The sequence below is a fragment of the Lissotriton helveticus genome, chromosome 7 (genome assembly GCF_964261635.1).
Source record: "Lissotriton helveticus chromosome 7, aLisHel1.1, whole genome shotgun sequence".
NCBI lineage: Eukaryota > Metazoa > Chordata > Amphibia > Caudata > Salamandridae > Lissotriton > Lissotriton helveticus.
The window spans coordinates 99,432,136-99,720,493 of NC_136068.1; the positions used below are offsets into that span (position 1 = coordinate 99,432,136).

The 288,358-nt window shown below is 43.1% G+C and overlaps 1 protein-coding gene across 1 annotated transcript; it reads right to left on the reverse strand.

The window, feature by feature from the left end:
- Positions 1–70,832: 70,832 nt before the first annotated feature.
- On the reverse strand, positions 70,833–175,535 carry GATA5 (GATA binding protein 5). Its single transcript, XM_078651607.1, has 7 exons — positions 174,630–175,535; positions 163,359–163,951; positions 118,752–118,921; positions 87,598–87,723; positions 83,813–83,894; positions 80,223–80,347; positions 70,833–72,438 (listed from the first exon to the last, which is right to left on the reverse strand). Exons 2-7 carry the CDS (start codon positions 163,855–163,857, stop codon positions 72,286–72,288), a joined length of 1,155 nt encoding a protein of 384 aa, XP_078507733.1. The 5' UTR covers positions 163,858–163,951; positions 174,630–175,535; the 3' UTR covers positions 70,833–72,285.
- Between the last annotated feature and the right edge of the window lie 112,823 nt (positions 175,536–288,358).

Genomic DNA, 288,358 nt, shown 5'->3' on the forward strand with positions numbered 1-288,358 from the left:
TGTGGCTAGCACCCAGAAGTAATTTTTCACAATGGCAGGCCTGGTTACCCCATGCAGAACACCAGAATACAGATTAAAATCCTAATAGGGTATCTCATTATTTGGGACTAGCTAGAAAATATCATTAAAATTAGCTATTTTTATAGTTAATGAAAATCCAATTCAATTGTCAGGTTGGACTTTGAATAAATAAGGAAAAGTAACTTTTATAAAGTTACCTTTTCCCTGCCTGAAGTTCTTGGAGGCTACATTTGCTGTCCTGCTTCTGCCAGTTAGTAATTAGCATAAAGAGGTGTGAAAAAAGGTTTTAAACGCTCCACGAAGCAGACAAAAAGCTGACCCAAATGGGCAGAAATAACTCCTCAGAACCTTACAGAATATGCAGGCTAGACCTGTGAGCATCCTTTTTGACACTGAATGTCAAATCCTGCTTGACTGTGTCTGCTGGTTTTACATATTACACAAGGGGTGCACTTGAGAGGAGGAGAAAAAGTGTGCCAAAGCAATTCTTGTGATTTTACTGTAGGGGTGGGATGATCTCGCACTATTTCACTCTGGGGAATTCTGCTGAGGTACAAAAATACTCTGCAAGATTAATCTGAGGTCCGCCAACAGGCGGAAATATGCATGTTGTGCTGTTCATGCTGCAAATTAGCACTAGTAGCGCATTCCACGTGAAAAATCAGATCCAAGGGCACGGCTCGGTTTGCACAAGTGTGTGGTCATGCAAGTTGATTTTGCTACAGCTCGAGTAGAAAACCTACATGAGAAGCTGGCCTCTGACTACAAACCACTCGCTTTAGAAAATCTTGCCAAAATCCTCCTTGTGACCTGAAATCATGCTAGGGCATGATAAATATCACTCACTCGTGGGAAACTACCTTTACAACGCAACTATTACAACGGTGTGCTATTACAACGCAACTATTACAACGCAAACACTATTACAACGCATGTTTTTACAACGCATGCTGTTACAACGCAAATGCTGTTACAACGCATGCTTTTACATCGTAAATTTATTAATTTTAAATTTAATTAAAAAATGTTAAAAATGTTTCAAATATTTTTTATTTTATTAATGATTTTATTTACATGATTTATTACTCAGGTATCTTTTTTGTAAAAGTATTTTTTTTAAATATATATATATATATTTTTTAAAAATAAAGAAATATTATATTGCAAAAATGTTGAAAAAAAGATTATAATCACAAGCATTAATACTCAGGTATTTATTTTGATAATTAAATATTTAATTATTTAAATGTAATGTTGGTGTTAATGTTAGATACATTTTATTAATTAAAAAAATTAATTCTTAGGTATTTTTTAAAAAAAATTAAATTTTTTAAAAATAAGATAACATTTTTTTATTAATCAACTATTTATTAACATCAAAAAAATAATACTCAGGTATCTTTTTTGAAAAAGTACTCAGGTATTTATTTTGATAATTAAATATTTAATTTTTAAATTTAATGTTGGTGTTAATGTTAGATAAATTTTATTAATTTAAAAAATTAATTCTTAGGTATTTTTAAAAAAAATGTAAAATATTTAAAAATAAGTTAATTTTTTTTTATTAATCTACTATTTATTAACATCACAAAAATTAATACTCATGTATCTTTTTTGAAAAAGTAATTGTTTTAAATATATATTATGATTATTTTTCTTTAAATTAATTAAATATTATATTGGATAAATATAGATAATAAGTATATAATCACAAGCAATAATACTCAAGTATCTTTTTAGAAAATGTAAATGTTTAAACTATAAGTAGTGAATATTTTATATTTATAGTTAAATATTTAATTATTTAAATTTAATGTTGGATTAATGTTAAAAAAATAATTTCAATACAAGAATTAATATTTATTTAATATTTAAGAAAATGTAAATATTTTAAATATTTGAAGTGATTAATGTTTTTTGATGATTATTTAATAAACAAAATAAAATTAATTACCAAAAAATATATATTATTTATATGAAGGAAAATATTATTATTAAAAAATATATTTATTGATAAATTAATTATTTGAAATATATATCACTTTTTGAAAATGATACACATACAATTACATACATTTTTGAAAATTTTCCCACGGTTTAACATTGATTTCAATGGAAGGTTTAGTCCTTCGTTTATTGCAATGACCGCTCTATAGTAACCAACGCAATGGATTAGTAAGGTCGAAAAAGAACAGAAGGAGGAGAGAGAAGATGAAAAGAAGACCAGCATACAGGTAAGTGAACAAAAACATTATTTATGGTAGTATATACATTACTTTAAGAGTAAATTTAATGAAGTAAAAAAGTATAACGACAATGACGTTTTTTTAAAATTTGTTTTATTTTTGTAAAAAAATATATAAAAAATATTGCAATTTTTATTAACATACTTCATATTTTTTAATAATTTTACGACACAAAATAACATTTATAATAAAATAATATATTTTAATTAATAATGTTTAATAAATAGTCCTTTGTTTATTTTGGTACATTTTGATGACGTCGTTACGTTGACGTCGACGTTAGCGGCCATCTTGGATAGCATCGATTGCTGGAAGCAGCTGGAAGCTGATCTGCGCTCAGGTAGGAAACTTTATAAAGTTATTTTATAATATAAAAAAAATTATGAACATATATATTGTAATGAAAGGATAAGGAGTGGTTGCGGTAGTTAATAAAAGATGTACAGAGTTTGTTTTCAGCATGTCGCCAAATATATTACTTGCATATGTCTACGTCGGGTTATGTAAGAAATAATGTAATGGATACAGATTGAAAATAAGTATATATGTTTGATTTATTGAAAACATTTTGAATGTTTAATGCTTTGATGTAACTTAGATATATTTATTGATCGAAGATTTGAAGAGGAGAAATAGGATAGTTTGGTTGTTTTTTCCAAAATGATTGCTTTTCACAAGGTATTTGATAAATAAAACTCTTTCTTTTAAATTGTACGAGAAAAAAAAAGGGAGACATATTTTTTTTTAAATGTGGTACTTTTCGTTTCAGAGCTTTACTTTGTTGTATATTGTATTTTTCGTTTTGGAGCGTAGATTTGATGCATTGCTTTAAAATGTATTTGTTCTGGAAATCAAAGACATTTCTTGGCGTTTTTTTTAAATTAGCAAATTTGGAATGTGATACTATTTGACATAGTTAGTGAGATGAATAATAGTTAGGATGTGATACATGATAATAAAATCATTTAATTTACAGGCTGGGATCGTTAATTTTTGAAAAATATTATTTTAGTAAAAAAAGAAGATGGTTTAAGGATTTGTCTAATGAAGACGTATTTCTTTAGAAAGACGTCCATTTTTGGTTTAAAACAAAGAAAACATTTTAAAATATATACTAAATACGTTAGGAAAAAGGATGGAATTTTATGGCTTTTAAATATTTATTTAATTATGAGGTACAATGCATTACTGACATTACCAAATACAAGTTTAGTTTACAATTTTCAAAAATATGACAAATACTGTCAAAAAATTAGACTTTAAAGCAAAGTTTTTAAGATATCAAACATTTGGGATAAAAAGCATCACTTTGGAAAAAAAAAGTGGTGTGTAAGGAAAGAATATTTTAAAAGGATCGTTCAAAATGTTTTCACAACAAATATATTCCATTTTAAATGCGATGGATATCATCATAAGTTTGGGAAAAGAAGGAGAAAAGTGACTTTTTTCCGGATTTAAAGGGTTTTTTGAAAAGGAAAAATATTCCAGTGGAATTGCCTTCTTTGGAAAAATGTGGAATAGAAATAAAAACACTTCTTAAGGTAAAGGACCCCAAAAAAAAAATTGTTAAAAAATGTTTAACAAAAATGCCAATTAAATTAAATGTGTAAAAAAAATTTAGGTCAAAGCAGGAAAGTAAATTTATGAAAAATGATTAGAAATGTAATATGTTAGCAACATTTTCCAGGTAGTCTAATGCCACAGTCAACGAAAATTGTTGAAGTACTCCCAATAGTCTCTCGGACATTTCCTTAGCTTGCTTAGAAGGTCGTGGATTTAGGCTACCTGTTAATGCTTGGGCAAGTCTCATTTCTTGAAAACTTTGCTCCTTCTTCAAAGTTTTCAGAAAAGAGTAGAAATTTGGATGATGTTTACCAATTGTATGACTGAAGGAGTTGTGCCATCCCTCTATGGCATTGTTTGTTTTAGCACCTTCTTCTAAGCAGGTTGAGTAGCAGTTCCACCACTCCACATGGAAACGTGGCTTCCTCCTGCGACCTGATCGGCTTAGATGTCCAATCCATGTGTCCTCAAAGTAATTTAACAAGGGAGCCAATTTTTCTTCATTTTCGACATAATATTCTGATTCAGAAATTGCAGTGTAGTACTCGTCTACACTTTCAGGAGGTACAAAACAAAGTGCTGTTAATTTTTTTAATTCAAATTGTAGTTTACTATCTGAGCAGTAATCTGTAACCAGGGATGTTTTTTGTAACTTACGCCAATATGCCTGGGAAAAATGAAAAAAAAAAACTGAATTTGGGTATCCACGTACAATTTGTTGATCACATTGATCATAGTCAATTCAAAATCAATAATGATTTTCCGAGGACTTTTGCCAGATGTTTTCTCTTTAATCACTGTCAAAAATTCAGTGTAGGTTGCAGATTGCTTATCTGGTAGTAAACTGTACACTAAGGGAACTACATTTTTGTTAATTTGTGCATGAATGCTGTAAATTTGAGTGAATGGATGGGGTGTACATTTAAACGTCCCATCCATCATCCAAATTTCAGTATTCTCTAACTTAAAAAGGTTGCGGGGAGTACTAGAAATTAGAATACGTTTAAGAGGGTTTTGGTTGTCATAGAGTAAGAAAGGTTCATTAGAGAAAGACAGAGTAAGGTCATGAGGAATATTTATGTCAGCAAAAGTTTGAGGAGTAACTGTGTGTGTGTTACTTGCCTGCTTTTTACGTTGGATAATTCTACGCAAATTGGGTATAATAGGCATATTACAAGCAATATGACCAGGGACATGCTGTGTAACCTCTCTTAAAATTGAACCAGGAGTTTCATTGGAGGTGGATGCAATATCTTTCATCTCGTTAATTGTTTGACGCATTTCTATCTCCATTGCAGAGGCAGAGTGGTTATGTTCGGTTGTTTTTATTATGTTGTCACCAACAGTAACCGCTCTGCCGCTGCAACGGGAAGAATAATATTGCACACACCTCCAATGTTTCCTTGGTTCACTTATCCTTTCATTACAATATATATATCCACAATGTTGGAGAAGTCTGTTTCCTTTCCTGGATTTAATATAGGATGCTGTGGCCTGGCTTGACATTATCTGTTGAAAAAAATGAAAACAGAAAAGAAAATTAATATGTTTTCTATATTTTTGTTTTATCTTTTAGAAAAGGACAAATTTTTACATGTTTATACTAGTTTTGAGAGTTATTTTAGTAAGTGGCACCCCTACACTATCCAGCACTTACCCTACTGATGCACTTTCCTGGAGTTAGAATAGTAAGTGGCACCCCTACACTATCCAGCACTTACCCTACTGATGCACTTTCCTGGAGTTAGAATAGTAAGTGGCACCCCTACACTATCCAGCACTTACCCTACTGAGGCACTTTAAAATAGTTAGAATAGTAAGTGTCACCCTTACACTATCCAGCACTTACCATACTGATGCACTTTACTGGAGTTAGAATTGCCAGTAGTACTCTTACACTATCCAGCACTTACCCTACTGATACACTTTCCTGGAGTTAGAATAGTAAGTGGCACCCCTATACTATCCAGCACTTACCCTACTAATGCACTTTCCTGGAGTTGGAATAGTAAGTGGCACCCCTACACTATCCAGCACTTACCCTACTAAAGCACTTTCATGGAGTTGGAATAGTAAGTGGCACCCCTACATTATCCAGCACTTACCCTACTGATGCACTTTCCTGGAGTTGGAATAGTAAGTGGCACCCCTACACTATCCAGCACTTACCCTACTGATGCACTTTACTGGACTTAAAATAGTAAGTGGCACCCTTACACTACCCAACACTTACCCTACTGATGCACTTTATTGGAGTTAAAATAGTAACTGGCACCCCTACACTATCCAGCAATTAACCTAATGATGCACTTTAAAATAGTTAGAATAGTAAGTGTCACTCTTACACTATCCAGCACTTACCCTACTGATGCACTTTCCTGGAGTTAGAATAGTAAGTGGCACCCATATACTATCCAGCACTTACCCTACTGATGCACTTTCCTGCAGTTGGAATAGTAAGTGGCACCCCTACACTATCCAGCACTTACCCTACTGATGCACTTTCATGGAGTTGGAATAGTAAGTGGCACCCCTACACTATCCAGCACTTACCCTACTGATGCACTTTCATATTTATATTTTGGTATTAATTTTGTGGTTTAGAAGTGATATTTATGAGAAATTACCTTTGGCTTTTGGTGTTTGCTTCTTGCTGTTCTTCCTGGTCTTTTAATTTATGTTTGTTTTGGATTTTTGTTGATTGCTTTTTCTGGTTTGTATCTTCAAGTTGGATTCTAAAATAGAAATTGGAGATTGTTTCAAATGTTTTCCACATGTTTCATGTAATTTGATTATTTCAAAAATGTAAAAGTATGACAAATTACTAAATGATTCTTTTTTAGTTTGGTGTAAAAAAATGTCTTTTGAATGTATACATTTTTTAACAATGTCTCATTTTTTGTGAAATCAGAATACTCATTGGCACACTTACACTATCCAGCACTTACCCTACTGATGCACTTTCCTGGAGTTAGAATAGTAAGTGGCACCCCTACACTATCCAGCACTTACCCTACTGATGCACTTTCCTGGAGTTGGAATAGTAAGTGGCACCCCTACACTATCCAGCACTTACCCTACTGATGCACTTTCATGGAGTTGGAATAGTAAGTGGCACCCCTACACTATCCAGCACTTACCCTACTGATGCACTTTCCTGGAGTTGGAATAGTAAGTGGCACCCCTACACTATCCAGCACTTACCCTACTGATGCACTTTCCGGGAGTTACAATAGTAAGTGGCACCCCTACACTATCCAGCACTTACCCTACTGATGCACTTTCCTGGAGTTGGAATAGTAAGTGGCACCCCTTCACTATCCAGCACTTACCCTACTGATGCACTTTCCTGGAGTTGGAATAGTAAGTGGCACCCCTACACTATCCAGCACTTACCCTACTGATGCACTTTCATGGTGTTGGAATAGTAAGTGGCACCCCTACACTATCCAGCACTTACCCTACTGATGCACTTTCCTGGAGTTAGAATAGTAAGCGGCACCCCTACACTATCCAGCACTTACCCTACTGATGCACTTTCCTGGAGTTAGAATAGTAAGTGGCACCCCTACACTATCCAGCACTTACCCTACTGATGCACTTTCCTGGAGTTGGAATAGTAAGTGGCACCCCTACACTATCCAGCACTTACCCTACTGATGCACTTTCATATCTATATTTTGGTATTAATTTTGTGGTTTAGAAGTGATTTTTATGAGAAATTACCTTTGGTTTTTGGTGTTTGCTTCTTGCTGCTCTTCCTGGTCTTTTAATTTATGTTTGTTTTGGATTTTTGTTGATTGCTTTTTCTGGTTTGGATCTTCAAGTTGGATTCTAAAATAGAAATTGGAGATTGTTTCAAATGTTTTCCACATGTTTCATGTAATTTGATTATTTCAAAAATTTTAAAGTATGACAAATTACTAAATGATTCTTTTTTAGTTTGGTGTAAAAAAATGTCTTTTGAATGTATACATTTTTTAACAATGTCTCATTTTTTGTGAAATCAGAATACTCATTGGCACACTTACACTATCCAGCACTTACCCTACTGATGCACTTTCCTGGAGTTAGAATAGTAAGTGGCACCCCTATACTATCCAGCACTTACCCTACTGATGCACTTTCCTGGAGTTGGAATAGTAAGTGGCACCCCTACACTATCCAGCACTTACCCTACTGATGCACTTTCATGGAGTTGGAATAGTAAGTGGCACCCCTACACTATCCAGCACTTACCCTACTGATGCACTTTCATGGAGTTGGAATAGTAAGTGGCACCCCTACACTATCCAGCACTTACCCTACTGATGCACTTTCCTGGAGTTACAATAGTAAGTGGCACCCCTACACTATCCAGCACTTACCCTACTGATGCACTTTCCTGGAGTTGGAATAGTAAGTGGCACCCCTACACTATCCAGCACTTACCCTACTGATGCACTTTCCTGGAGTTGGAATAGTAAGTGGCACCCCTACACTATCCAGCACTTACCCTACTGATGCACTTTCATGGAGTTGGAATAGTAAGTGGCACCCCTACACTATCCAGCACTTACCCTACTGATGCACTTTCCTGGAGTTGGAATAGTAAGTGGCACCCCTACACTATCCAGCACTTACCCTACTGATGCACTTTCCTTGAGTTGTAATAGTAAGTGACACCCCTACACTATCCAGCACTTACCCTACTGATGCACTTTCATGGAGTTGGAATAGTAAGTGGCACCCCTACACTATCCAGCACTTACCCTACTGATGCACTTTCCTGGAGTTGGAATAGTAAGTGGCACCCCTACACTATCCAGCACTTACCCTACGGATGCACTTTCATATCTATATTTTGGTATTAATTTTGTGGTTTAGAAGTGATTTTTATGAGAAATTACCTTTGGTTTTTGGTGTTTGCTTCTTGCTGTTCTTACTGGTCTTTTAATTTATGTTTGTTTTGGATTTTTGTTGATTGCTTTCTCTGGTTTGGATCTTCAAGTTGGATTCTAAAATAGAAATTGGAGATTGTTTCAAATGTTTTCCACGTGTTTCATGTAATTTGATTATTTCTAAAATTTAAAAGTATGACAAATTACTAAATGATTCTTTTTCAGTTTGGTGTAAAAAAATGTCTTTTGAATGTATTCATTTTTCAACAATGTCTCATTTTTTGTGAAATCAGAATACTCATTGGCACACTTACACTATCCAGCACTTACCCTACTGATGCACTTTCCTGGAGTTGGAATAGTAAGTGGCACCCCTACACTATCCAGCACTTACCCTACTGATGCACTTTCCTGGAGTTGGAATAGTAAGTGGCACCCCTACTCTATCCAGCACTTACCCTACTGATGCACTTTCCTGGAGTTGGAATAGTAAGTGCCACCCCTACACTATCCAGCACTTACCCTACTGATGCACTTTCCTGGAGTTAGAATAGTAAGTGGCACCCCTACACTATCCAGCACTTACCCTACTGATGCACTTTCCTGGAGTTAGAATAGTAAGTGGTACCCTTACACTATCCAGCACTTACCTTACTGATGCACTTTCCTGGAGTTAGAATAGTAAGTGGCACCCTTACACTATCCAGCACTTACCCTACTGATGCACTTTCCTGGAGTTAGAATAGTAAGTGGCACCCCTACACTATCCAGCACTTACCCTACTGATGCACTTTCCTGGAGTTAGAATAGTAAGTGGCACCCCTACACTATCCAGCACTTACCCTACTGATGCACTTTCATGGAGTTGGAATAGTAAGTGGCAACCCTACACTATCCAGCACTTACTCTACTGAGGCACTTTCCTGGAGTTGGAATAGTAAGTGGCACCCCTACACTATCCAGCACTTACCCTACTGATGCACTTTCCTGGAGTTGGAATAGTAAGTGGCACCCCTACACTATCCAGCACTTACCCTACTGATGCACTTTCCTGGAGTTGGAATAGTAAGTGGCACCCCTACACTATCCAGCACTTACCCTACTGATACACTTTTATGGAGTTTGCATAGTAAGTGGCACCCCTACACTATCCAGCACTTACCATACTGATGCACTTTACTAGAGTTAATATAGTAAGTAGTACCCCTACACTATCCAGCACTTACTCTGCTGATGCACTTTGCTGGAGTTAGTATACTAATTGGCACCCCTACACTATCCAGCACTTACCTTACTGATGCACTTGACTGGATTTAAAATAGTAAGTGGCACCCCTACACTATCCAGCACTTACCCTACTGATGCACTTTTATCGTGTAAGAATAGAGTATTTACACTATCCAGCACTTACCTTAGTAATAAATCGAATTTTTCTGATGTTTCTCTTTGGCTTTGTTTGTCAAGGTGTATTCTCAGTTTGAGTCTTGATTGGAGGGCTTCAAAAGATAATTTTCAGTATCTAAAATGAATTAAAAAGTTTTTTTTTGAATAATCAGAACTATTTATTTTTTGAGCTAATGATTACTGAGAAGTGTATAATCGACTCTTGCTTTCTTAAATGTATTCGTATTTCTAATTTTACAAAAAGTTTACCTTTTTAAAAGTATTTTTTTCTTGTTGTCAATTGAAAGGATGTTTTTCGTAAACCAAGTTGGTTTATCTGTGTGAAAAAAAAAATATATAGCTATGGATTATTTTTTAGAAAGGTTTGTAAAATATTTAGTCATGTTTTTTAGTAAATTGCTAAAAAAATACCTTATTGTAATTCGCCCTGAGATATGTTGATTCGTAGAAAATGAGCTTTTGTTGATAAGAAGCTTATGTATTAGTCTCACTTGTTTGGAGAACTGTTTCAGAAAGAAATGAAATGTTGTCGTTCCTTAAAACAAGTTATCTTATTTTTCTGAAAAAATTACTGTCAGATGAAATATTAATAACGTTTTTATAAAAATTACATTAATATTTACATTGGATTATTCAGAGAAATTTTTTAATATAATCTGGTATTTTTTTAATTAATGGCTACTATAGTATTATTAATCGTGTTAATAAAATTTAAATGTTTAATTTATTCTTGATTAAATGTTCTACAGAAACATTTGTTTACTTCTTTTTAAGTACTTACTTGAATATCCTTGAATGAACGCTTTAAAGTTGGCTACTGCTGATATCTAGTTGAAGAGGTCAGAGAGTCACCTTTTGATGTCTGCTTACTCTGGGAGTTGATAATCAACTGAATTTAAAATGGTGTCTTGCTCCTATTTATTTCTTTTAGTCAGTAGCATCATTAATTTTTTACTTTACACCGTTAGATTTCTAATTTTATATTTAGACTTATTTTGTGGAAACGTATAATTTAAAATGTTTGGTTTTAAAATGATGTTTTCATACTTTCGTTCCGTTTTTGGCATCCATTTTGAGACTACTGTTTATCTTTAATGTCAAGGAAATAGTTGATGGACTTCTTTGTAAACATCAGTACTTAAAATGGCGGATCTATACAAGCAATATCTTTTCCTTCATATAAAATGTTTCTTTGTCATTTACTTAATAATCGTTTCTATGTTTTAAAGGCCGTTTTAAAGAAAAGATAATTTTTATTTCTGTGAAATTTGTGAATTTTTATAAATGTGAGTACTAATTTTGTTACTCGAGTATTAATTTAGTTACTCGAGTATTATTTTTAAGAAATCGTTTATTTCTGAGCATTTCCGTGCAGTTTTTCACCACATTTTAAAACACTTCCCCACCCAAAACCCCTAATTTCCCTGCATCCCGTGCCAGATTGTATATATCTTAAAATTAAAAAAAATTGTTACTTGAGTATTCATTTTATTACTCGAGTATTTATTTTAAGAAATCATTAATTTCTGAGCATTTCCGTGCAGTTTTTCACCACATTTTAAAACACTTCCCCACCCAAAACCCCTAATTTCCCTGCAAACCGTGCCAGATTTTATATATGTAAAAAAAAAATAAACATTTAAATGCGTTGTAAAAGTATGCGTTGTAAAAGTTTTCGTTGTAATAGTACTTTTCTATTATTTACTCTATATTGCGTTGTAATAGTATTCGTTGTAAAATATTGCGTTGTAGTATACTGTGCGTTGTAAAAAATGCGTTGTAAAAGCATGCGTTGTAATAGTATGCGTTGTAACGTCGTACATCCCTCACTCGTACTTGCCAGCTCACATTTCTGGAGCCTTACGGTAGAAAAAATTGCCCCAAGTGGAGATTAGCAGAATTTGGCCAGAACTTTGTGTTACAAGAGTAATGCTGAGCTGCCCAAATTCCTCCGATTCGGCGAGCATAATGACATTTTCTACCAGGGCCAAATTCACTGTCTGGCTGCTGGAAAGCGTGATTTGTTCTACCAGACCTCTGTCTCTGGCTTCACTCTAGGTACCTTGACTGCTGCAACCTGAATTTATTGGTAAATGTGGCACGGGCTACTGGGATTACCATATTACACTCCTCTTGTACACCCCAAGCCCTCAGAGCCCAGGTTTCACATGGCTAAACGTGGCCCAAAGTGGCTTTTCAAGCCACTTTGGGCTTGAAAAGGCCCAAAGTGGTTATGGCTGAAGACCCAGAAACATTTACCCTCTTAGTTAGGGTATGCCGAAGAGCCATTTCCATCCATTAGCTGGTACCAGGCATAAATGTAGCATCTCCAAGCACCCACTTCGGAACACTCATGAACCTGAGAAAGATCAGTAGAGCAGTAAAGCTGCTGTCTGATACATGAGAAGAGCCCTGAAGGACTGAAGCTGCTCTCTCTTGAACCCGGACAAAGAAGTGGATTTCAAAGGGTCATAATGCTAACCTTCTTCCTTTTAAAGCTTTAGGAACACAAGCTATAATAGACCTTTTCCTGCAACTGTCCAACTGACCAGTGGCAACAGGACCTGGACGGGACCTTGCTTTTTGACTTCTGCCTGACACCCAGTGAGTCTAAGCCCCTTGAAGTCCTTGGGGACTTTAGAAGTGTACTAATATAGTGACTGGGGCTTAAAACGCTAAAAGTCAGAAGGTTAAATCTTCTTTGACCAGTACAAACCTGGTTGCTGTACCCGTTTCACACTCAATTGCAGTCGGCGTCAAATTCATTGAAGTAGCCAGTGTGTCATGGGCTCCAGCGCACAGAAGGAAATGGGCCTCTATTTGCTGGTTGAACTGTGAAGTACAACAATAATCAGAGTTCAGTGGGCCGCTCAGGCCTCTGGGCCCTGGTGCCACTGCATCTGTTGCACCAAATAAAACCTACGCTCCAGGTCAAATTGCACGTAGGTTCTAGCCTACAACAACCATGGATTATCATTGATATATTATGCTTCTTGGCACTATTATAACAATGTTAAAATTTGCATCTCTGGTTCCCCTTGTTGAATGTTGTCATTTTTATGTTATTTTGTTTATTACATTTTCCTCTATTTTGGTTTGGGATTTTTTTGTTTTGCATTTCACCTTTATTACTGTTTTAGTGTAGTTAGCCGTGACAAAAGCAAGAGTAACGAACTTCTTGTATCTTTTTTTTCTCACTTTCTCCTTCCCTCTTTCCTTTCCTCTTCACACCTCCGCCCCACCCTATAAGGGGACAGTTGGATAAGGGGATCAGCCTAGCATGTATACATCTGTAAATTAGAGCTACACGACCCAACGAGCCTGGGCAGAAACCCTGGAATGAATTATCCATTAACCCGTTGGCTGCACCGCCGTTTTGCGGAAGTGCGGCACTTCCGCAAAATGGGTGGGGCCGCGTCGGCCATTGGCCGACGGCAGCACCAGTGAGGTAGTGCTGCCGTCGGCCAATGGCAGACGGCGATTCAGAAAAGGGGGTGGTGATGAACAGAGTGTCTGAATTAAGCAGACCACTCTTACCCAGTCCAAAGATCAGGGCTTGATCCATCACCGTTATTTAGCTCACTGCCCCATCCCAGCTCAGAACCTGGCTATATGCAAATTAGTCTGTCCCTGGCCCAGTGCATCATGGGAACAGGGCAGACCAAACTACCAAGCCAATTCTTCACCAGAAAGGAGACAAGCTTCCGGGGACCGGTTTCTGTCATTACAGCCGTTGTCGGCCCGGCTTGCTTGAATCCTGATGGAGCAGTGAGCAAGGGACTCATGTCTGAGTATACCCTGCCACACCTATAGTGGCCAAAAACGATTCAGAAAAGGGGGTGGTGATGAACAGAGTGTCTGAATTAAGCAGACCACTCTTACCCAGTCCAAAGATCAGGGCTTGATCCATCACCGTTATTTAGCTCACTGCCCCATCCCAGCTCAGAACCTGGCTATATGCAAATTAGTCTGTCCCTGGCCCAGTGCATCATGGGAACAGGGCAGACCAAACTACCAAGCCAATTCTTCACCAGAAAGGAGACAAGCTTCCGGGGACCGGTTTCTGGTATTACAGCCGTCGTCGGCCCGGCTTGCTTGAATCCTGATGGAGCGGTGAGCAAGGGACTCATGTTTGAGTATACCCTGCCACACCTATAGTGGCCAAAAACGATTCAGAAAAGGGGGTGGTGATGAACAGAGTGTCTGAATTAAGCAGACTACTCTTACCCAGTCCAAAGATCAGGGCTTGATCCATCACCGTTATTTAGCTCACTGCCCCATCCCAGCTCAGAACCTGGCTATATGCAAATTAGTCTGTCCCTGGCCCAGTGCATCATGGGAACAGGGCAGACCAAACTACCAAGCCAATTCTTCACCAGAAAGGAGACAAGCTTCCGGGGACCGGTTTCTGGCATTACAGCCGTCGTCGGCCCGGCTTGCTTGAATCCTGATGGAGCAGTGAGCAAGGGACTCATGTCTGAGTATACCCTGCCACACCTATAGTGGCCAAAAACGATTCAGAAAAGGGGGTGGTGATGAACAGAGTGTCTGAATTAAGCAGACCACTCTTACCCAGTCCAAAGATCAGGGCTTGATCCATCACCGTTATTTAGCTCACTGCCCCATCCCAGCTCAGAACCTGGCTATATGCAAATTAGTCTGTCCCTGGCCCAGTGCATCATGGGAACAGGGCAGACCAAACTACCAAGCCAATTCTTCACCAGAAAGGAGACAAGCTTCCGGGGACCGGTTTCTGGCATTACAGCCGTCGTCGGCCCGGCTTGCTTGAATCCTGATGGAGCAGTGAGCAAGGGACTCATGTCTGAGTTCCCATCATGCACTGGGACAGGAACAGACTAATTTGCATATAGCCAGGTTCTGAACTGGGATGGTGCAGTGAGCTAAAAAACGGTGTTGGATCTAGCCCTGATCTCTTGACTGGGTGAGAGTATTCTGCTTAGTTCAGAAACTCTGTCCATCACCACCCCTTGTTGTTAAATATTTTGTCCACCCTAAGCGTGGAAGGGTATATTCAGATGTGAGTCCCTTGCTCATTGCACCATCAGGATTCAAGCAAGCCGGGCCGATGACGGCTGAAATGCCAAAAACCGGTCCCCGGAAGCTTGTTTCCTTCCCAGTGTAAGAATTGGCTTGGTAGTTTGGTTTGCCCTGTTCCCATCATGCACTGGGACAGGAACAGACTAATTTGCATATAGCCAGGTTCTGAACTGGGATGGTGCAGTGAGCTAAAAAATGGTGTTGGATCTAGCCCTGATCTCTTGACTGGGTGAGAGTATTCTGCTTAATTCAGAAACTCTATCCATCACCACCCCTTGTTGTTAAATATTTTGTCCACCCTAAGCGTGGAAGGGTATACTCAGATGTGAGTCCCTTGCTCATTGCACTATCAGGATTCAAGCAACCCGGGCCGACGACGGCTGAAATGCCAGAAACCGGTCCCCGGAAGCTTGTTTCCTTCCCAGTGTAAGAATTGGCTTGGTAGTTTGGTTTGCCCTGTTCCCATCATGCACTGGGACAGGAACAGACTAATTTGCATATAGCCAGGTTCTGAACTGGGATGGCACAGTGAGCTAAAAAACGGTGTTGGATCTAGCCCTGATCTCTTGACTGGGTGAGAGTATTCTGCTTAATTCAGAAACTCTGTCCATCACCACCCCTTGTTGTTAAATATTTTGTCCACCCTAAGCGTGGAAGGGTATACTCAGATGTGAGTCCCTTGCTCATTGCACCGTCAGGATTCAAGCAAGCCGGGCCGACGACGGCTGAAATGCCAGAAACCGGTCCCCGGAAGCTTGTTTCCTTCCCAGTGTAAGAATTGGCTTGGTAGTTTGGTTTGCCCTGTTCCCATCATGCACTGGGACAGGAACAGACTAATTTGCATATAGCCAGGTTCTGAACTGGGATGGTGCAGTGAGCTAAAAAACGGTGTTGGATCTAGCCCTGATCTCTTGACTGGGTGAGAGTATTCTGCTTAATTCAGAAGCTCTGTCCATCACCACCCCTTGTTGTTAAATATTTTGTCCACCCTAAGCGTGGAAGGGTATACTCAGATGTGAGTCCCTTGCTCATTGCACCATCAGGATTCAAGCAAGCCGGGCCGACGACGGCTGAAATGCCAGAAACTGGTCCCCGGAAGCTTGTTTCCTTCCCAGTGTAAGAATTGGCTTGGTAGTTTGGTTTGCCCTGTTCCCATCATGCACTGGGACAGGAACAGACTAATTTGCATATAGCCAGGTTCTGAACTGGGATGGTGCAGTGAGCTAAAAAACGGTGTTGGATCTAGCCCTGATCTCTTGACTGGGTGAGAGTATTCTGCTTAATTCAGAAGCTCTGTCCATCACCACCCCTTGTTGTTAAATATTTTGTCCACCCTAAGCGTGGAAGGGTATACTCAGATGTGAGTCCCTTGCTCATTGCACCATCAGGATTCAAGCAAGCCGGGCCGACGACGGCTGAAATGCCAGAAACTGGTCCCCGGAAGCTTGTTTCCTTCCCAGTGTAAGAATTGGCTTGGTAGTTTGGTTTGCCCTGTTCCCATCATGCACTGGGACAGGAACAGACTAATTTGCATATAGCCAGGTTCTGAACTGGGATGGTGCAGTGAGCTAAAAAACGGTGTTGGATCTAGCCCTGATCTCTTGACTGGGTGAGAGTATTCTGCTTAATTCAGAAACTCTGTCCATCACCACCCCTTGTTGTTAAATGGCAGACGGCAGCATGGATGGGGTTAAAAGTGTATGTTATATGTCTTATATATTTGTCTATGTGTATGTAAAAAAAAACAATAAAAATGTACTGAAATAAAAAAAAAAAAAGTTCTGTACACTTTACACGTTGCCCTCAATGAACCCTGTCTACTCTGTGTTTTAGCTCCCAGGGGATGAGTTCAGGTCATTTCTTACATACTACACAACAGGCGTAAATGTATGGGAGTAAATTGCTGACTTTTTGTAAGATGACCATATCATTGCGGTTGATGGTAAATTTTAGATGCCAATAAGTGAGAAGTCTCCGATAGAGTTCCCTATGCTGCCCATTATCCTATTTGAACCCTCGAGGGCCCGAGTTCACTTCTGAATCATGAGTTTTCACAGGGCGCCACATCTCCAGCAATAAGACACCGCCATAAAGCAGACACCTCCCGCGTGGGCAGAGTTCGAAGGTTTCTGCACAGAAATAGGCCAGCTTTCTATTTTTCCACAAACACAAATGGAGGAAATGGTGACATAAAAATAACCGCCGGGGCGGGAATCCGTTTATTGGGGTCATTAATATGCTCATAAAGAAGGAAAACAAGGCCCAGGCCTGGAGCTCCCTGGCACGGCTGCTGACACAGGTGAACGCACGAGCCCCGGGGGTAAAGTGCAGCCGCGGGAGCGCGGGCTGGGGGCCCCCCGCCTGGCGCGGGTGACCTTTGGACATCTGCAGGGATGACAGACACAGCTGTGCGGCGGCCGGAGGGTCACCGCCGGGGAGCGGGTGTGTTCCAGCGCCCCCACACTGCCTTCAGTGGTGTAGTGGAAATTGAGCAGGAGTATGGCAGGCGAGAGGGGTGGGGAGTAGAGTCTGTTGAGCGAGGCATACTTAGAGGCAAGTGACAGGGGCGATAGAGTCTATTTAAGAACGAGTAGTAGAAGGTGACAGGTGGGTTGGGTAGGGTGAGGGCAGGTAACCAGGGGGAAGACAAGTCGCAGTGAAGAGCATTGGTAGTAGGGGCTGTAGGTGGTGGGGTGAACAGAGCCTGCAGATAAGATGCAAGAGTAGGAACAGGCGACAGAGGGCACGAGGGTACAGGGAAAGTCAGAGGTGCCAAGAGTAGGGTATGTGCGAGAGGCACGAGGGCAGGTAACGGGAAGCAAGAGTAGGGTCAGGAGACAGTGGGAATAGTAGGGGTAGGGGAAGGAATAGTGGCTGTGGACAATAGACAGGAATGGGAAGAAGTGGCCTGCGGTAAGAGGGAGTAGGTAAGGGGTATCAGAAGAGTCAAAAGAGGTAGGGGTAGGTGGGAGTAGCATGCTACTCGCCGAAAAAGCGCTTCAACGCCTAGTCAGGGGTAGTAAGCGCTATATAAATGCAATTACAATACAATACATGATCCTTTAGAGAACGCAAGAATAGCAACAGGGAAGAGTAGTTATGGTAGGGGCAGGTTTATCGGAAAAGGAACAGGAGTAGGACACAGTAGGCTGGAGTAGGGGCAGGTGGTAGGCTTTCTACGGTGAGTAGTGAGAGGAAGGAACTCCCATGTCCCAATGTAGGCACAGTACAGGCTGCCGTGCACTGCAGCTGCCACGTCTGTCCAGGGTCACCTCGACTCCCAGGCCTCCTGGGGCAGGCGAGGGGCAGTGCAACGCAGGCGCAACACTGCCCTATCCAACAGAGCAGGGGCATCCCGGCAGGGTACTTACTTCAACTAAATACCTCTTTCCTTGCCATGTAAAGGGCATAAAGGGGAAACTGGAAAAAGTCACATCCTGTACTTAATTCCAACAACTATTCAACAGGCCGGAATTGCAGCTCATTAGAAGCCTGGCATGGAAGACGGGGACCCCTGACCCCAAGAAGCCCGGAGGCCGGGGGGGGGGCGGGGGGGGGGAGCCTGTGGGTATCGTAGACATTCGTCAGTTCTCCAGCAGCAGATCCCAGTGGTTCTGTCCATGGTGCTGAAGTCAGACTGCGGACACTTGTGCCTTGATAGCCCCAAAGCTCACAGAGGGTGAGGCGCTTTTCCATACAGGGGCCCAGGGCTTCCGCTCCTGTGGGGGGAGCAGGCGCACGCGGTACTCTTCCCAAAGGATCGCTTGTGTTTGTGAACAGTGCCCCAAGGCGCTCGATTTCGACAGGTGGAGCTCAGGGCAGCAGACCCGAGCCCGGAGCCCCCATGGCGGCCCCCAGGGCCACAGAGCCTGGATTTCGCTCTAGACGGAGTGCAGGCTTCAGACCTGACGCTTAACCATCTCTGAAAACACGTGGGCGCCTCTTCAGTAAGGTTGGACTGTCAAGGAAATAGCTATGCATGGTGCAGTGAGATCAGTGGCACCCGGGCCCAAGGATGTGTGGGGCTCTCTGAATCCTGAGTATGGCTGCCTTTCACTACCTAACCAGGGGTGTGGGGTCTCCCCTCCTTTGCTTCCTCTAGACCCCATAGTAACCTTGCTCTGCCATTGGGGCAGTTCACATGGATGTCTGTCAGTACAACGCGATTTTTTAGATCGCGTTACTTAACAATGCAGTTATTACAACGCAAGTCGTTACAACGACTTGCGTTGGAGGGCGCGGATTGAGGAATATTATAATTTTATATTCCAACACCAGTCCACGTAACAGTAGGGAAGGTGTTGGAATATAAAATTACAATATTCTTTAACCAACAGCGCCATCCAGCGCATGTCGTAGTAACGACTTGCGTTGTAATGGCAGCGTGGTAAAAGTCATGCGGTGTAAACACTGCGTCGTAAACAACGTTTACCGTTCACATCTTACTATAGTGCAGGAACACTCTTGACAGTACACAGGGCCCTTGCCCATGGTGGCTAGCCAAGGCTTCCAAAGCAGCTCAGAGCAGAAAAGGAGTGTCTGCCTACTCCGGGCATCCTTTCACCGACCCCCACTCCTCTCATCGAGTCATCCATCCACCCATTCATTCATTCATCCATCCATTCATTCATTCATCCATCCATTCATTCATTCATCCATCCATTCATTTATTCATTTCACCACTCTTTCTACCGCTCATGCGGGCTCTGGGTCACAATTGATTGGACAAGATACACGTGTCACGGCCAGTGGCAACAATGTGGAAAACGCATGTGTGTTCCAACCTACAATCAATTCGACAAGGAAGTTCCACTGCAAGCCCACACCAGTGGTAGAAGCATTCTAAACAAATGCTAACAAATTGACTAGTGTCCCTGGTTTGCTAATCTCCCCAAACCATGTGAAAGCCTTTCATGGCTAGCACCCTGCTCTTAAGGGAGCCTCTCTGCTAGGCTTGACTCCCCTTCTTCTGTCTAGCCTTTCTGAGATGCTCTTTTTATTGCCTCGTCTTGGTGATTGAAGGAGATGCCTCTGATTGGTTAGCATCTCTGAACTTGAGAGAATCTCTCAGAATTGGTATTAAATTCCTCTGTTCATATATATGGTGATTGACCTTACCTATATCTTAATACTTAACTTGTGTTTTTGTGTAGCAGGTCATGCTGTAACACAGGGTGTTCATTGATTTCCAAAATGTATTTCCTTGAGCTCTCCCTGGCCCGCGTCGCCTCTTTCTGTCCCTTGATATTGAATCAATGGTTCGATTGTATTGAACAGTCAGACTATGAGATTGAGTTTTTTTTGCATTTCTCTTACTTGGACCTGTGGACAGGATCCAGCTAGTACTAACTAGTGAAGCCTGAACATTAAGGGCTGGTGGTTCATCCAGTCCTTTCCGTCCTCTCTTGATGGTTTGCTTGGGTTGAAAATTCACTTCACGTCTCTTCTTCGAGTTGACACTATTGGTCTTCCCCAATCTCTTGTGCCTTTCTTGTGAGGGTCTACTCCACAGCCAAATGCACTTTTTCCAGTCGGACCCCCCTGTGAATAAGCCTTTCCCACGACTCTTAAGCTTAATTGTTGCTGTATACATGCTCTGGATCAAGACACTATTTACACACTAAAATGCACATTGGGTGTGTGTATGGTTGAAGGACCACAGCTGTTGGGAAGGATGATGCTAAAAGGGTTGGGGTCTCGAATTTAAATCGGGATAATATCTCCCCCGTACCTCCTTATGTGCTTTTCATGATTAGGGTTCAGTTTTTAATTTACCTTGGGGTAAGATCTTCTGACCGTCTATGTAAAATATGCCCAGCCCCCTCTAATGTAATCCTGTTGTGACTGTGTGCGTAAAATAAGTGTTTTTTGACTTTCTAGAATAAGGGCTGTGCACCTTTAATATTAGATGTCCACCATCTTGGAAGACTTGACTGTCTCCATCCATGCAGATCCTGCTTTACTTTTCTATAGTATGTGCGGAAATCCACACAACCCCTTCAGCCATCCCTAATAATGTAATGCGACGCCTTGAAGATGCCATGCTGGAAGGAAAGAGGCTCCTAACACCCAGAGTGGCTTTTATTGTGTCTGTCATAAAGCTGGAATACACATCAATTTTCATCGCTGAATCACAGAGAGAAGTCCTCTGAGAGGCCAGCTCTCCTGATCACCTTTTGCCTGAAAATTTAATTTTTTCTCCATCACGTTATCTAGCTGGACCCTGATAAACTTAACTGATAATCAAACATATATTCCCCCTGGGGTAGGACTTCATTGGCTAGACCACGCTAGCCTGCATGGACTTGCTCCATTTCCTGGTCGATGATTGCCTCATTTAGGTTGTGTTCTACCCTGGAAGGGGTTCTGGCATCTGATGTGGCTGAGCTAGATTGGATCATGGTCAGTGGGAACTCCTCATCGGGTTACCACTGATTGACCTGTGGCACTCCAGTCCCAAACTAATCGGAGACCAGAAGAGCTGCCTAACGATGAAGTGCAAGCGGGCACGATGAAGAAGTAAATCTACCAGGTGAGTATGCTTCCTTGCACGACTCTGAATTACCGTAGGTGTCCATCTCAAAAATCCCAAATCCCAACCCACAAGGCAAGAATGAGAGGTATCAACACTATCCTTTGGCGGGCTTGGTGCTAGAAGTGTGTCCCACCCTATAGTTAGGATCCTCCAGTCGGTCCACTTATCTGTTTTCATTCTTGCGTATAGAAACTTAATTAGGCATGTTGTTCATACTCGCCTGGTTTTGGACATTAGCCGGATGTTGATCGTCACAGCACTCAGAAACTTTTATAATCAGCACAGACAAAAGACAACTTGGAAATCGTGGAAAGCATATTTGTGCTTCAATCAAAAGTCATCAGCTGAAGCTAATGAGACCAAGGGATAGTCTTATAACTACACAATGACTAATATAGCCTAAAAACATAAATGCAAGAGCAATTCACATTGGTTCTCTAGTGGGAGTCTAGTCTGTTGCAAAGACAATTGAAATATTTTATTTCACAATATTAACAATCATATAGGATTTCGCACAATGAATGTATCGATGATAGTGAATAATGTTGGATTGGAAAGATGCTTATGCCGAATTTCCTACGCACTGTACAATTTATGTGAGCATTCGCTGCACCATTTTGTATTAGCCGCCATTTTGAGCAATGATCGAAACTAATTTCTATCTCACTCTGTGCCTGCCTCACCAAAAAGCAGCTGCCAATGTGTCCTCTGTACGTGTATTTCTCCAAGGCTGAGTTTGCTGTGCTAATGAATAGAATGTTTTATTAGTGCATACCTTTCTGACTAGATAGGCTTGCTCCCACTGCTCAGAGCGGCAGCTGTGGCCGGTAGTGAGAGTATCGGCCGGGCGGTGACGTGGAGAGGGGGAGGGGCAGGGTGGGGGGTAGTAATGTATGGATTACAGAGTTTAACAGGTAAGTAAACATATAAATAAATAAAACGAATTTCGTTGCGCGCACTGCATCGCATTTGGTGATGTAGTGCATGCAACAAAATTCATTTCATTTATTTATATGTTTACTTACCTGTTAAACTCCCTAATCCATACATTACTACCCCCACCCTGCCCCTCCCCTCGCCACCGCCCCGCCGGGTACTCCCACTACCGGCCGCGGCTGCAGAGCGGCGAGGGCAGGCAGAGTAACCTTGAATATAAGATAAAGAATGTGGGAGGCCCTGGACACATACAACACACCTTAAACTATACTAACACAAAGCAATCAGCCTGAGCACAGCACAACCCTACCCAGGGACCAAGTCAGTTCAGAGGAATAGCAAACTTCTTGTATTCTTCTTCTCCTTTTTACCTTTTTTCCTTTTCACACCTCCCTCTACCCTCTAAGGGGACAATTGGATAAGGGGGTCAGCCTAACATGATACATCTATAACGTGTGTCACTTAACCAGTGACCTTTGGCTGGAAACCTTGTAACGAGAATGCGACGATGACTGTATGTTTTACGTTTTATGTTGTATATAAAAAACAATAAAAACATGTTGAAATAAAAAAAAAAAAAGAAGAATACAAGATAAAGTGTGCCCGGTCCCAGGATTGTAACTCATCCTTCTGTACCACCTTTGTTCATTAGCTCCCAACTGGAAAAATCCAGTATGCACGTGTCTTTAGGGGTGTTGGAAATGTACTTTACATCTTACCATGTTGTCTGAAGTCAGTCCCCTCTGCAGCAATCCAAGGAGGCTGGTCAGACTGGACTCCGCTCGAGTGTATGACTAATAAATCACTTTGGTTTGTATTCTCTACTGTCTGACCGACTTCATTTGTGTGGAAGGCTGATAGGTGGTCGCGAGTGACCCGGGTGGCCCTAATCAGGTCACTTCCATCAATATGCTCAAACATAGTTAAAAATCTACTTTTGAGATTATGGTTTAACAAATAATAACATAGCGGATGACAAGTACAGGCACAATGATTTCTTAAATGCATCAAACAGAACAAAGTTTACGACAGGCAAAATGACAAAAAGCCTTTAATGTTGTCTGGGGAAAAACAGGAGTAAATGTAATATTTATATTTAAAAAAATGCAATGTTAAGAGTATGACAATGAAGAAGTTGGGAGTACAAAATGGTTCCAGCCAATGTGTTGAATTTTAAACAGCAAATCTCAAATGTTGGGTCCTCAAATGTCTCCAAATTATATATGTATGCCTTACACATAATACGGAAGAGGAATCTGCATTCTGATTTAGCTGTCAGAAATAAAATTCAAAACTTTGATACAATGGGGCAAACAGAAACTAGTTTCATTAGATAGCAAAGTTCTCTTTCAGGGTAGGAGTCTTTGCCTGACGAGAGGTGCAACAAACCGGCTACTGCAATTTCCAGCTGATAACCACAGGGAACCAATCCAAGGGAACAGCACTCACAGATCCTGGCCACAGGGAACCAATTCGAGGGAACACTACTCACAGTTCCTGGTCACAGGGAACCAATCCCAAGGAACAGTACTCCCAGATCCTGGCCACGGGGAACCAATCCGAGGGAACAGTCCTCAGAGATCCTGGCCTCAGGGAACCAATCCCAGAGAACAGTACTCACAGATCGTGGCCACAGGGAACCAATCTCAGTAAACAACACTCACAGATCCTGGCCACAGGGAACCAATCTGAGGAAACAGTACTAAAAGATACTGGCCATAAGGAAGCAATCCGATGGAACAGTACTCACAGACACTGGCCACAGGGAACCAATCCGAGGGAACTTTACTTCCAGACCATAGGGAACCAATCCGAGGGAACAGTACTCACAGATCTTGGCCACAGGGAACCAATCTCAGTAAACAACACTCACAGATCCTGGCCACAGGGAACCAATCCGAGTGAACAGTACTCACAGATCCTGGCCACAGCAAACCACACCGAGGGAACAGTACTCACAGATCTTGGCCACAGGGAACCAATCTCAGTAAACAACACTCACAGATCCTGGCCACAGGGAACCAATCCGAGTGAACAGTACTCACAGATCCTGGCCACAGCAAACCAATCCGAGGGAACAGTACTCCCAGATCCTGGTCACAGAGACCCAATCTAAAGGAACAGTGGTCACAGATCCTGGCCTCAGGGAAGCAATCCCAGAGCACAGTACTCACAGATCTTGGCCACATGGAACCAATCAGAGGGAATAGTGCTCACAGATCCTGGCCACATGAACCAATCAGAGGGAACAGTACTCACAGATACTGGCCACAGGGAACCATTCCGAGGAAACATTACTCCCAGACCACAAGGAACCAATCTGAGGGAACAGTACTCACTGATACTGGCCGCAGGGAACCAATCCGAGGGAAGAGTACTCACAGATCCTGACCACAGGGAACCAATCAGAGGGAACAGCACTAACAGATACTGGCCAGAGGGAACCAATCCGAGGGAACAATGCTCACAGATCCTGGCCACAGGGAACCAATGTGAGGGAAGAGTACTCACAGATACTGGCCACAATGAACCAATCAGAGGGAACAATACTCACAGTTCCTGGTGACAGGGAACCATTCCGAGGGAACAGTGCTCACAGATCCTGGTCACAAGGAACCAATCCGGGGGACTAGTACTCACAGACTCAAGGTTGGAACTGTCCAAAAAAGCAAACGCTTTCCAATGAAGATATCAGTTTGAAAACAGAGTTGCAGAAAAGAGTGATGTCTTCACAGCGCAATTTACAGCTACTGATTATTCCTAATAAGACATGTGCTTCAACATACACTTTTAAATCAGTCGGTTTACACCCAGGAACAACCCCTTCTTCAAAGATACTTCAGCTTCTACTTTCTTTTCAATAGTCAGATTATCATGTAGGCAAAAGATTGCATTGTGCACTAGAGTCGATAAGAGAGATTGTGCGAAAAGGATTAAAGTGTTCCCATTTCCTTCCCTGTGTTAAATATTTAATATTACACCTATTTATTGCATTACACTGTCTATTACAGTACACTATTTATTGCACTACACTATTTATTACAGTGCACTATTTATTGCACTACACTATTTATTACAGTGCACAATTTATTGCACTACATAATTTTTACAGTGCACTGTTTTTGTAGTACACTATTTATTGCACTACACTATGTGTTACAGTACACTATTTATTGCACTACACTATTTATTACAGTGCACTATTTGTTGCACTCCACTATTTGTTCCAGTGCACTGTTTTTTGTAGCACGCTATTTATTACAATGCACTATTTATTGCACTACACTATTACATTGCACTATTTATTGCCCTATACTATTTATTACAGTTCACTATTTATTACACAACACTCTTTATTACAGTGCACTACTTATTGTACTACACTATTTATTACAACACACTATTGTACTGCACTAGGTATTACAGCACACTATTTATTGCACTATACTATTTATTACAGTGCACTATTTATTGCACTACACTATTTATTACAATGCACAATTTATTCACACTAAACTCTTTATTACAGTGCACTACTTATTGCACTACACCATGTATTACAGTGCACTATTTATTGCACTAGACTATTTATTACAGGATACTATTTATTGCACTACTCTTTTTTGCAAAAGGCTTAGCTGCACTGAACTGATTGGACTGTCAGCAACTTTGGTTAAACCCTGACTCAACAGATATTAGGAAGATTCACATGAACATTAATTTCTTGCAAAACCCCACATCCAACACTCTATTTCCATCAAATGAAGGATGTTCTTCTCATGGTGAAATTTGCCTTATGTTACCTCGACTAGTAGTTAGTGTTTTTCAAAGGATTCTAAACATCGCAAAACCTAACAATTGTATCTTTGATAATCCAATGTCAAAACCTGCTCCCTAATGTTTGCACTCCTGACACATTGAGATTGGCAGATATTAGTATCTGGGGGTTTAAACATGCCAGGGGACTCCTACAATGTTTTCTGAATGGAACTCTTGACTAAACACAATGGACCCGATTCACAAAAGTAATCTGAGACAAAATCCTAACTTTACGACTTTCGGTATTCACAAAATGCATTTACGAGTAGTAAAGTTAAGAATCCTAACTTTAGTACTCCTATGTGCATTTTGTGAATACAATTGAAAGTTGTCAATTTGTGTGTTATTCCTTTCTAAAATAGTAACCATGGCTGGATGGTAAGGCAGCATGTGTATGTGATAATCTATTGTTTGATGGTTCTGGTTCAACCTTTACGCCACCTTCAATGAGATAAGCCTGGAACAAACTACCAGAGATAGTCAATGAGGCTCAACTTGTCACCGCAGGACAATAACCCAGCAGCTTGATCGGTAAGGAATCCATGAAGTCCCACCCTCGATAGTGGTAGGAGATCTAGTGAAAGGCATGTTTGCTCGCCTCTCTCTTAACTAAACTGATGGTTATAAAGAGGGCATCAATAATGTTACTTCCTCATTCCTCCCTAGAAACACAAAACAACTTTGTTGTTTACCCTAAAGATAATATGGTGATTACCCTAAAGTCATTTCTGCACATTGAATTTAGCACCACCAGCAATGAAACCTGGATTTGATTACACTGTGCATGCAGCTTACTTCAATAGAAATGTCTCTTGGTACTTTCACTAACAGGTGTTATTACCTAAGTCAATGACACTAATGTTATCAGCACTTCAGAGGGAGAAGAGTTTAAACTGCCCCTTATGAGGGAACAAGGCTATACTGCATGCACTAAGCTAACTTTGAAAGTTACCTACTAAGGGGCCGATTACAATGTCGTCTAGAAACTCTTCCGACCAAATCGGTTTTGGAATAGTTTCTGACCGAATCGGGTTTTGCGAAGCCGACCAAACAATTATGATGCTTCCGCACATCGTTTGGTCAGACTCGCATTGGCTTCAATGGGAGCCTGTGTTCCGAACGAGAACACAGGCTCCCATTGACAAAAGGAGTGGTTGGGGAAAACTTTGCACCCTTTGGCGGGCACCCCATCGTGCCTGCCACACTGTGAATGCATGGGAAGGGCGGACCCATGGGAAGCCCCATGGCCCCGAATCAGAGGGCTACGGGCCCCCAAAGTCAGATTCCGACAGCTGATGTCCAAATCTGACATCCTAATCGCTCGGCTGAAAACGCGGTCCGCAGACCTCTACGATTCGGCTCTGACTGACTCAGTTGCCTTTCGGAACCGAGTCAGACAGTCCGAATGCTTTCCAGCCATCATAATCAATCGTTCGGAAAAGTGTTCGAGTCAGTCAGAAAGGCGGGATCCTTTCCGAACGACATCGTAATTGACCCCTGAGAATGAGATACAGTTGTACATAGATTGCAGGACCTATTCAATTCTGAACATGACATATCACAGAACTAAACCTTCTCTGCTCTCTGAAAGCTGCAGGTATATGTCCAGAGATTTGCATCAATAGATTAGAGCATCATCGCCCTCCTGCCTTGTACAAATCAGAAATGGAAGGGATAGAAATGGCTACATTTGCCTGCATTCCCCACATTTCTCTGTAGGACATACATAGGGTTATTGTCTCTACAGGTTCTACAAGATCATGTGTATACAAAGTACCAATGTGAAGCCTGTTTGCGCCTTGTCGTGCCTGGATGTATGGGGCCGTAGGATATGATGGGTATTTGTGGTATATACAGCCTGGATGGGTGAATTTTGGGGAGCAATGAAAATCAGGACTGATATGATTAACAACAATGTTTGGAAGGAAATAATATATTTGCAGATGATAGGAAGTTTGAGGTGACATACGAAAATAATATCCATAGCACTGAATGAATCACCTGCATTGAGGTAAGGTACAAAAACTGTCAATTTTTATGACCCCTCAGTCATAGACTGAAGCAGTGAGAATTAGGGTACAACTACCCAACACCAATTTATTCAAAACACAGGGGAAGGGCAGAATGATATGTCTGATGATGTGGGAGAGCGTATGGATTTGTACAATAAGACTCTTAATGAAATAATTTATACTGCAGAGCACAGCGAAAAAAAACTATTAGAATGTGAAATCCTCAAGAAACTGGTGTAATGAAGAATTCAAAGCACTTTAAGACAACTAAAGAAAACCACCAGTAAATGCTAGAATACCAGGAACCAAACCGAGAGGGAAGACACCAACTCTGCTAGGAACAAATATAGACTAGCAATACTAGAAATATAGGGGAATAACTACATTAAGGTCCTTATTCTGAATTGCTCAGAAATGTTGGAAAGTAAAATGTCTATGGGGAAAAACGTTACCCCACTTTGCAGTTTTTCCTGGTGTGATTTTACCACACCATTCATGTTTTGCTTATCAGAATGAGGCATAACAATGAAGGTTGGCTTTACCGCAATGTAAAAATGCATGTTTTCCCTGAAAAAGTTTAAATATGGAGCTTTTTACTGTTCAAATAATCACAAAATAATGATTGGAGAAATTTAAAGAAATTAAAATTGCAGCTCGAAGAGCTATTTAAATAGGGTTTGGAGTTTAAACTGATGTGCAAATAAATGTTGGCACCCAATTTAACTGCACTTAGAAATGGCTTAAAATTCCATAATTGAATTCTTCCTTTCTACATGAAGTCCAGGGAGGCTAAAACAGCAGAAAACCCTCTTCTGATAATAGAAGATATCTTCATAGTTATACAAATCAATGTTACCACTAAAACTGAGCTAATCATAAATACAGTAAGCAAGAAACAAAGCTAAAGTTGAAATTAGAGGCCATCACCACCAATATAGGTTCTGGCAAAGTCAGTCGATCACACCTGTAATAATCAGGTGCACGCTATTGGCTTTCAATGGTTGTGTGCATTGCAGTGATAAATACTATTTAAAAAAAATCCCAAATGACATCTAATGTGTCAACACCCAGGCACGCATGCGCATTCATGGGTAGTTATCTTGGAATGTTTTTTCATTTCTTTATGATAAAATCATTCCAAGATGGCCACTGGTGCATCAGCAAACATGCACATGCATAGATGCACATTATGGAATTGTTTTTGTTATCAAGAAAAGCATTCCAGGATGTCCATCTGTGTGTGGGCATGCAAGACTTTATGTGCTGATGTGCTAGCTGCCATTCTGGAAGAATTATTGTCATAAAATAGAATTCAATACACAAATCCCAGTACCCTAATGATGGTAAGTGTTAATCTAATAGGCATGAGAATCTACTCAATCGGAATTATATTATTTAAATCCAAACCAACCCCCTCTCTATCTGTGGTGAGGTGTAGTATCTCTAATGCCTGCCCATCTGCATCACAACTCTTTTTGTGACCCACAAGCAACATCTGCCAAGTTCCCCGAGGGTTGTTCGCCCGTGAGGTGCCTTCCTTTTCACCACACATTTTTTCTATTTTGTGTTCACGTGTGGATGGATGTATTGTCTAAGTGGATAGACATCATTGGTGGTGTCGAGTTGAACAATGTCGGAACCTCCTACTTGCGGGTCACAAAAAGAGTTGTGATGCAGATGGGCAGGCATTAGAGATACTACACCTCACCACAGATAGAGAGGGGGTTGGTTTGGATTTAAATAATATAATTCCGACTGAGTAGATTCTCATGCCTATTAGATTAACACTTACCATCGTTAGGGTACTGGGATTTGTGTATTGAATTCAGTTGAGTGGAGGGCTTTCCCAGTGTTACCCACATTCCCTCTTGGCTCTTTGTTGAATTATATGTCATAAAATAGAAGACCAAAGAATTTCAAGACATTCGAGAGCTGTTTTCAAAGGGTAAATTAAAAAATAAAGTGTGCATGGAATGCTAAACAAATGGATAGAGGCCCTATTATAGTGTGCAGCTATGGGTGAGCAAAAATGAAAAAAATAAAGGGGAGAATGGGAAGGGAAGAGAAGAGGTGCAAAAGTATTAAATGATCATGGAACCAAGGGCAAATAGAGGGTGGGGGCAAGTAGAGAGATACAGGAGGAAAGTGGTGCGCTCCGATGAAGTGCAGAAAGTGAAATAAAAAAATAGTTCTCTAGCAGAAGCAGTGGAAGGATACAACTAATCCAATTAGAAACAATGCTAAAGAAGAAATACTTGAGAAGTTGGACAAACACTAGAATCGGGAGGCATGCCATAGAGTTTTGGATGAAATCCGATTAATTTAATCTACCACAAAGAAACTGGAGTAAATGCATGGCAGGATTCATTGAGAGCACAAGACGAATGCCAATAACAACCAAAAACCACCAATAACCCATACCACTGGACTAACCCTAACCTTATGTTCCAGAGTAGCAAGCTACCCATTGTAAAGCATGTAAATGCCTCATCAGGGAAAGTAAGAGCTGTGTGAATGAAAACACCATACAATATGATAAGGAGTAGACAAACTGGCACAGAGAAAAAAGCCAGGGGCTAACACAAAGCCAACTCTAAGTGTTTGTTAAAATGTAGGATACAATATTAAAGGAGTAAGTAGCAAGAACACAGAAATGGCATGTGGAACATAAGTCCACCAATTTCAATATGGAGTTCAACATACTGCCTGTTACACTTAAGGAAAGTGTTCGAAACATCAGTGCAATGATTATATGTCATGGCCGAACATGCTTGAGGAGACGCTCACACTAAATAAGTGGAGAGGGACACACTAGATGGTTCACTTAGGCTCTCAGAAGCCAGAATCCCCACCAGTCTCTGATAGCATCTCTGCCTTCGACCCCGTACATTGCCCCTTTACCTTCCAGCTAGATGTATCCTTTACATATATCACATGCATAAATATATACATATTTTGAGGAAGCTTCATTGTCCATCTCAAAAAAGTATTTTGAGTGTAGCAAATAGCAATTTAGTTGAGTGGTGTCTCATCTGACTAAAACTTGACTAGCACTGATTACCCTATGGCGTATCAGCTTAGACAAACAGAAAGTTTGTCTTTTGGAATTTGCGAATTGTATATGCTTCATATTGAATAATGTTTTTATGGATTTTGAGACGAAATAAAGTTGAATCAAATTGAATTGAATTGTATATGAAAGGCTTTAGAAGTGTCTGCCATTGGCAGTGCCTGTGACTGTGTTACTTTGCCATTATGAAGACTTGTCTTGAAATACGGAATACGGTGGCCAAAACGTGTTGACATTTTGTACATTGACCGTACCCAGTTATCAGCTTAAGAACCATCAGCGTATAAAAAAAAATTGGCTGCCAGTCTCTGAGACTCCATTGAGGGGTACCTCGTTCACAGAACTTTATTGTCTTCCTCTTGCCACGCCTGTCACAGTTTAGAGCCTGTGAATCTGTCATAAAGCTGTTCATGGAAACGGTCCTGCATTAACACGCAATCTTATCACTCCATAACAACCTACTCAGACATTATGCTTTTCATCACCCTTTTTATTCGTTCCACTTTAGATTCACTCCTTCTCTTTTATACTTCCTAAATCTTGGGATTCTCTTCCCTTTGTTTTGCACCTCTATTCCAACCATTTGACTTCCATTAGATTTATGAAAACTCTTCTTTTTTATAGAATCATGCTTCTGGTGCTACAAAACTTTTACAGATTTTTTTCCAGTACCAGGATGCCTGGAAGGGTAGCAGCATGCTCTAAAATACAAACTCCTACTACTCCTACTAATAATAATATTAATAATAATAAACATTATAATAAATATTTGGAATACACTCAGGCATGCAATATCCACAATCTGTTTGGTTTATAATTACAATAATATTTGTATGTTACAGTGTTATGAAAATTGTGAAATGCTTGAGGAAGCTGTAATTATATTCATGTAAGAAACAAATGGTTTGATTTCATAAAATTGAATTTGCATGAAATTATGTCTGTTTCTCACTGAGACATGGCTGAGTGACAGCTCCGCCCCCGATGTTGCCGCTGCTATCCCTCCAAACTATACCATCTTTAGGAGAGATAGAGATAACGGCAGAGGTGGTGGAGTAGCAATTATAGTGGATAACAGCATCCCTTGCCTGACTTTCGCGGTGGAGACCATTGCTGGCTGTGAGGCCCTTGGTTTCACCCTTAAATTGTCTCCCCACCAAACCTGTTCAGGGATCATTATCTACAGGGCTCCCGGCCCGCTGGGCACCTTTTTCGATGACCTGCAGGCTGCTCTTTCTGTGCCGTGTCTCAGATCTGAGCACTGTATCCTTCTGGGAGACTTTAATCTACACATGGATAAGCCTTTAGACGCTGATACCATCAAGCTTTCCGACATGGTGTGTCCATTTGGGATGATCCCTTATGTGGCTAGTCCTACTCATGTTAAAGGCCATGTGTTGGATCAGATTTTTTCCACCAGGATTATAGAGGCATTTTCTCCTATGCCAGTCCTGTGGACTGACCATTACCTGATCAAATTCTGCATCCTGGCTGTAGTGACTTCTGGCTCCAGAGGGGTGAGTGACGCATCAAGACTGTCCCGACCTTTCCATCGAGTCACGGCGGACATGCTTGCCGATGCCCTTGGTCGCTATCCCTGTCAGCTCACAGGTCTCCTGGAACAGGACCTGGAATTGTTTCAGAAATGGCTGTCCTTGAGACTGGAGGAGCTCTCCCCTGGCAAGCCGAGTAAGGCTGCGTGTCGACAGATATCGGCCCCTTGGTTTACTCCACTCTTGGCCACAATGCGTCAAGACTGTAAGAGGGCCGAAAGGGTTTGGAGACGGAGATATGATCTCAAAGATAAGAGCAAATATAAGGAGCTTATCTGTGTCTATCATAAGCACATCTTTGAGGCAAAAAAGGTGTACTTAGAGCGCAGAATTGATGCCGCTGAATGCATGAGTAAGGAAATTTTTAAAGTTGTGCGGGAATTTGTGTCACCTGTATCCGGCACACCTACCCATACTCATAGTGCAGCCTGGATCCGTCAACTTGGTGATTTTTTTACCAATAAAATTAAACTCATCCAGGGTTCTTTTCCGGCACCTTCTCCTTTGGTTGACCCCCCAGCATGTAGGCCTTTAGCTGCAGAGGTGGTGGGTCCTTTGCTCTGGAACTTCCCGTCTATCTCCCATGCTTCCTCTCTGAATCTGCTCTCTCGGCTTAAATCGGGCTCGCCGCTTGATCCCTGCCCTGCTAAGTGCTTGGGGAAAATTGCACCGGCAGTTAACACTCTACTTAATCCTATGCTTAATTCCTCCCTGTCTTCTGGAGAGGTACCTAATGCCTGGAAGCACGCCCTTATCCTCCCGCTGCTGAAAAAACCATCTTTAGACCCCCTCGCACATGCGAACTATAGACCAATCTCCCTCCTCCCCTCGCTGGCTAAAGTGATCGAGAAGCACGTGCATCTCTCTATCTCCACCTTCATAGAGAGTAATAACATTCTGCATGACTCTCAGTCGGGCTTCTGGGCTAATTTTAGCACGGAGACGGCTCTCCTCGAGATCACTGATGCCATCCGTGAGATACTGGATGGAGGGGGAAAAGCCATCTTGGTCTTGCTGGACTTGTCGGCGGCTTTCGACACCGTGCCCCACGCCGGTCTCCTTGCAAGACTCTGGGAGATAGGCTTTCGTGGGACGGTGTTGAATTGGTTTAAGTCATTTCTGACCAACCGCCGGCAAGTGGTCTGGGCACCGCCGTTCTCCGCCGAAATGCTGCCGCTCGAGATGGGGGTTCCTCAGGGGTCCATCCTGAGCCCCACCCTTTTCAATATCTATATGGCCCCTCTTGCGGCGGTGGCGGAGTCTTTTGGTGCCCAGATCATCTCCTACGCGGATGATACCCAGCTTCTTTTTTCGTGTGGCAAGGGGGAAGATTTCGACGGCGGGCGGATTCGGGAATGCCTTGAAGCCGTCTTTGAGTGGTTTCAGGGACACAGTCTGAAGTGCAACTCAGACAAGTCTGAGTTGCTCTTCTTCGGCTGTTCTCCCGACCCGGCCTGGAAGTCATGGTGGCCGTGTGATATGTCTCCTCCTAGCACGGTTGCAGTTAAGGCGAGGAATCTTGGTTTCTTGTGCGATGTCGACCTTTCCCTGAGACCTCAGATCATCGGGCTGACGGGGAAATGCTTCGGCATCCTCAGGATGCTACGGAAATTCCTCCCTTTGCTGTCCTTTCACCACAAAAGAATTACGGTGCAGGCCCTGATAGGATCACGCCTCGATTACGTGAACTCTCTCTATTTGGGCCTTCCTAAATATCTGATGGCCCGTCTGCAGGTTGTGCAGAATTCGGCGGCCAGAGCCATCTTTGGACTTCCCCGGAGGGCGCGGGCCTCGGAGCTTTTGGAGCAACTCCATTGGCTTCCGATTGCCAAGAGAGTCACGTTTAAGACCCTGACTCTGGCTTTTAAGGCGCTCCACCGAATTGGTCCTAACTATCTCCGTAAGCGGATAGCCTTCTACGTCCCCAGAAGAGCTCTCAGGTCTGCCTTCGAGGCTAAAGCTGTGGTTCCTTCCATCAGGCGCTCTCGAATCGGAGGTCGCTCCTTTCGGTACCTTGCGCCTCGGTGCTGGAACGATCTCCCTCGATCCTTAAGACTGATGACCAATCTGTTAGCCTTTAGAAAGGAGCTAAAGACTTGGCTTTTCACTATGTAATCTGCAGGCTTTTTCACTCTGTAAACTGTGTCTTTTCTGGAGCACTGTTTTGCTGTTCCTCTCCTTGTTTCACTCTTCGCCAAAGCGCCGGGACACTCCTCCGAGTAGCCGTGCGCTATAGAAGAGCCAATTTAACATAACATAACATAACATTTCTAAATTAACTGGAATGCTGGCCATTGACCGTTGTCATTTTACACTTTTTTTTTTAAGGACTGCCGCATTCATGAGCACATGTTTTGTTCATTGATCTTTTCTTTGCTCCATGTGAACATCTCCTCTGCTTGTGTTGACCCTTCGCTCTCTCCGTATCTCTGTATTTCTTTTCGGCATGAGTTCTTGGCGCCTGCCCATGTGCCGCATGATTCCCTGTTGACTTTGGCCTGTTTCCTGCCGGTCATGTGTTTCTGACGTGCCAGCCAACGCCTTTCCTTGAACTTTGCCTCCATCTTGAGTAGGCCTTCCCTTTCTCAGTTCATGTGTTGCACTGAGATAGGTCACTTCTCCTGAACTGACACCTACTGGAGCCTTGGGCCAGGTCATCTGGCATTTTAGTCACAGTGCTTGGTGTGAGTCAGCCAATCAGAAACGCCCCAAAAGAGGACCGTCTTCTCGCGCGATCTCCCAGTAAGCTTTTAGGATTGGAGAACTGACACAGGGGATGACTCACTTACATACCCAAGGTTCAGGGATGCTGAGTTCATTAGAAAACACTTGTACTCTTATTGTACAGACGCCAGGCTGTGACGTTGAGCGTTTTCAAGGTTTGCTGTTGGACAAAGAGACAAGTTGGCTCAACAAAGGGCCTGCCAATTTTCAGTGTTCTATTGTTAGCAACTTTTCTAAAGTTGCATTAACAATTTTAGATTTTAGAAAGCTTGAGATGATTTTTGCTTTTTCAGATGTGCATAGAAAACTCGCATCAAAATATTTTGCAGACATTTTCAATTTTGCATAAACAAACTTTGCAAAAGGTTTACCCGTTGAGGATATTCGGCGTAGATTCTGGTACGAAGTGTGGGATTAATTAGCTAATTCGTTGAAATCATCTTGCAAGGTGGGAAAAAAAACATCTCTCATTTGAAAGTAAATACAAACTAGGAAAATTCACAGATTTCTTGAATGGTGGGAATTAGGGAATTTGCAGAACTTTGCAGGTGTATCAAAATGGTTACACATCCTTAGTGTCAACAAGCGGCATTGCTCGAACCTGGACGGGTTCTTCTCGCTCATTGGCTGCAGTTCCAAAGTTTTGTTCAATCTCCTCCAGACCGTTACCTGATTTTATCTCGATTGTTGCTGCTGAAGGAGAGGGGCAAGAAAGATTCTGCTCCCCTTAAGGCAGGGAATGACAAGTTTGTTGTTTATTGTGAAGGAACGAGCGATGAATGCCCTTGTCTTGACAAGAGGAAAAGTCGCTTCAGGAAGTTCTCGGCCCGGTTGCGGTTAAACTGGGCTCCTGAATGGGCACTTCCGCTTCCGGTCCCGTGGAGCCATTCTGAGCAGACAGTTTTATATTTAGACCCATTCACATATAAAATGACTGCTTTGTGTTGCCTTCTGAAATATGTTGTTCAGCCACCATAATATATGGGAACTAACGCATGTATTTTGGGAATTCTGCGTTCTTTGACTTGCTCAATGTTGTACATCTGATTGTAATCTTGCAGGACATACAGTTCGATAACGTGAATGAGTCATGAAAAAAGTATCAAGTACGGATGTGCATTTAAAACTGTATATAGCTCGATTTACACGAATATTTGTGAGTTTTATTTATAGGTAGAATCAGATGTGTAAGACGTTGAACTACTGGAGGTCGGATAGATAGATAGATAGATAGATAGATAGATAGATAGATAGATAGATAGATAGATAGATAGATAGATAGATAGATAGATAGATAGATAGATAGATAGATAGATAGATAGATAGATAGATAGATAGTTAGTTAGTTAGTTAAGTGGAAAGGTATATAGAATTAACCCTTTCAGCGCGGCGCGAATTTTCGCGCTGTGCTGAAGGTTCTAATGAGCCTATGGGCTCATGACGGAACGGTTCCGTCATGAGCACAGCTCACCCGACGCTCATGACGGAACCGTTCCGTCATGAGCATGGAAGGGGTTAATACCTATGCATGCCGCCTCTAGGCACACATTAGCGCACGGGGGGTGGGCACTGAGACAAGTTCAACACATGCCCTCAGTTGCAAGAGAGATTTATTGGGTGGTGTTTTTAGATAAGCATCATTTTTTCGAGAAGCTATGGTGCTCATTCTAGGCATTTAAAGTATGAAGTGGAACCAACTCCTCTTGCCTTCAAGGGCAGACACTAATGCCCACATGCATCAAACAGAATTGCATTAGCAAACGGTGCGAATCGCACAATTCGGCCGTTTGCGAATGCAATTCATTGTTTTGGGATGCATTAACCTTTTTGGCTGTTTCGCAATTTAAGAAATCGCAATTTATTTGTGATTTCTTAAATTGCGATTGCATTTAAGAAATCGCAAATTTGCGAATTCTTAAATGCAATGCATGATTTTTTACAATTTGCAAAATCGCAAATTGGAATTGCTAAATTATCATGAAGTTAACCTTCATGGTAATTTTCCTAAACTTTCAAAAAGGCACAAAAGTGCATTTTTGAAAGTTAAATTTTGAACACACACATGCCCTTTGGGTACTTTAAGGTACATTTCAGGGGTGCAGGGGGGGACCTTTGGACCCATCCCGCACCCTTGAAATTGTATTCTCATTTTGCGATTCCTTAATTGCGAATCGCAAAATGAGAATGCCTTCCCATTGATTCCTATGGGCCTCTAGGCCCATTGGAATCAATGTAAAGGGATTCCTTATTTGCAATTCGCAAAATTGAGAATCGCAAATAAGAAATAATAAGAAATCGCAAACCTATATGCGAATTTTTAATGCATAGGTATTTGCGATTTCTAAATTGCGATTCCTTAATTTTCGCAATTTAGGAATCACAAATACCAACAGTGATGCATGTGGGGGTAACTCCCTAAAATGTGGGGCTCGTCCCAGTCTTGCTTTGAAACCCTCAAACTTTCCTCGCAGAAGATGGTTGCCTGATCTTTCCTGCACAGGTAGTTGAGATGGCATCTCAAGGTTGGGCATATCCTGTCCATATGTAGTGTCTCAAGACCCTGAGGGTTCTCCCTCTACGTCTCATCTGCCTGGACTTCTTTTGGCGCATTCCAGCTGCATGCTCCGGGTTCAGAGATTTCATGGGCTGGAGGACACCTTTTGCAGATAAAGACAGGTCCATTTTCAAAGAGAGGCTTGAACAAAGACTACAGGGCCTTTAATTGAAGCTTTTGGTGAACTGGAAGTCAATGGAATGATGTTATAATAGATACTTGCGTAGGCTGAATGACGGATGGTCAAGTGGATGGATGGATAGATAGATGAATAGATGAGCGGATGGATGGGCAAAAGGGCAATTGACTGGACATGTTGACGGACAGACAGATGGATGGACATTTGGGACTATCGTACCATTCTGAAGAGAGTGTGCTAACAACAAAAGCATAATTCTAAAAAATTATCAATTATGATCATTTAAGCGCCAAAATCCAATTCTCTGCACTCATGTCGGCAGCTTTGGATTTGGAAGAACACGCCCACACCACGTGAGACGCGAGAGAGCAGAGCAGCAAGGAGCGAGAGGGTGAGCTGCGGAGCCCCCGCAGCAGAGTAACCGGAGTTGCCGGGTGCCAGAAAAACGGTGCCAGGAAACGGGTGCCGCCAGTGCCAGCGGCCAACCTTAGCAGCAGCGGAGGTTTCACGGGCCCCGCACCGCACCGCCGCACTGCCGCGAAAATACATCAGAGACTTTGGTGGCGTGAGCTGACGCGAGCTGGAGCAGGGAGGAGATGAAGGCAGAAAGAACACGACTGCAGGTTGCAGGTGAGCACAGGCAGAAGACAGAAGGCGGTAGAAATAGTGTGGCTGCATTTAGTAATCCTCTGCCTGGTTTTTCCCCCTGCCTCAGCCATACTGCCTCTGTACTACAGTCACAACCACAGCCCCGTCAGCTCCTTCAAAAAGATCCTTTTGTAACCTGCATCAAAAACCATTAAAAAACTGCTTAAAGCCTACATAAGAGTGGCTACACCCGGACGGACTTTTCCCCGACCCCAGGGGTTACAGGGGTTACAGTGGGCAATTAGGAGCCCAGAACACAGCACCCCAACCCGGTTGATAGCAGCTGCACAGCCCATGGATCAAGCCGTGTGAGAGGAGCGTGCAGGCTGAGATCTTCAGGGCAACAAGGCAACAACCAGTACTGGCTTGATCCCAGCGCGGATACATTGATATACAGTTTCCATCGCCGCTCTTTCCGCCAGGTTCAGCAACCTCAAAGAGGAGAGGTGAGGCTGCAAAAGTCTGACGTGAGCCCGACTGCCGTTAGAGGCGGTCGCCAAGTAAGAGCCGGAGGGTAAGACCTAGGCAGACGCGACTAGGTCCGACTCTGCCGGCAGGTCTCCCCCGTGTGCTCCGCTCACATTCTTTTCCGCTCACAGTCTCACTCTCACCCTCACCCTTCCCAGTAGCAGCTGACCCATACAGCTTTGAGCTAAGTACTTACTGCGTAGACCCACCATGCGGACAAGGAACGCCGGTTTGACACAACCCCATTCTAACTACCGTCCTCACAAATCAGCGAGACGCCAGAAGGCCAGGATGTTATACCCTGTGGACAACACAAGACATGACTCGACCGTACAGGACAGGACTATAAAGGATGGGGAACAAGTGGGAGTAGAAAGAGCCAACTCCCCCCCAGTTTCTGGGCACATAAAGACAAACGGAGCTACCGGCACCCTAGGAACTCCGCGTTACAACGATGACACGGACAGCAGAATTCGTAACAGAAACAGAAACGCAAACGATAGCCACATTACTTGCCATAGCAATAGCATCAAGGGAGACAACGACATTAGGAAATACTTGCAACAACAACCGAACCAAAGCAACCTTCCAGCACATGGAAAATCAACCAATACATCTCCTGTAGCCCGCAGGCCGGTCACTCACCGTTTTAATGTCAACAAATCTGTAGGCATTACTGAAAAAGCCACATCAAAGCATAATTCCCCACTAGCCGTCCCTCTCTCGCCAAATATTCTGATTATTAAAGGCAAGACTAAACAAATTGAAGAACTTCCAAAGGAGCATAACCCAATTAGAGCTAACGATTTAGGAGCCAACACACTGGTCCTCGAAAGCTTGCCTGACGAACCCCCAGAACCACAACTAAATACTGCTGTCCCAGGGGGTAGTGAATTAAATAAACAACTCCACACCTAAACAGAAATCTCTGCATACCCCAAAACCGTTGGTGCATCCCCGGGATCTCAAACGAGCCTTCCTACAATCCTGACAACCCCGCAGACGTCTACCAACCTGGGGGTCGAAGACGATGAGGCGAGACCCCAACAAAACGAATACTCGGTTTCCGGGTTGGAGGAAAGTATAACAACTTTGAACGCTCATTTGTCAGTCTGGGAATCCAGACTGGTCCCACAAAGGATAGAAAATCATCTTGCGGTAATTAACGAGGCCTTGATATCTATGGGAAATGCGGCACTAATGCATGCCGACAAATTAGATATCCAAATAAACATCTTGCAGTCAGTAGCGAGCTCTATCTCTGGAGTGGACTCAAAACTGGAACACCTAAACTCCTTAATACGCAGAGTGCAGGCGGACACAGAAATAACAATGAAACCTATGGACTCTGGATGCTCCCCGATACTGCAGTCTCTGGAAAAACTTCCTGAAATAATGAACACCCTAGTCATGGATCTTAAGCAAGAGGTAAACATGACGAAAACATCAATAAACCCACATATTAACTTGCTCCCAAACCAATGCTCAAAGGTCACCTGGAACAGCCTAGAGAGACCCAAAGAAACCCCCAGTAACACCAACCTTGAAACAAATAGCCAACGGAGCCCCAACCTTCTGAATTCAAACGCACCCTCACAACCCAATCAAACAATTAACATCAGCTCCAGCAACTTGGACGATTTAATTTCACCACTTTCAGTCCAACAACCTTTATCAAGGAAAAACAAGAAAAAATTGAAAAAACTCAATAAAGCAAAAAAAGACAAAGGTTACGCAAAAGAGAAAATTGATCACTGGTTCACACCAGCAAATAAGGCGAACAAAGCATCGAACATGGAGGAGGAGAAGGGTCGGGGCTCAACCCCTATAGACCAAAAGAAAGACATACAAAAACAAACATACGAAACATCCACCATGGCAATGGCTCCCAGAAGCCCAACAGGTGCTCCCAGGGAAAACCTGCCCAAAACTTCAACCGATAGACCTCCCGTGCCACGTGGCACCCCGAATCACGTACAGGGCATGCCGGCTCACAATTGTGAGAACGACAACAGACCAAAAACAGACTTGATAGATACAAATGCCCACAAGGGCCGCCAGTTGGAATTAACAGCTAGCGCTCAAGGGGAACAAACCTCCACCCAAGCAAGAAATAATGGTGACCGATTTCAGGGGGAACACACGATCGCCTCTGGGCCTGACCTGCACAGGGACTGAGGAGGAACGGGATCCAGGGGACAACTACGCTCATAACTTAAGAGAGCCCCTTGTAGCTTCCATGGCGCTATCAAACACAATTAATCCCGCTCATTCGCTAGACTCTGATTCAGAAAATCAAAAAGTATGGCTATATCCAGAATATATCTCGCAAGGGAGCTGGGACATCCTCAACAGAGGGAACCTCCTGAAACTCTGTAAAAACATTTCGGGCCTGGAGAGTATAAAATCAACGGACATTGAGAGGGTGACCTTTGTTGGCCCAGGGCCCAGCGAACAAAATGAAACAACCGAGATAACCTTCGCCAATTCCAACATGGCGAAGGCCCTGAAGGGACACAAAACACAGCTGGATAACTGGGTAATAAAAATCAAATCCCCACCACCGACGAAATATCCGGAAATCTTGAAAGGAAAAACCAGACAACAGGGAGACGAAGATCCGAAGGGGAGGAAAAACATGTACACCATCCTTTCAACCCCACCCGCCTTCGAATCTATCTTACATGGTTCATTAGGAGGCACACAAGCAACCGAGTTGGGTAGCAATTTAATACAAATTTTTAAACACACAGTAGGAGGTCACCGATCCTGCTCAATATTGGGGCAGGGCACTAAAGATTGGTCTTGGCTTGCCCAGGCTTTAAACTCCACTTCCTAATACCAACATAGGGATTTCGTCAAATAACCCCTTGCTCACAACAAAGAACACGCAGGTCACTAGCTGGTGCATCGCACCTGCTTCATACATCATCAGCTCCGACCAAGATTTCGGCAACTACTCAGCTCAAGTAATTCCCAACACTGGCCGAATCTCCAAAATCAGTTCCACAAATAATCCAACTATCAATATAGTGTCTTGGAACGTCGCAGGGTTACATAAAGCCCTGCAAAGCCCAGATGGTGTAGCTCTTATGGTTGGAGCAGACATAGTTTGTGTTCAGGAAACATGGGCCATCTCAGCAACACCATTACGTAACTATGCCGAATACTTCAAACCCGCAAAAAAGATTAACCTCTTTGGGAGACCGTCAGGGGGCATTTCAATTTACATTAGACATGCATTACAAGTAAACTTTGAAGTAATACGGCACACCTCAGATATGTTTCTGGCCGGGATCCTGAAAGGCCTAATAACGCCCAAGGGCCAGACTTCAATTCTTCTCATCAACATTTATTACAATTGCCATGGGTCGAATTCAAAAGACAAATTCACCGACCTATTAAAACAGATTTAAAACCTATTGGTACGTTATGCGGCCATGGATTCAATTATCTTGGGCGATTTTAATTTGCACGACATAGGGCACACATCTGACGAAAACCATCATAGTGGAAACAATAGAAGATTCAATGCCCTAATGCGAGCTTACAAATTGGCAACAACACACTACATCTCCATGAAGAATAAACCAACAGTATTGATACATCCTACGTTTAACAACCAAACAACAATTGATTATATCTTATTAAGCGAATACTTACAAAAGCATATGTCATGTTATACCGTTCAACCTCGGACTGATAGCGATCACGCTGCTCTCATATTAGAGCTGTCCATGAGTGCAAATTTTAGACAGTCTCTCCATCACATAGGAACCACAAATGGAGATGAACTATATAGACTGCTTAAAAGAATCAAATGGGGACCGCTCCCGACCCATAAGTGTGCTGAATGGAAATCATCCTGGAAAGGGTGGCAGACTGACCATATGGATCAGGGAAGAATTGGAGAATGGGACGTCCTTGCATATGATCTAGCCCAACAGCTCAGAGGGAACAACAATCACAGATCATACGATAACACCATATACAAACTGGGATTTCAGCCTGTAATAAAGGGTTCCAAAAAAGTGCTCAATTCCAAACGTAGAGCTTACAGGGCAACCGGATCGCTAATCGCAAAAAAGGATCTAAAGGATGCGGCCAAGGCTCACACAAAAATTTTCTGGCAGGTGAAACGCGAAGCATCCGAGCAAAAATGGTTGATAATCTTCAAATTGCTTGCTCCTAGCAAGTCACAAGAATTTTGGCAATATATAAACAAACTCAGCCATGGGTCTTGTAATAGAGAGAATTCAATTGATGCGAGCACTTGGGTAGCCCATGTAAAATCCCTCTACACTAACGACCCAGAAACAAACCCAAGCAAAAGATCCCCCCTTGATGAACAGTCAACTGACGAATCAACCGAACCAACGCCCCTCCTTGCTAATGTCACATCTGCTGAAAAAAAGGTCTTGAGAGCAATCTTGAAAAAAATACGCCCCAACGGGGCTCCTGGACCAAATGGCCTGCCGGGCTCTCTCTTCAGAGAGGATATCGATTTTTGGACCGAGAGCCTGAGCCAGCTGTACGCGGAATGTAGACTTATGATGGACGTCCCAGACTCCTGGAGGGGATCCCTGCTACACCCAATCCATAAAAGAGGGGCAAGCACTGACCCTAAGAACTATCGAATGATTGCCCTACTGGATGTGGAAGGCAAGGCATATGCAAGCTCTCTCCTTACAGAACTAGCACATTGGGCAACCAAGGAAAACTTGCTCCCCTTCTACCAAACAGGGTTCTGTCCGGGCGGCTCAACCATAGACAACATCATAGTCCTCTCATACATCATACAACAATCAATGGCCCAGGGCGCCCAGCCTCTTTTTGCCTGCTTCATTGACTACACAGCAGCATTTGATGGTGTTAACCGGAACATCCTATGGAGTAAATTGGCGGGTTGGAATATCTGCCCGAAAGTTTTACAAGCCATCAGATCACTGTATACCCAGACGTGGGTAAGAGTCAAACTTTCGAGCCAATCAGCCACGGAAAAAATTGGCACAGATCATGGGCTAAAGCAGGGGTGTGTCCTTGCCCCGCTCCTTTTTAACTTATATACAGCTGATTTGGGCAAAGCACTTAAGGGAGCAAATCTGGTGACTCCAAGGATCGGGGGAACCAGACTCCAATTGATGAAGTATGCTGACGACCTGGTCCTATTGGACCATACCAAAGTCGGTCTCCAAAAAGGGTTAACCGCACTAGCAGACTATAACGCCAAAAACAAACTGGTGGCAAACCAAGCAAAATCTAAAATACTGATTTTTGGCCGATATCCAAAAAAGAAACGAACAAAATGGAGACTGGGATCGCTCACGTTATCTACCACTCAAGCATATAACTATCTTGGAGTATGGCTTAGTGAAACCGGCCGGCCCCACGTTCATCGACTCAAGCTCATGCAGAAAGCCAAAATGGTAACTTATGCAATTTGCAAACTAAACGCAACCTTGGAAAGCCCGACCACCACGGCCATCCAATGGGTCTTGAAAGCAAAACTATTACCCTCTGTCAATTACGGCATACAGGCGTTCCCAGGAAAACTGTGGCAAGACCTCGAAAAGATCAACTGCGCAGCCTACAAAAAGTTATTTTGTCTTCCATCTTGCACAAGGAATACTCTAATACGCCTAGAATTCAACCTCACCCGACAATCCTTGGAAGAATTGGCAAGCATGGCAAAATATTTCTATTTAACGACCACAGCTCCAGAGAATTCGATGAAACAAGTAATAAACAAAAGATTCACAAAGTCTGGCAATCCCTGGTCAGCCAGCCTGACTCTAGCCAAAGAGCATCTGGAATTAGCAATAGAAAACTGGGATCCTAACATAATAAAATACACAAACATCAAAGCAGTTATGAGAAAGCAAGTAAGAGCTTGCTCACGAAAATTGGATATTGAAGCCTTGACGATCAGAGGCTTCCATGAATCTCAAAGCTCGCCGCACATTTTAAATGGTCCAAAACCACATGTGGTACAGTCGGTGGGCAGGCAAGCCCTTCAAAGGATTCTGGCTGCAAGACTGCATGTGCTCCCCTTAAAACAGCTATACCCTTCCGTCAAAGCTGGCCCAGAGATCATGGAATGTCGCCTCTGTCATTACAAGCGTGAAACTTTATCTCACATTCTATTATGCTGCCCTGCCCTCCTGTCAGCTCGTAGAATCCATCTAAGACCCATCCTTCTCCAAATAGGAGTACGGACGGCAAAAGAGGCTGTTCTCCAATTATACCTGTTGGACACTGTGAAGAATATGGCTAATTTCGCCAAATACATCTATCACGCGCGAACAGCTTTAACGGACAAGACAATCACGGTTGTAAATGACTTTTAATGGGTTGAATCTTCCAAGTAGCACACGCTACCCAAATATATAATACTTTCCTAAATTTTATACATTTTTCCCCCCCTTTTGCATTGTTTATATATTTTCAAATAAGAAAATCCCAGTTTAAGAATACAGAGCTTCAGTTTTTAATGGAATATGAAATTGTCCTAAATACATGTTTTTTTGTACAGATTGCTAAGATTTTAATTAATTAAGCAATAAAGATTACCATACCATACCATACCACTCATGTCGGCATAGTCTCTGTGTAGACCAACCATTTCTCTCCTTCTATTTTTCTCTGCTTTGAAGGACTCAGCGGTGGCTCCTCCGCTAAGGTGGAAGACCGTCACCCAACTATATTTTGAGCATACTTTGTGGATAAAATGAAAAGAGATGAGCCCGTGGTACGGAAGCATTAAAAAAAATCCTATCCACCACCCCGCCCCACCCCAACCGTGACACCTGGTGGCCACTGGAAAGATTGTGTACTTTCTGTTTTCTAGGTTTAGGCCGAAGTCAGAGCCATTAAGTAACTCCAAGGCCATCTGGTAGAAGCTGTTACCTAAGGCCTAAGGCTTCACCGGTTACCTGAGTCAAAGAGGTTATATTTGCACATGGAGTACCCAATAAATTGACCATAACATTCCAAGCCAATATTTAGTGCCTCTTCATTGAACATATTCGGCTCCCATTCGGTATTGAGTGACTATTTCTCAGTGAACAACACCCTGCAAATACATAACAGGCACCATTTGTGTAAAACACAGCTGGTTCTAATTCTAAACTGAGCATCTATATTTTCGAACACAGTAGATTCCTATTCTGTATTCATTCTCTAGTACAGTGAACTCAACAGTATACACTGACTTGGAAGAAACAATTTTATGGTACACAAACTCCAATTCTATATTGCATAGCTACCCCAAGAAACACAGAAGGTTCACTTCTACTTGTTGCCTGAACTCATCAGATTCCAGTTCAATAACAGTCGCTCAATAGATGATAATTCCATAATTACCATTTGTGGAGTTTCTAGCCATTAAAAACAGTAGGTTGTAAATCTAGAAAGAGCCCTTTGAAATGTAGCAAAAGTGTCCCTCAATTCTGCATTTGAATACACATGGCATGAGCACAACACATCCAATTTGTGAATAAGTGCATATTTTGTTTCAACTCAATAGTTTCGATATGTATTTATGCGCCGCTTTTGTTGAACCCAGCATGATGGAATTGGACACCACAAACCAAGAAGTGGAACACAATATGTCACAACTGTGCACTCAATACCGGTGGATGCTGGCAACAGGCGTTTGCGTGGATTCGCCAGCGATGGATGTGGGCTGTCTGGAGAGGGTTTTGTGACTGACAGGTGTCTCAGCTGTTCTGTAAGGGGTTGGTAGTGCTGTAGGCTAGGAGCTGGGAGCCGGGGCGAAAAAGACGTGGTCACTGAGGACCGATGCTGGGGAAACCTGGCTAACTGAAGTGTATTCTTCATCTGATGCAAAGGTTTTCTTTTCGGTATCTGTGAGTCAGTGGTTGGGGAACAAGGCCACCGATGGATAGAGAGTTGTAGGTGTTAGAAAAATACATAGGAGCAATGAAAGAAGCACACAGCACTGCAGTTTGCTCAGGAACAAATTAAATGTATTTGTCTGTGTTCATGCATACTTGCATACTTGCTGGCCAGCCAGGAAAATGTCAGTGCACACACGGGTGCTCTCAGCCTGCTTCTTCTACATGTGGCTTGTTTCTGGGCCCTATATACATGCAGTAATGCCACTTTAGGAGAACTAAAAAGGGACAACAGAGACATGCAAAATCGACACTGTGCCAACTATAATACAGACATACAATGTAAGCAGAAATGAACAACCTAATCAGCAAGTTAACATGGTAGTCAAAAAACTAATATGACCCCTAAGTTGATTCTGAACAGCTGTTAAAGCTTGCCCAAGCAAGGCCAGATGTGTATTACGTGCATACATATCGAGATATATATTTTGCCTCAACGGCAGGCCCTGCTGTCCTTGCCACTGCTTTGCCGTCTTGGGGCCAGATGTAGGTAATTCATATTTACCGACTCTTAAATACCGAATTTTACCGATTCGGTATTTAAGAGTCTGTAAATATGAAGGGGGGAGATGTAGGTATTACAGAATCTGTAAATACCGAATCGTTAAGATTCGGTATTTACCGATTCTGTAAATACCGAATCGGTATTGCCCATTGATTCCTATGGGCCTTGAAGCCCATAGGAATCAATGGGCAATACCGATTCTGTAATTACAGAATCGGTAAATACCGATTTTAGCAAGGGTGCAGGGGGTGTCACTTTGACACCCTCTAGCACCCCAAAGACGGGCATGTTTGCCATGTGGCACACAGACATGCCCTAAGGGCATGTCTGTCTGTCACATGGCTAGGTGTGCATGCACACATGTGCATGCACACCTGGAATCGGTATTTTACCACCCAATTGGATTGGGTGGTAAAATACCGATTCTGTAAGGCCTTAGGGACTCTGAAGAGTCGCACCTACATCTGGCCGTTACCGAATCGGTAAAAATACCGATTCAGTATTTTACAGATTCGGTAAATTTACTGATTCGGTAAATTTACCGAATCTGTAAAAATGGCCCCCTACATACCAAATACCCATTTACCGGTCGGTAAATGGCCTCCTACATCTGGCCCTTGGTGTCTTGGGGTCATGGTCTGATGGTCCGCGGAGCGGTGGCTTCCTGGGATGGTATTATGGTGATTTCCTTTTTCTGGTGATTTCTCTGTGTTAAAGTGAATTCTGTCTAGAGAATTGCAGGGGATGCAGGATTTGTTTTTGCTACTACTCCCATTGAGATTTCAGCAACATCACTGCAGGGGAGTGGTTGTGGCCAACAATTGGTGGGAAAAGGAGAAGCCATTATGGGGACATTCCACACACACAATTACCAGTTCTGTCTTTTCCTGCCCCTGTGAATTTTGAGGACCCTGCTGTGTCGGGGTTGTGGGGTAAATTATGGGCTGACATCTCCTTTGGATGCTATGCCCGAGAGCTCTCTGTCTTAAATTATTCTCCTTTTTTTAAGGTCGCGATTTGGGTAGAGTGTACGGGCCTGGTGAAGGGTGGAACTATTTATTTTAGCTTGTTTTTCTCCATTGTTGTTCACGTTTGAATAACAGTTATATTGTTCCATCAACAATTTGTTGTTTGATTGACCTGGGGAGTCCTGGACTTCTATTATATTTCTTTAGAAAAAGTTTTATTTTGATTCTTATCTTTACTTGGCTACTGGCCACTTGGCTATTTGAGATGTCATCAGTGATGTCATGAGTGATGTCACTGACCATGTCATGAGTGATGTAATATGTGACATCATCAGCAGTGGATTGCGGGGGCGCGATGTATAGTTAGTACAACTAACTATAACGGAGGAATTTCAATGGTTTTGTACGACTAAAATGTCCAGCTAACTATAACCAAAGAAATAAAGGGAAGTCCCTATCTGGCCACGAAGTTGGAAAAGGAACACCTACTAAATAGTAGAGGGGGTATTCACCTTCTTTGTGCACAAACCATAACCACATGAATAATAAATCACAAGAATGAATAGAATCAGATAAAAAACGATATCAGATAATACATAGGAAAAATTGTACAATTTATTCAAAAGATAATACAATCATAAAACAATTTCATTAAGAATTCATTTTTACAGAACAATTTTTGTGCCATTGAGACCAGTTAAAAATGTGACAATTCACATGAAAGAACATTAAAAATTATTGTTACAAAGTTGTCGACGCAGCATTTCGGTTTTTAGGATAAGACCTTCATCAGGACAAGTTTCTAGTTTGGAAAAAAACATACAGTCAGAAACAATTACTAATTTCATATTTCTTTTTTTTAACCACAAAGTACATCAATAACACAATTACATCGTTGGTCTATAACACAATTACACAATTACAATTACATTTGTCGGTCTATAACATTTCTGGCACAACCAGATCTTCTTTCTATTCATTAAACATGTGGTGCTGGTATTCGAAGGGAATTGAAGTGCTCTCACTCAAGCACTTCTAAACAACAGGAGAAGGACAGAATCCAAATCCGAAAGACAAAGAGGTCGTGATGGGACCCGGAAAAGATTCTCTGTCTTTTTTAGAACAGCGTCAAAACTTTGGCCAACAGCGAGGCAGGACGAGGGGGAGAGGGAACTATATCCCTCAACCTCATTACAACCACAGATATCAAACCAGGAGTCAGAAAACCTGGGATACATAAATCAGGCGCCAGTTATTAATTTCTCTGATGTTATCCTCACTGAAATTGAAACTCGAGTATTAGAAAAGGGCCTAGGTTTTGCTATAGCCTCCCCCATAGATAGATTTAGTTTAGAGAGGGACCTTCAAGCGTTCTTTAGGAAAGTAAGATTACAGACTTTCTTTGAAGACAAAGAAATGAGACCTTCCACAAACAAATCAGGTCTAAAGCCCAAATCCACATGGACCCCTCAAATTAGCCAAATGAATAAAGATATCGAGGCGTTTGAAAGAGTAGTAGAAAAGGGGATATCCGATCTTTTAAATCAAAAGAATTGGGTTGACTTTAACCTTAAGCTGGAAGAAAAAGAGGCACTTAAGAAATTACAAAACTGTCACACACTTACTATCAAGCCCGCTGACAAGGGCGGTAGTATTGTAATTATGTCCACATTGCAATATAATGAGAAAATGAATTTACTATTAGCGATCACTATCAGCGTGTGAAGCGGGAACACTGGCTAGGTCTAAAAAATAAAGTTAAAAGAATGTTAGACCTGGCACAAGAAGATGCAGTTATTTGTAATGACGAATACAGATTTCTTTTGAATAATAATCCAGTAGTACCCGCATTGTATGGACTTCCAAAAGTGCACAAAAATCCTGATGATCCCCCGATGAGACCTATAGTTTCTAGCATTGGCTCTTTGACAGAACCTTTGAGTAAATATGCGGATAGGTTTTTACAACCATATGTAATTATCCAGAAAGCCTATGTCAAAGACACCAGCGGTATTATTCAAAAAATTGAAGGGCTCGCATTTAATTGTGTGACTCAATTTTTAGTGACCCTCAATATTGAGGCACTTTACAGTAATATACCCCAAAACAGCACAATAGAAATGGTAGAATCTCTTCTATCAAGGACTGATAGAGATTTAAATGCACATGAAACTTTCATCATAGACTGTGTCACTGTTGTTTTAAAAAACAATATATTCATGTTTAATAATGAATATTTTAAACAAATAAAAGGCACGAGCATGGGCGCTACCTGTGCTCCTAGTTTAGCCTGCCTATACGTAGCGAGATTTGAGGACACCCATATTTTTAATCCTGTGGCTCCTTTTTATGAAAATATATCTGGATGGTCCCGATATATTGATGATGTTTTTTTTATTTGGACCGGCCCTGAAGAGTTATTGAATGATTTCATTTCATGGCTAAATTTAGGGGATGTTAACCTCAAATTCACTTCCAATTATGACAAACACCGATGTGAGTTTTTGGATATCATCATTAAACATGATGAGAGTAAACTCCAAGTAGAGCTTTTTACAAAGAAAACGGATCGTAACACTATGTTACACTATAAGAGCTTCCATCCACCTTGTCAAAGGGATAATATCCCGTTTGGACAGTTTTTAAGATTAAAGCGTAATTGCACACAGATGGTGGACTTTGAGAAACATGCGAAGATTTTAACTGAAATATTTATCATTAGGGGCTACCCGAAACGCATGGTAAAACATGCTTATAAAAGAGCCAAGTATTTTAACAGAGACAATCTATTTCAAACCAAACAAAATACAACCCAAAAAGAAAAACCACTTATTTTTGTAACAAATTATAGTTCGGTCAGTAATATGATCAAGAACATAATAAATAGGCACTGGCACTTAGTAAGCAGTAAGAAACAAGAAAAACTTCCTAAACCAATGTTTGCGTTCAGATGCAACCAGACAATAAGAAATTGCCTGGTACATACCTATCGAGAAGGGGTGTCTGAATCCCAAACCAGTATTGACAATGCCCCATTACCAACTGGAACGTTTCCGTGTGGTAATTGCTCAAATTGTGTATCGGTAATTAAAGGGGAATGTATTGATCACAACAAGAGCAAACACAAGATTAAAACCTTTATTAACTGCAGGTCTAAAAATCTCATTTATATGATAAAGTGTCCTTGTAACATGGCATACGTGGGCGAAACCTCTCGGGAAATTCGCCTACGAATAAATGAGCACAAATCAGCGATCCGCACCATGAAGAAAGGTGCTCCTTTAACCGAACATTGGCAAGAAGCTCGACACACAATAAATGATTTAAGGTGGTGTGGGCTGGAATCAATTTACATGAATGCCAGAGGTGGAGACATGGACCTTAAACGTAAAAAACGCGAACAATTTTTCATGTCACGTTTTAATACAGTAAGAAAGGGATTGAATACAAAAGAGGACTGGGAACGGATTCTGTATTGGGTAAGCCAGAGCAAGAGTAAAACGTATACAGATTGCTCATTTGAATTTGCAATTCTATGAGAATAATAATTGCTCATATAAAATGTATACAGAAATGTACATCATTGCTAGAGCAAAACTGTCATGGTCATGCAAGATTTTTAGAATAAATTAGTCCAATGATCTGTGTCTGTAAATATATCACTCTATTGATGTGATTGATCGTGAGATTTTGTAACAGTCTGAGTAGCGCTCAATAAACATGAGTTAAGGCAAATAGTTAATTTTATCAACAAAACAGTCATATGTCCCAAGATCTCGCGAGACGAGTAAAATGAAACTACCCCAGTAGTCCAAATGTACAGCTCTCACGAGCTCCGCAGAAGGAACTACTGCAGTAGTTCAAGCTGTGGTAAGGCCATGTGATCAGGTTTCATAATTTCGTGAATTCATATGAATGAGACAATAATACTGCTTTAAGTCCTCATAGAATAAATAATATGAAAACCAATATGAAATATAATTAACTACACACCACGCGGCAGCAGCTATGGCTCAATAAGAAATATTCACCACAGAAGTAATGTGCATTGTTAAAAAACTACCCGGGTAGTTCTATTTTGTCGACATGTCGCAGGTTATGACGCGATTATTGGTCGAAATTAATTTCAGCTGAAATAAGACCAGGTATATAAACCCGCGAATTCAGCATCCAAAAAATATCCAGAATACGAGGAGAGTCAAGAGGAGCAGGGAGGCCGACGTAACGCGACAAGGTAAGGAGAGCGGTACGGCTTTTTAACAATGGATAGAATACTCGCGTTGAATTGAATTGAATTGAAAATTCCATTTATATAGCGCATAACCACCCGAAGGCCTCGCAGCGCTATGGACTGAATTCTGTGTGCGACTGCAGGGAAGGATTAATGCGCATTTGAGAACAGATGGGTTTTCAGTTCTCTCCTAAATGACATCAGGTTGCTGTTTTTCCTGAGGGACAGTGGCAAGGAGTTCCATGCCTTCGCCGCTGAATAGGTGAAAGAGCGGCGTTAAATTGCTAAGTACGAGAGATATTACTACTTATATTAATCATAGCGAGTAGTCTATGTAAGTGCAAAAAAAGATTAAGTACAAAGTTGCAAATAATTAAATATCTCTATACAGCTGCAACAGAGGACAATACGATAGTCTTAGCCTTTAGAACGTGAATACGAGGACCAAACAGATGAGAGATATAAGGAAGGATTAAAAGCTGACAGTGGTAGTAAGCGTGTATAAATAGCAGTGAATTAACAAGTATTTAAACTGTTGAAGGCTAGGTATCTATTACGTTTTTTAGAGTAAGTACACATCAAGATGGTTAGAATAAAGTACTCTAAATCAAAATTGTCTGCTAAAAAATCTGTAATAGTGAGTGGCTAAATAAGAGTGCTGAATCACCGTAGTCAGAATCACGATAGTATATTCTTGATAAAAGAAGTGAATTATTTCTCCTTCAGAAAGGTAGAAACTATAGCTTAACAAAATAGTTGTTTTTCAATCGTACTAAATGAGCAAAAAACGCCTTTGTCTTGTAGAGCTCGAAAAATTAAAAACGCAGCTCTTGGAGAATCTGACAAACGTCACGCTAATTAAATAAAGCGGTTGATGAACGGCACAGATATCATTGCATCCGGCCATGCGCTGCACCTTTTAGCCTATTTTCCCATATGAGTGGGTAAGTCAAGTCCTTTATGTTTAACACCGTATCAATAATCACATATGAATGAGGCATCAATAAAAGTATCGATCTTTTTCTCTTTCTCTTTATGTTTCCAACAGGATTATTTTTAAACTATTTTTTATTAAAATCGGTGGCTCCCTTGATTCATAAAGAACGTTACCAATTGAAGAAGGTAAATAGAATATGTTGTAACATAGATTAACCAAGTCTACCAAGAGACGATATAGAAAATTCACATTTGATTCCTCTTTTAATAATCTAGATGCGCATACTTTCCATGAAGAAAATAGTGCTGCAACCCAAAGAAATATGTTGAGCAAATAACTGACCTATGGGGTGATAACTTGGAAACAATCTACAGGTTACAGATAACAAAAGGTAACTAAAACCTGCCCCTCAGTTTAGTAAATTTGGAAATTAATCTGGATGATATTTCCTATGTTACAGGTAGTGGAAGGTAATTAAAAGCCTGCACCTTAGCTATAAATTGGGGAAACTCCCCACCAAGATTCAATCGAAATACTTGGTCCAATTATCCGTTTAGATTAATGGTTAATTATATTACACATTGATATTCCCAAAGGGGTAGTCATTAGGTGATTTCCCTTTTAGAAGTGCTTGAGTGAGAGCACTTCAATTCCCTTCGAATACCAGCGCCACATGTTTAATGAATAGAAAGAAGATCTGGTTGTGCCAGAAATGTTATAGACCGACAAATGTAACTGTAATTGTGTAATTGTGTTATAGACCGACGATGTAATTGTGTTATTGATGTACTTTGTGGTTAAAAAAAGAGAGATGAAATTAGTAATTGTTTCTAACTGTATGTTTTTTTTCCGAACTAGAAACCTGTCCTGATGAAGGTCTTATCCTAAAAACCGAAACGCTGCGTCGACAACTTTGTAACAATAATTTTTAATGTTCTTTCATGTGAATTGTCACATTTTTAACTGGTCTCAATGGCACAAAAATTGTTCTGTAAAAATGAATTTTTAATGAAATTGTTTTATGATTGTATTATCTTTTGAATAAATTGTACAATTTTTCCTATGTATTATCTGATATCGTTTTTTATCTGATTCTATTCATTCTTGTGATTTATTATTCATGTGGTTATGGTTTGTGCACAAAGAAGGTGAATACCCCCTCTACTATTTAGTAGATGTTCCTTTTCCAACTTCGTGGCCAGATAGGGACTTCCCTTTATTTCTTTGGTTTACTACTCCTTGTCCCTGATTGGATACATAAGGAGACCTCCCTGTCTTTTTGAAAAGCAGCTAACTATAACACCCCTAAAATCTATGGTTTTTCAGTGAATTTCTAAGGTTTTTTAAATGCTAATTCCTAACTATAGCATGTCTAAAACCTATGTTTTTTTAGTGAATTTCAAAGGTTTTTTAAATGCCAATTCCTAGCTATAACATGTCTGAAACCTATGGTGTTTTTCAGGGAATTTCAAAGGTTTTGTAAATGACAATTTTTAAATGTATTAATTGTTATATTTGTTTTTTTAATACCGATTTACAACATTTTTTTAAACTATTTATTTGTATTTATTTTTATTTTTTAAATGACATTATAATTACATTATACATTACATTACAAAATATACTTTCTCAGAATTAATTACTATAGGCAATAGACTTTTAAGTACAGTAGTTACAGTTGTTGCAATGGGCAACTCAATTTCAAACACAATGCAACATTGAACTCAATGGGAATTTCTAGTTAAATGCAATTAGTTACTTTAAGGATGACTTTTCTAATCACATGACTGGATCATAGATTCAGTCCTGGGACATCTCCTGTAAACAGTTGAGTAAAAGCGTTTTGGTTACAGTAGTGATTTTTAAGGAATAATATTGTATTTTAAAAGTTGACAGAAACGTTTTCACATAGAATCACCAATGTTATGCTATGGGAGGAAATTCACTTAGAAGGTAAGTAGTGTTATTGTTACTTTTTCTTACTCAGTGGTGGATCTTGAATCCAGCACTGGTGCATCTCCTATAAACAGTTGAAAGAACGTGTTTAAGTCATAATGGCGATTTTTAAGGAATATCTGTAGTTTGTGAAAATAGGCACTTAGAAACTTTTCTGGTGAAAACCAGACAATGGATTCCTATGGAAGGAAATACAAGTTACTGGTTAGAATTACTTTTCAGGGTTAGTACTGGGCTAAAAGATGCAGCACTGGGTTCTCTCCTGATAACAGGTGAGTAAATCGGAATTCATTGTTCGGATGATTTTAGGTGAATATTTTAAAGTTCCAAAACTCCACACTTTCCAAGTGAAACCAGTCAATGGTAGCCTATGGAAGGAAATTCAAGTTACTGGTAAGTATGGTTAGAATTACTTTTCAGGATCAGTACTGGGCTCAAAGATGCAGCACTGATGTCTCTCCTGATAACAGGTGAGTACATGGGAATTCGTAGTTCGGCTGATTTTACTTCGGTCCAGTATATATAGAGCCACTTTCCTACACCATCCCCTCCCTTCACCACTGTGCAACCATGACCTGTGGCGCGTTTTAAGTTGGGGAAATAATTCCCCTTCAATCCTGAGGGTCTCTAGAGTCCAACTAGTCCACTAGGTACATCCAGTAAGCACCACAGAGCTGCGTAGCAGAGAGATGTAAAAAGCAGCACGGCCTGCACCACCTCTCTGCAACACATCGCAGTGGCGCTTCCTGGAAGCACTTGGAGGGCTACTTGGCCCCCAGGGACCCTCAGGATTGAAGGGGAATTGTTCCCCAACTTAAAACACGCCACAGGGCGTGTTTGCACACATCACCTCAGGCCCGTCCCCTCCCTTCACCACTGTGTAAACGTGCCCTGTGGCCGTTCTAAGTTGAGAGATTAAGACCTCTTCAATCCTAAGGGCCCCTAGGATCAAGCTAGCCCACTAGGTACCTCCAATAAGCACCACAGAGCTGCGTTGCAGAGAGGTGTAAAAAGGGGCGTGGCCTCTGAACACCTGTCTGCAACACAGCTCCCTGGCGCATACTGGAGATACCTGTTGGGCTATTTGGCCCTCAGGGACCCTCAGTATTGAAAGAGAATTAATTCCCCAACTTAAACCTTGCCATGGGATGCGTTTGCACAGTGTTGAAGGAAAGGGGCAAGGCCTGAGGTGACATATCTGCAAGCCCGCCCTGTGGCACGTTTTAAGTTAGAGAATGAATTCCTCCTCAATCCTGTGTGTTGGACTCAGGGTGGCCGGTCCACTTAGGGTAGCCTAGCTCAAAGTGGTACAGCCTAACTCCCAGGCAAATTGCTGCACTTGCGTCACACTCAATACAGTAGCACAGCGTACTTCCACTCAAAAAGGACACCACACCGTCTTTAGAAAAAGTAGAAAAGTTTTATCTTTTTCTGGTTTACTTTAGTTACCAAATTGCATCACGGATAGATCCATCAAACAGTATCCTCACCATTGAATTACCGACTTTGATAAATACATGACATGGCAATTCTTTGATATCTTATCAACTCTAAGTAGTCCTCTCATTACTAGCAGAATAATTATAATGGTACATTACCCTTGAGGACTCATTTTCACTACAAACATGAAGATACAAGGATTCAGCAGACAGTTGCACAGAATGTACACGTGTATATAGGTTCAAGCAGCTGGATGTCTAGATGGAAACAGGCAGGTTAATTTATCATTTCATATAATCATTTAGTTTACTCTACAACCATATTGGACTGACCGGTTATCACAGTGAACCTTCTAGACCCTGATTAGTCTATATAGAATATTCCCCTCACTCAGTCAGGCCTTATTCCTGGGCCTGCATGGTCACCCCGACTTCCATCAATTGAGCCCTTCTATAAGCTGCAATCTGAAGTCTCTCACTCTCAGGAAGACTCTACCCAGGCGGTGAGAATACCTAAATAAGCAAGTCCAATAGACAGGCACTGCTGTCCGTGGCGCAGTCTAGCTGGTTCAAATTATCCAAAGTCTGCGAGACACCGTCTTAGCCTGGGCCAGATTCGCTGTCACAGGTTATGTCCTATTGACGATCTTCCCTCCCCGCCAGACTAAGTTCCCAGCTTACTTCTGTTAATCAGTTCTGTCAGGCATTCTGGCCCAGGGTTGGGCTTTCTTCTCATTCGGGGCCGATATCCAGCCGATGCTCACTTCGGTTCGGGAAGGCTCCACTCAGAGGCTGGATTCTGCTTGTCGACCTGACCAGAGTTGAAGCAGACGCTCCTCGACTCCTCCGCACTTCCTCACCTTGCCGGCTTCAGCAGAAGCTCCTCAGCGCTTCCGCATTCCTCTCTCTTGCCGGCCTCACACGGGAAGGACTCTGCCTAAGCCCGGCCTTCTTCAGCTTCTCCCCTCCCCTTCCGACGTCGCAGTGAACTTTCCGGGCGGAGTTCTCTCAACTTCCTCTGTCCGACAGCTACGCCTGACAGCTCCCGCTTCACCACTTCAGCGGGGGGAAAAGACCCGTGTCAGGGACACTCAGGGGAAGGGGGAACGAAGACACGGCACACCAGGGCGCCCACGGTAAGCTTAGTTGAACGCTTGAAGTGCCAAACCTCCGTTAGCCTCTGACAAACAATACTCCACAATAATCCGGGCTCCGTGCAGTTGAACCATGGCCTCACAGCGCCGATGATGATAGCGCTTCAGGCGGTGGCAGGGAGAAGGCTGATATTACCACTGTTCTGGGCTTCTCTTTGGAGACAGATACCCCCACTTCCTGGCTCTCCGTTCATCTACCCTCAGCTCATCAGAGGTATCCCAGGGTCCTTATACAAGGAGCGCTAGAAGGGGTGAAGGAGCTAGCAGAAAGACGAGGGCTCGGTCAACAGGCAGGGGGTCGCGTCAGTGGAGAAGAGTAGCCGGCCCAAGGGACGATCCAACCCTACTCAGTGCACCTTCCTCCCCACGTTATTGCCTCACTCCTCACCAGGCTCTCCTCAAACTCCTTGAACACACAAAATGGCCGCCCCACATTCCACCTTATATAGCCTATGCCCAGAGTGTCCGGAGAGGTCCAGAAAGTTCAGGAACCTCTCATGCCACCCTATGGCTCTAGGCTATGAGGTGAAATGTGGCAGTTGGAAGGCCACCATTTTGTACATGACCTGCAACTCTCCCTCCATTTTAGAGGAGCACCTGCACTTCATTGCTAATTAGTAGCAATGAAGCGCTCAGAAACCTAGGGTCAACATAAAAAAAAATGTAGTGGACACAAAAAAAAATAGAAGGCAAAAAGGGGGTAAAATTTAGGAGGGACCACCCAAAGGGCTGACAGGTCTAACACTGTGGATCCCTGGGGGCCAACTAGCCCACCAGGTACCTCCAGTATGCGCCAGGGGGATGTGTTGCAGAGAAGTGTTCAGAGGCCCCTTTTAACAGCACTCTGCAACGCAGCTCTGCGGTGCTTACTGGAGGTACCCCCAGAGACCCTCAGGATTGACGAGGAATTAATTCCCCAACTTAAACCGCGCCACAGGGTGTGTTTGCACACATGTGTTTTCAGGCCCCGCCCCCTCCCTTCACCACTGTGCAAACGCGCCCTGTGGCACGCTTTAAATTGGGGGATTAACTCTCCTTGAATCCTGAGGGTCCCTGGGGTGCAGGGACCCTCCAGCTACCTTCACTAAGCGCCACAGAGCTGTGCTGCAGAGAGGTGTAAAAAGGGGCGTGGCCTCAGAACATCTCTCTGCAACGCAGCCCCCTGGCGCATACTGGAGGTTCCTGGTGGGCTAGTGGCCCCCAGGGACCCCCAGTATTCAAGGGGAATCCGTTCCCCATCTGCAAACGCGCCAGGGGGCGCGTTTGCAGAGTGCTGAAAAGAGGGGGCATGGCCTACGGCGCAATGCCGCTATTTTTTTTTTTTTTAAGAAGGGGGGCTGCGTAGCCCCCCTTCTTCTTCTCATTTTTGGCTCTGGGGAGCCCATCTCCCAGGGCATGCCCCCTCATATTTTCAAAACATTTTTAAAAATTGGGAAGGGGCCGCGTGGCCCCTCTCCCGAGGCCTTAATCAGCCCCGGGGACCCTATCCCCCGGGGCAAGGCCCTTTTTTATTTTAATTATTTTTTGGAAAGGGGGCTGCCATGCCCCCCTCCTTATGGCCCCGGGGACCCCATCCCCTGGGGCCGGCCTTTCTTGATTTTTTTTTTCTAAATTTGAGGAGGGGGGCCGCGTGGCGCCCCTCCCGGGCCACTAATAACCCCTGGGACCCCATACCCCGGGGCTGGCCCTCTCCGTTGGGGACCATGGGGGGGTCCACAATCCCCCCACGGGCCCGCCAGCTCCCCACCTCCTGCGGGAGTGGGCATTGCTTTTCCACACGGGGAGCAGCTAACATGCTGCTCCCCGTGGGGAAAAGCAATCTGCTTTGCTATTTGGAAGAGAGAGCAGGTTTCCTGCTCTCTCTTCCAAATAGCAAAGCAGTTTGCTATGGCAGGGTGGGAGCCGCGAGGCTCCCGCCATGCCATAGCAAACTACAGTGTCCCGGGGGTGGGCACCCCGGGACACTGCAGGAGCCGGCCCTGGGGGGTGGCGGTCCCCAGGGCCCTCGAGGGCTCCAGGAGGGGGGCTGCGAGGCCCTCCTCCCACCTTCTTCAAAGCCCCAGGGGAGGTGGTCCCTGGGGCTGGGGGTCCGTCATGGACCCCCCAATTTACATATTTAGAGCCCCGGGGAGGTGGCGGTCCCCGGGCTTGTAGGGGGGTTCAAGCCTCCCCACAAAGGTTTTTAAAAAAAAATTAAGAATAAGCCCCGGGGGGGTGGCGGTCCCCGGAGCTGAGGGGGGGCCTTAGAGGCCCCCCAAAATTATACTTTTAAGCCCCGGGTGTGGCGGTCCCCGGGGCTGCGGGGGGGCCGTGTGCCCCCCGCAATTATACATGTGGGGGGATTGGGCCCCCCACACTTTTTTTTATCAACATTCCCCGGGATTTGCCCCCCCCCCCCCGGGGGCTAATTATCATCCAAGTGCAGGAGCCTGTGATTCGGTTTTTTTTTTATCAGCAAGATCGGCGCACCCTGCGCGGATTTTGCTGATTTAAAAAATATATATATCTTTTTTTGGGTCCCTGGGGGTCCTTGTGGGACCCCCTGAGCAGGCCTAGGGGGTCAGGGTGTTTCTACCCTGCCCCCTTTTTGCGTTTTGCGCGTTTTTTATTGAGGTTTCTTGTGCCTCGGTTCTACCGAGGCACAAATTACCTGCCAACAGTTCCTGGTTTGGACTGTTAGCATACAGCTCGTGCTCGGCAGGGTGCGCGGATTCTGCGCGGCCATAGATATATATTTACTTTTAATTGTGATTTTCTCAGGAACTACTGAACGGATTTACACCATGTAAGCAAAAGGCACGAGTCTGAACTAAGGACTACCACTTTGCCAAATTTGGTGTAATTCCATTCAGCAGTTCGGGCTGTAGCCGCGATGAACGATTCCTATGGAAAATTACATGGGGAAAACACGTTTTGGGACCCCTCCTTTTTTCTCAGCCCCCGCTTGATGAATCACCCCGAGACTTTCAGGATAGGAGCGAACCGGAGCTGGCCATTAGTTTTGAAAATGTTTCGAAGATTCATAAACCGGCGCCAAAGTTATTCCAAATAGAATGTTGCGGATTTCCTATGGAAAATAGGTCCTAACTATAACTATCTACTGGCGACCGCCAGTAGATAATATATATATTGTCAAGGTACATATATGTGGAGTTGAGTAAGGTAAAACTTTGTTTACCCATAGAAACTTGCCTTCACAGTATTTTTGTCCTCGATATTCTTGACTCGATATTTTATCCACATGATATTTTTAACTCCATACTTTGTCTAAAAACTACCAAGACAACAGTCCAATGCTATCAAAGTCTGATGTAGGCGTGGCTGTGAAGGGGACACACGCAAAGGCTGACCCAGTGGAGTGAAAAATACAAGCCAGGCTGCAAAGATTCCCCCTATGTACTTTGCATGCTTAGTGTATCTTACTACCAGACCCATTCTCCCTTCAAGACTGCCCAGACTAACCTTATTGCACCCTTTGTTATTTATTCTTCTAGATTTGTTTAATTACTGGTTTATAACATAAGCACAGAATACAAGCATGCTAAACCTTTTAATATTCTTGACACCTGTCAGGCTCTTGATCTTGTGCAGAAAGTTATTAGCACAACTTACTGTGCTGACCATAGAGTGGATGATATTTTTAGCATATTTGATTGTCTTTTTTAAACCTCGGTGCTTTGTCCTGCATTTGATCACTGTCTCTTTCATTATAGATTTAGTTGCCTGGCCCGCTACAACTATTACATTATCCAAGGTCTATCATCCCTGAAGGTATCTAATATTTTATTGGAATTGACCTGTGATCCTCTGCCACTGTTGCCCCATTGCAGCCTCTTCCTTTTCTAAATGGCTCTTCCCAGCCAACATTCAGGTTTCTCCACTTGATAACAACTTTTTGATGGTTACATCCCAATGTGCCTTCAGTGGATTTTGTAAGAATTTTTTCATTTAGGCTAGGAAATTCTCGAAGAGTCCTTGAATAGGCCTGTTCTTCTCACCTTCAAAACAAGATCGATAATGCCACTAGCTCATTTAAGGAAAATCTTAAATTTGTTAAGGATTTAGTCAATCCTATTTTGACCTTCATTCCTTCATTTGAGACTGAAAAGATCTCTCACTTTTCGTCTCCTCCAAAATGGAAAATATTTGCACATCTTTCTGGAAGATTTGGAAATGGCTCTGAAGAGCATGCGCCCCGACATTGAGGTCATTGTAGCAAGCTGCAGATTTTTGACCCCCATCTCAGCCAGCACATAGGACCATCATGCATGTGCACTGGTGGTGTATGTGATATAGAAAGAGACCCAGAGCAGGGCTCTGTGGTCTGGCAGAGTACACCATGAGCACACTCCCTACCAAGTGTGACTACTGTCCCCTCTACAGGCTGGTAGTGATGGTAGCACTGCTGTCTATAGAGGCAAGTCAGACCTTTTTTACATGTCCATGCCAGGGAGAGTCTCCTGCTGGTCTCTCCCACCTTTGAAAATTGGTCTGCAACCAGGACCTTCTCCCATCCATATGGGACATGGATGATGTGTGTATGCTGATGTATATGTGTAGAGGAAATGTGTGGAGGGTATGCAACCGTCACTATGGGATCTTGGCGAAGCAGGATGTTAAAAAAATGAGCCTTTACCACGCAGGTAAGGACCGCGAAGGCCTTTTTCAGGCACTTTAAAACTTGGAACCTTATCATGCAGGTAAGTGTTAATTTTTTTAAATAACATCATTTTTATGTCACTTAAAAGGGGAGTTTAACAGTTAAGGAAAATGGTATTTAGAAGCCCAGCCAGGCAGTGGTAAAGGGAGTTAAGGGGGTTTTATGCTTTGAGGTGGGTTGTGGTAAAGTGTGATAAGGGTTTTTTTAGTTTTCAGTGGCCGGTAGTAGTAAACAAAGGTAAGGGGGGGTTTTAAGGTTTGGGGGCGGAAAGTAGTAAAGGGTATTAGAAGGGATTTTTAGGGTTCAGAATTTGGTAATGGTAAAGGTTGGTGGGGGTTTAAGTTCAGGGCTGGGTAGTGGTACGGGGTAGTAAATTGTGTTTTAAGGTTCTGGGGCGGGTAGTGGTAACAGGAGGTAATGGGGTTTGAGGATTCAGCTCTTGGGTCTGTTCCCCCTTCAGGCTTTGAATTTGTGGTCTCTCTTTAATTCTGCACCACCTACTTTCAACTTCATGCTTGTGACTTCCCTACATGCCTCCCCGTGCTGAGCTTGGACCACTGTTATAAGTCCCTCTTTCCTATTCATACCCCTATCTGTGTATTCACCTTCACCCTGTCCACATTCCTGGTCTAGTGGAACCAGTGGTCTGGGATGGGAAGCTGAGGGAGGGGGGACATAGTCTTATGGCCACAACTTTGTGTAAGTCAATTTGACTGATGGTGGGAGGGTCAGCTGTTTATGGGGCCCACCTATGCCCATTTTGGCAAGTTTGGTCATGTACTGTGGACTGTAGCTCTGCTGCAAAAAAATATTTATGACGGGTACTGAGTAAAGACTACAGAGCTACAGTTAAGGTGATCATGTGCCATGTATGGATGAAACAATTAATGATATCATGAAGAAACCGCTCCTCCGGCCCCCAGGATGTAATAACCGGACCACCATTTAATATCTCCTATATTTTGAAACCTGAAAATAGAACCCCTTTGGAAGAAAAAGGCAAAATCCCCTGACTGTGGCATTGCATTTGAGCAGAGCAAGGGGTTTGAGGATGGATACATGAGCAAAACCTGCAGCGGAGAGGTATTAGAAAAATCAATTCCCCCCAAAGATCAGCTTAGTTGCCATTTTCTGGATAAGTTGTAATTTGGCCATTAAGTGCATAGTCATAAATTTTTATAGCATTTATGACATCAATAGCTACTGCCAGACAGAATAGGTTACAATAGAGAGATTCTTATCAAAATTAAGCAAATATTGTGGATCACATCCAAAAAGGTGGGACATTTACCCTTTTAGGCTGGCCAGAAAGTGGTTAAGCCCTATAGTGTACATCGTGAATATCCAAAATATTGAAAAGTACGTTTGTATAGAGCTTCTTTATGTAACTCCATATATATGTACCTTGGTGATCTGTATATCTTCAAAGTACATAGTAAATCCATACCTCCCTTTGTACACTACCTCTTCGATATTTTGTCCCTCGATATTCTTGTCATGATATTGTACTCTGTCCCGTCGATATTCTGCCTATGATATTACATAGAAAAAAAACAGTTCCAGCACTGATCATATCTCTGGCATTTATGTTATTTGGGTAATGTACACTTTTCAAATAAATAAAAAAAGCAATTTACACAGGGGCGGCTCCTCTGTTAGAACGGAGGAATATTGCTCCACTTAAACCCCACCCCTCAAAGCCCCAGAGATGAAAATAACTAAAATAGTAATTTATTACCATTTCATTTTTCATGACCCGTCCCGAACTGAGCGTCAGGGAGGGGGCGGGGCCACTGCTGCGTGACAGCAGCATGTCACTCAGCAGGGGGGATGATGAGCTGGCAAAGCACTGTTTAAAGTGTGCATGTCTTTTTGGCCGGCCGTCTTACGATGGCCAGCCACACATGCGATGCACACTTTAAACAGCTCTAAGTCAGCTGTCCTAAGACAGCTGGGTTAGAGCAAACCAAAGCCTCCAGAGCACTGTAGAGTGCCGAGTAAGGCCGCTCCCACCAATCCTAGGGCTCCTGTCATGCTGGTAAGAGCAGCCCTAGGACTGGCCAAGGGAGTTGCTGCTTCCGGTTCCAGTTCCAAAGAAGGAGTAGCGGGCATTATGTTTCTGTACAGTAATTTTACTTTTTTATATATATTATATGCATGTATTTTGTTATGTATAATTTGCGCACGTTTCACCATTTTAGTTTTCTCCTATTAATTCATCTAGAGATATTCAGTGTAATTTAATGTAATGTAACCAATGCTTATATAGCGCATTGTGACCCAGCGGGTATCCTTGCTCTGTGAGATGACGGGCCTGTGACAAGGGAAAAATTAGCATTACGCTCCAGGGTCGAGCCAGGTCTTAATTTTTCTTTTAAACGGCAGTAGATCTTTCATCCGTGGGTAAGCTGTTCCAAAGCCTTGCTGCAGCGACACTGAAGGCTCGCCCCCCCCCCCAGTCTAACTCTTCTGACTGAGGGTACCTTCACCCAGTTAGCCGAGGATGACCGAAGACAGCGAGTAGGAACATACCAGCTGAATTTGTTCTGCAGCTGTAAGGGCCCCAGATCAAACAGTGCCTTAAACACAACACAGAGGGATTTAAAATGAATCCTCTGCAAGACTGGGAGCCAATGAAGTTCCGCAAGGGCCTGAGAGACAGAGGACTGGCGGGGTCTCATCAAGGCAAGCTTTGCCGCCGTATTCTGGATTCTCTGTAGTCTCCCAATTAAATACTTTGGGGACTTCAGCAGCAAAGTATTGCAGTAATCCAGTCTGCTCATAATGATGCTCCTTACTACCAGTGCATATGTCTGAATAGGAAGCATGGGAAGAATTTTACTAAGGGCCCTAATAAGGGAGAAGTAACTCCCAACGGCCTCGTTGACTTGTGTTTCCAAGGTCAACTTATAATTAAAACAGATTCCTAAATTGCAAACCTTCTTAGATGGTGCCAAAGGAGGATCAGCAGGAATGGGCCAAAAGTCAGCTGGGAGAGAATGATGCATTCTCCAACCCCCAATACATAAAATCTCTGTTTTATCTGCATTAAATTGCAGAGACTTGTTTCTCAGCCAGTGCACCACATCCAGCATACAGGCATGGAAATTATGTAGAGCGATTGACTGATCACCCTCCAGGGAAAGGATGAGCTGGGTGTCATCAGCATAGTTCACCAAACCTATATCATAAGATTGAATGACGTCCACCAAGGGACACATATATCTTGTCTTCAAAAAAGACAGCCAAGCTATCACACAGTTCCTTCGTGGAGGAGATCTTGTTTTTTGTGCGGGCGGGGCTGGTGATATCATTCATGATTTTAAACACACTTTTGGTGCTATTAGGTGCCTTCAAGATTACATCTGCAAAATATCCAGCTTTAGTATAGACAATGCGCATGCTACGTAAGATCTTCCGGTGGATCCCCACCGAGACCAGGAAGACGGTCACCCAGGCCCTCGTCACCAGCCGTCTGGACTACGGCAACTCCCTCTACGCCGGTACCACCGCCAAACTCCAGAAGAGGCTCCAGCGGATCCAGAACGCCTCAGCACGTCTCATCCTGGACATCCCCCGTCGCAGCCACATCTCCGGACACCTGAGAGACCTGCACTGGCTCCCGGTCAACAAGAGAATCACCTTCCGACTCCTCACCCACGCACACAAAGCCCTACACAACCAAGGCCCGGGATACCTCAACAGCCCCCTCAACTTCTACGCTCCCAAACGCCAGCTTCGATCGACCGGCCACGCCCTCGCCGCCGTCCCCCGCATCCGAAGAGCCACCACAGGAGGACGGTCCTTCTCCTACCTCGCCGCCAAGACATGGAACTCCCTCCCGACCCACCTCCGCCGGACCCAGGACCACCTCACCTTCAGGAAGCAACTCAAGACCTGGCTGTTCGAGCAGTAGCGGACCCCCCCTCCCTAGCGCCTTGAGACCCTTTGGGTGAGTAGTGCGCTATATAAATGCTGTGATTGATTGATTGATTGATTGACAATATTTTTCTTATAGTTGAGGATATTCTCCTTTCAGGCATCCTTATCTGTATCAAGATACCCCTTCCTCCCCCGCTGTTCTTCCTGTCTGCAGCCAAGTTTAAAATTTTGCAATTCAGCATTGTACCAAGGGGCAGAGGGATTGCCTACCTTTTTTACCAGTTTTTGGGGAGCAACCCGGTGGAGTTGATCATTAATATGTAGACAGAGGGTAGCATAGTTATCCTCCACCTGTTTTCCAGGGTCAAATGATCCTTCTAGGTGGAATACTGGGGAGATACTGGCTTTTCTCAAGAGACCTTTCCAGTCCCTACCTAGAAAACTCATGTTTCCCTAAACATAGGGCTGATCTGTTTAGTTTTGAACACCTCAAATTTAATCAGGTGGTGGTCAGACCATCCGACCGGCAGAATATTCACCACTTCCATCGAGTCTTCCCAGCAAAGATTAAATCCAATACATGCCCCCTGTATGTGTAGGCTCTGTTATCCATTGTAAAAGATGCAGATCCCTGCAAGATTGTAGACGATTATCATACTCAAAGTCCAAGCTCCAGTTCGCTGACAGATTAAAATCCCCAAAATATGGAGTCTAGCGTGGGAGAGAGCCACATTGCTGAAGACATCAATCATATGTTTCTGTTGGAGGGGACTAGCCCCCCCTGGGGGTCTATAACAGATAATGCCAGTCAGCACCTGGCTCCCATGGTCTTTAACCCCTTAATTGCGGCTGCGATTTTCTCGCAGTGCGGCACTTCCGCAAAACGGGCGTGGCCCTGTCGGCCATTGGCCGACGGCAGCACTGGGTAGGTAGTGCTGCCGTTGGCCAATGGCCGACGGCAGCAAGGAAGGGGTTAAGAGCAAATCCCAGTAGTTCAATCCCATCAACCTCATCAATATCAACAGGGGAGAAGTCCCATAACTCTTTAAAAATAATTCCGACCCCACCACCTCTACCGGTAGGACATGGCTTGTGGAAGACTTTATGGCCCTAAGGATACGCCAGACCCAGCTCCAAATCGGATGGGTCCAAGTCTCAGTCTGAACCAAGGCATCCAAATCATGTGATTCTAGAAACAACTGCATCTCCGTGTGGTGCTTACAGAGGGACCTAACATTGAGCAGACCGCATCTTAGGGTTACCCTTTTAAGGAAGGGTGTCCCTTTCAAGGAAGTCAGCGCAGAGGGATACGTTTTGAAGTCTTCTTTGAAGACCATTGATTTCAGAAAACGAAAGTGCTTTATTTTGTGCTTTAGCTTGCTGTCTGCATCATTCCACATGAGGGCCCTTTCAGCTCCATTGAGCCTGTGCTGTTCTATTAATTCTTTGCAACTCAAAATTGTACTTTACCGCAGAACCAAGAATCCTCAGTGTTTATTCATGCTTACATTTATTCCCCACGATTTATATTGATCCTAGATTATTTACCACTAGAAGAATAAAACATTGCAATTTACAAAATTCTCTCGTATCAGATCTTCCTCCTTTTAGGTAAATATCTACTAAATGAAATAAGTTGGCCATGGGTTAGGGATTTGTTCCGCCGATTAAATTTACTTTAAATCTGAAACAAAAATCACCTAAGTTGGAAGTGCTTACAGATGGCATCTAAAGCAAAGTCTGTGGCACTGGATCATCTCAGTTGGACATTTGATGATGATGAATCAGGTGAAGTAAAAGTCAATTATTGGGTGACCTGTATATCAGGTTCATTCCTTTAGTTAGTTTTCTATGTTCAGATTCATTGGATGGAAAATGCGTTCCATAGATGCTGACCACAGGCAGAGTGCAGCTCCGGACTGAGAACCAAAACCGGCCCTGGCAAAGTGCTCGGCCGACCCCCTGGGGGTGCGACCGACTCACCGCGCTCGAACCCTGGTCCCCTGCAGCCGATTAGGCGCTGCCGTGGGACGCACTGGCGGGGCCGGTTTTCGGCCGATTTTGTTACAGGGACAATTTTGCACCACCCTTGCGGCGCACCGGGAGATTGCCGGGTGCCCGCAACGGCCAGTCCGGGCCTGGCAGAGTGTAAAATCTGTTACACAATCCAAATGAGCAGAGTAAAGGAGCAAATGAGAGGAGGTTTTGTTGTGATGAAGATGAACCTGCTTAGGGTTGAACCAGGCAATGCCTGAGGGTGAAGAGGATACATATCCCCATGATCATCAGGAAGATCTCTGCAGGGCGTTTCTGATGATGATACAAACATTTATTGGTGCTTTTGCTTAGAACGCAGCTCTTGTAGATTTTGAAACCTCTCAATTGAGTACAAAGAAGGAAGGCTTCCTTACCAAAAAATTACCTCATGTCAGCTCCCCCTGTGATTGCCCTCCTGTTCAGCTTATCCGCAGTCCACTACCCTCAGCTGCCTTCGGTTTTGTGCCTCCTCTGCTGGTTTTCTGCTTGTTTTTTTGCCTTTCTTCTGCTTGGTTTTCTGTCTCTTCTCTGCTCGCTCCTGCCCTCTATTCTGCCTTTTTCTGCCCAGTTCTGACCTTTATTTTGCCTATTTCTGCTCATTTCTGATCTTAATTTTGCCTCTTTCTGCCCATTTCTGCCTTTATTCTCCCTCTTTCTGTTTGTTTCTGTCCTTTATTTTGCCTCTTTCTGCCCGGATCTGACCTTTATCCTGATGTCGCATCCACAGAGCCCAGATATCCCTAGCGGTGGTAGGGCTGCACTATACAAATGCTGATTGATTGCTGATTAATATCTTCTTAATACTTGGTTAACATTCATTTATGCAATTTCAATGCTTAGCTTTCTATGTGTACCTGGCACAGCTCTTTGATGTAATTTCTTATTCTCCAACTTAGATCCCAAACGTTTTGTGGTTCTTAATGACTAAATAGGCACTTTACTTTATTTCTGAAGATTCTTGTTCAACACTTAGAGCCATATTTCTTCGTAAGCAACATGCTTTTCCGAGCACAAACCACTCTTCAAGCTCAATTGTATCACCTACCAAGCCATCAGAAATGGCACCACAAGTTTTTTGGCTAACAAACGAAGCACCGCTTTCTGATACAGCCACATCAGGAGCCATGGCATCTCTATAGACTACAGACAAAAAGGATAAGAAGGCAAAAAACCATTATGCAGGTCTTCCATATTTTTGCACACAGGATCTGATTGACATCAGAAAAGATCCAATCCTCTTGCAATTTTGATGTGTGATAAATAAATCTCTGAAGGCATCCCTCCAGGGAACACCCAATCCTTGCCCAAGGAAGCAGATTTACTCCCAAGTAATTTTTATAACATATTGTGCAATAAGTCCCAGAAGTATAAATTCACCCTTTAGAATTCCAAAGGTGAATTTGAACTCCTCAGACAATTTATATTCATGAGTTCATTCAGGACCCATTGTCCTTTTACCTTATTTATTATGTTCAGTGTTGTTACATACATGCACAAATAAAGAAGAATTCCAGAAATTATTTAAAAGAATATTTATTTATGCCCAAACCAATAAAAATATCAAAAGGCAAATCTGTTAACATTCTTAATAAAATTAAATTACTTCATGACATATTATTGGTCTTTATTGGAAAGTGAAATAAATTGCACTTATAAAAAGTAGTCATAGAATGAAATCATTACAAAATTGGTGGGTGAAATTCATGGCGGGAAGTAAAAGTGGGTGCAGATTTGAAACTAAACTCTCAGACTCAGACTTTACCAGGAGGTTTGGGATCCAGACGACTGGGGATTAAGCAGTGTGGGAGTCTCAGGAGTGTGGGGGCTTTAGGAGTTTAGAGGCTGAGGAGGCTTGTGGGTTTTAGGATTTTGTTTCCTGAATGTTGGGTTCTCACGAAGGTTGGGTTCTCAATGGTGGTCTCAGGAGGTTGGGGTCATGGACAGTGGGGGCCAGGAGTGGCAGGGATTTCTAAAGTATGTGCGACTCAGGAGGGTGGGGTCTCAGGCGGATGGTGGTCCGAAAGTATGGGTGTGTGGGGAGAAGGTTATGGGTGGGTTTGGGCCACAGGAACCAGGGAGTCTTGGATAGGGTCGCTGGAGCATAGGAGTTTGGTGGAGGTTGCCAGGGGATTAGGGGTCTCAGTGGGTCTCCATTGGGTTTACTGTACAGGCCCCAAATACACCTGTTGTCGGCTCTCGAGTGAGAGGCTTGTTTTTGTTCTGAGAGTAAGTGGCCGGATCCTGATGACATTTATTTAAATAAACTATAATACTACATTGCATAGTGATCAACAAAGAAAGCCACCCAAGTGGCATCACTTTCCTATTCATCAAAAAGTATGCTTTCACCCACACACCATTTGATTCCATTAATATGTACATTGCCACTGGAAATTTGCATGAGGTCATTGGTGAGCTGTAGACTCTGGAAAGTTCTCAGAGGCCTCGAAGGCTGGAATACGCAAGCAGAGTTGGCAAATCTCAGGGTGAAGATACACTCTGGCTAGTGTGAGGTTTGCTACACCTTTTCCATTTTATTACGATGATGTGAACACATTTTTCTATGGTGAAAAAGGAACCCTTTGAGAAAGCCCTCTGAGAAAAGAGGTGCCCAACTTGTCTCTTTCAAGGAAGTCGAGACCCAAAGAGTTGTGAAAATAGAACTTCACTGGTTGCTGCAAACCCTGGCCAAGCTGTCAAACCATGTCCCAGATTCATCTGTTTTGAAGTATCACATTTCACTTTGTCCCCGACAGTCCTAGCAGCTGTTGAGTCATATCCCAGTGGCTGTCGAGTTGACGATCCAAGCAGCTCTTGCGTTGACGTTCTCAACCACCGCTGAGTCCCAGTCGCTGTTGAATCTAAAACCCCATGGCTATTCATTCGGCAGTCCCAGCAGCTCTTGACTTGTGCTCGCTCTTTCACAGGAAAGGCAGTGCTTGTGACAAACAGTCTTGTAAAGGCAATGTCTTACGCTAAAGCCAGTGCACACCAGGACTCCTGACGCAAAGGGACGCTAAATCCAGACTGATGATTCATTGGCGTGGAGGTGAAGATATATTCATCGGGAATGAACTTCAACTCTGGGGGACCATTTGCAAGGTCATCTGCATGGGTCTGACCCTAAGGAAGAAAAGCACAAAGAGACAGGGTTTAGACTCAGCGCAGAGGGATACAACTTCTCGGACTATACAGACAACAATCTACATCAATGACAAAGAAAGCAAAAACCATGTAAAATAATTTGGGGGATGGATCTTTAAGCAGTATCTCGCGGGGTTTGTGGGGTAGACTAGTACCAGTCTGAAATTCCCTTATTTTTAAATATGGCCAAATATGTGAAGATGGTATGACTGTTTGACTTTCTGTAAGGTGTTATTTGGATCCTACAATAAAATCTATTCTATTCTATTCTCGGATTTATAAAAGCGCATGACTACCCACAAGGGCCACCCATTGCTATCCAGTAGCTACTGTTAGTAGATCATGTCCAGAGAGCACTTGGATGGAGGTAAGAAACAGAGTTATATACCCGAGGGTGCTTGTGCATTGAATCAGTGTTCAACCGTGTGTTCGTTGAAGAGTATGGCAAAATTGATGGATGTCCCGAGCTGCCGTGTCAATCTATTTACCGTTCAAGAAGAGGACTAGTATTTTCTATATAGCTCAGTTCCCAAGGTCGTCATTCATGGCTCATCTATTCCCCTTATTTAGTTAAATAATCTTAAAAATAAGCTTCAATGGATTTTTGCTCCTGTGTGCACATGCAAGCACAATGAGTAGTTTAATTTAATGCTATGGAGATTCAATTCAGGCAGCTTTTGATACCTTCTCTCTGGCTGGAGAGACCCCTGACAGGCAGAGGAATTGGAGCCCCCGAACTTTCTAGGGTGGCGAACAGTAACAATATCACACATCCAGGGGTATTTTGGATCAGCAAAGGAATGGTTGTTTCACAATGTCTCTCAGTGATCTGAGAAGTTGGATTGTAACTTCTGCACACAGTTAAGACATGCTAAAGCAATCTAGACTGGAAGCAACAACTCTTTGGAGCAGAGTAAAGGGGCGTTTAAGAGAACAGATTTACAGAAGATCACACATTATTTATCTATCGCTTCAACTGCTCTGAAGAATTCCTTCAGTAAGATTATTACTGCTAAACATTCTTTATTTTAGATCAGTTCTTTTTAATACATTTGTGATCCTTGATTTAATTTTGTCCATTTGTTTGTTTCTTCATTGGTGATTATGCACAGCCTGCCACTTGCAAACTACTTCTCAGTGCCTCAGAAAACAAGCATTAGAAATGCAATATGTCTCTCATTTCTTTGTTAGAGCTATTGGCATAGCTCAACAGCCACTGGACAGAATTTGCCGCTTTGCAGGTGCCACACAGAGCATTGCTCCGTGAAACGGCCTGAAAGCCTAAATCGATGTTGATAGCATACAAAATAAAAAGGCAGATCAGGATGACCAGGAGGAGCTCCAGACATATTTGGATGGCTAACTCAAGCAAACAATGAGTGAAATTGCCTGGGCGTGACCCTAGCATGCACAGGCGGGAGAATCAGACCCAAATGCACCAATAAAAACCCTCTATTTCTAAATGGCACAACAACGAACAAATAGCAATTCATGGGTATGCCAAAAGCAGATAGAGGAGAAAACAACAGAAGGACTTTGATTGGCTGTGGCATCTGATAGCCATGTGATTGAGGAGGGTTCTAAGCATCGCCTTAGCGCTCTAGTGTCTATTGAGGCTGGCTACAAGTAGAGGCACTGGGCGGCCGTCAGTGGATTGCTTGTTGTGGTAAATTTGAACTCGTACTAGGGCACTTTATTTTCTACTGCTGCTAACATGCCTTATGTTGCACTTCTGTTAACAGACTTGCTGTTCTTTTTTTTTTTTTTTTAATGATGGGCAAAGTTTGAGGCAAGTGAAAGTCTCTTTATTAGGTGCAATAAGAAGCTAGAAAGGTTGTTTTCTTCAAGAGGCAAAAAAGGGCAGAGACAGCCCTTTACATCTGCAGGTCTGCATCATGCCTGCTGAAGCAGCAGGTGAAGGGATGGAGCATCACATTGCTGCGCTGGGCTGCGCTGGGCTTTAAACACCCCCTTCCTTCCTTTGAAGACCGCCCACAAACGCCCACGAACCAAGACTTGATGCTATTTTGTAATGATTTTTAAAGTGTTTTTTTTATCTTTGTGAGGTCGCCTGTCAGCACGACTCCGAGGACGCTTTGTTCTTATTCCACATCGTTTTGAGGGCTTTTAATAGCTTGGGGGCTTGTTTTAAAAAAACTGAGGAGGAAGGAAGCAGGATGTTGATCAGCAGTGGTTTCTGATACTCAAGTGGTTGGGGACGGTTCTAAGCACCATTTTGGTCAGCGCTCTAGTGTCAATGGAGGCTGGCTGCAAAAGCAGGGGTGGAGTGCAGCAATGCAGCGGTCGCATATACCGGGCGTGCCGCTGGCACGCCAAAGGCACACCAAAGGCAAGTCCGTCTACACCCGCCCGCGCATGAACAGAGCCAAGGGGCCAGGAACCCTGGTCCTCACAGGCTAATATCAATATGTTATACTAAAAGCGATCTAAAAGTACCAACACCCTGACCTTGTCGGAATGGGTCCTTAAATCTGGGGAATTTGGACAATAGATGCGGGCACTGCGGCTTTGCACTGTCAACCCTCTTGTCCATAGCAATTACTATTAATCAGAACAGAGCGCTCTCAGAACAGGATCCGTTCACATTTCTCTCCTTGAGCTGTAGGTCGCTGGCTAAGCATAAGATTGAAATACATGATTGGTGGAGGAACTTAGGCCAGATGCAGTTTCCTTAACCGGCACATGACTAAATGAGGATTCCTCCCCCAATATACTCCAGGCCATTCCGAAAAGTTACACGGCTGTTAGGCAAGATATGCTACAACCGAGAGGGGAAGGAATTGGCATTACTTTTTTTAAATTATCTTAAATGCTCTCTTTCTGACCTAGCTCCTGAAGGTTGTGATGCTTCATTTTTCGCCTTGACTCTCTCCAAAAATTTGCAGTGTCAGGAGTTCTTATCTATTGCCCTCTGGGGCCGGCATCTAGCTTTGCTACCTTACTAGCAGACACTATCCCACCTCATAATACAGTACTCCAACCTGATGGTATAGGCGATTTTAATATTCATTTTGATGACCTGAGCTGCCAAATTTCTTATGCTTTACTGTGTGATCTAACATTTTTACAGCTTTATTAGTGAATATCTATTCCCACACATAAATGATGTCATATTCTTGAGCCCCTATCAACCAATATGGGAACAATGGAAGTTTGTACGCCCATTCCAGATGTGTGGTTAGATCATTTGGCCATCCCTATAAATCTATTTGGTGTAAGGACACCATCGATCCTTCCCCTTGCCCCCGTATGGGCCGTAAATGGTCTAAAGTTACTCCGGAAAGGCTCAAGCAGGTTTTGGAAAATAATAGCTTGACCCTGGATCCTAATGTAAGTAAAGCTAGTACCCAGCTGGATAGCTGGTTAAGAGACGCTCTTGACCAGATGGTCCCCCTGGTAGACCGGAAGACAAAAGCCCAGCGACAGGGTGGTTTAACGCGGAACTATTTTTGGTTAAAACATTTTTTAAAGAGTCTTGAGCACCACTGGGGAACAACTATGACCCCCTGTGTTAGGGCGAACTACAAATTGGCTCTAAAAACATACCTTCTGCTTATCGCTCAAACACAGCGGATATATTATTTGCAGAATATCTCAGCTTCTAATAACTCATCACAGGAAGTCTTCCAGACTGTAAACACTCCTATATCATTATCTTCTGTGGTACCCTCTTCTCTGCCCTCTGAAGAGAGTTGAAATGTACTTGTTTCCTTTTTGAGGAAAAAGTTGAGAAAATCTACCTCTCCTTTCCTTTTTGTTTTTTTGTAAATACTTTTTAGTTGATTTTAATTGCACGCAAGTATTAGACAGTTCCATTAGCTATTAAAATCCACATAAGAGTTTGTACATGCATTTTAGTACCTTATTATTTCAGCTGTAGGCATTGTCACCGTTTATCGCTGTATCTACTTCTCCTTTCCTATATAAGCCAGATGTCACCACATTGAAGATGTGGGCTGATTCACCAGTCACTAGCATTAAGCTAGAACAATTTTGTCCCTTATCATCTACAGAACTGACTGCTCTCTGCTCTAATATTAAATCTGGCTCACTGGCGGATGTCATCTCCCCCACCATTTGGGAACAGGGTTGCAAGATTATCCAATCTGCTGTTTGTGAAGTGATTAATCTCTCCATGTCCTCTGGCTATGTTCCTCAACAATGGAAACATGCCATGGTGGTTCCTCTGTTGAAATAAAATACATGTTTGGTCCTGTCTAGGCCTGATAATTATCTACCTATATCATTCTTGCCTCTCTTTAGCAAATTGGCAGATAAACATGTGAATAGGCACCTCTCCAGTTTTTTGGAAGATAATATGCTCCTGTTCAAAACTCAATCAGGCTTTTGTCCATCTTACAGCACAGAGTCTGCTATGTTGCTAGCCTCTGAATCTGCTAGGTGGATTATGGATGAGGGCTAGAGAACAGCCTTTCTCATGCTGGACCTCAATGTGGCCATATTTAGTACTGTATCTCATAATATTTTAATTAAGCAGCTTTGGAGCAGTGGCATTAGTGGCAAATGCATGGCTATGGCTGTATTCCTTTTTGCAGGAATGCACATTTCAGGTGACACAAAAACCCTTTCAGTCATCGATTCGTTCCCTGCAGCAAGGATGGATCATCATAGAACCCAACGCTTTTGAATACTTATATCAGTCCCATGGCTGCAATTATTGAGCAACAGGGTTTCACTATCATTTCATATGCTGATGACGCTCTGCTTGCCATCACCTTGGCTCACAGTAATGAAGAAGCAGCCTGCTCCCTTCGCACATGTCTGGCAGACATTGCTTTGTGGATGGTCCACAATTGCTTAAAACTTAACACTGGAAACTGAGGTTCTTGTATTAGGCAAACACATCAATATCTGGTCCAATGCTTGGTGGCCAGACACTTTTGGTCCTTTACCAGCTCCCAACGTCAAGAATTTGATCATCTGACTTGATGAGAAACTCTCCTTTGATGCCCAAATCACTGCCCTTGCAGGCAAGTGTCTTCGAATGTTGAGATCTCTGAAAAAAGTTCATAATTTTCTCCTAGAGTATGCTCAGCATACAGTAATTCAGGCTCTAGTCATATCCCGTTTGGATTACTGCAATGTTCTTAATTTGGGGTCACCCAAACGCGATTGAACATACTCCAATCAGTGCAGAATGTGGCAGCACGGACACTGCTTGGAGTTCCAAGATGAGCTTCTATCAGCACCACACTTAAGAAGTCACACTGGCTGTCGGTGAAACAGAGAGTCACTTTCAAGTATCTCTGTTACTGTTTTATGGCACTGTTCAGTTAAGGCCCAGCCTTTGCAAGCTATGGTTACCCCTCATGCTCTAACACGTTATCCTAGGTCGGCTGCTGCTAAATGGGCCACAGTTTCAACATTTAAAAAAACCAAAAATTGGTGGTTGCACTTCAAGTTATTTTGACCCTGAAAGCTGGAACTCACTACCATTGGAACTCTGGATGGCCCCCTTTGTGGGGAGTTTTAGAAAAAATCAGAAAACTTGTCTATTTGGATTTCGCTTCTCGTTGGGAATGCCTCTTGGTGTTCCTTTGGTTACCCAAGTAAACTGATCCACGGACTATCTAGGACAAGCCCTGTACCACCCGTGAAGTCTTTAATGCGATGGAGTTGGAAGCTACGATGAAAAATGTCATAAGATGCTGAGGGGTCTATCAGTATTAAAGCTGCGAGATGTGTATCATCAAGGGTTCCAAAGACCTCCTCAGATATGGTGATGAGTGTCCGCTGGTGGCTCTTGTTGGTCTAAATCCTGACTCTTCACGGCTCTTTATAGTTTTTTGTCTCAGTTGGTAGATTTAAGATGAAGCATTAGATGGACAGATCATTTGCATCCAAATTCTACTTGTCAGAGACCAAATCATGATGAAGTAATGAGTTAACATTGTAAGTTAGAATCAGATTGTGGTGGCACTTTGTTTTTTCATGCAATTAGCCGGACAAGGATACTTTTGAGGTGATAGAGCTTTGATAGTCCTTAGCTATTTTGGTCAAGGCTTCTACTGATGCAGGAAAGAGTTGAAAAGGTTGGTGTTGAGGTCTCATATGCATGGTCTGCTGTAGTTAAATGTCAATTGTTCCCGTGATTGACTCCACTTTATAAACAAAGAAACACAATAGGTCAGCAACCAGTTTTTGTGATGGGATCATTGTGTTTTTTGTTTCTGTAGGTATTGTGATATTTTTTTTAATTCTGGGTAATTTTGAAGTTTTGTTGCTTGCCTTGTCAGCCGTTTGTTGGAGAAGGCTTTGTCTCGTCTGATCGCCGCTTGCCCTTTAAGTGGAGTTTGCACAATATTTTGTTTGTATTAAACCAGGTTACCACTTTTAAGGTGTCTATGGCTCTTTGATATCTTTGAAGGAAAACAAGATCTTTGTTGAACTGCTGATTCACAGTTTTAATAACAGATGTAAACATTCTCTCCTTTAATGGGTTCTTATAAGTTCTTCAGTGACATTCTTCAGGCTCTTACCTGGGTGATGCATATGCTTCAGGTTGTTAGGCATATACTAAAAAAGATCTCACTTGAGACATTTTTGGAGTTTAGTGAAGGTTTGTCAGACCTCGATTGGAAACCACCTTACACAGACCTGTAACAATGCTGTACTGGTTTGCACTTCGGGTAATAGCTCTGTTTGTGCTGTGCCTTCTGCTAGAGTAAGTAGGCACATTCAAATGAATACATTCAGTGGTAGTTTGGCAGAGGTGATAATGGAGTAGGAATCAACAGTGTATTGGATACTGAGGAGTCTGCTCCAGAAATATGGCTTTGATGTGCAATAAGATGTTTTGTCAAGTTAAGAATACATTTATGTCTATAAAGGTAAGAGTTTTTTCTAAAGCTGCTGCCTGCAATTTTTAGCTAGCAATGGGCCCTGATTGCAATTAGAATGTTGTGGTTTTGTTTACCTTTCATGAGGATGCTCCTCAACACAAGGGGATATGTTGAAGCTCAGCAGAGACTTTTGATTAACCCCTTAGCTGCGGCGGCTATTCCGCCGCAGCGCTAAGGGGGAGGCGGGGCCGCGCGGCGCTCCCGTACTCATGACGGAACGGCTCCGTCACGGCCCTCGGGTGAGCTGTGCTTGTGACGGAACGGTTCCGTCACGGCCCCGCCTGCTCTTTAGAACGTCAGCGCAGGCACGGAATTCGCGCCCCGCATGCGTGGCGAGCGGACCGCGACGGAACCGTTCCATCACCAGCACAGCCCACCCGAGGCTCGTGACGGAACGGTTCCGTCACGAGCACACAAAGGGTTAATTGGCTGGGCAGGGGAGGGGTGGGGGCAGGCTCCAGGGTCTCCCTCAGCACAGTATCTTGACTTGATAGTTCCTGATTGTGTCCGAAGGGGGGACCCTCCATGTACCTAGAAGGGGGCCCCCTCAAGTTTTGTTACGCCACTGGATCTCTGAATAGAGGATAATGTGAAAATAATGACTCATGGGTTTGATTATTATTCCTGTGATATATTTGTTTGTGTGTGTTTGTATGTGGGTGCGTGTTTTTATCCTTGGTATTTTGTTATCTTAAATCGTGGCATGTGGTTGTATGTAACTTTGTTTGAGGTACTGCAAAGTTGTAGTGTGAAATCAGGGCACCACAAAGGCCCCCTGTGGATCCTTGCCTGAGAGAGAGAGACCCATGCTTTCCCTTAGAGTACTCCAGAGAGTTAACTAAAAGCCAGGACACACAGGATCATTTCTGTTTTCCTTACCTGTGATGATGGTACCATGCTATGCCCAGAGTATTGCGATGTGCCACTGGGCTCTGTCTTCACCACTGTGATGGTGTCGGAGTGCGTGACGGAGGCCGGGGAGTTTGTGGCTGATGTTGTTGGCCCTGCAAATAGAATAAATAGTAGCTTAGAAAAGCTGTGATACCCTTCGTGTTCAATTTTCCACCTACCTAACATATCTCAGATGTGTACCTTCTGTGTGCATACCTGAAAATAGGGCACCAGCCCATATGTTTTGGACAAGTGCTTACACAGAGAGGTTGTGGCAGCATCTTCTCTGTGTAAGCCCCTGTCTTGTAATTCATCCAGTGGCGGCTGGCAAAATTAATAAATGGTGCTGGCCACGGGGCCCTCCATCCAGTGCTCCTCTCCCCACACCGATCCTGGGGTGATGAGGAGCAGGAAGGAAAGGGAAGGACTTCATTCCAAGTGCAGCACAGATCCAACCAATCCTGGAGCTGCTCTCAGCATGAGAGCAGCTCCAGGATTGGTTGGAGCAGGCTAACCCAGCACTCATTTAGAGACTGTGTCAGCAATCACACTGCTGTTTCTCAGCCCTGGGATTCGTGGGCCTGAAATGCCGGATAGGTCGGCTGTAGACAGCTCGATAATCTGACATACACACTGAGCCCCGGGAGACATCATGCAATCTGCAGAAATCTGCCCTCCCACACCCTCACATTCGAGCAGGTTGGCTGCACACAGAATAATAAAATGGTAATGACCATTTTATTATTCTGTGTGTACCGCTGCGCCAGCAAATGGTGCGACACTCTTCCGCCCAAGAAAGGAACCTGCTGCTAAATGTATCCACCCCTACATGAGAAACCAGTAACCATAAAGAATGAAGAGGGTCTCCGTCCTGGAAATAGTAAACATGTTACATCACTGAGGATGCATCCTACAGACGGACACAGATTTGGAGAACATGCTACAAAATTCAGACACCTCTGCTATGATGAGATCCCTAGACAAACTGTGGTGGGAGAGTCCCCACTGACTATTTCTACCACTCTCCGCAACCACACCCTTTTGTGCCTAATATTCTTACAAGCATAGGTTTCCACTTCTACCCAGGCATAAACCTATTTGTCCACCACTCATCAATAGACACCACCCTTCACATCCATTAATCTTTCTGAGATCCAAAAAACACATCTGTCAGTCTCCCTGGGAACAAATCTCCCTCAAATCACTTTTCCCAGGCACAGCCCTCCATGTCCATCATTCTCACTGAAAAGGGCCCATCTCCACCCATTCTCCACAATCACAACCTTCTATGTCTATCACTCTGCCAAGTATCAACCATCCAAGTCCATCACTCTCCCAAAGCATGCCCTCCCAGGTCCATCACTCTCTCCCCACTCAAAACCCTTCACTCTCCTATGGCACCAGGTTCCTTGTCTACCATTCACTTCCGGCACATCCGCCACATCAGTCACTCGCTGTTGACATAACTCTTCACTTCCATTTCTCTCCTCTGACATAGCACTCCATGCCCATCTCTTTCTCCACGATTAACACTCCGTCTAACACTCTCCTCAAGTACAATCATCCACACCTAGCACTTTCCTCAAGCACAACCATAGTGAAGTTTGTGACTCTAAGTTCCTCAATTGACTGAAACGTGTCACCCTGGAAACGTCATTGCATCTCCCAGATCCCTACGCCAGTGCCTAATTTGAGCCGTGGTTTCCGGTGCTCGGCATTGGCACTTTATTGTCGGCACCAGCGCTTGCGACAGCCTGCCACAAGGTGGCACTGTCTAGCTAATTTAGAGATGACTACGACAGTAAATTATTAATGCTATATTCATTAACCACATCGATGATGATGACGGAACCGCTCCGTCATCAGCCGCGGTGGCGCTGTTCTGATGACGGAGAGGTTCCGTCATGGCCCGGTGCGCAGGTGCGTCGCCCGCCCGACGCACCTGCGCAGCGCTGATTTTGCGCCTGCACGGCGCGTTCTATTGAGCGGGCGGGGCAATGACAGAACCGCTCCGTCATCAGCACAGCTCACCCGAGGCTGGTGACGGAGCGGTTCCGTCACCAGCGTGTGAGCGCTGCGCGGCCCCCCGCCCCCTTAGCGCTGCGGCGGAATAGCCGCCGCAGCGAAGGAGTTAAAAATGACTATTACCTGCCTCCCAAGGCATTCTTATAGATTTGGGAGCCTGAAATAGTTCGAATTGTCACTCTTGTAGGAGTGTGGAGGTTAGTGGTTGTGTTGTTACTATTTTTATTGGCATCATGGCTGGGACAATGTTTGGTGCAAGCTGCAAATTACAAATTAAGCACTGCCCTAGGTAAACTATCTCCTAAACTTAGAAATCTTAAAAACCCTGAGAACCTACAGTTCTAATGTCCTATGTAAAAGCTGTACACTTTAATACAATTTTCTGCAACTACGAATCACATTAACTGTTCAATGTTGCATCCATAACTCTTTCCAAGTTACTGTTATTTAGCCATTTACTAACCAGTCTGCACTTTTCAGGAATGTTTCACCTTAAGATAATGTCTCTACATTTTCCAGAGTGTAATATCGTGATCGTTTGCCTTTCCAAAACTGCTCAAGAGAAATCTTAATTGTTGGAGCATTCTGGAGTTCAGCTGAAAAATGAAACTATTTCTTCTTGAGTGCCCAGGTATGGAAAATTCACCAAGAAATAAAAAAGTTACCTAGGACGAGATGGCATTGGAAGGCCGGTAGAGCTGAGATACAATCAGTCACATATAAATAACTGATTTGCAACAGCCCTTTCTGGTCTTTTAGAGACCGAGCAAGTCTGACTCGGCCTCCTCTGTACCAGCCTGCAGTTGACTGACTTTACAAGCCCTACTGGATTTGTAGTTATCATGATATGTGGCTGAATCTGCCTTAACCATGGCATTGTTTCAGAAGTCTGGCATAATGTGCAGCAGCGGCTCCTCAGCTATGGCGGAGGAGAGCTGCCCCACCTGCCAGCAGCCAAAAAAATTAAACAATGATATAATATCATTTTATTTTTTAACTCGGAGCCAAGGCTTGGGGGTGGAACCAGGGGATGACAGGGCGGTGGAGGATCGGTTGTACTGCTTTTCAGTGCTCATGACGGTCTGGCCGGCCGCCTGGGGCGCTCTCTCCAAAGTGAGCTGTGTTGCCGGGTTGGAGAGAGCAGGCACAGGCTCCAAGTCTAACTGGGAGCACAAATCATTGGTGTTCAGGCCAATCCTGATGCTGCTTTCAGCAGCATGAAAGGAGGTTCAGGATTGGCCGCATTGCACTCTGGGAGCCTGTGAGTACCTTCGAAAAAGCGCCGGGATGCTCCAAATGGAGTGGCCGTGCGCTATAGAAGCACAAATATAACATAACATAACATGTGCGTGCAGTGGAGAGGGGTGCGATGCAGCAGGTAAGTATTTTAAAAAAAACACATTTGTTTCATCATCCGTCCCCGCCCCACCCCGCCACTTTATCGACACACCAGCCACTACTAATGATGTGGCTGTTGCTGCTTTATCTTTCAGGGACAGTGGACTGCTAGGTTGAGACACCTCTGATCTTTGATAAGTAAAAGGTAAGCATACCTGAGGAGCTCTTGACGTTACTCTTTGGTTTCCGTTTCCTGGTCTGGATACTTTCCTTTTTCATGGCCAGTGGTCGTGGCACCTTGACACAAAAGAAAGAGGCGTTAGCATGGGCATTTAAGTGGCATGTGTGTGAGTCAGGTTTTACTGGTTTCGTGTTTTTGGCTACTCCCTTCTAGCAACATTTCCTTCCTTTCAGTGTGTGACTCGTGTATTGCTTGCTATTTACCCAGACCGCGTGGCTTCAAGGTTCTTGTCCTTCACTATGGGCTATTTACATCTCTTGCAGACCTTGGGATGGCCTAGTGGAGGCCTTCCAACAAAACTAGGCCTTGCGGGCCTTGGCGGGCTCGGTGGGTGGGGCCGGCATTTCTACAACATCAGGGCTTTGCAGAGCTTGAAGGAGACCATCCCACCCTAACAAACCCCAGTGGGCCTTGAAATTGACAGAGGAGGAATTTCCATCACACCAGGCCTCAGTGGGACTTGACAGATCTGGGAGGAGGCCTTCCTGCTACAGTGGACCCCACCAGACCTTGGCATAAGTTGGGCAAGTCCTTCACAAACGGTAGCGAAGGTACCATGTGCCCGAATACAAGCAAGGAAAATGGCCCCTCCAGTCCATGGAATGATTGGAAAAAAACTGTTTTATATAGAGCCCAATAGGCCCCTCACACCCCTGGGCCCAGGTGCAACTGCACCTTCTGCACTATTGGTCACTACGCAGATTGAATACTTAGAGACACGCGAATAGTACAGCCCTCTTCTCTTTAAGTGTTCTAAAAATTACAATAAGTGTATTTATGAGGCCTCACATGAGAGTTAGCTCAGTTGGGGACCGATGCAAAGTTCTCTGAATTATGTTACAGTCTGGCCTCTGGTGCCTAAGCAAGGTTGTCATCTGCAGGGATATTCCAGTCTGACGTCACTTCCCTTGAGTGTTGTAATAGTGATGGAAGAGCACGACCTTCCCTATTAAATGACACACACCCTTGGCAGATGGTGCGCACAGGCTCCATGCTATTATGTAAAATGTACTGTACACATCTTGGGCTCTGAACGCAGTCCAGTGGCGGCTCCTCCGTTATGTTGGAGCATTACCCCCGCTTATGAAAGCCAGCAGAGGCACGGACATAAATAAAATTATATTAAAATATTTTTCTTATCATTTTATTCTGCATCCTGCAGGCTGCCTGCCAGCCGAGGCAGAGGCGGGATCAGCCACAGTGACCGGCAGCAAGCACCAACGAGGAAGGGGACGTGGTGGGCACTGCTTAGTGCGCATGATTATTTGGCTGGCCTCAGAGGGCCAGCCAACCTGTCATGCGCACTTACACCTTCTCGAACTAGCTGTGTTGTACAGATGGGTGGAGAAACCAACACGGGAAACGGCCACTACAACGCGGCCGTTTCCACGAATACCTTCACCACGCATGCATTACAACGCATGCGTGGTTACTACGAAAGCCTTTACCACGCATACCTTTACTACAAGGTACGTAGTAAAGGCATGTGCGGTAAAGAATTTAAAAAAAAAGGGGCTTGGGAGGGTCTCCCCCCCAATAAAAAAAACTCACCAGAAGAAACGTCGAGATGTGCAGGAAAACGGCGTCGTTTAAGAGGAAACGGAAAGGAACTTCCGCTTCCTCTTAACGACGTCCGACGTCACCACGGAAGAAATCGAGTAAAAGGTTATGCGTAAAAAAAACATTCAGTTGTAACGCATGCGTGGTAAAGGCATGCGTTGCAACGGAATGCGTTGTAAGAACATACAACCAACCAACACAGGCTCCCAGTCAATGTTTGAGCACAGAACCGAGGCACTCAGACCAATCCCAGCGCTGCTCACATGCTGGGAATGCTATACCCAGTATGTGAGCAGTGCTGGGATTGGGAGCTGGGAGCCTGCACAGTGTGTGTGCAGCAGTTCCTGGAAGGAGGCAAGGATCGGGAGGAAGGCAGCAGCCAACGGAGCAGGTAAATGCTTTTTTTTTTTATTCTGTCTTTTTTATTTTGTTCCCCCTGCCCCACCCCACCACTTCACAGTACGGATGCCGTTGCAGGCTCCCAGGCTAGGACTACAGCGAATAATCTCAAGAACAACTCCTCACAGCCTCACCTAACCCCCCATTCATGGTTTTCGGTCAAAAGTTCAAGCCCGGAAGCCTGAAATTAAAAGTTTTTAAACTCAAAATTTTGAGGCAAAAGTTGAAATGCCTAATTGGAAAATAATGAAGTCTACGTGATTGTCAATTAGTTGAAAAGCCATAAAGTATAAATATTTTCCTTTTTTTCAAACATTACATTTTGTTGTCATAGGTAAAACCGTAAGCTAAGAGGTACCCTAACCAATCAATTCTTAACCTGTTGCTCAGTGGACCTCAGGGGGTCTGTAGTGCAACTCTACTGCTTTGAAATTTAAATATTATATCCAAATTTATAAAGTGTATATAAATAAAGAAGCAAAATCTGAAACTAGAAGTGCAAACAAATTCTGTAAATGAGAAGGAATTTTAAATTTGAGGCTAAAAATTAAGTTGGTATCCTTAGCTTGGTTTATGAGAGCAGTACAAGTGCATCAAAGAGAATATAATTTGGACGATGGGTAGCCTTGATAAAATTTAGAGACACTCCAATCATCTCATTAAAATTAAAAAATGTATTTTAATTTTTTTATATTTGTTTGTAAAATATATTATTTTATCATTTGTGTATTTTATTGATGAATACTTGTGTCTGTTTTTTTTTGCAGCCGCGGTCGGCAGTAGGAGTTCCTGCAGGGCAGTGACGTGGGGAGGGTGAGGGGGCAGGGTGGGAGTAGTAATGTATGGATTACAGAGTTTAACAGGTAAGTATACATATAAATAAATAAAACGAATTTCGCTGCACGCACTGCATCACCAAATGTGATGCAGTGCACGCAACAAAATTAGTTTATTTATTTATATGTTTACTTACATGTTAAACTCCGAAATCCATACATTACTACCCCCACCCTCCCCCTCCCCACGTCACCGCCCTGCAGGTACGCCTACTGCCGACCGCGACTGTTTTTTTGTGGTCCAAATCATCGAAACTGCTGATGCCGGGGTTCCCGGGTTTCAGTAATGACTAAGTGGGGGTCCACTGATTCCTATAACGATTCAGAGGTGGTCCCCGGCACCAGTAATGATTAAATGGGGGTCGACAAATTCAAAAAATTAAGAATCCCTGTCCTAAACCTTTCAGCAACCTCCTCACATTAATCCCTTTAATTTCCACACTCTGTAATGTATCCTAAACTAAACCACACCCCCTTATCCTTCTACTTGCCCCATTGCCAATTCGAACCCTAAACCTATACCTAACATGAACCGTATCGCACAGCCTATCATTAAACCTACCCTTTTAAATGTAACCCAACCATAACGCTAACAAGTACCCTATCCCCACGTCTAACAGTAACACTAACCCTATACCCAATCCTAAACAACACCTTATTCCTAACCCCTACCGTCTCCCTAACAAACACTATACATTCTGAAATGTGTTAAGGTGAACATATTTGAATCTTTTCATTTTTTAACAGAATCGGGTTTTTTTTAATTTAGAAACAAATTGCTTTATAATGAAGGTTTTTTCAAACTTTCAATTTCAAACTCTTGACTGAATGCAGTAAACTCCATGTACATTTCTATATGTCACAGATGGCACCCGCCTTCCCCAATTGGCTACATGTGGGGATTCCATGCAGCGCACATCTATCCCATGCAACGTTATTTAAGAATATAGAGTTAGTCACCTACCCCATGTAACTTCATATACAAGCCGCAAGCATTGCACACCGGCTCCCCTTCCGTATTGCGTCTCCATAGAGTGGTGGTGGTCGTGTGGCAGTTGGTGCAACAAAGACCAGCGCGTCGAGAGGAGGACTGTAAAAAGAAAGAAAGGACAAAGCATGTATCAGACTGGACCTTGGCCTTATTGAAGCAGTTTCTCAGATAGTCTACATGGAATAAATACTGAGGTATCAGGTTTCTAATTAAACCCTCAGGACTTCGGTACTTTAGGAGAAGATTGGGAATCCCACTATATTTATTTATCTTATTTACTTAGTGTCTTATATAGGGCAGACGTCACTCAACTCAGTTTCAGAGGCACAACAACACTGCCTTCAACATCTGCCCATTGTTCTTACACATGTCAGCAAAGAGTGCATCAGAGCCCAGATAAGAGAGTAAAAAACACTTAAAGGGCAGATAGAGGAGAGAAGTGAAAGTAGAGCAGGCACGGGGGGGGGGGGGGCTGTTCTACTTTCACAGTTTTCTCTCACAGTTCAAGGTGAGAGAAACACATATAAGTCACTAGTGCTCGTGAGAAAGAAGTTACTATTATTGAGATATACATCCAACAATATTACGAAACTCACTGATAATGTCATTCTGTCCCATTTAAATTCAACAGCAGACAAGGTAAACTTAGTGAAACAGTGCAACTCAACTTAAATCCTATGATGTCACAGTAATCGTTAAAAAAAAGTTTATAAATACATATATATATATATACATATATATATATATATATATATATATATATATATATATTCACTGAAAAAACCATAGGTTATAGACCATATATAGTTAGGAATTAGCATTTACAAAACCTTGAAAATTCACTGAAAAAACCATAGGTTATAGACCATATATAGTTAGGAATTAGCATTTACAAAACCTTATTTTACTCACACAAAACCATTGAAATTCCATATATAGTTAGTTGCACTAACTATATATCGCGCACCCGCAATCCACTGCTGATGATGTCACATATTACATCATTCATGACATGGTCAGTGACATCACTGATGACATCACTGATGACATCTCAAATGACATCACTGATGACATCACTGATGACATCTCATTTGACATTACTGATCACATCACTGATGACATCATTCATGTGATGATACGATGAACCTCTTCAGACTCTAATATATATGGTCTATAACCTATGGTTTTTTCAGTGAATTTTCAAGGTTTTGTAAATGCTAATTCCTAACTATATATGGTCTATAACCGATGGTTTTTTCAGTGAATTTTCAAGGCTTTGTAAATGCTAATTCCTAACTATATATGGTCTATAACCTATGGTTTTTTCAGTGAATTTCATAGGTTTTTTAATAGCAAATCTTTATAAAAATAATACATTTTAAATCGAATTTTATATTTTATAATTCTGTCATTTTTCTTTTTTATTCTTTTTGGTGCGCTACCGGGGCGCGGACAGGTGAACGCACGGGTAAGCGCAATCTTGCGGCGCGCCCCGGGGCGCGTACTGATGAGCGTCCCGATAGCGCTATTGCCGCGAACGAAAACAACATCGTGACGTATCGCGTAGCCGCCACGCCTTGCGTCATAAGACACGTATCGCGTAGCCGCGAGATGCGTCTTATGACGCACCGCGTAAGCGCACCCGGAAGCGCATACGATCGCGCAACGTAAGCGCCCCGATGCGCTTACGATACACGCCCCGGGACGCGCCCCGGGGCGCGTAGCGTAAGCGCGTCAAACCATGTGACTTTAAAATAACACTTTTCATTGGTTCAGAACTTTTTTTTTTCCAAATTGTGTGAAACCCACCCATTTCTCTCACTATTGCTTTGTACTTGGAGAGAGCAAGAGCTGTTCTGTGAACTGTGTTTATCTCCTACTTTTCTGATCTACAGCAATGGCTGCAAGAGAGTCATCCAGCAGTGATTCAGAGGGATTTTTAGATGAGGACCCTCCTCAGCAGAAGAAAAAAAAACATTTCATCTGGAAATTTTATGACATCCCTGAAGGACAAAAAAAGTCAACGCTCCCAAAGTAACCTGCAAAATATGTGGGAGTATTTTATCCAGAGGCAATCCTCTGAAAAAATATAGTTTTGGAAATGCTAATTTAATCAGGCATGTGAAAAGAAGAGACCCTAACAACTTTGCCAGGGAGAGTGTCAGAGAGCTGGCACAGAATGTACCCACAGATGGCGGCAGCACCTCCACTGGTGAAGCAACACCTTCGGGACCACCCCGTGGAAGAATGGTCCCTAACATTCAGCCGGTGTTTGCAGGCATCAAATTTCTGTGCACGGAGTGTGACGAACTGCTCTGCTATGGGGAGCAGAGTGTTGAACTGATTGCCCTAAAGAAACAGCAACACCGCTGCTCTGCCAGTCCCTAAATTTTCAATATTTTTTGCTCCTGTTGAGCAGTTTTGGAATCCCTGTTTTTGTTTTTCCCTTGACAAAAATCCCAAAAAAATATAAAATTGTTTAAAAAAGTCTAAAAAAATATAAAACAACAAAAACAAAAAAAAAATATATAAAACAACAAAATCAAAAAAAAGTTATTTTCAGAACTACCTCCAATTTATAAAAAAATGTTTTTATTTTTTTTAAAAAAAGTCTGTCATTTTTTATCTCCTGGTACGCTCCCCCGTAAGCTCCCCGGTGCGCGTACCGGGCGCTCCCCCCCGCGAAAATCAATTTTTTTTAAAATTTTTTTTTTTACCCGCGGGAGCCTTTTATGGCCCCCACATCAAAACTAGGGGGTCAGGGGGGTGTACCCTGCCCCCTTTTGCTCATTTCCCCCCTTTGATTTTTGCCACCTCTTGTGTCTCAATCCTACCGAGACACAAGATGGCGGCCGCTGCGGACTGTTTCGAATGTTTACAGACACCCGAGAACCAATCAGCTTGCCGTGCGCAAGTCGCGTGGCACGCCCGAAGCGCTCCCCGGTACGCGTACCGGGCGCGGCTCTAGATATATATCTTTTTTTAAACCTAATTTACTCAAAATTCACAGGACCACATATCTTGAGACCTAGCAAAGGCACATCGGGCAAACAATATCTACAATTTTGCCAAGTTTCGTGGAAATCCATTCAGCCGTTCGAGCTAAAAGTGAGGCCAACCGCCCTATGGAAAATTGCATGGCAAAAACACGTTTTGGGACCCCCCTTTTTTCTCGGCCCCCCCTTGACCCCCCCCCACCAAATTTTCAGGGGCTGCTCAGAAACAAAATGTTCAATTTTCCTGAAAATTTCAGCCAATTCCGTCCACAAACGCCAAAGTTATTAGACATAGAATTTTCAAAAATCCCATAGAGAAAAAATCCTAACTATATATACCTACTGGCGACCGCCAGTAGGTAATATATATATATATATATATATATATATATATATATATATATATATATATATTTTTTTTTTATTAATTTTTTTTTAATCCCTTGGTTACAATATGTCAAAGGTGTTTTGCGTGACTTGGGTAAACCGGTACTGTTCACCAGCCCGGATTAATTTGTAAAGAGGATGTCAGATGGGCCAAAAAAGCATTTAGCGAATCTGTGCCAAAAAAAACAAAGAGGACCGTTACAGACTGGAAAGCCTTAGAAGGCATTATGTTATGGATAAAAAAAATGGTCAAATGGAATTGTATTTAACATTGGATATGCCTATCTTGCACAGACGTTTATTATCCTATTTCCATCTATACTTGTTTACAAAGCTTTCAGTGGGATGGCTTAAGTCATCAGAACCTGCTATTTGCATGTGATTTGGTTGCTGCACTTGACTCTTTACATGCTGCTTGTATCTGTCCTAAATGAGCTAATTCCTAATTAATAGTTAGGAGTACAATCAATAACTTTCACAGCAGTCATACAAACTGTTACTTGCACACCACATTCAATGCAAAAGACTAGGGGTATGAGAAATTTGAAAATAATTCCTTCATTTAGAGCTATATTTTAGCATGAAATTCGTTCTTGAGTCAATTTTTGACATGAGGATGCATTTCGTGGTATACAAAAAGAACGAAACGTGTAGTGCAAGGAACAGACCCTCACGTTCTGCCCATCTATGTTATTCCTGTTCACTTACTAGTAAGGTTTGCAGAAATCAATGTGTAATTACTTAATATTAACCCTGGGCGTAGTTCGCGTAGTAGCGCTATGCGAAGTGCACTTCGCACTACGCGAGCTACGCCTAGCTACGCGAACTGCGTAGTGCACTTGGCAAAATGCTGTTTGCACTGATTGCACAGGGCTGGATCCTTGTCCGCGCTGTGCAATCAGTGCAAACCGCATCTTGCACAGTGCAAGTGGTAGTTTTCTGCCGCTCGAGGTATTTTCTACTCGAGCGGCAGCTTTCTCAATGTGGACTGGTAGTTTCTCATCGCGAGCGGTCGCGAGCATACGCAACCACTCGCAATGAGAAACCTGACCTCCCCGCATTGAGAATCTCGCCGGGAGGTTATTTTCCACACTCACAATCGGCAACTTGATGTTGCTGATCGCGAACGAGGAAAAAGTCTCGCCGGGATGTCATTTTGCTCGCTCGCGGTCGCCAACTTGACGTTGAGGACTGCGAGCAAGCAAAAAATGACAACTACGCGTATTTGCACTCTGCTACGTGCAATTCGCATAGTGCAAAGAAGCGCAAACTTCGCAAACTACGCGAGCGTAGCATAGTACTTCGCCCAGGGTTACTTAATATGGTGTACTAGCGTAGTTCTAAGAATTTCATGTAACACAAAATTCCCAAAAATATGGCAATTGTGCTAGTGTATTTTAAATTTCACCTTAAATTTCACCTGGGCCTAATCAAGACCTCATCCATAATGAAAGAGATGCTTTTACAAATGTTACAAATCACCTTACAGATGACATTACATATCACATTACCCCTTACCACATTGAGAGAATGTATTGTCTTTAATTCATTTGATTATGTTTTGTTGTTTAATTACATTTAGTTGTTAGGTGTTGCTCTTCATTGGTATAAATATTGAAGGTTATAAGCATTGCAGTTGGTGTGCAATTTATGCTTTGCATGGCTGTTGTGCGAGTTATGGATTGTAGTTCTAACCATAACTTGTCAAAAAAAATTTCATTTCTCATTTGTAACTATTACTGCACTTTAAATGTGCTTTTTCTGAGAACTTCTTAAGTTTCCTTAAATCCATATATTGAGTTGTTATTACCAACCCTAAGCATACATTTACTTTTTTTTCCAGCCATTTATTTTTGACTATATATAAAATCCATACAACATCCAGAGTTGCCATAGGTTACAACCACAGTTAAGCACAGCTTTTGCCGGCCCCGTGCCTAACCCTCTGCGACAGCCAACACCCACAGTGCAAGGCTGAAGGTCATGTGCACCGGGTTCGCGCACAGAACCTTGCCTTCACAACCTGCGCCCCACAATCCACCATCCACTAGAAGCCAACTACTGGTGTGCATGGTGTTGTGCCGTTTACGGTGGGACTGCAGCTAAGCGCAAATCGAATCTCGCCTCTTACACCCAAACCCCGCATGTGGCACTTGACTATTGAGATGTAATATGTCAAGTCATCAATAATGTTATTTCATACATCAGGAGTGATGTAATATGTGAGGTCATAAGAATTCCATGGCAATGTGCATTTTAGTTAGTTCAGTTAACCCCTTCGACGCTCATGACGAGCTCAGCTCGTCATGAGTTACGCCTGTCGTACGCTCATGACGAGCTGACCTCGTCATGATACGCGGGTTTTCGCAAATGTCAGCGCACAGCGGGAAAACCGCAGCGCGCATGTAGTTAAAGCATTAGTTTTTAGGTCTCACCTAGGCAGCGCATGCACTGCTTCTAGAGACATGCTGTATCTACTGTATGGCCTTTCAGCGCACCCATCCATTTGGATTCGTTCCTTCAGATGCCTTTCGAATTTGATGTGAATAGAGTACATTTGTCCCTCCCTTTTGCTGTTTTGGTCATGGAGACTAGCCCTGTTACATGGACCACTTCACTAACAGTCATAAAAGTTAGTTTCGGCACACTACTTTTTCTTTTGCCTGGGCTTGGGCTTGTTTTGTTATTCCAAATGCGCTCAGCCAAGGGCTGCAAATCATGTACTTATCTTGTTTTCCATTGTCTTTCGTTTCACAAGCGCTTTTTTCAGCAGGTGCCAATGTTATTTTTCATCCTTTTTTTATTTCATTAGCTCAAATGTCCTAATCTAAAATAATATACTTACTTAATGGAAGTGTAGTTTAAGAAGATGGCCGACAGTAGGATCAACCTATTTGCTTTAACGCTTTTGACAGCATGATTATTTGGATGTGATAAAAGAGGTAAACATGCTGTTATTGCTCCAATTTATGAAAATGGAAGCAGCTTTAAGTTGTGCACTTTAAACTTTTGATGCTTTCTTTTGGGTTTCAATTGTTGGTGAAATACAACCAATATCAAGAGATGCCTTCTTGTGCTCTCCAAACGCGGCATGTAATGTGAGGCTACTTAACAATATATCCTGCAAGTAGACAGTGCAACACCACCTCACCTTAACAGCACCACTGCAGCACAACCTCAGCATCAGCGCAGCACCACTTCAGCACCAGTCAGTGTCACTCAGCAACACTTAGCAGCACCTGAGCACCACCACATCAGCACAGCACCACCTGAGCACCACCACAGCATCACTCAACACCACCGCAGCACCGCCTCATCATCAGCACATCACTGCCTCAGCACCACCTCAGCTGCAACTCCTCGGCAGCAACTCGGCACCAATGCAGCATCACTTCAGCATTAGTGCAGCACCACCTCCATACCAGTGCAGCATCACCTTAGCACCAACTTGGCACCAGTGCAGCCCACCACAGCATCAGTGTAGCACCACGTGCACCAGCTCAGCAGCAACTCAGCACCAGTGCAGCATCACTTCAGCATTAGTGCAGCACCACCTCCGTACCAGTGCAGCATCACCTTAGCACCAGCACAGCACCAACTCAGCATCACTCCGCACCACCTGAGTAACACCAAAGCATGACTCAGCACCATTACAGCATCACTCAGCACCACCTCCACACAAGCACACCACCACTTCAGCATCACTCACCACCAGCTCAGCACCACCTCAGCTCGAGCACAGCCTCACCTCAACATCTGCACAGCGCCATCTCAGCATCAACACAGCACCATCTCAGCATCAGCAGTGCAGCACCACCTCAGCACCAGTGCACCACCTCAGCACCAGCACAGCACCACCTCAGCACCAGCACAGCATCACCTCAACATCAGCACAGCTCCATCTCAGCATCAGCACTACAAGCGCAGCTCCACCTTGGCACCAACGCACCACCACTTCAGCAGCAATTCTGCACCAACGCAGCACCACTTCAGCATCAGCACAGCACCACCTCAACATCAACGCAGCAGCATCTCAGCATCACCAACACCACCTTAGCACCAGCGCAGCATCACCACTTCAGCATGACTCAGCACCACCTCAGCATCACTCACTACCACATCAGCATCCATCAGCACCACCTCAGAATCACTTAGTATCACCTCAGCAGGAACTCAGCACCAACGCAGCATCACTTCAACATTAACACAGCACCATCTATATACCAGCGCAGAATCACCTCAGCAGCACACCACAGCATCAGTGCAGCAGCACCTCAGCAGCAACTCCTCAGCACCAACACAGCATCACTTCAGCATTAGTGCAGCACCACCTCTGTACCAGTTCAGCATCACCTTAGCACCAGCAACGCAACAGCTCATCATCACTCAGCACCACCTGAGTAACACCAAAGCATCACTCAGCACCACCTCAGCATCACTCAGCACCACCTGAGCACCACCTCAGCACAAGATCACCACAACTTCAGCATCACTCAGCACCAGCTCAGCAAAGCATGACATCACCTCAGCATGAGCACAGGACCACCTCAGGACCATCACCTCAGCATCACTCAGCACTACCACAGCATCACTCAGCACCACCAGTGCATCACTCTGCACTACCTCAGCACCAGTGCAGCCCCACCACAGCATCAGTGCAGCACCACCTCAGCACCAGCGAGCACCACCTTGGCATCAGCACAGCCCCACCTGAGCACCACTACAGCACCACCTTAGCATCAGCGCAGCCCCATCTCAGCATCAGCACAGCACCACCTCCTCATCAGTGCACCACCACCTCAGCATGACTCAGCACCACAGAATCACTCAGCATCACTCAGCACTACCTCAGTATCCCTCACTCAGAATCACCTGAGGATTGCCTCTGCACCAGCACAACACCACCTCAGTCTGCCCTCGGAATCTGACATCTGTTGATTCTCCCCTAGTGTCCGTCCACTGCTTGTGTTGTAATTTAGGTACTCTTTCCCAGCCTCCACTCTCTCGTTGTTTATGTCCCCCATAACAAAAAAAAACTATAACAAACAAGCTTTAGAACAGGCAGGAAAAAGTTGTCAGTATTTCAAGGACCAAAAACTAGAAGACATTTTTTATATTCATTCTTTTTTTAATCGGGTCCTTCAGTTGAACATGTTTTCTTGTTATGTATAATATGGCAAGAAAAATGCTTATAACACTTTTTTCTTATGATTTTTCAACATGCTGCACAGCAGCCACACTGCTCTACAACATAGCTCAAAGACATTGACAAAGCCAATAGCTCTGGCTAAACACGTATAAGGTCGAAAGGTGAGACCTATTAACTATGGCAATGCTTGTTATCTTAGTCCAACACCTAACTATAGCTTCACTTTAACGTTTGTTTTACAGAGGGGAAAAATGTGTATGTGTGCGTGCTTGTGTGTGAGAAAGAATTAAAATATAGCTTTACTGTGCTGTAACTCTGTTTATTTGAGACCATAGCTGCACTTTAACTCTGTTTTCAATGGAATTTTAGATTCTTTTTTAAAACATACATACAAAATTGTCTTTTTAGCAGAATAAATCATAACTTTCCTTTGACACAGAATTTCTGGAGTGGTTTGATGATATACTTCTTACAGCTTCGATGACAGCAACCAGTGCTACTCAAGGACTTTGGCAGCAGACAGGAGTGATTGGCTGCAGGAGTTGGACTTTGGTCACGCGCTGCACGCATCACCCTGCTGGCGACCAACCCTAGCTGGGCACACCCCCTGGCAAGTGCAGCTGAGGTTGGCCTCAGGATCCTGCCTATGACCAGGCTCCATATCCAAGCCAGCATGGACGGCTAGTCCCTTCTGAGCACAGCTTTAATGCATAGAAGGGGCGGGCTTTTTTGCTAAAAAAAGAAGTGATATAAAAAGCCCATAGTTCACTGGGACGCGTGAAATATGAAAAATATGTCATGGATCCCTTTGAAATATAGGTTTCAACATCATAAAGGCAGTGGACAAACCACTCAGCAAACCATTACCATAGGAAGGGTCAGAAGCATTAGGTAGCAGTGGAGGCCAATTTATTAGGCAGGTTAGATTACTTATGCAAAAGAAAAGGCAAATTGTGCAGCGTTATGTTGCACCTTCTCTGTTAGTATTATTCTGATCCACTTGAAAAGAAGCAGCATTATAAACAGTGGCGTAGCTAGACCTAGGGCCGCCCGTGGCAGCCCCTGAGTTTGCCGCCCCGCTGCTGCCGTCTGAAGGGAAGGGCTGGCGATTCCTGCAGCAGCCACTCAGCAACGGCTGCTGGTAAGAATGGGGAGGAGGCCGCCGCCCCTAAAACTCATGCCGCGCGGGGTGGACCACCTCCCCTTGCTACGCGACTGATTATAAAGTAAGTACGCAGCAAGTGCAGTAAATCCATATTTGAAGTAAATGGCGCAGTCACAGAATCACACAATTGCATTTGCTCTAGCAATTAAAATTGTTTAATCAACATTATGTTCAATAAAGATAAAACCTGAACATTCTGATTCAAATTAGTGCCAGTTGTTAGCTGAACCTTGTAGAAATCAGCTTCACTCACCTCTCCCTTCCACAGAAAAGAATGTGATTTTTAAAAAAATGCGTTGTGTTCTAACATTCTACATTCGTCACTACATAATGAAATATTGTTCTATTATTTTTTTGCAGACAACTAAAGTTAGGCCTGGTCCTTTACTTACTTTTTTGTGTAAATATTTCCTTTTTGGAAGAAAAAAAACATTTGCAAGCTAACATACCAAACCAAAACGTTAAAAAAAAACATAATAGCTAACATGTAATATACCCCCAGATTCATCAAAGTCCTGTTTTGCGAGTCCTTAATAGCGATTTTTAAGGAATCGCTATTAAAGACTCGCAAAACGGGATGCATGTAGAAATCGCAATATTTTTTGCGATTTCTACTGCTTCCTTATTTGCGATTCACTAATTGCTAATCGCTAATCGCAAATAAGGAATGGCTTTCCCATTCATTCCTATGGGCCTGAAGGCCCATAGAAATGAAAGGGGAGGCCCATAGTAATGAATGGGGAGTCATTCCTTATTTGCGATTCGCAATTAGCGAATCGCAAATAAGGAAGCGATTTCAAGGGTGCCAGGGTGTTCAAAGGACCCCCTGTAGCACCCCTGAAATGGTAATGTACACTGGTGTTGTGCACACACATGTCCAAAGGACATGTGTGTGTGTTACATACAACTTAGAAAAATGCACTAAAGTGCATTTTTCTAAGTTTTTGCTATTTACCACGTCGTTAGACTTCGCGGTAAATAGCGGCCCCAGATTGCGAATTCGCAATTTTAAAATGGTTCATGAATTGCATTTAAGGAATCTCAAATTGAGATTCCTTAAATGCAATTATTCGCAATTTAGCGATTTCTAGAATTGCGATTTTTGCATTTGGGATGATGAATCCCAAATGCAAAAATAGCGCTCGCAAGATTCTCAGAATCTGGCCCTTTGCGAGCCGATTTTGGCTTGATGAATCTGGCTGTTAGTCCTGTAGATGTTAAAGTGATATTTACAAACCATTCAGCCTTGGGCCTTGTACTTGATATTGTCTTCAGAACCCCTCAATGGCAATATTAGGCTTAGTACACGGTTACCAGTTATGTATCCTCTCTCTCTTTTTAATCCACAATGAGGACATTCATTATTTAATTCTTTAACAACATGGACAATAAGCATAATAGTTTGGGGCTAAAATGGCGACTATTACGGGTGCAAATATTACATTTTAAAGTAAATATTTACATTATCATTTCGAAAATCATTGCTGTTGCCAATAATAAGAAAGACACTTTTCTTTTGCAAATGAGGGTTTCTTCAGAGGACTCCTGGATCAGACAACTTGGCAACCGTTAACTCGGTTTTGGCTGAAAGAGAACTTGTAACAGGCACCAGATTATGCAATAAAGTTTTTTCATCAAAATCTAGCAGCATGTTTGGGAAGAAAGACGAAAAGCTGGGCTATTTCTAGTGTATACAAATGTGGAGATGAAAGGCATGTGTGCTTTGAATACCCTTCTCTGGAGAGCTGGGTTTTGACAGTGAGCATTTTTATTTCTTATTAATATTTTTCTCAGATGACGCGTGACAGCCGCACTGTAACAGGCTGACACTCGGTTTACGCTCCAGAAGTGGTATTTTCCAGTGGTCCATTCTAAACTCTTCTGCACCATTTCATTCTCTGATGCTCTATATTCCTAATAATTGAATATGCTAATCTACATTTAGCTCATTATCCTATAAACTTTACGCTCTTTTTGTCAAGTAAATTTTCTGACTTAAGACTCAACTCATCATCTTTATATGTTACTGCGGCAATTGTATTGTTTTTCCTTATACTGTCTTACTTTCTTTTATTGTGTTATTAATGCCTATATTTCATATCGTATCTTTGCCTTTTTATATTTTTGTGAAGATAAGTGATTATTGATCATTGTTTGCGAACTATTTTTAAAAATATAATAAAGAATTGAAATATAAAAAAAGACTCTTTGCACGTGTAAATAGGAGTAATTTACGTTTGCACATGTTAAAACCTTACTTACAAAAACGTAAAAAACGCTGCGTAAGCCAAGTGAATGAGAGAAGCTAACTTGACTATTCCTGCAGGATTGACACGCTTTTGAATTTTAGATCAAGTGCCACTTGTCTGAGTCCTCAGGGGTGTAACAGAGGAGTTGTCATAGATATGTCAAAGATAAGGATTGACTCCTGAGGCGGAAAGCCGGGAGTAAGGAGACTGAATTTTAAAACATTTGTGTCACTGAATAACCTGCTTTTGTAAACTTTTAAACTTGTAAAACCTTGAAGTCACAGAATACTTGTGTAAACTGAAGTCACAGAATACTTGGTAAAACTATTGCCACAGAATACTTGGGCAGCGCTTCACTTACCGGACAAAACGGTCGTGCAGTCAGCGGAGCCAGCGCTGACGTCACACGCCTTCTCCCCCTCGCGCCCTCCCGCCACGAGCGGAGGCCACGCCCACTTTAGGCCACGCCCCCAAACAAACACTCGCGCTTAAAAGCGCAGCGTTAAGGCACTCTAGCAAAGATAAGGATTGACTCCTGAGGCGGAAAGCCGGGAGTAAGGAGACTGAATTTTAAAACATTTGTGTCACTGAATAACCTGCTTTTGTAAACTTTTAAACTTGTAAAACCTTGAAGTCACAGAATACTTGTGTAAACTGAAGTCACAGAATACTTGGTAAAACTATTGCAACAGAATACTTGGGCAGCGCTTCACTTACCGGACAAAACGGTCGTGCAGTCAGCGGAGCCAGCGCTGACGTCACACGCCTTCTCCCCCTCGCGCCCTCCCGCCACGAGCGGAGGCCACGCCCACTTTAGGCCACGCCCCCAAACAAACACTCGCGCTTAAAAGCGCAGCGTTAAGGCACTCTAGCAAAGATAAGGATTGACTCCTGAGGCGGAAAGCCGGGAGTAAGGAGACTGAATTTTAAAACATTTGTGTCACTGAATAACCTGCTTTTGTAAACTTTTAAACTTGTAAAACCTTGAAGTCACAGAATACTTGTGTAAACTGAAGTCACAGAATACTTGGTAAAACTATTGCCACAGAATACTTGGGCAGCGCTTCACTTACCGGACAAAACGGTCGTGCAGTCAGCGGAGCCAGCGCTGACGTCACACGCCTTCTCCCCCTCGCGCCCTCCCGCCACGAGCGGAGGCCACGCCCACTTTAGGCCACGCCCCCCTGTTCCACAACCCCAGAACAGTATAAAATATGTGTCAATCTCGGTCGCGCAGCGGGCGCGACGTTTGCGCGCCGAAGGCGCGCCTAAGGCAAGCCCGTCTGCGCCCGTCCGCGACCGACCGGGACCAGGGGCCATACCTCCTACAGGACCCAGCTCACCCAGGGCCAAACTTACCCGCTACACACGTACCGACCTATTAGCTCTTCACAAAACTACCATGGGTGTTAGATCTCTCCCATGTATCCAAACGGGCCCTGGCCTGGCCTATGGACCTATCTCTTGTCGCTCATGTCGATGGTCATGCATGGAACAACTCGCAATTGAACATCACTCACCCTCCACTAATAATCTGCTGGAATTAAAATGTTTATACTTTAATGCCAGGTCTTTACCTAAACATGCACTGGACATCTGGGACATGCTGATATCCATGACCCCCGACCTAGTTTTTATTACGGAAACCTGGCTATCCGATTCCAGTGCCCCAGATCTAGCTAACGCCCTCCCCCCCGAATACAAAATAATCACACAAAACAGGCCAGGCAAAAAAAAAGGAGGTGGAGTTGCCGTGATTTTCAGAGATCACCTAACTTGTCTCACGGAAACGATAACCATATACCCCGAACTTGAAACATTACCATTCAAAATCTCTCTGGAAGGCCTTATTATACTAGCCGGCGCTGTTGTCTATAACCCCCCAGGACAACAAACCAGTGTTAGTGCCAAATTATTAAACCAACTACTACCATCCTGCCTAAAACGTAACAACTACATGGTCATAGGAGATTTCAACGTCCACTACGAAAGTACGATTGCCCCCGGATCCGCTCAGCTGAAATACGACATGGAACTCCTACAGCTTAAACAGTGGGTCGAAGGTCCTACGCACTCAGCAGGGCACACCCTGGATCTCCTCTTTACGAATATTAAGTCTACCATTATGAATGAAATCCTCCCCCTGTCCTGGTCTGACCACTCCATGATATCCTTCTCATTCAAACTCCCCGGTAAACCCATGAATCCCAAATTCACCCCACCCATTACCAACAGAGCTTGGAGACTCATTAATGACTCCAACTTTCATAACCATTTCCTTGACACAAACATCATCCCTAGTGACGACGCCTCCATCTGTACCAACGCCACTCTCCTAGAAACTGGAATTCGCCAAACACTAGACAAACTAGCGCCCCTGCGGGTGTTAAGGAAAAAAACAACCACCCGGGAAAAATGGTACACCCCTCTCCTTAAAAGCCTCAAAAGGGAATGTCAAAAAACCGAACATCGATGGAGACAAATAAAAGATCCGGAAACCAGAGTAAACTATGTCACCAAACGGAAACAATACATCTCAGCCATCCGAGACGCAAAAAAAGTATACTTTAGTCAACGAATCCTTGATAACCAAAACTCCACAAAAGAACTGTTCAAAATTGTAAAGGAACTCAGTAATCCCTCTGGTACCTCACAAACCCTTTCCCCGTCAACTGAGGCTTGCGACCGCATTAGCACCTTTTTCATGGACAAAATTAATAAAATTTACTCCACCTTCACCCCCCCACACTCCCCAAATTCGCACGATAACCCTGACAAGAACTCACCAGCATCAGACAATAGCAACTCCCAACAAGACACAGGCAATTTTCCATGTCTAACAAGTTTTCAACCAGTCTCTGAAACCGAGGTACTATCTGTACTACAAACAATTAAATCAGGCTCTCCTGCGGACCCATGCCCCCACTTTGTGTTCTCCGCAATCGCACCAACGCTCTGCCCCTTTATTACCAAACTTTTTAACCAATCGCTCACCACTGCATCTTTTCCCGAAACTTGGAAGCACGCATCCGTGACTCCCCTTCTGAAAAAAGCCAGATCCGACATCACCAATCCTGAGAATTACAGGCCCATCTCCCAGCTCCCCTACCTCTCCAAGGCTTTGGAAAAACTGGTTAACACACAATTGTCCCGATATCTGGAGGACAACTCACTCCTGGATCCCACCCAGAGCGGCTTTAGAGCCAACAATAGCACCGAGGCAACGCTGCTGGCAGTGTCGGACGGTGTGAGATGCATCACAGATCAAGGAGGATCTGTGGCTCTGATACTGCTCGACCTGTCAGCAGCGTTTGACACGGTGTCACACGACCGCCTTTTAAACATCCTCCTAAGCAAAGAAGTGCAAGCTACAGCTTTAGGCTGGATTAAATCATTTCTCAGCAATCGCAGCCAAGCAGTTCACATGGGCCAATTCCACTCAAAACCCTATCCCATCAGCTGTGGAGTCCCACAAGGGGCCTCGCTGAGCCCCACTCTCTTTAATGTCTACGTATCATCTCTGGCAGACATTGGAAGAAAGTGAGGCATCGGCATATGTTCCTATGCCGACGACACACAGCTGATGGTGAAAATGGATGAGGGATCAGAGACAGCAAAAGAAAAGCTACACGGCTGTCTCTCCGAAATGGCAGACTGGATGCGCAACCATTGCTTAAAGCTAAATGCCGGCAAATCAGAGATACTTCTGTTTGGAGGAGCTAAACTCACATGGAACGCCACATGGTGGCCACCCTCACTGGGATCAGCTCCCACCCCAAAACAGCATGCCAGGAATCTCGGCATCATTATGTACGATGTCGTGTCCATGAAGGACCACATCCGTTCACTTTGGGGCAAGGGATTCGCAATACTTAAACTCCTGGCAAAAATTTTTTCCTGGATACCCCTGGACTGCCGACGCACTGTCACTCAAGCCCTTTTAGTTAGCCGCCTGGATTATGGCAATGCCCTGTTCGAAGGGATGAACGAACAACTGTTCTCCCGCCTACAGGTCCTCCAGAACCAGGCAGCCAAATTGGTATGTAACAAAGGTAGGCGAGACTCGGCATCCGCATGTCTCAAAAGACTCCATTGGCTACCAATGCGTCAGAGGGCCACCTTCAAACTACTCTGTCATGCACACAGAGCCCTTCATAAAACGGGCCCCCTCATTCTCCAAGAGAAAATTGAGTTCTACATCCCCAACAGGAACCTAAGATCAAACCACTTGGCGCTGGCTAAATCTAAGCGTATCTACAAAGCACGAACTGGCGGTCGCGCCTTCTCATACTTGGCTGCCAAAAGATGGAATGAGTTACCCGTATACCTCAGACACACCACAAATTACCTTCAATTCCGCCAAAAACTTAAAACTCACCTTTTTCCTAAAAACTAACTCCCCAATTCAGTCCTCAGCAGTTTCCTTTTGATTTACAGCGCCGTGATGTCCCATGGGACGAGTGTCGCGCTTTACAAAAACCATAAATAAATAAATGTGGAATTCAGTATTTATTACAATTTTGTGGCCACATTTGTGGCAGTTTGCAGGCCTGCCTAATGGTCTAGTGAGTCACCTTTTTCTGTTGATTTCCCTGATATTGTCACAAGCATTGCCTGCAGTAAGCACAAATGCATGGAATTCCCCATCCCTTCCAAATCCCCTATACAGTAAGTCTTTATAAATTCAAAACTGCCCAGATTTGCAAATATAAGAGACTTTTAGCTTTTTGATGCGCTAATGGGGGCCACTTTTATTTTGGTGCCCGGGCCTATTTACTGGTTGTTATCCCTCGATGTGGTGCATCTGCAAGATTTGTTTCTGGATCTGTAAGGTCTGAGTACATCACACAGGTTCTCATCACCCTCAATTGACTCGCCAGCTGGTCTGCATATTAATTAAATGAAACCTTTGTATACCAGACCTCTGTATTATCAGAACCACAACTTGTCCAAACAGGAGGATCCTAATCCCTGTCATGCTTCGATAATTTGCAATTTGTCCTTCCAGGATAAAGAACACTCAAGCAAGCCTTTCCAGGAAGCACCACCATGTTATGTAGCTCCATCTTCTCAACTATTAGAACCAATACTACTTGTGATGTATTTAAAAAGCTGTTGGTACTATTTATATTGATGTTTAACCCCTTAAATGCTGCTGACGGCCGTTGGACGTCGCCAGCACTACCTTCGTAGTGCTGCGCATGTCCAACGGCTGATGCGGCTCTGCCCGTTTTTGAGGAAGTGTTGCACTGCCGCGAAATCGCGGCCGCGGCCAACGGGTTAAGATCCCTCACTGCCCCCAGATGTCAGTACCTTGTTGACTCATTTACACTTCCACTAATAATACGCTTGTATTCTATTTTCATATATAGTGGTGGCTGGAACGGATATGGGGTAGTGGGGTGGCGGGGAGAAAAAAATACACTTACCTAACTGTATCTCTCCCCCATCGTCTATCCAGGCCAGAACGGAAGTAGGAAGCGCACAGGTTCCCCTAAGCCAATCACAATGCTGAAATGCAGCGTTATGATTGGACTGAGCACCGTGGTCTGGCGCTCGGTCAGGCAGTGGGAGCCTGTGCATGTTCTCCACCCAGGTTATAATGCAGCCTGGGTGGGGAATATGCAAAGTGCGCATGAATGTTTGGCTGACTCAAGACGGCCGGCCAAACTGTCATGTGCACTTACAGCGTGTCCACCACTCCTACCCCTGCGCCTCTGTGAGCAGTGCAGCCCGCCCTGCAAACCTGCTTCAGCAGAGAAACATAACATGATAATAACATCATGTTATTATCATTTTATTTTTCCTTTCTTACACTGCTGAAAAGCAGTGGGGCAATGCTCCTCCGCCTTAGTGGAGGAGCCGCCACTGTTCATATAATTGCACTCTTTGTCGATCTGGCAATGTATTTGTATTGAATATCCCTTGTGTTGCTATGGAACATTTTTTTACTGTTTTTCACCTCCACATCAGATGCAAAATGCTCAGCTAGCCACTCCTAGTCTGGTTGGTGGTATAGAAAAATAGCGGAATACATTATCAACATATTTATTGACAACCAATAAGGACCAGGTGTGACTGCTACAGAAAATAGGGAAAGTGAGTAAATACCCTCAAAAGGTGCACCTTATGTACAGAAACAGACATAACGTTCAGGAGTGATAAATTAAACCTATTTTAGTAAATTTAGCCAGCTCCCTTTTTTGTTGGTGGAAAGGGCATTTGACAATTTACAATGAACAAGTATGGTCACAGACAAGAAAAACTGAACATTTAATTAGAAAAGTCTCCCATTTAAAGACCTAACCGTCATCTCCCTCCAGCAACTACACGATTTGCAAGTGTTGGGTAGAAAAATGTTAACAAAAAATTATAAAAGCAAACCCCACTTCTAATGGAAGTTTAGAGAAATTGTTTTAATCTTACTAGGACAAGTCTGCAACTTAACCATAAATATAATGCAAAAAACATTGGTAACGATGAATATATATTAAGATATATTTTAATATAGTCCAAAATTAGATTCTTAATTATCCCTCACTATGCAATTCACAAAACTGGGCAAGGCTTAATTTAAAAATGTGTTAAGTTTGAAATATAGATAGATCACATTGACAAAAAAGAGGTACTTTTTACAGTGGATGAAAATATGGTTTCATTTATGTCATGGCTAATTTATGGCAGTGGCATACACAACAGTTATGAAATTGAAAAAGGTGAAGATAAGCAAACATTTTTGTCTGATCACAAATATTGTTCCACAAAACACCTTATTATTCTATCACCTATCCTCTGAAAATGGGATGATTCCAGATCATTCACACACACACAGTCCCTCTCTTACTCCACTAATTTGGACGTTTAGCTAAGTACTGGCTAAAGTGAACATGCATGTTATAAAACTTTTGGGAATTTCCATGAAGAAGTTGGAGTATGTCCCAATACTCAAACAACAACACCTGTCCCCTTCCATCATCCAACAATAACCCGTCCCAGCACCGCTCATGAATTGGGGGTGTGCATATTTTACAATCTTCCGCACAACAGACCACTCCCATTGTTATGCATCATTTGTCCCTAACAAAGCAGTTTCAAAGAAATTTAGCTGTGTATGTTACACCCCCCCGCTGCTTCCCGCCACTGCTTCCGAAGAAACATTGAGTGGAACTGACTAGAGGACTTGTTGTGATAAGACTGGAATTTTTTAATACAACCATAGCAACTCCTCAACATATTTCATATATTAACCCCTCCCGCGCTTGTGACGGAACCGTTCCGTCACGGCCCTTAGGTGGGCTGTGCTGGTGACGGAACGGTTCCGTCACAGCCCGCTCGTCTGCCTGCGCGGCGCGAATTCCGCGCCTGCGCTGGACGTTCCATTAAGCGGGTGAGGCCGTGACGGAACCGTTCCGTCACAAGCACAGTTCACCCGTGGGCCGTGACGGAGCGGTTCCGTCACAAGCGCGGGAGCGCCACGCGCCCCCCCCGCCCTTTAGCACTGCAGCGGAATAGCTGCCGCAGTGAAAGGGTTAAAGAACTAAACCACCCTACTGGCTCTCAGGTGGAACAAAAGGGGCATATCAGCGCACTTCTCTTTGTGGCAGTTGAACCCAGGATTAATTTCAAAGTATTTTGATCATGTTTAAAGGATTGACGCAGTAGAGTCAAGAGTAGGTACAAAGCTTGCCCTTTCTATATTCTAATGTGGAATCACCGCTCACCAACAAATAGAGCATCTATCAGAAACAGCGAAAAGTTCAAGGAGGAACCTGGCTCTGAGAGAAGCTCAGCCAGTCATTGGAGCAGAGTCAAACTATCTGTACAAGAAAACTGGTGAATAAATATAGGGACAACTAATGCTGGACGGCAGAACTCCGCCTGCCTATGGTCTACAACACAGTGGCACCAAGGAACAATGTGAGGTGTAATAATAATTCTCCATTAAAAAATAACTATAGCTTCATCTTCATTTAATTAAATAGTTGAATAGACTATGGGCCTGATTATAACTACAGCGGTCTGGTGGACCGCCATAGCCACAGTGGCAGTGCTAGCATCGCCACACCGGCAATCCGACCGCTCTATTACAAGTTGGGAAGATGGACCGCCACGGGACTTACGCTACCCCCAGGGATTAGAGATCCCTGGCGGCTTTGCGGCAGTCTTAAGGCTGCAATATGCTTGGCGGTGCAGCTGCGGCACTGTCAAGCATATTACGAGTTTCCTCTCAGCCACAGTTTTCATGGTGGTGAGCCCGCCATGAAAACTGTGGCAGAGAGGAAACAAAGGGAGCCCTACAGGCCCCCCTGTTGCCTCAGGGTCATGGTGTGCATGCAGGGGGGCACATGTTGTGCTCCCCTGTGTGAAGACTCTCCCTTTCCGTAGGAGTTTTTCAGAGGCACCGCCAAAGAAACGCCCGCTAGACATGAGAAAACTCGTAATCTGGCGGGCGGTGCTCATACTGCTTTGGCAGTGTGGAAGCGGGGCAGTAGCATGAAAGCCCCGCTCCCACACCGCCAAAGTTGTAATCGGTCCCAATATTCTTTACGGCAAGCCGTAGATGCTTACCATGACCTTCCCTAAAGGTCCAAGTGTTCACTCTTCCTGATTATTGTACATACAGCCCACAGAGGTATCCGCAGTATGACATCAATGGTGTTAAAAAAAAAACTCAAATAAAAAAACAGAGCCAGAAAAAAACAAATGACTTGCAGAGTCTGAATTCATTTTAGAAACTGAACTTTTTACATCAAAGTAATTTTTATCTGTATACAATTTTTTAACTGAAAATGGCAGTAGATTTAAATATTCAGCTAGTAATTTTCCATATCTTTCATTTTTGGTACGACTTGTACAGAAACAATGACAGAATGCTAGCGTTGTTTACTGTGCTTGTGTTTTCCCGCGCTGTTTTCTAAGGACAGGATGTGTCCTTGTTTGTCAAAAATAGATATGAGGATGTATTTCATACTAAAAAGTAGTGCCAAAAGCTGTCTTACATGTTTGCTTAATTACACCAACTTTCACATTAGATCTCCAAACTTTCACTTACAATGGAATCAGTAGCAGGTTGGGCACACCATTACCTCATCCACATTACATTTAGCAAACATTTACCTGCCATATTTTCCTCATGATTACAATTATCTTGTTTGCCCCATTACAACACCTTTATTGGTACTACTACCTCGTCTAATGGTTCATTTAATTTAATTTTGTTCAATTAATATCATTAAATATTTATATATTTATATTTGGTTAGGGTTACCAAAAAGGTTAGGATAAAAGTTCCTTATTTTTTAAATTAATTTATTTTACTTGCATTTATAATATATACAAAATATTTAATATTAGGGTTAGCATTAGAGTTAGTTTAAATGTTCTATATTTCTTTTTTTTTTTTTTTTTTTTTTTTTTTTTTTTAAATTTTTATTTTTAGCAGAGGTAAAACATACAAGGACATAACCAAAAATAGAAAATATAGAAAGAAGAAAATACAAAATCAAACAAAATTCTTTACATGGAGAGACAATGAAACAATTCAAATCCAATTGTCAATTGGTGACCATAGCTTCCGGCCAAAAGTCTGCTTTCTGAGTCCTTTCAATTTATAAACTGCATTATCCATTCTGTAAACATTTAATAATTTTCCCAACCATAACTCAAACGTTGGAGAATCTACATCCAACCATCTGGATGTAATACAGGCTCGAAAAATAGACATTCCAATAAACAGAAAGTATTCTTGATCTATTGTGAAATCCTGAGGAGGGAAATATACACCGAGAATAATGACAGTAGGGTGCAGTGTAATCCGGACCTGTAACAGATTGGATAGAAACTTTTCAATCTTCATAATATAGTCAGCAAGTTTAGAGCAACTATAAAACATGTGAATTGAGTCGGCTGCTAGAGTGCCGCAGCGACTACAATTAATACCCTTTACCGCATTCCACTTTGCCAATTTTGCAGGTGTATAATAAAGATCAAGGGTAGACATAAAATGTTGACTCTTGAGGGAGCTATTAATTAACGTTTTTTTACTCAACTCGAATGTTTTTACCAAATCAATCCCTACGACACCAAGCTTCCTCTCCCATTTCTGAATATGATGATCCAGATCGTTCTGCATCCTACCAATCATTAGTTGATAGATAATACCAATGCGACTGTTTTTCCTGGAGCTTTCTAAAATATCAACAGTTTCCATAGTACCCGTACTCAACACATTTTTCCCCCCCAAAAAGCTACGAATCTGTAGATATTTAAAAAAATCATTCCTAGATAAATCAAAAGACTCTTGTAATTTATCAAAAGGCAGGAGACACCCATTTTGATACAATTGACCGAATGAATAGATCTGTCTCGAGTACCATCGTTGAATCACCATATCTTGAAAAATAACAGGTAATGACTTATTGTCAGACAGAGGTGTATAGTAATTCAATTTAGAAACTAAACATAGAGTTTTATTCATTTGCTTCCATATTAAGCCTGCCGAGAAGACTATCTTAAATTTGGTTTTTTTGTAGTAGCTAGGTTCAATAATTTTCACCAAACATTGCCTTGCATCAGCGCCTAGAAGCATTTCGAAAATAGAAGGTCTCATCGCTGGATCTAGAGCATAATCATGAAAAAGCAGCACCCGAAAAGTTTTCAAAGCAATAGCCCAATAGTATAATCTAAAATTCGGGAGCCCCAGACCAGCAGACTCTAATGGTAAAGTACACCATTTTAACGATCTTCTAGCACGATGATATCCCCACAGGAACCTAGACACCATTCTGTCTATTCTATTAAAGAGAGACATTGGAAAAAATAGAGGAATGGTTCGAAAGAAATACAAAAATTTAGGAAAAATCGTCATCTTGATAACATTAGTGCGGCCATATAATGACAAATGTAAGTTATTAAATCTTTCTAGCAATCTATTAGAGGATATGAGCAAAGGATCTACATTTAGTGCCACAATATCCTCAACCTTGGAGGATAGCGTGACACCAAGATAAGAGCCAGTAGTATTTAATGAAATATCCATAGGCTTATCCTTCTCTGAATGAATAATCTGGGTTTTAGTAATATTCAACTTATAGCCAGAGACCTTTCCAAATTCATTGGCTAAATTAATTATTGAGGGTAGCGCAGAGGAGACGTCAGACGTAACAATTGCGACGTCATCCGCATATGCTAAAACTTTATGGTCTACTCCAAAAAGATGAACTGGTGGAATATTCGGTTCGAGAATAAGCCTACTTAAATAAGGTTCCAAATATAGTGCAAATAAAAGCGGGGAGCAGGGACATCCCTGTCTCGTCCCTCTCGTTATTGGAAAAGATTTAGAATAATTAGTGCCCAGCCTTATAATGCCTTTAGGACCCGAATACATTGACCGAACCGCCTGAATAAACTGTAGAGGGAACGCCTTCTCTTCTAGCACAGCCCAGAGGAATCCCCAGTCTACTCTATCAAATGCTTTTTCAGCATCGAGTAAGACCACCCCGACTGGGGACTCCTTTGCCTGAGCCCAATCCAGAAGTGTGATAACACGACTCACATGGTCAGTAGTATCTCTCCCTCTAATGAAACCATGTTGAATATTAGAGACTAGACTAGGCATTACCTGGTTAAGCCTATTTGCAAGAATTTTAGAATAGATTTTGCTATCCGCCGTAATGAGAGATATAGGTCGGTATGAGCCTAATTCTTTCGGATCCTTGTTCTTCTTCACGAACACCACTATGATAGCAGTAGACCAAGAATCGGGTGGTTTCCCTGAAAATGCACAGTTAAAGATCTTTACCAATTCTGGCTTCAACATATGTCGAAATGTGCGATAAAATTCCAGAGGTATCTGATCAAATCCCATCGCTTTACCTGCAGCCAGACTCAGAATAGCTCGCTCGATCTCATCCCAGCTTATTGAAAATCCAAATGAGTCAATCTTTTCACTTCCCAATGCTAATTGATTAGTACCAGTAAGATAATCTACAGGATTCAGGGTCTTATCCACTTCATTGTTTAGATCATTATACAGTGTTTTATAAAATCCCAAAAATGACTCTAGAATTCCTTCCCTACATTCATGGTAATTGCCATCAATGTCGTTAATACCCTTGATTTCATTAAAAGAGGATTTCTGTCGTAAACGTTGTGCTAAGATTTTACCTGTACGCTCGCTATATTCATAGCGTTCAGTTTTAAACAGCATGAAATCTGATGCTACTTTATCCGCAATATGAGTCCGTAACCCAGAGCGTTCGATTACAAGACGTAATTGTGCATCTTCTATGCCAACATTATCTTTACATGCCGTCATCAAGTTCATCTCGGCTGACCTAATCTTATTCAGTCTCTCCTTGAATTCTGTTTGTACTTTTTTTCTCTTGAAATTGGCAAAGCTAATTGTCTCTCCACGTACTATTGATTTAAAAGCGTCCCACACCACCGGTGGGGAGGCTGAATCGTTATTTGTAGAGAAATAGTCGTTAATCACAGTCGCCATAAAATGTAAATAATCATCATCTAATAACAGATTTCTCTGAAATGACCAAGGACTACTTGAATTCGAAAATTCTATAGAGAACTCAATCTTGGCAATTATAGGATTATGGTCTGACATTACTTGGGGAAGAATTTCAAGACTAATTGTCTCCAGAAACTGCAGGGACGTAAAAAAATAATCTAATCGGGCAAACTTGCGATGTGGATAGGAATAAAAGGTATAGCCCGGATCATTAGAATACTTTTTATGCCACACATCCATTAATCCGTTATTCAAAACCAACTCGCGAAGGGCAAAATAGGTGTTAGATTTATGACCGATATACCTCCTTCCTGAATTGATATCCCAATCGGCAGGCAGATGAATGTTTAGATCCCCGCATATTATCATAGGTTGTGCCCAAGTAGCTAATTCTGCATTAATGGTGTTAAAAACTTCCGCATCATCTAAATTCGGCCCGTATAAACAACATAAAGTAAATTTAAACCCACCAATAACTAATTCAACAAGTCCCCATCTGCCCCATTTATCGGCTAAAATTTTCAGGCACTTCGCCGCTCCCTTTCGCATACAGATAGCTATACCTCTTTTTATACCCATCTGCTTGGAAACAAGCAGTACCTCCAGACCCAATCTATCCAACAATGAACGTTTATCCCAAGCAACATGAGTTTCTTGTATACATAATAAGTCGATAGACAATGCTTGTATCAAAGAGCGAAACGCTGCAATCTTTTTAAAGTCATTGAGCCCATTTATATTGATTGTACATATTTTCACAGTAATCATCTTTCCTGCCATTTTAAAGTAAAAAGAAAAAAATTAGAACATCTCCACACTAAATAGTCCTCGATACAACAACTTAGGTACAAACTTGAATACAAAATTAACATCCTTGCAATGAATACCTCTGCTTTACACCCCCACCACCAACCCTTACCCATTCCCACCCCCACCCATTTCCCCGGAACCCCTCCCCCCACCCTCCCCATTATAGGAGGCATAGGAACTATCAGTTCCTAAAGCGACTGGTTGCCGTGTCCCTGGGCCATAACGTCCAGACAGAGAGAGGAAAAAGAGAAACCATTTAGACAAAAAATAAGAAAAGTTGAAGTTGAAGAAAGAAAATTTTTGAGAGATTTAAAAGAAAGACAAGAAGAAAGAAGTGAAGAAATTGAAACCACAAGGAGGTAAAAGAGAAAGAGAAGAAACAGGGACAAGACACAGTTTCAGCGAGGTTTACTTAAACAGACATCCCTTTTATCCTTTTAAACCATATAGACCATATAGACCATGTCAGGTTATACGTCAAATAGAGTCCAAATATTCTTTGGCTTTAATCTCTGAAATGAAATATTTGATTGTGCCTTTAAACACGGTTTTTAGCTTTGCAGGGCCTTGAAGAAATACCCCAACTTCCTTCTTTTGGAAATCGGGAATCAATTGTCTCAGCCTCCACCGTTGAGCCACTGTAGCCTGGCAATAATCCGGTCGAACAAAGAACTGGCAGCCAAGTCCATCCGCTTTCTTATCTGGTCTCGCTGATACAAAAATAGCTTCACGAGCAAGGAAGTTATTAAATGAGACCAGAATAGCCCTAGGATAGTTTGTTTGGCCTTGACGAGGACTCCGCAGATTAAAAGGGAACCTATGCGCTCGTTGTACTTCTCGAGCCCAGTCCCACTCTACTATTTCAGGAAACGCATCCTTCAATAAGCTAACAATGAACCGCCGTGGATCAGATCCCTCTTTATTTTCCGGAATTCCCAGAAAGCGTAAGTTACTTCTTCTGGCCTGATTCTCTAGATTAGCGATTTTGTCAGACAAGTCCTCTTTTAGAGCCAGAAAATCACCAACTTCTTGTCTCTGTGCCATGGTTTCTTCTTCCAGAACTGCTATTCTATTCTCAGTTTCTGTAACTCTATCGGTGGTCTCAGAGCACATCTTGATAGCCCGGCGAACTGAGTTTTTCACCTTGGCACAGGCAACCTGTGTACGCATATTTTCTGCCTTACTTTCAGCCCTGTGTTCCATCATAGTGTCATAGATCATCTTCAAGGTTATATCTTCAGATTCCTCACTATTACCTTGTGCAGTAATCGAGTCAGAGGCGGAGACCTGAACGAGATCTGGTGTGACTCCCACAGAATCCGCGACTTCGGTAGCAGAAACAGATTCCAGTCCAGGAGACAGGCTTACAGATAGAATAGACCCTTCTTTATGCGGATTAGCAGTGACTTCCTTACCACTCACACGTAATGACCGTTTTTTCCAAAGTTTTTTCTTAATGATAGTGGTTGTATTAACATCAGGACTCATACTATATTCACCGTCCGAGGATAGGCTCTCACAGCTAATCTCAGCCCAATCTTTGTGGAGTCCAGTCGCCTCATCCGAAGAAAGTTCAGATAGAGAGAAAAACTTCTCCGAGGTCTCTAAATTAGTATGCACTGCCGAGTCTACCGGGTCTACAAGTAACTTAGACTGTTCACTTTCACTTTCTGTAGGCATTGACACAAATAGCATGGGCAACGAGCAAGAGCGAGTAATGCCAGCAGCAGCGCCATGGACTACCTCTCCCATGATACCCTTCGTTTTGAGGTTAGCCAGCAGAATATTTGGAGAATTATTTTCGGACCCATTATCAATTGCTGCTAGGGTAGTGGGTTCCTCATGCTGGGTAACCATCATATCACTGCCTTGCGCATTATTATTAATTATCGTTTTTTTTCTAGCCGCTTGCTTCTCGAACAGAGCTGGCAGAGTCTGTACCATAGCGCCCTTAGCACTTGCAATTTCATTAGATTTAGTCAATAATTTGCCAGTATTCTTACCCTGTTTGCTTGCGCTGTTAGCGTTGTTAGCGTTGTTGGCAGGGGTTAAGCTCGAGGACTCCAAAGCCACGTCCATAGCAGGTCCCAGACTCATATCCGTGTTTCTCTTTGCTTGACCCGCGTCAGTTTTCTTGTTACTACGAGTGCTAACTGATGAGGGGAGCGGTGTCTTTTTCTTCCCCTTCCGTGTACCACCACCTCCTCCTCCGCTTTTACCAGGAAAGACAGTGCTCCGTGCCCAAAATAAACAGACTGTTGCACGCCACAGCGGGGACCGCCGTTTGAACTCGCCGAAATTCAGCAACATTCGTGTTTCTTTTTCACGAGATACTTTGTATCACGGGTCGCGTTTCAATATACGCCGACGGCTTCCAAACAACTAACCAGCAATGCTTCCTCCTGCCGTTCTCCAGACCGTTGCAGCCGCCTAGCTGGGACACTCTGCCTCAGAGTAGCAACCGGAAACGGGCAACACCTCAAACGGCCTCTGTCCGTCGAAGATGTCCAGCAGAAAGGAAAACGAACCCAGCCGGTGCAACTAGCGGAGTGACTACTCGAATACCGCGGAGCACCACTCAGATCATAAAACTCAGGACATGCGAAGCGGAGATTTTCCTCACAGATTTTCTCCTTCCTCCCAAACGCTGGACGCCTGGAGCCAGGGAACGAGCTGCTCACACAGCCTTCCGCACGGCAGCCATCTTGCCTCCTCCAAGACCTAAATGTTCTATATTTCTTAAACTTAATTTCAATAATATATTTAAATATCTAACACTGGCTAGTGTCTGCATTTGAGGTAGCATGCCTGATCCTTATCTTTCAATATAATTATTTTTAATTGAATTTGATGTAATTCATACAATTAAATATATAATATTGGTTAAAGCTATGGTTAGTGTTTGGTTGAGGTAAGCGTTTTATTCAAACTAGTTTAATGTATGTAATAGCAATTTATATTTAATATTGGCTATGTTAGGGTTAGAGTAACTGTTCCTAATTTTTTCCATTGAATTTAATGTACTTAATATTGAAATATTTACAGTTACCTTTGGTATTTTGAGGGCAAAGTTATGTTAACATACTAAGATTGAGATCAAGATTGTAATGAGGTAATGTAATTTTCATTGTTATTTATAGACTAACAAGGTAATGGTAGATGAGGTATACGCAACAAGATGGCTGTTGAAGAGATCATCACAAAGAAGGGCGGAGAATGTACCCGGAAGGGAGGAGCTTGTATGGCTAGCATACTAGGGGGTGTAGAGGGTGGTGGCCCATGTGCTATCAAGTAGAAAGGGGGTCAGCCAGAGTGAAATATACAGTGAATAAGGTGACAGGGGTACCAAAGGTTAGGTAAAAAACATACTGGCGAAGAGTGCGGTCCGGAATTGTGCAGCTGATGTACATTGAGGACTTGGGTGGTGAGACTGCAGCTGGTGCACTGTGGAGTTTGGATGGAGGTGAACCTTGTATAGTGATGTCGGAAGAAAGGCAACCCATGGCGGGGGTATTTTATAATGGAAGTTGTTGTGGGAGCTAATGTACAGTGGCGTCGGAAGGTGCCTAATCAAGTCGTGGTTAGGTGTAAACTAGAGTTTAATGGTCAATTGAGAATTAGAGATTTAAGTTGGTGTCTGGTGGGTTATGAAGTGGACATTGGAGCACAGTAATATCTAGAGACGGGGGCAGTCAGCGTTCGGACGGTTCTCAGAGGGACAGTTGCAATAATGTAGGATCAGGGAGGGAAGTTGTCTACATTGTTTTGAAGAGGTGTGGAATTACTGGTGAACAGTTGTGCTACACCTGAAGGGTCTCCTTGTATAAATTGGGTCCACATGTGGTAGGATGAGCTCATATTGTACAATGGAGTCTTGAAAGGGGGTCTCCAGGCATTCGGTGGGTACTGCTGGAAATAAGTAGGCGACATTTGTTATACAGACTGAACTTTAAGCAAACAGACTGTCAGTCGATGGTGAAGATAGAGGCAGAAGCTGTAAAGTGTAGACCGTAAGCTGTAGAAAAAAATTCATGGAGGCTAGCTGGGAGGGATTTGGAATTTCAATTCATATGTATACTTATTTATTGGTTACATTTGCAAGTAATCTGTCTTTGATGGACAAATGTAAAGAGGTGGTTGCGCATGCGAATATGGTAGCTGGAGCTCTCCAAAGAGGGGATATTCCAATTAGGAGAACATTTGCAGAAACCTTAGAAATATACATATGAAGCAAAGCTTGTAAGCCAATTTCTTTGTGACCCTGAGAGATACCTGAATACTACTGTAATACAGAAACAACAATTTGGGAAAACTGGCTCTCTCACTGTACTAGAATTTAAACCCTTAAGTTAAGGTTAATGTTAGAAATAACAAATATTACCTATAACTTCTTTCACAGGTGTCTAACATACTTGCATCAAGTTGACTTGGACAATGAAGACATTAGGATATTCTATACAAAAAAGTTGCTTGAATAAGTACTATTTTTATTGGTGTTAACAGGGGTCTGAATTCTGGATTAATTTTCTGTTGGGGGATAACAGTGATCAATTGTTGGTGAATTGTTTGAGGATTGTGAGGCTGGAAGCCCCATATTAAATTGCTAACACGAAATACAAATTTTAAAGCAGATTTGGGCTTGTGTGATAGATCATGTATAGGGAACTACATGTCACTGAAATATCTATTATCTCTTTAATGGCTGGAGGTTAGGCGATAGATGCTAATGAGGATGGGGCAGCTCATCTAGCAGAAGTTACAGGGGTCTGATTAAACATTTATGAACATAAAGGGCCAAATGCTCTCTGTTTACCAGCTGTACAAAATCTTATTTAGATTAATTTGTGTAGCTCCTTAATTCAGGAGCATGCATAGTGACTGCCCCCAAAGTTAAGGAAAACCCAAACTCCAACATTTAATAATATGTTGATGTATATAATTAAATATGGAGAGTTCATTTTATGTCAGAGAATGTAGAAAAGGTGCAGGTTCTGTTTGTTTGGATAAAATGTTGTTCAAATAGCATTTGGGACGGTATATATTATGATGTGTAAGGAAAATCGCTGTATTATTCTATAAAATGCATAATGTTTTTAGGTGTTGTGGTTTATATTTATGATTCTTTGGCCATTCTGTTGGCATGAAACACAGGGACATCTTAAGGATTTTGGGGGCCTAGGCCAGTTGCATTTTGGGGGCCCCTGTTCCGAACAGTTTTGAATTTATGATCCAGGTTCACCTCTTACATGCCTTCGTTGGCCTGGTCACTGACAGTGCACAAGCACACTCGTCCAAATTCTAAAGTTGTTACATCAAATATTCATGGATAGTGATGTGTGTTTTCAATATAGTAACTCAGCAGCAGCTCACTAATATTACTGCAAATATTCTCAGTGACACCCTCTTATTCCTCATATATGAGATGTTTTTAGTTAAAGGAAACTTTATGTATGGATGTTGCATGAAACATAAACACAATATTTCTCTGCAAAAGGTCTGTAATAGACTTTCACACATTACTCACATCAAAAATAAATTAAAGAGAAACATTATTTGAAACAATCTGTTGAAGAATTATTCAAGGTCATCAGGGCAAGATTCTGTAGAACAGAGCTGACTCTATCAGGGGGCCCCCCTGAAAGGCTGGGTCCTTGGCCCTGACCCCACATTGCCCATGCCTTAAAACGTGTCTGATGTAACAAACCTAAAGGAAATTCTGAAAATACTGCTGGCTTTTAAGTGAAGGGCACAAGATGTGGAGTAAAATCTGCAGCCATGGAGGGACGGTGGAGGTGGTGGGGTCTAGGTGTAAATTGACAAATTCAAGTAGAAAGTGGGGTGGTCTTACCAGTCTCTTCTGAGGTTTGATGAGGGGCCGGTTGATACCATTCATCTTGTGGTAGAGACCGCAGGCGTTGCACAGGTAGTGTCCGGTGCCATCTCGCCGCCACAGTGGAGTTGACATCGCCCCGCAGTTCACGCACTCCCGGCCTTCCCCGGGAAACTCCTCCAGGTACTCTGCAGGGGACAAAAACCGGTGGTTAGAGGCAAGGATCTGCAGAAGAGGAAGCATCCCTCTCTGAGCTATGGGATCTCCATACCTTTCGTGTGATGGACAGGGGGTGAAGAGATGCACTAGCGGCAATACCATAGGCATCTTCACTCCCTGCCCTAGAGGTTGAGGAAAAGGTTACACACCTGAAGCATGGTCAGTTTCTGTCAGAGACCAAGAAGGTACTCAGCTGGGACACGCCTAAAAAGAGAGAAGGTCTATCTGTTGGAGCTGATGGGGTGAAAGTTAGTATCTTATTTATAGAAATTTATATTTGATATCTTATGCATTACATTTGACATTATCTGCTTCAACTGATGCATTTGATTTGTTTTGGGCATTTTTGTTGACCTTTATTTTAAAAGCATCTCCAAATTTTCAAAGCCCGTGTTTATCATTTTTGGAACTGGGTGTTTCATTCGAACACTTTCCATAGGGGAATAGATTGTGAATTTTGGATAAAAAAATGCAGGTATATGTCTGTACAAACTGAATAGGATTGGAGGGAGAAAAGAAATTCAACCATTTTAAATTAATATTAAGGGGTATTAAAAGCCAAAGTCAAGTTACTGAAGGGTTTTTAAACATTGAAATGGCTAAAAGAAAAAGAAAGCAATGTGGGGTTTTGTAATATATTTTCTGTTCGTATTTAAGTCTGTGACATTTTCAAACTAATTGTGTTTGAGCAAAGTGTTTTAACTATAGATCCTAGTAAATTTTAATATTAGTTTCACACAATTTGTTTAGAAATAAATGCATTTCAAACTAAAAATGTTGATCTTTCAATCCTACTTCGTCTTTCATCCTTGCTCTAGAAGCGGCTGATGAAATGTATGTACAGTTATCAGTTTAAAAAACATCACCCCAACTCTCTGATTAGCACTGGATGGCTCTCTGAGACCTTCATTTCATTTCATTTAAAAATCTTTATTCGGATACAATAAATATCTATAAAAGCACAGATCCAAGAATTACAGCCAGTTTGAGACCTCTAATACCAGTCCTCCATGATCTAGGGGGATCATATGATAATATATATATATATATATATATATATATATATATATATATATATATATATATATATATATATATATCCGAACAAATTAGGTCCTTCTGAGACCATTTCTCCCGTCGTCAGGTGGCGTACACCAGCGGCGAACCCAAGCCGTTATTTCTATTACTCCAAAATTGCTTTCACTCAGCAAGTACGCACTCAGAGACAGATTCTGATGAAAGGTATTTATTCCCAAAATTATATATATATATATATTTTTTTTAAAGTTCACATCCTCCGCATAGCCACCGGGACACCGAGACAGCGGTGCATCACAGGGGCCGAGGTAACCCTGTTACTAGATTCAGGTTCAGGCCGTGACCAAGGCGAGAGCTTCGCCGAAACGCGTTGGGGTTTGTTCCTTTGCCCGTATTTCACATGCAGCAATCGAATTAATAAAGACTTTGGAAAGCGCAAAAGGTGACTGGAGTGGTCTATTATCTACCGGAGGAGAGTGCATCTGCGTAGCGGTGGCTACGCGCTGTGAACCTGAATATATATATATATATATATATATATATATATATATATATATATATATATATATATATATATATATATATATATATATATATACAGAATCACACATGTACAATATATATAGCCATGCATTTACAAGCCACGCTTACATAACATAAGCTGGCACGATCTATACACACAGAATCATGCATGTACAATATATATAGCCACACATATATAAGCCACACTTACATAAAATTAGCTATGGCAGGACCTCCACCCTAAGCACCCCTGCTCTCCTCCCCACTGTCTCCCCTCTGCTGCAAAAATGTTGTAACTGTCATCATCTGATCACTTAAAGCGCCGAGACACCCCTGGGTATTTGCGCGCTATACAAATCGCGAAAACATAAACATAAACATAAACACCCGACCTGACTACACCTTTCAGTTCTCCTTTGCAGTATAACTTGACCTTTGTCCCAAAAACCAGGGCATGTATTTAAAATTAAGAAAAGTATCGGGACACCAGGACAGTCCTCTGAAAACCGGTACTGTCCGGGGATTTTTGGGACGTCTGATCACCCTGCCATTGGCTTGTCAAGCTTCTCAAGGCCACTGGTCAAGGCCGCTGACAAACTGGTATTAATCACAAAACCTGTTTAACTAGCGTTAATTCATATCTTTGGAGGTAAATAAGGCAGTGCTTGATGCAAACACCTTTTACCACCGTATTGTCAAAGCATCTATCTGAAAGCGGGATTCTGTGACGAGAATGTTTGTGCACATATGGGACATTTTGTTGAGGTTATGCTGTGTTGTTTTGTGTTGAATTATTACAATGTGTTGTAGTACTGTTGCTGTTGTGTTCACATTTAGGTTGTTTTCTTGTGTTGTGCCCTATTATGTGTTAGTTGTGTTATTTCGCTGTGTTCATGGTCTGTTGTTTAATTTAGATTTGTCAACAAACGCTTCTAAAGTGCAGCCAAACACAGTACATGCCTTTAAAGCTATAGCGACAAGCAACCACTTACCAATGTCTACAGTGGTAAAATAGCGCTTCTGCAGCTCTTCAAATATTCAAAACACCCGCCCAAAACTGTAGCGGAGTGGGCTTAAATTAGCACTTCCGGTGCTCACTTTAGGTGATGAGGCCAATTCACTCCTCAAAGAGCTAAACTGCATTAGGTTTTTAAGAGGGCCATTCTCTCTGATTGGTATCCCCCCATAGATTGACTGGCGGGCATTGGCGGACAATGTGTTGGGACTGTCCTGGCCACGCGAAAGCCTTTGTTTACAACATGGCTTTTCATTAGAAAGAATATGGGGGCATATTAGCAAGAACCTCGATAAAATTATCGCCGTTTTAGTGGCAGGAAACTGCCGCTATAACGGCGATAATGGGCTTGCTAATATGCGTTATAGAATTCCAATAGAAGCCTAGGTTAGATGTCCTGCACATCTAACCTGGGCTTCTATTGGAATTATATAATGCATATTAGCAAGCCCATTGTCGCAGTTTTAGCAGCAGTTTCCTGCCGCTAAAACGGCGATAATTTCAACAAGGTTCTTGCTAATATCACCCTAATATAACCCGTTAACCGTGGCGGTAATTTCGCTGCGGTGCAGGCGTTTCCTTGCACGGGCGGGGCTGCGTCCGCCGTTGAACGTGCGCAGCACTAGGAAGGTAGTGCGCGTGACGTTCAACGGCCGACGGCAGCACGCAAGGTGTTAAATAAATATATATGTATATATGTATACATATATATATATATATATATGTATATATATATATATATATATGTGTGTGTCATTTTCTACAGCTTCGCTCTTTAAACTGTCTTTCATTGTCCATATAAATATATGCATATATTTTTTTGTTTGGAAACTGTTCAAGAGAATAAATCCTTGTCCTCCCTCTCATTTTAAGGGTCATCGTTTTTACAGGGACGATCAACAAAAATATACATTTCGGGAAGCGCTTGGGCTGTGTTTTCTTTTTGAATTAACCTTGCAGTGTGTGTTTTTCGTGACTTCCCCGGTGCGGCTGATGATGGATGTGATGTCATTTCCTCTGCGCGGATAGTTTGTGTTGCATACTGTCCCCCGCCCCCTCTGGCTCTGCCCTCCTCCTCAGTCAGGGCTGTAAAAATAAGACATGGGCCAGTGTTATTATAAGATGATAAGAGAGCGGGGGCTGGCTCCGGAGGAGACCCCCATCTCCATCACGGGCCGCTGGCCCTGACTGCTGGCGACAGGCAGGCTGGGGCGCTCGCCGTGGAATGTCTATGGTTGATACCGGGCTTGGAGCGGGGAGAGAGGAGTGGTCCCACACTCCATCAATCACGGGCCCGCACTGACAGGCTGTCAGGGGAAAGGGTCAGCCGTCCCAAGTCCCGCCCCCTGTCCTCCAGAGCACCCCCTCACCCCAGACAGAAGGACTCTTTCCGGGTAGCTGGAGGTTCACGTCCCACGCCATGACATCATCCATGTCCCAGGCCCTTCTGCACTAGTGGTCCCCCAGGAACCAGTCAACGCTCTTTCAGCCAAACCCCAGCTTATGTCCCCCTTCTAGAATAACAGGGGCGTGCAGGAATTGAAAACGACATTCATGTATCAATAACTAATATTTATGAAGCGCTCCCCTAAGCTCAAGTGTCTGTCAGCACTTGAATAATGGAGCTTTTATTGCCCAACTGAACATTACTCATATCGACCTTGGAAAGATGAAAAGCTGAATCGGTCCTGCCAAGATTCGAGCTTGTGGCCTTCGTATATACAAAGATCTCGGCAGTAGACACTCAACACTAGGAACTATTTGGGCATTAGTTGAAGGAAACATTAGTCTGATGGTCTATTGTTTGTTGTGGAAGGAGTAAAACTTATAAACTTCCCCATCGTTTGCCTGGAGTACGCTGTGGCTTAGAATAAAAGCCCATATACCTGCAGCTGTTGCTGTAGCATGAAATACTCAGCTGCAATATATCGGTTTACACCCTCGCAAACAGCCTACCAAGTGGTTATATAAGCTGTTCTCTACGACAAGAACGTAAAACACCACAACTCCCCATTGCACTTCTCATAACATCAGGGCTTCAAGTGGGCCGGGTCCTGCCTATACTGAGGACCAGCGGTTCTAAAAAACAGATGCTGAGACGGGTCCCTATCGGGCTCTCCATTTTTGCCCCCACCTTTGGGGTAAAAACAAAAAAATCTCAATTCTGCAGCGGTGCCAAACCTTTGCTGTAACTTCAAAGAGACTCGTTATAGTTCTTTCACAGTCTCATCATTTCAGAACTGAAGCTTTTTCAATATTATATACAACAAAGCCATAGTTGCTGCTTATTTAGCTTATGCAACTAACAACCATTGACAAAGTCCATAGCCCTGGCTTCTTGTACGTGTAATGTTGCTTGTTGTATTATATGGATGTATGTCGTTAGCACACATGCTTTTACAACGCATGCCTTTACCACGCAACTTTTACAACGCAAGTCGTTACAACGACTTGCGTTGGGGGGCGCTGGATAGTGAATAGTTCAATTTACTATTCCAACTCCAGTCCCCGTGGATAGTAGGGAAGGTGTTGGATAGTAAATTAAACTATTCCCTATCCTAGAGCGCCCCCAGCACAAGTCGTTGTAACGACTTGCGTTGTAAAAGTTGCGTGGTAAAGGTAGTTTGTTGTAAAAGTTGCATTGTAAACGCTGTTTACCGTATTATATATCTGAATGCAATGACAGAAGCAGTAAAATAACAGTTGGGTGGCAAGTTATGCTAAGCACAGATTTTTTGCTTACTGTTTTTAAGCCACACCCTTAATTACATTTGCCACACCTCTTTCAGAGACCCCCTAGTTTTTTCAACCCACTTAAAGCCCTGCATAATATCCCATTGAGTGGGCATGCTTGCTAATATGAATGACTGCTAGTGCCAGGGCCCACATTGACTGTAAACAATCAGCTGTATGTGCAGGGACCCCGCTCAGCACCTCTATCACCAAAGGTGGCTCATGGAGAGTACACCGTGGCTGCAGAGTCTGAGCCTGCCAGACACTTCACATTGATTTTGAGTGGCCAGCCCGCTGTAGGTATAAGGCAAGGCGCTGTGCTCTACAGTCTGAGTGCCAGGGATGACAGGACATGGTCTTTTGCCGAGCCCATGGTGCTTTGAGTTCAGGGCGCAGAATTTATGATTGCATTCTGAACCATAGTCTGTGCATCATGTGGTCTTACACGCGTATCTGTGCATCCCCCAGTGAAAATCAGAATACTTTTGCATTTGCTAGACCAGTTTCAGTCCCTCTATAATCACACCTCACACTTAGGGCCTGATTACGATGTCAGGCGGACTTGTGTCTGACCGACACCGTCTCGGAAACTGGACCGACCACCTGGTTTGGATGCGACCGAACACTATTTGGTCGCATTCTGACATTTCCCTATCGGAGCATGTGTTGCGGCCATAAACCGGCCATAGTGCATGCTCTCATAGGGAAATAGGAGGTGGTGATAATCCCTGCACCCCGTGGCACTCACCTCAAGGTGACTGTCAAGGGGTGCAGGCTACCATGGGGTGCAGGGACTAACAGTGGGCATCTTGGCCCCAACAGGAGGCCACGCACACAAGGGGATTATGCTAGGGGCCCCAAACACGCTTTCCAACAGGGTTTTTCCATGTCGGAAAGGCCAGCATGGAAACCCTGCCGGAAAGAGTGCTTCGTAATCCCAAGGGGGGAAAGGCCGCCATTTGGGATTATGGGCCTGCCTTCGACTCGCCTCCTTGAACCCGTCATAAGCCAGATGGAATGACCGGCCAGTTTCAATTCCGACCGGCTAATTCATAATCAGCCGGTCGGAGTTAAAACCAATGTAATAAGCCCCCTAATATATCAAGTCAATGGATGCTCACTCTGCCCCCTTATGTACAATTATTTTTCTGTGAAGCAGAATTATCAAATACTCAAGGTTACCTTTAATAATTTATATATAGAAATCGATTTTTTGATTTGCTAATCCCTTTAGCGCCGTTTGGTGAATCTGCTCAAAACGTTCCAAGAAAAAGTCCCATCGACATCACCCCCGCCATGCACAGTGTTATCATCGATGTTGTCATTTCAAATGTCATCAGTGATGTTATCAATGATGTTATAGAACATGTCATGGGTGAATTAATATGTGAGGTCATAAGCAGCGCATTACCCCAGTCAGAATACTGCCTCCACAGGCATCTTGAAATACCACCACAACAGCAAGAAACTATCCTGAAAGGAGGTAAACTCAGCAAAAACTCCCAAAATCCACTCAAATTGTTACTGGAATATCAAAACATTCCCGATTGTCAACAAAGGCTAGGTTTTGGTTTTGGTAATTAAACCAATTTTGCCCCAGGGGCACCTGCTTCTCATTTAAAAAAAAATAAATTAATTCAGTCACCAAATGCAAGCATTTGAACTTCCCGTCCAGGGCGTTATGGGACCACACAAACTGTGGTAGCGTGCTGTACAAATGTACATAACATACCATGAAAAGAAAAGGTATTGTACTATTTTTGCTTGCAGTTGTAGATGAACAATTAAGTGCAACAAGCCTGCTGAGCAGCTTGTACATTTAAATATATGTCTCATTTCTAAAATTCATAATTTCTGTATGAGTGTATATTTTATATCTCCAGTTTAAGATACACATATAGACAGTGACTCCTCGTCCACTAAAGCTGAGGAGTGTGACCCTACTGAATGTAAAAGGAAAAATAAAATGATTATAATGCAACTTTAATAACGTTACATTATTATCACTTTATTTTTCTGTAAGGAGCCCGAGCCAGGTTAGGGCAGGGCAGGGCTGGACTGTGTCCCAGGGAGAGAAGTGGTATAATGTGCACTTAAGTGTGCATGACAGTTTGGCTCGCCGTCTTGTGCCGGCCAAACCATCATGCACACTAAGCATATTCTCCACCAAGCTGCATTGCACAGCCTGGGTGGGGAACATGCACAGGCTCCCAGTCTCTGTCTGAGCGCTGAACGACAGCACTCAGACCAATCATGACGCTGCTGCCACATGACAGCCACGTTGTGATTGGCTAGGGGAGTCTGGAAGCCTGTTGCTTCCGTGCTGCTGGGAGAAGAGAAGAGGATGGAAGAGAGGCAAAGGCCCTTCAGGTAAGTGAAATTGTATTATTATCTTTTATTTGTTTAAATCGTGCCGCCCCTCCCCAGCCCTACCACTACACTTCCAAAGCAGTTACAAGACATAGATACATGATATTGCTGCTTGTAAATGTATGTGAATGTGTATATATTTCAGAAAAGTAAACTATTTTGCACATGCAAGGTGATGTACACCAGGAGCCCAATACTGGTGACTCGTCCTGCTTCACACTGGTGGGTCAGGCATTGTGATACAGCGAAATGAGTCCCATGGGGTCAGATGTTTTGCAGGTCTGGCACAGTCAATCTCACCTCACCAGTGGTGGTCTCCATGGCCTCCCATGCAGCATGAGTCAGGTGGAGGCGCATGAGAGTGAGGCGTGGCAGACAGAGAGGAATACATTTCAGCTTTGTAAGCTAAATACAAAAAAAAGAAGTGTGTCATAGAGATGGTCTGATTGTGATGTACACACATGTGTTGTAATGTTGGAACAGGCACATTTTTGGGCATTCTTGGACTATTTTGGGCCTCTTTCAAGATGGCGTCCACCGCTGGTTTAATGCTGACTGCGGCAAATATTGGTAATTCATAGAATAATTTAGGCATTAGTGTGATGATTGTGCCCGCCCCGGTTAATGCTGTCCTTGGTACATTCTGGGCATCCATGACATGATGGTGTCACAGTTTGTATCAGGCTGGCCCTAGCTTAACTGTAGCAGTTTGTGGTATGTTGTGGGTATCCATGGTATGAAGGTGCTTATCATTGGTATTGCTCGTCTTGGCATAATGATGGCTTGTCTTGATACATCATGGCATCCAGGGTGAAAAAGACATAAAAGGCAGAATCTAGCCACTTGTTGCCAAATACACAGCCCTCCATGCTCACCTCTTAACTCCAGAGCACTTTAACTTTACTCTAATCTTGTTTCCTTACACCTCCCTTACACTCTCTCGATATTCCCTATCAGCAAATACGAACCTCGACCATAACCAAGAGACAAATACCCTCATCTCCAAACACACTATCTCATTCCTATACTTCTTTTAAAAAGTTCTCATAACCCTATTATTACCCCACCCACCCACTCTTTAGTCCCTCCCTGCACTACACCCACTCCAATAGCTGCATACCCATACTTTGGGTTTTGCAGCACCCTTTGGGAGGCCCCTTCTTATTTGATCAGTGATAATCAACAAGAGGGAGCTAGAAAAAGTTGGAGAATTAATGCACTAGAGAGGGGGCTCATCTGAGGTGGGGCATTTCATGCTGGCTCTTTAAATAGCTGCCTCCTTGGGCACTCAATGATGCTTCACCATAAATGGAATCAAAACACTAAATAACAGATGCACAAAAACATAATTAATGAGGATGATGCTAATAACCTGAACAGCCCAATAATAACGAGTGAGATTAGGAAAGCAATGGCAGCAGAAAAAACTGGCAAAGCTGCGGGACCGGATGGGTTACCGGCAGAACAGTCAAGGTGTTTGATGGAGACCCTTATCCCAGTAACGGAGAAGCTATTTTCTCATATATTTGAAGAGGGAGGGACTATGCCATGATCATGGAATGAGGCCACAGTGGTTCTAATCCTCAAACCACCAAAATCACCCAGCTCCTGTGATTCATACAGACCTATCTCTCTGCTCAATCTTGACAATAAATCTTTGCCAAAATCTTGGCAGAGAGGTTAAAAGGAGTGCTAGATGGTTTGTTACATAAAGATCAGAAAGGCTTTGTCCAAGGGAGAAGAATTCAAGACCTCACCTACAGCTTGATTGGAGCAATCGATCTAGCGACGCTTCACAATGTACTGATGGCCGTCATCACTCTGGATGCCACAAAGGCGTTCAACTGAGTCAATTGGCCCTATCTAATTCATATATTGAGATTGTGCAATCTGGGAGAAATTTTCTGTAGAACAGTAAATCTGATCTAGTAATATCCCACAGCTAGAGTTTTAGTGAACGGGAACATGTCAGCTTCTGTTAAAATTCAGAGAAGGACAAGGCATGGGTGCCCATTATCAGGGCCGGACTGGGAACTGAAAGCAGCCCTGGCAAATTTTGCCAGACCAGCCCCCGTCCGGTGCGTAGCGAGCCAGCCCCCGTCCGGCGCGTAGCGAGCGCAGCGAGCGAGCCCGACGGCCACTAGGGGGGTTTCAAAAACGACAGACCAAAATGGTGAATTTTACAGCACATTTTTCATTACATATTCAAATTGTATCAACTTTCAAAGCACAGTAAACAGTAGATGATGACCTTAAAGAACATCCGGTTACCCACCCAGTCATATGTATCCATAGGCATTCTTTCAGAAAGCACTAAAAATAGACACAAGTAGTGAATCAGAGAGAACAAAGTAAAAGTGAGACCAACCCCCACATGGTGTGTAGCGAGCAAGAGCCGTGAGCAACCACTAGGGGGAGTTTGGGGGGTTGAACTTCTCTTCTGAAAGAGAAGAGTTTCTGGGACAGCCAGCGGACTGTGTGAGAATTTAACCAATGGTGGCTGAAAAAGTCTCTTGCTCCAATTTACAGACTAAAGATGAATAGAATGATATCAACATGGGAGTGTACAAGATCCACACGCGGGCAAAACTGACCTCTCCTTTGCTAACCGGTCTAAAAAGATGCCTAGTCAGCTAATGAACTCTTAGTGGCATGAGGTAACTCCAGTGCCTGTGTGGGGATGGGCAGGAATGTCGTGGAGGCAGGCTGGGGCGAGAGGGCCGGAAACACACCTTCAATCTAGGGGTCTATAAGGAAGCAACATGAAATAATGGCCCGATTGGCAATGTCAATTACTGGAGACACATAACCATTGGGGTCTGTATGAGCAACGGCCCTGTCTTAAAGTAATACAGGAGCCCTATTGACTTGTACAATTAAAATAGAAAGAACTGCTGAAAATGTCACAATCCTGGACAGTTTCCAAGTCCTTGCATTTTATTAACTCCTCTTATGTTAGCAAAGGTGATCTGGGCTATGACATCACATGGGCCACTGGAATTATTCATGTGGAGAGGGTAAAATTATGCAGCCGTAGTCTCATGGCTGGTGATGGTGTGCAGACTCTTGCCTAGCCAGCAGCAGAGGTAAATCTTCCTGTTGCTGTAGTGAGTGTCTCCAAGTTCAAATTGTAACAACTGAACATTGATTGGACGAGTTCCAACGTACCCTGTCTCTTAGCCCAGGATGGCTAGTCAAGTCGGAAACAGACCTCGGATTACAATATTGATTACATGGCCCTTCTCAAGGAAATCCCTCTCCTAACAGATGCCATTTCGCAGTTAAGATAACAGTGAAAAAGAGAGAGGGGAGTAACTTTCCCAAGCTCACACAGTTTGTAAAGGACAGATAGGGATTTTAACTTCTGCTGCTGTCTCTGGGTGTATTCCCTTAATCGACACACTTCACCTCCCATTTTTAAAAATCAGTTTAAGACTGAGCACAAAATTGCGTGATTCCTGTCTCTCACTGAATCGGTAACATTTTTTGCTACTCTGTTGTTTATTGTATATCTATATGGCACAGACATGCATAAGTACATTTCCATGTCAATAATATAAAACTTTGTTACTGGAGTGCTTCTGATTAAAGTAGGTAAAGGCAGCGTGGCGCTTTGATGATATTCAGAGAACACTCTGTTTCTGTTTTACCCTTTTTAAATTAAACCGATGGATGATCAGATCATCATGTGTTGTTTCTTTTTACAATATCACCCTGATTAAAATCAACACATTTTCCAACCCCTGCCACACTCTCAATGAATCCTGCGGAAGACACGGGAGTGGCGTTTTTACCACGCACCAGTGATTACTGAATAGAAGTCTGGGCGAGTGAGTGAGAGCAGGGAGCCATCTTTACTTCAACCACTCACCTGCAGCCTGCAACACTCCAAAATAAGACTCCACCTTCCCTTGTAAATACCACTTCTGATCTAAGATGCTGTCTTCAGAGTGTCATACTAGGGTCTACCGCCAGAGGCCGCTCTTTCCCCCAGTGTTAAATACTTGTCACCTTCCACCTCTAAGATGGGGCTCACTAAAATAACTCACTTGAAGGGACCATTCTGCCTCTCGGGTACCTCCAGTGTTCCAGAGCGGATGGAGACCTCCGTGGCCATCACTTCCGGGAATGTAGACCCAGGAGCAGGGATGGGAGCGTCTCAGGATGAACCCTCAGGCATCCAGGTAACAGCACACCAGCAAATCACCACTTCCGAGTAGAATTATCTTCATTCAAGTGCCCGTTTTCCATGTTCACTATTCCAAGTTTGGTGTTTAGAACTCAGACAGGCAGCAGTTGTGTGACGCTGGAGGGGACGTTTTTAGTGATGCATGGTCCAGAGGAATGCTGGGACTTGTAGTCTTTTCTACCATCGATTATAGTTCCACAGGTGACTTATATCAATGTCCTGCATCAGGGTGGATTTCTGGCTCAGCAGCTCTGCTCAGTCATTCTCTGCCACTGATGATTGTGCCCAAGGAGGGAAGTCCAAAGCCGCCCTATTGTTGTACCACAGCTCCCAAGTTTTCCAGATCCGTGCATGACTAATTAGTGCAGTCGAGTTTTTCCATCAATCTCTGGCAATTGCAGTCTTATTAAACCTAATATAAAAACAAGACTACAAGTCCCAGCATTCTATGACAAATGCGGGGCTGGACGAACTAGTTCACCCATGACCTTTGAAACTTCTCATCTATGATCTAGATTTCTTAATTTGTAGCCCGCAGCACTCTGCAGTCTATGACCCTAAACCCAGACATTAACTCGCCCTACAAGCCAGCCTGTAATTTGCTGTGCTATTTGACTATGGTTCCAAGTTCTCAGGCTGAGGCTGGGGTCAAGGTGGTGATTGAGGAAAAATGTGCAATCAAGATTTCTGAATGAATATACAAATATCAGCAGGTGCAAATTATTACTGAGTGTTGTTACAAATCTGAAAGAAAATATACGAGGATATTGCTGTTTTCGGGGGAATTGAGTCAGCGTGTCATTTGCCGGAGCCGCTCCAGACACTTGGCACATTATGAACAATACTTGGACTCGGAGGCGCTTTGTGAAGCGAGGTATTCTCAATAATCCCCGGCGTGACGCGCAGGCTTCTGTAAGATCTTAAGAGTTTACTTTCTCGTTGCTCAAATGGGTGCAAAACTAATTTCTGATATTTATATGTTGCTATCGTCTTGCGAGAAAAACGTCAGTCACTCATAATTACTGAACTTATGAAAATGTCACACACATGGCAATCTGAAACCTTGGCAGCTATGGGCAGCCTCTAGCTGACGACTCCGAGGGACTCCGAGAGGCCTCATGTGACATACAGAGCTGTGCTGTGCATATACGGTCAGTGGTAGGTAACTTAACACTGACCATATATGCACAGCACAGCTCTGTATGTTACACACTGTGTGGTAACGCTGTCGGATTGGAATCACTCAGGCCTGGTCCCTCGGTCCAGACCACCACCACCACTGCGCGACGCCCCGCCCGCCAACTTCAGTGTTTGTGAGAGTGAATACATTAAAAACAGTCAATGAGTGATTAATAATGAATCTAATGATGATTAAAAGTGATTGTCGGTACAGGGGCCAGGGTGGAAATAATACACTTACTCAGTCTCACTCACGGACCACGGTCACGGGTCGGGCCGGCTCCTGCTGTTGGTGGCACTGGCAGACACAGGAGGACAGGAGGGCTACTTCTAGGGGCGGGCGAGCAGCGGCCTAGCCACCACAGTGCAATAATTAAATTATGGTGGCCGCTCCGGTCCTCTCCTGGCTGGCTCTCGTCACTCGTCGTGCTGATGATGGCTGCAACCTAAAGGGCACCCTGACTGTGCGCAGTTTTCATTGCCCACTATGCAGTGCGCATGCGGGAACATTAGTTGCACCCTAGGCGGCGGCGCACTGACGCGCCGGAGGAAGCAGGGCATGACTGCGCGCTGCGCACAGGCACCTCCCTCCTGAAACGCTTCCGCTTTTTTTAGGTTGCACTTTAGTGTGCAAACACACCGCCGGTCAATCAGGCTTGTTGTTGCTGCTGCAGTATGGGCGGCGCGGCAGGCCTGCTGAACTTGGAGACGGAGTCTAAGACTGAGTGAATAGTAGACTATAGTCTCACTCAATCTCAGACAAGACGACACACACGCACCTGTGTGACACAGACACACACTGACGCTGTGACGGTCGGGTCGGACCGAAAATCGGCCCCTCACTCACAAAACCGGCCCCCTGATCCAAAACCGGCCCCACCCCCCTCCAGCCGACCGGGGGATTGCCCGGTGCCCGAAAGCACCAGTCCGGGCCTGCCCATTATCACCTCTGCTGTTCAACTTGTACATTGAGCCATTTGCTGGTAAGATCAGGCATCATGCCAGAATGTCACCCTTCAAATACAAAAGTTGGAAAAAAAGGTGGCATTATACGTTGATGATTTGATGGTATACACCTCTGACTTGATCACAGCAATCCCAATAATATACAAATTGGCATCCCAGTACGGTCAGGTATCTGGGTACGAGATAAATGCTTCCAAAACAGAATGTATGGCATGGAATATGGATACTCATACACACCTAATGAAAAAAGAAATTATCCATACAAATCTCCATAAAATTAACAAAGGGATATGCAACTCTCTGACGTGTTGGGCATATTTACCCTTAACAATAATTGGTAGAGTTAACCAAATAAAAATGATGGTCTTATCGAAACTCACTGTCCTATTCTGAAATATCCCCCTAGCTTGCAAAGAAGAGGGTCTGAAAAACCATCAGGCAAAAATAAACAGCTTTATATGGGCCTCAAAAAGTACACAGATCTTGTGGAAAAAACTGTGGATTAAAAGAACAAGGGAGGACTATGCCTACCAGACCTAGTCTCATATGCATGGGCATGGGCATTCCAAATGAGGGCAGGGAAAATGTTTCTGACTGAACCAGATAGCCTGGATATCGGGAGTATGTTTAAGGAAATGCCGACAGACTTAAAGGGAGGAGATCGAGGGTTTATATATACATTTGGCGATCCAAGATTTTTCAAAAGGTTATGTCTAAAGACTCTAAATGGGCAAGCCTCTGGCTGGTCCAAAATCAGAAAAGCATTGAAAATTAGCAATTGCAATGCACTGGCCCCTATTTGGAATGCTTCAGGTTCCCCGGAATGGACCAAAGATTCCTTAATAACTCCCTTGAAAACAGCTGGGGTATAATGTTGGGCCCAATTTGTACCAGAGTGTTTGCTGCTTTTGTGGGAAAATCTGAGGAACATCACAGATAATGAATTATCAAAGTTTAAATACCTGCAAATCAAAAGCTGTCAACAAGCTGTTGGAACAACGGTCGGTATTTCCAATGAACTAGAGAATTCCCTCAAAAGGAAAAATGGGAAAAAGAAGGAGGTGGCGAACCTATACTGGCTGCTGGTAAAAGTGGCAGAGGGCGATTCCAAACTTCCATCGAATCTGTGGGGAGACCGGCCTACATCCAGAAGAATTATGGCAAGTATCTTATAACATCTTGTATTCCACTGTTCAAGCTGCAAACCTAAGGAGAAAACAGATCTTTTGTCTCCACGGGGTGTATTGGCCCCCCTTAAGGCTCTCCAAGTTTGCGAAAGGAGCCACCCTGAAATGTCCAAAATGCCTCCAAGAAAAGTCTGACGACGTGCATATGTTTTTAAACTGCCCAATATTACATCATTTTTGGGTCAGTGCAAGTAAAGCTATTAAAGCAATGTTTGGGACGGATATATAGGTGAGCATACGGCTGGTATTTTTTGGGGTCCTACCAAATTATGAATCTATGTCTCCAGAGGAAAATAATTTAATATTTTATCTAGTTTTACTTGCACGGAGAGAAATCTGTAAATATTGGATTAAAAGTATTTCTCCGATGCTTCTTGATATGGGTAAATTCCATTAAGTCTCGAGAAATAAGGGGAACAAGAAAGGGGATTATTGGTTACCATGTGTAGACTGGCTATATACCCTTGATAATGGTATAAATATTGTCCAATGATTATGCCTCTACACTGTAATACCATACCCCTCTGGTTGTTCTCAGGAGATACCCAGTGAGAAGGTAAGAACACACCAAACATGGGAAAGAGAGGTTGTGTGTAAAGTGCATCCATCTGGATACAGAGCTCTCTAGCCGGCACCAATCAAGAGGGGGGGCCGCGGGGAATTTTCAGATCGCCCTGTGTATATTTGATGGCGAATGAGGACAAAAAAAAAAAAATAAACAGATGCACTTCAGGAGTCTCAGGCGTTTCTATGTAGCATGTTGATTCCACATGTTCTGTTCCCTTACTTTTTCAGTCTTTGAAATCTGTCATTCATAGGTTCTCTCATTCAATCTGTGTAAACAACAAGAGAGAAAGGACAAAATAAAATACTCTCACACCCCTACGGATAATTAGTTCAAAACAACAGAAGAGTATCTAAGACTATGATATATACAAAGCTCTAAAAGGGAAAACGGTGAGACTGCCCGTCCACCACCACCTTTAAGTGCCTTACATCAGAAAGTGAACTGTGTCAAAGGAGTAGTGACATCCCAGTATGGAAAAAAGGGGACCCTCAGGCACCCACATGTAGTAGGTTAGCCCTGTTTCTTCATCGGGTTCCTGTGATTAGTAGTGTAAAGATATAATAAACCAAACAGGTGCAGGTTAAAATAGGTATAGACCACTCTCTCGACCAACACTTTTAATAGAGGGGTGATTCGAACCCAATTAAAAACAGTGTGAACATAAAAACAACCTGGAGTTAGGTACATTTTAACCCCCTGTCCTAAGAATAGGTCGACATGTTTCCCAAATATAAGTAAAGGCAAAACGTTTGTCCCAGGATTCAGTTGATCCTAAATACAAGGCTTCCTGAGTCCGTGGTGGAAGAATTCTTCACGGCAGCATTCGTTAGCTGACGACTCCCCGCCTAGTACCTATTCCGGTCTCTTCCACGGCTCGTAAAAAGTTTTGCCTTTACTTATATTTGGGAAACATTCGGAACATATACTGAATTCCTTATCCCTCGTAAAATGGAGGTTGAGCACTTGAGCTTTTATCAAAACAGCGATTACAAGTTGGTAAAAATACATATGTAAAGCTGAGTATCTACCTTCCAATGTGAGTAGGCTACTTAGGGTTGGCCGTGCTCATTTGGGAGAGAATTTACTATTGGTCCTGAGGAATGCTGGGTCGAACAGGACCCTAAAGCTGAAACATGTCGACCTATTCTTAGGACAGGGGGTTCAAATTTACTTAACTCCAGGTTGTCCTTATGTTCACACTGTTTTTAATTGGGTTCGAATCACCCCTCTATTAAAAGTGTTGGTAGAGAGAGTGGTCTATACCTATTTTAACCTGCACCTGTTTGGTTTATTATATCTTTACACTACTAATCACAGGAACCCGATGAAGAAACAGGGCTAACCTACTACATGTGGGTGCCTGAGGGTCTCTCATTCAATCTACACTTCAAAGCCAGTTTATCATAGAGAACACTGCTAATTATTTTGTTTACCTTTGGTAGTTAAGGCTGTAAGCAGCTTTCCTCCCATTGCACCAAAGGTTAGTCTAACAGTAGGCTTAGAACACAACATGGCACACACCTAACACTAGCACTACCCGGGAAACATCCTTTACAACGTGGAGTTTATGCCGCGCGACATTTACGATGCTGCCATTACAACGCAAGTCATTACTACGACTTGCGCTGGATGGGTCTCTTGCTTAAGGAATAGTTTGATTTTCTATTCCAACACCTTCCCTACTGTTACGTGGGCTGGAGTTGGAATAAAAAATTCAATTAATCCTCAATCCAGCGCCCACCAATGCAAGACGTTGTAGCGACTTGCGTTGTGAGAATCGCGTTGTAAAGTACCGCGATCAAAATGATCACATTGTACTGATGTACATCCGCACTACCCCCTACAATACATGACACACAACTGTTTGCATGCAAACTACACAGTGCAGGCACGCCATGCAGTTGGTGTGAAAATGCTCACAGCAACCCTTGTACTATATAACAACAGACACAAATGCCCTGCACATTAAATAGAGCGCCTTACACAAATCCACAAGGTACAGATATGCCACACAGGAGTGCATTAGGGTGCCCACAACTGCATTCAAATACCATTACACACATCACCATACAAGAGTAAACATCAACAGAGAACTCAGGACACCCATTCAACACAGCCCATTTGTGCCATCAGGTGGGTATCCGGGCTCTGCAGCAACATTAAATATCACCAGTTAACACACAAACACCCAAACATGCTAGGAATTGTTCATTGTCATGATCCCAGTTACCATGTATACTCCTTTATCGCATGTTAGATTCCCGTAGTCGCAATAACTACCTTAAAACTCATCTAATAAATAATGAGATAATATGACATATTCTCCACGGCCCACTGTCTACTACATCTCACAAACATCAGACAGGCTGTGTTAGAATCCTTCAAAACTGGGCAAGGACTGAACCTGATGGGTGCTGGGGGGCCCCACCTATTTTTATTTATTTGTATTTATTTAATGTGATTTTATATAGCGCAAACATTACCCGAAGGTGTCAGAGTGCTTTCCATAAGAACCAGTTGCGATACATAAGGACTTAGAATTACATGAGTTACATAAAAGATACAAACAGAAAAAATTGCAAATGTACAAGTTGTAAAGTCGCACAAGAAAGAGATAGAAACCGAAAAAAATTGCAAATGTACAAGTTGTAGAGTCACACAAGGAAGAGATACAACCAGGAAAAAAAATGCAAATGTACAAGTTGTAAAGTCACTCAAGGAAGAGATACAAATAGATAAACTCTAAGAGTCACATAGAAAAGGTAGAGACTACAAAGGTCTACTACATATACTAGTGGTTAGAGTTATCTCTATATACATATATATACAAATAGTAGATTTTCTCAGGTCAAGACCCAAAAAACTAGGAGAGCAGAGTTCCATTAAGTGGAGTCGGAGGGGGGACGGATGGCAGGATGTGTGTCTTACCTATAACATACCAACATTTTTTTTGCACATTTTTCTCAACTGTGATTTCTTACACTGGGTGACAATCATGATGGAATGATGCTCATTAGTTTCAACATGATCACCTGCTTGCAGCAATGGCATCATCAAAATGGTCCAAATGTCACAGTCAACTACATACTGTTGCCTTTGCCACATTGTAGTGAGAGTGGCAGCTGTAGAGGCAAAACGGGTGCCATTCTATAAGCAAAGATGTAGGTATACAAGCAACAGCAAAGCATATCTGCTGCACATTCAAGACATAGACACACTCGATATATGGCTTGGGGACAAGTTCCATGTGGCTAACTTTGAAAGAATGACTTATAAATTAAATTGTATTGCATTGTATGAGGCATTTGTATAGCGCAAAACTGCCACCCTGCGGGTATCCTGGCGCTTAGACTGCGGACTAGTCAGCACAAAGATCAGCCTGAGCTGGAAGGTAAGATCTACTTTTCCGCCCTTGGAAATATCCAGGTTTTCAGACTCTTTCTGAAACATAACAGTGAGTCGGCCTGTCTAATGGGCAGGGGCAGGTCATTCCAGAGACATGTGGCTGCCACACCAAAGGCTCTGCCCCCATCCCGGTTTTCTTGAATCTGGTCGTTCTTATTAGGTACGCATTGGAAGAGCGTAGCTGTCTTATTGGGTTATGCCAAGTAAATCTTTCCTGTAATGGGACTGGGCCCAGGCAATGCGCTGCTCTATACACAATACAGAGCGATTTGAAACACACTCTCTCTTTCACAGGCAGCCAGTGAAGGCTGCCAACTCTCAGGGCACCGGTCGTGGAAGCCCTGCGGTGCCTGTTCAGTGCCAGTTTTGCTGCCAAAGAATGGACTCTCTGCAGTCTCTGTAGGATGTACTGTGGTGCACCCAAATACAGAGCATTGCAGTTATCCAATCTACAAAGTATTACGCTCCTTACCACAAGCCAGCGGGAATCCTGAGGCAGGAATGGAAGGATCTGACGAAGCATCTGTAACAGAGAGAAACAAACCTTGGCAGTTTTATTTGCTTGAGACTCCATTTGAAGACCACCATCCACTAATACCCCCAAATTACGCACCACTTTGGCAGGGACCAGAGGATCTTCCTCTGGGATGAGCTTAAACTCCAGCCTAGGGTGCTGCTGCAGGCTAGTAGGCGGGCAAAACAAAACCTCTGTTTTACCGCTGTTAAATTGCAGGGAGTTTTGCTTAAGCCAGCCCACTGTCTGGAGCATACACTCTTGAACTTTGTCCATGGACACCGCCTGTTTTCCTTCGAGGGAGAACACCAGTTGGGTGTCATCCGTGTAATTGATCAGGTCGATTCCATAGGACTTGATTAACAAGAGAAGAGGGCGAAAGTAAATATTAAAGAGAATGGGACTAATTGCAGACCCTTGTGGAACTCCGTGAAGTACAGGAGCCCGACTGGCCTCAAACGGTGGCATAGTAACCGTCTGTTGCCTCCCTGAGAGATAGGACTGTACCCATTGTAGAGCACGACCTTTTATTCCCAGATGATTTAATCCATCCAACAGTACTGTATGGCTCACCGTATCAAATGCGGCCGACATGTCAAGTAGCACTAACACAGAGAAATCCCCTCTGTCGGCACGCATGACAACTTGGTTCAATTTAATCACATATGAGGTTCTTTTGTAGGATCATGATGACTTTGTTTATACATTGCACATTTGCTGCTACTGGGTTTACCCTTATTTTCTATAATTCATTTACATACATTACTTTGTTCTCTTGCAATAATATTTTCTACTTTATATTGTTATATACAACGATTGTTTTTGTATGGAACTCAGGTACTTATACTTCTCTTTTGTTTTTTGCTTTTTTCTTTCTCATTTTATTCATATCTCATATACCCATGGCAATGTTTGTTTATATGATGTTACTTGATTGTTGATCATTGTTTGTATAATTTTTTTGTTCTAATTTAACAAAGAATTGACATACAAAACACAGACATACAAAGAATCCTCCAACAAACAAACATAGGACTAGACAGACTCAACATTCATTAAATATAATATAATGGCCCCAGTTCTATGGTATTTATTATTTTGACATTTCTGTCTGTACTTATTCATGTTTATGTTTTGCTCATCAGCCAGGTATTTATCCATATTTATTGTCTGTTGGGTGAAAACATGAATTTGAAACCACTATATTTTTATACTTATTTCGGTGATAAAAATGCACTCATACTTGGATGCCTATCAGCTTTAAATGATATCTGCTGCAATAAGTGTCAACGAAAAATGCAAGTAAGCATTGTAATGCCAACGAATACACATGTATAGCTATTTCACATTCATTAGGAAATACATGCCCCTTTTTAGGTCTGGCTACAGACAGTTTTAGCTGTCTGTGCCCTTGCGGCATCAAATCTTCAAAAACGTACAATAAGAAGTCCAGAGAGAAAGAAAGAGAATTGCCACTGGGTCATCTCCCTTCAACCAAAAGATATTCCTTTGATGGGCTGTCCATCAAGGCCATGGTGCTTTATGGATGTTTACGTTTCCCCATGGTGTTCCAATTCAGTTTTGGTGATGGGATATCACCAGACTAGAGCTAGTGTGTACTGTATGATGTATTTACTTTGCTGATACAACATTTGAAGTAGCACTTAATGTGGGTTATTATGTGTCAGGAAGTGTGCGCTCTTCGTATACTTTAGCTTGTCCTAAAGCCACAGTGCTATTCACTCGTAACCCTTGCGCATTCATTTTTCTTTCCGGTCACGATATCATGTTTTTGGGATTTAGAGTTTTCTCTCTTCAGAATTTAAAGACATATAGGATGACAGGCATACTTAAAGATGCACGAAAGTAGTGTGACAGGGGTATCTACTATGCAATCATTTGATGTGACGCCTTTTAAAGTCGCATCTTGCACCACAAACATCATCTTCCGGCTCCTTTTTATAACACACTTACGTTTACAGATTTACTCTACTAATGATATCTTTGCGGCTAAGGGGCACTATTCCCAGGTTCTATACTGTTGTAGCCCAAGATGTTGCTTTGTTTTGGGATTGCTTTGTTTTAGTATTTTAATTTCGAGGATAGCGGAGCAGCACACACAAAATCACCTAAATCTTGCTAAACAATTTTTATAGCACAATGCCAGACCTACTGCCTTTGCCATTGCTAATTTTAACTCGCTACACCGAAAACATGCAGGGCCATTGTTTTGACCGTCATTGAAAGTCTCAGAAAAAAAGACTCAATTTCTCTTCTTTTATGTATTAAAAAATTTGAATAGATAAGAAAATAGACTCTTTTCTGTGAGTATTTATGGGTAAACATGGAAAACTGAGTGCCTTTAATGTAATGTAGCTAACACGATAGCTCAGTGGATTCATGTGATTACTGCATGCGCACACATCCCTCACATTTCCCTAGTATGTTCCCGAAAGCCCCCATTGTTTTCGTAACTGTACCAGGAGTTGTGTTATGCTATTAAAATGTTGGAATAGAAGGATATAACAAGTAAAGAAAAGCCTGGCTGGATAAGCTACATATGCTTGAAGTTGGATAAAGTTTGGGCACTCTTGACATGGTAAACAACTTAATACAATAATTGCATTCAAATATGGTATCCTGTCTTCACAGAATAAAAAATTAAATTTCCTGAACATGAAAGAAATATTTCAACTAAAGTTATGTATTGTAGAAGAGTGGTGCCAACCATAACTCACACACCAAAAGCAGTACTTAAGACCTCACAATTTGTATGCCAATAAGAAACATCACCTAAAAGCATAATGTAATTAAATAACAACACATACTCAAACTAACTCATAGTCGTCTCTTTGATTGTGGTAAGGGTCCTAGGGGTAATGTTATATGTAATCTCACCTGTAAGATTATTAACAACATTTGTACTGACAACTGCCACTTCAAGGGTGAGGCCATGAGTGTTGCATGTGCTGTGCGAGCTACGATTGCACTGTTAAACATAAGTTGTGAATTTCAGTGGTTTATCAGTCTTAATTTGTAAACCCTGACTGTACTTTAGCTGTGCCTTTTTAATTGTAAATAGATAAATAGGCAGATAGATAGATAGATAGATAGATAGATAGATAGATAGATAGATAGATAGATAGATAGATAGATAGATAGATAGATTTGAAACCTCTTGTTTTGAAAAGCTGTGAAACCATGACTATTCAAGAAAACAATGTCCTTTAAGCCTCTCTGTGGCCCTCCACTTTGTAGACCTTCTGTAATTCGGCCATGTCTTGCATGTTATATTGAGATTGATGCACCATGTTCAAGATGTCGCTTACACATAGATATGTATCTTCTACATTATACTAGTGTTCTCTGGTACCATTGACAAGTGACAACTAACTATGGGCCTTATTATGATGTCGCTGGGATCGTTACCAACATGCCGACGGTTGCGCTCCCACCGACATCCAGGATAGCGATCCGACTAACGCATTACGATGCAGTCGGTCGGATCACAGCGGTCACCCGTGTGTGCTTCATGACGATCATCTCACCTATAAAGCCCTAGGAAAGGGGGGCCACAAAACCTGCCTTCAACTGTTGCTCATAATTATGGAAAGTGATGAGTTTGAGTTCAGGGTTTTTCAAATCCCAGGCAGCTGGGACGGTGCTTCATCGCTGGGTGGATTACTCCAACTCATGATGCCAGGGGCCTCCTAAGAAAACCCTATATAAATTGAAGGGTGCACCCAATCAGGAGTCAGATCAGTAGCAAGATTCTTCAGGGGAGATGACATCTTAGAAGAGTGGGCTGTAGAGGCTCAACACAGTGAACAGAATTCAATTTAAAGGACTTTGCCTGGTACTCAAATATGTCTTTATATCTAAAGCATCTTAACTGAGAGAGACCCTCTTTCCCTTCAAAGAAAGATGATTAAGATTCTCTGCCAAGGGCCTACTCAAACCTTACCCCTACTAGCTATCCAGCATGGGAGGAACAAGCTTCCTTAGTTAGGGTGTAAGCCCATGATGTGCACTTTCATATATATGTATAAATGTTTCTTACCAAATTAGAGAAATTAGTGTATGACCCAACTGTTCTCTTTTTTTCGACCTCTTTAAATATCCTGTTAGTTTGTATGTAATAGATGGCCAGTGCCTAGCAGTGTCTTCTTAATCCCCACCACCATCATCAACATTATTACTCCATCTCCAAGGCTACTTCCTCATGTCTCTTGGACCACACACCTTAATGCTTTTGGCCAACCATAGGGTGGTGTAATAACAACATGCAATACAACATCATGTAAGTACCATGAGTAGGTGAAGTTGACGCTTTTATTCCTTCTGAGGGGAAGGATGGGGTTGCAGTGAGGCCAACCAAACAAATTGTTTAACTTATTGTGTACCTCGCCTCCTAGATGGTGGGGGCAGAATTCTTTAAACAAATTCAGAAATCTGCACCTGCATGTTTAAACCTCCCATAGATGCTGAGGTTCCACTTATTGCAATTTACAAATATTTCTCCTAGAACACTTGGAAACTGGTGTCAGTCACAGGTTTCCAGGCATACTACTGGAAAACTTTTGCGGACTGTAGCACCCAATAAGGCAGAAAAATTTGCATATGTCCAAATCGGGTTGAGGAGCTACGCACATGGGCTAACAGCTCAGCAGACTCAAGAAGAACCACATCAAAAAAGCTAATAAATACTGTCTCAAAATCTAAATCCTCTTATAGGCTGAATAGCCAGATAGAACTGAATTCATCAATTTGTGCGCAAAACGTCGAACAACAAATTTCCAAAGGGTGCAAGAAGAGGTCCCAGATCCAAATGGGATCGCACCAGCTATCTTTAAGGGAGAACCATCCTACTGGACAAAGAAGTTAAACCCGCTCTACAATTTTGTCCTAGACAATGGCATGGTCCCCGTATCATGGAATGGTTCAGTGATCTCACTAATATTCAAAGGGGGAGACAAAGGCAAGCCCAAGAACTACCGCATAGTGGTGCTGATAGACAACGAAGCAAAATACTTTGCAGGAACTATTCTGGAGGAAATACAGACTTGGGTTGAGGAAAATGAAATAATCCCACTTAGCTGGACTGACTCCACCAAACAAACGTGGTCAATAACTAACATCACGGCCCTCTCGCTGCTGAATGACTTCGCAGTGTCTCACACACAGCTTGTCCATCTATGTTTTATAGATTATAAATCCACGTTTGACAGGGTTAGCCAAAGCAAACTGTGGTCAAAACTTGCGGCTTGGAATTTGGTCGGCAGCCTTGTAAAAGCACTACAAATGCTGCATACAAACACATGGATTAGGATTCAACTGGGGGGTGGTTCCACACTGTCCATGACTTTACCAACAACTGAAGGACTAAAACAGGGCTGTGTGCTGGCTCCGACTCTTTGTAACCTGCTCCTCAGATCTTCTGCCCTTACTAAACAAAGTGAACAGTCATGCACCAAAAATGGGAGTAATTTTGCTATCAAATATGCGGCATGCAGATGACTTAGTTCTGGCTGGTAGGACACAAGTGGGGCTGCAATGTCTTCTGGAGAGTACCTTGGAATAGCCAATAGTAATGGATTGACTATAAACCTGAAAAACACTCATAGCTTAACATTTCACGCAAAAAATTGAACAACTACAATTGATGCCTGGGAAGTGAAAAGGTGGTACATGCCAATGTGTATAAATATTTTGGAGTACTATTCAATTCTAATGGAAGGTTTGCAGCTCAAATAAAAGAGGAAAGGCAAAGCACTTGCGATTGGACTGGGCTCGCTGCAGAGGAAGATGAAGGGCTCTTCGCTTAGTCCGATTTTGCAGGTGGCACAAGCCAAAGTTCTCCTTATGTTAGTTCATGGGAATAAGGCTCTGAGGGGCTGGACAGTATCGTGGTGGAAAACATAGTCTCAAAAATCTTTATGTCCATTCTCCACCTGCCGGTGTACACGTCTCCTGCACAAATTAGGTTGGAGTTCGGCCTGGTAAAACAAACTTTGGGCACAGGGGCAGCTTTTGTGAACTGCTGCCAAAGCTTAAACTCACAAAGGAAGGCTCATCGGGCCACCACCTCTGGCTGGAAATACAGTGGAGGGATTGCTCATCTATGAGAGCTTTCCCCGTAAATGTCACTCATCACCCATGGCCTCTCTCGTCCACATGGACCTCAAACTGGAGCTGTAGCCAGCTGAAAAGAATAACAAAACTGAACACCAAAGCATTGTCTCTTCTGGAAGTCGAGCAATCGCTGGCAAGGAGGAGCAATGGATGGCTAACACTCAGCAATGATACGAAGGTATTCCCTCAAGGATATTTAGCGATACCTCATTGCAATTACACCAAGGAACAAATTACAAAATTCAGACTGGGGATACTGCCTGTATCAAAGCATTATCCGCCTTGGAGAAGAAAGGAAAGCAGGGAACTCTGCATCTTTGCAGACAAGCACCAAGGGACATCATTCATGTGCTGTGTCTCTGCTAAGCCCCTCTGAATGATCATCGGAAAATCCTAAGAAAAGACTTCATCAATAGACGGATAAGATCACGCGGAGAGGCTGCTGTTGCGTGTTTCAATCCTATGGACTTAAGACTGAACTGTGCACTGGTAACATTTCTCAGGATGTTGGAGATAAATGTATAGGCCATAGAATGCATAGAAGCAGAGAGGCCCAGCAAGTAGGGTGCAACTCAGCTATTGTAGCACTACTGACATATTTATAGAGGTGACCTGCAGGGGCTTCACAACGCTCAGGCACATCTGCACTTCCATACTGTGATCACTAATTGACAAGTCATTAGTTAGGAGTTGGATAGAACATGATGCACAGAAACGAAAACTCCTCTTGCGGACGGTCACTCAGGCACTGTAATCAACCTTCTTCGCACAGCATGCCTCCTTCACTGGTAGAGGGTGCCAGCAACTTTTTCCCACCACTTCAAAGATTTATCTCTGCTTTTTTGGCTTTAAAAGCCAAAAAAGAGGAGATTATGTTTTCGCTCTATTTACAAGGCAGTACTAACATGCATTAGCGCATGTTTGCAGCTTTTTTTCCGACGCCTCGCTTTGCTTCTCTAATGAGATGCTAAGTGGGCGTTTCCACACATAACAACATGTAAAATATCGCTGACTACACATCGCAATATTTACAAGCATTACCCAGACACACATAGCGATAATAAAATCTGCGCTAACCGTGGTTATAGCCGTAAGCTAACGTCTGATAATTTTCAGACTTAGCTATCTTTATTAAGAGTGGTGGATTGTCGTGCTACGACCACCAGGGGATATTTACAAGGTTTTCCCTATCGTTGCAGGAGCATCGCTGGATTTCCAGCGATGTTCCTGCATTTCGCCGCTATTGCTGGAATTTATATCGACTTGGAGAAACGCGTTGTTAATAACGTGCTATCCAGGAGATACATTCCAGTGATAGCCGCCTATAACTGAAGTAGCGCTAAGCACGCTTAGCAATATTTTTCTCTGTTTGTTGGTAATATGCCCCTTAATCTGCACAGTCCTAGTAGCCACTCGCCACTTACTCCCCTCTGCCTCTGCAACCCGGTTTTAGGTGAACTGTCAGGAAGTAATTTAAGACTAACTGGTGGTTTTACCCAGCTCTTACTTTGTGCAGAGACTGGGGCTACTTTGTTCTATAATAATTTAAATTCTTATCGGGAGATTTGCACACTGTTTTATTAATGTATGTTTTTTTACTAACAATGGGTAAATGCTAGATTATAGAAGTTTTACCGCTGTATTGATGAATTTTACTGAACTGAGGGTTATTTATATTGCAGTGGCTTTAATTAACTACGCAAAGGAAAAAAATGCCCATATGATCAGATTGCTTGGCGACTTGTCTTCCCATATCGCTAGTTTTTTTCTTTGCTATTTTTCCTCCTCACATAAAATATTTTCCCCTTGTGGAAACCATTTAACTCACACCACCACCAAGTGTATTCACAGCCTTATCTCTTTCCCACTCCCACAATGGAAAGAGATTCCATTTCCATGACTGTTCTTGGCAGGAGTAAATCGCTGACCATTTCCAGAGTGGGAAAGAGTTGTGAAAATCTGCTTAATATGTGTGTTGGTGATCACAAACTTTCAGACCACTTCTGTCCTGAAAAGTCTACTTCTAGGCTGATATGTTTCACTGCGCCACTTCTACAAGACTTTCTTGCGGGGAACGCAGACCCAGCGTACATTATACCTGGTGCAGGTACAATGTACTGCAGGGGTTTACAATGTGACGCATCTGCCTAGATGCGTTACTTTGTAAATATGGCACAACGTGGTGTATTATTTATGCCGCCAGTGCGTCAACAAAGTGACGGACAAGCAGTGTAAAAGTGTTGCAAGGAGCTCATCAATAAGCCCCTTAGTGTTCAAGGACAGTTGGGCTGAAGCTGGGAGTATTGCATGGCGCTGCCAACCTGGCCTTCCTCTTGCATGCAGGACCCTTTGTGAATCAGGGCTTGCACGCAGAGGATCGGCACCATGAACCTCATTTAGGGTTTGCCTTGGGTAGCAGCTGCTACTTCCGCCTTGTCCTTCGGTACCCCTGGTGCCGATCTTGCTGTCTGTGATCCCTGGAGTTTGAAGTCAGTGCCAGAAACAAAAAGCATTGGCAAAACCAACAGGTCTAATCTTTAGGCTGCTAATGTTAACCAATAGATTTGCCAATGCTTTTTGACAATCCTTGTCAGCATCGGCAATTAGAAAAAAAATGCTTTTTGGCGATGCTGTGCAACATCGACAATAGAAAGAAAAAAGGTTGGATTGACATATATACATCATGACACAGTAGTCATATTTTTAAGTTACTGTTTAACCCCTTCCCTGCTGCCGTCGGCCGTTGCCCATCGCGAGCACTACCTTCGTAGTGCTGCGCACGTCCAACGGCCGAGGCGGCCCCACCCGCGCACGGAAACACCGCACCGCGGCGGAATTACCACTGTCGTTAACAGGTTAAAGATGATAGACACCAGTCTTAGAGTGAGAAATAAAAAAAAGGTTAGATATGTGCGAAGGTTTTTATGAAAAGGGAGTGTCCCGGCAGCAGTTTGTAGCTACCAGGACCTCTCCAAATGAAAAAGTAAATTTAAAAGAAAATGAATGCGATATGGAGGATTAGCAGAGAAGGGGTGCAACACAACAGTGAAACTGTCGGGGCAACAAGTTACAAAAGATGAATGCTTCTGAGTGACAGCCACCAGGGTGAGGGTAAGGAGTGGAGAGGTACACTCACTGAGGGGAGCAATGGGTATCGAGATGGAATAAGAAGATTGAGGGCAAGGCGTTAGAACAATAACGAATCAGAAAGGCAGGATTTGAGGTGCAATGGATGAGCTGGTGGGTGCAAGCCATACGAACATTACAGGGAGGGGATGGAAATTTGATGGCAGAAACAGCATATGAGAGGGAGCAAGAAAACACATGCTGGAATGAAAAGAAAGAAGTAGTTCCCTGAATCTAAGCAGTGAAAAGATCCATCTTACCAAAAGGCTTTTGGACAAGTAATGCTCCAACGGAGGGACAAACATAAGAATAGAAAGGAAGCCAAAATAGAAAGGAAGCCATCAAATAAGAAGCTAGCAAATGAGAGTGACAAGAGAGCCAACCAATAGTAAGCAAAGGGCTGGCTGTAAGCCCACTGCATGTGTTTGGGTGCAGTGGTGTAGCTAGGCCTTAGGCCGCTCGTAGCAGCCAATGCATCTGCCGGCCGCGGAGACCTAATCGAAGAGCGGGGGCTGGCGCTTCATACAGCTGTGATGGCTGCATGTAAGAGGAGGGGATGCCAATTCTTACAGCTGCAGGTAAGAGCAGGGGGAGGGGGGCCAGCCGCTGGCCCCAAATCTCGTGCCCTGGGGCACTCCGCCCCCATTGAACCCCGCCCCCACTAGCTACGCCACTGTTTGGGTGTGGTCCACAAGAGGTCTTTCGGCAACAGAAAAAAACCTACCTATAGGTGAGACCTAAAAAGCAAGCATGGCTCTGAGAACCCTGTTTACTTTTCCTGTTTCCACTCATTGCCCTTTCCCTAGCCACTCAGGAGCAAATAAGAAGCTTTTGAGGGGCTAAGTGTCTGACAAGGGATCAATCCTGTGATGTCATCAGGGACAAAGAGTGCGTCATGTCATTTCCACAGCCCCTGGTGCTTTGGTAAATTGATGTCCATACTTTCTCTTGCTCATCTGCAAGGCCCTTATACCCCTTCGGATGTTCAGATCTCGGAGTACGGATCTAAAACGTTGCTGTACTGTGCACCTTCCCTTCTAAGAGTTACATCTGGGCCGCCATTAGTTTATATTGGGGGTTAGAGGTAATTTTATATTGTGTGGATTTATGTGTCTGTGCATACATATGTACTAAGTGAAAAAAAGCTATGTGTTTTCATTAGGGGACAAGATTACAGTTGCAAACTTAAAAAAATATACAGTTTCAAATGTTGTGCAAACATGAGGTAAATTGTGATACCAAAAGTATCATAGCGCTTTATAAAACCTAGGTTACCACGAAGAAGGCGTTGTATCAAAGGTAAACATACACATTCGTTTAAGTTTATGCTTTTTCAGTATTCACAAAATTGCATTTTGATAGAAGGTTTATGAGTGCCGAGGCTCCACAGTGGGGCAGAAAAGGCTGCACCTAAAAAGATAGGCCTGTCCTATCTTTTTTTTTATGTGGGGAGTTCTCCGCCTCGACTGTGAGTCTCTGCACTTGTAATCTTGCTATTAAAATGCAGCTTTGTGAATAATGAAAAAGAGTAAACTTATAAAAAAAGTAGAAGCTTACTTTTGTGATTCAGGACCTGAGTGTGTGGAGAACTGCTCCTGGTGACTTAAGGATGTCATACTGCACATCTTTTTTATAAAAAAATAAAGTACGTATTGGTTTTAATACATGTGGGTCCAGAACATAAAAGTTATTTTTGTCACTCTGTGGAAATCATGACATGCTCACTTCTCACAAAGCCATCGTGAGCGCCAGTTAGTAAACTATTGAGACAAAATTGCAACTGCAGTAGTTAGCAAAAGTAGTGCAAATCGTACATCTTTAACTCTTAGGGCACATGGAACTGAGCCCAGGCACATTCACTCCTGAAAAAACAATATACAGAAAAACATAGTGCATCTGTTGTGAATGAGCCTAGATTCATGTACAATCTTTGTAATGAATGTACATTCATTTTCAAAAATGCATTGTGTCTGGATAATTTACTGACATGCACTCACAATGGCCTTGTGAGAACTGCACATGTCATATTTTCTACAGTGGCAAAAAGACTTAGGGCCTGATTTGAATTTTGGCGAATGGGATACTTCGTCACAAATGTAACGGATATCCCGTCCACCGTATTGCAAGTTCCATAGGATATAATGATATTGTAATTTGACAGACAGGATACCCGTCACGTTTGTGATGGAGTGACCCTGTCCGCCAAACTCATAATCAACCCCTTAGTTCGCTCTGGATGCAGCTGCATTATAAATAGGGCTCCTTGTTATATGTAGTTTATTTTTTAACATTTCCGTCTGTATTTATCCATATTTATTTTTTGGACATCTTATTGGTATTTCTCCATATTTATTTTGTGTTTTGGGAATAAATGGAACCTTTAAATGGTATGTTTCCACGTTTATTTAACTCTTGAACGTGCACTCATACATGGAAGCCGGTCACGATTTGGCAAATTAAGCAGCCATGTATAACAAAACACTACACTCACAGGTACACATTAGAGTTATACTACAAATATATGTTAACATATGCCTATTTAAGGAAATCCCATACTGTTTTTTTAACTCTCCATGCTATCAATCTGCTCAGCTGTTTCCTAGAATTCATGAAAGACAGTATGGAGAGTCTCTCTCAACAGGCAGCATTTTTAGCATTTTTCCACTTTTAACAATAAATACAGACAGGAAACACATTATTTTCTGTGTGTATTTATCTGTGAAAATCTGTAAAAACGGAAAACGGCAGCCTTTTATAAATAAATAAATAAATAAATATAAACGTACCAATATGTACGTTTTTTTAAAGATGTGCAGTATGACATTCTTTACTTCAGGAGTTGGTTGTAGGGCCTAGCCTTTGACTAGGCTCTCTGCCCATCCTCAGTGGCTGGCCTACCCCTGCTGTGAACAGCCTTTGGCCATACGCTGCAGGGCCAGGTCTAAAACCAGCTCCTCTGCCCAAATCCTGTAGGAAGCCAGCCGTCATGTGGCACATGGCCTTTGGCCATCTTCTGTGATAGTTGGCTATGTGTTGATCCCCAACTCCCATTGGTGGCCTACACCACTGCACAGACTTCGGTCAGGTACCCTTGGAATCCCACAGTCACCACATATGTCCTTTAGTCATGCACTGCAATGGTTTGTTACAGAGGGGTACACAGGATTGACCCATTTTATTTATTTCCTTTTTTTATAATGTTTTTGTTATTTTCATGTTTTTTATTTTTTAAATACTAGTTCAGTAAGTGTATGAACACTTTAGGACTTGAGAGTCCTTGTTGAGCCTCCCATGTTCCTCCAGTGTTCACAAACCTGGCCATGGGGGGCGTCTGCAGACCAACCCTGGGCGGTGAACTCCGATCCGTTTGCGGAGTCTGTGGAGTTTTCTGCACTCCGCGGAGCACGCAGAGTTCACAAAAACTGCACTCCGCAGAGCGGAGTTTTTTCCTTGCTCGCGCTCGTCAACGGCACGTTGGCGAGCAAGGAAAATCCACCTCCTGGCGAGATTTTTTCAACACGGGCAGTCGGATTTCTCAATGAGAGTGGTGGCAGGAGGTTGCGGCATCTCGCTTTGAGAAACCTTCCTTTCTCGTTGAGAAAGCTGCTGCTCGAGTAGAAAATCTACTCGAGCAGCAGAAAGGAATCTGCGCGCTCTTGCCCTGCGCATGGTTCTGTTTGCGATGATTTTACAGCACGGGACAAACACCCAGCTCTCAAAATCACAGCAAACGGCATGCCCCTAACACACTCCCAATTTTTTCATAAGACACAATGACCAAACCAGCATCCTGTGATGGCAGCAATAATAGATGTTTGCCGTTGCCATCCAATCATGGCCTTTAGGACCAAGGACACCAGTCTGGATTCATGAACACAAAATGCATGAGGGGAGCAAAACATCTCTCCTGCCCAACAACAGGGCACAAACCAAGGTTCTACTACTGTCCATGGGTTGGATTACGGTCCTGATATCTCTAGTAACACTTTCAAGTCCACAAAACCCATTTTCTTACAATATTTTCTCGAAAACTACTAAATAGATTTACATCAAGCCGTGCAAAAGTACTTTCCTCGTTAAAGGGCTACTTTCCTATTCAACAGATCTGCACCAAACATAACATGCCAAAACTAAACCTGACAAAAAAATTGGGAAAAGTTTTGTGCAGATTACTCTAAATGTGCCTAAGTTATTAGTAAAACAAAAAATAACTTTGCAATAGAAACTCTGATCTAACCATAACAACAGTGTCGCTATCGCCGACATACATGTGTGTGTGTGTATGTGTGCGCGTGTGTGTACGTGTGTGTGTGTGTGTAAAAGTTCAAACTCTTTAGAATGTACTGTATAGGGTGATTGATTTCTTAAATAAATTACATCATTACATTGTTACACAATTCAACACCCTGATTTTAAATCCTTGTCTCTTGCTAAATCTTATAAAAGAGATACTATGCTTGCAGATGCAGAGAATAAATATGAATTCTACAGTGTGAATATAATTAGTAAGCAATTTAATGAAGTTGCAATATAAAACTTTTGTTGGCATGCAGTGAGTCTCCTAGTTTCTTGTAATGAACTCTAACAGTGCAATAAATAAACATACAGTCATAAATGTCACCTTATCAGCTAATTAGGTAACATTTTCAGAGAAAAATAGCTCAACTAAAAAAGCTTCAAAGCTAACCCTCCTTTTCCTTGGCTTGTTTAAACAGCAGTTGTAATTCTGCTTATTGACCTTAATGTCACCCTGTCTAGTGGTTCAGGGAACAGGCATTGTTTTGTCACAACTAAACTAAACTTCAATATGCCATATTCTTGCTGTAGGTGAATAGTGATCCAAGAGCTAGACTGTAATAGAAAAATGATGGACAGGCTTTTAAACAAGAAACATATCTGGTAGCCTCACCCTTAATGTGACAGACACAGTTCCAAATGTCAAATATAATCTTACAGATGCGACTACATGTCACAACCCTTAACATTACAACAATATGAAAGAGTCAACTATGTATGAAGTATTATTTAGTGGGTTGACTATGAGCTGTTATTTGAATATATGGTGCTTTTAGGTGTTTTTACTTATTCATATAAGTATTGTGAGGTCATAATCATTACAAGATAAGGTTTGTATGCGGTTGTGTGGGTTACAATTCGTGAAGGTTTTTGGTTACATGATAAACCACGAAGTTGAAGGCCAAGTGGTTTGTGTAAATGTCACCAGAACCCTGAGATGGCAAAATAGAACATCCTGCACATGGTCATTTTTATATTGCATGCTTATTCTGGAGTAGTTGGAATGAAAAGATTGTTTTCTTTAAAGTGCAGCTAAAGGTGGGCTCTGATAGGAATTGAATTGTTTAGATTTTATCTTTCTTGAATAAATTGTTAATAAAAATATAATGGGCAATCGTAATGGTAAGTGGATTTGGGATATTCTGATGCTGCAGCATTTACTACATAATTATTGAATTCTGCATCTGTCACATAAAATACTACATAATTTGCCACATAATTTGCAAAATTTGCAGATTTCATAAAAAATACTGTTTCAATCTCAAATGGATGAAAATTATACTGCCAGAAAAATGTGATGCATAATAAGCTGCATCATTTAGATATCCTTGTACATAATTTGGTCCTCAAAGCTCCATGATCTCAGTAGCCTTGACAATGATAAAATTCAGCAGACTAGTTTAGGGCTGCACAAAACTTCCTAAATAAAAAGTTTGCCCACCTCTGCTCTTTCAAGAAGGGTTTCGGGTTGATCTATCAGACTAGGACCAAAAACAAGGTGGTGTCCCTAAAGTGATATTTTGCATGTTAATTCCCCTGGAAATCTTTGTTTTCCAATGCAGAAAAATATCTGAATGTAATTTCACCAAATCTGGCAAAAACACAGAACTTTACCCAGAAAGCCTACCTTTTGTGATTTGGTGCTAATACATTTAGCTGCATTCAAGAAATAAGCGTTTAAAGAGGAAATCGGGCTGGACATGAAGAATTTAGAAAGTCGGGTATTTCTGGAAAATTGGCGTCCAGATATGCTCTGATTGGCTAATTTAAAGGGGACAAGTCATCTTATTGACTGGATCCAACATGAATATGTTGTAGCAGCCATTACAGGGTTCAGGGACATGTCCATGCATCCTGAAAATGAATTAAAAGTAATTTAGGGGGCAGGGTGAGCACAATCAGACACCAAGGAGCATGTCACAGGGGGAGCCCAAAGGGACACCTGCTTGATTGTCTGGCCACAACACGGACAATATGTTGTGGCAGCCATTAAGAGACTTGGGGGTATGGTCCTCATTGGAATACAGTGTAGTGAATTTAGGGTTTTGAAGGTCTCAAAAAGGAGCAGTTATAAAGGGTAATAACAGATTTTTGTCACAATATAACTTATTTGTTCTTGGCATTACATTCATTTTTAGGGATTCTGATGAGTTCTCAGGTGATTTTACCCTTTGAAAACTACGGACCCTTTTCTGGAATTTTATGAACCATGTCCGAGTGAAAACTGTTTTCTTTCATGATTTTCTCATAAAAGTTATGGAAGTTGCGCCAGAATATATAATGATAGCACATTTTCTGTAAGTTCATACTGGGGCAAATTTACAAGCCCCATGCGCCGTCGGTGTATCACGTTGTGTGATGAACCGGTGGCGCAGCCTGCTGAGTGAAATTTACAAGCACAGGTAAAGTCACCCTGCGTGACTTAACCTATGCTTGTAAATATCGCCCCTGTTCACGCAACACTTTGAGTGTTAGTGGTGTGACATGGGTGTTGCTGTGGGTGTTCCCACGGAACACCCCTTTCCACTGATGCATTTCCAGATTTACGAGAAATCGTACATCTGGAAATGCGTCAAAATGCTACACCACCTTAGGGGTGGCATACCGTGGTGCAACGAGGAGAAATTATTTTATTTCTCCTCTTTTTTTTCATCTTTCAATGCGTGCTGCATTCTACGGCACACATTGGAAGAGGAAATCACCTCAATTGATTGTTTTTGTGCAGGAAGGTGCCCCTTCCTACACAAAAACAATCTCCCCACGATGCAGGCCTCCTTGCGCCTTGGTGCAAGGGAGCCTGCCCGGGGCATGGCAGCAGTTTGTGCACCAGCGCAGGAGGAAGCACAGAGATGCAACATATTATTGCAAATATGTTGGTTCCCTGTGCTTTGAAACTAACGCAGCACGGCGCAGCATAATGACTTGCTGCACCGCGCTGCGTTAGTTTCTTGTAGATCTGCCCCACTACCTTTATCAGCTATATTGGAATGAAATCTGATAAAACATGTACTTCCAACAGCAGCAGCCTCTCACAGTTTAATCCCCAGGTTTCTACTGTAGCTTCACCACCAAGTTCTATTGAACAACTGGAGTACTAACTTTCCATATTGATAACAGAAGTATGCACACCTGAACGCCATCTTGATGGAATCAAAGCTGTAAAACTAAAAGCATCTCCTTTAGAAATTATCAAATGGCAAGGTTCATTTTGCCAAAGAAATTATAGTTCATGCTCTTGAAAGCTAAAATAAGGACACATTTTTTATCAATTCTCAAATGTCTTCATCATCATTGTGAGATGTCATCAGTGATGTCATAAATGATGTCATAGACCATGTCATGAGTGATTTAATATTTGAGGTCATAAGCAGTGCATGGCGGGGACAGCAGTTATAGTTAGCTCTGCTAACAATAACTGGTGAATTTCTGTGTTTTTTTTGTTAAAAACGTTAATGTCCTCGCTGACATATTCACCTAACTATAAGGTTACTTTAACCTTTGTTTTTTGCCGTGAAAAATAATAACCCATCACCCATTTGTTTTATTTTACATGAATTAGTGAAACATTTTCCATAAATATATATGGAAAATGTTTCACTAATTCATGTAAAATAAAAAAAATGGGTGATGGGTCGCTATGTTCTCATTATGATGTCAGCCTCATAACAATCTGCAGAGTGCAACCATTATCTATTCTTTTAAATTAATATTCTTTTTGTGAAAGGGACACAAAATTGCAGTCAGTACCCATCATCAGTTGCACCTTGCACAGAACAACTACAACAATCTCTTCCATCTACAGATGCGGAACAAAGTAAAGGGTGTTTTTTTTTCTACAATTTTGCATTTTTTATCTACATCACTAATTGTTTTTCTTTCACCTCTACTAAAGACAATTCGCCAACATAGTGCAATGTTTTAATATTTTCAATAAATAGCTATGTATGAAAAAATGCATTCCATTTGCCAGAGCTCAATTTGTAAAAAACATGTGCCAGGGCCCTCGTCAGGAGGCCACTGCACCTCGCACCACCCACCATCCCAGCCAGCGCTCCCAATCACAGTATCAACACAACTACTAACCATCACACTCCTACGAGTTTGACAATTCAGACTATTGAAGGCCACCCAAAGCTATAAGAATGACTTGGACTGCAGGTATTAGTCATTTTTAATGGATAGTTAATTAATAATCTACTGTTGTTGTCCTCATCCCCAAATTAGACAGGCAGCGCCACCATGTGGCAGACTGTTATAAGTCCCAGAGTTGACAATTAAGTGCCAGTGCCAAGCACGAGAAACCACAGGCTCAAATTAAGCCAGTAGCGGTCGGTGGTGGGAGTAGCTGCCGGGCGGTGACGTGGGTAGGGGGAGAGGCAGGATGGGGGGTAGTGATCTATCGATTACGGAGGATTACAGGTAAGTAAACATATAAATAAATAAAACGAATTTTGTTGCGTGCACTGCATCGCATTTGGGGATGCAGTGCGTGCAACGAAATTCGTTCAGCGCCTGTCAGCTACTCCCACCACCGACCGCTACTGAATTAATTACTGCCTTTTGCAAAGCTAACTGCCCAGCAATAAACCTGTTATAGCAAAATTCTTAACGGGTAAAGTGTAAAATGGTCCTATATTGTCACCACTGACTTTTGTTAACATATACAATGCATGTAGTTTAAGATGTCTCTTGATGGCAATATAGGATCACGTTGCAACGATAGCATTATAAATCGTCTCTCTCTATACAAAAGATATTTAAACAATATTAGGTTACAAGGGGTTAAATCTGTACCGTGAGATAAAATCACATTGAGGCTCCCTGAGACCAGCTACAAGGTTCTTTTTCTCTGTGTAATGCCATTATTACATGCCATCTGGGCATCAAGAAACAGTGTTTTCTCATTTTAATGCCACTGAACTCTGCTAATGACATGGAATGTGAACGTTGCTCTTTAATAATGAATGTACGTTTACTGGTATACTTGCTTGAAGTTTCATGTTATTTTTAAGTGACGTGGCATATACACAAAATGCACGTGTGCCAGCACACATATATGCACCCACTTATAAAGCTATGAGAGTCAGTAGTACATTAAATTATACATGAAATAAAATAGAATTGTAAATTGAGGAATGTTTTGAAGTCACTGAGTTGAAAGAAAAATGTAAAATGTAAAAATGTGGATTTTAAAATATGTGGTGGTTGGTGGGTCAAGATGCATTCTGAGTCATAGGACAAACAGGGCAGGTGCATTGGCACCTCTGTGCACACATTTGTTCATGCACTTGAGTATAGTGCAAAACAATGCACCGATAACATAAAGTGAACATACAGCTCTGCAAAGCCCCTAAAAAAATAACGGGGAGTGGTCTAAACTGACATATAATGGCCTTTCCTGAGATCCACTGTGGGTTACTTCACTTCACAGTGGTGTGTCTATATATAACACACACCTGTCGTTGCCCGATCCTGGTCTGACTCCGCCTCCTGAGCGCCAAGAAAGACTTTTGTGTCCCTGAGCGCCACTCACTAATGTGATGATGTCACCGTTTGTAGATGCTAATGGGGAACGAAAGAAAGACATAGGGTACAGCTTCCTTTAGGCACATAGGTTTACCTCTAGATCGATATGTTCACCAAGAAACGCCTAGAGGCGATTCACCTTTCACTGGTAGGCTCTATAAAGCGCCCAAATAAAGAAAAGATAGAATGTGTTTTTCAAGGCGTGTTCATGCCAAAGTAACTACAAGTGGTTATTTTTGGTGTGTTTACATTTAAAAAGAGTGCAATAAAGACAGCATATGCAAATGAGTTTTATCAAACACATCAGGCACAAAGCACAGATGCTTAAGAACTCGTATCTTTCAGCTTCTGTGCGCTTTGCCAGCAGGACAACGGGTTAATGAGTGGGTCTTTCTGTTTAATAAAACGGGTTTATGGACATCTAGGTTAACAAGTTTACTAATGACGCTCTATTACAGATAAAAATATATATCCCTGCTGTTAAAACAATAACACGATTAATAAAGACATTTGTGTGGAACGGACGACAGGTGGAGCATTCTGGCATGAAAGGAAATTAAAAATTGTCTTAAAAATGAGTGTGGGTGGATGCTTTTCCGAGGCACGATTTAAAGTACATTTAAAGTTCTATTTGAAAGGGCGGCTGCCAGAGAAGGGCTTTTATTGCCCCACGCATGGCCGACCCCATTGCCCCTTTAAAGCGCTCCGGTGATGGTTTTGGGAGTGTGTTTAGATTAAGTCGAATTAGGAGACTGCGAGTCTGTTGAAACATAAACTCATTTGCCACAATAAATGAGTTAAAAGGAGCCCGGGCAATAAATCTGCCCCGGGGGTGTAAACACGGGCCGGGAACAAAGCAAGGTCAGTTAGTGGGGGTCAAATGCACCCCCAAATACATGAGTGGGGTGAGCCAGGGGTACAGAGACAGACGACGGCTTTTCATCTCTCTGTTTTCATGTTTTCTTTCATATGAGTAGTCCTGTGCTGAAGGAGTCAGGGACGGGGGTGTTTGCAAACGCGGCCAATATTTATAAAACACTGCGAAATAATACTGAAGGAAATATATTTTTTTACGGACTTTAAAATAAGCCTGGGGCCTGTCCGCGAAAGACTTCCCTAAGTAAATATTATCTGAATCATTGCAGTGTTAGGATAGAAATACATCCGCTTTAAATTTAAGAACGAAGGGGGCCTTCCACCTCACTGCAATGTCTGTCGTGTGCCGGGTCTAGCGGGAAATCTCTCTAGACAGGGCGTCAAGGAACTAAGCGCTGAACAGAGGCAGTTTACAGGGGGTTAAACGTCACTACAGTAAGAAACATGCTGGCGGATGGCCGCAGATCTACGTCATCACAGAGGTCTAAACATATGTAATCACACAGAGCAGCGCCTAATCTTTACGCCTGATTATTGCTTGTATGAAAAAACACAATCATTAATTTTACACAAAAGCATCAGTGGCCTGAAACGTGGCCCTGGGTGCTTCCAGGGAGGCCCCTTTCTAATGAAGGACAAAAGCACCTTGTCGATTTGAAATAACTTAAAAGAACCCTGCTTTTGTGGCATGACAAAATAAAAAAATAAAAAATATATCACATTCCATTTCTGTGGGCAGCCCCTCCATATATTCCACGTTCCTTGGACTTGAAGATATTTCAATGTACATTATTTGAGGTATTCTTTAAATCGTAAAGACAAAAAATAAAAATAAGGTAGGAGTTGTCAGTATGTCTAATAGCTGATCTATCTATCTATCTATCTATCTATCTATCTATCTATCTATCTATCTATCTATCTATCTATCTATCTATCTATCTATCTATCTATCTATCTGTCTGTCTGTCTGTCTGTCTGTCTGTCTGTCTGTCTATCGATCTATCTATCTATCTATCTATCTATCTATCTATCTATCTATCTATCTATCTATCTATCTATCTATCTATCTATCTATCTATCTATTTATCTGTCTGTCTGTCTGTCTGTCTGTCTGTCTGTCTGTCTGTCTGTCTGTCTGTCTATCGATCTATCTATCTATCAATCTATCTATCTATCTATCTATCTATCTATCTATCTATCTATCTATCTATCTATCTATCTATCTATCTATCTATCTATCTATCTATCTATCTATCTATCTATCTATCGATGTACCTATCTATTTATACACACATATACACAAATAAATAAATCAATGCATACATACATGCATGCATACATACATAAATAAATAAACAAACAAACAAATAAAATAACTAACACCTTTCAACAGGGCCTGGTGTTGCATCTGTCTTCTGCATCTGAATGAAAGCATTTTGCTGATCACTACTTTAGTTAATGTGCACTTTAGTACAAAAGCTGATGGGCTTTGCCAATGCTTTTTCCCTCCATTCTATATCATCAGTGTTTGCTATTTTCACTGTCATTCTTATGAGCTTAAACCATGTCCTCAGCTTTCTTTGCCCCAGTAAGAATATTATTTTCTTGTGATGTGCATTAAAACTACCTTTGTGGATTCACAGAGATGGCCCTATGTTTTTCTGTGTTTTATCGCTGGGGGATTGGGCTTGATATGCCACTTTGGAATGTACCATATTCACACTGGGGTCATATTTACAATTGTAGATCAAACACAGCAACAGCCTATTTTTTTCCAACAGTATTTCCAGCCTATTTGTATACCACATAATGGTATTTGACACATAAGGTCAAGAGGTGGTAATTCATCAGGGTTCATTTTTACTTTAAAAAGCTGTCTGGTGACGTTTCTAATCTCACATTTACTTAAACCTGCTGGATCCATATTTTATATTGTTTTGAATAACTGAAAACGAAAGAGATTTACACCGCATCACAAAAAGGATCCATTTTGAATGAAATCTGTCTCCATGCTAAGTTTAGTGTCAATCCACCCACCACTGTTGCTGCAAATGAAAGTAAAAATAACAATGAGATTTCCTGAACATACCTAAAACACTTAAAGCATGTTATCATTTATACCCAGTCTGACCCAAAACTACAGAGGGGAAGCAATCGAAATACCCTAAGTGTCTGCCAACTTTGGTGCAGGTTAAAATGCTGTCCAAAAGCCCATATTTCCAGCTGCCAGACCAATTAATTATCTCCCACAATATGTAGAAATTAGACATTACCATGGCACATGGGTTTCATACAATTGGAGGCACAGCCTCAGTGAAATTTCTTCTCACAAAAAAATAATCCTCTAAACATGACAATGCTTTTAGATAATAAAAGCATCAACTACTCTCTGCCCAGATACATCAATAACCTTTGTTTAATATATATATCCTCAAAATGAAAGTTTAATAAAGCTTGGGTATTACATTTGCAGTCAGGGCCCATGGTTAGCTGGACACTCGAGTGTGCAGCTCCAAAGCTTCTCACTTCTATAGAAGCAAGAGCTTCTTCTGCACAACCCTGTGGAATGTTTTTCTATTGTTTTACTACTGATAATCAAACAGCATAGAACGGTATTTAACATACTATTTCAACAAAACAGATTTTTGAAAATATATGCTTTTTTTAAGGTGACTGAGCAAAAATAAAAATGAAATATAAAAGCAGATTGTGGGTATTCTGTATTTTTAGGATGTTGATTGAACTAATAGGGTGATTCATTTGAGAATATGGTTTGCTGAATCAAAGATATGTTCATGGTTAGAATGACTGATTGTTGAGAAAGATATTAGATTCTGTCCAAATAACTTATTCCTAAAGTTCAAAATACTGATAGAACTGCAAAATCAGAAATCTACATTTGAATAATATTTTTCTGTAACTCAAAGTCTGCTTTCAGTTCTTTTTGGATTCCCCAGCCTTGCTCGATTTTCAGATGCATCAGCCTGAGAGGCCATCTTCGAATTTTCAACATGGCGGAAGTCGAACTAATGCCAAACACCCTTAAACTGGTTGAAGTTCACTTAGACTGGCAGTGGGGGTGATTCGACCCCGATGCCACCAGCCACATATGTGGTACTACAAAGCACAGGGCTCTGATTGCAGAATTATAGGTGACTTCTTCCCACCAGGAACCACTTCCGGGTCTGGTGACGTCATCTCAGGTTCTGCAATTGATTGTGTAAATTCTAAACTTCTATGTCTCACCTGTCTCGACCTCTGTATGACCTTTGCTCTGAAAGAAAGGTCGCCGTTTTTTTCTCCTTTACTCCCCCCTCCCCCTTTTCAATATTTTGGGGATGTCAGGTGTATTTTACCCTGATTACCCTGTGTTAGAGTTTTGCTGTAGTGTTTTATCTTTTCACGTTGTTCATGCAGCGCATAGGTGGGTGCAAGGGGTACGATTTCACTTTTGAACAATTTTAAGAAGTTGATGGTTGCAGTTCATGAAAGTGAGAATCAACCAGTTAGATTGCACCTGTTTTGGGTGCCAACTGGGAGCTAGGACTTTTTTTCCACCAGGCGAGCGGTTCTTGCCAAGGACTCCTCTATGGCTCAACGTTTTGCTGTGCACATGATTGGAAAGTCGGGCTTTTATCCTGGGAAGGTGCCTCTGCTCAGGTGTTTGCCCAGAATCTTCCAGAAACAAGTGTTTGCTGGCGGCTCCACCCCTGCCAGAAATGTTTTCAAAGGGTCATTTTGTGTTCAGTTTTTGGTGGACCATATTGATGGCTCCTTCCTGTACAATGTAAAATTAAATCTGGCAACGCTCTTTTGCAAGCAATTATAATTTTAAGTAAATAATGTGACACTTCTGACTTTAAAAGATCGAAAAAAATAGGTTTGCTTCTACAGCTCTAGTTAACCTCTTCAGCGCGACCGCGTTTCCCCCTCCGGTGCTGGGCGGTAATAGAAACGGGCGTGGTCATGACGGAACGGTTCCGTCATGAGCACAGCTCAACCGTAGCTCATGACGGAACCGTTCCGTCATGAGCATGGAAAGGGTTAATGTGAGCAGTGAGGGTCACTACTAAACTATTTAAAGAGACTTCACTTTTGTGACAATACAGCAATTTCCCCCAAGAACAGAAGATAATTTTGGAGCAAACAAGGGTTGTTGTGGGATGTGTTCACCGCTCTGAGCATTGAGGAATGAAGTGATAAGCAACACAAGCCTGTGTATACACTCTGCACCTGAGCCTGCTGCTCAGCTCCCTGCCTCTAGCTGTTGGTGGGACAGAGCTCCGAAGCCATCTCTGATAAAACAAACACATGGAGGACAAGGTGCGATCTAGGTAATGAGGAAATGAAAACATATTTCACTTAAGGAGACCTCGGCGGCCATCTTAGGTCCAGGCAGGTCGAATCCGAGAAGGATTCTTAGGTTGTCCACTAGGTGAATCAGTTTAATTTTAATGCATTGAATGCAAATGTTTCTAATGTAGATATATTGAACATCTGGGCTGGATTTTGCCTTTTTGGATATGTTGAGAGTCCCAAACTTAGGCGAGGGAATGGCTGGGGGGTCAAACAAATAAGTGTACATCAGAAGTTCTAAAGTTGGAAGGCATACATTAAACACAATACAATCTATTAGCATCTATGTCTTCACGGCTCGAATTTTTAAGGATATTTTTGGCTTTTTCCCGGACATGCAAACGTTCTTAGAAGATTTAATAAAAGCATTGCCTCCTCTCCCTGCCCACTGGGTGCTCGGGTACCTACCTAGACTTGATCTTCGGCCCTGCAGAGCCTGTCTGTGCATCATGCTGCTGTCCCAGTGCCCGCTGGCCCAGCTGGGGGGCATCTCTGGGTTGCCGTAGGCCGTGTAGGGGCTGCCGTATGAGCTGCTGGTCCGCATGAGGGCACTGCCATACTGCTCCCGGCCCCCGCTGTTGCTTAACACCAGGGCGCTCTGGTAGGTGCTCTCCCGGCCTCCATTGCCCATCGGTGGGCTGTGGGAGTATGGGAAGCCTGGTGAGGTGTGGGCACTGCTGGTGCTGAAACTGTCTCCTCCTGCTGGGCCCCAGCTTGGGTGTGTCCCCAGGTGGTGCCCCTGGTGAGCACCCTCGCAGCTCTGCAGGTAGGGCAAGGTTGGCAGCATGGAGGGCACCCTGCTGCTGGGCACATACACCGGCGAGCTAGTCGACCCATGCAGGAAGGCGCTGGCGTCGTGTGGGTAGGACTGCCCATGTGAAGGCGCGAGTGCCAGGCTCTGGTACATCTCTCCTGGGTTTGGCTCCTGTAATCCTGGGCTCTGCAGGGGCACCAGCTGCAGCTGGGCAGTATGCTTCCCTCCAAGGGTTCACCACTGGCACCTGAAAGAGCAAAAACCGACAGATTACCCTCTAGGTAATACCAGCCTAAGCACACTTATGACTAACACTCAGTAAAACTCCTCCCAAGCACACCAGCTAGTTTAATTCACAAGTAACAAATTATTCATAAAGCTCCCAATTTTCAATTTTTACTGTTTTTACAGTTAAATACAGACAGACAACAATGTGTTTTCTGTCTGCATTTATTTTTAAAAGTGGATAAATAAAGAAAAGTTTGCTTCTTTTGAGTGACTCTCTGTGTTGTCTTTCATCAATTATAGCTCAACAGCTGAGCAGATGGACGGCATGCGAAATTAAAAAACAGAATGACTTTTCTTTAACTTACGGCATATGTCAACATGCATTTGTGGTTTGATGCGATATTTTCCAGCGGATGTATTGTTATGTAATATTCTGAAGCTTAAATAGCTAAAACATGACGTACATCAAAGTATGACTGCCTGTCTATCAGTTAAATATGGAAATGTACAGTTTTACAACTTTATTTATCCGTGAAACACAAAATAAATATGGATAAATATAGATAAAATGGCCCAAAAATAAATATGGATAATATAGATGGAATGTTACAAAAATAAATACCATAAAATCGGGAATCTTAATTATAAAACAGTACAATACATAACAATACAATAGCCAGTGAGCCAATAACTTCAATACTTTCAAACAGACTACGGGAAATATGACGTACCACGGCCATCCAACGTCAAAAAACAAACCAGTGAGGAATGCTCTACAGCCGCTCTATCCAAACACAAACAAACAGCAAATGCATCTGCCAACACTGTCGAGCTTTAGTAAAGTTTTAGTGAGTGTTGGCACTGGTAGTGCCCAAAAACAATCCAACAGAGAATGTTTCAATCTGCCTCAAACAAACAGCAATTGACGGTAAATCTTCCAACCGGCTCGGGCCAAACACCACCAGCAAAGGTACCACCTGACTCTGCCAGACACCAACAATGAAGTGCCATCTTCCTCTGCTAGACACCACCAGTGAAGGTGCCACCTGGCTCTGTGCACACACCAGCAATTAAGGTGCGACCTTCCTCTGCCAGACACCACCATTGAAGGTCCCACCTGGCTCTGCCCACACACCACCAGGGAAGGTGCCACCTAGCTCTGCCCACACACCACCAGTGAAGATGCCCCCTGGCTCTGCCCACACCACCAGGGAAGGTGCCACCTAGCACTTCCCACACACCAACAATGAAGGTGCCACCTAGCTCTGCTCACACACCACCAGTGAAGGTGCCATCTGGCTTTTCCCACACACCAACAATGAAGGTGCCACCTAGCTCTGCCCACACACCACCAGTGAAGGTGCCACCTGGCTCTGCCCACACACCACCAGTGAAGGTGCCACCTGGCTCTGCCCACACACCACCAGTGAAGGTGCCATCTGGCTCTGCCCACACACCACCAATGAAGGTGCCACCAGGCTCTGCCCACACACCACCAATGAAGGTGCCCTCTGCTCTGCCCACACACCACCAGTGAAGGTGCCCCTGGCTCTGCCCACACACCACCAGTGAAGGTGCCATCTGGCTCTGCCCACACACCACCATTGAAGGTCCCACCTGGCTCTGCCCACACACCACCAATGAAGGTGCCACCAGGCTCTGCCCACACACCACCAATGAAGGTGCCCTCTGCTCTGCCCACACACCACCAGTGAAGGTGCCCCTGGCTCTGCCCACACACCACCAGTGAAGGTGCCATCTGGCTCTGCCCACACACCACCAATGAAGGTGCCACCAGGCTCTGCCTAGACACCAACTAACAGCTTATATCCATCATGATTCTGCCTGAATAACACAAAAACACAGTTTGATCTGATGTGCTCCTAGGAGGAACTATCCACGACCTGGGTACTCCTCGCCAACTGACCTCCCACACCCCACAAATTCGTCCACTAGCAGGGGCCCTGGCGGCTTTCGTCACCGCCCTACTTTCTATCTCCGCTTACAAAAGTAACTGACCTGCCTTTCGGACCACTGAAATACAGACGAGAATAAAGACCCCACTCCCTCCACGCCCCTCCAACCTCCCTCTGGGGTCTCCTCACTGAACCCCACTCTCCGAGAGACCCTGGTCCCCACAAAAAGCTCCTGCAGGCCTCTGTGCCAACCTAGACACTGGCATCATAGCACTTTAGTCACAGACTCCCTTAACTTCACAATTCCATCGACCACATAAAATTAACTTATTCACTAACCACTTTTGTAAAGCACAGACCAGCTCAGCAAAGATCTGTCTCATTGTTTTGCCCAAAACAGTACATAATCACGAGTCCATAAAAGACTTTGGCGAGCCCGTATGTGTACATTGTCTCTGCTCGCAAGTACGCAAAGTGAACCTGGTGAATAGAAGAGAAAACACAAGAGTGGAAAGTGGTGGTCTCAACTTTCACACCACCAGGAAAAGAAATCACTTTGTGAGATCAGTGACGTATCAATGGGAATTTAAGATTCCCTGGGGTTTATTTACAACCCCCTTGTGCCGCAGGTGTGTCACTTTTTCCCATATAAAAAGTAACGCACTAGCGGCGCTATGAGCTCATAAATAAGCCCCCTAGTTTCCCGGTTATGCAGTCTATGCCCCAGGGCCACATGGAGGGGCTTATAGACAAGCCCATTGCATCGCCTGTGTGTCACTTTTTTTGACGCCTGTGTGACTTTTCATAGCCTTCTAAATATGGGGCCTTTTCACGCATTGCTCTGCCTGAAAGGGGCATTCAGGGGTGTATCTGTGGGTGTTCCCACGAAACATCCATGGAACTTGACGCATTCCTAAATTTACAACATTTTGTAAATCTGGTAATGCATCCGAATCCTATGCCTGCGCCTCCCCAGAGGAGATGTACCGTATTTTCTGGGTATAAGACGACTTTTTAACCCTTGAAAATCTTTTCAAAAGTCGGGGGTCGTCTTATACGCTGGGGTCATTTTATGAGCAAGCGAATATAGCCCAAACCCTAGATTTTAAAGGAAAAGTAGGGGGTCGTCTTATACGCCCAGTCGCCTTATTCGCCAGAAAATACGGTAATTAGATGTTTTTTCCTCTTTCTATGCGTGCTGTATATTCTACAATATGACGCACCCTTGCATATGACACAAGGGTGTCTGTGCTGGTGCTCGGCTACTGTTTGTGCGCTGGCGCAGGGGAGAAGAATAGAAATGCTCATTATCTTGTAGATACGGCGCAATCCTGCCCTTTTTTTAACGTATGGCAGCTTAGCACTGCTGTGTGCGTTCAAAGATTGTAAGGGAGGTTCGAAATAGATATTACTTAAGAATAATCTCAGGTAAATCCCGATTATTGGGTTCTACAAATGTAGCAAAATTAATACAATTTCTTGCTGGGATTTTCTCTTGCAAGAGACTGGTTCGAGCAGAAAATACCTGATGGGAACTTTGACACAGGACGTGCGCCGTGGCACCCTGTGCTGAGCTGGCAACATGGAAGCTGTGCGGCCGAAGCATGGAGCAGGCAGCCCGTGTGCCTTTTGTACCCAAGGGCAATCTTTGGCATGATTTTACACATAGACAACTGCCCCACAGAACGCCAGGTAATGCTCTCAGCTCTCGCGAGAGTTTACCCGGCGCATTACACATTACAAAAAAACACAATTTCACCAGATTCGCTGAGGTGCTAAGCAGAGACGTTTCAAGCATGAACAAAGTGGGCAAATGTCCAGGACCCCCGACTTCCAAGGGGTCCCCTGGCAAAGTGAACTTTATCTCTGTTTGTCCTCTGTCTACTCTATTTCTCTAGATAAACTCTCTCCCTCTCTGACTTTGGGGTCCCACGCAAGACATTTCAGACGTTTTTGTCTGACCCTGTTAAAGTTTAACATATAATGTAGCATTGTTTGGCATCGTGTGAGCTTGAATTAACAGGAAATGGGTAATACATTTCAAATTAGTTTGCACAGTGTCCCCCAAAATATATCTTGTCCATGGTCCGCCAAAATCCTAAAGATGACACTTGCAATAAGTGATGTACAATGAAGTGCAGAGTTTGCTAAAGGCGCAGGAACATCACCCACTGTGCTGCAGGGCTACATCAGAAACGCCTCCTCAATAACTATCACGGATGCAATTTTTTAAGCTTCTGGGAGTCAACTTTCTTAGGGGTCACCTAGCTTGCCCGGCTCATCACTATTTCTAAAGAAAAGCTTTCATTTTGGAGGGTCTGTTCCTATTTAGGCCTCATGGTGCCAGGTGAAAACAGACTGCACCAACAGAGGCTGCAGGGCGTGGGCCACCGACCTCTCGACCTTGAATAAATGTCTTCTTACCAGAATTTCAGCTGCAACACAGTCGACCTCACAATTTCCAGCTCTTACACCAAACATTCTAGATGTGGTTAGAACAGTAAATGAATCAAGTGTTGAAATGTGTGGTAAATGGTGGTGATCTGCTGCACTATTGTGTTAGGAAAGCATTTCATCCGCCGAGGGCATAAGTGCTATATGGTGCACGTGGGTATAGACAGAGTTCCACACATTCATGTAGAACATTATGCAATAATTTTGGATAGTGTGAATAAGCGGGTGTTGTTCCAGTATCCACAGGAGCACCGCTCTCAGCCTTTCATCTTCACGCTTCTATGAGAAGCACCCAGAAATCCCATGCGTGCCTAAAGCCTGACATAAAGATTGTCTGGTACTTTGAAATAAACAGGTGAGGCTGTGCCGTACATAAGTAAGCATTGATGATACATATGTCAGAGATTGTGTCAGTGTATGTTTGTGTGAAATTATGATTCCTTCGACAAACTTGATTGAAGGGGACACACTTCACCTATGGATGAAACTTCCTGTAAAACATTCCAGCTAAAATGTGTTTTTGTGTGCTTTTTGCTTTTGACAGATTTCATTACAAAAATAGTACGTTTAATTATTTTTTTTCTTATTTCAAAATTCCGTGGTAATTTTTAAAATGTTCCTTTTTTTGCTTTTGATAGACGTTTTATTACACAAATAGTACGTTTTGGTATTTTTTTTCTTATTTCAAAATTCCGTGGCAATTTTTAAAATGTTCTTTTTTTTTTGCTTTTTGCTTTTGAGACGTTTTTATTACAAAAATAGTACGTTTTCGTTTTTTCTTCTTATTTCAAAACTCCGTGGCAATTTGTACCCACTATCTTTTTTAATCTTCGTCATCCGTGTAAAATTAATAGTTGACAAATTACAAAAAAAAAGTCCTAGTGCCAAAGAGGAGAATCTTTGTTTCCGTATCTGTCTGAATACTTGAGTTGCTCGAGTTCTGTTGAAGATGATATATAGATTTCGAATACGGGGTGCACTTTAATGTTGGGAGTGAGCCCGGTAAAGACTAGAGGCCTTCATTCCCCAGGGCTTCATTCCTGACACATTTCTCTGAGGATGGCCGCAGGTGAGTGAGCCCTGGGGCGGATCTCAGGCCCTGGGTGCATGGTGCCTGAGCCTCCTGAGTTTTTTATGCATCACAGTATTAAATTCTAAGTTACTGTCGAGATGCCTTCACTTCACGTCTCTTTCTTTTCTGCAGAGGTTTTAAATTGTTATTAATTTCAAAAACACATTTTTAAAGCAAAATCCGTGCGCAGCGAACACGAATCTTCCTACGCTGCGAAAAGAAGGCCTCAAGCGCGTAAACTGATTCCGTTCGGCGAAATCTTGACTACTGTGAACGCCTCAGAGCGCCTTAACACCACCTCACCGACAGGCACAGAGGCACAGGTGCAAGAATGAACACATCACACAACAAGGCGCCAAGAAGGGAAGGAATGGCACATGTTACACCTGGGATATATACTTGCCAATAGTGCTTGCAATACACAGCAAACATGTCGGCGCTTATTATTAGTCACAAACATACAGGACTTCGACTGCCCCATCACCCCGACCCACAGCTCCAACTGGAGGCTCAGCCAGTTAAGCGCTCGCTGCTGACATCTGGCGAGATCAGCACATCACAAGTTCACAACCTAGCCGTTCATCCTTCCGAGGTCGGTAAATGGCGTGCTATAAATCTAGGTTTCTACGACACTTGCAGACCTGACAAACGGAAGTAAGAGGCGCTATAGAAGAGGTTATTGTTTTATAAAGTCCTGAACTCACGGCCCAATGAGGACAGTAGAGAGCCCTGAAGTGCTTCCATTGTGGCACGTGGCGCTTTACATAGCGTTATGCACTCCGCATAAGGCCTTCTCGAACCGAAATTCTAGAGTCCCACGAAATACCAACAGGCCGCCAATCAAAAGGCTCACCTCAACCCAGCCTGGAACCGAACCCACTCCAGAGACAGAAAACGTCAGAGCGCCCATCTTCAGAGAGGCCTTGGAAAAGAAGGGGTGTACTGTAGATGAAACTTTGCACCGGTCCAGAAATCGACTGGATGGATTTGCACCACGCTTGCTGCTGCTTGTGCAAAGGGGACGTCTCCCCGTGCACATGGTGGCAGCACCGATATAAATATAATTAAAATTGATTAGTTCTACAAAAGCTGTGTTTACGAAGTGGAAAAATACGCTTTCCCCTTCCAAACGTGAAATTCCACTGTGTGTTCACCCAGCCCGCCATTCAGCACTGAGTGTCCCGGAGTGAAAAAGAGTCTGTTCTATTGGTTTTAAAGGGTATTCAAAGACTAAGACGTCCATTTGAATATATATGTCACTCTTTTAAAATAAAATGCAAGGTAATGCTTACAAGCATTTTTCGAGGTTATTCAAACCATTTTGTCCCTTTTATATAAATATTTATAGAACATGGAGCAGGGTAAAATATATTTGCCCCCATTCCCGGCGAAATCGGGTGAAACCCGTTGCCCTGTTTTACGCACCAGTGAAAAAGGCGTCCTTTGATGCTTCGACTGCCTGTACCGTCTGTACGCTCCCTGGGTGACCTGCAGGGACAACAATACCTCTAACTACCTCTACTTACAACACCCCCTTACACACTCCTGGCTGTTCGGGAGCCCTATGTTCCAATCTGAGATTCTCCACCAGAGCTCACTGTGTGATCCGCGGCACATCGCGTCACCCGTATATGTTCTCAGTTCCGAACCAGGAGCCGAGGACAGCCTGAATAACGACTTTTGCCTATGTATCAATATATGCGGGTAGCAAAACCCATATGTCAAAAGTGGTCTACAAAAATAAATCAATAAAATAGAAATATAATATTCGGTGCTGCCAGGTACACAGCTTTCGGATATGACATAAACTAAAACACGTACTCGGTCTATTATAAGATATTTTTCTTATAATCCACGAAGAAGCTGAACCGTGCTTTTTTATTAATTGGTGCCCGTCATATTCCCAAATTCACGCGAAAACTAACAAGTATTAATATTTTAACCCCTCGCTCCAACGAGAAGATTCATTAATATTCGAACAAGTACACTTGAGAAAAATGTACATTTAAAAAACTAACAAACTATCTATTGATCATGTTACTTTATATTTTGCAGCCTCGAAATAATCAGAATTTGATGTAAAAGAAAACAGCTTCTTTAAAATCCATATATATTCCGGGTCAAAACGTCCAATTCCTGTAGACGTTTAACTTTTTTTAATTTTTTTATTAGACATTATTGTTTTAATGCGCTTGTTTTTACGGTATTTTCATATGCTCGACACTCGTTTTTTTCCGCGGACCTAATTAAAAATAAAGTCAAATTCTCATTTCTATGTGGAGAGTTTCCAAGGCAGTTTGCCCTTGTGGTGTATGGTCTAGTCTCTGGTGTATTCTTGTGGAATCGTCGCAGCAAAAGTACAGTGAACATTAGAGGGTAGAAAAGTTGTGACTGAAGCGAAAATGGAAACCGAGTATTGTTGAAATAAAGTACAATGTCGAAGAAAGGAACTCAAAGTTAAAAAAAACAAGAGAAAGAAAGAAGAAAAAAGGCCGCGGAGGAAGCGAATAAATGAACATAATTTTAAAAAGTGTTCGATAAAAAGTGTGATATTCCCCTGTCGAGCTGCCTGTTCCCACAGCTCCCACCAATCGCATCCTGAAAGCAGCGTTGATGCAGACGGAAGCCGAGCAGACCCATTTCCATCACTTCGGCCTGTGTCTAGCATGGACTGGACCAAACTATATATTTCTCTAGATTTAACATTTGGACCAGAGGAAATTTCCAGCACATTGAATTCAGGTTGTGTTTTATTTTGTTGTTTTTTGTGCTTAATTTATGTAACACACAGAATTAGGAAAATATACTTTTTAATACTTTTCAGCTGTGAAACATTAAATTTAGTCTGATGCAAACTCAGTTACGTTTTTCTTACTTAAACGTTAGTTGGGCGTCTCAAAGGGGTTATGCATGGACAGAACTCAGCTACAACGCATCATTTTAAATGATTTATATGCACTACTTACGTTGTATATCTTTAAAAATTGTTTCACAATGAATCTCCCAATGTTTGGACTGGTGCACACATCTTTCTGTGACAAACTGGAGCGACCTTTATATGCGGTATTGTGCGGCACTGCACCTGCACCAATATGGTGCAAACGGATTCTCCTTTTTTCACAACAAGTGCAAAGTTGGTCTTAGTTTTTCTGAATCCTCCCCGGGACTCGAAAGTTGACCCCTGTTATCACCCAAAACCTTCTAATTGTAATTGACAGCACGTCAGTAAAACAGGCGGCACCATTATCTACGAGAAAAGGACGGCTGACGGAGGGTGTGAGAAAAGTACTCACCGCACACGCGGCGAGTGGAGGTAAAAGTACTCACCGCACACGCGGCGAGTGGAGGTAAAAGTACTCACCGCACACGCGGCCAGAGGAGGTAAAAGTATTCACGCACATAAGGAAGTACCTACCCATCGCACTTGGGAGACGTACTTATGGGGTGAGAAAAAGAAAGCAGTACTCACCACACATGTGGAGAGCAGAGAAGTACTCACCACATATATTGAGAGAAGTTCTACTCGCAACGCACACGGAGAGAAGTACTCACAACGCAAGAGAAGTACCCAAACGCACTTGAATGACGCGCTTATGGAGTGAGATGAGAAGTACTCACCAGACACGTGGAGAGCAGAGAAGTACTCACCACATATAAGGAGAAAAGTACTCACCACATATAAGGGGAGAAGTACTCACCACATATAAGGAGAAAAGTACTCACCACACAAGTGGAGAGGAGAAAAGTACTCACCGCACAAGAGAAGTACCCAAACGCACTTGAAAGACACGCTTATGGAGTAAGAAGAGAAGTACTCGCCAGACACGGGGTGAGCAGAGAAGTACTCACCACATAAAAGGAGAGAAGTACTCACCACATAAAAGGGGAGAAGTACTCACCACATATAAGGAGAGCCTTTAGGCTGTTAACTGTGTTTTGTTCATGCGAAATCATGGTTGGAAGCTGACTGACACCAACAAGATATTTTGAAATAAAGCTAAAAGAACTGAACAACTTCGTTTTGGAGGATTGCTTATTGGAGAAATAGCTCCTATATTAATTGTTGAAATCATAGTTGTGATAAGTGTTTCTTACTTTTTACGCTCCTTCGTCAATTGTGTATATGCATTGTATCATTGAGACACTTTATGGATGGTGTGTCTCCATGAGGTTGAGCGTATCTAACATTGATTGTAGCTTTTTTGTATTAATAATAATTGATTATCTCTCTGTGCACACAATAAGACCTAACATCGTCTAATCTAATGAGAAGAGAAGTACTCGTCAGACACGTGGAGAGCAGAGAAGTACTCACCACATATAAGGAGAGAAGTAGTCACCACACACAAGAGAAGTGCCCACTGCACTTGGGAGACGCACTTATGGAGTGAGAAGAGGCGAGAAGTACTCACCACATAAAAGGAGAGAAGTACTCGCCACACAAGAGAAGTACCCCCTGCACTTGAGAGAAGTAACCCCTGCACTTGAGACACGTACTTATGGGGTGAGGAAAGGAAAAGAGTGCTCACCACACACCCGGAAAGCAGAGAAGTGCTCACCACACACCCGGAAAGCAGAGAAGTGCTCACCACACACCCGGAAAGCAGAGACGTGCTCACCACATATGAGGAGATAAGTACTGATAACACAGCATGGGTCAGAGGAGTGTCACCACACACGTGGAGAGGAGCGAAGTGCTCTCCATACAAGGGGAGAGGAGAGACGTACACACCATACAAACTAGGGAGCGCGCGGAGGAGGGAAGTACTCACCAGACACAGAACCTAGGCAGCGAGCAGAGGAGAAAAGTACTCACACCACACAACCTAGGAAGCGCGCGGTGGAGGGAAGTACTCACCACATAACCTATGGAGCGCGCAGAGGAGGGAAGTACTCACCACATAACCTATGGAGTGCGCGGTGGAGGGAAGTACTCACCACATAAACCCGGGAGCGCGTATAGGAGGTAAGTAGTCACCACACATCCTAGGGAGCGCGCGGAGGAGGGAAGTACATGGTGCGTCAATGAGAGTGAAGTACTCACAGCTACGTCACCGGGGGGCGCAGTGTGAGCCCGCCTGTGGCCGGCCAGCTCCCGGGTAGCGAGGACCAGCTCCAGCCGCCGGGGGCTCCTGCCTCCCCAGGGGAGAGTCAGCCCTGCCCGGGGAGGGCCGGGTCGTGACGGTACTCACTTGTCAGTCCCCTTATCTTGTAGCGGGGGGGGGGGGGGGTGCCTGCCTCTCTTTTCATCTCACCTGATCTCAGCTTGGAGTCTCAGCCGCGCTTCGCACTTCTCCTCGGGTCTCAAGGCGGTAGTGCCTGCCCCGTTTCTCTCGCCTCCTCGGGGCTGGAGTGCCTGCTGTGCTTGTCTCTCTCCTCCTCTGATCCTGGGCTGTGGTGCCTGCCGCCCAGCTTCTCTCTCCTCCTCTGACTCCTGGTCTGGAGTGCCTGCTGCTGTGCTTGTCTCTCCCCCTTCTCAGGTGCCTGGGCTGCAGTGCCTGTCTCTCCTCCTCCTCTGATGCTGATCTGGAGTGCCTGCTGTGCCTGTCTCTCTCCTCCTCTGATCCTGGGCTGTGGTGCCTGCCGCCCAGCTTCTCTCTCCTCCTCTGACTCCTGGGCTGTGGTGCCTGCTGCTGTGCTTCTCTCTCCCCCTTCTCAGGTGCCTGGGCTGCAGTGCCTGTCTCTCCTCCTCCTCTGATGCTGGTATGGAGTGCCTGTTGTGCTTGTCCCTCTCCTCTGATGCTGATCTGGAGTGCCTGTTGTGCTTGTCCCTCTCCTCTGATGCTGGTCTGGAGTGCCTGCTGTGCTTGTCCCTCTCCTCTGATGCTGGTCTGGAGTGCCTGCTGTGCTTGTCCCTCTCCTCTGATGCTGGTCTGGAGTGCCTGTTGTGCTTGTCCCTCTCCTCTGATGCTGGTCTGGAGTGCCTGTTGTGCTTGTCCCTCTCCTCTGATGCTGATCTGGAGTGCCTGTTGTGCTTGTCTCTCTCCACCTCAGGTGCCTGTCCTGCAGTGCCGGTCTCTCCTCCTTGCCTGCTGGTCTGGGTTCCCCTCTCTGCCTGTCTCTCCTGCTCCTCAGGTGCCCGGGCTGCAGTGCCCTCTTGTGATCCGAGTCCACGCTGCGCTCCCACCTCCTCCTCCTGTGATCCGGGGCCGGGAGTGCCCGCCCTGGGCGCCCGCACAGGCTCTTCACTGCCGGGACCCGCGTCACGTGACCCGGGGCTGGAGCGAACCTGCTGCGCGCTCGGGATTGGGTGCGAGCGGAGGAAAAGCAGATCCCTGGAAGATCTGCCGCCGCCCGGGTGAATCACCAGCCTGCCTGTCTCTGTCTCCAGCCCCCGGTGCCCAGACAGGGGGTCGCCCGCCCCTGGCTCCAGCCTCCCGGCCCCTCCCACCACTGCACTGTTTGACAAATTGATAATCCCAGTAGAACTCTACCGAGGGGGTTGGAATAGAGGCGCCCCGTGTTTTCTTGGCATTAGCTCACTCGCTTTGAACTGCCTTCCTGGTCCCCAAATGCACCGGGGTGGAAGCGGGCAAAGTGTTCTAGTTGCAAATAACTGTCACGGTGCAGGTGTGCAATACAGAGGCACAGGGAACACTAGAGGGGGGGGGAGAAAAATGAAAGAACCCGAGAAAGGTGACAGCTTTTATTTTAATCTGGTTGAGGAGGTTAATTCTCTTCTGGTTTTGGAATGCTGATGCTCATACTGGGATGTATGACGTTACAACGCATGCATTTACATCGCATGCCTTTACAACGCAGTCCATTACAACGCATAGTGCTTTTGGGCGCTGGATAGTGAATAGTTTAATTTACTATTCCAACTCCAGTCCCCGTGGACACCAGGGAAGGTTATTGGATAGTAAATTAACCTATTCCCTATCCTAGAGCGCCCCCCCCCAGAGCAATGTGTTGTAATAGTTTGCGTTGTAATGGTTGCGTTGTAAAGGCTCTGCGATGTAAAAGTTGCGTTGTAAGTGTTGTTCACCTTCATACTGCGTGTGAGGTATGTATGCTGCCGATCAGTGTTGAGCTCCCAGGAGCCATGTGAACTGGAGACACACTGGTACATTATACATGTTTATGTGTACATATATGAGCGCGAGTTATGCACCTTGACTCAGTGGAAACCACATGTTAGCTGCCGCAATGACTTTGCCCACTCCAGTTAGCATCTAACTATAATAATGGCCCCAAAATTCAGCCCTTTTTAAAAAATGAAAAAGGCAAAAACAACAATTGATGGACGGAATGTTGCACAATGGCAAACCATTCACCCCCAGTCACAGATCTAGGGTGGTGTGGTGAGCAAAAAAACGATGGATTTAGGCCCAGATCTCTGTACTGGGATTATTTATTATTATTATTTAGAAGTTTTCTATAGCGCTAACAAGACCAGAAGGTAGCAGAGCGCTTTACAGTAGAGGGAATGAAAAAGAGAACAACATGACACAAACCCAATAAAAGCAATCAGCGAATGACAATTTGGAATGAGGAAAAGTTCGGACAGCAGGACTTCTTGGTACAGGATTCAACGTTGATGAATGTATGACATTGTTCTGCATTCTGTCCATCAACTGTTGTTTTTGCATTTGTCACCCCGAGTGGGATGGGTATGCCCAGACGTGAGTCCCATGCTCTCCACACCACTGGAGTCAAGCTATCCTGGCTGATGAGGGGTGAAACCCCAAAACCGGTCCTAGGAGGCTTGATTCCGGTCCAGGGAAGACATGTCTTGGCAGTTCGGGCTGGACTGTTCCCGTGAGGCACAGGGCAAGGCTGATTTGCATATGGCTGGGTCCAAACTGGAACGGCATGGTGAGCAAAAAAACAATGGATTTTGGCCCAGATCTCTGTTCTGGGTTGAATGTATGAAACTGTTCTGCATTCTGTCCATCAACAATTGTTTTTGCATTTTTTAAAAATGAGAACCCCAGTTGGAAGGCCGCACCATTAGGAGTGTGCGTGGTGGTGACAGCTCCATCAACAGTTTCCGCAGTCTTCTGAAGGTGGGGGTGGGTAAGCTGGCTTCTGCCAGACATATTTGTATGGAGGAAGTTATGGTTGGTGGCGGCTAGTTGATGGGCCAAGCGATTGGTTTAAATTTGTAGTTCATGACGTAGAAAACCTTTTGCTCCCAAGGAATCTCCTGTCCAAGAAAAACCCCACCTGGATTTCTTGCTTTTGCCCCTATTTTCTTGTTTTGCCCCTGCTGCCGCTCTGCGCCCCTTCACTTCGGCTTGTTGGTTCTGTGGTCCATGGGATTGGCTCCAGATGCCTCGAAGTTACCTTTGAAGTTACAGTGGGTTAGTGCAATTCTTTTGAGGCCAATTCCCGCGTCCTCAAATGCTGGGACCTTGCAGTTTCGCTGGTGGGGTGAGGTGGTGGTGGACGGGCCAGTTTAAGTTTGGGCCCTCGTGTGGCACCCCTCTGGTGGGCACTATTTATCTTTTTTATTTAGAAAAAACTTAAAATGGCCTGGTGGGATGTCCCATAATGCACATTTTATTTATTGGTCCCCATGGTAAAGTTAAAATGTAGAAAAAGTAAAGGTTGACGAGTTGAGATGCAAAAACACAAATGGTGCAACGGAAATTGGAGAACGGATCCCTTTGAAGACTCAATTTAAACCCTATGACCTGTTAATAAGCCAATCTTATTGGCTGAGGAAGGCACACCCACATATTCTGACATGGTTCATCATCGCCACCTCATCCCACCCTTTTAAGATGATACCACCAGGGTAGACTCGACCTTCCTTAACCGCATGCGCGCTAGCGGTTTTCCCACTGCGCGCTGAAAATTTGAAAAACCCGCGTTACGTGACAAAGGCAGCTTGTCATGCGCGTAGCGCAGGTAACGCCCATGACGAGCTGGCTTTGTCATGAGCGCTGAAGGGGTTAAGAGGGAGTTCTTAGCAATGCTTATCACTGGGTAATGAAGGGATCCAGGTAATACTAGAAATATATCAGGGTAAACCTAAAGCAAATGCCTTTATTAGTAGGTACCTCAGACATGGTTAAAAACAATAGGTTCAATGATGATGGGTCAATTGCCCTTTGATCCTTTGAGGGAGTTAGTATTCTAGTTTCACAATATCTTCCTCAGAATTTAAAAGTTTCCTAGATATTCCTGATGTGAACCCAGCCCTGGTTCCTGTGGAACAAAATACATATCTCAAACACCCAGTAACATACACACAGCCATGCATACATACAGCTCTTATATTGTAAGAACACATGCCATGTTTATATCACTGCAAACCATAATAGGTGTTGTGTATAAAGTGCCGCAGAAGACTGTACGGTCTGAAAAAAGATGCACAAAAGTGCTACATAGGTCTGAAGTATTTTCAAAACTTTCCTCTAAATCCGCCTAATGTAAGCCCCATAGGGGCCGAGGACAAGTCGTCCTATTAGTCAAACTCTACTGGGTAAAAGATACTTTGTTGGTGAACACGGATGTGTAAACGGCACACAGCAAGTGAAAAGTAGATGGACTATTTGCACTTACTTCAACCAAAGAAGCACCAGCCAGTTTTACTTGCCACTGTCCTTGAATGTTAGCAAGGGATGGAAATCGTAAACCATACAAAGATCGCAGTAATCCTGCCCTTGATTGCCTCCATTTAGTGTGTTGAATTGTGGGATTTGCAGTCCAACCTCTGTAGTTTGTCCCTCTCATTCCTTGGTGACAAATCTGTTTTCCCTCCAAATGTCTAAACTCTCCCCTCTGACTCCTTCCCTCCAAAACTCCTTTGTACTCACCCAAAAGGCTCTTCCTACTGCTAAGACCTAAAAAAAAACCAAAAAAACCCTTCACCCTTTTATCCCTCCACTATTCTTTTCAATCAAAATTAACAGACTAACATGTTCACTTCTCAAATTCCATATTCCATATTCAACTATACTAATATGCTGCCCAAATAACTGAATAACATATCTACTACTCAAATTACTTCATATTTATACTATACTAATTTTCAACACTAATCCTTTATGGGTTCCGGAGTGGCGTGCTACTCGCCAGAAAAGCGCTTCAACACCTATCAGGGGTAACAAGTGCTATATGAATGCAAATCTTTCTTCCCCTTTTATCCATCCACTATCCTTCTCACTCCAAGTAACAGACTAACATCCACCACTGAAATTACCTCATATTTCACCGTAATAATTCACCACTAATCCTTTATAGGCTTCCTGAATAGCATGCGTCAACAAGCGAGTGATAAATAAATACAAACCTTTTTTCCTGCTCTATCCTACTGCTATCATTCCAAATCCAAATAACTGACTAACCTATCCACCACTTAAAATGTACTTGCATGTTTCACTATTCTAATTCAACACTAATCCTCTGTGGATCCCGGAGTAGCGTGCTACCCGCCGAAAAAGCGCTTCGACGCCTCGTCAGGGGTAGTAAGCGGTATATAAATGCAATTACAATAAGATACAATACATGTTACCTGTAATGCTATTGGTCGGGAGATTCACACCGTCTATGGCGGACAAAACAACTAGGGGAGGGCGTAACTTGCATAATTCAGTGTAGCATAATCACGCGGAATGACCCCAAAGAAATCATTGAGATTATGCATAATTACTCAAAAAGAGTCATTCTACTTTTAGTGCTATTTCTTATCCGAAAATGCCTCCTCGCGTCCAGAAATGGGCGAAAGAATGCATTTTGGTCTAAGAAACAGTGCTAAATGCAACAGAACATGAATAGCAAGTGTGCTCTTGGGGTAGGATTTTCTCCCAATTTACCCGCAACATTTAGCGCTATTTTTGTATCGTAAAAAGCCCCCCTCACATCCACAATGGGTGCGAGAAGGCATTTTGTGTTAAGAAATAGTACTAAATGTACTGTTGGGGTAGAATATTACTCCCCTTTGCTCCCGGCATCTAGTGCTATTTTCTTACTCCAAAATGCACCCTTGCATCCAAAATGGATGCAAGGATACATTCTGCATTAAGAAATAGCATTAAAATGCACCAGAACACAAATAGTGAACCTGAGCGGCTGCTCGCGGTTGCTAAATGTGCTCTCGCTGTAGGATTGTTCCCCCATATTACTCTTAATTACAGGAGCAGGCATTATTATTGGTAATTCTGTGAGACAATTAAGATGGAATTACTGAAAAACTCCGATTTCTCCACCATTATGTGTGAATGGATGTATTCTAAACTTCGCTGATACGCAATGCCATGGATTGTGGAATTAGGTGTCATTATGGGTATCCTATGGCACTATACATCTAAAATCAATCGGTGAAAGTTATTACACCGACCACAGGTAATCTGGGTGCCTAAGAGTATTAATTTAATTGCTGAACTCACTAAAACATTGGCCCTTTAACTTTTTTTCGTTCATAATAATTTTTCCCTTTCTAATCTATATTTTTGCAATTTACTGAAAATTAGGGCTAATATTTCCAAATAGGCCCTTTTCATTTACCATCCCTTATTACATTTCTTAACCAGTGTCTTCTATCAGGCCACAGTGCATCTGAAATCGACAAAACAGGCAGAGAACCCCCATCAAAAAGTGCATTTTTTAAAAATGTGCCTTCATCTTCAACAGAACAAAATTATCCCATGGTTTTGCTCAAACCAAACTATTTGCCTCATACTTACTTTACTGGACCCCAGATATATTATTTCAATTAAAACTCTCGAATTCAGATATCTGCTGGTAAACAGTAGGTGGTGAACCAAACACATATTTCTTTGCTGTACCTGGCTGACCCCTGTGCTAACCAACTGAGTATCATTTTTAAAGTCAATATTGATTTAGATTTTCCCACAATTATTCATGGTCCTCATGCAGCCCTGAACCTCCCTCCGCTCTGAGAAACAGACTAAGCTCTCCTTTTATTGCCAATCACAAATAAAGTAATCCTCATTGATTGAAAAACTGCTAATTACATTTCCTATAACACATGGAGAGCCTGGTTTACTTACCTTGAAAGTACTCAGGGCATATTATCAAGGGGGTTTATCTCCGCTTTTTTGGCTTTAAAAGCCAAGAAAGCAGAGATAAAAGTATCTCCCTATTACCTAGCTGTCGCTAACACCAGTTAGCGACAGCTAGTAGGAGATAGCGACCATCTTGGGCCCCACTTTGCATGTCAGTGATATTTATCACTAATGACATGCAAAGTGGGCGTGCCAAGATGTTAGCGACTGGAAACAGTCGCTAACATCGCTATCTCCTATTACCAACTTTTGGAGATATTCGCGCTAAGCGCGAATATCTCCAAAAGCTAACACCTGCCCTGAGCAGTTCTTAGCCATGTTATCCAATGGGAGGTGGATAACATGGCTAAGAGCATTAGCTCGGTAATGCATGAATATCGCGGACTTTTCAGCGATATTCATACATTGCGGCCGTTTTTTATCGCATTTGCGATAAACCTTGGTAATACCAAGGTTTATTTGCGATAAAAATCGCCGCAGCTCAGCGGTAAAATTTTGTCTCTAACCAAGCAATAGCGATAATTATCGCTATTGCTTGGTAATATGCCCCTTCAGATCTCAGATGAAAATTATGGGCAATCCCAAATTATCTCAGGAAATTTAGAAATCACTAGGGGGCATATTATCAAGGGATTTATCTCCGCTTTTTTTGGCTTTAAAAGCCAAGAAAGCGGAGATAAAATTATCTCCCTATCAGCAACAGGGTGCTAACACGCAAATTCGCATGTTAGCACCCTTTTCTCTACGCTTCCCCTTGCATCTCTAATGAGATGCAAAGGGGGCGTTCCAGAGAAAAATAATAGGAGAAATGCTGTTAAGCGACATTTCTCTTATTATCAAGGATTTCGCTAACCCTGTTAGTGATAAAAAAAAGCAGCGCTAACCGCGGTTAGCGCTGCTTTTTTTACACCTGTTATTTTCCTGACTTAGCCATGATATCCTATGGAAGGTGGATATCATGGCTAAGTTTGTGAGCCCATATCATCAAGCTAACGCCAAACTTCGAGAGATTATCGTTGGTTTTCCAGCGATAATCTCTCATTTGGCAGTTAGCGCGAGGATTTTTATCACCTCTGAGATAAACCTTGCTAATAGCAAGTTATCTCTGCGATAAATTCGTTGCTAAGCCTCGTTAGCGATAAATATCGCTAATCGTTGGTAATATGCCCCTAGATTCTTTAATTCGAGACCCGCTACATACAAAAGACAACTATTTCTAAAACTTGCCAATTTTAGTACGCTTCGAGTTTCGCCCACATGGCTGTCTGTTCTTCTTTTCACTCCTTCCTTTCTCCTCAACCTTTCTTTTCCACTGACTGGTATTTTCATGATTTTGCTGTGTCTTTTATAGTCCGCTGGACCTCTGTACTGTTTGAACCTCTAGTGCTCGCTCATGTAGATTTTGGGTTAATACTTATGTATTTTATCAAATTTATTTCAAGACATTCTGTTCATCGTCCTACAGTCATTTTTACTCGATAGAACTGTTAAATTGATTGCTGGAATTTTTAATATAGCTATATAACCTCAATAGGTTATGCCATTAAGTATCACATCTGATTTGATTACTGTACTTACTCCTGTACTTATATAACAATCCTGTGACTATTATGCATTTGGATTTTGTTTTCTTTATTAAAACTTAATAAAAAAGGTTTAAGGAAAAATAATCGATTGACAGGAATTCATTAGGTAACAGGTTTAGTTTGTCAGTGATTCTGACAAGTCTGATGTGGACAATTTGGATCTGGTGTCAAAATGAAGGAGGCGAAAAACTCTATCAAGAGAGTATGAAAAGATGGGGAGGGCAACTGAAGTGATTAATACTAAGTTTCCCCTTAGTTATATTGTCATTGTACTCTCTTAAAAATGAATATAGTAAATGGAAATACACAGAAGAGGTCTGTGGGGTGTTGTTGAATATAGTTATTCCTATATGTTATATAACATGGACCCATGAGATGTTATCATCAAAGCCTACTTTGTATGTTTGAAGTTTATAGATCCATCTTTGTTCTTTTTGCGAAGAATACTTTCAACATTTCAGTGGAAGGCCCACAGATGGCTATCTTCTCAATTGCCACGCAGACCATATCTCTTTCAGTGTCCTACGTCAATGTAGTGGTTTGTCATATGTATATGACTTTTCTCGACATCTTATATTGCTGCGGTGTTCACATATTCGTGTTTTTATTTTGATGCTGACCATGCTTACATAACACAAGTTGGAAGGGCATGTTATCAGGTATCTCAGGTGAGTCGAGCTGCAATTGGTGCATTATTTATGAGTATTTTTGTTATTTGCAATATCACCTAGCAGGGTTTATCAAACATGAATAGACTTTATGCAATGACTTAGTCATTTGTTAGTGTGCTGGGGGTCAAATCAATTTCCTCACAAGTGTGGCGTTTTACTTCTTTTACCTTACCGATTGGTCATTTGCCAGTTCTGTGGTTGTTCAAGCAATTTTTCAAGTGTGGTGGGGTACTCCTAGAGTAGGCATATTAAATGCCATTGATTGACTACCTTAATGTTATTTATTGTACCACTAGTGAGTCCAGTCCTTAATTTCTAAACAAAAACACAAAAGTGCAAGGGCCCAAGTTATTTTGTGGGAGGGTACTGCAGATTGCACACCCTGCCAGTGCTGCCAAACGCAGTGTATATTGAAGTTTTAAACAATCTGTAGATGTACTCTTCTAAAAGTTCAACTGACAGCACCACCATGTGGTGCACTGGTGCAAATAAGTAACACTACTGACAAGTAAATACCGAAGCAGAGCACTGGGAAACACTAGCCCAAATTAAGCACTACGTGAGTTGTAATTGACTGAACGTTTTTGGTTTCACTGGCAATTAAGTTTATGGCAAAGGGGCATCCCTGTGTGGGTGCTTCCCATTCTCTGCATTTTGTTGCACCCACATTTTGGGCTTTAGACTAGTTTAGGTATTGGGTCTACCAAGGCTTGTCAGGTCATGTTAAGGCTTGCTACTCTGACACTGTTGGTTCCTGCATTTTTTGGATCAGGGAGCAAGAAAAGTAAAGATGATAGAAAAAGGCTGCTCGGGGTGGAGTGATGCGGACATTGCACAGGTGATGGGAAGGCGCATTACCATTGAGGAGTTACTAGCACTCTTAAGGTCGCCTCAATTGACACAAGGTAACACTCTGGCCCCACCGCGGGAACCAAACAATGAGCATCCTCTGAGGGTAACTGCCCTACTGGGCCAGTGGTCCTAGATAAGAAGCCCTGGAAAAATGTAATTACTGCCCAAAGAGGGTGGTTGATGAGCCAGCTCCAGCAGTGGTCCCGCCCAGCATCAGTTCCACTTGCAATCACCCCAACCCTAACCCCAATTCCGCTATCTAAGGGACAGCCACGGGAACCCGCTTCGCAGCAGCCGGAAGATAGCAGCTTGCTTTCCAGAATGGAGCATGTTCTCACTTGGTTGTCTAAGTTGGGGGTTTTGGCTTCAGATGCTGATTCTTACAGCTCAACTTGATGTGGGGGATCAAAGAATCTCACTACTGTGAGGAAGTTAGTTACACTATTGTTTGGGCATATGCTAAGGTCTGTGGCCTGTACCACCAAGCCCGTGATGCAAGGTATGACTGGGTTGGGGGTAGGGAGCCAGACACAATGTCCTGATGCAAGTGGTCCAGGAGGCTCTTACCAACAGCCGTCTACACTGCACACACCTAATGGGCAGGGGAAGCTAGCAAAGAAGGACATCTTACAGCAAGGGGAGGAAAAGGCCACACCTGTCGCGTTAGCAGATTCTGTCTTCTTGTCTATCAATTTTGGCTACATTCTAATTGTTTAGGAAGTCGGTTAGTTAGGAGAGGAAGGAGTCTGAAGAATCAAAAGGCAGCATAAACCAAAGGTTGAGAAAACATTAACAAATTGGGTGAAGGGGTTTTCCACTGACCCATCTGTTGCCATTGAGAAATGGCTTTTTTGGGCTTTCGGTTTCCTGTTATCAAAATAGGTTTGACAGTGGCAACGATGAGTTTGCTGGAATTGTTTGGAAAGAGTGTGACAAGGCGTTTCAGTTTTAAAAACGGGTTTAGTACTCTATGTTTTGGGACCAGGTGGAAGTGAAGTGTTCGCTTAAGAGTGTGATGAAGAAAACGGGTGACCGTGGAGTGCAGCAGTCCTTTTGGCCATGATAGGTAGAAGGTGTGAAAAGAGGGTGAAAAACGCTTGGTGTATATACATTTTTTTTCCATGACCAGCCATACCTGTAAGTTTAAGCATAACTAATTGTGGTGAAAAAGAGAGACTGAAAAATCTAAGGAGATATAATGTAGATTTATTAAAGATTATGGAAAAGACCTCAGCCAGCAACATTCAACTGCACCCTTCCTTAACTCCTACTTCAGTCTAATAATAAGATTCTAAGAACCTTAACATCATTGCATTTTGTACATTCCATGCATACCACACACCTTCACCCTATTGCACAAAAGAAAACACAATAAGAGACAATGCAAACTTTACACATGATGTAAAAAATAAGAACACAAGTTATCAAAGTAATTCATAGTAATGGGTGATACATTTGGTACATACACAATCTTTGTCCATGCACAATCTTATGAATCATACATAATTTTTCAAGTAAGAAGGCTTTCTCCCTTCTTAAAGCCTTTTACTCACCATTGGGTGAGATTTAGATGCATTTCCCAAACATTTTCTATAAATAAAGAAGGAAAATGTACAATTGAAAAATGGAACACATTCTATAATTGTGAAGGAATTTAAAATTGGAAGCTAAAAATTAAGTTGCTATCCTCAGATTGATTTCTGGGAGAAAGGGAAGTGCATCAAACAGAACATAGTATGGATGATGAGTGGCCTTAATTGAATTAAGAAAAGCTATAACCTTCGTAATAAAACGTAGATTTTTTTATATTTGTTTGTGTTTTAAAAAAAAACATTTTTTATTGATTTTATGACAGCGGATAGTTATACATAGTACAATTCAACATGAGTAGAAAAAGAAAAAAACAGCCCCAGCAAAGCATCATTTACTAGATAGAGCAAAAAGAGAAAAAAAGAGAGAAATGAAAAAAATACAGTAGATTCAAAGGGCAGAGAAGTTATGATAAAAACTGGAACAAAGTAATTAAATCCAATTACAAATAGGAGCCCAGAGCTTTTGGCCAAATACCTTTCTTTTCAGCCCCTTTAGTTTATACACCGCATTTTCAAGTTGATAAATACTTAATAATTTGGACTGCCAATAATGAAAAGCTGGGGGGTCAGCATCTAGCCAACGAGAGGTTATACAATATCAGTATACCGACATACAAATAAACAGAAAGCCTTCTTCTTCAGTTGTTTTTCTGTCGATTTGATCTGACTGGATTCCAAGTATTACTAATTCTGCGGATATATCAATTGGTGTCCCTAAAATTATATTTAAAAAACATTGTACTTCCATAATAAATTGGGCTAATTTGGGACAACAGAAGAACATGTGATTAGAGTCCACAGCAAAATGGCTACACCGGCTACACTTATCTCCACTTTTGGCTTTCCATTTCGCCAGCTTAGCCGGAGTATAATATAAATCAAAAATGGACATAAAATGTTGGCTTTTAAATGGTCCATTAAATTAAACCCTACTAGCCAGCTCTATTGATCTAGATAAATCAACATTCCCAATTCCGAGGCTTCTTTGCCATTTTTTTATATATACATTTAAATTATCCTGCATTCTATTTAGCATCATCTGGTATATTACACCAATTCTACTTCTTTTCCTGCAGCTTTCTAACACATCGATTTTTCCCATCGTATTAGTGTTTAATAAGTTTTTCGCCTCCAAAAAACTCAGAATTTGAAGATACTTAAAAAATCACTTCTTGTAAGATTATATTTTTGCTGCAGATAAGAATATGAAGCACATTGCCCATCCTAGTAAACGCACCTCGCGGCGATGCCATCTCTGCATATAGGGCCTCTAAAAATTTCAGGCAGGACCGGGTTGTTCAAGAGAGGTGTATAGTAATTCAGGTCTATGCAACAATTAAATCTCTTTTTGAACTGTTTCCAGATTTGAAACGCCTATATCATAATTTAATTTTTTTTTTTTTTTTATAATAGCTAGGTTCTATTAATCTCATCAAGCATTATCGAGCTTCAACCCCCATAACCGTTTCATAAATTGATGGCCTAATTGATTCATCCATAACAAAATCTTGAAAAATTAAAATTCCCATAGATCTTAATGAAACTGCCCAGTAATATAGCCGAAAGTTCTGCACCCCCCAGCCTCCCCTGATCCTAGGTAGAGTACACCATTTAAGAGATCTTCTGGCTCTCCGGTAACCCCAGAGAAACCTAGAGGCAATTCTGTCTAGTTTACTAAAAAAAGCCGAAGGGAACAATAAAGGTATAAGCGAAACAAATAAAAAAAAATTGGGAATATTATCATTTTCAATACATTAGTGCGACCATACAGGGATAGATGTAGGTTATTCAGTCTCTCAAGAGTCCTATTAGCGGACTCTAGCATAGGGTCTGTATTGAGCCGTACAATGTCCTCTACTTTGGCAGATATTGTTACACCCAGATACGAGGCTTCAGCCGAGAACGCCACGCCATCCGGTCTGGCCTCAGTAGAGTGGATCACCTGAGTTTTCGAGATATTCAGTTTATATCCCGACGACTCACCAAACTCCTGGGCTAATTCTATAATTTTAGGTAACGCAGATTTGATATCAGAGGTGACGATCGCGACATCGTCGGCATATGCAAAAACTTTATGTTCTACTTGATGGATTTTACCGCGAGGGATACCGACTTCTTTTATTAATCTATTCAAATAGGGCTCGATGTACAGCGCAAACAACAGGGGGGAGCAAGGCACCCTTGCCTCGTCCCCCTTGTTATCGATAAAGGATCAGAGATCTCGGTGGCAACCCGGATAACAGCTTTGGGGTTAATATATAGCACCCATACAGCATTTATATATTCTATAGGAAACCCCTTCCAAGCCAACACAGACCACAGGAACCCCCAGTCGACCCTGTCGAATGATTTTTTTATATTTGTTTGTGAATTAAATACAATATGTAATCATTCATTCATTTTGTCTTTATTTCTATCAATGTAGATCATAAAAGTATACAGCAATTTAACACATAAAAAAGCAATATTCAGTATATAAAATATAAAAGCAGTACAATTGATCTGTTGCAATGAATTCAAATACAAAGAATTTTAAAATCATCAAATACAGTTCATTGTCCTATTGTTAGCTGAATGTAGCGTTTACGAGTGTGCCACATTGCAGTTAAAAATGTTGCCACTGCAAACACGATTGGAGGAGATAAATCTGTCTTTAGTATTCTATAATTTACAACAAGGGGTGGTGATGGACAGAGTCTCTGAATTAAGCAGAATACTCTCACCCAGTCAAGAGATCAGGGCTAGATCCAACACCGTTTTTTAGCTCATTGCACCATCCCAGTTTCAGAACCTGGCTGTATGCAAATTAGTCTGTCCCTGGCCCAGTGCATCATGGGAACAGGGCAGACCAGACTACAAAAGCCAATTCTTACACTGGGAAGGAAACAAGCTTCCGGGGACCGGTTTCTGGCATTTCAGCCGTCTGTTCATCACCACCCCCTTTTCTGAATCGTTTAGTATTCTATAGGCTGGAAAACAGTACCTAAAGCCAAGGTTTTTAAGAAGTGGGGCAAGCCAGTATCTCCTAGGTCTATGGTAAGCTGTGCAAAAGAATATAATATGCAGATCAGTTTCTCGGGGAAAAGAGCATGCTGGGCACTGTGTTGTAGAATGGGATTTTGCCCAGCGGTCCGTGAATGCCCTAATAGGGAGAGATCCATAACGCCACTGCATAAATAATTTCCTAGTAAGGGCAGGGCTAATGCTGTCAAGAGCAGGCTCTAGGTGGTATGAGTCTTTGATTTTAATGAACAGATTGGTTAAAGATCCCTCGCGTGTACTCTCAGTTGAGACAGATAGTTTGTGCTCGTAGAACACCCTGGAAAGACATTTACATGGGATCCTACCGCATGCGTTTCCAGGATCTAACCACAGTTCCGGTCTTCCCAGTGTCTCACAAATTTGTCTGATATATCTCAACCATGGGATTTGTCCAGCGTTAGCTAGGCGTAAGATCTCTTCAAGCTCTGACCTATAGTTAGATAGTTCTCGCTGGGTCCAGATTTTGCGCCAAAAAGTTAAAGGTTTGAGTCCCAGTTCTTCTGTGATAGGTCTGAGACCCAGATCTAGTCTCATCGGAAGCAGTGGAGTACTAGGTGGTAGGGCTGCCAGCTGCCTGATAAAGTTGTTTTCGCTAATCTGCAAATTCTGGGCAGTTGTATGACCCCATAATTCTCCACCATAGGTGACTGCCCCTCTTGCCTGCATTTTATAAATTTGGAGGATCACTTGTGTATTTGTTAGATGAATGCTTGTTTCTGTATTTTTTGTGCATTGTTTTGTTGTTCAAAACATCAAAAATGCTAAGGCCAGGCTCTTCGGTTTCCAGTAATGACTCAGTGGGCGGTCCTGAAGTCCACTAACGATTTAGTGGGGGTCACCGGGTTCCAGGAATGATTAAGTGCGGTCTACAGAAGCCTAACAGTTAAGAACTATTGCTTTATGGTATTCATCAGATCCTTCGTTGGCTGAATTCTCCCAGCAGTGATATTATGACCCACTTGTTCAATCTAAGACACATTAAAATAGCATTTTTCTAACTTAAGAGTAAGTGCACGAGATTTCAATCATTGGAGGCCTCGCACTGTCTCATATCATGTTCCTCTGTATTCCTACAGTGCACTAAAGCATTGTCCTAATAAATCTTGACCCCTTCAACACTCTTCAACATGTTGTCCATTGCTCTCTGAAGACAGAGAATCCTGATATTAACCCAAAGGACATCCTCATGTACTTAAAAGTACAAAAGGAGTAGAAAATGATGGCAAGTCTTGTGATTGAGGGCGAAGCTTGATTTGTTGATATGCAGATGTTAAACCAAGGGAAGAAATATGCTTGGTATGATGCAACGAGCTAAACATTTCTGTTATGTTTCAAAGGGGATTATGATTCACAACCACATATTTATTTAACCCTCTGAGATCTATGCACAGCCTTGCTTCACCATTGGCTTTGAGTGCCATAACAACTGGAGACAACCACTCAGTAGCTACCACTTCCCCTATGATGTCAATTTGCCATAATTTCTCATTCTAACGAGCCATTTCGTACCTTACTTTGGGTAAAGGACAAGGTTTAAGTTTAATGAGATGGAGATAGTTTTTGAGGCAACCTAATACAATTTTAAAAACACATGGAAAGGCCTTTTCATAATCAGAAGTTGTAGTAGAGTCATGCATTACAATCACACTTTATTTCAGCCTTACAGACAGTGATTCATTGGAATCTAGATTTACAATCAACTCCTTTGATAGAACGAGCTGATGATGGAATCACCTTGATCACATTTGGTGATGCAGTGCGCGCAACGAAATTCGTTTTATTTATTTAAATGTTTACTTACCTGTAAAACTCCGTAATCCATACATTACTACCCCCACCCTGCCCCTCCCCCTGCCCACGTCACCGCCCTACAAAAACACCTACTGCCGACCGCTACTGGAAATATTTAGGGGTCAATATCATTGCCGATATAGATTCAATAGTAAGGGAAAATCTGACTACGCTAGCGGTTGATACTAAGAGAGCACATAATAGAATCAACAATCTGCATCTGACCATAGTGGGGTGGTGTAATGTTTTAAAAATGATCAACAATCTGCATCTGACCATAGTGGGATGGTGTAATGTTTTAAAAATGATTTTCTTTCCTAAACTACCTTATTTTTTTAGGGCAATTCCCTTAGAATTTAACAAAAGCATGCTTCAAAAGTTCGAACAAATTTTTTCCCACTTTTTCTGGGCTTATTCTCAGCCGAGGAGAGCTTTAAACTGCTCTCTCTTCCTAGGGATAGAGGAGGGTGGGCACTCCCCAATTTAAGGTTATACTACTGGGCCGCGGTATTACAATATTGCACTGAACTTTTGCATGAACATTCTGATACGAGTACTTCAGGACTTCCATCTCCCTATATATCACTACTCGGGGAGGCGGCGCGAGGCTGTCTTTGGAGGCAACTAGAGTTTGGCTACTATAAGCGGGCCAGATTTAAGCCTCTGATGAGCACGTACAGGGTCGGGACTGGGCAGACTAAACTACTATACACCTATAAATAATAATATTAACAGACCAATCATTTTTGGGAAGACGTATCTCCAAAAATGGTATAAAGCAGGTATTTTAAAGCTGGGTGACCTAGTGACTTCTGAAGGAGTTCGGCCTTTTAATGACCTTAGAACTCATTACAACCTGCATGATAATCAGACTTTCTTATATCACGCCATAAAAGACTTCTTGACCCGTAAGTCGGGAGGGTTGGCAAATTTTGCAAAGCTAGATCTTATTGACAAATTACAGGGTTTAGTTCTACCATGGATTGGGTATATTTACTCAATATTAAATAGTGAAATGCCTGATGATCTGGGAAAGGTAGATGAAAAATGCCAGCAGAAACTAAATGTCCCCCGTAACACCTTTTGTCTCGCACTGAGCTCTGCTCAGAGCAATCTGTTGTCAGCCAAACTACTGGCTCAATTTTATAAGACAGGATTCTTCTTATATATAACTCCCAGCAGAATTGCTTAATGGGGATCCGGTAGAGGAACATTATGTCCTAGATGTTCTGAGTTCAGTGCAGACTCGGTACATATGTTCACCACCTGCGTGAAGTTAGAACCTCTAGTAGCAGTTCCTGGACAGAATTTTATTGCGGGACATTGAACTAACTCCAGTAATTATTATGTTGGGTTTACAAGAAACATTGAACAGAAGGAACGGGGGAGCTTTAATATTTGTAGCTATGACCATTCTTAGGATTTGTATAGCTTCACACTGGATAGATCCAAACTCCCCAATGTTTTTGCAATGGCTGGCTTGACTGATAGCAACTTATAAACTGGAGAGCGCCATCTATGCCAAAAAAGGCATGCGGTCTAAAAAAAAGGCTTAGAGATATGGGAGCTTTTAACCAGGTGGCTTAGACAAATGAATTCTTAGGGCTTGCCTAATGTATTTCTCATGTTGAGTTTTTGATTGTCCCTATTTTCTTCCGCTTTCTATTTAATGTCTTCAAAAGCTAATGATTGCTTAGATGGATAGACACTCGTGTGGGAGAATACAAATATAGTGTAAATCTGTTTTTTGAATTCCCACTGCTTCTAAAATGTACTGTATTTGTCACTGGGATTTGGGGGGTGGCGACGTAATAAATTATCCAGATTTTTGATCCTTTGTATTGCATATATATCTATAAAATAAAATAAATGAGAAAAAATAAAATTGCAATTCCTACGCATTCCTTATTTGCGTGTCGCAAATAAGGAATGGCTTAACATTAATTTCTTTGGGCCAAGAGGCCCATAGAAATGAATGGGAATTGCATGCGCAATTTGCTAGTACCCAATAGGTACTCACAAATTACGAAAGAAATTTTAAGGGTGCAAGGATGCCAAAATGACACTCTGTTGCACCCCTGAAATATTCATGTGTGCACATGTGACGCACATACATTCCCTAAGTGGCACTTAGAAAAATGCAAGAAAGTGAAGTTTTCTAGGAACTCGCAAATTACGACCAACTTGAAGTTGGTGGTAATTTGCGATTCCTTAAGGCAAGATCACAAATTATGGGTGCTTCCAAAAATGCATTTAAGGAATCGCAATTTGCGATTCCCTAAATGTGTTTGCAAAATAGGGAATTGCTAATTTTGGGATTCCTTATTTTGCGATGGCCTTTTGTGATGATACATCCCAAAAGGCTTTTTCCCGTTCACAAATGGTGTCACTGCCCCAGATTTACAAGGCTGAGCCAACACCAAAAACTAATGCAATGGAATACCAGGTGGTAGAATGGTGATACGAAGAGAAATTATGAATTCACACATAGAAAAAGCAAATCACCATAATAAATTTTTTAGGGGCAAACAATCGTCCCTTCAACATGGCGGCAGGGTGCCTGTGCTGGCACTAGGCAGCTTTTTTGCACCAATGCTAGGGGAAACACAAGGGTGCACCGTATTCTTGTGAACATGATGCATAACTGCATTTTCAAAATGTCAGAACACAGCGCTGCCAACTTTGGCGCTCTGACATTTTATTGTAACTATGCCTCATAGTGTGCCTTTCCAGACCACAGAGCCCAGCTCTGTGTCACATTCCATATCACAGTGGCCCTCAGCGTTTACGCACGATTGTCCAGTGCTTCTTGTGCATTGGACTTCATCAAGCCTATTTTTTTTTACTTAGACGGAGCACATCATGTAGGCCTTAAAGTTTTCAGAATTCAATTGACCATAAATTTACCATAAGAACACTAAGGGCCATATGTAGGTAGCTAAATACCGGTCGGTAACGGCCGAAAATCGGTAAATTTCCCGTTATCGACCGGTATTTAGCCCTTTGCGATGTAGTAGGCTGGATTTAAGGATTTGGTAATTTACCAATTTGTTATTTTAAGGAATCTGTAAAATACTGATTCCTTAATTTAAGGAATCGAAAATTACCAAATCCTTAAATCCTATGTAGGGAGCACTCAAGAGAGTGTTTTTTTGCTTTAAGGATTCGTTATTTACCACCAACTACAAGTTGGTGATAAATACCAAATACCTTAAAAAAAAAAGCAATTGTGTGCTTTTTTGAAAGTGCCATTTAGCAGACATACATGCCCTTAGGGTATGTATGTGCGCCACATGTGCACACATGCACGATTCACGGGTACAACAGGGTGTCAATGTGACACCCTGCCACCCTTGAATATGCTCCCCCTATTACCGATTCCAGGCCCATAGGAATGAATGGGAAGGTATTCCTTATTACCGATTCGGTAAATACCGAATTGGTAATAACGAATATTACCGAGTTGGTAAAATTTACCGATTTTTTACCTACATTCTATTTACCGATTCTTAAATACCGAATCTGTAAAATTCGGTATTTAGGAATCGGTAAATTGAAATTACCTACATCTGGCCCTAGGTTTTCATAAGTTTTGGTGACTATGATACAGGATAAAACTCCTCTGAGCTCATAGGGTGGATGTATTTATTGGAATTGGAGCTCAGTAATCTATGTTTATTTGAAAAAGTAAGAGTCTGTTACATTTCACCAGCCAAGGATAAATGCCATGCATTATTTACTTTAGATCATAAAAATTTCAAAACATACATAGTCTTGTAAAACTTGTAAAATAAAATATCAGTTTTGTGCAGCACATTGTTCCGTAAAGAGTTGTTATAAATGTGAAACTGATCAGCACAGCTGTGATTAATGTTCCTGGAAAGTTGATTAAATATGTGTGTAAAAGTGAGAAGGTTTGCAGGAGTCAGTGCAACTTGATATTGGTACAAAGGTCAGACGGGGTTAACTGCCCACCTGATTAATGACATGGGCAGATAAGTGAGTGGTTTAGGGGTGGCAAGAGAAAGTTTTGAAATTACTTTTAAGATATCGGAACTGACAGAGCCAACTCAAAGCATCATTTGGCAGCCCTTATCCAGAACGTTTAGTACTAATGGGTGCTAGAAACAGTCTAGACATAGAGGACAGACTGAAATGTGAGCCCACCTGCACAGCATACATGACAAAATAGAAAGAAAGACTAGAATGACAGACATGTAGGACTTTTGTAAAATTAAATTATTTTCCTTAGAATGTGCAGTGCATCTCAGCTCTTTCGTGAACACTTTCTTTTAACCTGGGAAATGTCAAGCCATGGGCACAGCGGGGAAGGCCCGCTGTAAATACGGTGATTGGACTGCTCAGTACACATGCTTCTAAGAGGCTTAATGTGCATTACTATCATGTCCAGCCTAAATCCTCGAGTATTCAGGTATTTGATGGCATTTAAATTAAAGAAGAGTCTTTGTCTCTTTTCACTAATCTTACTTCACCTCATATCTTCTTCCTCACCCCTCTCTCTCTCTGTTTCTTTCAATCAATCACCATACCTCTACGTACCTACCCTTCTATTTCTCCAGCTAATCCATCTCTACCTCACCTATGCCTACCTCACCTCTGTCAATATACCTATCGCCACCTCACCTCTCTCTCAAGACCTAACCTTTCTCTCTATCACTCTCTGTGCCAACATCCACACCCCTCTCCGCACATTACTACTCTGTCCCAATCTCACTTCCCTGTGTCTCTCTTCAATGTATTTCACCTCTCTCAACCTCATCTTCATCTTTAAATTTCTTCTCTAGCTCTCTCAATTTCTCTATAGATCTCTTCTGCCAGGATTCTCCCTACCTCACCACTGTCTACCTCATAACTCATTCCCTCCCTCATCTCTCTACCCTACTTAGTCTATCACACTGTATTCCTCGCACCCCCCGCCCCCATTTGTTTGCTACCTCACCTCTCCACCACCCTCTATCTCTGCTCATCTTCCTGTGGCTCTCCACATCCACTATTATACTCCTTTCGGTCTACCTCTCTCTCTACCTTATCCTCTTTTTCTTTATCTGGCATTGCTTCCACTCTCTCCATCTTATTCTATGTGCTTCCTTCCCTATCTTTCTCACCCTTTCTATCATAGCTCTCTCTTTATACATTTTCTACCTCACCTGTCTGTCTACCTCTCTCGCTTACTGCCTCATCTCTATTTCTACCTTTCGCTTTATATACTCATCCTACATCACCTCTGTCTCTACATTTCCCCCTCTCTACTTCTGTTTCTACCTATTCTTCCATACACAACTTCATCTGTATCTCTACTTCATCTATTTTCTCTCCTCCATCACCTCCCACTCAACCTTCTCTTCCTCAGTACTCTCTTAACCTGAGCTTGCATACTATAGCCTTTTCATTTTTCCTATTTACTACAACATTATATCTACCTTGCATTGCACATCTCTGTTCCGCTCTGAATACCTCACCTCTCTACACATCTACCTCTCTCTAGCTCACCTATCTACCTAGCGACGTCATCCACCTCATCCCTTGATGTACCTCACCATCTCCTTTTTCTACATTTCTTCCCCCTATTTTACCTCTTGCACCCTTTGTACTGTTCTCCACCCCTCTGCATTTACTTTTTCCTCTTACTATCATCTTGCTGCTTTCTTTCCATGTCACCTGCCGTTCTTCCTATATACTATGACTTTCCCTTTCTCTTCTATTTTTTAACCCTTCTCTATCTCCCTTCTGCCTCTACTTCGCCTCTCTTGCTACATCTTTCTTTTTAGGTCTCGCTTACCAGACAACACAAGCTGTTTCGTTGTGAAGGACCATTGTGTCTTACCATGAACCTACAGGGGGCTTATAGCCAGCCCACTGCTTACCACTGGTCAGCTTTATTGTCACTCTCATTTAATTGATTTCTATTTGGTGACTTTCCTTTTCCATCTTGTGCTTGTTCCTCCCAAGGAGCATAGCCTCCTTACTATCCTTTGGCCGGGTTGACTTCTATCTTTTCAATGGTCACCTATTGGGAACTACTGTTTTGTTTTTGCTTAAGCACTCCATGAGAGTGTTTGGGGCTTCCAGCTGCCTGCCTCCTGTGCTTACTGCCCTCCCCCCATATATTTGCCCTTCAGTGATCCATGTTGTTAGCCTCAGATAAGTAAATAAAAACAAAATGACACCCACATCATCACAACTTTAATTTTGTGACCATGTTGCACAGCATCTTGTTGATTCTGTTCAGCATCGCCAAAAGACAACGGCAAAGCCAATAGATTCAGAAGCCAAAACCTTTTGGCTTTGATAATGATTGTTACTTTTTGGTGAAGCACTTCAGGACAGTGCATTTGTTTTCCAGCTCTATCACTCCTGTGCTTCTTCCCCTGCCTCATGTTCTGTTTTGCTCTCTCCCTCGTGTTCTGCTCACTCTCTTTTCCTCATGTACCTCTCCCCATGAACTCCTCTTCCCCCCACTCTCTATGTTCTACTCTCTCTTTATCTCCTCTCCCCTTAGCCCCAATGTTACTTTCCCCCTCGTGTATGCTCACTTTCTCTCTCATGTGCTGTTCCCACCAAAACTCTTGTTATGAGCCCCAATGTACCCCAATATAGGCTTAGGTAGCTGCACGACCTTTTACCTCCATTTGTCCTACCTTGCTCTACATAATGGTTCTGGCGCGGACCTTTTACCTAGGTAGGTGCCGAATAAATGTGGTGTGGTTTTCTTTGAAAACCAGACTCATTTATTATGCATTAGGATTCTTAGTATCCCAGCAGGATTACCATTGTATGCATAATTACTCTGTACAAAAGCCAACACTAACGTCATCCTTGGCCGACAAGCCCACAATACCATGCCACATCGCCACATCTGGGTAGAGCCCCTGAGGGTACCTTTTGGGTATATTAGTACCACATCTTCGCTGGGCAAACCAGAGAAGAAGCTTCCATGCTGACACGAGATGCTGAAGTCCCTGCACGCAGACACTCCAGCACGCAGTGGTCTGACATCCCTTGTGGGGTGTCCAACTCGAGACCAAGACGGGGTCCTTCATTCTCACCCATCAGTTAATGGGGCTGACTCTTTCCTAGGGGGATTCTTGTCTATACACCTACATACGTGTTAGGTACACTCAGGGGGTCATTACGATGGCGGTGAAACCACCACCGGCAGCCTGCAGGTGGCGATTTCACCGCTATCCTAAGGCGCTTCTCTGCCCGCCAAATTACAATGGAGGGCGGTGTGCTGGCGGACGCAAAGTCCATCTGCCATGGGTCAGCCACAGGTGATCATTACAATTGCCTGGCGGACCACCCTACATGAACAATATGATGACGGTGCCTAGCAGGCACCGTCCGCCATATTATGATGCTGCCTCCCCACCAGTAGGTGTATGGCGGGGACACCACCATTCACAGGCTGGCGGATATTGCATTTGGGGGCCCGTAGCAGGCCCCCTTGTGTTGGACGGAGGTGGGTGTGCACTGGGGGTACCTATGGTACCCCGATACCACCCTACATTTCCCTGCACCAGGTGGCAGGCACTTCACATAAATACGTGCCATTCACAGTATAGATTTACTGTGGAATGGACCATTCGTGATAAAAGCAAACACACATGACTAACAGAACATGAGCGGCTGGTGTTGCCGGTGGTTTGTTTAAATGCATTTCACTCTAAAATACAGCACGAAATTACTAATTACATTTCAAGTAATTGTATGCAATAATGCATTTTTTAATTGTAATTTCATGTAATTATGCGAAAACAAATTACTTGATGTTTGCACACCATGCCCAGAACCAAAAATATGGTATCATAAGTGCAAGGGCCTCAAGAGAGCACAGCAAGAGTGCATTGGGGTTGACCCCCTATGTACTAGCCCTGACTTAATGAAAAGTATCTCTTTTTATACATGCATTCTTCCACCATTATACATCTCCCATGTTTCTTCATTGTTACATGCAAAATCAGCCTTGCGTCTGTTAGAAACATGTGCAACTGTAATCAGTTTTGTAGGTAAAAATATGTAGTTAAAGGGAAAAGGGATGTGATATTGTGTGGTGCAAATAAATAAGAAATGATTGGTGAAAGAGAAGTTGGGTTGGGCTTGAAAAGCGACTACCCCTAATAATTTGTGTTCACAATTGATGGGCGAATAGGTGTTCTTACAGGAAAGGGTTTTTTCGCATAGGTCGCCAGAGCTTTTCCAAGGCTTCTGGCCAAATGTAGTAGTGGAGCAGCAGGAACAGTGTAAGCTCTGGTCAAGCATGTTTGGAAAATCACTCACAGACACCAGCACAAGAAGCAACACTGACAAATCTCCAGACACAAACAGGAGTCACTACCAATCAAGAGACAGACACAAGAACAGGTAACAAGGCAGAGGTCAACTCTGTCCTCTTAAAGACAGTGGGATATAAGTCATCACTGCCACCCACAGACACCAGCACAAGGGCAGCCCTGCCACCCTACAGAGGCACCTGCAAAAAGAACATCACTGGAAAACTGGAACCACCAGAACTAGGCCATGCATTCTAAATTAAAGATTAAAACATAGGAGGCATCACTGTGCACCTACAGACAATAGTATTGTGTGCAGTACTGCTGAGTCAGAAGGTAACAAGTGACAATAGCACATGGCCATATTCCACAAGCATTGGTGCCAACATAGACCAGCACACAAACCATCACAGTCACCATACTGACAGCATGTTGCATTACAGATTTTACACAGAATAGGTGTTAGAGTATATGGTGGGTAGGTGCTAAGAGGTAGTGAACACCCACTCTCCATTTACTCCTGGGAAAGGAGGCTTTGGTGACTCTGCCTAGTGGCTGGTCCCTCAGTGTTGGAGCCTCAGACTCTGGAGGTAAAGTTCTAAGAACATCAGCACCACAACCGGCCAGTACCAATCACTCCATGAGGATTTTACAGCAGTGTCGGCACACACCTAGACACCTTTTCAATCCACTCTACTGGGGGCCTCACCACATAACTAATTCCAGCACTGCCAGACATATAGGGTTCACCTCTGTCAGCACCAAAACTACTCAACCAGTCATCTCTGATCCATCTCTGGCAGCGCCATCACCATATAAATAGCCAGGCAGTTCAGCTACCACAGCAGTATTACCACATAACTCGCCGCTCATTAGATCATCGCTCCCACCAGCCCCAATTCAGGAGCACACCTTTCCCAACACAAGCATCAATAAACCAGCCATTCAAAATCTAAGCCTCTCTGCAATATCACAGAATAATCAGTCAATTCCAATTCACTTCTGCCATCAGAAACACCACAAAACCAGCTAACTCCATCTCGCAACACCATCATGACATAACCAGCCAGCAAAAGCTGTCCCCTCCCTTCACGCCACAGGCCAGATTTATTAACGCTTTGCAAAAGTGCAAAGTCAGCAAAAGTGAGACAAAATGTTGCACAATGTTGAGTTTTTTTTATCGACATTTCAGTGCAAAACTTTATTTGTGATGAAAAGTTGTCAAAATGCAAATAGCACTTTGTGCTTCTTCTCATTACTGTGGGTAAAGGGGGCATTTCATGTGTGTTCTCATGCTACCACTCAAGGTTTCTGATGCAAATCTGCATCTACTAACATTTGTAGATAGGGTTTTGCTCCCATAAAAATGCATCTCCTTGGGGTAGGGGCAAACAAGGAGAAATTGTTTTTCTTCCCAAAGTTTTAACACTTTGCAAGTGTGCTGCCCTGTACACCACACATACAAAGTGGGAAAGTTTTAAACTGTGTCTAAGTACAAAGTGTAGGCTAGACATCACACGCGTCCCTTTGCACCACACACTATGTTGCAAAAGGGTGTACATGACACTTGTAATAGAGCAGACACGTTACTTCTTAGTAGATATGAAGCTGTCCTCTTCTCTCCCTCTCAATCAACGCTGTGCAGCAACTTGGGTTGCTGCACTGGATTTGTAGTATAGTTCCTATTTCCCTAATAGGCTCTGCGCATTGGAATAATATACACTATGGTTTTGGCATAGGACTGAGGTCAGTATGCCCCAATCGAGTATATTAAACGTAATTACTTTGTGTGCCAGCTAACTCAGAGGCCACTAGAAAATCCTTGTAAAGCAAGAAGGGAGTAGTTTCTGGCAACCGCATAAACATGACAACTTTGTTTCCCTTTAGAATCGGAACACGTCTCAGAATCGTGGAAACAATAGATAACAGTTTCACTCAGCCAATCGTGCATGCTTAGTTTCTTCAGAGTTACACAGAAAGAGATAGACAGGCGTTTCAATAAAAGGATTTATTGAACAGTCTTGTTTCTCGTGTAAGAGATATAAGCTGTTACAATCGTAAGACAGTATGCAAGATATGTTACGTACAGCGTAAGCAGTAAAAAGAAAATACTGCAATAGCATTGTCTTTTAGCTATGACACATATTCATATACATATACATAAATAACACAGGCTAAAATGTGGATACTCGTCTGATGCTTCGAACTAGTTCTACCCCAGTGTACCTAACCTAAGTATAGTAAAAGGTAAGAAGTAGGTGCTGTATTCTATAGTATGGTAAGCTATAGTTTGGTATGCCAAGAGTCCCTTTAGGTTCTAGTCAGCTCCATACCTTAGAATGAGTGGGAATCTCTTTCCGGGTCTCAAACTCTAACACCCCGTGAAGGGAGTCAGAACACTGGAAGCTGGATTCTTTGAGCAGGGGTGACAGCATCTGGTCAGTGCATCAGGCTGGGACACGAATTCCTCTAAGTCATAGTCTCTTCGGAACTTGCTGTGGCGAGCCGTATCGAGCCGTGGTTTGCCTTGGTAAGGGAAGGTATATTTATACCTGGAAGGTGCTTCGGAATGTTTGCATTGATGTAAAGTCGGGCAGAGGAAGGCGTCATGAATGAACCATTAAGGAATAGCGATTCATGCATAATAGACGAGTTCTTGGAGAAATCAATAGTCCTAGGCTAGAGAAAGTCCCAATGGCTTAAGGGTCTGGTTTCTAAGAACTTGTTGTGACGTTGGGGTGGACGGATGTAGGTGACCATGCCATATTTGGAGAGCATGGCTAATACCTAAATAAGGGCTGGGATCTTGCCTTTATAAGTGCAAGGCGATTGTGCCTATATAAGGACATGTATCTGGAAAACCTATATACGGACATCTAAACTGAAACACAACACCCACTCCACTAACGAATGAACGATAGTACTAAATGCTAAACAATACAATGCAAATCATTTAATATTGAGTATCACATGTTGCTAAAAACTTTAGTAAAAGCATACTAAAATAAGTCTTTGTTATAAAAAAAACCTTTAGATAGGCATGAAATGCAAAGGTGCTGTACCTATTAAAGCAGTGTTTCATTCTAAGCATATGTTTACAAAAAATGCTAAATGCTAAATGAATGAACATAAATATATACATATGATGAAATGGCTCAAATTATACAAGAACATTTCAAAAGCCATTTCATGTCATGGGACATAAAGGAAATGGTGGTGAATAAAAGTGACAATGTGTCCCTGGAAGTGTTCAAAGAAGTCTGTTCTCTATAAATAGTTCTACTGTAAGCAGATTACTTTGCCATAAAAAAGTCAAATAAAAAATAATAATAATTTTAGGAAAAGTTCCAAGGTTTGTCTTTGTTTTTGAAAAATGAAGGCCAAATTCATAGCTGACCCGGTACACTGTGTTACATTTTAGTAAATCTGCCCCCACATAGATCACCATCTTCGACAACCACCCACACAGCATCCCTAAGACAGACCAGGCATACTGGTAGAGCAAAGTGAAATTCACACACATTTCATATTTGAGGCTAGCCAAGGGCTAGATTGACTATATGGGACTGAACAGATGATTACAGGGGAGGGACAGTATAGAGCCTTCCCAGGAGGCATGCATGTAAAAAGGCATGTGCTCCTGAATAATACTATGCTCAGAACACCAGCAGTACCATTACAGCCTGGAGAGAGGCCGGACCAGTCAATAGACTATTGATGTGTGGGGTGTGGATGGATAATCTCTGGGCACAATGTCTTTCAGGACAGCTAAGCATGTCTGTCTTACTTTTCTCATTGTGGGGCACCTATAGTGAGCTAGCGGATTTTCAAGTCCAGTGGTGAGAAAGGATGTGTCAGGTCAGAAAAATGCTTAGGGCAGAGTGGCGCCATTTTTAAAAAGCCATGCTGTAGAATTTTCTCCAATACTGTCACCACTTTATTGCTTCGGTTTAAATGCATCCGTTAGAATTGTTTGGACTCCTGATGGAACATGTAAGTGTGTTTACAGGTGGTTTTCATAGATAGGTGCTGTGTTGGAGCCCATGGTGGTTCTTGTAAGAAATATTTGTTCACAAACCTGAAGCAGTTACTGGAAAGTGCTATGTAGTGACTTACATGATTAAAATGGTTTACAGACAATGAATTTTGGTTCTAGGAAGGCTCTGCACCAGAATTAGATGATTCCAAATGATATTAATATCAATCAATCAATTAATCAATCAAGAAATCTTTATTCATTTTTCAAAAACCATAAACGAGATACCTTAAAATTCCTTACAGACACTATGTCAAGGGATATACAAAATATGTATATCAATTCATGACTCTTATGAACATTACAGATTGGAAAAACACTAAGCCTGAGCGTAGTTCGCGTAATTCCAAGTAACTCCGCTTCACTATGCGGAGCTCCCCGAGCGGTGGAGTTTCTTTAGATAAATGCAGTTTGCAGTGATTTTCAGTGCCAAGTGCTTGTCCGCACTGTGCAATCATTGCGAATAGCATCATGCACAGCACAAGCGAACGCTACTTCCTTTCTGCCACTCGAGTAGATTTTTACTCGAGCAGCAGCTTTCTCAATGCGAGCAGGCGGTTTATCAGCGCGAGCAGCCGCAAGCTTATGCGACCACTCTCAAAGAGCCCGCGTTGAGAAATTTCGCCAGGAGGTTGATTTTTCACGCTCGCACTAGCCAACTTGATGTTGACGATCGCAAATGAGGAACAATATTGCCGGGAGGTAGATTTTCCTCGCTTGCGCTCGCCATCTTGACGCTGTAAACGAGAGCGAGGGAAAAAACTCTGCGAGGTCCACGTAACGCAGGGTGCAGAAAACTCTGCAAACTCCACGAGCGGAGTGGAGTTCACTGCCCAGACTTAAAAAATACAACATAACTTTATGGATGTCAAAGGGACACTAGCAAAAGGGTGTCTAGAAACAACAATTGACTGACAAAAAATACTTTTTAGGCCCAAGGAATTATAATCCAAGTAATTTAAAAGTATTACCATACTATACAGTCATATTGTAGATTGAAGAATGTCTGCCCAAAAAACATTTGAGCAAAAAGAGAAGCTTCTGTAAAACTTCAGTCAGATGGGATAACATGATGAAATACCAGTAGAAGAAAGAACATAACAGAGTTACAGACCATGGACATGTTCTTGATAAGGAAAGAAAAACTGCAGAAAAGTCATATTTATTTAGAACTTTATATAGCGCGACAGTTACCCCCAACGTGGGTGTTCCGGCGCGGTAGCAGACGGCAGCAGAAGGTCCAGCAAAGGTCTAAAGGCTGGGGACGAGCAAGGCCTTCAAAGCACGTTGACAACGGCTTCTGATTCAATGGTACGAAGATAGAGAGGCAGGCCATTCCACACTTTGGCGGTAATCACTGCAAAGGCTCTCCCACCCATTCTAGAACGTTGAAAGCGGGGTGTTGTCAGAAGCCGAAGGTGATTAGATCTCAGGTCCTAACTATGTTGGGAATGTTTAAGGCGAGCTTGAAAGTAGGCAGGGCCACGTCCTTGGAAAGCTCGGAAGGTCAGTATGAGAGCCTTAAACTGGATGGGCTTGATCACTGGAAGCCAAAGGGGCTTCCTAAAATGGGGGGTGATAGAATGGCGATAAGGGATTTTACATATCATCCTGGCCGCCGCATTTTGGACGATCTGCAGGAGTCGGGTCAGGAAGGCAGGTGCTCCAAGGTAGAGACTATTAACATAGTCAAGATGGGAGGTCATCAAGGCATGTACAATGGTTTTACGTGACTCCAGGGAGAGGAAATGCAGATATTTGCTAAGCATATGAAGTTTACCAAAACAGGAAGATGATACCTGACTAATTTGAGATTTACAGGACAAGTCCCTGTCAAACCGAAAGTCGAGGTTCCTTGCCGAGTCCACAAGTTTGGGAGGGGTATTCAGTTCAGAAGGCCACCACAATAATGAGGGACGGGGGGCAGGTTTAATTAAAAAAAGAGAACCTCGATTTTATCAGAGTTGAGCTTCAGGGTGTTGAGTGACATCCCAGAAGGGATCCTACACAGGCATTGTCTAAAATTAGTGAAGGCAGCCTCTGAGTGGTTTTCAAAAGAAACCACCAATTGGGTGTCATCGGCATATGAGATTACTCTCACTCCATGAGATTCAACCAGCGTTGTGAGGGGGGAAAGGTAGACGTTAAAAAAGAGAGGGCTAAGTGCCGAGCCCTGGGGTACCCCGCAACTCAGTGGTTTTTCGTCAGAGATAAAAGGGTGGAGGGATACTTGTTGGGTCCGACAGCTAAAGTAAGACCGAGTCCAGGACAGGGGAATGCCCTGGATTCCAAGGTTGGAAAGTCTTTCAAGAAGGATGGAATGAGAGACAGTGTTGAATGCTGCAGACAGGTCCAAAAGCACCAGCGTCATAAGAGGATAATTTTGGAGCATTTAAACCACATGAGATTTAGTAAGTTTTTAGATAAGTATTCACAGTGGAACCACTGCCTGGTTTTGAAAGAGGTTGCAGTTTAAGGGACATATTAATTTGCACAGACAAATGGAATACTAGTGAAATGAAACAACCATTGGCAAAAACACAAGGTGGAGTCTATGCTTGCCTGTTTATTTTAAATTGCATACATGGAATGAAAGGACCAACAGTGAATCTTTCTTTGAAGAATAAAGCAATCACAATAACACAATTTTATACGTGGCACAAATGTTGTAATACATATGATGAAATGCCCACGCAGCCTGGGATTTTGGAGCAGACCCCCTCAGGAGAGTGATAGTCGGTTGGACTGAACATATGCATTTTCCAGTGGCAATACACTTTTTTAAATTCAAACACAACATCGCTGAGGTGAAATGCCATATTTTAGACGTGTATAATCACCCCCCAGAAGGGGCGAGTGAGAACAAAGAATGACTCAAAAGAATATAATCTGAATTACTAGATGTCAAGCCTTAACACTCAAAGGCATGAAGGAGACACAGAATCAAACAAGTACGTTTTAAGAGTAAAATACACACGGATTGCATCCTCTGCATTAATCGAACAAAGATTGATTATCCGAGTGAAATTGGAATGTTGTGTCCAATGTAGAAATAAAAGAAATACTTTAGTCTAGAAGTCTTTTATGGGTCAAGCCTGGCGGATTCACTTGCAGGAACTTGGGAGACACCTGATCGTCGGATTCTAGGGTGCGGGTAGACGGAACGCAGCCGGAACGCGGGGAAGAGAGTTTGGATTTAGAACAACACATGTGCGATCTGAGAATTGGGGTGGGGGGAGGAGGGGAGAACCAAGTCACAGGTTCCAAAGAGGAGTGACTCGGTAAATAAGACGCGAGAGCAATAAAAGGGGTCATCCGGTGTAGAGAAAAAAAGCATTTCTCTTTTCTCTTTACCCAGTGAGTTGTGCCATCACCAGTAAGATACGTCCCAGCGGTCACCAGTGGCACGTTTACGAAGTCTCGGAAATGAAGGACTCCCTGGGGGGCCAACATGCCTCTCTAAGCAATTCGGTCTGTGCCAAGGGGCATAAGTGGGGTGAACCGCCCGCTGAAGCATCCGATGCATAAACAAGTATATCGAACTCCGAATTGTAAGCAACACAGACACGGGCAATCCATTGCTTTGAATAATTAGTAAAGATCTCGTCGCGTGAAGTGAATGTCAATAATGGTGCATCCTCGGTGAAAGAGAAAAACGACACCGAAAAACAACTGATAAAATAATGCTCGCCACTGTCCGTTTAACAAAAGATGGCAAGTAATCAAGCAAAATAAACTGTTGAATCGACTTCTAAAAATTGAATACAGTTCCTGAGGAGGGAAAGACGCTCTAACGGGGTTGTTTTAGACAAGTGCAACTGAGTGATTAAAACATATGATTGAAACACAGACACCCGGTCTCAGACGCTAAAAGTTCCAGAATTAAAGGCGCGCGCTTTTTATTCCAAAGCAGGCTCGGTTTCTACCAAACCTTGGGATTTCTGCAAGGTATAAAAGTCGAGCTCTGCCCAAGAGTTAATGCTTCTGCTGCTCTCTAGCCTGTTTTGTTTTCCTTCTGCAGAACTCCAAACGAGCGGTGCCAGCCCTCCCCGCCTCGTGTTTCTTTAGAGGGCTCCCTGGTCAGGATGATTAAAGGGGTCCCTCTCAGACCTGCTCCCCGTGATTTATGAGCAAAAAAAAACACGCACGTTTTCCCACTCTATCACACGCCGAGGCCTGCGGTTAGGGGATGGGAGGGCGTCTTTTCATATTAATCTGTTCTGTGAGGGGTGACTGAGGGGGACAGACACATAAAAACACCAATAACAGCGCTTCCCACCCAAGAGCACGGACATGCTGGAAATACCAGAAATAAATGATGGGCATATATTTAAAGTGACAGTTTCTATTGCAAACGCAAGAGACACAAATCTATCACCTAAATTCACGACTGCCCGGACCTGTAAGCCACAGGAGGGTTCGTGAGTTAAACGCTCGCCGCTGAAACGTGCGGCAACTCCTAACCAGCCTCCCATCCAATCATAGCCGTTAAATTGACAAAAACTACATTGGCCAAAAGCAATACTTGCTATTTATAGCGCCGAGAAACGGCAGAAGTGGGGTGTGAAGCACCATCGACAAAAAACTCCATTATTATATAATAATAGGATACACTGGGGCATTAGGCGCACTTTGAAAAGAGGATTGTAAAAATGCGCCTGAGATTTAACATTTCATTTGATGGGAGTCTTGTAATTTATATTTGGGCAAATCCATAACTAGTATATCCCAGTGCACATGTATCCGTCTGTGCCATTTCTTGTACCCACGCTTGTTTAACTTGTCATATGTGTATTGTGCTGACTTGTGGATTTTCTTCACGTTGGGGTGGGTGACGTTTAATGTTTTTGGATGTTTGTGGCATCCCCTCCAACACTCCCTCAAGTTCGACCTCTGTTGAATCTCTTCAGCCACAAATCGCCGAGAGACAGGACGAAGGCGGTCTCTTATTATTAGAGATAATTGAGACAAGCCTAATTTTCCCTAGCCAAGTCATGCTCAAATAGGACGACCATCATGGCATTATTTATAGATTTACATATATTTCCTTTAGATAACTGTATGCCCCTTCGGTGGCTATGTTCTCCTCACCTCGGTGCTTCCGCTTGTATTAAAGCACACCTCCTCCCCCCCCCATATAATAGAATAGATATTAATGACTGGCTCGTGCATCAGACTGTGGGGTTCATGAGGGAGGGTATTCTTTGCTTTGTTTAATTATTTATGGGTTTCTATATAGCGCATACTTGATTCAGAGGTGTCAGGGCGCTTTTTTCTCTCACTATAGCACCACGCTCCTTGGAGGTGCACGTGGGAGTGACAAAGGTGTCGAGAGACCCGCAGTGCCTGCCTGTCCCTTCACGGAAGTGTCGGGTGAGCGCCTGGGAGACATCTGAAGACCCTCACGGCGCTACCTCAATCCCAGGCACCCCCCACCACCCCAGAGCGGCCAGTCCACCCGCCACTTAAAGTGCAATAAACGTGATCCGGCGGTGTCTCTGTGTCTCCGGCCTGGTGCGGGGTGACAAGCCCATGATTCATGGGTGGGGGCGGTGGGGGGGTCTGTGCGAGCTGCCAGGACTGCGGGGAATGCGGCCAGGGAGACGCACTAATCTCCCGGGCAGAGACGGAGGCTCCCGTCTGACGGCCCCCGCCCGGCCAGGGGCTCTGGCTTCCATTGCCGACTGTCACCCCTATCTCCAGCGGGCCCGCCCGCCCACCCCACCCTGGCTTGTACCGCTGGAGGTGTGGGGCGGCCCCCCCCAAAATGAGCCCTCCCTCGCCGCACTCGAGAGAACACTCACCCCGGGTGCTGCACCGCAGACACACTCACTCCACCTCTGGGGCATCAACGCACGGGCAATTCTCACGCACTCACTCGTTTGCTCACTCTCTCTGGCGCCTTCCTGGCTCGTAATATTTTGATTGTGTGTGTTTGTGTTGCTGATTGCGTCTGCATGTATGTGTGCTTATGAGCGTGACTTTGTGTTTGGGCCCTGTGTGTTTGTGAGTCTCTGTTTTTGGGCGGGTTTGTGGGTATTTGTGTCTGGCTGTGTTTGCGTGTGTCTCTCTGCGTCGGTAGGTCTGTGAGCAGGAATGTGTGTGTTTGTGTTGCTGATTGCGTCTGCATGTATGTGTGCTTATGAGCGTGACTTTGTGTTTGGGCCCTGTGTGTTTGTGAGTCTCTGTTTTTGGGCGGGTTTGCGGGTATTTGTGTCTGGCTGTGTTTGCGTGTGTCTCTCTGCGTCGGTAGGTCTGTGAGCGGGAATGTGTGTGTCTTTGTGTCTGTTGTGAGTCTGACTCTATTTGTGTTCTGTGTAAGGTTGTCTGTTTGTGTACCCCCTTACCTTGTTTCTGTTTGAAGGGGGCTTAGTTTTAACCTTAACAAAAGAGCTACACTCACCTCTGATACATATGCGTTTTTTTGCTTCAAAACACAGCTTAGCGTGTTAGATTAATATATTTAACTACAGACGCACACTAAAGACCAGATCAACACCATAGAAACCAGTAGCTATTATTCTTAATCAACTGCCCCTTGCGCTTAATTGTCTCAAGTGTATTTGGTGTAAAATAACAATTTTCAACTAGACACGACATTTAATGGAGGGGTGGGCAAAGTTTCCCTCCATGGAACTCCAAGAAGTTACAGAAAAACTCTGCAAGATGTCGCAGAATTCTGCCAACGGGTGTAAAATATGAAGCTCGCGCTGCAATTCAGTGCTGGTAACACAAGCAGCACTAAAGCGTGAACAGTGGCATGGAATGTGCTAGACCGCTCCGCCATTTGAGTTGATTCTGCTGCCGCTCAAGTAGAAAATCTACTCGAGCGTAAGCAAATCTACTCGAACGGCAGCCCTCATAAACGTGGGCAAACCTTCAAATCACGATAGGAGACACCATTTCATGTTTGCCAGCTAACATATTCTTGAGCCATGCGGAAGAAAAATTCCGCATCACAGCAATTGGCGAAATTTGCCCCGAACTCTGTGTTCAAGAGTAACGCAAAGTGGCCAAATTTCTGCCAATATTGCGGGTGGAACAGAACATTCTGACTATCCCAAATTTAATGGTAGCATCTTTTGTGTTGAGCTACATTATGTGATTGGTAGAGGGGTGTCCAGCACCCAATTAAGGTCTTCTACATAAGGCTCAGTGATTGTATGAGTGACTGTATGGATAACTGTATACTTGTAATAGTGATTTTATAACACACTTAGGGCCTCATTATGATGGAGGATTTTCCGCCTCCTCTGGGCCGGCGGAAGCCACCTCCGGCCCGGAGGAGGCGGAAAATCCTCTGCGGAGTCACCAAAGACCCACCGCCGCATTACGATGGCTGGTGGGTCTTGGTTTCTGTCCGCTGCTTTTCCGCCACGGTCGGCTTACAACCGCGGCGGAAAAGCTCTCATTTGGCTGGCAGTGTCTATCAGACACCGCCAGCCAAATTAGGAAGCATTTGTAAACATGCTTTTCCGCGGCGGTTTTTCCGCCGTGGAAAAGCATGTGTACTTTTGATTGTGGGGGCCCGTTGCGGGCCCCCAGGGTGTAGGCGGGTGGGGGGTGCACATGGGGGGTACCTATGGTACCCCCCAGTATTTACATGCACAAAGCGGCAGGCACCGCGCGGCGCCTGCCGCTTTGTGCATGTAAATGTTAAACATGCACCTTTAACATTGCGGCGGGTGCTGCTTGAAGCAGCACCCGCCGCAATGTTAAATATCCAGGATGTGACCGCCAGGGTGGCGGTCACATCCTAATTTGCACGGAGGGACCGCCGCTGCCCCTTCGGACGGTCCCTCCACCTCTGGGGTGGCGGACGGACGCAAGTCCGTCCGCCATCCTAATCGGCCCCTAAGTATGAGTTACTGTCTGTATGAATAGATGAAGTGGTGTTTGTATAAGTGTGTAGCTAAGTAAATGTAAGTATGATCCATTGTTTGCATAAGTGAGTAGGATGACTTCATAAGTGATTAGGATGTGTGCTGGTGTGTAATGTCGGTATAGGTGTATAAATATATTTGATGGTGTTCTATTGATCATTGACAGCATGTATGAGTGAATCTATAGGTAAGTAATTAGATGTGTGTATAGATCTAGCAATCACCAAGTGGGTGTTTAGAAACTTGTATTGGTGTGTCAATGGTTTCAAATATGGCACTCTGTATTTTACAGTGAGTGATGAAAGGTTATACTAGTGTATGATGAGGTGTATCTGATTGTCACACGGATGATGTCATCAGTGATGTCAGTTGAGATGTCACTGACCATGTCTTCAATGATGTAATATGTGACATCATCAGCAGTGTATTGCGGGCGCGCAAAATATAGTTAGTACAACTAACTATATCGGAGGAATTTTAATGGTTTTGTACGAGTAAAGTACGAGTAAAATGTCCAGCTAACTATAACACCCCTAAAACCTATGTTTTTTTCAGTGAATTTCTAAGGTTTTTTAAATGCTAATTCCTAACTATATCGGATCTGAAACCTATGGTTTTTTCAGTGAATTTCAAAGGTTTTTTTAATGCTAATTCCTAACTATATCAGGCCTCAAACCTATGGTTTTTTCAGTGAATTTCAAAGGTTTTGTAAATGACAATTTTTAAATGTATTAATTCATTCATAATCTTTATTTCGGCACAATTAGTGCCACAAAAGATACATAGATCAACAATGCAAAATAAAATAAGTTATACAATACATCATGCACTTGTTAAGTAGAGGAGCAAAAGGCGTTATACGTGACGGTAGTGGGGGTGGGATCATAAGATAAAAAGATCATAAATAGTTTAAAAAGACATACAAATATAATATTGTGTCTTATTAAAACTCAGAATAAATACTGATAAAAAATAAATACATGGATACATGGATATTACAACAAGGTAAATTAATTTTCATTTCACAATTTAAGGCCCTTCTTACTTCGTATAAAGTTTATGGAAAATAAGAATCTGCTAATACCAAATACAATCACTCTTCTAGTGTCTGACTTAATGATCCTCAATGCCTCTTTACATGATCTTACACCTAGAAGATTACATAATGGCTTTATCCATTTTTTTCTGGCTATCGCAAGAGCCGGGCAAAAAAAAAAAATTGCTGATCGTCCTCCTTAATACTATTTTGACAAAAGGTACATGATCCACTTTCAATTTGTTCATTTTGTCCTATTTGACCCACCCTAGACCATCCTGCTAGAACCGAATTGGTTCTTAAGTTACCATACCTAAATTTCATAAATAGACTTTTGGCCAGAGGCGGTTGGATCTCATCAAGGAAATCCTCAAAACTAGGACAATCCTTAAAGACCAAAAAATTACTTGTTAATGCTACTCCCCTGTGCTCAATAGTCATAGTATGGGTAATGTAGCCCCAGAAGGCAATTTTCACCAATTATTTAGAGTTTTGGGGTACATTTTCTGGTTCTTCCCAAAACTGGGGCAATCCAATTTTAGTGAGCCAGGAGCGCACATGTTTGAGCCAGACATTAGTCTTTAATGAGTCCAGGCTCATTATTTCCTTTAAACCATTTCTGTAATCTTTAAGCTCTGGTATAGACCAGAGCCTCACCCAGAATGACAATGGCCGTAGAATAGTATAATAATCTGTACGTTTAATATTAAAGTCTAATATTAGTGGTATTAGCGGGGTGTCCATTGGCAACTTCACAAGACTTCTTAAAAATGTGTTTTCATTGGTTGTGAATGCATTCTTCGACATTGGCCCCCATATTTCGGCCCCATACAATGCTGCAGACTGGGCCTTATACTTATATACTTCTAATGCCGGAGTAACAGCTTTGTTGGTACTTATGCCATGTCTTTTTAAAATAGGTATGGTGTTCTGAGTGAATGTCAATTTACTCTTCTCTATTTGGCTTCTCCATGAAAATTTAGAATCAATGGAGAATCCCAGGTAAGAGAAGTTTTGAACTAATTCTAATTTTGGCCGTTTAGTGTTAAGTTCCCTTTGAAAGTTTTGTGTGGGTTTAGGGACATACATTTAGCTTTTTTTGCATTGATCTCTAGACCCTTTTTATTGCAATATAGGTGAAATGAATGTAGTAGTGCTTGGAGTCCTCTCGGGGTTTGGGAGAATAATATTGTATCGTCCGCAAATAGCAGAGCAGATACCCTCTCTCCGTTCAACTTAGGGGAATCATTGGAACAACTTGCTAAGTGGAGCGGGATGTCCTTTACGAACAATGAAAATAACGTGGGAGCCAGCACACAGCCCTGGCGAACCCCACGTTCAATTGGTATTTCTTGTGTCAGTTCTCCATTGGGTCCCCATCGCACTTTTGCAAAATTGTTTGCATGCAGTCTTATGATTTGTTGGAGCAAACAAGCTGGTAGCCCTTGTAAGTATAAGGATTCCCATAAAATATCACATGGTACTAAGTCAAACGCGGCTCTGAGATCAACAAAGGCAACATAACGATGCCCCTTCCTTATATGCACATACTTCCAATAAAGGCAACAGAGTCGGAAGACTTGGTCAACAGTACTTACTCTGTTCCTAAAGCCAGATTGGAATTTAGTAAGAACAGAATTATCTTCCATCCACAGACTCACTCTAGCTAGAATATGCCTTGAGAATATTTTTTGTAGAATATCCATTAGACTAATTGGGCGGTAGTTTGATGGTTCTAACCTATCGCCCTTTTTAAAAATTAAAACGATCTCCGCCCCCCTCCAACTCTCTGGGAAATCAACCCCGGGCGCCAGCATATTACATAAAAGATTAATATAAGGTGCCCAGACGTTAGGCTCGTGCTTGTAAAGATCGCCTGGAATTTTGTCTAAGCCTGGAGCTTTGCCGTTTTTAACAGCATTAATAGCCATTTCAGTTTCCTCTATATTGAACTCTAGATTGTTATCACAGAGAGTAAGCCATGGGGCATCCTCGCACAAAGTATTTGCAAAATCAGGTTTTTCAAAAAGGGCGGTGAAGTGATTAACCCAAGTTGATTCGTCTAGATATACATCCTTTGCCACTCTTCCCACGTGGTTCTCATTTGCCACCAGTCTACAGAAACCAAAATGGCCCTTGGTCTTGGCGGCTGTCAGTAAATCTGCCTAACTTTTTTCTTCCCAATCCTTTCTAGCAGCATCCTGAACTTGCTTGTAATCTTTTCTTGCCAACCTAATTTCAGCGGGGGATTTAGTTTTTATTGCCATTAAAAGACTCGCTTTACCTAAGCGGCAAGTTTTGCCATACCATGGTTTACTATGTGGTTTTTCCTCGGCATTGTCGTTACCAATGGTTTTTAATTTTTTTTAAATTCATTATGTAATTTAATAAAATTATCAACCTCTAATGGCACATTTACATAACTAGAAAAAGTGTTAGCCAAAAGTAGATAGATCCCAGCAAGGGCTTCGCCACGCTCCAATATATGTGACCATTTTAACAAGCGCCGATTATTGCTAACCAATATCACGTCATTGTTACAAGTTTGGGATTCTAATCCATTATCTGCACTCACGACATGGAGTAAGGCAGGGTCGAATGACAATTCCAGTGGGCGATGATCGCTCTCGACTCTGTCTTTAACTTCTAAGTCAGACATGTACTGCCAAATATCCAGAGAGACAATTATATAATCAAGCTTACTTTTTGAGTCGTTCCTTACAAAGGTCGATTGTTTGGATAAATATGAAGGAAGACGGCCATTGCACGCCCTTAACCTCTTCAGTGCTGCGCGAATTTCGCTGCAGTGCTGAAGGGTTTAAAATCGTATTGGCTCATGACGGAAATGTTCCGTCATCAGCACCGGAGCACCGACGCTGATGACGGAACCGTTCCGTCATGAGCATGGAAGGGGTTAAGCCAAATTCCGCAGTTAACTTCAAAATTTGGACTGCCAGTACTGAGCAGTGTCATTCATAGTAACTTTCAAGGCCAATATATCTAGAGAATCAGTGTCAATAATTTCGACCCGAACTTTAAGAGTTACATTTACTCAGATAATAAGACCCCCCAAAGGCCTGCCTCTTACAGAAGGAACTGAATTAATGGTGAAGGTCTTGTAGCCTACTCTGTGTACGGCACTAAGTGCCCAAGTTTCCTGCAAAAGGCAGAATGCACTTGATTCAATGTAATTGGACCAGTCTGGATCACTTAGATGTTTCGTTACCCCGGCTATATTCCAAGATAATAATTTTAGGTTTGACACGTAACATACACGATTATAAATTTGCTGATGAGCTACTAGTTGGTCCTTTGTGTTTGTAGATCTTAAGGATAGTGACGCCTCACAATCGTTACCCACACTTCCATTTCCCTTTTCTGGATTACCTAAAAACACAATAAGCCCTGTATTATTTGTTATATTCATTTATTTTGATACTGATTTACTACATTTTTAAAAACTATTTATGTTTAAATATTTTATTTTTAAATTACATTATAATTACATTACAAAATATACCTTCACAGAATAAATTACTTTAGTTTAAATACTTTGGAAATAGCCAATAGACTTTTAAGTACAGTAGTTTCAGTTGTTGCACTGCGCAACACAATTTTAGACACAATGCAACATTGAGCTCAATGTGAATTTCTAGTCAAATGCAATTAGTTACTATTTAGATTACTTTTCTAGCTACAGGACTGGATCCTAGATTCATTCCTGGCTCATCTCCTGTAAACAGTTGAGTGAAAGCGTTTTGGTTACAGTAGTGATTTTTAGGTCTCGGCCTATTTCCATTCCGCAGGAATGGAATAGGACGAGTCTATAGCAGTGAAACCAAGAGTTTCACCATGAGCCCAAAAAAGAGGTTTTTCACGAGTGCATGTGCTCTCGTGCACGAGCTTGCCCGAGCCTTCTGCCTGTCTCCTGCCTTGAAGGCAATCTGCTTCTCCGCCCCCTGCTGTTCCCTCCCACTCGCTCGCACATCAAAGGCTGCTCACTCAAACACCATATGCCTGCTCCCCACCCCCGCCCCCACCAGACTTCATTGGAATGTGCTACGGGCATTCTCCCCTCCCTTTCAGCCCTTTTAGCCTCTTGAGAACTGCTCTGATGGCTTCTTCATACCAGGTTTCTAATGCAATTCGCAACTGTAGTCGGGCTTTTTGGCTATAGAATTAACACCTTTACAGACAGACTCTGGGCTAGAAAACGTCATTTTTTTCTGCCACCCGGCTTTCTTTCTATTTCGAATTGCGGAGACATGTAAAATGTACAGGAATTGCATTTTAATGAGTGGCTGATTTGTTAGCTTAGAAAAAGAACTGTCCATTTTAGAATGATTACACCGTTCCATGGTATTATAGATGGATGATTTTCCCAACCGATCTATTAAAAAAATTAAGGCTTAAAATTATCTTAACACTAGTGCGATGGACCTACTTATCAACCATGTCTTCTGAGGCAATAGAAAATGCTACCTTCTCTGCCTGCAAAGCGCCTCTTATTATAAATTGTATCTGAAATTATCCAGTTTCTATAAATCCACCCATTCACACTTTCATCCATCTCCGTGTGCTGCCACTTCTACCCATCCACCCTCGCATGCAGGCACGCCCATCCAACCATATATTCATCCAAGTATACACCTATCAACTATAAACGTATCCATGCATCCATTCACCCACCCATTCACATTTGCATCCATCCATGTGTGCATCCATCCACCATCACCGCCAAATCCACCTCCACATGCACCACCACATCCACCACCACATCCACCACCACATCCACCACCACATCCACCACCGCATCCACCACCACATCCACCATCACATCCACATCCACAGCCACATCCACAGCCACATCCACAGCCACATCCACCACACCCACCACCACCACATCCACCACACCCACCACCACTACATCCACCACCCCATCCACCACCACCACTGCATCCACCACCACCACCACCACATCCACCGCATCCACCACCACCACATCCACCGCATCCACCACCACATCCACCACCACCAAATCCACCACCACCACCTCCAAATCCACCTCCACATGCACCACCACATCCACCGCCATATCCACCGCCACATCCACGGCCACCGCCACATCCACAGCCACATCCACCACCACATCCACCACACCCACCACCACCACATCCACCACACCCACCACCACCACATCCACCACACCCACCACCACTACATCCATCACCACACCCACCACCACCACCACCACCCCATCCACCACCACCACTGCATCCACCACCACCACTGCATCCACCACCACCACCGCATCCACCACCACAACCACCACCACATCCACCATAACCACCACATCCACCACCACATCCACCATCACCTCCACATCCACCACCACATCCACCATCACCTCCACATCCACCATGACATCCACCGCCACATCCACCACCACATCCACCACCACATCCAACACATCCACCACCACTTCCACCACCACCACATCCACCACCGCATCCACCACCACCACATCAACCACCACCACCACATCCACCACCGCATCCACCACCACCACATCCACCACCACATCCACCACCACTTTCACCACATCCACCACCACCACATCCACCACCACCACATCCACCACCTCCACCACATCCACCACATCCACCACCTCCACCACATCCACCACCTCCACCACCCCCACATCCACCACCACCCCCACATCCACCACCATCACCACCACATCCACCACCACCATATCCACCACCACCATATCCCCCAGATCCACCACCACCACATCTATGTGTGTGTGTGTGTGACCACACCCACCACCACTACATCCATCACCCCATCCACCATCACCCCATCCACCACCACCACCCCATCCACCACCACCACCCCATCCACCACCACCACCGCATCCACCACCACCACCGCATCCACCACCACATCCACCACATCCACCATCACCTCCACATCCACCATGACATCCACCGCCACATCCACCACCATATCCACCACATCCACATCCACCGCATCCACCACCACATCCACCACCACACCCACCACCTCCACATCCAACACATCCACCACCACCGCATCCAACACCACCACATCCACCACCGCATCCACCACCACCGCATCCACCACCACATCCACCACCACCACCGCATCCACCACCACCACCGCATCCACCACCACCACATCAACCACCACCACCACATCCACCACCGCATCCACCACCACCACATCCACCACCACTTTCACCACATCCACCACCACCACATCCACCACCACCACATCCACCACCTCCACCACATCCACCACCACCACATCCACCCCCACAGCCACCACCATCACCACCACATCCACCATCACCACCATCACCACATCCACCACCACCATATCCCCCAGATTCACCACCACCACATCTATATGTGTGTGTGTGTGGCTCTGTGTGTGTGTAGGTGCAAATGCAATGTTCTTGGATTTTCGTCACAATAAAATACACTGAACATAATCTTCACAAAAGTTATTTACAAACGTTTAAGCTATTGCCATTGTAAATTACAATAACTTTTATTTAAGTATTAATTATTTACAAAATTAAAAGCCATTGTTATTTGTAATATCAATACATCTAAGTCACGTAAATACAACACACATTGCATTACAAATGCTATAGGTGTCACATTTGCGAAAGTTAAAACTATTGACATTGTAACTGACAAAGCTATTAATTTTGCTATTTTCAAAACCAACACATAAATAAAACAAGCACTGGCGTTGCCAATAGGTCTCGCAGTAGGAAAGTTGGAGCTATTGGTTTTGTAAATGACAAAGCCCTTTATGTTTTTAAAATGAAAACAAAAATAAAAGGCATTGTTATTTGCAATTGTAATAGCTCCAACTTTCCTACTGCGAGACCTATTGGCAACGCCAGTGCTTGTTAAGGAATATTATTGTATTTTAAAAGTTGACACTTAGAAACAGAAACTTTTTCACATAGAATCACCAATGTTATTCTATGGGAGGAAATTCACTTATCAGGTAAGTAGTGTTAACCTTACTTTTTCTTAAACAGTGGTGGATCCTTGATCCAGCACGGGTGCATCTTCTGTAACCAGTCGAAAGAATGCGTTTAAGTCATACAGGCAATTTTTAAGGAATATTTTTAGTTTCTGAAAATAGACAGAAACTTTTCAGCTAAAAACCAAACAATGGATTCCTATGGAAGGAAATGAAAGTTACTGGTAAGTACGGTTAGAATTACTTTTCAGGGTCAGTGCTGGGCTAAAAGATGCAGCACTGGGTTCTCTAGTGCTAACAGGTGAGTAAATCGCAATTCGTACTTCGGCTGATTTTAGAGGAATATTTGTAAGTTTCAAAAATCAACACATCGAAACTTTACTGGTGAAAACCACACAATGGATTCCTATGGAAGGAAATACAAGTTACTGGTAAGTACGCTTAGAATTACTTTTCAGGGTCAGTGCTGGGCTAAAAGATGCAGCACTGGGTTCTCTTGTGCTAACAGGTGATTAAATCGCAATTCGTAGTTCGGCTGATTTTAGAGGAATATTTGTATGTTTCAAAAATAGACAGAAACTTTTTTGCTGAAAACCACACAATGGATTACTATGGAAGGAAATACAAGTTATTGGTAAGTACGCTTAGAATTACTTTTCAGGGTCAGTGCTGGGCTAAAAGATGCAGCACTGAGGTCTCTCGTGATAACAGGTGAGTAAATCGGAATTCGTAGTTCGGCTGATTTTAGATGAATATTTGTACTTTTCAAAAATAGACAGAGAAACTTTTTCAGCAACAAGCAGGCAATGATATCCTATGGAAGGAAACTCAACTTACTGGTAAGTACGGGTAAAATTACTTTTCAGGATCAGTGGGGAAAAAATTCCCCTTCAATCCTGAGGGTCTCTAGGGTCCAACTAGCCCACTAGGTACATCCAGTAAGCACCACTGAGCTGCGTAGCAGAGAGATGTAAAAAGGGGCACGGCCTAGACCACCTCTCTGCAACGCTGCGCAGTGTCGCTTACTGGAAGCACCTGGTGGGCTAGTTGGCCCCCCGGAGCCCTCATGATTGAAAGGAAATTTTGTTCCCAACTTAAAACGCGCCATGGGGCGTGTTTGCACAGTGGTGAAGGAAGGGGGCGTGGTCTGAAGTGACATGTCTGCAAGCACGCCCTGTGGCGCGTTTTAAGTTAGAGAATTAATTCCTCCTCAATCCTGTAGGTCCCTGGGGGACAACTAGCCCACCAGGTATCTCCAGTATGCCCCAGGAGGCTGCTCCCCATGTGTAAAAACAATCTGCATTCCTATTTGGAAGAGAGAGCAGGTTTCCTGCTCTCTCTTCCAAATAGGAAAGCAGTTTGCAATGACAGGGCGGGAGCCGTGAGGCTCCCGCCCTGTCATTGTGAACGACAGCGTCCCGGGGGTGAGCACTCCAGGACACTGCAGGAGCGGGCCCTGGGGGGTGGCGGTCCCTGGGGCTGGGGGGCCTCAGAGCCCCCCCAACCCAAATTTAAGTAGCCCCGGGGGTGGCGGTCCCCGGGGCAGGGGGGGTCTGAGAGCCCCCCACCCAATTTCATTAATCCCCAGGGGGATGGCTGTCCCCGGGGCTGGGGGACCAGTTTGGGCCCCCCAATATCATTTATTCATTGCCCCCGGGATTTAGCCCCCCGGGGGCTTAAAAAAAAAATGTATCTGCAGGATGGGCGCATCCTACGTGCATCCCGCAATTTAAAAAAAAGATTTTTTGGCCTTGGGGGTCCTTGTGGGACCCCTGAGCAGGCCTAGGTGGTCAGGGTGTTTCTACCCTGCCCCCTTCTCGCGTTTTGCGAGGTTTTATTTTAGGTTTCTTGTGCCCCAGTTCTACCAAGACACAAGATGGCTGCCAACACTTCCTGGTTTGGAGTGTTGACAGACAGTTGACAACCAATTAGCATGCAGCTCGTGCTCGTAAGGGTACGCGTATGATCCTCGGAGGATACGTGTACCCTACTTCGTCTATAGATATATCTATGATTTTACTTTTGATTTTCCCAGCAACTACAGCACGGATTTACACCATTTAACAAAAAGCGTAATCTGCTAATAGTAGCAGCATGTTTAGTAATATTATTAGTAATGGTAGGAGTACTAGTAATGAAAGTAGTATTAGTAATGTGGCAGCTGGTGCAGTAATAATAATAGTAGGAGAACTGTAATGATAGTAGTATTGGAAATAGTGGCAGCATGTGTAGTAATATTATTATTACCGGTAGGAGTACTAGTAATGATAGTACTAATAGTAATAGTGGTAGCAGGTGTAATAATATTAATGGTACGAGTACTAGTAATGATAGTAGTATTGGCAATAGTAGCAACATGTGTAGTAATATTAATAGAAATGGTAGTACTACTGGTAATGATAGTAGTATTGCTAATAGTAGCAACAAGTATAGTAATGGCAGGAGTACTAATAATGATAGTAGTATTGGTATTAGTGGCAGCATATGTAGTAATATTATTAGTAATGGTAGGAGTACTAGTAATGATAGTAGTGTTGGTAATAGTGCCAGCATGGGTAGTAATATTATTTGTAATGGTAGGAGTACTAGTAATGAAAGTAGTATTGGTAATACTAGCAGCATGTGTAGTAATATTATTAGTAATGGTAGGAGTACTAGTAATGATAGTAGTATTAGTAAATGTGGCAACATGTGTAGTAATATTATTAGTAATGGTAGGAGTACTAGTAATTATAGTAGTATTGGTATTAGTGGCAGCATGTTTAGTAATATTATTAGTAATGGTAGGAGTACTAGTAATGATAGTAGTATTGTTAATAGTAGCAGCAGGTATAGTAATGGTAGGAGTACTAGTAATTATAGTAGTATTGGTATTAGTGGCAGCATGTTTAGTAATATTAATAGTAATGGTAGGAGTACTAGTAATGATAGTAGTATTGGTAATAGAAGCAGCATGTGCAGTAATATTATTAGTAATGGTAGAAGTACTAGTCATGAAAGTAGTATTGGTAATAGTAGCAGCATGTGTAGCAATAATAATAGTAATGGTAGGAGTACTAGTAATGATAATAGTATTAGTAAATGTGGCAGCATGTGTAGTAATATTATTAGTAATGGTAGGAGTACTAGTAATGATAGTAGTATTGGTATTAGTGGCAGCATGTTTAGTAATATTAATAGTAATGGTAGGAGTACTAGTAATGATAGTAGTATTGGTAATAGTAGCAGCATGTGTAGTAATATTATTAGTAATAGTAGGAGTACTAGTAATGATAGTAGTGTTGGTAATAGTGGCAGCATGTGTAGAAATATTATTAGTAATGGTAGGAGTACTAGTAATAATAGTAGTATTGGTAATAGTAGCAGCATGTGTGGTAATATTATTAGTAATGGTAGGAGTACTAGTAATGATAGTAGTATTAGTAAATGTGGCAGCTGGTGCAGTAATATTAATAGTAGGAGAGCTGTAATGATAGTACTATTAGTAATAGTAGCAGCAGATATAGTAATGGCAGGAGTACTAGTAATGATAGTAGTATTGTTAAAAGTAGCAGCATGTGTAGTAATATTATTAGTAATGGTAGGAGTACTGGTAATGTTAGTAGTATTAGTAAATGTGGCATCTGGTGCAGTAATATTAATAGTAGGAGAGCTGTAATAATAGTACTATTGGAAATAGTGGCAGCATGTGTAGTAATATTATTAGTAATGGTAGGAGTACTAGTAATGATAATAGTATTAGTAAATGTGGCAGCGTGTGTAGTAATATTATCAGTAACGGTAGGAGTACTAGTAATGATAGTAGTATTGGTAATAGTAGCAGCATGTGTAGTAATATTAATAGAAATAGTAGTACTACTGGTAATGATAGTAGTATTGCTCATAGTAGCAGCAGGGATAGTAATGGTAGGAGTACTAATAATGATAGCAGTATTGGTATTAGTGGCAGCATGTTTAGTAATATTAATAGTAATGGTAGGAGTACTAGTAATGATAGTAGTATTGGTAATAGTGGCAGCATGTGTAGTAATATTATTAGTAATTGTAGGAGTACTAGCAATGATAGTACTATTAGTAATAGTAGCAGCAGGTATACTAATGGCAGGAGTACTGGCAATGATAGTAGTACTGGTAGTAGTGGCAGAAGGCGTAGTAATATTACTAGTAAAGGTAGCAGTACTGGTAAAGGTATCAGTACTGGTAATAATAGTATTTGTGATAGTAGCAGCAGGTGTTGTGATACTAATAGCTGTGTTAGTAGCAATGGAAGAAGTAGTGTTCGTGTGAGGGTGGTGTAGGATTGTTCAGTCTGTGTTCGGGGCAATTATCGGCCCCTGCACCCTCCAGCGGCACCATCAAGCACAGGCAGCTCTCCCCTGTGACGCACAAACCCGTCTTTTCTCGCCCCCTCCCACAGTCTAGGAATGGAACTGGCCACGCAGTGCGCAGGAGGGAAGAAGGACGAGTCGGAGCAGTCCATGCCCGAGGAGGGAGGCGGAAGGAGGAAGCAGACTCCGCGCCCTGGTCTGATTTTTTCAACGTTTTCCTTCCTTTATATTCCCATTGCTTCCGCACTTCTTCTCGACCTTCCTTTCCCAGTTTCGTGTTCCCCTTACTTTGTCTACAGTTTTTTTCATTCATGTTCTCCTCCTGTATTGACGGGGCCTCTGTGTCCTCCTTAAAGAGGAGGATGTGAGGCGAGGGGTCGCACCCGCAGGTGTCCAACTCGTGACCTCAGAGGAGCCTTGAAAGAGAAGAGAAGCGCTTCTAGGCACCGACGCGACTACGGAAGCCCGAAGGGCCCAGGCCAGGGAGATTATACGACCCACTGGCCGGCTCCTTATTAGGACCGTGTAGAACACGCAGGTCCGTGAGATCGACTGACACTCTGTGGGGCAGTAATGTACATTATCAGCCCCTATTGGGGGGGGGGAGGGGCACTGCTGTTTAAGAGCGATGAAAGAGCCGCAGCCCAAGGGACAACACGAGCCGCGCTCATCATGATAAGGATAACAGGGACATCAGGAGCAATTATAAAAAATATAATTAGAATAATAAATTCTATTACTACTACCACCACTAATATATACTTATTTTTTACTATCGTTATAGTTGTTATTTGTGAAAGAATACAAACTTCTTCTCATTATTATTATAAATAATATCCTAATATTAGAATATGCTCAATAATACAATTATTATACGTAATTATGATAATAATATTAATACTGATAAATCATATTAATAGCCATATGTTATTACACTGTTATATCATAATGCCCTCGGTGAGTATGAGGGCGTCTTCTGTGTAATCAGCCGAGTTTCGAGCATCTCTCCTCTTCAATCATTTCCGGGTCATCATCTCTCGTGACATTTTTATATTTGTTATTTTGTGGAACCGAGTCATTCACGGAGTTATCGTCGTTTGTACCTGAAGTGCTCGTGGTTGTGAATAAACAACAAAAACAAACACAGAATAAAGGGCTTTGTTTTCAGTGGCGCTGCTGGGCTTGTGTTTGCACCAGTATCATCACCAGGAAAGGACGGGCCGCATTAGGGCAGCTCACTTATTGCCTCGCCCCTCTCAACAACCCGAAATAACGCTTAATAACTTGTCGCAGCCAATGCTTGGTCCCACTCACAACTGCGACAAAACAAAGGACTCAATATATCGATTTACACTCATAGATTATAGATAAATCAGTCCGTGATTGATAATCGCGTCAAAGAGAGTTTACACCCCGTTTACGCCGTCGCTGTGTCGATAGCACCTGCTGAAGATGTGAATCTACCCGTAAGAATGACGACAGGACAAGTGGGGGAATGAATCTACAGTGTGATTCACGTGCCCACGCTGGAAGAAGCCACGCAGGTGAAGCGGAGGGGTGCGCCTCTGAGACGGGGGACCTCGGCGCTGTCTCTGGAGGGTCTGAGTGGACAAAGACCGCTACCCACCTGGGGCAGAAACAAGGCTTTAAGCCCGGACTCCACACACACCCCCGGGCCGTGAAGATAAAACACCCCCGTGCATCCGTGGACAGTGGAACAGACCACGCATCATCAGGGCAGGCAGCTTGAGTCCCACCCGAGCCGGGCTCGAGGAGCTGTGAAGCGGAAGTGGTCAGAGTCGCGAAAACAGAGTTATAGTTATACTGGACCTATAGAATATGTAGGATGCATAGATACATTGTGTCAAATGCGAACTTATGACATACAAAATAACAAAAGTATAGCAATAGTAAGAATGACACAACGCTCACCAAAATTGTTACTAGTAGTAATAGCATTATTAGCAATACAATCGTATTGTATTAATAATGATTTTAATAATGGAAATTGTTATTTCCTGTTTGTTATTTTTTATAATAATAGCAATACTGTAGAATAATTATCACTACTACTAATAATAATACCAACACTGACAGTAATATATATATATATATATATATATATATATATATATATATATATATATATATATATTCCAAAAGATGTGCAGCGGGACGCTGCACTCCGCTTTGACCCTTCCGCTTGCAACAGTGGTTTGTGCCGGGCAGCGAGCCCATCAATTCAGTCAATCATACACATGTCCACTCGATCCTGGGACAGTATGAGGCACAGACTCGGATTGCGTGTAAAATTATTTAATCAGCCACGATAGCAAAAACATACACACAAATATATGTATATATGCGCAGGGAGAGATATGTAGATCCACAGGCATCTATAACTTTTGTATATAAATAAAGGTATCTTTGTTGCACTGTCTGTGGTTGGAAATTAAATTAAATAAAAGGACTACTACCAACCTGTTGTAACCTGGCTGTGCTGTTTTCTTCTATGCCCTCGGATTGGGGGGGGGGGGGTGTCTTCATCGAATAGCCTTGGAGATATATATTTAATACATATTTATTTAATACAAAAATAACACACATACGAACGTACAAATACGGCATTGACAAAGTCACCACAAATAACCGTCGTGAGATGGACATTCCGGGAGTCGGAGACAGCCTCATCAAGGTGCAGCCAGCACAGTGTGGTTTTGCCCGTGCTCTGAAGCCTCCCGGCGCTAGCTTGAGTCACGGAATCCCCGTGTTTTCTTGTTCCCACAGTCGTGCGTCTCCGTCCGGGAGCACTTTGCAGACACGGCCGTGCTCAGCAGTCCCCGGGGAGCCGCCGCTGCTGAACGGTTTGTTATTTTTAAATGTCTCCGAGACAAGGTGCCGAAGATTTAAAACCCGGTAATCCCGAGGTCGACTGGGAGTTTCACTACAAGCCAACGGAAGAGTTCGGAGCCTTTTCGGAAGAAAAATCCAGGTTTTCCCGACGGGAAGGTCTACTTGTTTTCTTGTACAATGTCCAAATTGTGGAACAAGAAGTGTGTGTCGAAAGCGCGAGAACATCTTAGAGCTATATATGTATGTATTTATACATATATATTTATATATTTTATATATATATATATATATATATATATATATATATATGAGTTTCTCTTTTTCAAGCAAAATTATTGTATATATATATATATATATATATATATACATACATATATACGTATATGCATTGAAGCTTTAAAATGTTCTCGCGCTGTCGACACACACTTCTTGTTCCACAATTTGAATATTTTACAAGAAAACAACTAGACCTTCCCTTCCTATGAAGAGTTTCTCTTTTTCAAGCAAAATTATTTTATAAATATATATACATACACACACACACACACACACATATATATCTATATATCTATATATATATATATATATATATATATATATATATATATATATATATATATAAAGTTTCTCTTGTTCAAGCAAAATTATTTTATATATATATATATATATATATATATATATATATATATATATATATATATATATATATATATATGCTTAAAGAAGCCACTTATATGCGCCGCCGCAGGTGCCTGATGACACATGGAATTATGAAAAGCACCTTTATGCTAATAATTGAGGCCCATAAGCACCCGCGCACTCCCTCGGGTCCTACACTTAACTGAAATGCTGGAGGACCGAAGAGCCCTCAAACGCATCACATCCTAGATGCGAAGAGGCCGCCTTCCGGTTCGCCATCTCCAGAAGATACCGGCCGCCCTTCGCACACTCACTCGGACTGAAACAGGACACGAGAGTTTCCGAGTAACACTGTGATAACGTTGTTCAGTTTCACGAAGCGCATCTTCTAACAAACACGTGTTTTTCTGCTTCTTTCCCGCGGGAACACGAGGTAACCTCCTTCCGAAATGCATAACATGCTACATGTAATGCGCACGGTCACTCGCGGATTCTTGGCGCTATATAACTGATATTTAAAGTCACCTAGCTCAGAGATACTCACTTTACCTCTGGAAGATGAAAGGCGAGTGGGCACTTGGGGTGTGAATAAGTGAACACAGGTTAACCACAAATTCCAGCAGTTGGGTGCCTTCCCACCCTGAGGCCTGAGACCTGCCCGCAGCGTGTCTGTGTCAGCTGCCACACAGGAAAATAAACACACAACTTATTGGCCGCTGATGATGTCACACACACTGAAGCTAAAACAATGCATAGGATTATAGATGGGGGGGAGGGGGTGCGGTCTGGGCACTTATCTTGATTCCCAGAATCTATATATTGGGGTCAAAGGTTGAGCTGGACTCTGGCAGGTATGTGTTGCAGTGTTCATACGGGCACCGGAGTACCAGCTGCCCACGGATGCAAGGTGTGATCTTTGTCGTCGAGGTGTGGATCTGACCAGAACATTCCAGTTCAGCCGGTAGGGCCGGGGCAGAATGAATGAGTTACTTTGCAGCCGGCCCATGTGTTGAGATCAAAAACATAACCCAATTGAAGTAAAGTCCACATTTGTAAAGCGCACAATCACCCGTAAGGGTCTCTAGGCGCTGGGGGCCGTCGGGAAGATTAAGCGAGCTATTGCCCAGAGTCACATGGTGCTGGGCTAACCTGCCGCCGGGGATCGAACCGTGGTCCCCAGATTCCAGCGTCAGTCGCCCTGGCCGTGCGTGGCGCCACACCTCTAGTTAGGGTTATGCAACACCGTAAAACACGTTGGTCGTTTATCTAGTATAATATACACAAATGTCCTGAGGTTTTGGGTGAACAGAGCGTCACCAAAAAATCGCGATTTTCTGGCATTTTGCAATCTGCCATCCCTTTTACTCTTGTATATATAGTCAACGCGAGGACTGTATATTCACTCACATAGAAAATCGAACTATTACAGTCACAATACATATAATATATACACATAAAAAAAAATATATAGATATTGATAGATAGCTCTTGAGATATAAAGAAATATAGATAGATAGACGCACCTACAATATTATTAATAACCTAAGCAAATCTACATTTTCCTAATCAAACTGTTCTTTAGTGACAGGATTCGGACAGGGTATTTTAATTACAGGTATTTTGGACAGGCTGTTGACGAAATGTAAACTGGAGTTTAATTTAAGTACCAAAACTGATGAGTTAATGACAAAATGTCATTTAAATACCGTTTGTTCGTGTAGCAGATTTTTCGTAATATCGGTTTGTGTGATGGAGACATTGAGTAGAAAATAAAGTCCTGTTTTGAGACAAAATAATAATATTAATAAAACCCATTGATGAAGAATGAGGGAGAAGCGCCTGGCTCCGCGGTGGGGGCACCCCTGGTGTGGGGGGCAGCCTGCAGGTGACGCACTCCCTGCCCACTCTCACTGTGTGCACAGCACACACGGCCGGGTCACCTCGTGCACGGGGGACAAAGGGTCACCTGTGTCCGCGAGGACGGGTCCGGGCTGCATACAATGCCCCTGGGGTTGAAGTTGAGGGCATCTGCTGAGTGGCCGTTCCCAGAGACCCTCGTGACCCACAGAACGCACACTCCAGGGGCAGTGATTGACAGGCCTAACACCACGGACAGGTGGGTGATTTACAGCCCAGGTGGGGGCGCTGCCCGGGCTCCCGGCAACGCGGGCACGCGTGACCCCAAGGCCCGGCATCCACGGGCCGCGGCGCACCGGTGCGAGGGCGAGAGCACCCACCCACCGAGCTTTGGGGCACAGGGTGGGGGCACAAGGCAGGGTCAGTTCAATATAAACTTCACAATTTATGATGCGACATGAGCGGTTTATGGGGGCTCAAAGACAGAGCAGCACACAGCCTGGTGTCCCCAGCAGGCGATTAAAGGCAGGACATTGTAAGGGAAATGGTATTACAGCGCTACATACATCTAACATAACATACCGTAACGTACCGTGGCATAACAAACATATCATGCCATTCCATACCATAATATAGCATAACACAAGAAGAAAACATACTGTATCACAACATAGCACACTTATCATACCATAACATGACATAACAAAACATATCATAGGATAACATAAGAACAAAACATATCATACCTTACAGCCGCGGCCGGTAGTGGGAGTACCTGCCGGGCGGTGAAGTGGGGAGGGGCAGGGTGGGGGTAGTAATGTATGGATTACGGAGTTTAACTGGTAAGTAAACATATAAATGAATAAAACGAATTTAGTTGCATGCACTGCATTACCAAATGCGATGCAGTGGCGCAACGAAATTCGTTTTATTTATGTATATGTTTACTTACCTGTAAAGCTCCATCATCCATACATTACATTACATTCATACCCTCCACCCTGCCCCTCCCCCTCCCCACGTCACCGCCCTGCAGGTACTCCCACTACCAGCCGCGGCTGATACCATACAGTAACATAGTAAACATATAATACCATACCAAAACAAAACATAGCATCGCACAGCATAGCATAACATAAGAACATAAGATAGCATAACATACTGTACCGTAACATAATAAACATACCAAACCATACCATAACATAGCATAACGTAACATAACATAAGAAGATAACACACCGTAACATACTGTTTTGTAACATAACAAACTTATCAAACCATAGCATGACATAACATTACAAAACATAGCATTGCATATCATACCATAACGTAAGACGTCCTCTTTAGTCTCTTTTCCTAAATGAAATAAAAAGTATGTAAATGTGGACAGGAAGAAATCATACACCTACTATGTCTTTGTCCTGCAATAGAAGCTGAAAGGAAAATTATCCTTAAGAGACTATTTAATGCCCGTGGAGTAAGGACATGTAGACAAGCATTAATGGCATGCCTAAACCCGAACGACATATTTATGAATTCTGCATTTGTAAATTTTTTATCTATGATTGGTAAAAAACTTGAAAGAAAATATTTTTTAATTTACAAAATATGTGAGATTAGAATACTTATGTACATGGTCTTTTAAACTTTTTATTCTTTGATGATTTTATAAGCATTTTTGTAAGATTTTAATTAATCAAACAAATAAACTTGACTTGACTAAATGAAATAAAAAGAGAGCATTGGTGGAAGCCTCACTTGAAGTTTGGCCTCATCAGCAGTACTGTTAGTAGATCATATTGTTTTCCTTTTAGTCTACATAAACGATGAGATTGTAGCGGTTGTTCTTTACAGCGCTCGGACACTGACGCCCAGATCTACCAAAGGATGGCAGTGCCCTTGCGTCACGCAGGGTGACGCAAGCCTTAAATCAGATTTACCAAGCCACGCACGGCCACCATACGTGCTTTGCATTGACCTGTAAACCTGGGCTGCCTTGCCTTACTCTGCCCTGGAGGGCGTTCCATGGGTGGAGAGGGGGTGTCCCCACACATCTAACTGTGTATTTTGGCACATTCTCAGATGAACCAAGAAAGGTAATCCTGGAAATGCGTCAGAATGCTAAGCCTTCCAGGGGAGGCGAAACAAGGAGAAATACTTTTACATCTCCTAATGTATCCCTCTTTATGTGTGTGCCACATTCTATGGCACACTTGGAAAGCGGAAAATGCCTTTTAGGATTGTTTTTGAGAAAGATGATGTCCCTTGCAGCATAAAAACAATCCTGCCTACAGCGCAGGCCCCCTTGCACTGTGGTGCGAGGGGCCCTCCATTGGTGATAGGCAGCACACAGTGCGCCAATGCAGGTAGGGAGCAGGAATGCGGTGTATGTTGGTAAATATGGTGCATTCCTGCTGTCTCCATTTGATACAGCACAGCAGTTATTCTTGCTGCATTCCACTGCATCAAACAGCCGCGGTCGGTAGTAGGAGTTCCTGCAGGGCGGTGACGTGGGGAGGGGGAGGGTAGTAATGTATGGATTATGGACCTTAAAAGGTAAGTAAACATATACATAAATAAAACGAATTTCGTTGCATGCACTGCATTGCATTTGGTGATGCAGTGCATGCAACGAAATTCATTTTATTTATTTATATGTTTACTTACCTGTTAAACTCCGTAACAGGTCCGGACTGGCTACCGGGCAGTTGTGTGTGCTGCCGTGCTGGGGGCTAATTTCGTTGATGGGGACCTGCGTGTGCAAAACGAAATTCGTTTTGCTTTTTTTATTTCAAATCGCACGCAGGTCCCCATCAACGAAATAAGCCCCCACCACAGAGAAATTAGCCCCTAGCTCGGCAGCACACACAACTGCCCGGCAACCAGCCCGGCCCTGCTCCGTAATCCATACATTACAACCTCCCACCCGGCCCCTCCCCCTCCCCACGTCACCGCCCTGCAGAAACTCATACTACCGACCGCGGCTGGCATCAAATAATGATAAATCTAACCCACAATGGTGTTAGTATAGTAAAACGTGCTATATAAGTTATGTATTATCACTATAATAACCATTACTGCTGCAAGCTGGGTGGTTAGTGAGAGAGAAGAGAGACTTACATAACTGTGCGTGATAGGACCAGTCTGTAATTCTTATTGCACTGCTATTCTACCCACAAACAAATGAGATCAAATGTTATGGTATGTTCACAACTGGCACTTCTGCAGTCTGTTGTCCTCTTCTGACACTAATCTGGAAAATAGTTTTTTAAAATGTATTTACTTATTTTGCAGTTTTATATAGTGCGACCTTGGCTCAAGGGCATTAGAGCGCTTTACATGAACACCAGATTACATTACACAAGGTCAGATTTTTCTTTTAAAGGCCCAGGTAGATTAAGTGATATGCTCAGACTCACAGAATGGTTAGCATTCACCAATTAGAAGCAAGAATGAAAGAGTGACAATAATATCAACCAATGGTAAGTAGTGGAACGGCCCAAAGCACTTTGGAGCATATTATCAAGGGGGTTTATCTCCGCTTTTTTGGCTTTAAAAGCCAAGAAAGCGGAGATAAAATTATCTCCCTATTACCTAGCTGTCGCTAACACCAGTTAGCGAGAGCTAGTAGGAGATAGCGACCATCTTGGGCCCCACTTTGCATGTCAGTGATATTTATCACTAATGATATGCAAAGTGGGCGTGCCAAGATGTTAGCGACTGGAAACAGTCGCTAACATCGCTATCTCCTATTACCAACTTTTGGAGATATTCGCGCTAAGCGCGAATATCTCCAAAAGCTAACACCTGCCCTGAGCAGTTCTTAGCCATGTTATCCAATGGGAGGTGGATAACATGGCTAAGAGCATTAGCTCGGTAATGCATGAATATTGCTGACTTTTCAGCGATATTCATGCATTGCGGCCGTTTTTTATCGCATTTGCGATAAACCTTGGTAATACCAAGGTTTATCTGCGATAAAAATCGCCGCAGCTTAGCGGTAAAATTTTGTCTCTAACCAAGCAATAGAGATAATTATCGCTATTGCTTGGTAATATGCCTCTTTGTTTTTTTTTCAGTGACAAAAAATCTTCGCAGGCGATAGAACTTTGACTTTATCAGATGAGTCCAAGGAAAATACCCTTTGAACCATAGCCAATGAGAAATGAGCGAGTGCGTGAGCCAGTGAGGCTGCCACTCATTCAAGGCGGCTGCTGTCCCCCAAGCAAATCTACAAAACACTTTGACCAAATGGTTAATTTTATACTTAATTCTTGAAGAATTCTGCCAAAATGGTAGCCGTTTCTCGGTGAGGCCAGAATGGACGCCCATGAAACAAGCACATTTATCAGCGGCTTCCTACTGCGGTTCCTCTTCACTCCTAAAGAACATGTTGGAGAAAATGTGACACATTCTTCATTTTAAAGAAAACAAATTGGTTAAAAAAGCTACACATTTTACATGTTGGAGAAAATGTGACACATTCTTCATTTTAAAGAAAACAAATTGGTTAAAAAAGCTACACATTTTACAGGCACTTAAGAAGTACCACTAATGCACAAGAAAAGGCGCATCCTTATTTCCACCATATATTCAGCCATTCATTTTTTCAATGTCTGCATCCTTCTATTTTCCCTCTATCCATCAATTCTTGCTTTCATTATTTCTTTCTTTTTTACTTCCTTTCTCACCCATCCATTCTTCCTTCTCTCAATCCTTTTTTCATCTATCCATCCATCTTCCTTTTTATCTATCCTTCTTTGCCTATTATTACCATCCATTCTTCCTTCTCTTCATCCATCCATTAACCCTTTCTTCTTCCACCCACCTACTCATCCATCGCTCAATCTGTCCTTGTCCCCATCTATCTTACTCTGATCCACCTATCATTCTCTTCATTCATCTCTCCATCCAAGCATTCAACCGATACATTGTTTTTAATAAATATAAACAATGCCTGGCAATGGCATGCATTGTAAAAGCATATGCGTTGTAAACAAATGCGGGGTAACAAATGCGTGCTTAACCCCTTCCCTGCGGGGGTAATTCCCCCACGGTGCGGGGGGGGGATGAGCGTTGCGCTGCGGTGCTCGTGACGAGACCTGGTCATCATGAGTCACGGTGGAGCTGTGCTCATGACGGCCTGGTCTCGTCACGACTCCACCCACTGATTATTTCACCCGCGCAGGCGGGGAAATAACCGCGCGCGGGCGGAGCGGTGACGTTATGACGAGACCAGGTCGTCATGAGCACAGCTCCACCGTGACTCATGACGAGCTGGTCTCTTCACGAGCACCGAAGGGGTTAAACCATGCAATGTATTTCCTTGTGTTGTTCCATTGTACAACCTACTGTGATACATCTACACTGATTGGTAGGTGTCAGATAAAGCCAGAGATGGGCAAACTGGTACTCTGACCTCACTCAAGGGCAGTAACTCCAGAACTGAAGCCCGCTGCTTCTCAGCGATGTAAACCTGCCCTTGTCTAGTGTGAGCACCAGACTGGGGAACAGTTGAACGTGAGCTAGATAACTTCAGGGGCCAGAAGAACCACAGAACACTCTGACACTGACCTTTAAGCCACTAACCACAATGAAAATCTCTCACTAAGCCTCAGTGAGCTAGAACCTTTCTAGATTCATTGTTAAGCTTAGATCATGCCCATAGTCATTAGAATCACCACAGCTGTCGAACTCTTCTGTCCTGCAGGGTCTCTTTATGTAATATTGCCTAGTGATGGAATAAAGGCATTTTACTGTAAACTAAAAAGCACTGGTTGGACAATCTGTTATTGAGTGATATCATGGCACTTGTTAAATTCTGAGTCTCTCTTCCCTGAGAAGGCCTTTATTTGCCCACCCGCTACCGGTCGGACAAGTACTACAGAGGCGCGCTTTGTGCTCAGCTATCAATGTCTCCAGTAGGACATTCCTGTGACATCTGTAGTAAGCGACTCATTCACAAATGACATAATTAACAAATGTTTCCCAAAATTGAAATGTATGTAAAATTACTAGTAACTTTCTTTTATAAGCCTCTTTATTGTGCATTTTTAAAATTTCGAAGTGAAATAAAGTGTTAGGAGCAAGACAAGACCACAACATACCTTTGAGGCATTACAAAACAATTAAAAACATCATTGGTGTCCTTTCTTCAAAACTGGATTGAGAGATTTACTTTCTCCATCAAGGTTTCAAAAGAAACCAGCCAAATCTAGACTTTTCAGCCAATTGGAGGAGTCATTGTATGAGCACACCAGTGGCAACGCTCTGCCAGCATTTGTGGATGCTGGTGACAAAGATAGTAATCTTAGGCAAATATCTACACAAAAAGCAAGCATCCTGCATATTGGGTGAACACTGAATCAGGACCACAACATCCTATAAGTACCTGTGGGTATGGCTAACAGAGAGGGCCACAGCAGCCAAACACATAAAGGAGCCAATTCCGAAAATCAACAGAATAATCATCTCACTCAGACGCCTAAGCCATCACCTAGCAAGTCCATGTGCAGAGCCAATGCTGACAGTACTCAGGGCAAAATAAATTCCAGCAATTAACTATGGCCACCTGGCCTTTCCAGGCGCACTAGAGAAATCCATCACTGCAGCCCAGTCAAAAGCTTACAAAACCATGTTGCAGGTGCCTAGACAAGCCAGGAACACCAGGCTAAGGCTGGAAATAGGACTAAACAGACCAGATCTGGTACTACAGGAGGACTTAATAACATTTTATATCATGGTGGTTAATGCCCCTGACACTTCCCTCAAACATTTCCTGAATACAATTTTTAGTGCTGAAGAATCCCCGTGGTGCACCAAGCTGGACTAAGCAATAGGAGTACTGAAGATAGAGGCAGAAAGTATGCCCCTACATGAAATCCCAATCACTGCCTGGACTAATGCAGTAAAGCGACAGGTCCAGTCCATCTCGTTCAAACTGGATCGTGCTTCACTCCGGTACAACTCCCATACACTAGCACGTGATAGCATGTACATCTCTGGGAAAGCTCAACCTTACCTGCGAGACGCACTCTCGGTCCAAGCCAGAATGAAATTATGTTTATGCGTCTAATAGCCCTTGAAATCCTGGACTTCAACCCAACATGGGCACGAAAAGACAACAGAGTCACCTGACGGTTATGCAACTACCATAGAGAATCCTGGTTACATCTCCTGTGCTGCTGTCTCACTCTGGCCAACGATAGCAATCGTTTGATATGCCCCACCTTACAGGACAAGGGCTTTAGAACTTGTAAGGACAATTCAGACTTGTGCTTTTCAGAAACAACCACCTGTCTACTTGCCAGAGTAGGCAAGTTTACTCACCAAATTAGAATCGCACTTAACAACCAGGATCAGGAAGCAGAACCCAGGGACACCACCATTCAGTAAACGATTCAGTTGGCGCCTTAGCTTCGCAAGCACTCGTTGAATGCCACTCAACCCAGGGGCTGGCATAAGGGCTCCGTCTCCTTTTCTGATCCAGTTTTACTATACAACAGCGAATAGTAACCTTTTAACCACCGTTAGCATAAAAGAACCAATGCTGACCCATGAACCGAGCAGTCCCCAGAGGAAATGGAATTTGTCAGATGCCTGGCACAGGCACATGAAGGCAGTTGCACCAGACATCTATGAGGTTGCCTGGGGCTGGTGAAGTCCTGGCCCTAGCTTCAGGGGGCTGGCACACCCTAGTACCTGCTGTCTGAACTGGGGTGGCAGAGTGGGCTAAAGAACGGTGATGGATTAAACCCAGATCTTTTGACTGGGTGTGAGTGTTTGATTGATTCAGATGCTCCGTCCATCACCACCCCCTTTTGTACCGCGTGAGGTGCTGAAGTGTCACTGCTAAAGTTAGCTCCAGCTGTTGTAAGCTTAAGCCCTGCATTACCTAGGGCTATACATCAATCAGTGTGACACTCCAATGTGGAGGCTGCCGCAAATCTAAACTGATGGGGTTTAGAGTAATAAAAAAAAAAAACATACCTGTTGCTGGCTCCGATGCTGACGGCCACCTCGGCTCTTCTCCTCCTGGCAGTCACTGGGACACAAAGACCCAAAGCACAGGCTTCCCACCCAATCCAGACGCAGCTCTCATGCTATACCAAGCATGAGAGAAGCATCAGGATTGGCCTGATTGGCCTGGTCTGACGCTCGCTCAGGCACAGGGAGCCTGTGCAAATTTCTTCACCCAGCTGTGCAACGTAGCTGGGTTTGAGAAATGTAAGTGCCAATGTCGGTTTGGCCATCCTAAGACGGCCGGCCAAACCGACATGCGCACTTACAGTGCTTATCAATCCTGCCTGCCATGGTCTGGCGCACCCTAGATTCCATGGCTCAGTGGAAAATAAAATGATAATATTGCTTCATTATAATTTTATTTTTTCGCTGACTGACTCTGAACAGTTAGGCGATGCTCCTCCGCCATTACAGAGGAGCGACCCGTGCACTCCACCCTTTCCCAGATCATCAGGGTTGGGAAAGGGTGAGGTGAAAAATCAAAAGGCTGAATCCTGGAGCCTGCAACTGCACAGTTTTGAGGTTTCAGTTTCAGTTTCATGTTCCAGTGCTGCTTTAACTCCTTGACCGCGGCGCAAATTCCGAGCGGTGTGGGAGTTCAAATCAGTGGGCGGGGCTGCGTTGGCCAACGGACGTTCGCAGCACCAGCGAGGTAATGCTCGCGACAGCTATTGGCCAACGCGAGCACGGAACGGGTTATGCGAGAAGAAGCTGTGTTTCCTCCTCAAGAGTAAATAGAGCAACCACAAGCTCAAGGAAGACCTGTGCTCGCAGAGGTCAGTGAAAAATAATATTTTAAATGTTCTCTGTGTGTGTGTGTGAATGAAAATGTGTGCCTGTGAGAGAAAGAGTGTGTGTATCTGTGAGCATGGTCTGTGTGTCTATGTGTGAGTCTGTGTATGCATGTGAGTGAAAGTGTGTGACAGTGAGTGAAATGGAGTGAGTGGGAGTGAGTGTCAGTGAGTCAGAATGAGTGACTGAGATTAAGAATGAATTCAGCTCAGTGACAGTGTGTGAGAATGAATGAATGAGTGTAAGAGTGAGTGAGAATGGATGAGTGGGAATGAGTGAGGATATAGGAACGTGTGTGAGAAAGTGAGAGAGAATCAATGAATGAGAGTGGATGACTGTGATTGTAACTGTGAGAGAGAATGAGTGAGTGAGTGAGACTACACAAGACTAAATGAGAATAAGTCAGAATGAGCAAGAGTAGGAATAATTTGAAGTGAGTGTGGGTCAGTATGAGTGAGTGCAAATGTGAATGAGTCAGTGTGAATGAATAAGCGATACTAAGGGGCCTATTAGGATGGCGGGCAGACTTTCGTCCGCCCGCCACCCTAGCAGTGCTGGGACCGGCTGTCAGTGGTGCAGCTGTCCCGCACCGGTGATTAGGATGCCACCACCAGCGTGGCGGTGGCATCCTCCATTCCCAGCATTGTGGCGGGCGGTGCTCCCAGCAATGCCCGCCACAATGCTGAGAATGCACTGTGTGCATTGTCATACACAAGGTGAAAGGCACCGCGAGGTGCCTGCCACTATGTCCATGACAATGCAGGGGGTACCATAGGTACCCCCCATGTGCACCCCCACCCCTCAATACCCTGGGGGCCCGCAACGGGCCCCCAAAAGCAAAATCCCCCATGCTAATATGGATGGCGGTGTCTAGCAGACACCGCCACCATATATGGCCCCTTTTCTGCCCGATCGACTGGTCGACCGGTGAAAAACCAGTGGACGGTCTTTCCGTCCGCTGGGGTCCCCCCGCCATACGAATATGGCGGGGGGAAATGGGTGGCGGTGGCGATCCACCCTGCATCCTAATAGACCCCTAAGTCAGAATGAATGTAAGAGTGAGTGCAAAAAAGTGTTAACGAGAGTAGGTGCGAGTGAGAGAGTGCAAATAAGTGACAGTGCGTGAGTGAGAATGAGTGAGAGAAAAGAAAGTAAGAATGAGTGGGGATGAGTGAGCGAGAGTCAGAATTAATTTGAGTGAGTAGATGTAAGTGAGCATGAGTGAGTTTGAGTGAATGAATATACGCGAGCAAGAGAGTGGTTCAAGTCTTGCATTGTCCCTGACATACTGAAAGCAATTCTTGGCTCACAGAGACACAATGACAAAATGCTGATGCTGGCCTCCTGGAAGAAAGTCTTAACAGAACAGCGTATGTGGCAACATATTGGCATACTATAGGTAGTTGTTAGCAGTGGCTTACTAGGGATACGACTTTGCACTTGCTTGATAGAGGAAATACTAGGCACATGGGACACACATAGCACAATGGTGTTGCTGGCATAATGGAGGTAATTCTTGGCATAAGGGACACATGCGGCAAAATACTGATACTGGCATACTAGAGGCAATTATTTGCATTTGGGGCATCTATGTAAAAATACTGGCACTGACCATTGGAGCTGGCTCTTGGTATTGTAAAATAGAACCATTTTATATAGGAGATCAAAATGCTAGCCCTGATATACCAGAGGTACTTTTGAACTAAAAGAGTCACTCATGGTAAATGGTTGCCATTTATTACAAATTCTGGCACTGCCTTATTGTATGCAATCGTTGGCATAAGGGCGACCCAGGGCCTATATCTGGGTGGGGCACCCATGATAAAATGTCAGCCCATGCACAATGGAGGTCATTTTTGATGGAGTGGTTAGAGGCGGCCGACCCGGAAGCAGAGAACGGCCCGGGACCAGGGTTCAATTCCCGACGCGGCAGGGTTGTGGACCAGGGTCAGCGGACTCGACAATTCTCGCCTCGGTGCCTACTCTAAGCAGGGATCACACTCGGCAACTCTGGGCATTAAGCTTGCCTCATCTCTACAAAGGCCCCCCACAGACGCCGGGGATGCCTGGTTTCACCTTGGAGATACCCAGAAGGGACCATCTCACAGGGAAAGCCAGGACGGGTTCCCCAGTGGTCTACAGCGCCAGGACGCTTACGGGCAGCCATGCGCTTTACAAGTCCAACACATTTACACATTTACAGACATTTTGACATATGAATGTGCCCAAAGCATGTTTTGAGAAAAACTGAGTCAACCCCTTGGGAGGATCAGGCTTCATTGGTTTGGCACTCAATGGAAGGGCTTGAATATGTAATGGCTTTCAGAGCCTACGGCTTAATGGTCACATTTATGCCAAAATGGTGCTGAAAATGCACCCTTTGACTCCATGTGTTTCAAAAGTTTCTCTGGGAGAGAATCCTCCTGAAACTACTTATAAGTTGGATATTTCCAGAAACATTGATAACAACTATAGATGTGGGCTCCTGTACTTAGTGATTGCTGAGGGGGGGCCCCGCCTGATCTTGTGATCACAGCTTTTTAACAAATACATTTTGAAGACTCAATCAAAGTGCAGAGCACTGACATTGTCCTCTACACCCCTCTGCTTGTCTTTTCTGTAGGAGGGTGCATGTAAGTGTGGGGAAGCTGCAGAGTGGCTGCATCTCATCTGCAACCCAGTAGCCCTGTGAGCCAGACAATGGGGTTCAGAGTGCTTTATAAGCCTTGCCATGTGACTGCAGTGAAATATATTGAAAATCAGTCGTTACAAATCACAGACATCTGTACGCAGGTAAGGAAAAGGGATTCAGGTGTTTTGATAATAAATTGGATTTTAACTCAGGATGGTCTCAAGGTAACACAGTGTCAGCCAAGGCATGGATTACTCATATTAGAGATTTCTTTGTTGACGCTCAAGCTCTTTATACACAATGCAGAATAAATGCCCATGAAAAGCTTATTTCTGACAGTCAAGATGAAGCTTTCAGTCCTCTGTCAAGTGCTATTTTGCAGGAAAATGTCAACATTACAAAGAAGAATGTTTTGGAGGCATACAAATCTTCCAGACAGCGGACGGGGTACCTCGTCTTGGCTGTCCATCAAACAATCTTAAAACTGATCATGAATTTTGGGTTGAATGGGTAGTGCCATTAAACTCTTCTCATCTCGAAAAATCAAGTTATTCCATCGCCATGGAAGGGCTCAGTGACATTAGAAATTTCCCAAAAAAAGGTGAGTCAAATATTAAAACTAATTACCAAAGGATAGCTTTGTTAGACCCTGAGGACAAAAACTTTGTCCTGATGATGCTTGCAAGATTGGAAGATTTGACTTCTTCTGCACTTCTAGTTCCTTTTTAGCAAATGGGTTTTAGAAGGAATTATGGTAACACATATAACATTATTTCCCTTCAATTGCTACTACACCAGTCAACAAATTTATTGAATTGTGGCCTAAATGTGTGTTTCAATAAACACAATCCATCACCATTTGAAAATCAATTTTCAAATGGCGTTCAATTGTGTCGGCAGAGCTATGCTATGGTAGAAATTGCCCAAATTGGGCATTCCATCATGCTTACTAAGATGCATCCAGTTGGAATGCAGTGATACTTGAATTCAGATCCAAATTGACCCGTACGATCATCTGATGAACATGAAATATAAAAACAGAGGATTGAAAGTGAAACAGGGTTCCGCTGTAGCACCTAAGGTATTCAGTCTCTGTATGGTAGACATGGCTGAAGATCTGACTCTTAACATATCCATCAATTCTGAATCACAGATAGAAGTCTGCAGCACTCGTTAAATGATTTAAGGGGACATAACTTCCAAAACAAAATATAAATATAAATGAATGCAAAACAATTGTCCATGCTTTTTTGGGGAAAAGCAGAACCATATATGTGAACGGCGCATTTGTCACCGGTCTATCGAAAGACCTCTCAAATACAGCTATTTGGTGGTGTGGATGGATGATAAAGGCTCCCATTTAACCCACTTGGAAATCTTAAAATCTAAAGCAAATTGCAAAATGTATACTCTGAAAAAACTGTATAAGAACCCTAAAGCAACTGTTTCAGTAATCTCAGCTAAATGCATCTGGCAATGGCATAGGCCTCAGCTGTCTTTCCAGCTAAATTATCAATTAACAATGCACATCTTCTAGGAGATTAATGCAATTAATGTATCAATTAGCCAAACCAAAAACCTTGCAACATCTTATTTGGAAGGAGGTGGAGAGAGAGGACACTAAAAGGAATCATTGGAAATTGTACATGGAAAGGTCACTATTCAAATTAGTTTTTGGAGAATTCTGTAATGAGTCTACGTCGGTACTCTCATTTAAGAAATTAGCAGCTCCACTGGTGAAAGTCCACTCGTGTATCTGTCACTTAGAAACTTTAAGCGGAAGAAATGTGTGGAATACACAACTGACCTTTTTTTTAGCTAATTGGCATTGCCAATTATTTACATTTACCATTAAACAGTTATGTCAGACACTAGGTTTTTCATGATTAAGAATGTATTCAACAATTTAGAAGAGCATGATCTGAATATAAGGAGTTTGGTAAATGCTGTAATCTGAATTGAGGGAATTGTTGATGCCCCGCTTTAGAACATTGGTTTAGTGCGCCCTCAAGGAAGCTTTAATATGTGCATTGATTGAAGTTAACTTAAGTTTAGCCGCAGAAGTGGTCAGATTTGTGCCTTACAAACCTTAGCACTGTGCAATAAAATAAAGTGGAAGACTTGGCATACCAATAGTTAATCTATTTTCTTTTAATTTCTCTGTTTTAAGGTCCCTACTATCAATAAATGCTATTGTTATACAAAATGTTATCTGTTTTATTGTAAAGACTTTTATTAAGCAACAATAACTGAATTGAATCGAAGTGATTTGAAGTGATGCGACTGGTGCGGTGTGGAATAACTTTGTGCCAGGGAAGGATAACTCAAAGGGACATGAAAGAGGGCAGGAGTATGTGATGGTATCCAACTAACACCCACCTAAATTGAATGGTGCCAGTGAGGTAAATTAAGGAACATTGTGTGTTTTGTTGGTTTAGAATGTTGTTGAGCACTGAACGCGTGAGTGCTTGAGTAGGGTAAGTGAAAACCCTCTGTGATTTGGTCACTTATGAGGGGGACACTGGTGGATCTTCTAATGGCTAACTAGGCTCAACAGGCTTCACTTGGGCACCCCTCTTTAACTAGTTGGGAACTTGTTTTGATTCTCAGGTGACGGTGGCCTGAAATAAATGCCTAAGAGGAGAGGTCATATGCCCTAAAGAGAACATCTAAACACCTACAGGCACATTGCCATAAAGCAACCAATGCAACCTTTACCAGAGCTCCAACTTAGTGAGAGTGAGAAATGGAGAAATAAAACACGTTGTGTAAAGCATACACTGTAACAGAAAAACATGGGAAACATCCTTTACAACGCGGTGTTTACACCGTGTGTCCTTTAAAACGCAGCCATTACAACGCAAGTCATTACTACGACTAGCGCTGGATGGGGCTCTTGCTTAAGGAATAATTTAATTTTCTATTCCAACACCTTCCCTACTGTTACGTGGGCTGGAGTTGGAATAGAAAATTAAATTATTCCACAATCCAGCGCCATCCAACACAAGTCGTTGTAACGACTTGCGTTGTGAAAACTGCATTGTCAAGTACCGCGATCAAAATGATCGCGTTGTACTGACATACATCCGAAAAACATACACCTATAAGTTGACATTTCTTGTAATAAAAGGTGCACACCCTTTTCAGTGCAAGACAGCTAGTTTTCGAAAACATGTCTCTAGGAGATCAACATGAAACTGATCCTACTATCAATATGTACAACTTTATTTATCATGGAAGAATTTCACTAGGATACATATTAAGATTCAAGACAGATCTTCAAAAAGCTGTACATTTTTAGTTAACCAATTGGCCATACATGACCACCCCATTTAAATACAACATTTTTCTAATTAAAATAAGTACATTTATTTGAGTGTGTATTTTCTTTTTTTTAAAGAAGACTAAACCTTTTTACTTCAATTTCCCAAAAGATAGTGTATAGGTATTAAAAACCACCTAGGGGAGAATTTCACCTCTTTGATGCCCAAAAGGGGCAATCGATAAGTGAAAGGGTACCTTCTGAGCTCTTTAATGTGTCAGGAGCTTCACCACATTTCATGTCGAATGTTCTCAGTAACGTTTGCTTTCCACAGGAATTTGTGAGATAATTTTCCAAGTGTATCTTTCTTAAATGAGTATAATAGAAATTAACCAACTACTGAATTCTACAAAATATTAAAGAATTGTAGATTTTGAGAATTTGCTGTGGGCTCATGTTGGAGATCTGGGAATGTGAATGAATGCATGAATGCTGGGATTTCCAGAGCACACGGCTGCTCTGAGAAGTGTCCCGGCACTTAGTGGAATGTAAAAGATCACAGAATGTCACATTAGAGTGTAAAAAGCCACATCTTAAGTTGCTTTCTGAAAGGCTACTGATCCAGCGCTCTCACCAAAATATTGCACAAATAACACTATCTACTATCACCAAACTTACAATACAACACTAGGCCCATATCAACAATAGAGCGTCTGAATCATGAGGCGATAAGATCTAAATATGTTGTTTAAAACTATCTACAATAATCAAGACCAGCTTGTCATTTTAGAAAGTTTATTTAAACACATCTAGGAAAACTTAGGTTTTGGTATTTTATTAAACAAGCATTAGAAAATGTCATAAAGAAAGATTTATTCAGTATTAATAAAAAGAGCATAAATCAAGAATTATTATTCATTAGCAGGAATAAGTAAAATTAAGCATTTTCCAAAATCCTAACTATATCTCTGTCTCTACCCTCATCACCTAGTAATAAAGTAATTAATAAAAAACACCTTTCCTCACGTGTAAAGTCCATCAGCATAACATCGTCCTCCAGATTTCTCGAGCGTAAGCCAACTATGTGTTCTCTGAACCTATTCTTATACCCTAAATTAAGCTGAGCTAACTATTTTTCACATTCCAGCAGACAAATTCTAGTTCTCCATTGGCTGAGCCACCTCGTACCACAGTAAACTGTGACACCTCCTTCTTACATGCCCGGGCAAATTCACTTGTTCATTGTTCATTTAGAAGTCTTGGCAGTTCTTCCTTAGGCTGCTACATTTTGTAGCGAAAGCTTCCTTTCAACCTTGAGCCTGTCCGCTCTAAACTCCCGTGGCACGTTAGCAAATTTCTCCAAAGAGTCATCTTTTTAGCAGTTCATTCCAAAACCTTTCAAAATAAAAGCTCAGAGGCCTTTTCCATCCTTTCAGAATTATTTTCACTTGAGCCATTTTCATCATTAGGCCTCTTTTCAAAGAGCGTCAATTTTCTGCGCCACCTCTCCTGCGCCACTTTTAAAAGTGTATAATTTTTCTGCAGCCTTCTCTAAGCTTCACTTGTAAAACTATTATATAAACAAACACAAAGAATAATTAATGCAAGAAATACAGTTTGTTTTGTTGCCTCCCATCATTGCTAATAATTAACCCATTAGTCTAAATTACCTAGCAGTAAAGCACAAATAAAGCAGCATTTTATATCTACCAGTCTTCATGAATCCATAAAACCTTATGTGCACCTAGAATAGTAGAAATGACATCACATATACAAGGGAAGCAAAATAAGCACATGCCTTTATTTTAAAAACAGCTGCTATTAGTTATGACATGACAATAGACAAAATTAATTTATTATTTTCTACATACATGAGAATGCAACATAATGCACATTTATGAGCACAAATGTTAGTTTCCCGCGTGTTTTGTGAAAATGCAACTTTAAACTAGATTGAATTAGCACACACACAGTACAAATTGTTAGCATTATTAATTTATTTATGGAAGTGTGACTTCACGGGTTTAAACAGATTTCTGTTTTCTATCCCGCTCCATCAACTCCCTCATCTGGTGATTAACAAATCACCACACCACCACCCAAAATTTAGCAAAAATTTTATCAAAGATGAACATGATTCAATTTCACCTGTGTTAGTAGTTCTAAAGACTTATCTCATCAGTTTATCTACAATTCTCATATTGAGTTTTAAGAAACCCCTCTAGTTCTATTTCTTTCTCTTGTGTAACATACAACTGAGCTTCAATCAAAGTGTTGCAAAAACTATAACTAATAAAGTATCAGTATCTTGCTTGTCATATTAACCTTAAACTTCTCTTTGTTAATTTCTAAAGGAAAAGTAACCACCTAAATCAACCAAAGCTGAATTATTAGGAGCATATATATCAGAGACATCTTACAACATTTTTAAAATTAAGCATCTTGAGCTTGTTGAATGTATTTTCATTAAGCTTGCAAAGAAAAATAAAACAAAAATTTTAAAAATTTTACCTAAATTTTCTAAAAATTTCTAACACCCCCCTTTTTCAATTTTTTTTTTTAAACCTTCCAACAGTTTTTCTTCGACCTAATGTCACAAATTAATTTTTTCAGCTAACAGAATTTCTTCGACCTTGTGTCATCTAACACATTTTCTTCAGCCTTATGCCAAAAACAGAAAACCTAAAATTTAACAGATATGTACTTCAATCATTGTCATTTTTGTTTTCAATCTCTTTTTGACTGTTATTATTTACCTCCATTACAGGTATCACTTCTATTTTCTTTCCTGCCTCACTTTTCTTTTCAGAATCTTTTTGACTTGATTTAGGCCTTCAATTTCTTCTGGCCAGTTATCACTTTTTCTTAGTAATTTCTTCTTTTGCTTGGTCACATTACATTCTGTTCTCCAAGCTCCTTTTCTGAATTTTCTTATTTGAGAATCTTCATCATTCTCATCAGTTTCAGTGTCAGAAATTTTCATTCTGGACTCAGGTACTTCTTTACTCAGCAGCTTCACTCCGTTAGGAACATCATCTTTGTAGCTGGTACTTGGCAATTCATTTTCTTCTTCAATTACCTTCAACTTCCCAGTTTCAGAATTCCTGTTCCTGCTTTCAGAGCTACTTTCCTGCTTTTCAATACTCTCCTGGTCTTGAATCACAATCTGATCACATTCTTCTTCTGCTTCTTTTTCTGGCAGATTTCCATCATTTTCTGAGTCTTCAGTCATAACTTTCAAGTCTTCTTCATTCAAGGCTTGTTCTTTTTCAGTCAAACTCTCCAGATGTCGACCAACCTGTCGATCTTCAAGATCTGGATTCTCTTCAGGCTCTTCTTCAGAATCTGAATCAGCAGTTGTGACACTATCCTCATCAGGATTTTCAGGTGTAGTTACACGAAAAGTATGGCCAGTGTCAATCCACCTCTTCAGTCTTTTGCACTTCTCTGCATTTGTTGTGACAAGACTGACTGGCCTCCTTTTCTGCCACCTTGGCACTAGATAATTTCTTTTTAGACAAACCTTTTTCCTGATCCTTTTACCTGGTAACAGATCAAATACTTGCTCTTTTTCTCTTGTTTGCACTTCAGTTTCATCTTCATCAAACACAGAAATCATTTCATCTGATAAATTCCTGAAATTCTCTAAATTGATGCTATCATTGATAGGCATCATTCTTTTCTCTGGTATGCATGTCTGTCTCATGACCTTGTCCATCATAATATTATGTGGACTTAAATCTGTCTTTTTATCAGTAGTGTTTCTCAGAAACATCAAAACAAGTGGAAGGACATCTATCCACTTTGAACCTGCAGCTAGGCACATTTTTGCATCTCTGACTTTTATAGTAATATTCTCATGTTCCTCAACATCTGAAATTTCTATTTTATCTGTACAATGGAGCAATCTGTTTTCAATATGTCTTTTGCCATCTGCTAAATTTGCAACAGTAATTTTATCATCATGTCGCATCTGAAATGTTTCAAACCAATTTGTAATTAAACAGAAAATCACAAAATTGTAGCACAGTTTATCATACAGTGCCATCTCACAGAAATCCATTTCAAATCTGGTGAATGAATCACTCTCCTGTAATTCTGTTCCTAATCTCATTACTGTTCTCTTAATTGAATTCACTTGCTGACAAATCAGACACCTCTGGTAAAGAAATTCTACTATTTTATGGTACATATTGTCTATGTCAGTAATCATGCTATTTGGTAAAACTACTCTACCATCTTTGTGTGACAAAATCTCATCCTCATCTCGCTGTCTAAAATCTGTTCTCAACCATGTGTTTCTCAACCATGTGTTTTTCTCCTCATGAGTTGCTTCATCTTGTAAGTCTTTGACTACCTGCCATGTTTCAACTACAGATGTTAGTATTAATGAACTCAAAGCATGTTCATCATTCATTTTGTATGCTGCACATATCACGCCAGCAAACCTTTCTGCCAATTGAATATCATCAATCAACCTTTTAATTAAATTTTTATTTCTGAAATACGAACTTGCAGAAGTCAAATTTTTAATCTGTTGATCAATTGTGTCCTTTACTTTGATGTCTTCACTTAAAAGACCATCATTTTTATTCCAATATTCTGGAAGTGCATTTAATTCTTTTGGACTGTTTTCTTGTTCTTTAATTAATCCTGTATCTGTTTTGTTTGTCTGTTCATTAACAAAAATTTGCAATGGCAATGAAGCCATCTCAATCTCTTGAATCATTACCTGTCGCTGTACTTTTAGCTGTTCATTCAGCTCATTTATCTCAATCTCCTTTTCCTTTGAACATAATTTTGACTCATCAGGCTGTGTCAAATCAATCAGATCAGTATCAGACTTCTCACCTGCTAGTACTGAAGTCATCTCTGTTTCTCGCTGAGTTTTGATCCCTACCAGTTCAATCTCAAGTACAATAGAATAAACCTTTTCAGTTAATGGGACCTTTAAAACTGCCGGAATAGTTTCATCTTTTCTAAGTGTAGGGACTATCTCTGTTTCCATAATTTTCATGGACTCCTTTAAATCATTTGATGAATTTACATGATCAGGAATATTAATTCCAGAAGTACTAAACATTTCATCATGCTTTTCTGTCGCATCAATTTTAGTAGAAGTCTGAGCTGACACTTTATCAGTTTGATCTGACACTTTTGGCGTTGCATTAATCTGTTCTAGGGGTCTTCGTGAATTTCTGTTCTGATCCATATTTACAACATCAATTGTACACTGATCAATACTTTCTACTCTGACACTTTTATTATTTACATTCGCTAATTTGGAAATCTTTAATTTACTCTCGCATTTGGCTACTACCTTTTTCATTTTCTTGTACAAGGAAGACATTTTATTTCTCTTTATTTTGGTAAATATACTCTTTAAATTTGCCTTGCAGCGCTTGCTGATCAATTAATTAATTAAATACTATCAGGTGTAGAAAACCTTATAATTTGGTCAATTTAATATATCTCCTAATTTACCTGTATCACTAATTATAATTAACCTGGAAAGGAAAACATCAATTTGCAAAAACACAATAACAACGCAAAATATTTATTTATAACAATAAATATCAACATATAATCACATGTGTTTTAAATGTACTTAATTTTCACTTACACACCTTCTGCAACATATACCTGTGGAAAAAGAAAACCTAATCTGTTTGCTTTTAATTTTGGACAGTAAAATGTAACTAACTAAAAACATCAATTGAAATAATTCAATTAATAAATCAAAGCAAGGATAGAACTATATAATTTAAAATAATATTTCTGGGACACTATAATCACACCATTAATTAATACAGTAACTAACAAAATGCTTGGAAATATTTATTTATTTAATTTTGCTGCACAAACCTCCAATCAACCAGCTTTAAAACCAGTCTTCCTTGAACTTAATCCAAATTAAAAACCCTAAAATAATTAGCTAACTTGCAGCTTTCAAGAGCAAAAAGACCCTACCCCTTTCATGGAGGCAGCACTTCTTAATGATTTTGTAAACCTATTAAGGAGAAAGAATTTATTGAAAACTATAGACTAGTATTGCTTTGGTATGCCTGACAAATTGGACACAACTAAATCAATAATATAATTGTAGCAGTAAAGAAAACCTAAAGCATGCAATATTTACAAAAGGTAAACAACTCGGCAGACACACTCCAACCAATCACAGCGCGGCAAATGCCTGGTCCAACTACAACATATCTGGCATGACGCGCTCCAGCCAATCAGAGCACTGCTTTTACGCTGCGCAACCAATCAGAACACAGCTGCGCATCGGCCAATCACAACACAGCGGCTGTAACACTCGGCCAATCTCAGCGCGGCCTTTGCTGTGACATATGCTGCTGATGCTGGAGTCTCCCCTTGCACCCTCGCACCCCAAGCAGCCTTCTTCTACAAATGCGCTTCTCAACACTGCGTGCAACACTTGCCAGACAACTCACTTTGGTGAGGAAAAGAAACCAAAGCAGGGACTAATTTAAATAATTCGACAATAACTTGGCAAGTGGTGTTGATGTCTAGCTCTCCGTGCTCAGCCCCTCCCTTGCACAATTGAGCTGAACTTACAATAAAGTGCACAATGTTCATCGGCCACTATTATACATTAATTGTGATACACACGACTATAGCAAGGAAAGAAATCAAATCGGGGACATTTTTAAATTGTAAATAATTATTTTAAAGCAACAACGCGCCTCAGCCAATCACAGTGCTGGTGGCGATATTTCACCCAATCACAACATTGTTTACGCCGCTTCATCCAATTACAGCGTGGCTACAAATGCCTCGGCCAATCAGAGCATGACTTTACCCCAACACTTCGGATGTTTCAACAAATCAGAGCGCGGCAGCTCACACAATTGCTGTAGCTCTCAGTTCTCCGCGCTTTTACCAAAATGGTATTTAAACACAGCGCGCAATCGCCTTTAACTTAATTTATTTATGTAATTTTATTTAGCGTGTACTCGCTCATTCACTTTACCCACAACACGCTTTTCTTTTTAAATCATTAAAGCGTCGAGGAAAAGGGCTAACGCAGTGTTTTAATTTTTTATTCAATTACAAGATACCTATAAACCATCACAGAGCCTCGCCCAATCAGAGCGCAGCTCACGGAGCCTCGCCCTATCAGAGCGCGGCTCTGCCTATGACGTGACGGCCTCTGGACCAATGGGAGCGCGGCGGCTGACTTAGACAGCCGCTGCAGGCTGCTCTCCCACTCGCTCCAGCCCCCCCCTTTCACAAATTACTCAGGACAGCGAGGAATGTTCTTATTTAAACAACAAGCATTAAACAATGAGCAAAACATAAGATAGATTCAAGATGAGCACGTGTAGTTAGGCGGTGTGTGAACTAAAGGAAAGTAAATTAAAAGAAAGCACATCGATCAATAGGAAATCTGGGAATGAGATCGAGTCCATAAAACTACACTACTAATCAGATCACTATTTTCTAATATAGTGCAATTTAAGAGAAAAAGAATAAAATGAACTTAATTATAATAGTATTTTAAATATAGATCGTACTTTATCCAATGGGAGCACTTGCTCTGACACTCCAGGGATATAAACCAATCAGGGCACTACTTAATGATGACGCTCCATACAGTTCTACCAACCAGAGCGCGGCAGGGCTATGACGCATGCAGCAGCTGCAGCTGCAGGCTCTCCCCACACGCTCTCACTCGCAAAATCAGCCCCTCCCTTACAATTTTCGATCGGGGCACTTTTCAACTGATTTAAATAGCGTGCAATGCTTTTTAGTGTATTTAAACAACACACAACTTTTTAGAAAGTCTTAGAATGGTACAGACTTTACCTAGAACATTCCTAAGTACCTTACTTCTGGTACAATTTAGTGAATACATAAAACGAACTCATCTGTTTGTTTCTCTAAATAGGATAGTTTTACATGCATTCAAGTATTCTCATTCTCGGAATATAAGGCGCTATTCCCATAGAATATTTTTCATTTGCCAGTAGAGTAACTCTTACTCTACCCTTCTAACACGTAAAATATGAACTCATTTTCCTCTGAACGCACCGCGAAGTGACAGTTCGAGAGTTCCACTTGAACATAAATTACAAATCAAACTCGCACTTTCACACTGAAAATTCCCTAACTTCAAACACACATGAAATCCGTACAGGACTCTCACCTGTTTATAGAAATCATGCACCGTTAGCAAAATAACACCGTTATCCGTACAGGACTCTCACCTGTTTATAGATATAAAACATGTACCCCTACAGGACTCTCACCTGTTTATAGATAATCATGCACCGACATTACCCTACCCTTCACTCAAGCTCGAATATAACTAATACTCTTATCACAGTGAGTTTTATGGAAGGCGCTTTGTCCCTATTCTCATGCTGCTCTAATTTCTTAGAAAACCCTCACTATACAAGATTCACACCTAGCCCTAAAACTGTGTTGCACGGCGACAACACTGTGGTACACGGCGATACCACTTGTGATACACGGCGATATCACTGCAAACAGAACAGATGTCTTGTGTGACTGCCTTCTCATCACACAAACTGTACCGGTACAACTCACATATACCACAAAACAAACAAACTTAACATGTGTTAAAATTTAATCCTATGAATTTACCAACATATATGTATCATGCATGTAACATGTATGTCAAAAACAACATATATAAACCGTCCGATGGCTACCATGAATTTGATCCAGCGCTCTCACCAAAATATTGCACAAATAACACTATCTACTATCACCAAACTTACAATACAACACTAGGCCCATATCAACAATAGAGCGTCTGAATCATGAGGCGATAAGATCTAAATATGTTGTTTAAAACTATCTACAATAATCAAGACCAGCTTGTCATTTTAGAAAGTTTATTTAAACACATCTAGGAAAACTTAGGTTTTGGTATTTTATTAAACAAGCATTAGAAAATGTCATAAAGAAAGATTTATTCAGTATTAATAAAAAGAGCATAAATCAAGAATTATTATTCATTAGCAGGAATAAGTAAAATTAAGCATTTTCCAAAATCCTAACTATATCTCTGTCTCTACCCTCATCACCTAGTAATAAAGTAATTAATAAAAAACACCTTTCCTCACGTGTAAAGTCCATCAGCATAACATCGTCCTCCAGATTTCTCGAGCGTAAGCCAACTATGTGTTCTCTGAACCTATTCTTATACCCTAAATTAAGCTGAGCTAACTATTTTTCACATTCCGGCAGACGAATTCTAGTTCTCCATTGGCTGAGCCACCTCGTACCACAGTAAACTGTGACACCTCCTTCTTACATGCCCGGGCAAATTCACTTGTTCATTGTTCATTTAGAAGTCTTGGCAGTTCTTCCTTAGGCTGCTACATTTTGTAGCGAAAGCTTCCTTTCAACCTTGAGCCTGTCCGCTCTAAACTCCCGTGGCACGTTAGCAAATTTCTCCAAAGAGTCATCTTTTTAGCAGTTCATTCCAAAACCTTTCAAAATAAAAGCTCAGAGGCCTTTTCCATCCTTTCAGAATTATTTTCACTTGAGCCATTTTCATCATTAGGCCTCTTTTCAAAGAGCGTCAATTTTCTGCGCCACCTCTCCTGCGCCACTTTTAAAAGTGTATAATTTTTCTGCAGCCTTCTCTAAGCTTCACTTGTAAAACTATTATATAAACAAACACAAAGAATAATTAATGCAAGAAATACAGTTTGTTTTGTTGCCTCCCATCATTGCTAATAATTAACCCATTAGTCTAAATTACCTAGCAGTAAAGCACAAATAAAGCAGCATTTTATATCTACCAGTCTTCATGAATCCATAAAACCTTATGTGCACCTAGAATAGTTGAAATGACATCACATATACAAGGGAAGCAAAATAAGCACATGCCTTTATTTTAAAAACAGCTGCTATTAGTTATGACATGACAATAGACAAAATTAATTTATTATTTTCTACATACATGAGAATGCAACATAATGCACATTTATGAGCACAAATGTTAGTTTCCCGCGTGTTTTGTGAAAATGCAACTTTAAACTAGATTGAATTAGCACACACACAGTATAAATTGTTAGCATTATTAATTTATTTATGGAAGTGTGACTTCACAGGTTTAAACAGATTTCTGTTTTCTATCCCGCTCCATCACTACTCACTTGCAATTTGACATAGTTCGGCAGGCAAGCTGTTCCAGGCTAGGGGGCTCAGGAGGTAGAAGGAACTACCTCAGGTTTTTGCTCACCTGACCCATGGAACTTTAACCAGATGGCCATGGGAAGAGTGCAGACGTCTGAGGGGAGCATATCATTGAACCCTGGAAGACAAGTATTCAGGTCCAGAGTGGTTCAGAGCTCTATGCATGAGGACCCGGGTCTTGATCAGGATATTTTCTGAATAGGGAGCCAGTGTAGTTTCCTCAAGTGAGAAGAAATCAATGTTCATCTGAGTAACTTGGGGACCAGGCGAGCCGCTGCATTTGGACAGTTTGTAATTTCTTTAATAGATATTGTGTAAGACTGGATTAAAGGCCATTAGCATAGTCCAGTCTGGATATAGTCAAAGCCAGCATAATCCTAATCCTCAGGGTCAAGGAGAGGAGCTTCAGGAATGTTTTTGCCGTGCACATCAGACCGAAGCAAGTGCTCACAACTGTGTTAAGTTGATTTTGCAGAGTAAGCGTTTTGTAAAATTTGACTCCCAAGTTTTTTACCACTTCCTCTTGGGCTTTGGGCGGGGAGGCCCAATCCGGCCAGTGAGCTTATACGTTGAGAGTAAAGTTATGCCTGAAGCAAAGTACCTCTGTCTCATCAGTGTTGCATTTAAGCTGATTGGTATACATCCACCGGAATACAGCTGATAGGCAGGGCTTAACAGCGTTACGTGCAATAGGATCACCTTCCTTAAAGGAAAACAGAAGCTGAGTGTTGTCGGCGTAAGAGATAATCTTGGCCCCAAAAGACTCGGCCAATGCCGCTAGCGGTTAGGGGTTGTACCGAAAAAAGACCCAGGGGAGTACTGTTTGATACACAACTTGTCTGCACCTAAGGATCAATCGGTCAATGAGGACATTGATGGGACACTGGGCGCAGTTAAGTACGCCTAGCAAGATCAGCCAATTGCAATGCTCCAGGAGCTGGGACGAGGGACCTTGCCGGCAAAGGCAAAAATAGAATCCGCCCTTAGGCTGCTGCCGGTGTGCCTGAGGACTTTCATTTATTCGGTTTCTTATTTGAGGGTGCCTTCCACTTTGAAAAATGTATGCCCATGGGCTGTTCAGTCTCCTGTGCTTTCTTTGAGAGGTTTAGATCTTTCTTGGAGTGAGTATTTAGGCAGAGATCAGGGCACCAGTGGGCACTACATATTTGGATGACTTCCGGTTCCTAGGCTCGCCTGGAGCGGAGAAGTGTGGGAGGGCTTTAAAATCTTACCAGGAATTGATGGGTATATTCGGGGTAACTCTGGCACAAGCAAAGACCTGTGTGTCAGCTACCACAATTGAAATTCTAAGGATATATTTGGATTCCAAGGCAGGCGTATCTAGTCTCCCCCAGGAGAAGGTCAGGGCATTCACAAGGGCGTCGGAGGAATGTCTTGAAGCCAATAAGGTGTCACTACAACAGTTACAGGTGGTAGTGGGGCAGTTGAATTATGCGCTCCGCATCACACCCACGGGCCGCCCATTTTCCAGGTCAATAACGCAGGCCATGTCTGGGCTGCAGCTAACGGATATTCAATGGCCACATGGCTCTCTGGAGGGCTTCATTACCTGCCCTAAGGCTGACCAAATGGGTAGGGGTTGGCACATACTGCTTCACCGGGCCCCAGGGAATGAGTGCTGTCAGCTGTGGAGTCTGGAAGCCTTTATGGCCCAGTGGGTACAAGGGACGGTAGGCCTCCACTTGGTACATAAGGATGAGATGCCACTTACAAGGTTTCAATTTGCCAAGGTGCTCAGCAAGGCTCTGGTGTCAGCAGGTTTGGATCATGCTGACTAGAGTTCCCATTCGTTTCGGATTGGCAAAGCCACCGCTGCAGCAAGCATGGGATTGGCGGGACAGGCAGTTCAAAGGAATGGCAGGTTGAAGTCTGATTGCTACAAGTGCTGTTTGAACATTTTGTAAATGTCCCGTTTATTTTAAATATTCTTTCCTTACCATATTCTGCTGTCAACACAGGTGAAAGACATGTTAAGGTGATATGGCCACTGGATGCTTCACTGCCTCTCGTCTACGCTTAAGCAAGGAGAGTTACAGATGTGCTGGTTTGGGGCCACACCTACATAAGGGACACAAAGGTCTTTTATTCTGCAGGTGACTATGCGTCGCCAGCAAAGAAAGTGACAAGCCGACAAGGGGGGCTACGCTTGGCCCACTGGAGAACTGCATTGGACAGAATGTAGCCCCAGAGGCTTCTGCTTCACGGAATTATAATCGTACATCTAGGAGGCAATGATTTGACGGAGTTAGGTCGGAAGGACTTATTTGAACTGATTGTCTCTGAAATGTGTTGGCTTTCTCAAAGAAGTTCCTGGAGGCCATAATTGCCTGGTCCAACAATGTCCGGAAGTTAAGTTGGAGAAGTGGTAAGTCAGGCAGGCTCTCAATGATTCGGTGAAACGGTTGAACTGGAATGTTGGTAAGTTGTTAAGAGCAGCTTGTCTGTCAACCATAACTCATGGGAGCATCAAGGGGGAGCGATTTTTCTTAAATGATGAAGTGCACTTGTCGAAAGAGGGTAATGCAATGTTTCTTGAGAATTTGATGGCCTGGCTGGGCCAACGTGCACTGAACATGGGGGATGGGGGGAGCAGATAGTAGGTAAACTATGCTGGCCTGTGGCTGGTGAGGTCCTGATTGGCTGGGACACTTTGGATCCCTTTGCGGGATCCTTTTATACCAAATTAACATCTGCGTCACTGGACCCTCCAAGGGGTGCTTGCAGAAAGTTGAAAGGAGGTTGCAAAGGTGCAGGGGGTCTGGGGCAGTCACTGGCATGCAGTTCCTACCAATAAATCACCCAAGCAGGTGCAACTGGTGCGAGCTAACACTGGCCCTTGGTAGATAGGAATTTGGGTGAGGTATCCTAAGTGTAGCAAGGCCCCTTCACAAGAGCTCGAGTGGTGGGATGAGCTACCGGCACAGGAGAGGGAAGGTAGGGCCGTCCATTTAGAGGGCCAATCCTTTGGACGGGGGAGGTGTAAGAAACGGTTATGCTTTTTGTTATTTGAACAGACTAGTTAATATTAGAGGATTCCCATGTTCTAGAATCTCTGTTAAGGCTAGGTCTCACTTGTAAACAAGATGTAAACAATGGGGTGACTGTGCACATTTTTTATGACAAAAATGTTTTGTGTGTGTACATAATAAATATGGCCGGGGTCTTATGACCCCTAACACAAAGAGATGGTGTGGGTTTTATTTTTCCTACGAATCTCTGGATGCATGGAGAGCATTTTTGATTTGTATCGCTTAAATTTGTCTATCCATTTTTCTGCAGCTTGCTCTACTAGGGTCGTTCATCAAATTAGGTCGATTTAATCATGTTTCTTCTCTCACTCACGCGTCACATGAATAAAAAGATTTTTTTTTTATTCATTCATGGTTTCTATACTTGATCTGTGTGGAAACAGTTTTGGTTACTCTGATGCAGGACCAGTATCATAGCGATTCTTGTTTCTTTAACCATGAATTTACACTAGGGTTCTTTCCAAGTTTTGTGTGATGTCACCAATATTATGTACTTTTTCACTGATATAAGGGTTTGCACTCTTGCGAGGTGTTTTTCTGCGCGTTTCGCCATCAAGCCATATAGCGTCTCATGTGTATATCTCCCATACTGTACCGTGTCCTTTTACTCTTCCCCCAGCCCTGAAGAGTCTCGAGCCAACTGCTCGCTTGATGAAACACATGTCGGCTGGTTGTTTTTTGTCTTGAAGTCACCCTTCCAGAAAGGAAGGCTTAATACATTTCAAAGAAACCATCTATATGAGTCTACCTTGTTTCATTACCTATGATTTTTCCTTTCTTTACTTTTGAAAACCTTCAAGATTGACTTATCATAACGTGTGCACAGGACTTGTGTTGCACAAAGAGATGGTGTCATAGCATTGTCATTGTGGAGAAGCGTGGCTCAATGGTTAGAGCGGCAGACCCTGATGCAGAGGTCTGGCCTGGGACCAGGGTTCAATTCCCGCCTCGGTGGCTCTTGGACTCAATTTCCCCGGACCTGATAATTCTCGCCTCAGTGCCTAGTCTAATCATGGGTCCCACTCTGTGACTCTGGGCAATAGTTTGCTTAATTTCCACAACGGCCCCAGCAGCGCTTGGATGCCTGGCTTCACCTTGGGGGTGCCCAGGAGTGGACATTTCACAGAAAAGCCAGGATGGGTTCCACAGCGGTATGAATACAGCGCCACGAGACCTCTGGGTAGAAGTGCGCTATATAAATACAAATACATTTTACATTTTACATTTACATTGACAAGGGTGTTTATAAGGAGTAGTAAGAACCCAAGGGACATTGGCGACTCCCTGGCCATACCATATAGCGCCTCACAGGTTATTTGGTTTCAGGAATTGATTCAAAGGCATAGTGTTCACTGTTGCACATGCTCCACACTCGACCCTGAGCTCTGCAGTTCTTGGCAGAGTAACTCAATTTTCCATTTCTTGAACATTTCCCCTGTAGCTCAAGAAAAGCACCATCATGCAAGAGTGCTCCTTCGCAGTACCGCCACTGTGCCAGTAGCCTAGCAAGAGGTCTGTGAGCTTTACTGCATGCAAGGCAACTGGGCTCTATATACCCTAGTTTGATAGTAAAAACACAACCACTAATTTGAGTACAGAGGGCCCCTAATCCCCCTGGGTCTCGGTGATGCTGCACCATTCAGGGCTACGCCCTTGAAAAAATGCTCAGATTAGCACTCATCGCTGTTTTGTCCACTTTGACTAGAATGTGGTACAAGCCAGTCGGCCATCTTAAAGGATTCAACCATCAAGCTACAGAACATCCAAAACGCCGCCGCAAGACTGTTCCTCAACCTGCCAAGACACTGCCACATCTCCCAGCACCTGCGCACACTCCACTGGCTCCCCTTCGAAGCTAGAGTCACCTTCAAGATGCTCATCCACCCTCACAAGGCCCTCCACGACATCGGACCAGCATACCTGAACAGTTGACTCAAATTCACGCACCCCAAAGGACACTACGATCAGCCTAGCTCTCCTACGCCGTGGTCCTGAAGAACCCGGTTTTAGAACCCAGCAGCGCCAGGGACACGCCCAAAGTCTTCGGGTTCTCCTGTCTTGGCAAACAGAGACACGGAATACTTCTAGGTGGCGTCAGAGATCAAATTTATTAGCTGCAGCTAGTAACAGTAATCCCAGCAATACAACACGGTGTACAACTCAAGAAACTGTTCAATTTCATAGAGCAAGACATCAGTATTTATACACAATATTCTCATTATAAATGTACACCCACTGCGCAAAATTCTGACCAATAGGACACATTTTCTAACTGAGTATCACATTAACAAAAACCCAATTTACAGTAACCCAACCCAAAAGTTAATTATTAGGAATGTCCCAAATTCAATTTCCACAAGCCGGACAAACCCATAATTGAAAGCACTACCCATGTAATGAAAAGTCATAAGGAAAGAAACAATTCAGATGCTGATTAGGATAAGATATGTGCAAGGAAACTAAAAGTTAACGAGGTCCTGAACATTGATTGGCAATCTCAGATAAGAATCAAACCAAGGGAAATTGGCTTCGTGAAGGGTCAGTTTCAGGTGAAGAGGTCAGCGTCCTGCAGTTCACTCACAAGTCAGAAAGGGCAAGTTAATATGTACATGGACAACGAAGCCCATGCAACTTTGTTCGTTCGTTTACTTCCAAGGCCTACGTGAGGGCAACATAAAATGGCGTCTCGAGCAACGCAAACAAAATGGAGTCCGGTCCCGAAAACCACGGAACCTCAGACCCTCCTTTTGCCATTACGTAGGCAATGACCTAAACTCACGTCAATCTGAATCCAGGTCTATATCTATTCTCGTCAGGTCATCAAGGTGTTGCTGTAACATCATCTTATTATCCTTCGCTTCTCTCGGGACTGGTCTTCTCACACAGATTGTAGCACAAAGACTACAAATGGCGGGACCACACTGGATGCATAAGTAACACGAGAAAAGGATCGCTAAAGCCATACCAAGGAACATCAGAATCTTCCATCCCCATTTGGACAGCATTTCCCAAAACCATCCCATCAATGACCAGTTCCCTTCGTCTACATGTATAGACTCAGCGGACTTATGTAACCTCAAGATGGCTTGGTACACTGTCGGGGCATTATCTGGTATGAAAACGCAGCAACTAGACCCGATCAATTGACATACTCCACCTCTATCTGCAAGTATAATGTCTAAAGCAAAGCGGTTCTGTAATGTCATAAGGTGATCCGCTTGAAGCTCAGCTGTAATATTACTTAGAGCACCTGCAGTCTCATTGATAGTGGCCTCAACCACTCTCGTAAGCTGACGAATATTTCTACCATTAGCCATAGGACCCTAAAAGGGCAAGAAACCCTTAAAGAAGTCTCCAACTTCTTGTGCAGAAGTGTCTTTCACATCGATAACACCTCTACCATATCTTGTCTTATGGTAGTCGAAAGCAGCTGTATATGTAGGGGGAAGCAAAAACGTCACATAACATGTGCCTGAAAAGTCAGAAGGCAACCATGTATATGCTCTGTCATAACAAACAAAATACGTGCCTTTGGCTGGCACGAACGGTGGAGATTTCTGGGACGTATAGACATAGGTGTGAACACACACACTCTTACCAAGCTGAGCTCTCGGATTCTGACCATTACCTTGCAGACAAAAATGACCTCGGTGGGGTACAATCCAAATCGGGGGAGACCTTTTTCGTCTCTCCTTCTCAGTCAAACTAATGCTATATTCAGTCTTGTTCTAACCAATATATGCTCGTACCTCATCTTTAGGGATAGCATTATATGCATCAATATCTCTGACCATATCTACTATTCCCTGTATCAAAGCATTATTATTCGCATTATCTTTGACAGAACGTACAGGAGATGCTTCATTCGCATAGATAAACATTGACTGGAGTGCCCATACTGACCCATTAGGCGAAAAAGGCAAAACCAAATATGGCATTCCCTTATCAGTCATATGCGGCATAAGACCACACACCCAACAATTCGTGGTATTTACAACTAGCTGGTGCTGATGTAACATCTGTATAAACGAACTGTTCAAAAATTCTGATCTTCGTGTCTGTTCATGTTCAGGCAACGTATGAAACTCATGTGGGAAAACAGTAGGAAAAGAAAGAGCAGGTTGGGAGGTAGATGCAAGCGTCTGTTGTGTGACATAGAAAACCCAACCCACACAAGCTATCGTAATATTCAAAAGCATTAGAAAACACATTATCAAAAAACATTTGTTACGAACCAATATACACATTTTTGCTCTGAAATGAAATCTTTTAACACCCTTGTTGAACTCAAAAGACTCCATCCTCTAACGTGCTGCTCACGGCAATTTTCCCTCTTCACTTAAGTGTGCGCCAAGATCGCACTAACGACCCTGAACCGCAGACCTTGTGTCAATACGCGGCTCACCCCTTAAGAACTTATACCGTGACCCTGCAGCTGAGTCCGGATGGTGACTCGAAAAAGAAAAAGTAAAAAAGTCTCTTGATCTGCCAAGGTGTAATTCACTACATAAAAAAATTTAGATTTATTTGTCCATTTCAAACGTCCTTTTTCGATCTCAGATTGTAGCGCTCTTTGCCAGGCACAGTTTGGTCATTAAAAAGGAGCTCCGTATTCGTCATGTCGAGTCTCAAAGACGGAGGCACAGCAGCTTGCAGAACATCATCATCCTCGCGTTCCGACTGAGTCCATGTCAAATGTGCATCACTAAAAGGCACGAATCTGGGAACCCTTTCGCATTCCGAGTCAGCTATTCCATCCCTCACCCACTTGTCATACGGTAAGGGCAACGGAACTTTCTTTGTATGGGTGGCATGCACCCAATTCTTTTTACCAGCTACTCTAACAGCAGTCCGGGTTCCCAACAACATCAGAAAAGGTCCAGTCCATCTCGGTTCCAAGTTCTTGGATCGCTGAAAATTTCTGATTAGAACTGAATCTCCAGGTTGGATAACGTGCCCCGGATCTGTAGTAGCTGTTGGCAAACTGTCATAGACCTGTTGGTGGAGAACACGTAATTTAGCAGTCAAGTCATTTAAGTAATCCACCAACATAGGGTACTCAAGGTCACTGTATTTTTTAGGACGAGGCACACCCCAAACATTCGCTGGACGACCAAACACTATTTCGTATGGGCTAAGTCCCACACGAGAATGCACAGTCGTCCTTGTTGACAAAAGAGCCAACGGCAAGGCATCTGGCCATGTAAGACCAGTGCTCGCTTGAATCTTAGCCAGTTTCAATTTCAGTGTGCTGTTATAACATTCAACAAGTCCAGCTGACTGGGGGTGATTCGCTGCATGGAACTTTTGCCTTATCCCTATTCCAGCACACACTTTCTTCATAACTTGACCCACAAATTCACTTCCATTGTCCGACCATACAATTCTCGGCAAACCATACCTAGGGAAATATTCTTTAAGCAAAACCTTAGCTGTAGACAAGGCAGTATTATCCTTTAGGGGGTAGGCCTCTACCCATCTGGAAAAGGCGCAAACAACCACAAGGACATACTTCAGGTTGTTGCATCTCTCCATGTGAATGTAATCTAGCTGTATCACTTCAAACGTATACGTCGGAGGAGCAAAATTACCAGCTGGAGTTGGAGTTCCCTTGCCAGGATTATACTTCAGACAAATCATACAATGCTTCACAACATTCTCAGCACATTTCGGAATTCCAGCGTAACTTACATATCCCTTTTGCACTGATATGAGCCATTCCATGTGCCATAGTAACCACTGGGAGCACATACGCATCAGGCAACAACCATCGCTGGTGTTCTGACAACTCAACCCAACAACCTGTCGAATCCAACCTACTCATACTTTCTCTCCACGTACTCACTTCTTTCTCAGCCTGAATTGACTTCACACTTTCTATTGTGTCTTCACACATTCCTCTTTCCACAACCCATCTTGCAGTACCTGCCACATACATACGGCTCATCATGTCTCTCGCCGTTTCCTTCGCAACTTCATCCGCAAATGCATTCCCTCGACCTACATCGTCCACAACTTTCTTATGCGCACTACACTTCACAATTGCAATCTGCTTTGGGAGGGTAAGAGATTCCAAAAGTTCATTCACTAACTGCCCATGCTGAATTTTTGTGCCATGGGAAGTAAGGAATCCGATTTCTCTCCACAAACGTCCAAAACTATGGGCAACACCAAACGCATACTGGCTATCGGTATAAACATTCACTCGCTTTCCTTCTGACAATACACACGCTCGTGTCAATGCAATCAACTCTGCTGCTTGCGCAGAATTCTGTGCTATGCATGCTGTCTCAACAACTGTATGTAACATTGTGACGGCATATGCTGCAGTCGTTTCACCATTCGGAAGCTTAAAACACGAACCATCTACCCATAGGGTATCATCAACATTCTCAAGAGGAGTATCGTTCAGATCAACTCTAGCTTTCGCTTCTTCCTCTGTACGAAGAAAACAATCATGCTGTTCTTGAGCATCCGTCTCTGTAGAGATCGGCAACAACGTAGCTGTATTCAACACATTGCATCTTCAAATGTGAACATGACTAGCTAAAAGTGTCAACTCGTAACCTGAAAGACGTGCACTAGTAAGGTGCTGTGTCTTGGTCCTGTTCAATAAGGTATCCACTGCATGTGGGACCATCACAATCAACGTATTATCCAATACCAAACCAGCAGACTGTCGGATAGAAACAGCCGCTGCCGCTGTAGCTCTCAAACAGCTCGGCAACGCTTTAGCTACCGGATCTAACGTCGCTGAAAAATACGCACATGGGCGCTGCTTATCTCCGAACTGTTGAGTCAACACTGACAATGCACAACCTTCTCTCTCGTGAACATACAACGTGAAAGGTTTACTGTAGTCCGGAGTACCCAATACCGGAGCCGAACACAATGCATCACGTAATTCAGAAAAACTTTTCTGACACTCATCAGACCAAGGGAGAGGATGTGGAGTATCTTTAAGAGTCAGCGCCAACAGAGGTTTCGCTAGCAGGGAAAAATTAGGGATCCATTGTCTACAATACGAGGTGATACCTAAGAAAGCACGCACTTCTCTCTGTGTGGATGGTACACTCATTTGCGCAATCGTTTGAATTCGTTCTGGGGTCAACCTTCTTCCCTCCTTCGACAAGAGATGACCTAAGTAGGTTACTTCTTGTCGGCAATACTGTAACTTGGAAGGTGACAGTTTATGATGAAGGTCAGACAAATGTTGTAACAAAGAAAGAGTAGCCTCTTTACAAATCTCTTCGTCATCAGCGGCAACCAACAGATCATCAACGTACTGGATAAGAGTAACACCAGTAGGCAACACAAAGCTATCAAGCTGAGTTTTCAACGCCTGACTATAGATGGAGGGACTTTCACAATAACCTTGGGGAGCTCTCTTCTCAACCAAATCATAGACGATCGCTAGAAGAGCTCTCTCGCCATCGCTAGAGATTTTATATTGGGGAATACGAGGTAGCCTAGCATTCGATTTGAGGGTGACAACATAAGGTGGAATCTGCAAAAGACCAACATCATTAGGACCTGTATCCCAAAGTGTATCAGGAAGAGAACGCAATTCCAGTGGAAGACAATCTTTAGACAAATACATCGGAGAAATCACTTTCTTACCTAGGGTAAGATGTACTCCCGAAGGAGAACAATGTAATGTCGCATACAATCTTTTCAGCAAGTCCAAACCCAACAGATTCTCATTACAACCAGTCGTCAAAATAAGAGGAGCTTCCAATTCACAAGGGCCAATAGAAAGGGGCATAGGATTAGAAATCGGGTTACAAACTGGGGCGCCTGAAAATCCTACAGAAACATTGGTCAAGCCAGACAAAGGTGCGCCAGGAAGTTTAGAGTGCATAATAGAACTCTTTGTCGCACCAGTATCCAAAAGAAAAGGTTGTACCACACCTGATGTAGTCACTTCAACATAAGGTCCACTCTGGTCTACTGGAACTGACACTACTCCCTCTCTTTGCCCATGGCTGTCCTAACTATCATTATAACCAGCACTCTCACTTTCGACATAATAATCATCAACATAGTACTGTGCAGACTGACCCCTCGGAACATTCTGTCTGTCAAAATAATTCGCAGAATTCTGAAGGGAAGAGGAACGCTCATTCTGGGGTAACACACCACGTCCCCTACCCCTAGGAGCTTTCTGGAAACCACCACGACCTCTCTGACCAGATACGCCATTCGCACGCTGTAACAGAGCTGGGCAACTATTCTTAAAATGACCTTCCTCTCTGCAATAAGCACACTGATTAGGACCAGGAAAGAATTGCTGAGCATAAAGCTCAGGCTTCTGTAACAACCTCTGAAACTGTGGAGGTTGCTGAAACTGTGGCTGATTCTGACGAGGCGGATAAGCTTGCTGCAAAAGAACCTTTGTCTTTAAATCTTTTGTTTTCTTCTCTGCTTTATCCTTCTCATCGTTATCCCTATTCTCGTAATATTGTGCAGTAGCCAATATCTGGGCCGACGAAGAAACAGCCCATGAACTCTCAGAGTCCTTTAACTTATTAGAAAGTTCGGGAAGAAAATTAAAGACAAATTTGTCCACGAACAACCTTTGACCACCTTCCGTACTCATGTCCTGACCACTATGGTCGATAAAAGTTTCTTCAAACCTTGTGAAGAAATCGGACACACTTTCGTCTTTCTTTTGTTTGCATGCTGCTAACTTATCCCAATTCACTCGTAAAGCAGGCATCATAGTTTTCATTAGATTAATAATCCTACGAGGTAATTCTGCAACTAAGGGCTCAGGTTTGGCACCTCCAACCTGTCGACCATCTGCAGCAACAATATTAGCCCATGTATCACCTAATTCTGCCGCATGATTCTCATGACGAATCTTCGCCCACAAAGGTTGAGGAACTACATTACCCATCAACATATCTATGTCAGCTAAATTCATAATACATGCTTCAACTGTCTGAGACAACTCCTTGTAATAACCAGCAGGATTCTTACGGGGGTCAGGTAAGGTCTGCTTAAGAGCTAAGACCTCTGCTCGCTTCCAAGGAACATGTACCCACACTCGCTGAAAATGGGCTTCTGCAGCCTGAATACCCCGATTAACATCAGCCTGAACTGCCTCTCTCCAGACAGGGGGAACCTCTCTCATAGGATACTGCTTCACTTTCCTCCTAACAGATGGATCAGATTCATACAATGCCTGAGGCGGTAACCTAGACCTGAAGGCAAGTATCGTCTCTACAGCATCTGTAACATCAGATTCCACTACCGCCCCTGTAGCAAACTCTGACTGAACATCAAGCACTTCCTGCGGAATCGGACCCAACTCATTATCTTCCCATTCCTGCCTCATTACATTAAAAACATACCTTTGCTTAGGTGGCTCTCACTGAAAGAAAACATCCATAACTGCTGGCAAATTATACCTGGAAGCATTTAAAATCCATCTACGAGCCAACAGATCCAACACTGCTGGTTCTTCTGAACTAGGAAGCTGACTACGACTCTGCTTACGTTCCGAAACAGGGGTCATACTCAGTGGCCCAAACAATGGAGACAACAGACTTCATCGGAGCAGCGTTGAGGGGAAGGCAGGCGATTTGACCATGCAGTAACCGTTGCTTTACTGAGCAGTGAGGAAGGATCCCCCAATACTACGCATAAGCTCATGAGGTCATCATACTTTGAACATTAAGTTCTCTTTAACGCCAATTGGGCGCAACTGAGCTTACTTATACAAACAACATTGATAGGTACATTACACCTTTATTTTTTGTATAATACACTTTAACATTTCATGTGAGTAAGGTGAGGATAATGTGCATATCCTTGTCCTGAAGAAGGAGTCTTTGCACTCCGAAACATGTTGACACTTTGACATGGTTGATATACCCTAGTACGTATATTACCAACCTCACTTTGCACTTTTTTAATAATACCAGCCGGGGACATAATAAATAATTTTCCTCCTACGTGCCAGGTATTTTTTACTCACTTTTTTCACCTCACCTCACTAACTCACTTCTCTCCTTCAAACACACACCCTCACATAGTTCACTATCAAGTGCTCCTACGTAGTCGTTAGTTGTAGCACGCCGCATCCCGTAGAGGGGTGCGAAGGCCCCGATGATGAAGCATGACACCAAGGGGCCTGTTGGTGTGTGAGGGGCATTTAAACAACACTGTGTGCTCCCCATCACTTTAGGGATCACTTCCACTTTCTAAGTGGATTCCTCTTGTTTAATCAGACAACAGATTAACGACAGTTTCTGTCATTAGTTTTCGAGCAGAAGGAGAAGAAGTAGGCGTAAAAACAGGAAAGTTAAAATCTTGAGACAAAGTAGGAACAAGAGCAGTAGGAGTCTGAGATGGAGAAGCAGAAGGCAAAGGAGTTTGAGGCAAAGCTGGAAGCAAAGCTAGCGACTCTAGAGTGGGTTGCGCAGTAGGAGGCAAAACCATCTGTGGAGCACCGGGTGGCTGAACAACAGCAGGAGGTTGAACAACAAAGGGTGGAACAACCGGGGGTAATGGAGGCGCAGTAGCACCCTGCACATAAGGGGGTGGCATTCTCAGTAATTGAGACATCAAAGGATCTTTTTCAAGGTCTTCAGTCACTTTCGGAGGAGAAGACGGCAAGGCCGGATAACATTTATCTATGGCCATGCAACTCTGTCTATCTAAAACTTCACTCACTCGATCTTCCTCATCTGACTTAAACTGCCTAGCAGCTTGTAGTGCTGACATATTCTTATCTTTCCTATCTCTCTTTGCTTGCTTAATTTCTCGCTGTTTGGCTTCCTTTCGCCAAAGGCGGAAAGAGTCAAACATTGCCGGCCGGGCTTTCTTCTTAAATAGCGCAACTTCCAGTTTACTTAAATTATTTAATTCAAAACTACCATGTTGGGGCCATCGTAAAACACCATCCTTCCTAGTGTAGCGGACCCATACTTCATTATAAGTAATAGGACCCACTCCGTGTTTTGAATAGAGCTCATAAGTCGGAGTTCCAACCGGAGGTATCGGACACAAATCCTCCAATCCGGAATCCCTGTTGCAACCACAACTAAACCATTTCCTAATTTTGCTAAGATCAGGCATCTTATAGCTCACTAATCTAGCTTCAAACTTCAAGGGGTTATCAACTATCGATACACTCGTAAATATACGAGCCCCTCGACTTCGATTTTTGCAAAAATCAAATCAAAACCAAGAACCAAAACAAAGTCGTGGGAGCGACCCACTTATACTTAACCCTATATCTGTCACGCGCCCAGAAGACCGTCTATCGTCTCGCTCTACAAAGGATCAATCAAGGGTCCAAGACAGGGCGACAGTTAGAGCAGCAGTCCTTCGTAGCCGTCGGAAAGCGGGAAGCCTCGCAGAAAAGACCTTTTGTCCACGTTGACATGCAGGGGTCAATGAAGTGGCGGCCTTCCTCCAGAATTACCTCACGTGGCTCCTCACGATCCTCAGGCTTGGACCGGTACCGCTGAAGTCGCCCCACCGTTGGGCGTCAACTGAAGAACCGGGTTTTAGAACCCGCGGGCGCCAGGGACACGCCCAAAGTCTTCGGGTTCTCCTATCTTGGCAAACAGAGACACGGAATACTTCTAGGTGGCGTCAGAGATCAAATTTATTAGCTGCAGCTAGTAACAGTAATCCCAGCAATACAACACAGTGTACAACTCAAGAAACTGTTCAATTTCATAGAGCAAGACATCAGTATTTATTCACAATATTCTCATTATAAATGTACACCCACTGTGCAAAATTCTGACCAATAGGACACATTTTCTAACTAAGTATCACATTAACAAAAACCCAATTTACAGTAACCCAACACAAAAGTTAATTATTAGGAATGTCCCAAATTCAATTTCCACAAGCCGGACAAACCCATAATTGAAAGCACTACCCATGTAATGAAAAGTCGTAAGGAAAGAAACAATTCAGATGCTGATTAGGATAAGATATGTGCAAGAAAACTAAAAGTTAACGAGGTCCTGGACATTGATTGGCAATCTCAGACAAGAATCAAACCAAGGGAAATTGGCTTCGTGAAGGGTCAGTTTCAGGTGAAGAGGTCAGCGTCCTGCAGTTCACTCACAAGTCAGAAAGGGCAAGTTAATATGTACATGGACAACAAAGCCCATGCAACTTTGTTCGTTCGTTTACTTCCAAGGCCTACGTGAGGGCAACATAAAATGGCGTCTCGAGCAACGCAAACAAAATGGAGTCCGGTCCCGAAAACCACGGAACCTCAGTCCCCCGCACTAGAAAGACCAGATCAGGTGGCCACTCCTTCTCCTTCTGCTCAGCCAGAGCCTGGAACGACCTTCCGCTCCACCTCAGACAGGTAACATCGCTCCTCATCTTTGCAAGAAACCTCAAAACTTGGCTCTTCGTCAGACCCCCTCCTTGATGGACTGGAACCTGCGACCCACCCCCCAGTGCCTTGGGACCCTTACGGGTGAGTAGTTGTGCTTAACAAACACCTGATTTGATTTTGATTTGAACCTTGAGTGTGATCTCAGCAAAAACATCCCCTCATCAGAAAGGTGTACTGCTATGGAGTGCAAACTGGAGCAGGTATCACCACCTTTTATTGGCCCACTCACAAGTTCAAGTAGTCTTTATTCGATTAGTGCATCATAAAAGACATAAAATACAATATATACATGTAAAATACTTTAAAAACATATTAAATCACATATATAGACTACATGAGTGTAAAACAAACAAGCATTAGAAATGCAATCGGGCTCGGATTTATTTGAGTTTGAGCTAATGGCATTGTAAATGCCAATGTATTGTTGCTATGTGTTATGGAGTGTGTTCATGTGGTGTGTACTGCCAGTGATCTCCTTGTGAGTGTGAGAATATTGCACCGTTACTGCCTGTGTTGTCCTTCTTGTGAGTGTGAGAAGCTTGCACCTCTGCTGCCTGTGGTCTCCTTGTGAGTGTAAGAAGCTTGCACTGCTGCTGCCTGTGATGTCGTTCTTGTGAGTGTGAGAAGCTTGCACCGCTGCTGCTTGTGATGTCCTCTTGTGAGTGGGAGAAGCTTGCACCTCTGCTGCCTGTGGTCTCCTTGTGAGTGTAAGAAGCTTGCACTGCTGCTGCCTGTGATGTCCTTCTTGTGAGTGTAAGAAGCTTGCACTGCTGCTGCCTGTGATGTCGTTCTTGTGAGTGTGAGAAGCTTGCACAGCTGCTGCCTGTGAGTATGAGAAGATTGCATTGTGCATCTCTGTGCTGTGCCTGTTCTTTATAAGGGACTCTTGCTCTGTTGCTGCTGCTGCCTTGGCACAGTACCTGCTGTGAGTGTGTGAGGGAAGCTTGCACCGCTGCTGCTTGTGATGTCCTTCTTGTGAGTGGGAGAAGCTTGCACCTCAGCTGCCTGTGGTCTCCTTGTGAGTGTAACAAGCTTGCACAGCTGCTGCCTGTGATGTCCTTCGTGTGAGTGTGAGAAGCTTGCACTGCTGCTGCCTGTGAGTATGAGAAGATTGCATTGTGCATCTCTGTGCTGTGCCTGTTCTTTGTAAGGGACTCTTGCTCTGTTGCTGCTGCTGCCTTGGCACAGTACCTGCTGTGAGTGTGTAAGGGAAGCTTGCACCACTGCTGCTTGTGATGTCGTTCTTGCGAGTGTGAGAAGCTTGCACCTCTGCTGCCTGTCGTCTCCTTGTGAGTGTGAGAAGCTTGCACCGCTGCTGCTTGTGATGTCCTTCTTGTGAGTGTGAGAAGCTTGCACCTCTGCTGCCTGTCGTCTCCTTGTGAGTGTGAGAAGCTTGCACAGCTGCTGTTTGTGATGTCCTTCTTGTGAGTGTGAGAAGCTTGCACCGCTGCTGTTTGTGATGTCCTTCTTGTGAGTGGGAGAAGCTTGCAACTCAGCTGCCTGTGGTCTCCTTCTGAGTGTAAGAAGCTTGCACAGCTGCTGCCTGTGATGTCCTACTCACTACTCTACTCTACTCACTACTCACTACTCTGCACTCACTACTCTACTCACTACTCTACTCACTACTCTACTCACTACTCTACTCACTACTCTACTCACTACTCTGCACTCTCCACTCACTACTCTACTCACTACTCTGCACTCTCCACTCACTACTCTACTCACTACTCTGCACTCTCCACTCACTACTCTGCACTCACTACTCTACTCACTACTCTACTCACTACTCTGCTCACTACTCACTACTCTACTCACTACTCTACTCACTACTCTACTCACTACTCTACTCACTACTCTACTCACTACTCACTACTCTACTCACTACTCACTACTCTGCACTCACTACTCACTACTCTGCACTCACTACTCACTACTCTGCACTCACTACTCACTACTCTGCACTCACTACTCACTACTCTGCACTCACTACTCTACTCTACTCACTACTCTACTCACTACTCTACTCACTACTCTACTCACTACTCACTGCTCTACTCACTACTCACTGCTCTACTCACTACTCACTACTCTGCACTCACTACTTTACTCACTACTCTACTCACCTCACTACTCTACTCACTACTCACTACTCACTACTCTACTCACTACTCTGCTCACTAACTACTCTACTCACTACTCTACTCACTACTCTACTCACTACTCTACTCACTACTCACTACTCACTACTCACTACTCTACTCACTACTCACTACTCTACTCACTACTCACTACTGTGCACTCACTACTCACTACTCTGCACTCACTACTCTGCACTCACTACTCTACTCACTACTCTACTCACTACTCACTACTCTACTCACTGTTCTACTCACTACTCTGCACTCACTACTTTACTCACTACTCTACTCACCTCACTACTCTACTCACTACTCACCTCACTACTCTACTCACTACTCTACTCACTACTCACTACTCTACTCACTACTCTACTCACTACTCTACTCACTACTCTACTCACTACTCTACTCACTACTCACTACTCTGCACACTACTCTACTCACTACTCTACTCTACTCACTACTCTACTCACTACTCTACTCACTACTCTACTCACTACTCTACTCACTACTCACTGCTCTACTCACTACTCACTACTCTACTCACTACTCTACTCACTGCTCTACTCACTACTCACTGCTCTACTCACTACTCACTACTCTGCACTCACTACTCACTACTCTGCACTCACTACTCTACACACTACTCACTACTCTACTCACTACTCTACTCACTACTCTACTCACTACTCACTACTCTGCACTCACTACTCTACTCACTACTCTACTCACTACTCTACTCACTTCTCACTACTCTACTCACTACTCTACTCACTACTCACTGCTCTACTCACTACTCACTACTCTACTCACTACTCTACTCACTACTCACTGCTCTACTCACTACTCACTACTCTGCACTCACTACTCACTACTCTGCACTCACTACTCACTACTCTGCACTCACTACTCACTATTCTGCACTCACTACTCTACTCACTACTCACTACTCACTACTCACTACTCTACTCACTACTCACTACTCTACTCACTACTCACTACTCACTACTCACTACTCTGCACTCACTACTCTACTCACTACTCTACTCACTACTCACTACTCTACTCACTACTCTACTCACTACTCAACTCACTACTCACTACTCTACTCACTACTCAACTCACTACTCAACTCACTACTCACTACTCTACTCACTTCTCTACTCACTACTCTGCACTCACTACTTTACTCACTACTCTACTCACCTCACTACTCTACTCACTACTCACCTCACTACTCTACTCACTACTCACTACTCTACTTACTACTCTACTCACTACTCTACTCACTACTCTACTCACTACTCTACTCACTACTCACTACTCTGCACTCACTACTCTGCACTCACTACTCTGCACTCACTACTCTGCTCACTACTCTACTCACTACTCTACTCACTACTCACTACTCACTACTCTACTCACTACTCACTTCTGCACTCCCTACTCTGCCCTCCCTACTCTGCACTCCCTACTCTGCCCTCCCTACTCTGCACTCCCTACTCTGCACTCCCTACTCTGCCCTCCCTACTCTGCACTCCCTACTCTGCACTCCCTACTCTGCACTCCCTACTCTGCACTCCCTACTCTGCACTCCCTACTCTGCACTCACTACTCTGCACTCACTACTCTGCCCTCCCTACTCTGCCCTCCCTACTCTGCACTCCCTACTCTGCACTCTGCCCTCACTACTCTGCACTCTGCCCTCCCTACTCTGCACTCTGCCCTCACTACTCTGCCCTCACTACTCTGCCCTCACTACTCTGCCCTCACTACTCTGCCCTCACTACTCTGCCCTCACTACTCTGCCCTCACTACTCGGCCCTCACTACTCAGCCCTCACTACTCTGCCCTCACTACTCGGCCCTCTGCCCTCACTACTCTGCCCTCTGCCCCCACTACTCTGCCCTCCCTACTCTGCCCTCCCTACTCTGCCCTCCCTACTCTGCACTCCCTACTCTGCACTCCCTAATCTGCCCTCCCTACTCTGCCCTCCCTACTCTGCCCTCCCTACTCTGCCCTCCCTACTCTGCCCTCCCTACTCTGCACTCCCTACTCTGCACTCTGCCCTCACTACTCTGCACTCTGCCCTCACTACTCTGCCCTCACTACTCTGCCCTCACTACTCTGCCCTCACTACTCTGCCCTCACTACTCTGCCCTCCCTACTCTGCACTCCCTACTCTGCACTCCCTACTCTGCACTCACTACTCTGCTCTCACTACTCTGCCCTCACTACTCTGCCCTCACTACTCTGCCCTCACTACTCTGCCCTCACTACTCTGCACTACTAGCCAGGCTGCTGTACAACATGGCTAAACATATCCCTGACAAAACCAACAGATTTTGTATAGGAGAGTCCTATTTGCTTTGCCAATGCTTGTTTAGCCTACCTCAGTCAAAGAGCAGGCGCGGGTTTGCCGGCGCGCACACAGAGCTCAAGGGAAAAAAAACACAGCAGTGCACACGCTCCCAGCACCATCTGCCTTCAATTACCGGCACCTCGGACAGCTGGTAATTGAGGATTTATGTATTCTTCTGCGCGTGTCCGAACACTTTATGCAGGAAGTGGACATTGCAAACATTCCAAAGCCCTATGGCGTGCTGCCTTACTTAAACACAGCCTTGCCTGGACCAATTACCATTCACATGGCAGAATACCACACGCAAAAACGGCGCGCTTTCTGGAATGCGGCAGCCCACAGCCCTTACTGAACTTTTTTTTTTATACCATTAGAGCTCGGAAGCCCCGCCCCACTTCGTGTGACGTAGGCCCGAGCCCTAAAAACATTGCACAAAGCCTAACTAACAAGCACATATAATATGCTAATCGAAACACGGAGACAAGAACTTTATTAAAAAAAAACACTGGCTAGATGTTTTTTATATACCTGCTTCTGACTAGCCAGGCCCAACCTAAATATTTTTCTAGCCCCACAACAAATAGTGGGGTTAGGTTGGTTTTTAAAATACGACTTGCTTCAGGGGCTGAACGGGTACCAAGACTTCTACAGACTGGTCTTAACCATTTGGCTCTAGGTGCAGAATACAAAGGACACACAAACAAAAAATGGTCAATACTTTCACCCTGGCCTGGACATTTTGGACAGTGCCCAGACCCACCGAATCCCAATTTTTTTGTAAAATCCCTTAAAGGTAAAGAACCGCATCTAAACTGGTGAAATAGTTTGCGATCCAGGGGCTTGGTGATCATGTCCCAGTATTTTTCGAGCCTGGATGTGTCTTTATGGACAATGAATAGACCTGTGAGGTTGCTCGAACCCAGTCTCATGTGTCTCTTGTGGACCACCCAGTCCCAATATCGCGTTTTTAGATTTTTTTTGTAGGGAAGATGGCAGAATCTGGGTTTGTCCACAGGTCACCGTACCCTAAGGCCAAAAGGGAAGAGCTTAACTCCTTGAACCAGCCTATACTCGAGGAACCATATACATTTTTGACCTCCAGGCAAGCCTTTGCATAAAACAGGAGTTCCGGCGTTGTCCATAGACGTCGCCAGAATGCCAGGGGACGAAACCTTGCTTGCTCCTCCACTGGTTGGCACCCAAGGTCATACAGAAGCGGGATCCGGGGAGTTGACTGTGGGAGGCCCGTAACCACTCTGAGAAATTTATTTTGGGCTAATCTCAGAGGATCCAAATTACTAAAACCCCATAATTCCGCACCGTAAAGGACAGAGGGTAAAACCTTAGACCCATAAATCTTAAGTAACGGTGACATTGGCCTGGTGAAGGAACCTTTGTGCTCTTTTATCAAGGCACCACCTATCTGTAGATGCTTTAGGGCCATAAGCTCAACCTGGTGGGACCAGCTTAGGATCTCGCTAAATGTAACCCCCAGGTAGGTGAAGTACTTGGTTTGTTCCAATAATGATCCCCCCAATGTAACACTTGAGGTGATTTGAGTGTGTCCCCTTAAGACCATAAATTTGGTCTTTGATACATTCACCTCAAGCTCATGTTCGCTGCAGAAACTCTCAAACCTCGACAGGGCTTGTTAAAGACCCTGTCTGGTTTTTTAAATCAAAAGAGTATCGTCAGCGAACATGAGCAACGGTATTTTCATTCCAGCTAAGGATGGAGCGTCCGTGGGATGGGTTTCAAAGTACTTAGTGAACCTATTAATATATAAGGAGAAAAGGGTGGGGGCCAACACACACCCTTGCCTGACACCCTTGGCCACAGGGAACCTGCCCGTCACCTCACCTGGTTTACCCCAGCGAACCTGGGCATAGGTGTCATCATGTAAATTCACCAGCAAGCGAACAAGGGGGGGCGGCATACCCATTTCAAGCAGACACTTCCACAACCCAGCCCTCGGGACGAGATCAAAAGCAGACCGCAAGTCCACGAAGGCTGCGTAAAGGTTGCCCCTGCCCAAAAAAAACGTTTTCCAATAAAGGAGCATGAACCGATAGGCCTGGTCCAAGGTGCTCACGTGGGCTCTAAAGCCAGCTTGGAGGGGAGTTAGAATATTAAAATCCTCAATCCATTCCTGGATTCTTGCAAGGACCAGGCGGGCTACAATTTTTTGTACCGCATCTATAAGGCTGATCGCCCGATAGTTGGAAGGAACCGACCGATCACCTTTCTTATAGATCGGCAAAATTTCAGCACCTGCCCAGGATTCAGGAATTTTGGCACCCGTGGCTAGTGCATTTACCAAATGGACTAAATATGGTACCCACAGGTCGTGATCATCATGGAATAGATCAGCCGGAACGGACTAAATATGGTACCCACAGGTCGTGATCATGATGGAATAGATCAGCTGGAAGATCATGATGGAATAGATCAGCCCACTCATTAATCCAAGAGTTCGATCAATCAATAGATGTGTAGGTATGGTGAGGGTACCCAGGCGCTGAGTGTTCAGGTTTAAGAGTACACAGGTATCAACCCTGCTTAAGGTACTATAAAAGTGTGCATATGATCATATTATCCCTGCACCAACAGAAAACGGTGGACACAAGGACACAACCTCTGGTAAAATCACTCATACAGCATCGCCCCAAGCCATGTCCCTGACTACCCAATGGTACTTCAACAGCAGCACATCCATATCCTCTCAACAAACCATACATTACCCATACAGAACAAGTTATCTGAAATACACCAAGCTCACATAAACACACAAAGCATTGCATCAGAGCCACATAATCGGCTGTGATGCTTCCTAACCACTACCTGAAACTGAGCAAAGGATAAGTGCACCACCAAGCAGGTCCAAACAAAAGTCAAAGTCCCCTAACACACACATCCATGCACATAATGCACTATAAAGGTCTATGGACAGGATAAACACAGTCACAACCCAGTCTGAACCCTCCCTAAACAAAGTACTAGTCAGGTTTACAACAGACAGACAAAATCCAGTATAATTAATCAAGTGCTTAATTAGTAAAAAATATACGTGCCAGGTCTCTCGTAAGGAGGCCACTGCAGTTTGCACCACACATTGCCCCTCCCAGTGCTGCCAATGATAGTAACAACACAACAACTAACCGTCACACTCCTACAAGCATGACAATTCATACTATTTCAGGCCCACAAAGCTATACGAATAGCTTGAGCGGCAGGTAATAGTAATTTTAAATTTATATTGAATTAATAATTAACTTTTACAATGGTCATCTCTAAATTAGCTAGACAGCACCACCTTGTGTAAGCGTGTCACAAGTGTCGATGTTAACAATTTACTGCCGGAGCTGAGCACCGGATACCACTGGCTCAAATTAAGCACTGAATTAATCATTCATACGAAACACAACCAAATACCAAGTGCACAATCCACCATGATTCCCGTCAATCAAAATACCCGAACCCCAGAGATACCCAGACTGAGAAACCAGTATGAAACCATTCAATGACAGAAACATGCCACCCAAATGCATATAATATAACAAGGGCTAAAGGAATCATGTGGTAGGGCGGACTAAATTATGAGGCAGGGTTCACTGAATTTTGCAGAAAGAAAATGTAAATTATGCAGCGCAATGCTCCTCTTAGTATTATGTCATTATTTTGGCATTTTTACACATTAACGCTCTCTGGGCTAAGGTTTCATCACTAGTACCATTTTGATACCCAAATACAGAAATAAGGAACAGAAAGGGGCCCAATCAACCTCTGTAAAGGTCCTTTCACTGAGCGGCAACTCATGTTGCTGAAATCTGCAGATTAAGCAAGAGATTGTGGATTATGTGGCAAATGTAGTAAATGCATCATTATGCGAAAACACAGCAGCTGCAAATCACATAGGGCCATATGTATCATCAACCTGATTTGCGATTCTGAAATAGCGATTTTCTAGAAGTCACTATTTCAGAATCGCAAATAGGGATGTATGTACAAATTTGCAATTTTTTTGCGAATTCTTAGTATTCCTTAATCGCAATTAAGGAATACTTTCCCATCCATTTCTATGGGCCAGGCCCATAGGAATGAATGGGAAGTTATTCTCAATTTGCGATTCGCAATTTGAGAATCGCAAATTGAGAATAATTTCAATGGTGCAGGTGTGTCCAAAGGACACCCTGTTGCACCCCTGAAATAAGAATAGGTGCACATGTGGCGCACATACATGCCCTAAGGGCATGTATGTGCGTCACATGGCATTTAGAAAAACGCAAAAATGTGCATTTTTCAAGGAATTCGCAAATTACCACCAACTTGAAGTTGGTGGTAATTTGCGATTCCTTAAGGACAATTTGCATTTTTTTTTTGCTTCATACATTGCATTTAAAGAATTGCTAAATTTGCGATTCCTTAAATGCAATTGCAAAATAAGGAATGGCAAATTTTGCGATTCCTTGTTTTGCACCAGATTTTCCTTAATACATACCATTTGGCAAAGAATTTCGGTGTTTGCGAATGCGAATTTGCTTGATACATATGGTCCATAATGCCTGTAGCCCTGAACATAACAAACCACCGAAGTCAGTAAGAGTGGTGTCAGTAATAAAAAATTTACCCTGACGTCTGTCAGGAGCGAGGCATGTTTGGGATGCTATGAAAATCCCAAATGTGGGTTGGACAGGGCAGTGAGCAAATCCACAAAGTAAACCTAAGAGGAGTCTTGAGAAAGGGGATATTCTACAAAACATGGCCACAGGAGCTGTTTTTTTTTTAAAGATTTAAGAGAGAGAATAACATTGATAAATAATAAAGTCTGTGGTCCTTCCTATTTCGTATGTACAGTTTGGTGCTCTGGTGTGAATTATTTTAATGTGTATTAACATAGCAGACCATACCATAAACAAACAGCACACATAACAGCAAAACATAGCATACAAAAAACAGCATCATTTATTTATTTATAAAGTTTTATATAGCGCGAACAAGATCCCGAAGGATATCAGAGCGCTTTACAATATGATGGGAGTTTGAGTTTGAGTTTTAAATTATTTATAAAGCGCGCGTACACCAGACGGTTCCATGGCGCTACAGTATGCTGAGTCCTTGAGAAGCGAGAATCACGGGGGGGGGGGGGGAATTGGTAAGAAATTATAGGAGGAAGGCTTTTGAGAATAGAAAGGTTTTTAAAGCCTTTCTGAAAAGCAAATATTGGGTAGAACATCTAAGTTGGATAGGAAGAGAGTTCCAAAAAATGGGGGCAAGAGTAGAGAATTTCGAGCCTCCCCATTTTTTTCGTCGAAAACGGGGAACAGTCAATAGATGTTGAGAAGAGGAGCGAAGTTCCCTGGAGGGGGCATAGGGTTTGATCTCCGAAGAGATAAAAGCGGGAGATGAGCCTAGCTGGGCCTGGAAGGTGAGGCAGCCCACCTTGAATTGGGAACGTTCACGAATGGGGAGCCAGTGCAAGGATTTTAAGAGGGGAGTGACGTGATGGAATTTTGTAAGGTTGTAAACCAAACAAGCCGCTTGGTTCTGGACCAGCTGAAGTCGTCGTACACTATAAGCCGGCATGCCGTGGTAAAGTGCATTGGCATAATCCAAGCGGGAAACAACCATGGCAAGTACGTTTCAGGACCGTGAAGGAAAAGAAGCGGGAAACCTTGCGGATAGTGCGGAGGGATAGAAAAGAAGAGGAAACCACCGAACTCACCTGGGAGTGCAGAGTGAGTTGGTCATTAATTTTGATGCCGAGGGTTTTAACAGAAGAGGAGGGGGTGGGGGGGGCCCAAGGGAAGAAGGCCAGAAAAGGGGGGACCAGGGACTGGAGCAACCACCTGGTTGTGATTCATCCAGTCCCGGATGAAGAGCATTGTAGATTGGAAATTAGATTTAGAGTCAGGGGAGTGAGAAAGAGGAAATATAAGCTGGAGGTCATCCGCATAGTTATATACGGAGACCTCCATTTGTTGAAGAGCAAAGATGAGAGGGGCTATGTACACGTTGAAAAGTAGAGGGGAGAGAGAGGAGCCTTGGGGGACCCCACATACCACCTTCCGAGGTTCAGCCGAGAAATCCCCCAGGCGGACTGCTTGGGTGCGATCGCTTAGAAAGGAGGACAGCCAGACCAAGGCAGTGCCGCCGATCCCTGCCGCCCCGACACGGGAGAGTAAGATGGAATGGTCCACCGTGTCAAAGGCGGCGGAGAGATCGAGTAGTACCAAGGCCTGGGGGATGTTAGTGCCCATTCCCTCTCTAAGGTTGTCGAGTACTGAAAGCACAACCGACTCGGTGGAATGAGCCGGGTGAAAGCCGGCTTGGCGAGGAGCCAGGACTCGGTTTGCTTCCACGTAGGTGGTGAGTACTTTGGTGACATGTCGCTCCAGGACTTTCCCTAGGAAAGGGAGCAAAGAGATCGGGCGGTAGTTGGCGGGGACAGAGAGGTCTGTACCAGGTTTTTTTAGAATGGGGAATGAAGGAAGGAATGAGTAATGAGGAAGGAATGAGGAAGAACATAAATGCAGTGTCACTTGAAGGTGCTGATTGTAGTTTATTACTCTGGGCTTTAAGTGCTACAGTTAGACTGCGATATCAAGGGTGTAAAAAAGGCATTAAAATTCGTAGCGGGATTCCTGAATTTAAACAAGCATTGGCAGAGACGATATGTCTCTAGGGCCTATTGTCTTTGCCAATGGTTTTATCCAAGGGGAACAGCATTCCCGATGCTTTGGCACTTGGCTACCGAATATAAAAAATTAAACAAGGCTTTGTCATTTGTAGGCGCATCACGTAATATTACAAAACACGGCATAACAAAAGACAGCAGCATAATATTACAAAACATAGCACAATGTACCATGACAATGTCAATAACAAAAACAACTAACAAAACATAAGATTATATATCATAACAAAGCTTAAAAAGTAACATAGCATACCAGAATCTACCAAAATGTCACACAACCTAAAAAAGAGTAGCATATCATACATCACAAAACATGATACAATGTAATGTAATGAAATGTCCATAACATGAAGGACATAGCATAGCAAACTTAGCAGATATCAACAAAACGTAATACAACAAAACAAAACATAAGAAAGCTTAACAAGTGTGTTGAGAACATAACAGCATGTAAACTAACAGAAGATAAGCCCCTCTTGCCACAACACAAACAGATGGACTGACAGTAAGAGAGGTCAGTCGTGCCTTGTATAGAAACACAGCAGTGACATTGCCTAGCGGTATTCCTTGGGGCAGGACAGGCAGCCCCGGGACAGGAGACGGCCCAGGCCCCGCCGTCCTCCTCCGGGACCCCCAGGGCAGTAAATTACTTCAGCGTGAGTGGCTCACACTTGACTCGGCCTCAGTCGGGCTCAGTGTGAGGCTAGTGGGTAATAAAGCAGGCTGACGCTAATGATGGCTTCCCCTGATAAACGGCTGTCAGGGGTCAGATAAGGGCCCGCGCGCTAACCTTCACCGCCCACCCCCTGCTCCACTTCACACGGGCCCGTCTCTTCCAGAGACAGGGTGGGTGGGACGGGCATGGTTTAGATTGGCCCTTCCGGCGTCATCCTTTCAAAGCTTGGAAACAACTCTTTGATCACGTGATGCGTCGCTGATTTTTTAGCAAAACGCAATGCAACTGGTGCACATGTAAAGCGCCCTGATGCCTTCGGGTCGAGTTAGCGCTGTATAAAAACTGTAACAACAAAACACGCACACATTGGAAGAAAGGTACCGTGTCTGCCCGGATACCTACTGTACATGAACTTTGCTCATTTAATGGCTAATAAATATGATAATGTCCAGAAAGTACACCATGGGCCCAATTCACAGATCTAATTTAAGACATCCTAAACTTACATTCGGTATTCACAGAAGGCACTTACTCATTTTGGTATTCATGGAAGATAGGAGTTCTAACTTTAGAACTCCTAAATGCCTTCTGTGAATACCGAAAGTCTTAAAGTTAGGATTTTTCTCAGTTTAAGGAGTCCTAAAATTAGGAGTCCTAACTTTACTACTCCTAAACTGAGAAAAATCCTAACTTTAAGACTTTCGGTATTCACAGATGGCATTTAGGAGTCCTAAAGTTAGGAGTCCTAACTTCTGTGAATACCGAAATGAGTAAGTGCCTTCTGTGAATACCAAAATGGTAGTAAGTTTAGGATTTTGTCTTAAGTTAGTTCTGTGAATCGGGCCCCATGTGTAGACAAGTTACAGAATTTTTACACCGGCAAGGAAACATATAGTTCATATTTCATTTTAGATATGCATGAAGCCGTTTTGGAGGGGCCTAAAGAAGGTGGAGGAATTCAGAGGAAACCTTTGTTATGTATTTTCAAATCGCAGACACTTATCCTTCATTCTTTCTTCAGAGTTCTCTATTGCTTGTGTCTTCCTTCGCAGTGGCGTCATTCCTTATTTTTTTCTGCACAGCCTCATATCTTTTCACATTTATTCTTCATTTATAGCTCCTAGTTTAATTCTTTTTTCTCAGCACTTGCATTGTTTATTGCTTCTTTCTTAAAATTACAATTGGTTTGTTTTTGCTTGCAGAGCTTCATTTTTTTGCTTTCTTTTCGCCCTGATAGCATTGCTTATTTCTTGACTCACAGGGCTTAACATTTTTATTTTTGCATCTTATAATTTTCATTGTTTATTTCTTGCTCTTTAAAACTTTTCTTATTTATTTTCACTCCCCAGAGCCTAGACTGTGTTGCTTCTTTACACTTGTTTAATTATGTAATGGTTAAGAAATGTGCTGTCTTTTTTTGTGTCAAATACCTTGCATTACTTTTATTTATTTATTTATGGAGAAGTTTTATATAGCGCTGGCCAGACCCGGGGGTATTGGAGCGCTTTACACATTTTTTTTGCATGGTCACACAATAAGTCATGGTATATAATATTGTTTGGTGGTCCCAGCGTGCTGTGCAACATTGAGGTATGGAAGTCCTGAGAAACCTCGATGGGAACACAACAGGTCATGGTATATAATATTGTTTCGGAGGTCCCAGCATGCTGTGCAACATTGAGGTATGGAAGTCCTGAGAAACCTCGATGGGAACACAATAAGTCATGGTATATAATATTGTTTGGGAGGTGCCAGTGTGCTGTGCAACATTGAGGTATGGAAGTCCTGAGAAACCTCGATGGGTGCACAAAGTCTTGGGTTGAACCTCTTTCAGGGAGGAGGGAATGAGGAGGAAGAGGTAGGTTCGAGAATCACAGTGTCAAGATGCTGCAGAGAGCAGGCTTGTGCGCTTCGGAGGCAGTTACCGGTTCTAGAAGGCACGATTGAGGAAGAGGTCTTTTACGAGTTTCTTGAATTTGACAAAGGAAGAGGTAGTCCTGATGTCGATTGAGATGGAGTTCCAGATTTTGGGCACATTTCCAGCGAAGGACCGTGCAGCGATTCTTTGTTTGCGTGTTTTCATGGGGATGAGTAGAAGGGTGTTAGAACTCCTGAGGTTCCTTGTCTGACCGTCTCTCTTGAGTTGTGAGGCTAGGTAGTCGGGTTTTCCTGTATGCAGGGCTTTGTGCGTGAGGCAAACAATTTAGTTCCCTGAGTGCAGGTGAGATGTGATCATATTTCTTGACTCCGGTGACCATTGTGCCTGCTGCGTTGAGGGTTGTTTTGAGAGTAGCTAGGTGAGATTTAGTTGTACCAGCAAGGACTGCATTCCCGTAGTCGAGTTTGGATAGCACCAAAGATTGAGTGGCTAGTTTGAGGTCTTTGGGCGGGATATATGGTTTTATTTTGTTAAGTAGCTTCAGATTGAGGAAGGCACCCTTAGCAGAGTTCTTAATGTGTTTGGCCATGTCGAGTTTTGGGTCTAGAGTGATTCCTAATGATTTAACCGAGTTAGCCAGAGTAAGATTGCTCTTGAGGGTGTCAATTGCTTTTAACCATTCTGCGAATTGGGGGTTTTCTACTTTGTTAGAGACAAGGAGGATTTCTGTTTTGTCTTGGTTGAGTTTTATGTGATTTGTTGATAGCCAGGGTTGGACTTCTATTAGCGTGTCGTTGAATCGCTGTATGTCATCAATGGAAGAGGTTTCTAGGTAGATCTGGGCGTCATCTGTGTAAAGGTGGAAGGGGATGTTGTTTTTTTTAAGTAGGGTAGTGAGGGGTTCCATGTATATTTTGAAGAGTTGAGGAGAGAGCACTGAGCCTTGGGGAACACCTCTGCTAACGGGCTGAAGGTCAGATGTAAAGGTTTGGATTTTTATACTTTCTGAGCGGTTGTGTAGGAAGGAGGTGAACCATTGTAGGACCACATCGACTGCACCTACCCTTTCTTGAAGAGCCTTAATGAGTAGGTTGTGGTTAACCGTGTCAAAGGCTGCCGAAAGGTCCAAGAGAATAAGTAGGCAGCATTTGTCAGTATCTAGCGATTTGTGGATATTGTCTATGACGTTAAGGATTGCGGTCTCTCTGCTACAGCCTTTTCTGAAGCCTGAATGGTGTGGGTCTAGAAAGTTGATGTTGTCCAGGTGTTGGGTCAGTTGTAGGAGAACTCATTTTTCGAGGGTTTTGGAAAAGAGAGGGAGATTGGAAACGGGTCTGAAGTTGTTCAGATTGTTGGTGTCATGGCCTGGTTTTTAGGTCTCGCCTGGAATAAGCATCCGAAAGATGCGTCCAGGCTGGAGACTTATAGCTGCCCGTCTCGGGGGAATGACGGACAAGAGGGTGCCACGCGCTTCTCTTGTGCTGGATTTGACTGCGTGCACGTGCACCCACACTCACGCATGCGCACATACACAGCCACACGCATACACAGCCACACGCATACACAGGCACACACACACCCCCCCGTCGCTGCTGCACCTACACACACACTAGCGCACCTACACGCACACACAGAGACCCCCCCACACACACACCAGCGCACCTACACACACGCACGCACACATACAAAGACCCCCCTCCCCCCGCCGCCGCCGCCATCGCACACATACACACACACACACACAAGCGCACCTCCCTCCCCCCTAGAATTAAGCCCCACTTACCGCCATTCGGGACTTCTGTAGCCGGGGCTCTCCCTCAGGCATAGGAGCCCCGCTCTCAGGCACTCCGTGGGCGCGTGCGCGGCACTTCCGAAGACGAAAGTCCCGCCCAAAGGAACTGGCTCGTCCGGCTCGTACAGGCGTCTCCAGCGACCGAGCTTTCTTTTCCAGTAGGTTTACCCTTTTAAATGCGCTATCACAAGCATATGTTTTTTACACTGCTCATCTTTTCACAGTGCTTTGTTTTTCGTAGGTTTTTAAAGATGCGCACACACGCGAGCATATGCTTTTTATACTGTTTACGTGTCGCTGGGCACTGTGGAGCATTTCACAGCGCTTTGTTTATCAGTATGTTTTTTAAGAAGCACACACACAGTTGTATGTTTTTTGTACTATTTTGGTGCTCTTGGATACTGCGGAGCTTTTCGCCGTCCCGCGATGGTATTACACTGACTGGACACTGCTAGCTTTTTACGGCATTTTGTCCTACGGTAGGTTTTCCTTTTTAATGGGCACACACCATTGCAATGCGGAAAAGTAAGGGGCAAACGGAGATCAGCTCGCACAGGATCATATACATGCAAGTCCGCTCTCTTCATCAGCCTGCCAGTGTCCAATCAGGGGTTGTACCCGGGGGCAGGTCGGAATTGCGGGCACCGCAGTGCTCTCTGCTGAGGGTTCAAGTATGGTATGGGGCAACAACTTGATACAAATGAGGCATAGGTATCACTGGCGCAACAGTTGCAGTAGCACTGGGACCCAGGAGTACGAGGGCGTTTCATGCCCCTACCATGCATGGATTCAAGGATGTGGCCTAACGACTACAGCAGTCGACTTCGAAGCTGAGTAACAGGCTTCAAGCCTCGGGAGGGATGCTCAACATCCTGTGATTCTGGGCAAATAACAAAATGAGTGTGTCCGTCTGTAACACAGTTGGTAAAGCGCTCTGATACCTTCGGGTCGGTTCGCGCTATATAAAACTCCCCAAAATGTTGCTGTCTAGTGAGTTGGGGACCATTGCTCTTAACTTAAGCTATAGTTTGTGACAGCCTTGTTACGCGACTAGAAATCTGGGCGGACAAACGGGGTACTGGAGTGGTGGTCACGTGAGAGTAGTTAGGAGTGTGGGCAGAGGGCTTTCCACAATCTGAAGGGCCAGGGACAACCAACATGTAGGGATGGGGGGCAGTGAGGGACATCGGGTAGTGTGGAAAGTTGAGGCCGAGCAACTGACAAACAGATAAGGCTTATACGGGCACAAACAAGTGAGGTAAAAAGAGGTGAGGTGTAGGGGCTGACACGGTCGTCTCTGTCTCCTAACCTTGGAATTCCGTGGAAATGGCGTGACTTGCCTGCCCAAAGAAGGGGGGGGGGGGCTAGTGTTTCTAAAGAGAGGCCAATGATTAAATTGTCTGGATACACTCATATTTGCCCCTCGTGCTCATAACTTGTTCTTTAAAAACATGCGATCCCATTAACGCGTGACAAGAGGGCAGGGCGCCTGGGGGGGTTACAAGGAGGGCGCGAGCGGGGGGGCTTTGGTACAAGTGAGCAAACACAGCGGATTAAGGCCCCCTCTCGACCCTGCGGGGGCCCCGTAAACGTTGCCAGGGTAACCCCGCGCCGCAGACGTGAGGACCACCTCCGCCATCGGCCGGCAGATCCCGCCCAGGTGGAGGGGCAGAGACAGAGGATGAAAACGAAGTACAGGGGTGCGGGGACCCCGGAAGTTCAGTATTCTCATGGTGCCACGAGACAGGGGTTGACAGACATGGATAGGCAGACAGATGGACGGACAGACAGACATACAGCTAGGCAGACATATAGCTAGAGAGACAGACACAGAGAAATAGACATATAAAGGGAGAGGCAGACAGATGGCTAGACATGCCTATAGTCAAAGAGACAGAGACATAAATAAACAGATTGGCAGACACCTATGTAGATGGACAAGTCGACAGACATACGGACGTACTAGCAGCGCTGGGAAGAAAGTCTTTCATACCCAGAGGCCGCGGCCCGTGGGGTGGTCCGGACTCGTTGCCCTCTGCCACAGCCCTGTGCGCCGCCCCTCCCTTTACTCAGGACCCCGGAGCGATGGATGTCTCCCTATCATGCACGCGAATCCCAGCGCCTCCAGCCCCTGCTCTTGACGCGGTGTGCTCTTGTTTTCTAAATCTGTCACCACCAGTTATGCTGCGACATTAGGTCATTCATAATCTTGCTCCATCAAAAACTGTAGGGGTTGATTGGGGTGACTCTCTCCAGAAAAAAATCATCAAGTGAGCACTTAACTGCGTGACTGAGAATCAGAGCCTTTGTTTCACCTTTGGATTTCTAGGCAGCATTAGCATGGCCTACCTATTGAAAAGAGTTCACCTCTTCACCGCATCAAATCACTCCAAGTTGCCAGACCGGAAAGCTCACCACACCATGAGAAAGTATGTGCCTGGGACATGTGCTTCTCCACATAACACCCGCATTGCCCAATCACTCAAATAAGATTTCTCCAGCGCCTTTATCTCTATCAAAAACATGCGTAAAGCATTCTTGGTCAGACACCCAAAATGTCCTGATCACCCCGATGAACACCAGGGAGTAATGGAATAGGTAAGCACAATATAGGTGCTAATTGAAGTTGTAGAGTGCACAATACTAATATTTTTTTTAAATAGGTAAATCGTGTGAATTTGAAGTAATTTTTAAATCTGTAATATGATGATACTAGAGAAATACATTTTGCATAACTTGTCAGCATTCTGAAAGCACTTAAGCAAGCTTCTGAATACTGCCTGAAAATGTCCGCTGCCGAAATTGAGGACTCAACTTCCATGGACATACACATACAGTGTTCTGTGCAGAGCATGTCCCTCGAGTCACACCCGTGAAGCACTGTATAAATAGCTCCAGTCTTTGCATCCCCATGCCTTTGTCCTCTGGTTGATAGTTGTTAAGGGTTTGGTATGTGTCTCCTGCCTTTTACATACATTTTACACCCTTTGCACTCATCTGACACTCAATACCAACATCAACCTATCAAATACATACATGTCAATAATACATCTCTAAAGTCTGAGGCCGTTTATGAGGGTGCATTACTCCTAAGACTGAATAAAAAACATGGAATGGGCATCTTTCACAACATACAATCGTTCTGTCTAATTTTTTTGAGGTAGAAATGAAAAAGGAATTACTAAGTGCATGTTAATGTAAAAGCTCAAAATGTTACAAATGTGGGTGGGAGTGTAAGCCATAGGTAAAAATGCAAAAGCACAATTAAAGTGATAAGTGACGTACGCGGAGTAGGCTAGAAGGGTGTTTGGGATGTATGTGCTAGTGAAGCAGTTTACAGTGGAGTTACTGTTGGGTTGTAAATCCTGGTAATAGACAGAGGTATGTCTTAGATGTAAATTGGTGTGTGTATGTGTCTGTTTTTGCAAAATACAACGATAGAGGCTTTGTGAAGCAAATATATATATTTTAATGAATAGACTTATTGTTTGTATTTTGAATGTTGTCCTGTTAATAAACTTCCTGTAGATTCAGTTTTTCCAACTGTCAAATCTAATCAATGTTGGTCATATGAGTACTTCACCCAGTGTTAATTATGGGAGCCTGCATATGTAAACTGAAGTGCTAACTCTAAACCTATTGACTACCTAT

What these genes read in the sequence shown, in the direction of transcription:
- GATA5 (XM_078651607.1), bottom strand. Translation starts at nt 163,857, where the DNA reads ATGTACCAGAGCCTGGCACTCGCGCCTTCACATGGGCAGTCCTACCCA. An exon ending in TCAAACCTCAGAAGAGACTG is followed by an intron (nt 87,724 to 118,751) that starts GTAAGACCACCC and finishes TTCTTTTTACAG; the next exon opens with TCCTCCTCTCGACGCGCTGG. An exon ending in TAACGTCAAGAGCTCCTCAG is followed by an intron (nt 80,348 to 83,812) that starts GTATGCTTACCT and finishes TTCTATTTGCAG; the next exon opens with GGCCAACAACATCAGCCACA.